The sequence below is a fragment of the Rissa tridactyla genome, chromosome 2 (assembly GCF_028500815.1).
Source record: "Rissa tridactyla isolate bRisTri1 chromosome 2, bRisTri1.patW.cur.20221130, whole genome shotgun sequence".
NCBI classification, from domain to species: domain Eukaryota; kingdom Metazoa; phylum Chordata; class Aves; order Charadriiformes; family Laridae; genus Rissa; species Rissa tridactyla.
Window position 1 is genome coordinate 116,264,095 of NC_071467.1, and position 238,833 is coordinate 116,502,927.

The 238,833-nt window shown below is 42.1% G+C and overlaps 4 protein-coding genes across 13 annotated transcripts; 3 read left to right on the plus strand and 1 right to left on the minus strand.

The window, feature by feature from the left end:
* The first annotated feature begins 13,999 nt into the window (after positions 1-13,999).
* STARD3NL (STARD3 N-terminal like) lies at positions 14,000-51,280 on the plus strand. Of its 5 annotated transcripts, none has more exons than XM_054192556.1 (9): positions 14,000-14,103; positions 37,443-37,739; positions 40,569-40,646; positions 42,635-42,712; positions 44,418-44,471; positions 44,571-44,688; positions 47,302-47,400; positions 49,959-50,028; positions 50,142-51,280. In XM_054192556.1, exons 2-8 carry the CDS (start codon positions 37,515-37,517, stop codon positions 50,009-50,011), a joined length of 705 nt encoding a protein of 234 aa, XP_054048531.1. In that variant the 5' UTR covers positions 14,000-14,103; positions 37,443-37,514; the 3' UTR covers positions 50,012-50,028; positions 50,142-51,280. The 5 variants fall into 5 exon arrangements, with proteins under 5 accessions (XP_054048531.1, XP_054048532.1, XP_054048529.1 ...); XM_054192557.1 differs by having other exon boundaries at positions 50,720-51,280; XM_054192554.1 differs by having other exon boundaries at positions 50,791-51,280.
* A 952-nt stretch (positions 51,281-52,232) lies between these two features.
* On the minus strand, positions 52,233-71,154 carry MLH1 (mutL homolog 1). Of its 4 annotated transcripts, XM_054192469.1 has the most exons (20): positions 70,930-71,154; positions 70,416-70,506; positions 70,196-70,294; positions 69,162-69,235; positions 67,998-68,070; positions 66,770-66,861; positions 65,372-65,414; positions 64,695-64,783; positions 63,051-63,163; positions 62,374-62,467; positions 61,269-61,422; positions 60,160-60,518; positions 59,237-59,385; positions 57,424-57,532; positions 56,523-56,586; positions 55,809-55,973; positions 54,936-55,028; positions 54,443-54,556; positions 53,681-53,897; positions 52,233-53,159 (listed from the first exon to the last, which is right to left on the minus strand). In XM_054192469.1, exons 1-19 carry the CDS (start codon positions 71,034-71,036, stop codon positions 53,730-53,732), a joined length of 2,250 nt encoding a protein of 749 aa, XP_054048444.1. In that variant the 5' UTR covers positions 71,037-71,154; the 3' UTR covers positions 52,233-53,159; positions 53,681-53,729. The 4 variants fall into 4 exon arrangements, with proteins under 4 accessions (XP_054048444.1, XP_054048443.1, XP_054048445.1 ...); XM_054192468.1 differs by lacking the exon at positions 52,233-53,159 and having other exon boundaries at positions 53,195-53,897; XM_054192470.1 differs by lacking the exons at positions 52,233-53,159; positions 69,162-69,235; positions 70,930-71,154 and having other exon boundaries at positions 53,195-53,897; positions 70,416-70,433.
* Positions 71,155-85,192: 14,038 nt separating this feature from the next.
* Positions 85,193-138,591, plus strand: TRANK1 (tetratricopeptide repeat and ankyrin repeat containing 1). The gene is made up of 24 exons (XM_054191772.1): positions 85,193-85,262; positions 96,803-96,937; positions 98,568-98,691; positions 100,062-100,212; positions 101,182-101,300; positions 102,376-102,459; positions 105,980-106,118; positions 106,689-106,820; positions 108,971-109,138; positions 111,855-112,013; positions 112,387-112,638; positions 113,512-113,688; positions 115,271-118,150; positions 118,764-118,963; positions 119,439-119,576; positions 122,760-122,897; positions 123,581-123,737; positions 124,321-124,409; positions 126,709-126,812; positions 128,843-128,975; positions 129,881-130,026; positions 131,789-134,865; positions 136,404-136,502; positions 137,678-138,591. Exons 1-24 carry the CDS (start codon positions 85,246-85,248, stop codon positions 137,785-137,787), a joined length of 8,928 nt encoding a protein of 2,975 aa, XP_054047747.1. The 5' UTR covers positions 85,193-85,245; the 3' UTR covers positions 137,788-138,591.
* A 24,497-nt stretch (positions 138,592-163,088) lies between these two features.
* Positions 163,089-193,596, plus strand: DCLK3 (doublecortin like kinase 3). Of its 3 annotated transcripts, XR_008465039.1 has the most exons (6): positions 163,089-163,212; positions 176,843-178,737; positions 185,246-185,378; positions 186,291-186,458; positions 187,325-187,764; positions 188,350-193,596. XR_008465039.1 is itself a non-coding variant. In XM_054192753.1 (5 exons), exons 1-5 carry the CDS (start codon positions 163,143-163,145, stop codon positions 187,519-187,521), a joined length of 2,463 nt encoding a protein of 820 aa, XP_054048728.1. In that variant the 5' UTR covers positions 163,089-163,142; the 3' UTR covers positions 187,522-193,596. The 3 variants fall into 3 exon arrangements, 2 of the variants coding, with proteins under 2 accessions (XP_054048728.1, XP_054048729.1); XM_054192753.1 differs by having other exon boundaries at positions 187,325-193,596; XM_054192754.1 differs by having other exon boundaries at positions 187,328-193,596.
* Positions 193,597-238,833: the final 45,237 nt, after the last annotated feature.

The following is a 238,833-nucleotide window of genomic DNA, read 5'->3' on the forward strand; positions in this document are numbered from 1 at the left end:
TTGGGTTTAACTTTACTTTCCAATGTTGTTTTTTAGTTTTGCTGTGGGTGCTGAGGCTTGTGTAAGCATAACATAAATGCAGCTGGAAGCGTATCTGCCCTTTGAACTCCTCGCTTGCTCTTCCCAGAAGGTCTGTCTTATTATTTCTGTGCAAGGATACATGAAGTTGGCTGCATGCCTAGATTTACATCTGGTGTCTAAAAAGAAAAATAACAATTTGCTTCAACATTATATTCGGAGATGACAGAGGACAAGAAGAAGCTGAGGCTCAGAAATTGAGCCATTGTCACAGAACTGAGCAGCTACACACATCCTACCCGTAGCTTGAAGACGTTAGTGTTGGGCCCAAGAGGAAGGGCCAGGGAACGCAACTTTTTTCTTGTATACACATCCTTGTATAAGAAAACTATGACAGACTAGAATGTGATTTTTTTCAAGATCCCACCAGCTTCTAATTATATTTTATGATTGCTTTGCTTGTAGAAGTCCTCCAGACAGGTGGAGCAATGTTCATCCTCCATAAACTAAGGCAGATTTGTGCCAACTTGCCACTCTTGCTCTGAAAATTTCTTGAGGGTATGGAGATAGTCTCTTGGCACCACCGCTCTGCAAGAGCTTCAGCAGTGCACGGGAACATTAAGGTTCTTTAAGACTTTAGGCATACCCAGGAGGAAAAAATCATCTCTCCCTTCAGAAATGCACAAATGCCCTTAATCACGAAAAAACCAAACAGCTACAAGCCCCTCCACTTTCCCCTTCATCTGTGATGGAAACTTAGGAGCAGCTCATGGATAACATTCAAACAAGTAAACAAACAAACAAATAATTTCTCCAGAGTTGTCAGAGGAATGTCTCTACTTTTGACTCCTGCACCGCTCACTGACAAAGTTAATTTCCTGCTGATAAGGCTACAGCACTTGGAGACTCCATCGGTCCTCAGCCTGATGGACAGTTTTTGTCAATGGGGTTAGCAACGCTTGCAAAATTCAGTGCCTAGCATGCAATAGCTGTTCCAGAAAGAGGTCTACTGCTTCCTCTTAAAGATGGCATCTTTGGTTACAGCCCAGGTGTCCCACACTCCTACTGCCTAAACCACGACTTGGAGCCCTGATCCCCTGCGGATTTTTTTCATCTGCAACTTGAACCACTATGTCTCAATTACATATCAGTATTATAAGCACTTCTATCCTGAAAAGCAACTGAAGAAAGTGTCTGGTGTACCTGATCTCTCGGATAACCAAGTCAGCTTGAGGAAAGCATGCACTTAATTGGTCCACAGCCGAAGACTTACTGCAGTAAGAGTGTTTTGCATGGTGTCAGCATCTTGGCTAGCTAATAACTAACCTGTAATAACTATCCTGTTCTTACCACAGGATGTGCAGCCTCCTAATTTTTGTGGGATAGATGATCAGTTTTTGCAGGATGGGTATTTCCGTGGATTGGATCCTGTTTTGCTGAAGTATGCCTGTGTGAAGAAAAACTCGGTCCTTTCCCAGGCATGATATCTGCATTGAGCAGGGAGACAATGTTCACTCTTCTGAGACTAATGACCAAGTGAATTTTTCTCTTCTCATACTATTATTTAGCCAAGACTATTGGCCTGATTCTTCAGTCACTCTCAGTCCTAGCATGGGTTTGGATGCCTCTTTAAGGAAATAGGTGTTCATATTACTTTAAACATGGCTTTATAGTGGAAATGCGTATTTCAAATATTATCTATGTATTGTGGCCATGATATATTGTGGATGTATTTCTATAAATGCACCCTAAAATAACCCAGAGAAAGAACAGATGGAAAAGATTTTTAAAGCCTTCATAACAAATCCCAAGCAATTTCCAGAAACTATGTCAGTTAGCATAACAATAATTGCACCCACAGTTCTTCCTTCTCGAAAGATTTGATATTGTATGTATAGGACTTCATAATCCTGTATTGCATTTCTACAGCTTTTGAAGTCTCATTTAAAGTTTGGAAAGTGAAGCTATTGGAAACTTGGCTATTCCCTTGTATTTGATGGCCAACCAAAACACTGGATATGTCTTGTCAGATGTAAATGATAGGATAGTATGTTGTGATGTGTGTATTTTAGAGACCAAATCCTTGTTTGTAGAGGTTTTATGTTGACATGGGAATCATGCGCCACTTCATCAGTAATTTCACTCTCAAACCAGTGTAATTATAATAAAATACAATAGAGTAGAACCAAGCCACAACTGAAACATCAGCTTTCTATCCCGTCCCATCACTTGTGAATGAGATGTGAAAAGTTCAGGCTTACTGTAACTCTGCGCTAGTGCCCAATAAACAGGATTTCAATCAGTGAAAACAAATATTTTCAAGTCCTTATTGCTATTTTTTTAGGTTGTAAGCAGAACAACCTGGAAACACTATGGAAACACTGCCATAATTTATCAACACATGGCTTTCTTAGCTTCATCTGCTTTATTCTACTAGTACATCAGTAGAACACGCTATTCCGATTTGGCCATCAATTTTAAAGCTTGCTTTCCCGATTGTCTTTTTGTATGCAACCTGTCTGATGAAACATGCTAGAGCTGAATTCCTCTTTACTAAGGTACCTATTAAACAGAGAAGTTTCTTACACATTTCCATTTGGCCCTAGAATCATTTTTTCGCTGCTGATTTGCTGCTTTGTTATTTGTTTTTCAGCCTTGCCATCCTTGCCAGCTTGTCCCCCAACCGTATTAACCTTGTGAATTTAGGGCACAGATATCAAATTTGCTGTAATGCTTTCATTTATATGATTAGAATGATCCCAACAGTAATCTCTGGGAGATCTGCATGCAGATCAAAAGTCAGTTATGAACTGATTTTGGGGTGTTGTTTTAGTATCTTGCTCTTGCAGTAGCAGCACTCCTTGGAGGCTCACCTTGTTTTCTCTACTTTGTATCTCACTGGCACTTTTGCAGTTGCCATCCTCCTCTTCCACGTGTGTCGCCACACACCTGATGCAGTCTGATCCCCCTTCAAAAAGCAACAGCATTACTGTGTTTATGCCAAGTGAACTGTTCTCATTGACTTTCAGAATTAACTAACATAATTCAGAATGCAAGGGAACTAGTTCACACTTCACCACCAGTTCGAAAAATTAAAATGTTTTTCAAATTAGTCCTAAATGTATCATAACATTTAGGAAGAGGAAGGGTTCTGGTTACATTTATGGATTAGGTCACGGGAACATTAGGCAAGCTTACTTTGGCCCTGATACATCCCCCCGTTCTAGTGTTTGTTACTGTTTGCTTCATTTGAAATCCCTTTCTAAAGGCAAACACTGGCTTTAACCAGAGCAGAACTGCTCCCATTACTTGCACCATGCTAAAAAAATCTAGGCTTAGATCCCAAAGGCTGGAAGGAAAACAAACAAACCAATGCCAGTTCTTCTTCATAGAGGCTCAGGCAGATAGTACTTTTAAAATAAACATTTGTCTGAGAAAGACTTTCTCCTTTGGAAGCTGAGATCTTGCCTTTGAAGGCTGTAACTTGGTGCTCGGGACACAGCCCGCTGCTTCTGGCTGCAGCCTTGAGCTCTTTGACACCTTCTGAACGGGAGCACGTCTACAGATATTTATGATAGCATTTAGCAATAGAGGAGTAAGTACGTCGCTGCACCTCTCCACTCACAGATCCTTATGTATCCTCACTATCAAAATCGGTAGGACATTTAAAGTTGCAGTACCACTTATTGCAAATAAGTTACAGCTGAATACAACTTCTGCATAAAATGGAATAAAATTTGGTCTCTACATATTACTAATTTACTATTTATACATGGATCTGTGGTCTATTAATTTGTCTAACCCCTTTTTTGCATTATTCTCTTTGAATTGCCTTTCTGCGCCTGCCTCTCAGCCTCTGTCCCAGCCCTGCATGAAGTGTGGCCTATTAACTTTGCAGCCTTCATATCATAGAATCATAGCATAGTTTGGGCTGGAAGGGACCTTAAAGATCATTGAGTTCCAACCCCCTGCCATGGGCAGGGACACCTCCCACTAGACCAGGCTGCTCAAAGCCCCATCCAGCCTGGCGTTGAACACTTCCAGGGATGGGGCATCCACAACTTCCCTGGGCAACCTGTTCCAGTGTCTCACTGCCCTCAGGGTAAAGAATTTCTTCCTAATATCTCATCTAAATCTGCCCTCTTTCAGTTTAAAACCATTACCCCCTCATCCTACCACTACACTGCCTGATAAAGAGTCCCTGTGCAGCCTTCAAATTGAATATTTTATTTGGTACAAGAGTAAGTTAATTATTTTGTTCTTCATCTGATGCCTCACTTGCTAAATTGTTATTCCAGGAAAAATCCACCTATGGGAGTCCCTATTCCAGACCCCCTGAAATCTAACTGTCACCATCCTCAAACATAGCAATTTGGCCTGCATCTTTAACAGAGTGGCTTTTAAGTCCTGTATCCCTGAAGAGGGTCCTAGGAGTGTTCCCTTCCAACGCAGTGATTAACAAAACAGAGGTGCAGATGGTTTCCAAGGCTTCCCGAGGTCTGAAACAAGCCCAGGATGAATGACCCTCCACATGCCTTCGCTGCCCAATGCATCCGCGGAACCCTGAAGGCTTAGGGGCGACATGCCTGGGTGCCCACCACACTTGCAGACAGCATCTGCTGCCACATAGGGTTAGACACCAGCTTTTGGAAGAGCTGCTCTCCGGTGTGGGAAGCGCTGTCAATGCCATTGTGCAGCAACAGGTGCCAGCTCGGAGCCGAATAACCACCCACGAATAGCCGCCCATTAATTGCATGCATGTTTCTCTCCCTCGAGGGCAGTCACAGAAAGAGAACAAGACAGTATTTCCCAGCAAGGAACTAACAATGCGTAAGTCTGAATGCGCTTGGGAAATGTGTGATAATTGCAGCGTGGTCCTACCATAAACAAGAAGAAAGAAGTCAGCAGAGCCAGGAGGAAGGCATCTTTTCCGTCAGCCCTCACTCTGGGAGCGATGCACCCACCACATCTCCCCTGGCCGCCTGGCGAGCGACCAGACGTAACACTGCCCAGGGCGGGAGGGTTTCAAGAGAAGTTCAATGAGGTATTCCTGAGCGAACGAAGCTTGTGTGAATGAAGTCACAACCCTGTCAACAACGCCAATCGTTAATAAGGTGCAAGTTCAAAATCAAAGCCTGTCCCCACAGGGGACACAGTTTTGTGGGCTCAGTGCCACGAGATGACAATTCAAGAGTTTCTCCTGTGTGCTGGAAAGGGAATTGGCCGTGTTACCTAAATAAACTACCAGTCAAAACATATCTCAAAAAATCAAATCCAGCTCCCACAGAGTCGGTGGCAGAGGTTGCAGCCCACAGCTGCTTGCACTGCTCTGTGCTCTCTACATAACGGATGGGATTTCCCACCATAACGAGGGCTGGTTTTAGGCTTCCATATCGCAGACTGAAAAACACGAGCATTTCTTTCCCCATTTCTGTAGGGCAGAGTTCAATGCAGTATTAGAACTGCCTCTCTCCCTTTTCAAGCAGCTATACCAAACACATCATTTTGCAACTGAAATAATTAGCTTTAACTTAAAGTTTCTCAAACTATCAACACTTTACATTTGAACTCTAAGTAGTTTCTTTTAGGAATTTTATTTATCAGGTTTAAGAATGCTTAATTAAAAATACAAATTACAATCAACATTTGCTTAATCTCTAGAAAAGCTTAGTTTTCTAAAGCTAAGGTTAGATTTTTGAAGCTGATGATTTGGTTACCTCTTCTTTAACTGGTAATCTCTTATGTATATGCTGTCCAGATAAATGGTGTTCTCTCGTTATATTACTATCAATATGTACCAGTATAAGATTATACAAAATACATCACTAAAATCTGTATGATTTAAAAGTTGCAGAACCATTTATTGCAAATAAATTACAGCTGAATGCAACCTCAGCATAAAAGGAAATAAAATGTGGTCTCTACTCTTTCATATGAGTTATCTTTCTCTAATAAACACGTGAAGAAAGATAATGCTCTTTATGCCTGCTGCATTAATTTCTTTATCAAATTTATTGGGTACATGGGTTGTACACCCATATTGATATGAAATGCAATATGTTTCATGTCTACATTTCACTAACTAAAAAAATCCTTTATTATCTGTAATGCATGTGAACTTGATCTGTTGCACCCAGCCCTGTTTTTAGAAAGTTGCAGTCCACTGCAATACAGATAACGAAACTGCCTTCTCTGACAAAAAGATGGCTGCACAAAAGCAAGGATTCTCCCCTGCAGTGTGTTATTTCCTGGAAAGAAGGAAACACTCATGGACAAAAACCTGGAAATAATGTTTCTTTTTATTTTGTAAAGCTTCTACAAGACGTAGCTTGAATACAGCTGTAGTGGGTCAGATGTTATTTTTTAACTTTCATGGACATCTTTTTCCTTCTCTTGATAGTGCAACGGTTCAAGATTGCTAGACTGAACTCCAAGAACGAGTATAGCGTCGTGTTTTAGCTTGACTGACAACCAAATGAATGCTGACAAGGTATTTCACGAGTCTGAAGGCCTTTTGTCAGTGCATACTGTTCTTACCTGTCTTCATCTCATCTCCAGCATCCAGCTTCTACATTTTCAGGGCCAAATGAATTTCGGACTTTCATCCTTTCCAGGATATCTTTTGCTTGGTGAGAGAGGCAGTATTTTCTTGCAATTTAGCGTTTATTGCCGTGCTGAGCCACAGATGGCTTTTATGGTCCCTTCCAACCACGGACGAGAGAAACGTCTCCCCGTACGGAGATAAAACGCCTCGGCTGGCTGAGCCCGGCTTTTCGCAGGGAGGGCCGATCGCCGCCACACAGTGCTCGGCGAGCCGTTTCTCGGCTTTGCTCGCCGCAGCAGAAAAGTGCAGTATGCCGGTTGCCCAGAAGAGGGGGCTGGCTTCCCGCCCCCAGAAAAGCGCTTCGGCCGCCTTTCTCCGGGAGAGGCGTCGCGGCACCGCCGCGGGCAGCGCGCAGCGGCCGGGGGGACGCGACACCCCGCCAGCCCTTCCCGACACCCGCCGGCCACAGCTGCGGCTCAAGCCCTCAGTCCGCCGCCGGCCCGCCCGTCACCCAGCCTCTGGTCTCTGGTCTGCACTAGCCAGAAAGCGGCTAATGGCTCCCCCTCCCCCGCCCCACAAAAAAAAAAAAAAAAAAAAAAAAAGAGAAAAGAAGCGTCTCCCCTGAGTTTGTTGGTAGGACAATTGCAAAGGATCAGGGTGCCGGTTGTACCCAACCGGAGACCATGACATTTCTGAGCAGCTTGAAAGACCCTTACTGCACGCCTTCAGCGTGGCTCTGATACGGTTTACATCCCCCTCAAGCCAAAAGGGGCTTCGCAAGGGACTAAACTGAAGCACAGGTCCTGAACAGTCGCTTCTGAAAGCATATCAAAGGGTCATACTTAAAATTTCCAGAGCAGGGTGTTGGGGTATTTTTGTAATTTTTACTTCTCCTTTTTCATTTGAATGTTTTTGTTTCGATAAGTCTGGTCACAAGAATGACAAAAATAATGTCTTCCTTTTTAAGCTTCATGAAACTACCAGATGTTTATTTGGTCCTACAAGCATATACGCATATTCCTAAGATTAACATTACTAGATATATTTCCAGAAATACATAAAAATACATAAAAAATACATAAATACATACATAATACATATGTATACATAAAATACAGATAAATACATAATACAGAAATACATAAATAATATAATACATAATACATAAATACATAAAAACAGATAAAAGAGAATCATATGCACAAAAACATAGCTAAAAGTGGGGTAATTATTGATGTCTATAGGGATTGCATAAAGAAGGTTTTTGATAAAGATAGCCAGATTGTTTTAGTTACAGGTAGAGGGTCTATCATCAGTTTCTAGGTAAAAGAAACTGTAAAAACTCCATTAAATATTTGAAGTTGCTCATTTGTGCTCTCATTAAACTTGTACACTCCAACTGTGGGTAAGAGCACTTTTCCTGGGGCAGAGGCTCGATACAAAAGAAAAAGGAAGCACAAACTGAAAAAGTCATGTGTAGACAGAGGGCTTCTGTAGATAGAACGGAGAGGAACTGACGAGGGAAAATTAATAGAAAATAATATGTGTTAGAAACATAAGGCAATTGAAGCGGAAAAGACAAAGAGTTTGCAGAGAGATAGAATATGAGTGTGCACACCCAAAAAATGAAAAATCAGCTGCGAAATGGCCCAGCAGTGTTCTGCTTGCTCAAAGCACTTTCCAAAAGCCAACAGAAATTCAAAGTGGTCTTTTGTTTAAAAGTAAAGTACAAGCGTTGCTTTCTTCCTCCCAAGTGAATAAGCTCTTATCTTTAAGATAGGATTTGTTTTGCTTTGATGACAAGCAAAAGCTCAGAGAAGAACATTTCTGTCACTCAGCTGACTTGCAAACTGCTGTGTGTTTCAGTCAAATAAAGCTCCCATTAACATCAGAGAGACTGTGATTTTGGAGTTGTTTCTTTTCCAGAGAAGGAGAGGTTCTCTTTTGAGCAGAGGGTTATAAAGTTTGATCCGTGCCCGTGGTAGAAATTTGGGGGCTTTTAGTATTTGAGAAAACTAAGGTATGTAGAAAGTATCCAATTTCATGGCACGCAAAGGGCGCCTGCAAAAGTGGCACGTCAGCCTGTTAATACGGTATTGTTATGAAATATGCTGAACAGCGCTGCTCAGCTACTGCACTGAATAATAAGCAGGAATTGCTACTTGCATTAATGCCATCACGTCATCCTAAAAAAAAGATGCAAAAAAGAACGTGCTTTGTTTCAACGCCTGACAAATGGTTGGAGTTTGGCATTTGGTTTTGCTTAGTCATTTTCTTGCCACAGGGTGAGCTTAGGGTTCCTGCACTGGGTGGTTCATTCACTTGAATTGAAACACATTATGGAATAAAGGATTAACATCAGCTACAAGATTGAAGTTTAATAGGTAAGTTAGGTGAGAATCCGAATTCTGTAGTCCGTAGCTTCTTAGTCAAGAGACTCTTTTTCTTCCTGCTCTTTTGTAGAAATACTTGATTTCCTCCCAACGAGATAACACAGTTGGGATGTTATCTGATCACTCCCAGTGCAACCTACTTCACTTTTTTTGAAGCAGAAATAGGCATTAGGAGCTAGAGAAGCAGAGGTGTTAACTCAGCTAGCCAGGGATGCCTTTGGTCGCAGGTTTGCAGCTTGAAGTTTGAGAACCCGTCATGCACAGGAATGTGAACCTCCCACCACATCCTTAAATGTATTTAAGCAGATCAGCTCCTTTGATTTCAAAGGAGATTTGGTGATGTAATGACTTTGTACATCTTAGTGTCTACTTTTAGACCCTACGTTTAGTTACAGGATTATTTGTGTATGTTCTGTTGCAGGAACCAACTGACTCATTTCGGCTGTTTACCACAGCATGAAAGAGCAGGAAGGAATACGTGAGACTCTTAGATCAGAAAGTGGCTTGTCTTACATCCATCTATTTGATGGAATGAGGCATATTAGAGATAACTGTTGCAGTGCCCAGGCTTCACCTTAGAGCGTTAGCTGCTGTGAGAACAATTAACAGACGTCCCAAAGCCAGCGTGGACAGCAAAGAGCAGTGTTGTGCCTTAACTGAGATGCCCTACCTTTAGACTTGCTAATCGCCCTGGGTGAAAGATCACGCTGAAAAGATTGCCCATGTTGCAGTTCCAGCATGGGCTAGGAAGCTCTATACGGCAATCCATCCCCTGGTAAAGCCAAGTGACAAGAAGGCCTTCTTGCTCCTTCCCAAACTCCCCTCCACCAGTATTGCAGACTGACACGTCCTTTTTCTACTGAGCAGCATTAGGAAGAGCACAGGCGTATTTGCCTCCATTTGGCATCCCTCCTACCCTACCCCCGCCACAGCTTAAGGCTGAGGAATCTTTAGAAAGCAATTTACATCTAATGGCTTTAATTAGATTTTACCTATTATCTGTCAAGTAGCGATAGCACTTTTGAATGTGGAATAGGACTGCTTCAGCCCTTAAAGAAGTACCTAACCCTAATGGTCTTTCCCCAGAAAGAAAGAATAGAAAGCTGAGAATAAGCATATTGAGAACAATATACAAATATTAACCTGTCCTGGCTGCTGGCTACTTATTCTGCCAGAGAACCAATTATTGCCACACACTTTTTACAGTGGGAGCTGACCTAAAGACTGAAAATAGGAGCTTAAATAGAAGCAAAGGAGAACCAAATGAGGAAGGCTTTAGGATGTCAATTATGAGTCCTGACCCTGTGCTTCTCTTTGCATTTCTCTTGCTCCAGAAGGTTACAGACACTCCTTCTTTAATGCCCTGTAATACGCACACGTGAACACAGTCCAAGGTAACAATTTAAGTGGAATGTGGTCCGAGACCTATGTGCAACCTGCTCCACTCCTTTGGAAGGTGGAGCAGGCACTCCATTACCTGCACACAAAACTCAGTTACTCATGTTCAAACTTCAGCGTCAGGACAGAGAGACATAGCTCTGTTAGTTAAGCACTATTGAAGAAATTGCAGTCCTTCCTTACATGATCTAATGTTGTCTGTCCTTCTCTACGTCCAGATCCACTGAAGGTTAGGAAAATGCCTCTGCACAGCCTGGAAAAGGTATCCCATTAGCCCACGCTCAGATGACTTTTTCCAAGTCTGCCCTGCTATATGTCCTCTCTTTGGACAGCATTGCAATCACAAGATTGCTTGGTTAAGTTTGTTAATAAATAAGGACTTTCAAAGCCAACTTCTAGATAGTTTAATCTGTTTAAAGTTGCCCCAGTGGTTACTGAATGTAAATCCATAAATCTCTCAATTTCTTATCCGAAAGCAGAAGTTGATTACCAGCTTCTAAAATTAAGGTGTCATTTATCTCACAAAGATGATCTGAAATCAAAGCATCCAGTAATAATACTGTGTGTTATACACAAGAAGATGTTTTGGTTCTCAGAATTTCAGTAGATTTGAAAACATAGCCTTAGTATATGGTGCTAAGCACTTTAATTACTAACTCTTTTTAGTAAAGCTTAGTAAAGTCTTCTCAACAAACCTTACTTGAATTTCCTTAAATAATGCAAGACAAGATGTCTCTGACCCCTTGCAGTAGGAACTGAAACAGTTCTTCACCCATCAGGATCGCCCGCACACACCCTGAAGAACAGGAAAAGCAGAACAAGCACTGTTTTCTCCTCAGTGAGATTCTGTGAGGTAGTATTTTGATAAAGCTAGCAGAACAGAGGAGACAGGCCACCTAGAAGGAGGAAGAGACTCAAGCATTAATCCAACAGGTCTTCATACATTAATTTTTTATCTTAAGACAGAGATTTCTTCTCTTTCCTAGATCCGATCCAGGATCCCTTTTTCCCCTCCCTTCCATAGTTGCTTCATACCTTTCTTTTAAAGCCAACCACCCCTTTCTCTAGCTCTCCAGCTCCTGATAGCTTAACCTCTCACAGTTCTCCTAAGTACTCTACAAGAGCCGCCGAGAAGCTTGAGGAGACAAGTTGCATTAGCTGATATGAATAGTTTAAAGAAGATGCTTTCTCTATTGATCTCAGTGCTACTTTACATTACTTCTACATTTTCAGGAATTTAGGTTTGGCATTTTTTTGCTATTCTTCTAATACTATACCTAGCATAACTACAAAGCAGAATAGCCATTCTAGAGCTACAAACTAATCACCTTTTACTTAGTCCTTTCCTCACGGCCAGATCTTCTTTTTACCGTTAACCAGCCGGCTGCCTGGTTCTGTGAATATGTATGGTTATCAGGCCTGAGTCTCAGCTAATTATAACGATCATGTTTATTGGTTTATACCAATTCATCCCATCATGAATGTGCAAGAATATTGAGAGTTCTGCTTTACTTGTGATGTTAATGGTTGCACACAGCCTGCATAAGCTTTAGTTAGCTGATAGCTGGCCTCTGTTTATTGAGCTTGGCTATGTTTTCAGGATGTAACACTGGGCTTTTTTATAATTTGATAACCACTCATGAGACCTGAATAACAGTGGCTTTTCACGTGCTTTCACATATTATGCTCCTAATCTGTTCAGCTAAATGTCAACCACACTTCGTTTCAAGATACATTTATTTCATTGCATGCAGTACTGCTTTTGTTTTGCAATGTGCCAAACAACTTGTATCAAAACTCATCAGTGCCAGGTAATTCAAATACCGGCTGCCGCTGAGATTCAAAGATCTTTATCTTTGTATTTGTATGAAAAGTAACAATAACTCCTAAATATAGCTACCTGCCTGAAAGCCTGAGGTGATCTTTAGTGGAGTAACTCTGAAAAAAAAACCCAAAGAAAGATAATGAAAGTAAACCAACATGGGTAAAAAGTGCAAAAGTGCATAAAGTGATTGTGTGTTTACAGACTTTGATTAAGAAAAAACGATTAGCAAAAAAAAATCTCAAAAGATTTTCCTGACACCTAAAGGAACCTGAGGTGATCTTTAGTACAATAGCTCTGAAAAAAACAACAAAGATAGTTAATGAAAGTAAACTAACATGGGTAAAAAGTGTAAAAGTGCATAAAGTTATTGTGTGTTTACAGACTTTGATTAAGAAATAATGATTAGCAAAAAAAAAAAGATCTTGAAAGATTTTCCTCACACCTAAAGGAGCACACCTCCCCCTTCCCATTAATGAGAAGCCGTAGTGGACTGGGGATTTTATTTCAAGTTCTGGGGTTTTGGAACAAGGATGAAGCGATTCACCATAATGTTTTTTGTGATAAATGCTTAGGGTACTTGTTTCCAGCTCTGTTCTAACTCCAGGTTGAACACCCCAGCAGTCAGCATCACCTTGCTGTACCCCGATCTCCCTGAAGATTTGTGAGGTGTTGTGGAGCCAGGCAAAGTGGGATGGGTGACCACAAGCTGCAGAGTTGCAGCTTTTTTTCCGAGACCTCTCCTTTAATCCTTCTTCCCCTGCTTCCCTGCCCTAATGCAATAGCTGCGATGAATTTTATTTTGCTCTTCTTTTCTCTGTAGTACTTGACATGTACAGCAGAGCACATTCTCTGTACACTTTTTTTGTTAGAAGACATGTATTGTGGATCTAGCCTGCAACACTGCAGATAAACCTTACAACATTTGACAAGCTTTGGGCTTCGATAAGGACAGGGACCACACTTCCCCAAGGGAAAGGATGGTTTTCTTAAGTGGCTGGTTGAGTTTCTGTCACGTTTTCACAATGATGCCTATCATGCTTGGATTTCCTGCTGCTAATCTCTCTAAATATCAGGACTCTGCTACAAGGCACAGGAGCTTAAACAGAATCTAGGCCAACAACAGATCACTAGTCTCACTGCTCATTTTGATTGCTTTATCACAGAATGATAGGGGTTGGAAAGGACCTCTGGAGATCACATAGTGCAACCCCCCTGCCAAAGCAGGGTCACCTAGAGCAGGTTGCAGAGGAACACGTCCAGGCGGGTTTTGAATGTCTCCAGAGATGGAGACTCCACCACCTCTCTGGGCAGCCTGTTCCAGTGCTCTGCCACCCTCAAAGTAAAGTTGTTCCTCCTCATGTTCAGATGGAACATCCTGTGTTCAAGTCTGTGCCTGTTACCTCTTGTCCTGTCACTGGGCACCACTGAGAAGAGCCTGGCCCCATCCTCCTGACACCCACCCTTTAAGTATTTATAAGCATTCATTTCTCCATACTGAAAAGACCCAAGTCCCTCAGCCTTTCTTCATAAGAGAGACGTTCCAGTCCCCTAATCATCTTTGTAGCACAACTCGGGGGTGTTCGCATTTAAAGAGAAGAGCCCCTACAAGGGCCCGGTCTCAGCCCCCAGCGCTGCTTGTCCCCTCAGCCCTCGCACCACGGCCAGGCCGGGCAGCGACACCGGCGGGGAGCTACCGGGACCCCTGCCTCCCGGCCTTTCCCGATGCCACCACAGCGCGTCCCTCACCTCTAATTAAGTTTAAAACCCCGCGCCGCCGAGGGGGTAGCAGATTAGGCCCCGCCCCCTTGCGCGCCCGGCCCCGCCCCCTTGCGCGCCCGGCCCTGCCCCGCCAGTCCCCGGGGCCTGCGGCGGTGCCTGGGCCGCGCTGCGGACCCTCTCCCTCGGGCAGGAGCGGCGCGTCCGAGGTAAGGCATCGCCGCCGCCCCTCGCCCGGGAGCGGGGAGCGAGAGAGAAGGGGGACGAGAGGAGGGGAAGACGCCGAGAGGGACGCGGGGCGCGCTGCGGGCGGAGGAGCGGCCTGGCCGCGCCTCCGGGGGGAGCCACCGCCACCGCCCCGGCGAGGAGGCCGCGGCTGAGGGGAGCGGTGCGAGGGCGGTCCGCGCGGGCCGGGGGAGAGCGGTCAGCGCGCGGCCCCGCCGCAGGCCGTTGTGGCCTTGCCCTTCCTTCCCTTCCGTTCATTCCCCTCCGGTGCCGCCGCTCTCCCCAGCGACGGGAAGCCGGGGATCCGCTCCCTCAGAGGCGACTTTCCCGCCTCGCCCCGGTACGGCGCCCGCCGTCCTGATGGGCAGGGGGGGAGAGAAACGGCGGGGACGGGGAGAGGAAGAGGAAGAAGGAGGTCACGTGGTGGGAGGTGGCCGGGCGGGGCGGGGGTCCCCTCTCCGCCCACCTCCTCCACCCGAAGGCTCGGGGGATGCTTGGTGGCGGGGCTGCCTCTCTTGCTTGGCCGGCATTTCCCCTTCTGCTGTCGGACCTGAGGGCTGGAGGGGGGTTTCTTCACCCCCCCCCCCCCCCCTTTCTGAGACCCTGGTTCGGCAAATACATCTTCCACCGCAGGTAGAGTGACCCGTTTGTGCCGCTGATAACGGTGTGAGCAAACAAGGGCCTGCGAACCTCTGGTTGCCGTCACGGGAAAACGTTATGCTGTGGTTTGATGTTAACGTCGGGCTGAATTTAGGCAGCTTTGGAGGGCCATTGCCCGATTTCAGCATCCGTATTAAAAGTGGGTCACTCATTCTTGAAATGTAGTGTTTTGCATATATTTTAAGGATTATGTCTGCAGAGCAAACTGGTTAAGCTTACAACAGTTTGATCTACACCAGCAGTTAAAGTTACTTATTGATGAAGTACTAACTTTGAGTCAGTTCCCAATTTCGTGGTAACTCAGGTGTAAGTACATACAGTGATTGACTTTAACATGGAAAATATTCACCACAAATAATACATTTGAAGAAAGAGGTTTGTTTGTTTTTCTTAAATATAATCAGTATGCTTAGAGGTATAAGACCATCACAGTATTTCTACACAGTGTTGCCAGTACATTTTGTTATGCGTGTTTGTCATCTTGGCTTTTATAATGTGATGTAGGGATTGTGTTGAGCATTAATCACTATGACAGGTGTCATTTCGTTCTGGAAATCCTAGTGTTTTGGGGGATTGTTAGTTAGTCCAACATTGCAAGAAGGCTTATTTCTATTTATAAGCCAATAGGGTTGTTATTATTTTTAGTAGATGTTTTTCATCAGCTTTGCAGTTTTAAGTAGGCCAGATGCAGAGTGATTGGGTTTTTGCTTGTTGATAGTGTTCAGGGCCAGACACTTTGGGTAGAATGCATCAGTGGTCGTCTTGTTAAGACACGGATCCTTAACTTTTTTTTTTATTTTTGCATTTTTCTGTCATTTGCATGTTAGACTTTTTCAGGATGAACGTGCTTCTTTATAGATTTGGTATGTTGAGAAAGAAATATTTGACCTTTTTAACAATGCTGAGATTTGTGCATTACTAAACTCTTAGTTCAGGTGGATTATGCGTTCTTTTCGGTGCATTTGGGCTCAAATGTGGTTTTCTTGACGTGATGCATTCTAATTTTCATAAATTCTCAAGTGTTTAGCCGTGAGTTTTTCAAAATGAGTTTAGCACACTTGTTCCAGGCCTTCATTCACATGAAAGAATGTATGAAGACTTTACCATTTTAAACTTCGTCAGGCTATACTAGTTAAACATATGTTTTAATATCTGCTTTTGTTGAAGTGTTTTACAGGGCCAAACCTAATTTCTAGTAAGCAGTATTAATGGATTTCATTCAGTGAATTGAGTCAGCAAGTACAAAATCAGTGCTTTTTCAGAAGAGATTGATGATGTCGTAATGGTACATCACACTTGTGACAGTAAAAACTGTGATTTCCCATGGTTAGCCACCAGCATCCATCAGTTTAGCTGAGTCACTTTATAGGATCACAGATGTGTTGCTTGTTAAATGTTCTCTAATTTAACTGTATCTGCTAAAAATCTGTTCTTAATTTGAAATCCTTAGTGATCATTTCAATAGACAACTTGTATATTGCCTTTCTGCCTCGCTGTGTTAAATTCGGCTAGGAGTAAGATTAAAAATGAAGCATTGACAAAAAAATAATCTTAGTAAAGAACCAAATGGATATCTTGTAATGATGTGACACTCCTTGTGTTAAGATCAGCTACTTAGCCATCAGTTGAAGCCCTGAAACAGCATCACTTCAGACATCAGGAGTTAATTTCTATCTAGCACTGACAGAAAAACCAGATAAATTATGTGGAGATGTGTTAGAATAAGCATTTTATGCTGAAGGTTCAGATGTAGATCTTTGCTAGAATTTGCTGCTGCTTGGACTGGGTAATTGTTTCCTTACAATGTCCTTTAAGGCTTGTAAGAAGAAAAATGGAGGTAATATGTAAACCCTGATACTTCGTTTTGTTTCGAAGCATCTTCAAGAGCTATAAAATAGGAGTTAAGAGTGAAAAATCTTACAGAAGCTTATCTTGTATTCTGAAATGGATGTCAGTTTCTTAAAATCCTGTATTTCTTAAGAGCTGTGAAGAATTTCTAAGGCTTGAGTTTGCCTGGAGAAAACTTTCACACCATTGTGCTGAATGCTTTTTGAGGGGGTGATGGAATCCTGAGTGCTTCCCACTAATAAATAAAATGACTGACATATTTCAGGAAGAATCCTGCAATTCTGTGCTAGCAAAAGAAGAGCTTTTCTTGTCCAAGTAGTATCTGGCTTGCAGCCCTGGGGCATATGTTTGTTGTTGAATTGGAGGAAACAAACAAACAAACAAAAAATGTGTATGAGTATCCTATGTAATAAACCAGTATTGTGCTTGATATGTGAGGCAATCAGTAAGATGTTTGGTCTCTTTAATGCATTGTATTTTGTATTTAGAGAAATGCTGACATGAAAAAATAAATATGCTTTTGATAACTAAAAGGTTTATTTGGCCTACAGTTGTTTTAACTCTGTGAAATTGAATGGATTATAAATCCTTGTTGCTTAGTACTTACAGCTTAGTGCAGTAAAATTTGCAGTGAAACCTTTAGTTCTGTGAGCTGATTTGGGGTGGGCTACAAAGTCCGCTTTTGAGAGCAGGTAATGGATGTGAAGAAGAATTAAGACCAGATTTGGTGGAGGTTTTTTAATTGTCCTTTCTCTATCTTTGTACCACTTCCCCTTTATGCCCACTTCTCCCTCCCTGCTTTTGCGAGAAATCAGTGGCTTCTTTTTTTTTTTTCCTTAATCTTTTCTTATTGCATGCAGCTGTTGCATGTTACTGGTGTGTGTACGTATACATAAAACATACAAAAGTACTGCATATATGTTAATATAAGTGCAGGGAGCTGGTTATGTTTAACCTTAAAATCCTGATGTAGTTTCAGGTCTTTGCCAAAACTAGTCTAGAACATCTAAACCAAAAAAGGTGATTTTTTTTAAGAAAACAATAAGTTAGTTTTGCTAGTTAATTAAATAAGTGAATACTATCAATTGGAATGTATTGGTCTCAAATGGGATGATGTGTCGTCTGTTCTGTAACTGAGATATTTCTTCTTTGTATGTTCTAAGGACTTAACAGTGATAAAATGCACACACTTCAGTTTTATAATTTGCGGTCGTTAAATATCTTGAGTGCAGCTGAAATCTGAGGCACATTTTTGTAATGTGTTATGATGCATCCTTTTTGTATGTTCGTTTTTTGTATTTTTCTTAGAATATAGTTGCATATTTAAGATCACGCTCTTGATCAAACCAAATCTGAACTCCACACATTGTGAGTTCTGGCAAGCGTGTTTTCAAACGTGTCATGAATTCGCCATGGAGTATATTTTCAAAGTCACTTCGATTTAACTCTGAAGAGCTGTTCTTTCATGTGATGATTCCCATGTCCGGTTTGAGCATACTCTTATGCAGACACAAAGTCTTGCTTGTTTTAGAAGTAAAAAGTCTGGAATATGCTGTTAAGAAGGAACCCAGAGGGAAAAGTGGCAATGGAGATAAAAGTAAGGCAATGCTGATGCTAAATTTAAAAGCTGTTGGCCATTTTCTCAGTTCTTGTAGAACAAAAAGTGAAGTGATCGTGAAAGGACAGCTGCGTTCTGCAGGACGCTGCTCAGTAGCAGGGCTTCTTCAGCTGCAGGGAAAAATTAGTCCAAGGTTGGAGCACTTTGATTTGACTTTCCGAATCTGCGAGTCTCTCTCTTGGGATGGGGGAAGGTGACATTGCTGTTCCCTCAAATATCCTACTGACCCAAAATATTGACTTGCTTTTTTTCTTTCTCCTTTTAGCTTGCAGACTATGTCCTGCACTCTTCAGCAGCTTCTTTCAATGTTCTGAGAAAAATATTGTTCAGTACGAATGTGGGATATGTGCAACTGCCCTGTTACTTTTGTTAGGTCACCATTAGAGCATAGGAAATTGGGGAAACTTCTTTCTCAAGGAAAATAGTAATAAAAAAAAGTAGATGGGGTTTTGTTTTTTTTACAGGGAGAAGTTATCTAAATATTTTTCAAATACAGTTCCTTCTCAAGTAGCATGAGTTTAGAATTAAGTTTTGTAATCATTTTGTAGAAAAAAAAACTTGAACCCCATGGGAAAGAAATAATAGGAAGTAGAGAAAACAAAATAACAGTAATTTGCTAGCAAAAGCACAAATACTTATGTTTCCACTCAGTTTCTGAACAAGGCAAGTTAATAGCTGCTCTTGCTTTGTTTTTGTCCGACATCTAGCCATCTGCTTGGTGGCATATCTTTCAAAGTCTTGGTGATAACTTATTTCAGGGCTCATTGGTATGAAACAAGATGTGCATCATAAATATAAGAGTAATTTGTATGCCATACAAGCTGTACTCAAGTATATTTTGTGTATTCATCTTGCGTGTTGGATAAGAAAATGTTCTTTTGGCCTGAGGGATAGGTAAGAGCTACTTCAGGGTCAAGCAGAGCTACTCCAGTTCTGAACACTCAGGTGAAGCCAAACTCCTTGTAAGGAGTTCTCTGCTGTATGCTGGTAAGTCTTGCCCTGCCCCTCTGATGGGAAGTCTTGCCAGTCTTTAAATATGTTGCATATTTGTAACTGGTAATTCCTGCTGTGTTGCTTAATTGAAAATCTAGAGTATTGCCAAAAAGTTACACACAGTATCTTGTGCTTATGTTAGGGGAATTCTGTGGGCGTGCATTAGTTTGAATTTTTCAGTCTTATTTTGATTAAAGTCTCTAGTGCCTATTGAGTGCAACACTATCTAAGTGGGTTTTTTCCAGTAAATAACTAGCTAGGAACTCAGTCAAGAGAATAGACTGTAAGATAAGGTTTACTTTAACTGAGTAACTAGATGAAATCTCTGTTGGAGTGAACATTGGAGTAGGCATTGTGGAGCTGATATACCATATCCTACAGACAGAGTAGGAATGTGTGCTTTCCTGGTTTGCAGGAATTTCATGAGAGTAAAGCTGAAGAGGAGAGAAAGGGAGCCACAGCAGACAGATGAAATGTAAAGGAAATACAAACCTGTGCAGTCAGGAACAGCAAAAGGGCAGACTTTTTGGTTGAGGGAAAACTTTATTTGGACTGAACAGTTGTTGGAATTGGTATCTTTGGTACTATTTTTTTAGAATTAGGTTTCTTCAAGTGGTCTTTGGTACCTTCATGCTGGTTGATGCTCATTAGTCTCACGATTCAGAGCCCGGGCCTCTTGGTGCAGTGTACAGCCACGAGTTTTAAGTTGTGCCTGCTCCTCAGGCACAACCCACTTCAATATTGATTTGAAGCAATTGCTTTTAATTCTGTAAACGATGGTTCTGTGTTCGGGCCTTTTCATGGTATAATGTGACCTGAATGTTAATTAGAATGTCATGTGTCAATGAAAATGACATATCTTTCCTGTTTTAGTCTCCTTCCAAATGTTAACTGCTGTTCTTTTAGCTTGTATTTGGTTATTTTGTAGTCCTCTGTTACTCAGTAGATTTTAATTTTGAATAGCCATGTCTAGTACCAAGGTGTATCTGTTTATATAGTTTAAAAATTTCTGCCTCTTGATTTTAAAACTAGAGATTATAAAAACAAAGTATTTTTGTGGACTTTATGCTTTAAGCAGAATAAGAACATCTGTAGAGAAGGGATACAGAGTAGTCATAAAATTCCCCAAAATTCCCAAATTAAAAGCTGTGGCTACACAAATTACTGAGTTTTCATTCTTACCTTTTTCTGTAACCGTGTACCTGCTTCATGTCAGCCAGATTTTATATGAATTTGTCTTTTCATTCTGCTTACGCTATTCGTGTCAATGTGCAGGAGGTACTATACTGTTGTTGACCAGTCTCTAGACTAACATCTTGTGGTATTGAAATTCAAGGGCTTTATCATATTGGTTCTCTTTAAGCTAAAACCCACATTTGCAAGTTGGAAGTGCATCTGGAAATATTTCTATTTTCCAAATTCTGTACTTTCAAGATCAGGCTATAACATCAAGCTTTGAAATTAAGATGGTGTATTTCCCCAAATGTATGCCCTGTTCTGTTTTGGGTTTTGTTTTGTTTTGTTTTTTAATATTCCCTCACGTTTACTAAGGAACACTTGTTTTCAACAGAACATTACTTCAGACTAACTGAGAATATTAGTGTTTTTAAAGAATACGTGCCTTTTTACAAGCATTAAAACCTTAAAATGCTTCTGAGGCAATGAAGTGTTACAACTAGAGACAGAATGAGTGCAACTCAGAAAGGATTTAAATGCCCTTCAGGAAAGGGAGCAATAACTATCAGGAGGTCACTAGTAATGTGTTCACTACAAGTAGATTTCACAAAAGTTAGTTCTTTCAGTTACGTAAACAGAAGAGGGAGAGAGTGTGTCAGCACAATGTTTTTGGTTCATTTATAATAGAAAACAGTATAAAAATGTGTCTAGGTAAGCTTTGGAGGCAGTCTCCAGCTCTTTGGGAATTGTTGGGGTTTTTTCCTCCCTAATTTACAGGCAGCATTAACTCATCTTGAGAGAGGTTGGGTTTATCTGTGTTGGCTCTTAATCTGGGTTTATGCTGGGACTGTCAGAAAACACATTGAGAGAATTCTGCTAATACTCCTGCAAGTTAATACAGGTTTATACCAGATGTTCTCAATTTATTAGACTTTGTATATGCAGTGTACCAAAACAGTCTTTACAGTTAATTGTATATTCTGTCCGAGCTGTTGGCTAGAGCAATTTGTATCTATGCCTAGATAAAGAATGAAGTTGGAGTTTGTGATGGTGGGAGAGCAAACTGGTATGACACTTAGTTCCCAGACCCTGAGATCTTTTATTGCTTGCAGAGAATGTGTTTAGTGAACTCGAGTCCAGCATAGTTTTCTGTGCTGAGTAGGTAAATCCTGGAGTATCCGTGGCAAGCCCTTTGCTGTGTGGTGGTTACCGTCCATGCTGAGTCTGGGGTTGGATACAGCCCAGGGTCCTCCTCACTTAAGTTGCCAACTAGAACTCGCTGACCTGAAGACCATTTTCTTGTTGGTATTAGGTTGCCTGTAATGCTTACACATCGTTGTTTTACGTTACATAAATGTATGTACCTGAAATTGTCTTTAAGTATAACTTAAATATTTGAATGTTAGGATTATAATGCCAGTTACCATACTAAGCTCTGGTTTTGTAAGGAATTCGGTTCTTACTGTGCCATGTAGTGTGTTCCTACAGACTAACAGGTAGTGCAAGCAGTAATATGAGTCCTTTTATCAGAAAATAACTCCTTTGGTAGGGAGAGAGAGAGGTAAAGAACTGGTATGTTTTACATATCTCTATATGAGGCAACTTTTTGGTAAGGAAGTGCTTTATTTTTTTGCTTTGTTATGGATGAATGTTGCTACTGTTTCAGTGTCAGCTTTCACATCAGGAAATTTAATTAATACTACAAACCTTGTAGTTTTCACAATACTTTAACGTTTTGGCTCTGTTATCCTATTTTACTTGTTGAAAAGAAAAAAAAAATATTTTCAGACTATTATTTTTAACCTTCAAAGAAAAGCTATTTATGGTGGGAATTCTTGGGCAGTATTTAGTGTTGTCAGACATACGTAAAATGTGTTCTACATTTTAAATAGGTTTCAGTAGCAATCGTGACACAATATTACTTTGTATGCATAGTTACTTTATGCAAATATGGTTTCTCTGGTATTTTAAAGTAAACCAGTGTTGCCTTTTCCTAAAATTGCCTCCATATGACACTTTCACTTTCCATTTTGCTGAGCCGTTTATAGCCCTTTGAATAAGCCTTTTTTTTCTTTTCTTTTTCTTTTTAAATCACTTCGTTAACTCTTCTCAGTTAAATTCTGCTGTGTGTTTTTTCCTTGGAAAGGAAATACTAACACAAGTTGTGCTGGTGCTCATTTGTGGTACATTGACATAGGAAACATAAGAGTAATTTAAAACAAGGACAATAGAATGGAAGAATAGGGATAGTATAATGATAGAAAAGATAAGTAGCATTCTGATCCTGCATCTCTAAAATATATGTAAAACTGTCACATGCAATGTGTGCCATCTGCTTCTGTCAGTATGAGTGAAAATAATTATGTTAATTGTAAATGTATCCTGAAAATCATGGGCTAGGTCTTTTCATGTATTACTGCAGCCTTCATTAGACTTTGAGGACCTGCAAGGAGTGCAGTCCTAAACTTGCTAATTCTAATAAACTATTTTACTTTTCATTTATTGTACTAGTCAATACTATTCATAAAAGTAAAACCTTTAGTTCTCTAGAGTAAGTTTTGTAATTTAATTCTCTGTTTGGAAACCTGAGTTATGGCCATAACAATTAAGTGTTTAAAAAACCAAAAAAACACAGATTTATTTCAAATTAAATAGATACAAACTTTGCTTCTTTCCAGAAAAAAGAACTCTGTGTGATTTTTAATAGGTCTGTATAGAAAAATTAGTTAGCTGGATATGTTAGTGGTAGGAGGTGAGTAAAAGTGAATGTATGCAGTTTTGAAGGAAAATAAAAAAAGATTAAATCTTTCTTCTCTTGAAATCAGGAGGCGTGAGCACAAAGTATATCACAAATATACTAATATGGATTCTTATATCAGAATTTTTTATTTCCCTTTTAAATGTTTTGACGTTTCAGTAAGCTTATAAATTCTGTCATTTCACCTGCCTACTGGATGAAGGGAAGGTGATGGATGTAGTTTTTCTGGATTTTAGTAAGGCTTTTGATACCTCACAGCATCCTTCTGGACAAGTTGTCCGATGGTGAGATGAGCAGGCACACGGTGCACTGGGTGAAGAACTGGCTGGACGGCAGAGTTGAAAGGGTTGCAGTGAATGGGGCTACATGTGGCTGGTGACCACTCATCTGTGGGTGTTCCCTGGGGCTCAGTTCTAGGGCCAGTTCTGTTCAATATTTTTGTCAATTATCTGGATGCAGGAGTTAAATGCAGCACTAGTAAGTTTGCTGATGATGCTGAACTGGGAGATGCTGTTGACTCTCTCGAGGGACAAGAGGTCTTGCAGAGGGATCTTGATAGATTGGAGCATGGGGGAATGATTAATGGAATGAAATTGAACAAGAACAAATGCTGGATTCTGCACCTGGGATGGAATAACGCTGGGCACAAGTCTGAACTGGGAGAGCAGTGGCTGGAGAGCAGCCCTGCAGAAGGGGGTCTGGGGGTGCTGGTTGACAGGAGGCTCAACAGGAGTCAGCAGTGTGCCCTGGCAGCCAAGAGAGCAAACCCCATCCTGGGGCGCATCAAACACAGCGTAACCATCTGGTCAGAAGTGGTTTTTGCTGCTGTATTTAGCAGTGGTGGGGCCTCACCTTGAGTATTGTGTGCAGTTCTGGGTCCCTCCCATGATCTAAAAAGGATGTGAATATCCTCAAATGTGTCCAGAGGAAGGCATCAAAGCTGGGAAGGGGCTGGAAGGCATGTCCTCTGAGGAGTGGCTGAGAACACGGTGTTTCTGTAGTTTGGAGAGAACGAGCCTGAGGGGCGACCTCACTGCTCTCGGCAGCTTCCTGAGGTGGGGAAGTGGAGAGGGCGGTGCTGGTCCCTTCTCCCTGGTACCCGGTGCCAGGACACGTGGGAATGTCTCAAAGCTGCATCTGTCAGGGGAGGTTCGGACTTGGCATGAGGAAACATTTCTTTACCAAGTGGGTGGTCAAACCCTGGAACAGGCTTCCTGGAGAGGTTGTCGATGCCTCAAGCCTCTCGGTGTTTAAGACACATTTGGACAATGCCCTTAATACCATGCTTTAACTTTCGGTCAGGCCTGAATTGATGAGGCAGTTGAATTAGATGTTCAGGTGCTTTCTGGGTGCCCTGAACCTGCTGCAGGCATCTGGGCAGGGAGAGAAGGTAGTCTAAGACCCCGATTTTAAAAACAGCGTCTGGAGTGCAGCACTTTAGTGTATATCAGGGCACTCAGCCAGCTTCATCACTAGACAAGATTTACTCAGGAGCTTAATATCGATTCCCCAAAATAAAACAAAGTTACAGAGATGGCCAAACAACAAAAATCATAATGATCCAACATGTTTGGATCATTATGATTTTACTTCCCAGGAAGGACTCTCCTTAGCATTTCCGGTACTTCCTCCCTGATGACTTCTACTTCATTCCTGAACATCTGCATATCTGGAGTTACCAATCTTTCTGTTAAACCTAGTTTAACGTATCATTCCACACAATCTGCTCTGCTCCCTCCCTGGCCCAAGGATTGAACACTTCTTTCCTCTCTCATCCTCTTGATACGCATCCTTCTCTGAAACTGGGCTCCGGGGAAGCTCCCTAAGGGAAAACAGCACTTTATCCCCCCTCACAAAGATTAGGAACTTCAGGTGTGCCCATTTCACTTGCTTTATATCACACAAGGTGATTTGGGGACGGAATTTCCCTGAAGGTATGGTCCTTACCTTGTACTTGGTTAGTTTTTGAGGAATGCACAAGTGTGTCCATCCTCTCTCCTGCATGCTGAGATGCTCATGCAGAATTGAAGATCCGGTTCTTCTATTTGACTTTCCTTTGCCTTTTTCCTTGTCTTTCCACCCAAGCTGTAGACCTGAACTCCAAATCATATGATCCAAAGGTCAGGACCACATGGATGCATACAGAGAGACCACAAGTGTACAGTGCAAAATCACCCATTCCCAACCTTCATCCATTTCCCACGAGTCTCATTAGAGCAGCACTGACAGCAGTCACCAAGCTACACCCAGACTCACCACACAGCAAATAGCAATAGACCTGGGCAGGCATAATCCCATCCAGGCCAGTCTCCAGGCTAAACAGATCCAGGTCTCAGCCTTTCCTCATAAGAGAGGTGCTCCATTCCCTTGATCATCTTTGTAGCCCTCCGCTGGACTCTCTACAGTAGTTCCCTGTTCTTCTTGAACTGGGGGGCCCAGAACTAGACACAGTACTCCAGATGTGGCCTCACCAGGGCAGAGTAGAGGGGGAGGATGACCCCCTTTGACCTCCTGGCCATGCTCTTTTTAATGCAACTGAGGAGACCGTTGGCTTTCTTGGCCCCAAGGGCACATTGCTGCCTCATGGTCAAGTTGTTGACCACCAGGACTCCCAGGTATCTCTCTACAGAGCTCCTTTCCAGCAGATCAGCCCCTAGCCCGTACCGGTATATGGAGTTATTCCTCCCTAGGTGCAGGACCCTACACTTGCCCTTGTTGAATTTCATTAGGTTCCTCACTGCCCAGCTCTCCAGCCTGTCCAGGTCTCACTGAATAGCAGCACAGCCTTCTGGTGTATCAGACACTCCTCCCAGTTTTGTATCATCAGCAAACTTGCTGAGAGTGCACTCTGTCCCCTCATCCAGGTCATTGATGAATATATTGAACAAGACCAGAGCCGGTACTGACCCCTGGGAAACACTGCTAGTTACAGGCCTTCAACTGGACTCTGCGCCACTGATCACAACCCTCTGAGCTCTGCCATTCAGCTAGTTCTCAATCCACCTCACTGTCCACTCATCTAACCCATGTTTCCTAAGTTTACCTATGAGCGTGTTGTGTGAGACAGTGTCAAAAGCCTTGCTGAAGTCAACATAGACAACGTCCACTGCTCTCCGCTCATACACCCAGCTAGTTGTTCCATCCTAGAAGGCTATCAGATTCGTCAAGTATGATTTCCCTTTGGTGAACACACGCTGACCACTCACGATGACCTTTTTTTCTTCTACATGCTTAGAGATGGCATCCGGGATGAGCTGTTCCATCACCTTTCCAGGGATGGAGGTGAGGCTGACCTGCCTGTAGTTTCCTGGGTCCTCCTTCCCTTTTTGAAGACTAGTGTGACATTAGCTTTCCTCCAGTCCTCAGGCACCTCTCCTTTTCTCCATGACCTTTCAAAGATGATGGAGAGCGGCTTCCCAATATCATCTGCCAGCTTCCTCAGCACTCGCGGATGCGTCCCATCAGGGCCCATGGATTTATGGGTGTCAAGTTTGTTTAAATGATCTCTAACCCAATCCTTCTCGATCAAGGAGTCGTCTTCCTTACTCCAGGCACTCTCTCATGCCTCCAGGGTCTGGGGTTCCCGAGGGATGGCCTTAGGAATAAAGATTGAAGCAAAAGTGACATTCAGTAGCTCCGCCTTCTCTGCATCCTCCATCACCAGGGCACCTACCTCATTCAGCAGCAGGCCCATTTTTTCCCTAGGCTTCCTGTTACTGCTGATGTACTTGAAGAAGCCCTTCATACTGTCCTTGACATCCCTTGCCAGGTTTAATTCCAAGCGGGCCTTAGCCTTCCTCGTTGCATCCGTGCATACTCTGACAGTGCTCCTGTACTTTCCCAAGTGGCCAGTCCCTTTTTCCACATTCTGTAAACTTCCTTCTTCCACTTGAGTTTTTCCAGAAGCTCCCTGCTCATCCATGCAGGTTTTCTGCCTCCTTTGCCTGATTTCTTGCTCCTAGGGATGCACCGATCTTGAGCTTGGAGGAAGTGGTGCTTAAATATTAACGAGCTCTCTTGCACCCTCTTTCCTTCCCTTCCCCCTTAGCCCGTGGGGTTCCTCAGTGTAGGTGTTTGAAGAGCCTGAAGTTGGCTGTCCTGAAGTTCAGGGTTGTATTTCTACTTTTTGTCCAGCTCCTTCCACACAGGATCCTGAACTCCACCATTTCATGGTCACTGCAGCCAAAGCTACCCCCAACCTTCACATCCCCAACCAGGCCTTCATTTTTGTCAGCACAAGGTCCAGCAGAGCACCTCTCCTCATTGGTTCCTCCATCACCTGTATCAAGAACTTATCATCAGTGCACTGCAGAGAAGATGATGACAACAACAATGAACAAAAAGATGATGATGATGATGAAGACAACGATGACAATGACACTGATGATGAAGACGACAATGCCGCCACCGAACAAAAAGAAGACAAAGAAGAAGATGTAGAAGATCCTGCTGACAAAGAAGCAGCTGACAAAGAAGATGCAGAAGAAGTAGTGGTGGTGTGTGGTACCATGGGGTATTTTCCAAAGTAGGACACACACCAATGACAAGCATACTTTTTGCCTTCCAAATCTTGCCGGGCAGCTGTGCTTCTTGACCAGTGATGCATGAAAAGTGCTTTTGTGCCTGCCCTGCATTTTTATTGCTCACAGGGTGAGCTGAGAAGTGGCAGCTCCTGATGGTGCAGCAAGCCCAGAGGCCTTCCAAGCACAGGTTGTTTTGCAGAAGCAAGAACCCCTGGGGAAATGGAGCCAAGGGAAGAGCAGAGCTCGCTGCTGCTCCAAATTTGCAATGGGCAAGAGAGCCCGAGAGAGCCAGGGCATGAGTGGTGCCTTGGAGGTGCAAGAGCAGCAGGCAAGAATGAAGCTGAAAGGGCCCTGAGGAGCCCTGACAAGGGGCTGTGCTCAATGCTACAGAGGACAAGAAGCAACTTCCATGAGCCACCCTTGGGGCCCACCCTGCGAGTCTAGAAAGCTTCCTCCCTCCAGATGCCAGGCACGAGGGCCACCTTTGTAGAGCATTAGCAGCAGGCACCTAGCCAAAATGGCCCAAAGCAGCCCTGGCTAGGGGCCGTGCTTAATGCTGCAGAGGAAGGCAAAAAAAACCCCAGGGACACTTGCTAGCCCACCGTAGGGGGAAAAAAGCCTTCCTCTCCCCAGCTGCAGGGCAGAAGAGGCCATCTTCGTGGTGCATGAGCAGCAGGCAGTAAGCTAGCCAGAAGGGACTGGGGGAGCCCTGACAAGTGGTCATGCTCAATGCTGCAGAGGAAGGCAAAAAACCCCCGGGGAGCAGTGCCAATGTGCCCCGGGGGAAAATTCCTTCCTGACCCCAACGCTGGCGATCGGCTGTTCCCTGAGCATGGGAGCAAGACCTGCCTCCTCGTCCCACAGGCTGGTCACGCCTCCCAGGAGATGCCCAAGCCCTATTCTTCTGCAGCCTGGTTTCCGAGAATGGCCACACGCCCCCAGCTTGCATTGGCCTTGGGGATAAGAATTTTTCCTGTGCCTGGCAGGGCACCGGTGGGTGCTCCAAAGCACTGGGACCTCTTGCAACTTCTCTCCATTCCACTTCTTAAGGCTACTACCCCTGACTCCACAGGGAGTGAAGATGGTGAGCTCTGCAGTGCTCCTCAAGAAGGCATTCCCTTGGTCTTACCACTACTGTCCAGCTGAAAAGGCCTGATAGCCTCAGGCACCCGCAGGGCTTGGTGTTTCTTCTCATCTCCTGAGGGGCTTCCCAAAGGCTGAAGCAGGATTTCCATCCATCAGATGGGCTTTGAAGGTGGCCCCACCAGGAGTTGGCCTTGCAGCAGAGAACCTCCAGCAGCCTCATCCAGCCTGTGATCTTCCTCCCTCACCTTCTCCAAGTAATTCCACTGTCTCCTCAAGGGCTTCCTCTCAGATGTCTCCAGGATACCCCCAGGCCAGCTCTGGCAGTGGGACACAGGAGGACTCCCCTTTATCCTGCCCCGGGACATTGTGACTGCTGCGTTGCCGGGCAGTGTCACTGTGACATGGGGGAGACAAGGCCCTCCATGCACAGCCCCACCCGCCACCCCTCCACCCAGCATCCTTCAGAGGAAGGCCTTCGGGGCTGCCGGCCCCAAAGCTGTCCCTGAGCCCAGGAGGCCCAGGGGGCTGTCCCTGCCCTTGGAGGGCATGCACTGGGCACAGCTGCTGGGCATCCCTGATGCCTCCTTTGCCATTTGGCTCCCAAGGACGAGCCTTATGCTGTTCTCTCAGGCCATGGCAGAAACCAACCCTGCAGCCCAGAGACTACCCCTGTTAGCCGTGCCCTCTCTGCAGCAGAGCTAACCTCCACGAGGCCACACAGCAAGGAGGACCAGGGACACAAAGCCTTTTCCAGGGGCATAACGGGGGATGGTTTCAGCAGCTGCAGCCTGGAGAAAAGCCAAAGTGTAACCAGAGCCATAAGCTGGGATGGATGGTGCCAACAGACCACCGTGGAAATAACACAGGCTTTGAAAAACAAGGGAGCAGATGTTACAGTGGTGTGGTGGAAAGGGTGGTCATTTTCAGACCTAGAACATTTGAATCCATGCCCAAAGCACAGCCAGACAAGTGATGACTCTCCCAAACTGGCAAAATAGCCCATTGCAGCTATTGCCATCACATCCCCTTTTCCCACTGAAACCAAGCTGCACAGTTGGCTGTGTTTGTAGAGGATACAAAACGCGCTTCAGCCGCGGGGTGAAACTTCCACAGCTCATTTGTGACTTTCACCTTTCTGAGAGTTATTTGCCTGCCTCCCTTTGTGGGAAGATCTTCAGATCTTGGCACATCTCATTTTCCTTTAGGATTTAGTATTTTGAGTACTGAAAGAGTAAGGACGGTACTGTTCTTGTCATTTTGTAGTTTTGTGACAAAACTCACATGTACATTCAGGCTATGTTTAAAAAAAAAAAAAGTGTGTTTGTGGTGGGTCTTTTATGCCCCATACATTTGCTAGATTGTGGTGATGCTAAAGGTGGAAGAAAGGGTTTTTGGTTCCCTCTGCATGAACTTTACATAGATGTAGAAACCATGTGTGATTTCCTCACCATTCCTCAGCAGTGCACTGAGTGACATGTGCTACAACACTGTTGTTTATGGTGAGGTGGTCTGCTTGGAAAGAAGTCCTGAATTGTTTTTTCTTCACCATATTTTTCCTTGCATTTCAATAGCTCTTTTCCTCCCTTGGCCTTCATCCTTGATATCTTTCTTGAAAGTGATGTCAGCCCTCTAAGCCTTTGTTTTGTTCCTTCTGGTCGTCGCCTTCTTCTGTAGGTCCTCCATGCCCCTAATCAACTCCTTCATCCCAGGCAGAATTTATCTTTCTTGAACCTGGTTAATGAGAAATGTCCAGAGTGGTCCAGCTGAGTTCTCACTAGGGCTTTGCACAATACTTGCCTTTCCTATGAGAATACCTTGCTTGACACACAAGAAGGCATGTGCCTCTATCACATCTGTGGCTCACAGTCGCCCTGTGACCTACTCATGCCCCCAGGAACATTTGCCTACTCCAGTGTTTCCAAACCGCATCACAAACTCGTGGCGCTCTACCTGACATTGTGTTACCTGTTTCTACCCTGCAGTTCTTCATGCAAGGTTTACTGATGCAGGGCATGCCTCTTCTGACAGAGCTTCAGCTGGTAGGGAGTATGGAAGCTGTAGAACTATACCATGAGATAGAGCTTTGTTTGGTTCATGGATGCCATGAAATCCAGAATATGATGCCCTGCGAATGTATCTTCTGGAGAAGGCAGGAGGCCTACATTATCTTGAGCAATAGTTTTCTGCAATCTAAATTCAAACTTCACTATTTCAGATGTTTGATGCCATCAAAGCGTGAAGGGTGGAGCCGGGGAGATGTGTTAAGGGGGCTTTCACCCTTCAGTAGCCATCTGGAGTCCAGTTCCACGCAGCCGCAACCAGCAGATCCAGCCCTCCAGTGGGCGATGGACGGGCCGTGTGGGTGGGCTCTGAACATGAAGCTGGTGGTGTCAGTCTAGTCCCTTTCAAAATGGATGTCTGCCTCCTCGGGAAGAAAATTAGTTGAGCTTCCATTTTGGCAGTTGTGTTGGAGAAACCGCCAAATCAGCCCAGACACTGGGAATGCTACGGGCGATGAAGCACTGGTGTGTGATGCAGTTAGTGGCACTGCTGTCTGTGGGGAAACGCGTTACTCTCCAGGAGTGTGAATGAAGGTTGCTGATGATTTTTTCAAGGACTTGTGCAGGCATTTAGTGAAGAGGAAGGTTGTTGCTGGTAATGCTGAGATGGGTAAGGAGCTGGCTGGCCAGGTGGCCGTCCGACACTAAAAGGCAACTGCCTCTCTTTAAATAGAGTCCCTACGCACCTGTAAGATAGCTGCAAAGAAGAACTGAAGATGTTGCTTCCTGTACACTCATCTGAAACCACCTGAGAATGTTGGTGTGATGAAATTACTGATGAGTTTATTCAGGTACAAAGGAACTTATATTGTGTTTGTTTGGGGGGTTTTTAATTAATGAAAGAAACTATGGAAAAACATCTTCTAGCATACACTTGGTCATTAATCAGTTTGCAGAACTGGTGCAGTGAGTGCAGAAAGCCGCCAGGCTACATCTGTTCAGTTCAAGAATCTCAACGTTTTGGTGCCAGCTCTGTGTGATGAGACAGGCTCTCGTATGTGTCTGAACGTGGATCTGATGGGTCAGCCGGCAGAGTGAGGCCAGAGATAAATTCCCTTGCCATGAGTGCCCCCTGTCCGGAGGGCTCTGAGGCATAAGGCAGTCTGTCAGTAGCAAGGATTTCAGACTATATGGAATTTCTCAGCTAAAACCAATGTTTTGAGTTACTCTTGAAAACAAACTGGTAGCTGGTGCATTTTAAGCCTGTGCTTTCCTCTTTGCAAATCCCCTTTGCCACAAGGCAAATGGTTGCTGAACTAGCGCATCCTGAAATAATTAGCTCTAGCTGCACTGATTCCATTCCCGTACTGTGCCGTATGTAGCAACAATCCAGACTGGAAGTAACAAATTCCTAGATAATTGCACTGACTGCCACATCAAAATAAAAAAAGAAAAAGAAAGAAGAAGTTCTTTGAGCCAACGTGGATGGAAATAATTGTTGGAAGTGCAGGTGTTCCTTGGCTTTTGTCTTTCTTTCACAATTTCTTGGCTTTTCTTTTCTTTTTTAACTATGGCTGTTGATGGCCAGATCTTGGGTTTACATCTTTTCCCAAATGTTTTCCTATGAACTCCTGTTACACAGCCCGGCACTTCAGTGTGAGGGGTTTCAGTACAAAGCGAGTGCTGTTTACAGCACTCGAGCGCAACGATTCTACGCACACCCTCGGGTTCAGGTGGCCCAAAGTTCATTGTAGCACTTGAGACACCTGACCAAACACATGCCACATATGTCTTCCTCCTCTAAAGCCCTTTGACAGCCCTGTTTCGGGCAGCTGCTGTAGAAATAAAGGAGGAAGCTTTAAAGATGTATTGTGCTTGGCCGCCCTTGCCTGGTGCTTTTGGCTGGCTGGGACACGACTGGCCGTGGAGGCAATATCCAACATTTCCTTCTGCTCTTGAAAAAGATCCTCCAGAGAGGGAGATTTCATTAGCGAGCAACCCGTTTGACATCATGCGAGCGCTGCTCTAATACAGACAATATTAGTCCCAGCCTTTGAAGCGCAATAGCGCTTTGCTTCCTGTGGCTTAGTTTTTGCGATTGCCCATTTTGCAGCTCCAGCTCAGGTGGCTCTTGTGATGGGAAAGGCAGCAGGTGCATGGGAACGTGTCCTGCCTTGCTTCAATCTGGTCTGGACTTCTCCCTCTGATGATTTCTCCTAATGTTTCCCACGGGGGCCATCTGTCCTTTTCATCCACATCTGCAAGAGTGAGACTGTTGGAACAAATAATCCTAAGGGCAATATCATTCTGGCAGTGTGAGCCAGCACAGGGTGGAAATTAAATGGAAGGGAGCTAGGCGCTTTCCACGTCCAAATTCAGCAGCTCAGTTAAGAAAACTTTTCTTGGAAAGGAAAGAACAGGATCATAAGCGCTGACTGTTGATTTCCACTGGCTAGAGAAGATTTCGTGCTCAATCTATCCACTTCAGCGGAAGGTGCAAATGTTTGGTACTTCCTTGAAGTGAACTGGAAAGGTCAAAGCCACCCAAAGCCTCCTTCCCAAGGAGGAGGTGGAGCCCACCCAAAGCCTCCTTCCCTCTGTAGGGCACCCAAAAGCTCTGTGCTGGTCCCCGTGAGGCCGTCAGGCACTGAGTGAGCAGCATCCACGTGGGCAAACCCCACAGGTACTCCATCAGGCTGGTGAGGTCTTTCAGTGATTTGTATTGCCTGAGAAGAAATGGTGATGTTTGTGAACCTTTAAATTTGGATTTGGTCCCTCATGTCTTTTTGATGAACCCATAACACAGACTGAGAGGGGGCAGCCACAGATGGTTCTTTCATCTCCCTTTCATTTTTCTTTTTTTTTTTTTTCCCCCTCTTTTCTTTGAGGTGTGGTTGACTGATTTCTGGACTACCACTCTGTTGGCATACTTTCATTTTGCCTTGTCTCACTTCTTTTTTCACCTTGCTTTTTCACTGCTGTTTTTCTCCCATTCTCACCTACGTGGAACATGAACCTTGTAGATTTCTGAATCGCATTTCCAGGCTAGGATGTCCCAGCAGGCCATAAACAGGGAAAAACGTTATCAGTTTGGGTAAGCTTTCTCCCCTGGTAAGGCACACTGCCTGTTGCTCGCAGCCTGCTCTGTGTTCAAGCAAGCACATTTGATGAAAAAATCCCAGGACAGATTCTGTGCTGGCCTAAAACATCATTTTTCTTTGGAAATTTGCAGAGTACTGAACATACACACAAGTAAAGAAACCACATCCCTTTGACAGGATGCGGTCTGTAGGAAGAACCAGTATCTTTCATTAGCTCAATTGTTATGGTTGGAAAAAGTAGGAGACTTTGGGCAAGAGCTCTTCTTCAAACCCACAACAGAGGCAGGATCTCTCAAAGCTGAATGCCAGTTGAGAGTACTTATTCAGAGTTCAGTCCTTCTGACAAGTGGCATTATTTATTATGTCAGTGATTTAAGAAAATCTTTTTAGGGTCAAATGTTGCTAATGCAGACTCATGAATTTGCTGTTGTGACAAAGTTCACCTGTAAGTCAGAGAATTGATCAGCAAGTAAACATACATTTTATTCTATGGGATGGAGATTCAGCTGTGGAAAAATGGTTTTACCAATTAGGAATATAATAATGTTGTCTCTGATCTCCTTTGCTGTCGGCATCTGGCGGTCTGCAGCTGCCTAGGGCTCATATGCATAATAAAAATACAAACCTAAGCAATTCTCCACAATTACTACCTCTCCTTTCCTTTTGATTTGCCTTCTCTGCTGCAAGTGTAAAGCTAAATGGCATTTGTGGGCAGAAAGCAAAATGTTGGCTCCATGTAGTGCCCCGTGAGGTCCTGTGGCAGGCACAGTGCCATCACCTTTTCTGGTGTGCAGAGCCATGTGGGCTTCACTTTGAGATCTTCTAAGAAATTATAGATTATTTCTAGTCCTGTTCTGTTCAAAATAAAGTCTTTTTCTATCAAGACTTTTTGGAGAGTTGGGCGATGCCCCATGCCTGTCAGTGTTTTAAGAGGCATTTGGACAATGCCCTTAATACCATGCTTTAACTTTTGGTCAGTCCTGAAGCGGCCAGGCAGTTGGACTAGATGATCATTGTGGGTCTCTTCCAACTGAACTGAGTTATTCTGTTGAATTCTATAGAATTGTGAGTCTGATGGTACTAATGAAATTAATGGCATTTAGTACTATTTCTGTTCGTGGGAAGAGAAGACAGAACAAATGGCAGAGCTTTCTTCAGAACTTTTAATTACTTTTCAAAATGTTCTTTTCCTCAAAGAAGCAACATGAATCCTTAGGTATGTACTCGTCTTTACTAGAGTATGTTATGAGATAACCATGTTTCTGCTAAACTTTACTGTGTACTGTACTATGTCTTTGGATAGTGAATAGTTAAATTATACGCTTTGAGAAAACAGGCTTTTTAGGTAACATGAATATTATCAAACTAACATGTATGTTATTTGTAGAATAAGGTTTAGTGGCTGGTATTAGAAACAGAGGTATAGAAGTAACTGCAAAACAGTTTCTGATTGAAAACGTATTATATCAACATGGGATAGTCAGAGAGAAGCAGGTTCACTGGAATTCTTAATGTGGAGTAAGTCTGCGTTCATGTTCCTACTGTAAAGCTTCCTAGTCTTTTCAGTACTACTTGTACTATAACTGTACAAGTGTGTGTTTTGTTGTTGTTGTTGTTTTTTTTTAAAAGGTAGAAATGTGATGCAAGTTCTGTTTAACTTCCAAGTTTATCCACTGCCTAATGGTATTTATAAATTCTAATTTGTGCTTGACAGAGGAAGGGAGAGAGCATGTGTTACAGAGCTGAGATTAGTACTTACTGGGAAAAGTCATTGCACAAATCCCAACACCTCTCACCCAAAGTTAGGTTAACAAGAGGGTGAGAATAAGAAGTAATGAAGATTCTCAATTGTAAATCTGCTTGAAAAGGTCTTGAAACAGGAGCAAGTGCAGTACAACAATTTCTGTCTTTATTCCAGTTAATGATGAAACTGATTATATCAATCTCATATTCCCACTTCTTAATTTCTCTGGTCACACATGCCCTGCTAACACCTGTTTAAGGAGATTAGGCCCAGCAAAACTCCTGTCAGCTTTCCTGGTCCCATGGCTTACGACTGAGAACCAGAAGACATATATATGCCTTGGTTTGGCTTTGGATAGCCATGGGCAGGAGCATCCTGGAGTTGATTGCCAGGCAGGAGCAGGATGGTAGTAGCCTGCCTGTGCTTGTGCTTGGTGTTGTGTTTGGTTCAGGCCACAGCCAGATCTCAGAATGAGATGGTGATTGATACTGGCTTGGTTTGCCTCTGATTGCTTGTTACCTGCAGGCAGAAACTCAGCTGGCAAGGTAGTTTCTGTCTCGGTTCAGGTCTGTTACTGTTGTCATGACGTAGCCCAAGAAAAGTGGACTTTGAACTACCTGAAGGCTGTTACGTGTGACTTGACCTAGACATTGGCCATCCCTGGCTGGGCTGCCTCGGCTGTGATGTGTGTGCACTGGTAATACTCTGCCTCACCTTTCCTTTTTCCCCTGTGTCCTTGTGTCCTCGTGTTTGCCTAACAGTGTGTTACAGATCCCCTGTCTGCTTTTCTTCTTGTGCTTTAACTGACTGTTCTTGCAGACTTGGAGTTGAAACACTGTTGGAATAGAAGAGTGGGGAAGGTTTCTCTTTCTGTTTCGCGGTTTACTGAAAGACAGCACACACAGGAAGAAACAGAGTTTCGTTCCTGAGTTTCAAAAAGCTATTCCTCCAGCGTTACAGAAGCATGTCTGATGTTATTTGTATTGCATGATGTATAACTTAATCTAATGAGTATTTTGCATAAAATTAAATTTTCTGTGCGTTTCCTTGAAATTTGTGTGACCTTCTTAGTCAACTCTTTCTAGAAGCTTTAATTGGAAAATGGTTCTCATGGAGTAATGTAGTGAATAATACATCAAACTGCTCCAGTTTCATAAGAAATTTAACCTGAATTTTTTTTTAAAAGCCTTGCAGTCAGAAGAGACTTAGGGTAATTGCATTACCTTTAACCACTGAGTTGCATGCAGTTTTTTCAGAGAGACTCTGTCTGGCAATGTAAATTGTCATAGCAGCTGAATTTATCTATAGAGCAGTGTATTTGCTTTATAGAATGATTACTGCAGTATTCAGGGGTTTTAATGGACTTATAATCTTTTGGTTGTGTCAGCTCGGGATGTGCTGGTAGCTAACAGTGCCATTTTTCAGGAATTGTATGTGTAAGTTTCTTTAAGTTGGCTTCCTATTGGGAGCATTTAAATCAGAATTGGAAATCCTAAAGATGCACAGCGTCATGCTTTTTATTCATTCCCATTTAATGATCTTGCTCAAACAACGTGGAGAATGGAGTCTTCTAAATGTAGACAGTGCTCCCTTATTCCCAATGGCCTAATTGAACATTGATTCTCGTTTCACAAATCCTCTGAGAGATGAAGAGCGCCTAGATATATCTTATTTTAGAAACAATTTTTAGAGCCTACTTGCCAAATTCTCTCCGTCGTCAGTTTAGCAAAAAGAGAACTGACATGGTAAGATGAAAATACCTACTGGAATTGAGGGTTTAGTGACTAATGTCTTTTGGTTTTGTTTGTTTGTTTAGAAATTCTTCCTATATGGATCAGCCTTCTAGTGATGGTGAAACTGGAAGAAGACCACTCTAAGCAAACCCACAATGAATCGGGTGCCAGGTGATGCAGAAAATGCTCACAGTAGCAGTGTGGAATCCTGTCCTTCCTTGCGGGATGTCCACTCCATCAACCCAGCGCAGCTGATGGCAAGGATTGAGTCATATGAAGGCAGAGAGAAGAAAGGCATATCAGATGTCAGAAGGACTTTCTGTTTGTTTGTTACATTTGATCTCTTATTCATAACCTTGCTGTGGATAATAGAATTAAATGTGAGTTGTCTTTTCAGTACCCTTGGACTTTATTAATTTATTTATTCACTTCAGACGTGGTTAACAAGTTGCTCTTTTCTGTTCCACATATTTGCTATTTGCATGTATTTAAATTAAAACATCGTCATACTTTTAAGCTTTCATTAACATAGTATCTACTGAACTCCATCTGCTTTTGGTCATTAGGATACATGGTTTAATTATCTTCTTATCATTAAACCTTTTGATGTTCCCGTAGTCTGTGAATGATGCTGAAGAAACCATTGGAAATCCAGTGAACTTTTCAGGGAGCAAGTAAACAAAATTTTACTGTACGTCTTTGAATTTGTCGAGAAGTGTGAATTTTAACAGGATTCGAGAGTTTGCCTTCTGAGTAACTCAAAGTTAGTGATATTTCACGGAGGTGTCAGTCCCTGGAAAGACTTCCAAGGGCCAAAACCTTTCTTTTGCTGTGATGTGTTTTCTTTGAGACAAACTTACTATGATATGTATTGTGTATGGTAGGGTGCATTTAAACAACATAAAATCCCACGGTTACCACCGTTTAACTCCAGCATTTGTAATTTGGAAAAAGAGGCAGTTCTCCTGAAATTTACAGAAAGCAATAAGATAGCTGATCTGTTAATATTTCATAAGTAGCATCCTAGTTCTTGAGCTGGGTTTTAAGCTAACATCTAATGTATGCATTTAAGTAAGGACACACAGGAAAAGTGGGAGGAATACCTTTTCTAGACAAGAAAGATCTTGAGTAAGCATTTTTTTTCAGCATTCCTTTGCAAGATAAATAACCTTGGTTATTGATGTGACATGAAGTTGAGGAGCTGACTGTTAAAGTAGTTCATTGATATAGTGAAAAATACACTTTCTGATTTAATTTGAGAAAGCAGACTTTGCTTGCTGAGTGGTGCAATTTTTGGGATTAGACTTCTGTTGTCTCTGTAGGTGGAAAGACTGTTGTATCCAGTGCATAGTTAGCTTGTCTCAGAAAAGCAGCATGTTTCTTTTTTTAGGCCAGTTTCTCAACAGCTTGTTCCACTAACAGGAGCAGAGTCTGGGTTTGTATCTCTTGTGGAGGATTCCGAGTACAGATTTTCATATTGGTGCTCTCAGAATATTTAAGACTCTGTATAGAAAATGCTACCAACTCATCACGTTTCATTTTGAATTCTGCAGCATTAAGGGACCTCAAAATCCTAGCAGTTTTCTTTGTGAAAAGCTTTGTTTAAGGAGGACGCATTATGGAGTCCTGTACTACCAAATATCAGCAAAAACGAAAAGCATTTTTTTTTCTTCAGAAGTCATAGTATTAGAACTCATCATTTGATATGTGAGATCTGATGCATAGTGAGGCTTTTTTGTTCTGTTTCTGAAATTAAGTTTTGCTCATTGGGAAGTCAGATAGCATTGCGTTAGGATTGTCCGTCACTGGTATGTAAGTAATGGGACTTTGGAATTGCTGCCAGAGGTCCTGTAAGTATTGTTTTCCCTTTGTTGCCGTTATCCGGTGTGCTTAGGTGTAATTTATTTTTAAACACATCAGGAAGTAGCTCCATAGCAGTTTGAGCAAACCCTAAATCAAGGCTGTCACGGTTCTCTGCTCATCCTTATGTTGACATGGTGCTCATGCAGCCACACAGTGAGCAGCTTGGAGGGGGGTAAGTTGATATTCCTTATCTATGCTGGAAACAGATGATCACTCCTGATTCAGTAGAGTGAAGAAGGGCAAGCTATATTTAGAAAGTTATTTGTCAGCCATAGAGGGGAGGGAAAGGAGAAGAAATAGAAGAAATTTGGAGTTGGAGTGAATAGTCTCAGGACAACACTGTCCAGCACTACAGTTGGGGAAAGTGTTGAAATGTCTAGACTTCATTGCTTTGTGATGGTGAGCGTATGTTGTTGGTGTGCTTTGGGACCTCCTTTCTTTAAAAGACTGACAGTAGTCAAACTCAGTATTAAAACCTTCTGTTGGTGTTTTTTTTTTTTCCAGAGCTTTACATAACTATTCAATGCAGTGCTTAATTATTGAATTGACTATTAAAAACAATAGGATATGGACCCTACGGTTTTTTGCTCCCAAGTGATATATATACTCCACTTGCTCTCTGACCCAGTACACCCTAAATGATTTTCTTACTAACCCAGTTTGAACAGGAAAGTGATGAATCCTTCCACTGGGAAGAAGCACGGTGATGAAGGAAGATGTAATTTTGAATCCCCTCAAGCAAATAAGAGAATTCAACTTGGGCATTAGTTATTTGTGGGAGAATGGTCTAATGGTTGTACCTTCTGTGTTTTTTATAGTGGGGTTTTTTTTGCTCAGCTCTCTTAAAACAAATAGTATGTAAGCTGATAAGGAAAAGATCTGGAGTATGAATTTAGTTACTGTTTTGTTTCCTATTTGCTAATGTGACTAACTAGAGCTAGTTTCTGGGTGGCTTTTTGATCAGCTGTTTTGGTCCTCCTTATGAGACATAAAATGCTCTGTGAATTTGTGTAATAGACCTTTGTGTAATTTTGTAATAGATCTTAATCATTTCTTCTTCCCTCAACAACTTGCTTGCCTTTATTTTGGGACAGTCTGAAATGTAGCTTGTATAGGCCAGGTGATAATCTTAAATGTTTTCACTTTGAAAATTGTAGTTAATAATGAAAAACAAATAAGACGCTAATCTTGAAATTGACATTCTTGGCGTATATGTCATCTGTCCTTGGTTTAATGATCTTTTTGTACATCAGTGGGGAACAATTAATTTCGCCCTTCAGATGCGTGTGTATTTTGGCTTCAGTAATTTCTGTTCTAAAGCTGTCTGTGTTGCTGTTTCTTTGTAGGTAAAAGGAGGCATTGAGACTACCTTAGAGAAAGAAGTCCTACAATATGACTACTCTTCTTCATATTTTGATATATTTGTAAGTGTTCTTCAAAAAAAAAAAAGGAAAGAAAGAAAGAAAAAAAAGTAGCAAAAGTATAGTTTTCCCATGTTCCTTCTTCCACAGATGTTCCCTAGTTTGAGTCCTGTGAAACGGTTGATCTTTTCTTGATAATTTAAACCAAAAGGAGTTATGCCAAATTTCACCGGTCTAGGGGTTGCCCAGTCCTGCTTTGGCAGCAGGCTCATGGAGCCTGTGGGTAGAGATAATTAGGCACACTTAAATTGCATCTTCTACTTTGGGGGGGCACGGAAAAGAGATTAAAAACTCAGTCAAGAATGTGACACTGATGTAACATAAAAATAATTCATTAAGAGGACAAGACCAATAGTCCTCCAGCTGTAACATCATTTTGTTTAAACCGGTGATTTTGTCCTTCTACAGAAATAAGTCAGTTGCAGTGAGGAGAGACTTGTTCCCGGGTTGGCCTGTGTAGGTCAGGGTTTTTTCAGATTTCTGTGTTTTAAATCAAACAGGTTTTTTTAACATTGTACTAAAAACAGATGACATGAAGTATGATTCTCCTTTACTATGCACCTTAGGCACATAGGAGGAACTCTGCTGCATTAGGAAATTTCTCTGTCTTTCAGCAACGCCGTAGCTCTGCAGTTGCAATTTTGCACTGCATGGACCAAGTTACTGATCTGAAAGTAAAAGCTGTTTCCTTACAGTTTTTCTAAAGGGCCTTGTTTTTGCAAGATCATTAATTCTACCAGATCTTGTTTGCCTGGCAGAGATGAGTTGGTTTGGTGTCAGTCATTTTGTATAGGTGATATCCATAGTCCCTCTTTGAAACTGATGTAAAAACCCATCATTGCTTCTGCATTGGACCATTTCCTATGTCAAATGGAATGAGGTACGGGCTAGAAAAATTTCATAATCTAGCAAACAGTGCTTCTTCTCCCTTTCTCATTATTTTGCTGGCAGGTTCTCCATGATATACCTTACTGCAGAAAGCACAAAATGTTATCTGTAAATGTTGATACCCTGTAGTTGGACAAAGGGTTAAAACATGTAATGCAACATAAGAGACTTTTATTCCCTGGGAAGGGACTCTGTCATTGAATTCTGCAAAATGATTTGTGGGCTTATACAGGATTTCTTCTGTTTCTCCTACACATCACTTAAACAGACATATTTGCATAAGATTAAATGGGTTCATTATACCTCTGGCCATGTCTGTCCTTGATTTCTCTTCATTTTCAAGCATTTGTTTCACATTTATTAGATGCTGAACACATCTTTCAAAACAAGTTGGAGGCAATTTAATATCAAACAATAAAGAGGGAAATTAAGGGTTAGAGTCCCTGATTCAGGAATCTCTTCTGTCTGCTATTGATTTCATTTTCTGTCCTAGAAATACTATAACTTACCTTTCTTTACTGCAAAATATTTGGAAAGGCTTGCTATTGCAGGCATGTCCATAGAGTATAATTGGTTGTTGCAATGTTAATATTTCAATAAATACTAAAAGTCTAGTAAGTAGAAAATTGTTTTTAAAAATTCTTCCCATTTTCTGATTTCATTTGTGAAGTCTTTACAGTTTTTAATGATATTCTTGTGCAGTAGCATGCCACTAAGATCAGTGAGATGCACTCAGTGATGCTCAAGGTATTTGCTGAAGTAACTGCATCTAGATTTAACTGCTTAGATTCCAGTCAGGTAGAATGTTCATGAATACACTTTATGTAACTTTCTTATGTTTCTAACTTATTTGTGGAATTGCAAATGCTTGCATATTTGAGCCTTTGTAGGCATGACCGTGGTGCCGTTTGCTTTACAAGTGGGAAATTATGTTCTATTTCCGTTTTATAAGCACACATTCATATTTGTTTCTCAATAACAGAACTTAGATTGTCCTGTTTTAAATTGTTTTGTAAGCAGTTAGTATTTTCAGTGAGCTGAGAATCTTGTGGTTCTTCTGTGTTCTGAATTAACCAACAAATATTTTTTTCCTTTCTCTATAGCTACTGGCAGTCTTTCGATTTAAGGTGTTAATACTTGCATATGCAATGTGCAGACTGCGCCATTGGTGGGCAATAGCTGTGAGTAGTAGCCAAGCATCATGGAGTTTTAACTAGAATGGATCAAACAGACAAAATTTTAGATGCCTCTTAACGCTTGTATGTTAAGAATCATCTTGATGCTATATATAAAAATTCACTGTACAGTTACAGATGAAAAACTTCTGTTCTGGAAGATGTTCAGCCGAAAGATAAGAATTTAATAGCACAGTGGGTGTGGTCTTTATTAGGTATCATGTTAATACAAATTGAAGACTTATTCTGAATCCAGTATGGATGTCTTGTTACCTCTGACTTGTTAATTAATGTTTGAAATATATTTGCATTTGAAATAGTGACCTGTATTCAAAAAGAAGGATTGGCACTATCGTACCAGAGATCCAGCTGCCCATTAACTCCCACATTCTTATCTTTTTAGAGTTTGAAGTGCCACCCGTTGAGCACTAGCACATGTATTGCTTCATGCTCCAATACAAAACGCTGAATATGTATCCCTTCTTAGAAAGGAAGTTCTTGAGAACTGTAGGCAGAGTGAATTGGAGCAAATCCCTTTAATGCAGCTGTACTGTGTGAATGACAAAGAATGCAAAACTTAATGACAAATTCATGCTTCCACCAGTCAATACTATACATTGTAATACCGTGGACACATTGCTGGCTTAGTATGTTGTAAATCTTAGTCTTTTTTCTCCTTACACTATGGTAGGTGCATGTAGAAAGTGTTCATGTATAACTTTCTTCAAGTGAGTAGCATGCAGTTTGTTCAGTAGTCTGAGTTTACGTGCCATGATTTTTTGAAATTGTGCTATTAGCAGGGCACAAACACATATATAATAGTAACTGCTGCTCTGATTATGTTTATTGAGTGCCTGCCTTTCAAAATCCCTTACTCTTAGTTTTGTAGCTTTAGAGTATTTCTTCCAGTCACATCCTCCAACTTGATGCAGTTGTGAGGTGGTGGGAGTGACCCTGTCATGGTAGTAAGCAATTAGATATATAAAGCTTCACTGAAGGTTTTGCAGAAGCCATTAATCTTAAAATCCTACCTGTGCCTACCAGAAGCTAGTTAGGTTCTGCTATTATTTAAAGAATTGCTGGACCCAAATGCACTAATAGAGTTAGAAGCCTTGCTTAAGTGAACAGTACTTGTCCACTGCTTTTTTTGGGTTTTTTTTCAAACATTTTATGCAGCCTGCCATTTTAAAAATATGTCAGGGAGTATCAAGACTTCAAAGTGATTCATTTTTCACAATATTAGTATGTGAATTAAAATAATAATTCCAATTCATTCCTGCAAAGATGTTTTGTTGTTTGAAATGGATCTTTTGATTTGGATGGTAGTGAAAAGCCTTCAGAGCAATTGCTGTTTGCTTTTTCCCAAATACATAGATAGATTTTTTTTTTTCATAAGGGACTTGGTGAATAAAATACTGCATCTTCTTTATACAGTAAGATCACAATTTATAAAACTCAGCATCTATGTAGCACCTAAACTGCCTATCTGCTGTGTGGAAATCAACATTTGGAGATGTCTGTATTAAAACTAATCTTTATTAAGGAGGATATTTTAATAGCACTTTAACTTAATTGTATCTTACCCGTTACATTTTATTAATCTATGATCTTGCTGTTGGTAAATATTTAAAGTTGCAACTGATAGATAATGACAGAAATGAGAAGTAAATCAATTTTTTAGTTTTAACTGTTCTTACCCTGTCTCTTTCAGTTTACAACAGCAGTGACCAGTGCCTTTTTATTAGCAAAAGTAATTATTTCACAGGTATATATTCTAATCAAATGTTTGTTTTACTTTGTTGTTTTCTTGAAAGCAAGATTCTTCAGGGTAATTTCTATAATGTGTGGTTTTGTTTCCCTCAAGCTGTTCTCACAGGGTGCTTTTGGCTACGTGCTGCCCATCATATCCTTCATACTTGCCTGGATTGAGACTTGGTTCTTGGACTTTAAAGTGTTACCACAAGAAGCTGAAGAAGAAAACAGTAAGCTTTTGATATTTCCCCTCAATCGCTGCAGTGGGCAACGTGCCATCCCATGTTATCTGGCAGAAGAATGCTTCTTTCAGCTTCCCAAAATTTGAAGAGCTGTGGGAAAAATTAAATTGTGTGGCATAATTGTTCTTTTTCTGGAGAGGAACATATTCCTTCAAAGAAGTGGGGTTTTAATTAATTTAGGGAGGCAAAGTTAAAAGTTACAAGGGCCAGATCAGCAATTTGTCAAGCACTTAGGAACTTACATAATTTTGTATGCTTAAGATGTGAAAATTTAACTGACTTGGGCTTGTAAAATTTTTCTCTGGGTAATGCATAGAATAGGTGTCTGGTTCCTCTTTTAGGAAGAGTAGACGCAGTAACTAACTCAGTGTCACTAACTCTTCTTTTGAGGTGGAAAAGGGAAAGCAAAGAAGTATTGTGGAGAATCTGCTTCATCCACAGACAGAATGAGACCAGAGCAAGTACGAATTTCAGCCTCTTCAAGATGAGGCAGCAGGTCATCTGACACTTGAAGTATTCAAGTAAATGGAGGAAACCCGTTGATTTAGTTGAAAGAGAACATTGCTTGAGTGGTGAGGAAAAGAAAGCATAGATTTCTGCTACAGTTGTTTCGTTAGTTTCAACAGCAGGAGAGCGGGAACCTGTTATTTGTGCATCATTACCTGAAACACAGTCTGAAATTCTGTTGAAAGGGCATGTTTGCCTTTTAGGTAAAACCAAAAACTTTACATGGGCATGGATGTCTCTCTTTTTATTAGTGCTTGGAAATGCAGTCTTTTGGCTTTGATCCCTTCCCTCTTTTTTTCCATCGCTCCAGAAAAGAAGTTGGTTAAATGAGTACGCTGGGTTTTGTCTAGAGAAAGGGCAACTTGGGGTAACTTTTTTTTCTCTTTTGAGGGGGTGAGGAAATACAGCTGCATCACACTTTTATCTCAATAGGTAAGAAATCTAACCAGTTCAGAGAGTTTTGCGGTTTTTTTATACTTTATAGACAAGAAAGTATTTGATACGTACACATATAAATACTTGATTATCATAGTCATAAAACTGAGATATTTCTAAATCCCTGTGTTATTCCATGACACTTCCTTTTCTTCATTCCTACCGAGCTTGAAATAGATAGTAATTTATTTAAAAAGACATGCTTTTTTGTTGAACTCTTTATATTTCCAGAAAATATGGTGTTCCACCGGAAAATGCTGATTTTAAGCAATTAAGTCAGACAAATGATAGGCGTGTTTGGATTGTATTGTGTGGTGGTACTTATGTAGTGCCTTATTTGAATTTAAATCTGAGGCAGGTAATTAAAACAGATTTTAATAGTTTTTGCTTTTTGACCAGGTATTTTCTTCTCCTTTCTCTAGTGGGAGTGGAAGCTGACTTTTTTCCATCTTACTGTTTTGTTTTTATAAAACCCAACCAAACAAAACCCACCACAGCAATTTTCTGCCTAATGCAACAGTGCTCCTAATTTTTATGCCTAATGCAACAGTGCTTATAATTAGGAAATGTTTTGTCTCTAACTTTAAAAAAAAAAAAGGCAAAAAAGGGAAAAACTGTCTTTCCACTGAAGAAGACTTCCATCTCTAAAAGTTTCCTTCTGTAAGCAGGACTTAGAGCTAAAATCCAACCAGTATGAGTCTTGTAGTATCTTGTGACTCATTATATGGAGACTGACCTTCCTCTTTTGGAGCAAGTGGAAATATAAGTAAAATAGATGTCTCCTTTGGCAACTTCAAACTGGTTAATAAGATAAATTGGTATGTAGAAATAGTAGTTTGATTTGGAAAGAGATTTTTTTCTTACTAACTGCTGGCTACCTCAGATAGCTCTCCTAATTCAGTAAAACATCAAGGTTTTCTTCCCCCCCGCCCCGCGTCAGTCCTCATGTGGCAGAGAGTAAAGGGTGGAAGTTCAATAGCCTTATGTTGACCTAAAATGTCATCTTTGACCTGTTATTATCAGAAGGCCCTGTTGATGGCAGTAAGGATGAGATGAATTAGCTTCTCTCCCAGCCCCTTTTGGTTTTTGTCTTTATATTAAACACACCAGAATAGCCCCATGTCATTTCCAAATCATTTCCCTGATTTTAGATGTCATTTCCAAATAATTTTCCTGATTTTAGATGAAATTGAGCCAAAAGGAGTTGAAGGTTGAAGTAACTAGGATACGCGAAAGCAAGCCATTAATGAGGAGTCTTATAGCGGCAAAGTGAGAAAATAGTTTATTTGGTTATGCATGGCAGCTCACTGATGATTAAAAACAGATTTTAGGGTTTTAGTTAGCCAGTGAATATTGATGAATTTACATGTGGCATCCTAATCATGCAATTGCGTATAGTATTAGAAGGATTCCTTAATTCATGTGTACAGTACCTCTGTTTTGCTAGAGTGTGTCTCATTTGCTGCCTGAAGTTATATAGAAGACATAAATGTTAAATTAGCAGTTTGCTTTTTTCCTGAGGTATTTACTTATAGAAGTAACTTGTTAGGAGTACTAATATAATACGTCAGTCCTTAAGATTCTTCATCAATACTTGATCTTTAAGATGCCATGTGATAGCCCTCAGGGGTTTTTGGTTTTGTTTTTTTTTCCTTTTAGGATTTTTGATAGCACAGGATGCTTCTGAACGAGCAGCTCTTCTTCACCCAGGAGTCCTCTCTGATGGGCAGTTCTATTCTCCTCCTGAATCTGTAGCAGGTAGTTATTTTGGCACATAGTGAATGATTTTTCGTATTGACATGAAACTCCTGCATATTTCACCCCCTTCAGAGGGCAAGGCAGAGGAAGGGTGAAGGGAAAAAATTATATTTTCTAGTGTATTTTACAATCCTAAAATTAAATATTCTTTTTTGTTTTTTATTCAATAATTCAGTTTAGTTACTACCTATCAGATTAATTACAATACACATAGTTAGTGGGGCTTCTGACATGCCCCAAAGGTGTCAGAAAAACCAAGGTAAGTCTGAAAGAAAATGGTACCGCAGCTGCAAGGAGGCGATTGTTCTTTGTTTCTGCCATCGATGATCCTTATGGGTCCCTTCCAACTTGAGGTATTCGATGATTCTGTGGTCTCTTATCTGCTAACAATGGTTTATGCAGCAATGCACTATTCAGCCCAGCCTGAGCTTGGAGCTTTACAGAATCTTAGGATAGACAGTGAACCTGAAACTGCTCTAAAGCAAACTGACCTTTCAATCAGAGGCTCTTTTCCTTTCTCGTAACAAAAAGAGAAAGCCCTCTCTGTGTAAAAAGGCTAGCTGTGTGGGTGTATTAAACTGAGGGCAAGTGTTAATTACATCTTAACTCTGTATATCATGTGCTTTGTTCTAGTGGAGGTGTGAGCCGGGTAAGCCAAAAAATAAATGGAAATATGCGAGATTTAAGAATGTTTGCAGGCGTTTCAAGGACGAGTAATTTCTTGAAGGGTTGAGTGGATTTGAGTTATTTGAGGATGCAGTGTGAACCCCCAAATCCTGTGGCAGTCTTTTTCCCCTAAAATGTAAATCTCTTCTTCAGTGTGCTGTACTATGCAATATATTCAAAATATTAATATCTGCTAATTGCTACAGATACGTTTGCCTGCCTTGCATTACAGAGTTATACCTGTTGGTGATCCGTTTCTGTTTAATGGCTGTCCCCGTGGTTGCTGAGCATCTTGGCGTAATGGATGACTTAGAGCCCCATCTAGGGGTGACAAAGCATTAAGACAATGTCGAGTATAACTAATAATTCGCAGTGAAAATGTTTTTTAGCTAAAGCTGCGAGTCTGTCTTGGGGAAAAATGGTAGGATTAGACTGGATTCAGCCTGGGATTTTTTTGGCAATAGAATAGACAGTGTGAGAGGAAGCGTAAGAGGAGCTAACAGGTTTTCCTTGGCAGTTTGGCTGGGTCAGTGTTGCATGTGCAGTGAGCTGTCGTGCCCCGGCATGCGTGTGGCGACTACAGGTATATGACTGTGCCATTGCTTTCAGCTTACCGAATGGCTCCTCGTCACCTGGGTTTCAGTGACAGCCCATGTGCCTTCTCCTAGTCGGCCCTAACTGCCAAGTACATTTGTTTAAGCACCTTTTATGGATACGAGAGGCGGAAGAAACAGTCAAATGAATACATTTGAACTACAACACACATACTGGTAGTCACAAAGTATTCTGAAACTGATAGATGATGTACAATAAAAATAACTCGCAATTAATTTTTTTTTTTCCAAATTGTGCATTTCTTTCAGATAAGACAAACTAGGGATTGCTCTAAGACAGCAATTTTTGGTGAATTTGCCTTACATATTGATTGGAAAAATATTTAGAGATAAACTACTCCCCATGATTGTGCAGAGTAGAATAAACCCCTCTGCTGACGTGGCAACATGTCTAAAAACAAATCTTTGCTGTTGGGAGGTGACATTTAAAACAGCTCTGTTGGTATTTTCAGCATAGTTACCTTTTTATGTCTTCCTTGAAGATGCACATGTCCAGGGCCATACCCTTTTCCATCCACTTCTTTATGTGGGTTGACCCTTCATCTTCAGCATTAGACTTGGTTGCCAAGTTATCATTCTGGAGGTAGCAAGTGGAAAAACAGCCTTGAAAGAATAAGTTTCTACAGTTCCTGTACAATTTGAGCTTCAAAATGAAAGGCAGGTATGCTATTCTTTGTGTCCCGGGGCACGCAGCCCTGTGACCTGCTAAGCTTTCTTTCTGGGACCTTCCAGGGCTTTGTCACAGCAGAGAGCTGAGAGCAGGCAGGGGGATGAGGAGAAGAGAACTGGGCAGGGAGAGGCAGAGGGAGCTGTTTAGTTTCTGGCTTAGGGTGGGATGGTCTTTTGACAGAACTCTAGATACTGCTTTACAAATTTCTGTATTTATGGGTGCTTTGAAAGTGCCTTCTGAAGTTGTCTTCCAAAGAGTAGAATGTAGCAAGGGGGAGAATCTGCTTGTTATAGAGAAAATGTGGAGTTGATTGTCCTGAGTGTGTTGTAGTGAAAACTTGAAGCGCTTGCGAACTGAATCTGCTGACAGGGTAGCTGTTTCAAAGAATGATCCCAGGGTTGGGTTTTGGGGTTAGTAACTGTTTAAAAAACACCTTCCATGTGAAACATCCAAAAAGATAAGGCATGTAAAATAAAAAGAAAATATTTTTATGGGAAATAGTTGCTTTGAATTGCCTTTTGGTAAACCATTACCAGTGGTGGTCTGCTTTTTTTCCTTTTTCCTTCTTCTGTCAACTGATATAATAGCATTCTTATCTTCCTTTTCAGGATCTGATGAAGACTCTGAAGAAAAACAAGACAGTGAAAAACCAGTTGTATAGCAAATATGACAAAGCAGGTAAATTCCTTTGTATAGAACCTGAATATTCCTAAAAATACTTTTTTTCTTATTGGTTCCTTCCCAAATAATTTGAACCCAGTCTGTCTGTCTTTGCTTGCTACCTTCAAAAGGAAATCCTGACGGGCTCTTGAGAGTGCTGGTTAACCTGGGCCCAGGGGTCTGAGAGCGATGTTCCAGAGTACAGTATAAAAGGCTGCAGTCTGGGGCTGGAGCACCTCCAGCATTTACTTGTTGTCTGTCCTGGAAAGGACAGTGGTGGACCAGATGTGTAAAAGCTCCTTTTTTGGAAGTGGGGAGAGATACTTCTTTGGAGATGGCAATGCAAGAGTGCTAGGAAGAGTTTTTCTTCTAGTTTAAGTCTCGGAAAAGTATATTCATCTTGAAGATTGCATGGACAAAACTACTTTGGTATTTCCCCTCCTTAGTCTGTTCAAATACTACAAATGGGTTACATTGGAGCAGCTGCGTCTTAAAATGTAGTGTACTTTGGTTAAATATAAGACATGATTTCCTTATTTTGGAAATTACTTTATTTACTTTTGGAATTATCTTGCCCCATGCATTTCACTTCACCACACATGGCAAAGCTCAAGCTAGGGGAGGTATTCAATGCTCTTGAGAAGCTGAAGCCTCTGATTTGAAATCTTCTGTTGCTCCTCTGGAAGACTGGATGACCTTTTCTTTTCAGCCTCCCCGTTTTCAGTACCTGTTTTCTTGACCCACGTCTTCATTCATCCTGACCTGTGTCATCTGTTACAGAGAGAAAATCTCTTGAGGGAAGTTGTTGGGGTTTGGAAACTGGCAACAGAGTCTGTGGCTGACTTGCTGGTGGAGCTGCTGACAGGAGAATTTGTTCATTAGAAAGCAAAGGGAATGGTTCCCATGTACTGTAATACCTCACAAAGATGTACCTTGGTGACATATGTATATTAGGTTGCCTCCCAGGTGGTATGAAAATACTTGTCCATGATGTATTTTATTATTCAGTGATTCCTGAAGTTGATCTTCTAATGACTACGTAATTACTGGAAAGTGTTGTCTTGTGTACCTAATCAAGAGACCGGTAATATAATGAAGTAAAACTTCTCTATGGTGGAAGTATATTTAATGATTGTTGGGACTCACTAGGTAAATTTATTTTATGTTATTGCAAATTTGTCATTAGTTTTATGTTTACTTTTTTTAACTCCATGCATTTTCTTTTTTAATGGATATGTTCACTTTCTAAAATAAAAATGTTAAAACATGTGTAATGCATTATGGTAGTTTGTTGCTTTATCAACTAAAAATCCACATGTACCACTCCTTTATTTCTTGTGGGGTAATGCGGATTCCAGTTTGCACAGCTTTTGTGCAAAACATGTTCTAGTGCTGTTTGTCTGCTTGTAGGGATGCAGCATTAGTTGTAGCGGAACATCATTTCTCTGTTGCATATGATTATCAAGAGGATGCAAGGAGCTTTTTGAAATAACTTAGTTCCCGCTCCTGCACTGGTGGTGGATGTTCTTCAGGTTCAAGGAGGAAACTGGATTCAGTGAGCCTTGGCTAACACTGGTGTTAGCTCAGTAGTGAAAGGAAGGGAGTCGATCGAGGACTCAATGAGTTCAGTTTAGGTGTGTATGTATAAGATATGTATTCTCAGATAGATAGAGATTTTAAGTGTTAACCGATGCTTGATCAAAAAACTTTTTGGTAACACCTAATTCCTACCTAAAGAGGAAAGTAAGTGTTGCCGCTTTCCTTATAGAGCTATTTGGTTTCATTAGCAACCCGCACAGCAAATACTAAATACCAACATATTCTTCACATGGTAACTCGGGCAGATGGAATATATTGCTTTGTGATATTTGCACTGCTGTGGAACAGAAGCATAGTGGGTAGAAGACGGGATATGCGGTTGTCTGTCTCTTCCAGTCACAGCTTTTCCTTGAAGCAGTAGTGACTCTTTCAGTTTACAAGATATTTCCACTAAAAGCACAACCCGAAAGCCAGTCCTGAAAGCTTTAAAACGTGCATTGGATTCCCCTTATTCAGTCTCATCAATAAACTAGCAGCAGGGGCTTTGCAGCTGTCAAACTCTCAGCCATGAGCTTGATGAGCCCCGGAAATTGCAGATGGATACCTGTGTTCAGCGCTGTTTAGGGCTGTGTGGATGCAGGATTTCATTTATGTTTTAAGCTTTGGGTATGAGACATAGCAGGTAGGCTGGGAGATCATTTATTAAAAGTGGGCCTGAGTCACAAACATCATCGCTTGCTTAGCTGTCCTGTTGGAGGTGAGGCTACAGCACAGAATAAAGACCATTCCGGGGGCAGTACAAGGGGAAAGGAGGGGAAGAGATGGAGATGAGAATGATGCTATTGTAGTCTGCATGAGCTACATTTAAGCATATCTTTTGAGCATATTTTCACAGCTATTTTAGTTCACCTTAATTGGTATCGAGCTTTAACAATAAAATCATCACCTGCCTTTTTGCTCCAAATAACAGTTCTGTAAATTAAGTGTACAACTGAAAGATGAGGCAGTCTGTCTTCCTTCACACTGAAGATCAACATACAGTGAAGGCACTAAGTGGCTACATTGGCTTTAGTATGCTAGTTCTAAAATGCTCTTCTGTGACTGCTGGATGAAAAAAAAAAAATAAGCCAGGATCAAGTCACTTCAGACATACAAGTGTTCTTCTGTTTCAGAGGATGCAGGTAAGAATAAATCATTAGTAGAAAAAAATAAATTAACATCTGTAATTTAAAATGCTGGAATGTTCCAGCAAGTATTAAACCAAGTATTAAACTCAAATTAGAAAAATGCATCTGGGATAGGATTTGAAAAATTCCATTAGACCTATGAACTTCATCTAGGTGCGTGACTTCATTTGAACACCTTCCTCAGTCTGCAATATGGAATTCCTCTGGAAATTTAAGAGATGCAACCTGTTCTCTGTGCCTGCTTCCTCCTGCAGTTCAGTACTCAGAAAAATTAGGAAGAGGAGATTAATACAAAATCATTACCTGTAAAGCAGAACAAGGCATATGCACGAGCGACAGAAAATCATTTTGTGGGGTGGAGGCGTTTTGTTATACCAAACACAAATAACTGTATGGCAAATGTAAGGTAAAGATTTTGCAAGCCTCTCCATAAACCATGTTTTTTTCCAGTGCCTGGCTCAGGTTCTTTGTATATTGAGTTAAATGAGATGCCCTGTTTTCATACACGGGTAGTTTGCCAAGGAAATTACTCCCTTTGGCACATCCACGTTTGTTGTTGGGTTTTCTTTTACGGGTCTTTTTATTGGGCTTGAAAAACAGTTTTGAAGCGAGTCTTGTTTCAAGAAGCAGATTTGAATGAAGAATCAGAAAGGAAAAAACCCAACCCCCCCCCAAACCCAGCAAGCTGTTGGCCAAACTGATACCCTGAGCTAGTTGTCATTTCGTACTCTATCAGCATATTGTTGAATAGTGAAATTCGAAGCATAAGTGGAGACTTCATTTTAGAAACTTCAGTTGGGTTTAGACGTAGATAAAACAATTCTTTTTATTCTTTGATCAACAGAAGGAAAACAGACCATTTGCTACCATGTTAGTATGGTATTAAATCCCCTCTTTCTTTCCTCCATCAAGATTCCAGCTTTATCCTTTAAGTAAAACAGAACGTAGCATGAATGTTTTTTAAATATGCACCAGTCTCTAATAACTTCTTGCTCAGCATCTCTCAAAAACTTTATAGAGGTCAGGCAGGTTAGCAAGCTGCAAAATGTTGCCATCTTCTGTGAAGTGTTTAGGAGGTAAAAGATGAGTCCTAAAAGCTTTGTAAAGCACATGTTCCACAGTCCATTTCCATGTTGTTGAACCAGAGTCAGAGTCTTCATTCTAAAATACAGAAAAAAAAAAAAAGGACAAACTGAAATTCTATTTTTTCTAGAGGACAGCATGCCTTAAGAAACTTAGGTAAGACTCCAGCAATTGTAAAATTGTGCTAGTATTAGAAAAGTTCATTCTAAACATTCAAGTTAATTTTAAGCTCTGGAAAGTCACTTGCAGAATGCGCCAACTTAACTGAATGATTACGCAGATTAACTTAAACTAAAAATACAGTCTGCTTGTGTCTATCTGCATCCTTATTCTTCTGGAGGAATTTCTCATAGCTCAACAGGTTAAAAAATACATCCCAAACTCAATACAAAGTATTCCAAGAGTCCTTGGCCTCTAAATACCCTGCAATACCAAAAGTTAAAAGCTTCTCTTAATACATATAAAACCTCAGAAAATTTAAGCCACAGTCTTTCAGAATCTTGTCCCACTGCTACTTGAGTCACTTCACTGAAAGCAGAGTTGGGACTAGAAATCTGTAGTTGAAAAAGAACTTTACTGTGTGGTGTTAGTTTGATCATAGGACTGGTTACATGTTCTTGTACCTGAGAGTTCGTCTGGTTGGCTTCATCTATTATATATTGCTTTCTAATGGAGTAGAACATAGCTAATTCTTTACTTAGGCTTTCAAAACACTCCTTCTCTTCATCCCAGTTTACCTGTTAAAAGAAAAAAAAAAAAGAATCATTTAATAGAATTTGTGTAGCAGTCAGACTTGCTAGAGATTCTTAATATGGAAAAGTCGTAATAATGTCTTGGTAATTTTTGTGCTGATAAGGTAAAAGTGTAGAACAATACAAAAAAGGCAGAAACGCAGGCTTTCATATAAAAATATATTCTCATTCAATCAGTAGTTATGAATGCAAAGGCAAAGCACAACTCATCAGTAACCACAGCAAAAGCGTCAGCAGCACGTAACAGTACATTTATCCAACTCCAGCCTTTCCTTTGCAGCTGCTGATGAATTGATTTGATTCACTTCATTCTTTCCTAAATAGAAAAAGTCTTTGCGATTGCATAAAATCGTTGAGAATATACCTCTGTGGCCAAGCGAAGGATAAACATAGGCAGTCCTTCCAGCAGCGGAACGTAGTTGTCTATCAGCAGCGGTAACCCAATGAGGTTTCCTTCCTGCAAGGCAACACTGTTGCTTCAGTAAAAGACTGTTCATTCTTGCAGTAAATGCACCAAAACTGTTGCATGTTGTAAGACTGATTCTTAGCAAATTTAGTGAGCCTTAGGGGTATCTAAAGTTACAAGTTCTTAGAGCCCGATGCCAGGCAGACGTTGCAGGAAGAGGTTAGTGTTGGTATTTAACTTCATGAGGCCTGGATTTAAGCCACCCAGCTCAGGAAGGCCTGAATTCAACCTCCTCCTCTACCTCTAACCACTGACTACACAGATCCCACTTCCCAGGTGAGCATCCGAGTGAATAGTCTGGGTTATGTGATGCTTGATGAAGCTGTTCGGTTTTGTATGGAGTAAGGGATGCATTAGGCCACACACACACACACAAAAAAAGACAACACTGAGAACAGTGATGCTGTAGCCCTGCCTAGCTAAAGAGCTGGGTAAGCTGCACACCTTGTTGGACAAGAAATCTGCATTCTAGTTATGGAAGCAATAACTAAATTATTTTATTTAGTAACTAATTAAATATAAACAAGTTTTGTGTAGTGCCCTTCTAAAAGCAGCGTTAAGTCTTGAGGATTTTTAATGAAAGGGGTAAACCACCCAAATCTTACTGGAGCTAGTTCTTAATAAGTACTGCAAGCAAACTACTGTGGTTCTCTGTTACCAAAACACACAATCATTTAGGTTAGAAAAGACTTTTAAGATCGAGTCCAACCGTAAATCTAACACTGCGAAGTCCACCATTCATTTACTGTCAGAAGTAACAGCTGCAGTCACCTCATCAATTTCAAGAGAAAAATAATCTTTCAGCATTTCAGTCTTCTTTTTCAGAAACTCCACAATGTACTCAGCAAGCCCTTCTTTTGGGCCGTCTTCTTCTGTCCAGCCGCTTTCAGGATCCTCTAAAGCAAGCATTGAAAGCTCATATAAAGGAGCTGGCTCCTGAAAACAGAGAAGGCAAAAGTGTTGTTAAATGATCAACACTCTCTGTTGGAAATCCATAACTTCTTCCCTCGCATATAAACTAATAGCAATATACTGTTTCTGGCCTGCAGAGCAAACAGTTCTGCTTATCTTAACCAGCCTAAGAAGCATGAATTTCTGATACAAAAACTCTGTAGTCCACAGTCCTGGAAAGTGCTGTGATATTGACAGAATAAACACTAGCAATCAATATTGTATTCCTGATTGTTTGTGTATTTAAATTAACTATTTGTCCCAGTGTAATGAGCAACAGCAAGAACTGGTGAATATCTAGAAGTGACACTAATAGCAAGCAGCCAGGATGACAGCTTACAGGAGTAGCTACAAAATTACTAACAGGGAGTTTTCTATGTTTTATTCTTATTATAAAAGAAACGAAACATCACTGTTATAGTGGGGAAGAGACCAAACTGTAAAACTATACATTTGTCTGAAAGGACAGGCTTATGGTAAATAAATAAAAAAATATATCTTTTTATATAGGATATAATGTAAAGTTATACTTACAGACAACCTTAAGACTCCAAAGTTTGCAAAGTCATAAATAAGTATCTGGTAGAAGAGTTCTTGGCTAAATTGAAGTACAAAAATTAGTTATACGGACAGGATCACACACCTCCAAGTTACCATAATTAAAAGGGGAAAGCAAGGGTCATCTTGGAAAAAATGAGACACGAATACCCATTCATATTAACAAAGATCTTACTTAAACTGTTTAGTTAACGATTCACACCCACTATCTAGATGTTTACAGTTAAATCTGTTTCTTGGTTTCTGATATGAGCCACACTGGTGCAGAAGTGTTACGTACACAAGCATGCAGCCGCTATCAATTTATTCCCAAGTAATACCTTATATTTCAACCTCTTTACTCCTTCGCTGCGCTGCAAGAAATGCATTGGAGCTTAGAAGTTGACAGACATGTCTATCTTAAGTACATTCTCTTATTTGTTTCACAATTTATGTAGCTGGCCCTGTGAGGCTGCATAAGCAATAATACAAACTTTGTGTTACGCTCGTGCCCTGCAGCTTCTCTTAACCCAAGTGGATACAACACTTTACCTGACTTTTCTGAAGCCTCTGCTTGCTCATCTTTATACAGCATGCCATAGACCAGTTGCTGCTGTAGATGATCATGAAGCCAATAAAATGTCTTTCCCTTCTCCCAGTCCGCGAGCACACGATACAGTAGCTGGCATTTTAATTACACTGATTCCCTGCAACTTTTCCCAAGCATGCTAGACTTGCTTCCACTGTTCTGAACTGATTGCTTAATCTTTAGCCTTGTGGCTTTTCAGATAGACAACAAGAAAACGATGTTGTTTTTCCTGTCATTTCCTTCCTTCTTCTAATCAGCTTCGTAATTGGTACTTATGTCAACTGCCAACAAGTCCAACAGCTTCTTTACCTGAGTTTTGTTGTATTGAGAAGATACAATTTTGTCTGATACTGGGCCAGGGCCCACTGAGGACTGACACAGCCAACAAATGAGTGATCATGTAGCATCTCCTGAAGACCTGAAACAATTGAGGGGGTGGGGAAGAAACAAAAGGATATAATTGCATATTTGCAACCCTGCAAATTTATTTAGTTGAGTGGTTTGTGTCTTTTTAGCATTAAAGTGTCAGATCGCTGTTCAGTCACAACTACACTCCTTCTTACAGGCCTGTACAACTACTTATCCACATGTTTTGAAATATTAATCATTTGTGTTCATACACTTATATATATTAAAGCATAAGTGTGAACAGTTAAAATACAAATGCAAATAAAAAAAAATAAATCTGTTTGCCTTGAACAGCCTTTCAAAATTCATTTCCAGCCACAGGAGATAGATAAGGGAACACAGACACACAAAGGAAGCCGCAGATGTAAACCAACTTTGCAACAAGATCTAGCATTGTCAGATTAAAGTCTAAAAGTGTGATAGAGCAGGTCCATAATTTATTTATTTATCTCTCCAAAAATAAGTTTCTAGCCTTCTCATTTATATATATATATTTTAAAAAAAAAGTACAAGAATTCAGATTCCTTAATAAGAGTTTGTTCTAGGCATTCCACACAAAAAAGCATCACTAGTTGCTGTCCTTGGGAGCAGCTTCGTTACAGGAGCTTGGCACTGCAGGCACAGCATGTACAAAGCACTACGCTACCCAGATTCCACTGATACCTTTTCCAAAGGAATACAATATTGCGAGAAGAGTGTTTTTTTTTTTCTTGCAAAGGTCCCCTGTTGGTATTTCTTACACATGTGAAGACAAGACACAAGCTCAAACACCTGCACAAGTTCTACCATGTATTTGGAGACATTTTTGGACATTTTATGGCTCAGGGACAATTCTCTGATTTCAGTATTTAAACAGTGACAGCCAGATGTGGAATTACCAGCTCAGACTTACCAGCCTAATGCAAAACTTCTCTCGAGCACAAGTAAAGCTCAAGTATATGCTTTCTAAAGATCACGATTTTTAGCAATTTTATATAAGAGTTATTTATTACAGATGTCTGTTAGTCTAGCCATTTTAGCTATGGAGCATCCCCAGTTGTTACTACCAGAAAAATCAAAATAAATTCAACAAAACCCCCAGAATGTTTACACTAACTGAATAATATGGGTTATGTGACTCTGAAGGCAACAAAGAGGCAAGAGGGAAACAACCCTAGGAAGAACTGTAAACCTGTTACCTTTTTCTAAAACAACTCTTACCAGAGGAGAGAATAGTATTTCAGCAGTGTCATCATTTCATGTAAGTGGAACAGATACGCATGAAAAGCAAAAGCGGTAAATAAAAAACGATAATTATCAAGCCTGTCCCAGTCTACTTTACAATCATGCGACTAAGCAAAATTTTTGCAATGGCCGTATCATAGCTGCCATTTCTATTCGAAAATTACAAAATAACATAGCTTCTCAAGCTGTGATTTTATAGTGTTATTACTTATGATGCAAGTTAAGGTTTGCAAACTATTTAAAATGCGTAACACAACTAACAAGATGCACGAAAGTTTTTATAACTTTAGCCTCCACCGTGGCTCAGTATGGCAGCTGCCTGTTCAAAGTTTGTCCCTTGATGTTTACCAAGCTTTTTTGTTAAAAGCTCGCGTAGCAGCACAGTGAACTGACCGGGCCACCTTTTAAATATCTTTTTCTTCAGCAGTTCAAACAATCATATTTAGTTGGTGGAATAACAATAATCTTGAGAAGCAAAAGGCTTGCTTACTTGCATGTGCCTGGTTACCAATTTCCTCCTGGAGAGTCAACACACTGGTCAAGTTGATAATTCTTCTTCTAGGGGTGCAGGCAGCAGTCATGTCCTTTCTGGTGTCATCTTTCTCCATTTCTACGTCCGTGTCTTCCCGTGGTCTCTTTCTGCAATACCAAAGCAAAAGGAATTAAGTTCAATTCTCCTATCACTTAGGAAAAACACACCAACAGATGGGATGCTCAATTCACATGCTGTGCATTAACCCAGGAAACACAGAAAGTCTCCCAAAGCTTCCCAGAAAAAAACCTGTTTCATTTTACTTCCAAGGCATATTCTATTAGGAAAAGATAGTTCATAAGAGAATTTACGACTTTCTAATACCAATCACATCAGACATCTGTTGTTTAAGCATCAAGCAAATTGGCTTCTAAAGGACACATCAAAAAAGCGTTGATGTTTCTAATGATCAGTTTTCTGTAATACTGGGAGGGGGGCAGGAAATAAGGTTCCCTCAGAAGACTCTAGCCTCCCATAACAGCTCCTGCATGAGCCATGAAAAGATTACAGCACTTCTATCTTTACTAGGGTGATGTCTGCAAAATTCAGTGATGTAGTTTCTATCCTCCCACAAAAGAAGGGCCTCCAAAGACAGACCGACCAGTATCCCTAAACTAAAGTTAATATCATTATTTATACTGCTTCCTGCCTCTCAGCATGCAAGGGAATTCCATTCCAGTTACAAAAATCACAAGTTATGTAATTTACAGTTTACAGATGGAATTTAATTTGTCAATAAAATGCCATGGAAAGTTATTCTAGGAAAATTTTTCCTTCTGAAAAAGCAGAAGTCCAAAGAGATCAGAAAAATCTTCACTTTCAGGGACATGCCATGAAATAAATAGGTAGCCTTGCACGACCTCAGGAAAGATGAGACTTACCGAGGAAGCACTGTCTCAGGAGACGAGCGTCCACTGTCATTCAGCCCCCCAGGCATTGCCGTGTCCTCCTGAACATCAGCCATTTCAACTATATCACTGATGTCTTCCATTTCAGCATCCTGCGGCCTGACCGCACCCTCCGGAGGTCCTGCATTAACCTCCATCGTCCCTTCGGTGGGGCCTGTACTCAAGGGGTTGTTCACTGGCTGAAGAAAAGCATCCAATTTCTGCTCTCGGGAATCAGTGCGGACCATCTGATGGGCGTAAACTTTATCACCGGTTCCTTTGGTAACCGCAGAGGAGTTTCCTGCTGATTTTACAACCTCGCTGGAAGAGCAGTCAGCCCCTGGAAGCAACGTCTTTGTTCAGATATGGGGAAGTAAAGAGAAGAGATTGAACAAGAAAAAAAAAAAACAAACACAAAGATCAATCAGCCACATTTCTCACAGCATCTTACTGCTCAGCAGCAAGTAACTTTCAAGCCCTACAACAGCATCAACTGCCTAAACAGGCTGCCAACTTTGCACTTGTTAGGCACATAGCATGAACGTCACCATCTTGGCAGTTAGTAAAATCATTAGTTAGCATTCCCTTGTCTCTGAGAAAATCTTTGATGTAAAAAAGCACACAGAATTTTTTTTTTTTAAATATCATAATTCATATACTATGCTGTATATAAAGAGAGATTGGGAAACCTCTTCCCTGATTTTTTCGTTTAGATTAAATCCAAAGTGTTGTCCAATACATAGAAAAATCAATTTCCTCAGACACCTGCATTTCACATAAACCAAGGCAGAATAAAAACAATTTACCACATGTGAAGGCTAATATACTTGTAAAATAAAAAAAAAAAAAAAAAGAGACTGAACAGATACTTGACAGAAAGTTATGTAAAATGTTTTCATGCACTTTTTCTCCAGTAAGTTCACTGCCACATTGTTAACACTGGTATATTAAGGCAATTTCATCCCTGAAACAGAGGAAAGACCTCAAGCTATAACACTGATGACTATTAATCACTGCATAAATTGTACTACTGAACTGAGTAAATGTATCCACAACAGTTAAAATAGTGCAGAGCTGTGGTCACTTGAAACACGTATTCTCACCTGAGTGAAGTACATCCTTGAAGAATTAGAGCCCAATAATTTGCTCTCGACATGTTGTTGCACACGCTCTAGAATACTATCTTCATGAAGGAAATGGACCTCGTGTTTTGTAGGGTGCACATTCACATCTACATTCTGGGGGGCTATTTCCAGGCTGGAAAACATGTTCAAAGAACTTAAAGTTCCCCATGGATGGCAGAGAGGGCATAAATTGGTTCAGTACAAAATTTGTCAGACTTGGGGCCATTACTGCATGCAAGAGAAGCCGAAACAGTCCTGAAACCTCCTAAAGTTACACCAAACAAATCTGACTGTAGTGTATTAAAAAATAATTACTCTGAAGAAGTCTATTCCAAACTCACCAAAACTCAGCTTACGCAGGTAAGCTTAAACCAAATTCTCCACTGTACTACTAGAAAACAATTTTTAGAAATACCTTTTACTTGCAGCATCTCATGAGTTAATGACTTCCGATGGCTTGTCATTTAGCAATATTCCCAAGCAGGAATTCAATTAGAAGAACTTTATTGTTAGAAAACACTGGATATCAGGAAGTTTCACTGGTGAATGGCAAGATTCAGTTCCTTAGCAATTACAAAGCCAAGTTTTCCACTCTATGTCATATTCTCCAATTTTTAAAGGACAGTTTCTGTTCAATTTTTGCCATTACTTTAAAAAACTATTTATTTCCTGTAAGCAGTATGCAATTCATTTCACTTCTTTTTGTTGCATTAGTGTACCAAGAACAGTAACTGTTAAAGTTACAGATACAAATATAAATCCCAGCAATGAGTTTGGAATAAGTGATCTGACTGGTCTTAAGATGCTCTGCTGTATTCCTGGCGTAACCCATTCTCTTAAGTGAAGAGCATCCATAATATGACAGGACTTAAGCTGAAACTACAGACACTCACTACTTCTGAAAATAAGGCCTGTCTTCTTGAGACTTCTTTAATCTCATTTAATTATCTCCTGTCTGGCAATTAAATACCTCAGTGCAATGCTTAATGCTACTATCAAGAACACAAATGTCCTTCTAAACCCACTTACCCTAGCTATATCCTACAAGATAGCATTAAAAAGCTACTTCTTCCTATTACTTTACCTTAAGTATAGGAATGGATGCGTACTTTTGGGCAAATAAGCAGCATACACAGTTTCTATGGCTTTCCGCAAAGCGGCTGACTCTACCAATCGATCTGAAACACAGAACAAAACGCTATTTTTGAAGAGCCCCACTGAAATACACTGCACAGCGCCCAACTACTCCTTCAGACCAACATCTTCACGCTTCGTATCTTCAAAGGGCATCTATTATACCCATTTCTCCCCTCTATTTATTCTTCATATAAAACCAGGAATAGGCAATATCTTCTTAGTATGTTTTATATTTAGAAGCATTTTTTTCCCCACAAATACTGAAATAACCAGACTACCTTTTCATTATATCATACAGTCAAGTCATTGGCATCCCACGCCAATGTTGCTACAGAATGGAGAGACCACGCTGCATAAGTTGGCAGGACCCAATCATAACCTCGATACTCCTCAAGCTGAATTTTCTTTAGGCCCAATCTTAGCTGCCTTCTACTATTTAGAGTGCAAAACGTGATGCACATTACAAACAGAAAAACACTTTAACCTACAGTTAACTGTAATATTTATTCTTCAATGTTTTTAAGAATGCTCATACATTTTGTAGTTCTTCAAAAAGTTTTGTCCTGATTATTGTGTAAGAAACATGTGACTGTACAACGTGCTGCTTTTTTTTTTTAAACTTACGGTTTATGAAGAGTAAAAATATACATTTCTTCACGGAGTAGTTTGCATTTGTGATGTAGCCTTTCAGATTAAAGGCCAGACTTGCATCTTCACAGTCCACTTCTATCAGTTCCCTATTGACAGGTTGACAGAAACACACAAAAAGTTAACTCTTCTGTTGCTGCAAATTTCAAATAGTTACTCACAGGTAGCCATATATTGTTCTATATTCTATTTACATCACAGTTAACGAAAACATTAGAATTATCTTAGAGTTCAAACATTCATTGCCAAGTCACAAATATTAATTTAACCTGAACTGCATTGTTTAACTTACCACAGTATCCATAATATTATAACGATCTATTGATAATTCTAATATGCATTTCACTGCTCAAGTCACTGACAATGATAGACAAGGACACCTCAGAGTTGTCGGCAGCCAAGGAAGAACATTCCTTTTCCTCCTACTCTGTCCACTTTTGCCAGTCTAATATTTATTGGTGGGCTGTTAAGAAGTTATAAAAACATAAACACTTTTTTTCTTGCTCATGCATCAGATCCTAACATTAACAATTCTCATAATAGTTTTTATAATTTTCATGATTTATTAATCCATCCTGGTAGTTGGTGAGCACAACTCTCTAACAAGGCATTACGCCAACTTCTAAAGTTAACATACAAAAGGCTTATGAGCTATTTATTTCCAAAGCAATGTCAACATATACTGAGTACCATTTTTTATTTGTGTTTGTTTTTTAAATTGAAATAACAAGCTAGACTAAACACCCTCTGAAATTGGGTGAAATAGAAGTCTGACTTCAAAACATCTGAACAAAACATTTAACTTGAAATGGGTAATTTATTCAGAACAGTACCAAGGAAAAACTGTATCAAACAAGCATTAGTAGCAGACAAAAAAAAAAGCATAACAAAGAAATACAAACAACAATGCAAACTTCATCACTAAACAGCCTCTCTAGTTTGCTGTGTTTCATAAAGGTGTTTCCATGTACTAAAAGTTACACTCCTTACACATGAAGTGTGATTTTAGTATCCAAATCAAATTGACGCCCAAGTATTAGCGGAAAAAATCCATTCCACATGTCCATTCGATGAATTCTTCACAGCTGAATGTCTTATAAAGAGAGACTTTTTCCTAAAGCAGCAGATACATTTTCAAAAGATGATTGATTTTTTTCCCCAACTTCTCTGCCAGGTTTATTCAGCCTCAGTTAACATAGCTTTTGTCAAAATATTAAACCAAAAGATTTCAGAAAAACGAATTTGAGGAAACTTCAACATTTATCAGATAGCAGACTGTGGCAAGATTTTCACGGCATAGGAAGAGACTAGGAACTCGTAGAGAACATAGGTACAGCTTGCTCTTTTTAAAAGAGCACACAGAAAGTTACAAGCAGATGATTCCCTTTTAGCGCATTAAAAGGAACAGCTTTGCACCTTCCCTCTTTCCTTCAATATACTGAAAAAAAGTCACACTCTACAAGGCAACGGAGAGCTTTATTATTGCAACACTCCCTCTTCTCTGCAATTCACCTTGAAGGAAGCAGGAAAAGTTAGCACAGACCATGTTCTTTAAAAGAGAAAAGAAAAAGCGATTTACTAGAAAACTTCACATCAAAAGGAAACTTGACATCGACATACCTGCTAACAGCATTTCCAAAGATGGACCTAATGTTGTCCACTGTTGAGGCGTTTGATAAGGTTCTAACATCTGACACAGTATCACCTTGCTAAAGAGAGCAGAAGTTAGTATCAATCAATTCACAGTTCTGGCTGAAGTTTTAGAAAGACGCTGAACTTAACAATAAAATTTCTAAAAGAGGCATGAGACATAACATCAATTACTATTTACTTATTTGTGTTCAGAAAAGCAATAGATGGTAAATGGCACAGGATTCCAAGATTGTCTAGATCACAGCAGACCCACTCGGGCTAGTAACTCCATCTTTGAAAGTGAGGAATGTAAGCAGTTCAGTAAATAATTACCAAGAATGCCACAGAACGAAGGTACTCTACCCCATCCTCTTTCACACAGTAATTAGTAACCAGACTCTCATAAGATGAAACAGCTCATAAAGGTAAAACAAAATGTTGACCACACAGAAAACTCCAAACTCCTGACAAATATATTTTTGTCTTGTTTACTTTTAGCTAGTGTGTTGTCCATCCAAACTGCATCAACGTACATGTCAACATTTCAGTACAAGGGAAGGCTCGACACACTATTCCCATTGCAAAAGATGCAGTGCACGTTTTCTGGCATTTTCAGGTATACACATACATATACACGGTGAGTTATAAACACTTTATTTACATACCTTTTTAACCGAAAAGCTGATGCCTGAGTTATGGATGGCATACCTGAAAAAACAGGTAAACGTAAGAGTGCAGTATGTGCAAAAACAAAAGGTTATTTTCCCTGAATGCTGAGAAGCAGCTGGTAATGGGGGCAAATAATTTAATTTCCTGTTACGCAGTAACATGACTTTAGCCAAACCAAGCTTTTGTAGACTAAACAGCTATAAAAATAAATGTTTTCTATTTATAACTCACCTGTAAGTATATGAAATTCAAGGATCAGCTTACTTATTTCTCAAAAAAAAAATTAATCAACCTCTATAAAAGTTTCATTTAGTTCAGTTTCATTGTACTGGTTTAACCAGAAGAACTGCAAAACCTCCCCAGTATAACAGAATCAAGTATCAACTACTATGGAGACGGATCTGAAAAAATGGCTGGCTCGCCCTTCTAACTTCCCCTACCCAGATGGTTCAGCTGCCTGTGATCCCAGGGCCAAGTTCTGATACACTACAGCTGCATAACCCTGGCTCAAACTTTTAGGAAAGTTGCTAAGTTGTGAGAAAGAACACACAGTACAACCTTGCAAGATAAGAAATGTTAAAATGCAGACAGAGGTTAGACTGTTGTGACCAGGACAGTTAGTAATTCAAAAATTCAATAGGGAAAAAAAAAAAACCAAAACAAAACGAAAAGATGTAAAATCCTAATAGGAAAAAAAAAAAAAACAACCCACAATGCGTTGGAAGCCTGTAACTCATCAAGGCTTCAGAGCTGCCTGTTCTACGGAGCAGCGGGACCTAACCCTTCACCTCCTGGCTGAAGTCTGCCTGGCCAGTAAAGACTCTAACATAGCTCATTTGGGGGGCAGGCTAACACTTAGCATACATTCTTGCTACTCTTTGCTAGCTTTTGTTTACTGAAAGTGTAAAGCCTTTTTTTGTTAAATTGTGTAGATCCTGCTTACAAAGCCAATGCACATGACAAAAGATGCAACAAAGGGACCCAGAAAGGGAAGATCTGGCAGCTAACGTGAATTTTTTAAGATTTTTTTTTTTTTTTTGAGGCCATGATATCACCATTCAGCTTTTTCATATTCAGCCAAATCTCAATGCTCCTGCACAGTTTCCACTTGGATTCTATTCAGCTCAAGTTCATTGAGAGTTCGCTCATTCAAGCCTATCACCCTTTGTTTGCTGGAATTCTTACTGATAATAGTCATAGACTGGATACACTGTTTCTCCTCTGGATTTTCTGTATCAAATTGGATGGTTCTCTGACACTGCACATTAACAAATAGTTAAAAAAAAAACAAAAACAAAAAAATGATACCAAACACACATATGCCAGTCCCTCTGAAAAACCCCAGTACTCCCCATGGCAGTATAAAACATTGGAGTCCCCTTTTTTCGGTTTACCTGCTAACAACTTCTAGTATTTTGGCATATTCTTCATTTGGATTTTTTAAAGCTTTCCTCCTTGTATTTACATTGTAAAAGAGATCTTCAACCTACAGAGAAAAAGATAACAATTAAAGATAATTTTAAAAATCTTCTCTTACTACGTAATTAATCTAAATCCATCTTCTTAATAGGTACTACAGAATTTTCTGTGAATATTTTAGTTTGTGGAGGTTCAACATTCAATTTATTCCTTACCTGCTTAGGTTCACCTAACAAAATGCAACTCCAGAGAAATGTATGTTTTCAAGTATTTTGGTACATCAGTATTTTTACCAATAACAACAACTCTACAGCTCACTTTTCAGCGAAAGTTAAATACTTTCCACAGCAGATGACAATGGATCCCTTGATTACACCATGTTTTAATGAAATGCAAATAAATGTTAAAACAGTTGCTGCAATCAAGGCTGTTAATGTCATTAAAACAGCAGCTTGAACCGTTCATTTTCACTATTTACTTAAACAATAGGCCAATTATTTTTCTGCTATACTGAGAAAGGCAGAAATTCAAAGTTCAGCTTCTTTTTTAAGACACATTATCCTGAACATTGACATATGAAGTTTGCTGGGTTTATGCTCCCACTGCAAGACAAACTCACACCTGCTGACTCCCAAGGACGTGCTTCCACTTTCCGCCCCCCTTCACTGACAACTCCTTCCCATTCTGAGCTCGTTATCCTTCATAATCCTAATGCCAATCCTAATCCCAACCCACATTCAAATCTCGGTATAATCGACGAAAGGTATGACTGAAAAACAAGCAACAGTTCTGCAGTTTCCTGTGCCAGCCCTCATCTTCCCGCTCCGGCTCATGCGACGTAGACCACTCCTCCATGTTCTGACCTTCTTGTAGCCCTAACTGTCCATTAAGGCTTTCAGCAGTCCAGAAGGATTATGAAATATTTCTGACAGTAAGTGGCTATGCCACCCTCAGATGGAAAAAAAAAAAACACAAAAAAAAAACGAAAAAAAAAAAACAACCACAAAAGAGGATCTTCCGAAATTTACCTTGCTGCCTTTGGTGAAGAAAACAAAACAAAACCACACAACAACATCATTTGGAAAATATTCTACAAGGTGATACTGTCATGTACCTTACAATGTAACACATACCACTAAGTGGTGCAAGCGTAATGACCAGGGAACAGAAAAGGGACACGGGAGAACAGGCACAAAAACCCACCGTGATCTGAGTTCCTTGATTTCCAGCACAGGGTTTTGGAGGGGCTTTAATTTTTCCATCACTGTAAGTCGCTCTAGGCAGAAAATAAAAAGTTGTCAGACATCTAGATTTACAGGGGAGCAGATACAGACAGATGATGACAGAAGGGAGAAGACAAAAGCAATCCCATCATCATCACGCTCTTCCCAGCAAACAACCTGTGACACTGACAATTGGCTGCAACACACCCCCTGCCACCACCTTTCTGCTAAAGGAAAACAGTCTTCATTGACCTTAGGACCCAGAGGGACAGTGGCACAATGGGAATAACAGCAGAGAAAAAGGGGGAAGATAGTGGAATATATGTTTTGAAATTGTATTACTGAGACTTTTCCTGTAGGGGCAGGATTACTGTATTTTATCTTTCTTTAATAGCCAGACCTGAACTAATAAAAATTCTTCCACTAGAATTTACACTTCAGCTATACTAGTAAGAAAATCTTGACTTTACGTATAAAACCTGTTTCCTTTTTGGCTATAACAGGATTCTGAGCATAAGAGATTTCTGACCCAATTAGGTCTTTCAGCAAGTTATACAGATGCATAATTTCAAAGGGCATACTTTTGTTGCCCTCTCATATACCCTACATACTTAATGCAAGAAAGACCATAGCCACACAATCTTTTGAAAAATCAAGATGCAAAGCTTTCCTTTTTTTTCACCCCTTCTTTTTCTTAAAAGTAGTTGAGAAATTAATGTATTAGGCTTGCTTATATTTACAGTAAGTTTTCAGAATAATAGGCAAACTAAGCTGCGAGTTCCTGTGCTCAGAGACTTATGAAATTTGCAATATATGCTGACTGTGCATATGCATCATTTTATCCTGTAACGGAGAAAAAGGTAAAAGTTCACCCTACACTGGCTGCCAAAGCAGAATTCCCTTTAAGCTTCCCCTAGCCCCAACTTATAAAATACATTGTTTAGCTAAAGCTTACCTTTACAGTCTGGACTAAAAATCACTTAAACTATGTTTTCTCGCATTCTGGGTCTTTTTTATAACTACCCTAGAAACACGTAATTTCTTACCCCATCCCTACTCCTTAATAAGAGCACTGAAAAGAGAATTAGATACATCTGTTCATTATTACATGCCGCAGAAGTCACTTGGATAATAGGTAGCATACCTGTATGCACACTTTGCATCAGCTGTTTTAGTTGTTACCGTAACATGGGCAACATGACTGATGCTAGCCAGTGCCTAGAGAAAGAGAAAGCATCTGTGTAAACCTCGCTCTGGAGACCAGAGGACCGTCCGTGCTTTAAACGGCATCACTAAATTTTGATATACCACTTGCCAGTAATTATCAAAAACCCTTAAAAGAAAATGCAACATAACTAAAATAAATTTGCAAAGTTATTACAGTTGTGCATTTTTCTTTCTTTCATGTTAACAAAAACAGCTGCAAGGTTTTAGCCATTACTTTCTCATCCCTGCCCAAGTTCTTCTCCTGACTGTAGGTAGTATTACGAAGTTAGGTTACAATGGTTTTCCAAGAAACCTCAACGCACTCATCTACACAGCCTGCTGAAACCAGCCTCAGGACCAGACTCCACTGGCTGTGGAGCTGATTATATTGAAAGCACATGAGGAGAGCACTCAAGCAGTATACTCTCTGGAACATAAAAGGATCTGTATACACGGGCCACGTTTATATATCTTCTTGAACATCTGAAGGAGAAAAGCAGAACTCCTGGACTGTTCCTTCAGACAAGTTTAGATATAGTCTACAACAGTCTGGAGAAGTAGTATCAGAGGGATCAGAGATACTAAATTTGACTAATAGCAAAAGCAGACAAACGTACATTCCAAATATTTAAAGTATTGTATTTAGCTAAGTGTCTGACATCAAGATTCACCTTCCACTCAAACCTTTCACTGCCTTTACCTGTAGGTTCCTGAAGCAACATTTGACAAAAGATGCCTTGTTTTTTGAAAAAATTAAAAAAAAAATTTACTCCAGAAAGCAAAAAGAATAGATACCTCTCCCTAGGCATCCATCTAATCTCGAAAGACACAGAAATGTATTATGAACTATATTCACACGGCAGACTCTCTCAGAAAACAGAACCTTCTGTAAAGAGTAGTGGGAAAGGGACAGTATGTAAACCCTGCTACAGCAGGATAACAACAGTTTCAAAACCTTGACAAAGAGCTTACCTCGCCCCTAAAACCGTATGTAGAAATACTAGCCAAATCTTCAAATTTTTGCAGTTTACTCGTAGTAAATCTCTCACATACAATGTCCAGATCTTCTTTCTATGTGAAAGGGACAAATAATAGTCACTTTCCAAGCTTTTTTGAGATTAGAAACATTTACGAATTGAAACAAATTTAAAAAGGTAGTAGGGAACATCAACTGTCAACTTTGTTTACTCACTCTGATACCACAGCCGTTATCTTGGACCTGGATGAGTTTCAGCCCACCTTCTTTAACTACCACCTGGATACTCGTAGATTTTGCATCCAAGCTGCAGAAATCAACAAGGTAATTTTAGAGCAGGGCGAGAATAAAGGACCGCATAGCCTTGATTTTAAATTTAGTTTTTCTCGTACAAGTGATAAGTTGTTTCTACTTGCTACTCGTATTGAAATTCATCGTTTCAAGTAAGTCTTTACTGTCTCCTTCCTTTTTCTTCTAACTACAGGGATATATTATGCTAAGTCACCATCCACAACAATTAATGAAGACTTTTCAGAAGTTTAAAAATTAAGAAGGTGCCTAGCCCAAGCCCCAGGCCTTCTCTCCCCATTACGAAACCTGCTGCAGACTGGGCCGCTGGCTTTCACGCGGCTGCTGCAGCTCAGAACACTTAGCCCAGGCAACACGCTTTAACCCCAGACAGACTTTACCTTCAAACCCAGTACCCGAACTGCGCGCTCCCCCGCCTCACCAGTTCTCGATCATCTCCTTGATGGCGTTGGCCGGCCTCTGGATCACCTCGCCGGCCGCGATGCGGTTCACCACGGCTTCATCCAGACGCCGGATCACGCCGGCCATCAGTGCCCTGACCGGACCCCGGGCCGGGGGAGGGGGCGGGAAATGGCGGCCGAGGCGGGCAGGCTCCGAGGGCAGCAAGGCCGCGCCGCCCCGCTCGCGCCAAAACGCCGCTCGCCGCCCCGCCCCCCACCGCCTCCTCAAGCGAGTGGTTCTCCCATTGGACGACGCCCCTGCCCATCACACGGCCTCCTGCCTTCCCGCGGCAAAAATAAACACGGGGGCGGGCGGAAGGCTGTGGGATCAGGGGACCGCGCTGCGATTGGCTGAGAGATGCGGGGGCGGGGCAGGGGCGCGCGGCCAGGCGCGGGTGGGGAGCCGCGCGCCGCCTGGCGGCGGGAGGTGGCGCCACGCGCGGGGCTGCAGCGCGGCGTAAGCTCCGACGTAAGGCACGGCGCTGTCGTAACGCGGCGAGGCTGCGGCCTGGTGGCAGCAGAGGTGGGGCGAACGAGCCCGCAGTGTGCCCGGGTGGCCAGGAAGGCCAACGGCGTCCTGGCCTGTATCAGGAGCAGTGTGGGCAGCAGGACTGGGGAAGTGATCATCCCCCGGTTCTCGGCACTGGTGAGGCCCCACCTCGCGTACCGTGTCCAGTTTTGGGCCCCTCACCACAACAAAGACATTGAGGTGCTGGAGCGGGTCCGGAGAAGGGCAATGAAACTGTGTGAGGGGTCTAGAGAACAAGTCGTGTGAGGAGCAGCTGAGGGAGCTGGGGTTGTTCAGCCTGGAGAAAAGGAGGCTGCGGGGAGACCTTATCGCTCTCTACAGCTCCCTGAAAGGAGGGTGTAGAGAGGTGCGGGCTGGTCACTTCTCCCAAGTGACAAGTGATAGGACAAGAGGAGGCGGCCTCAAGTTGCGTCAGGGGAGGTTGAGACTGGATATTAGGAAAAAATTCTTCACAGAAGGGGTTATCAAGCATTGGAACAAGCTGTCCGGGGAAGTAGTTGAGTCACCATCCCTGGAGGGATTTAAAAGACAGGTAGATGTAGTGCTTAGGGACATGGTTTAGTGATAGCTTTTTGTCAGCGTTAGGTTAATGGTTGGGACTTGATGATCTTAAAGGTCCCTTCCAACCTAGGCAGTTCTATGATTCTGTGTCTGTAACTGCAGTAAGCACTGTGGCACGTGTTTGTGGTTCAGGCTGTGCTGTGTGTCTGTGGTGGCAGTACATGCTGCACTCTATGGCTGAGTGTTCCGTGTGTTCCATGATATGTCTCCAATCACAATATGCTTTCCAGGATATCCCTGATCACTGTACGCATTGCGATATATGTACAATCACAGTACACATCGTTAGGCTATAAGCTCAGGAATGGCTCAACTGTATAAAGCAGATCATTATTTGTGGCATAGCTAAAACTTGTCAGGAAGCCTTGAGCTTTGGGGTCTCCCGGGCTTTGAAGACACTTGTCCCACAGAGCTCTGGCTTTCTCCGCCAGCATGTACGGCCCCAGGTATTGTGCTGGGTCCCATGGTTGGAGCATGGCCAGCACGCAGGAGATGGGAGGCCTCTTCCTGTGGCTGCAGCTGGGAAAGGGACCACAGCCATGACGCAATGAAACCTGTTGGCTCTTACAGTGATCCTGACCAGGAGATCGTTGCACGCCAAGGAGTTAGTGGACCACATAAGCGCTAAGCTGCTGCGCACCCAGCGTGGTCTTTGAGCCTGTGCTGTGCTTCACAGATCCCTTGTTTGCAGGGCAGCCTCACCTCACTCTAACGGAGGAGCCTGCAGGCAGCTCCCCCTCCATACCAGCAGTTACACCACCTGCATGGCCTTGCCCTTATCTAGAAATGCAGCAATAAGTTCTCACGCGCACATCCTTTCTGTTTAACAGCAGAAGAGATGAATGGAGTTGTTTTCACACAAGAAAATCCTACAGTAGCTCAAATGACCAAAGTGGAATAACCCTTTCTGTGGACCGGGTCCGCATGGTGCACTGCACGTGCACTGGAGGCCCCTTCAGTACTGCACAACTCGAGGTTCCCGGCATCAGAAGGCACGGAAGATTATCTGTACTGTTCTCTCTTTGTGTATAGTAACAGGATTGTAACAGACTGGCACCTCCTGGTGCAAAACAGCTTTTCGCGGCATTTCGTGAAGCACAGAAAGCTCCACGTCTCTCAGGCAAGCTGCAAATGGAGCTTCAGAGAAGCAAAGGCTTCTCCAGGATTGCAGCATCACTGCAGCACCTTGTCAGGGTGGTGTAGTGGGTGCGTCACTGTGGAAAACACCACAGTACGTTCATGTCCTTTATGAGTTTCTTGTAGCTGCAATGCCAAGCAACGGAAATCATTCCAGTTGAAGATGGTCTACTATTAGCACCTCTTCATCTAATGTCATGTAACTTCAGTGACTTCTCATCTCATCCTCTTCATAAATGCCTGTCTTCATGTTTGGGATCACACATTAATTGCAAAGTGTTGAGAGCAATCAATAAAGCAGTTTTCACTCTGCAGAAGGGAAAAAAAAAAGAAGAACATCCTGAGAACTGTACCTTTATGGTTGTCACTTTAAACAAGAGGCTCATGGCCATGCTCACAGCTGTGCCCTGGACAAGGGCATGGAGAAGATACAGGCCCTGCAAGGAATGTGTGACGCATGAAGCAAAAACACGTTTCGTGAGTGTTAAGGATTCAGTGCGTGAAACATGGATTGGCGGTACTCGACTATAAGGTCCTTTGCCTTGCGAGGACATTTTTGTCCTCAGCACTGTCCAGGACGGTTGCTATAAAGTGTCACTGTGTAATTTCTGTCCATATGGACAGGTGCCTGCAGTGCCCCCAGGCATCAGAGATCTCCACAAAAGCCGCTTTTGAGGCTGACTTCAGGTTCCCCACTTCTTGTCCTTGTCAAAACTACCTGGGCGGAGGCCAGCAGTCCTGCCCTGACACCTCCCTGGCCGTGGCTTCTGTTCGGGAAGGTTCACTTCTGGTTGCAGTGCCTGGGCCATGGCAAACTTTTGCTTTGACTCTCAGGAAAAGGTTCAGGACCTTGGTAAAAGTCCCCATGAGCAGGGCAGGTGGCAAAGGGTTAATCAGCACAAAGAGAGAGCAAGCATCCACCCACCTGGGGATCATGGGGAGCATGGGGAACACTGAGCTCCAGAGTGGATGAAGCTCAGTGCTTCATCTGGCTTTGCTCTAGGATCTGAACCTAGGGGAGGAATCTGGTTTCGGTGGCCTTGGATGGCCTGCCACAAGCCTTATCCAGAGCAGCTGGGCACAGGAGTGGCAAAGCAGAAGGCGTCTATCTGCTGGATCTCAGTGCACAATCGGGGACAAAACGCATTTACTCAAACTCTTCTTTGTCCATGTCGATGCTGACAGCTACTGGCGCCGTCAGTATCTGCCCTCGACCAGCCAGGAGGAAAATCCCCACCTTTTATTATACCTGTGTTACAGTCTCCATCACACAGATGCCGTTCATTTGACTGGATGTTGCTCGCACGAAGCTTTAAAATCTTGCGCGCTCTGTGCCAAACTCCCAGTGTCCATGTTGAAGCTCGTGTGAGTAAGTCTGTTTCTCTGTTTGACTGCGAGTAGCCATCAAAAGTCTTTTTCGTATTTGCATCACAACGGCACCAACTGGAGGTCAGCCCTGCCTGGTCATACCTTACAGGCTTTGATACAACACATTCATGTCTAAGCTGTTGGTTTGTGTGACAATCTGTTAAAGAAAGGAAACATCGGTAACAACTTAACTTAAGCACTAAAAACAATTTACCAGAATAGCCTGGTCACAACAGTGTGTCACAGTAAAATACTTCTCTGGATTTTTAGCTGCTTTTTTTTTTTTTCCTTCACTAAGAGGATAAAGAATAAATGAATTTGGTTTTATTGAAGCAAATAAAAAATAAATTATCTAGATTTAAATAATTTAGGAAGATCTAACCAGTGTATTTTGAAGCCAGGGCTCAGAAGTGGTGTCAGGGCAACCGAAGTGGTGAAGAATGAAAAAAGCCTCTTGGAATCGTAATGCTTTTTAAGATCCCAAAGAGGAAAGCTGATGTATTTATCAATCAATGCTAAGAAATTTCAGGAAGCAAGAATTAGTTTCTTAGAAACAAGCAAAACTGAAACAGCTCCACAGCCACTAGAGGAGTGTAGTGAGTTTTTCCCTTGAAGACATAGAGAACCATTTAATTAAAAAGAAAAAAAAAATAATGCAGCGGAATAACTGCAGTCTTACAAAAATATTTCTCACTGCTGAGAAGATGTGACCCAAATGCCATTAAACAATATGGATTTTGAATTCTTTGATTTTTATTATAAAATCTATTATTTTTTTTTCAAATGCAAAGATCTGTCTAGTTTTGGGTCTGATAATCTTAATCTACTATATTGCATACCATTTTCAAGTCTCACCCACTTATTATCTGCAGTATGTACTTACTATTCCAGTTCAAATGTATTAAGAGGCTCAGGAAATAGTTTTTAACTTATTTGTAATTTGTTAGTGACCCTTTCAAAGTCAACATTGCTTTATTTGGCTTAAGCAATTAAAAGAGAGTATTAAGAAATAGTGAAAGAATTGGAGCATGGGATTGTAGGACAGGGGGAAACAGGTAAATCCTGGTTGGCACAACACCGTCCTCTCTACAAAACAAGAACCCAAGACGACACCCTGTAACATGAGGCAAGGCTACAAAAAGGCAGAGACCTGCTACACGGGAGAGAGGCCTGAAGAGTGATGAAATCAATTTAAAAGGTTAAAATTATGAGGGATTTAGACTGCAGCTCAGGTAGAATAGGAGGTTAAAAGATGAGGATTACTTGAGCAAAAAAGCCTGATTATATATTTATTTTTAAAGGGAAGCAAGTTGAGCAGCATTCCAGTTACAGGGTTTTTTTCTACACTGGTACTTTTATAAAATTCCTTGCAAGAAACAGCTTTTTCCGAAGGTGACAGTCCAGTCTCTGGGAATGTCATCTTGTTTGCCCTTAAATCATTTTCCTTCACGTGCATGTTAATGGGAAATATTATCTTTCACCTTTCTCACAGTTTTTACTGCCAAACAGCAGCAAAAGTTTATGATAGTTTCTTAAAATTGTCTCCAGTTGAGACAGAAAGAGATAACTACAAGAATGCAAACAAAATAACCTTGATTCACAAACCTCTGGTTCTTTTCAGCTTGCCTTGACAAGCACCCGGAGAGCGTCCAGGCAGTTCTTTTAACCCTTAACCATTGCTGAATACAGACCTACTCATCTTGCCGTGAAATTTCATGCAGCTTTAGGATACAGAATAAAATACTAACCCAGAACTTGTGCTGCAATGGTTGGCTATACATCAATACCAAAAGCAATAGCACTGATATATTAATAAACCTATTTACAGAGAAGGAGCTGCTCCAAGGAAATGCAGTGCCTACCTAAAAAAAACCCACACGCAACACACCCCCCCACCCCAAGAGAGAAAAAAGCCTCAGACTCATGTTCCAGTGAAATCAAATTATCCCATATATAATTCAAGACAGTTAGCGTTGCTCACCTGACACAGGATCACTTGTTAAGCTGCAGTAGTTCTGAGTCGGTATCTCACGGTTCTGTGCTAGGTGACAATGTGCTTCTACGAGCACAAGAGTTGCTCAAGACTACGTCTCGCATGTCTTTATACATAGCCTCAGTTTTTGCTAAAAGAGGAGCTTTTGCTAGAAAATATTGCCCCAGTTAAGATTTTTCAGTGGAAATAAATTGGAGAATAAACATAATGTAAATTACATACAGGTGAACTAATCTTGACATACGAGACCCTTTTTACAGTGAGAGCAATCAATCACTGGAACAACCTCCTCAGGGGTGCAGTAGAGGAGCCCCCCGCACCCATCACAGTATGTTTCCAAGATGCGACTGGACAGGGTGCTCAATAATCTCATCTATGTTCCCTTTCCCACCAAAGGTTGGACCAGATGATCTTTGGAGGCCACTTCCAACCTGGACTCTTCTATGGTCCTGTGATTATTGCATGATTGGACTGCAGGGAAAAAATAATTGTTTTCTAATATTTTCTTTGGCAGTAAATGCTGGGGGTGTTTTAACCTAATTTTTATTGTGATTACTAGAGAATGAAGAAGTCCCATTTTGATTTTACTCTTTAACTTAAATGCCTCACAAGAATGGCAAGATACATACGCTGAAGTTACAATACCTTTGTCTTTCCCTTAGTAGGTGAACTAGCTCTCGAGGGACATCTGAGTCTTGGGCCAAGAGCTCCCTAATGACCTCTACATTCACGAACTTTCTAAGGTAAAATAAATGACAAAAAAAATAAATAAAAATGTTTAATTTCCACAAAGAAGCGCAACAGGGGATAAACCATTCTCTCTCACCTCCAGCCACTGACCTGCATGCTCTAAAATTTAGAGGTCACATTTTAATAAATATGTAACTATTCAGTTACTGGGCAGAGTCTGGGAATTTTTTTACCACGGCTGTTCTCAGGGTATTTAATTTCTCTTCAAGAGTAGCAAAAGCACCATGGGCTTCAGTCAGCTGAGAAGACACACAGGGTTTTGGAGGCACCAAGGTGTGCACCACTGCGGCGACTGCACCGACATCACTAATTGAATAAAAATGACCAGGGTAAAAATGCGTGTGGTTTACTCTCTTACTGGGCTGTAACTGGGAGGGGGGAAGAGAAGGGAAAGTGGGGGAAATCATAAGAGGTAACAAGATGCTTTTATGTTAGTGGAGGGCGAACGGGCTGCTGAAGAAGCTCCACGACATTTTCACTTTTGAGTTTCACTTCCATGGAGAGACTTGCTCCCAAAACAAAAAAAAAGCCTAAAGCAAATATCTACATGCCCAACTGTAGGGACACCCCCTACTGCAATACGTGGCTGTTGTTCAGAGGAGCCACGTAACCAGAAGAGCACGGCGACCTGTGGAATTGCATAAAATTTGCGTCACATTCTGCAGAGACTTCTGGAGCTTTTAAGGTTTTTTGTTTGGTTGGGTTTTTTTTTTAATCTTATCTGCAGCATGTAATTCAGGATTTGTTGCCTGCCTGTACTAAAATAGGTCTGTGAGAGTTAACTGTGAGAGTGAAGAGTGCTGTGGAAAGCTTGCTGAGACATTTGAATAAGTAGTATTCAGACTTTAAATTAAAGAGATCCCTGCCACTTTTGAAGGTAATCAGAGCTGTATTGTCATCTTCTAGTAGTATGACAGTAAATGTTAAACCAGATGCACATTTTTGCAGATAAGGCTCTTTTCTTGACAAACTGGAATAGGCACAAAAGCCATCTGTTTTTCACCGCTTCCTATGTGAGTGAGAGGGTTGGATATGGTGCTTGGTAAGGAGGAAGTAATTCAGGAAGAGAAGTCCTGCCAAGCAACTCCAGAACAAGGCAAAAGTCTGGATACTGACCAAACAAGCAGCCCTGCAGCTGGAGGAAACGTCCTGCACGGATGGGACGGACATAGCGGTGCTGTGGTTGGATGCTCAGGAGTGGCCATGCCGGCCACACTGCACCCCTGGGATGGAGGGGATCACCCTGGCTCATTTGGAAGGTCCTGGAGGATGGGTGGCAGAAGGTGTCCTTTTTAGTAGTCACTGTCATGAGCCGGTTTTGAGAGATTGCATCACGTAAGGGGAGAAGAGGAATTTGGAGAAGCTGTTTGCTCCTCTGTATCCATGATGGTGGTGCCCACCGTAGGCAGTAAAAACAAATACCTCCTGCTTAAAACTTGGCATGGACTCATTACAAAAAGAAACAGAGAAAATCCTGCCAGCCTTTTCTGATGTGTAGCTAGGAGTGTGCTGGTGCTGGGACCTGGATGGGAACATATTTGAGTTAGTTGTCCTGGTTAGCCTGCACATACTCTCGACTGGTTTCTCGATGCACAAACATCTCCTGGCCTTGGGGCATCTCTTCCGAGGAGCATTCCTCTTCTTCTCTGTCACCAAGCCTGTCACCCCTGTTTCTCATGAAGTAAGGCTCAATGCCACTCTCTCTTGCTAAAACCCCATCCGGTCCTTGGTGTTGTAGATGGACGTGTTGTTTGCTGATTAAAGCTTCACCTTCACGCTCCAAAGCAGCCGATGGCCCATTGCTACTGTTACTTTCATGACTGGCTTCATGCAGTCTTAGTTATCTTGGGGGTTTTGGCATTCCCGTATCACACCATCCGTAGGCAGATGCACCCCATTAGAACATACTGGTATGGAAGCACAGGGTCATGGATCTGAAGTTACTGGCTTGAAATTACCTGAAATAGAACTGGGGCAAATTTATGGGTTTACTTCAAAACAGAAGAGTACAAAAGTATGTATCTTTGTTTTACTATTATTACAGCTTTCTCCCAGGATGACTCATCTCTGATGACAAGCCCCATGGTTTTGTTTGTTCTGTTGCTGCCAGCTGTCCGTTGCCCTTTCCCCTGATTCCTTCAGGAACTGCTGCTGGGGACACTCAGCAGTCCCAGCCTGTACCAGTGAGTCTCAGGGAGTGCCTTTCCCAAAACCTTCCTCCTCTTCTCCATTCTCCATCTTTCTCTCTTTCCTCCTTTGCCCCCACTCCCCCTTGCTCAGCTGTTTTGCCTCCAAAACAAATAGGTTGAGATGACGGGTGCAGGAGGAGTCAGTTTCTTTACCCTGGGCACACCTATTGCTCTCCCTACCCATTCTTCATCACTCGCTTGGCTCAGCTTCTGCTTCTTGTAAGACTATTTGAACTGCTCTCGCAGGAGTGACTACACTTCGTGTAAACAGTCTCGAACTGGCTGGGTTATTCCAAATTGTTCAGCAGCCGTAAAAGGGGATGGTAAAGGAAGGTAACTATTTGTGCGGTACTAAATGAGTTTTATGCTTCTGCAACGTTAATGCTGCTATCGATAGCCAGGTTAAAGTCTAGCTGAGGGACATCCCCAGAGTAGTCCTCTAGGACCTTGTGGTGTAAAAGATTATATTGCTTTCCTAACAAGATACACAGTGCTTGCTGTCACAGGACTAAGGGCTACGAAGGGCTACGAAGATGACTAGGGGACTGGAACACCTCTCTTATGAAGAAAGGCTGAAGGATTTGGGTCTCTTCACTCTGGAAAAAAGACGGCTGAGGGGGGATCTTATCAATGCTTATAAATACTTAAAGGGTGGGTGTCAGGAGGATGGAGCCAGGCTCTTTTCAGTGGTGCCCGGGGACAGGACAAGAGGTAATGGGCACAAACTTGAGCATAGGAAGTTTCACCTAAACATGAGGAGGAACTTCTTTACTTTGAGGGTGGCAGAGCACTGGAACAGGCTGCCCAGAGAGGTGGTGGAGTCTCCATCTCTGGAGACATTCAAAACCCGCCTGGACGCGTTCCTGTGCAACCTGCTCTAGGTGACCCTGCTCTGGCAGGGGGGTTGGACTAGATGATCTCCAGAGGTCCCTTCCAAGCCCTGCCATTCTGTGATTCTGTGATTCTGTGACTCCAGTCCCAGCTCAGGATATACTGTGCTAGAACTATTTTAAGAGTGTAAAGAATAACACCAGAAATCAGCTGTGGACAGTGCTCGTGGCAAACACAGGAGGAACAAAACCCCTCGTTTTGCAAAGACCACCAATAATTGTGTGTGGGTACATTGTACAACACCTTGTACAATGACATCGACCTCTTCTTGTAGGGCTATAAAGTGACTTAGTAGACATTCAGACGGTTTACAAGTATTCTAGCCTATATGATGCTGACACAGGCAAGATTAAGCAGTCAGGCTTTAAGGAAATGAGTAACAGGTAAGGATAATAAGCCAGATACATTAGACAGGAGAGATGTGAAAGGGTTTTTCAGCATTAGGGCAACTAGAAGCCAAATAATAAAATAGGCATGTATTTGCCGTTAGTTGTGTTGCATTATCCTTTATTTATTATCTGCTTAAAATTCCATTAAAAGTTCTTTTAAAGCTATTATTCTGAATTACCTGATTTCTCTGGGATGTGTTTCTTGCCCTCAGAAATAAGCTAGGGTAAGCACAAGTTCATCACTGGTATTACTACGTCGGTTCGGAGATATGCTTTTAAAGTCAAGCAGACATCCTGAAATAATCACCCCGATAGAAGCTGCAGCTTGGATACCTCCATGAAACCACACCTACACCACAGACTTTTGCCCTCATAGCTGTAATAGCTGGAGACATCGTTTATGGCCAGTGTATTATTGTTGACTAACTCTCTCATGCGGGGCAGTTATACCAGGAAAAACATGTTTTTCCGTCTACGGTATCAGGGAGCAGCAAGGGCCAGCCAGGGAGACATGGGGACACCCAGGGGACCAGCCGGGCAGGGGCTTTCCCAGCCAGGGTCCATCCCACCGCCCCCAGTGAGGGAGCTGGGCAGGCTGGGGGGCAGCTGGGCACAGCCCCCAGCCCAGGGCATCGGGCAGCTCCATGGGAATGGGCACGGGCTGAGGCCAGGCTGGAATGTCAGCCTGCGGGTGGGAGTCAGGATGGGGCCTGCTGAGAGGAACCAGGGTCAGACACAGCCCCATGATCACTGGGGCCATGGGCTGGAGGAACCCAGGTGAGGTTGGTCAGAGCCCTTAAGGCTGATTGATGTCCCCAGGACATCATACATATGGTATAGTTTGCTCAGGTCCTCGAGGGAGAGACGACAATGTCGATTTACCAGTTCAGGTTGTGTCGGTGTCAGGTGCATGTTGCCTCTACAATAGATGCAACGCCTTCAGTCGTGAGCTGAATCTGCATCCCACCAGACATAGGTCTCTGGTAAGATGTAGCAATATCTGACCTGAGTTCAGTGCTGTGCTCTCAGGAACCGGGAGATGCTGGCTGCTCAGGAAAGCAAAAGCTGTTGGTGTAATAACTCCCTCAAGCTCAGCACAGCCAAGGGCTTGTGACACGTGCTGCAACTCCCATTCCTGGATGTGTTACAAAGGGTGTTCTTCCCCTCAAAGTGAGGTGTTCCCGTCATTGAAAAAGAAGCTAAAAAGCTAAAAAGATTTCTAGCATCAGCCTTGTGCCAACACCCATCCCTTCCATGCAATGGATGCACCTCCACAGAATCATGGAATAGTTTGGGTTGGAAGGGACCTTTAAAGATCATCTAGTCCAACCTCCCCTGCAATGAGCAGGGACATCTTCAACTAGATCAGGTCGCTCAGAGCCCCGTCCAACTTCACCTTGAATGTTTCCAGGGATGGGGCATCTACCACCTCTCTGGGTAACCTGTTCCAGTATTCCACCACCCTTATTGTAAAAAATTTCTTCCTTATATCTAGTCTAAATCTTTCTTTTAGTTTAAAGCCATTACCCTTTGTTTTATTGCAACAGACCCTGTTAAAAAGTTTGCCCCCATCTTTCCTGTAGGCCCCCTTTAAGTACTGGAAGGCCACTATAAGGTCTCCCTGGAAACTTCTCTTCTCCAGGCTGAGCAACCCCAACTCTCTCAGCCTGTCCTCATAGGAGAGGTGCTTCAGCCCTCTGACCATTTTTGTGGCCCTCCTCTGAACTCGCTCCAACAGGTCCACGTCTTTCCAGTTCTGCGGGCTCCAGAGCTGGATGCAGTACTCCAGGTGGTGTCTCACCAGAGCAGAGTAGAGGGGGAGAATCACTTCCCTTGACCTGCTGGCCACGCTTCTTTGGATGCAGCTCAGCTATTACAGCTATGAGGGCAAAAGTTTGTGGTGTAGGTGTGGTTTCATGGAGGTATCCAAGCTGCAGCTTCTATCGGGGTGATTATTTCAGGATGTTTGCTTGACTTTAAAAGCGTGTCGCCCATCACGAGCTATGATGCACAGGTTCATGGGTGGAGTGACAAGGAAGTGGAGGGACCTGTTACTCACTCTCCCATCCAAAAGAGAAGTTTTTCCATGGAAATGTACCCACACCAATGCCTCTACACTACAGTTGCAACAGAAGGGGTGTAGGAGCTAGGTAGAAAGGGCTTTATACATCATCATCATCATTGGCCAAGAAGGCCAATGGCATCCTGGGGTGCATCAAGAAGAGTGTGGCCAGCAGGTCGAGGGAGGTCATCCTCCCCCTCTACTCCGCCCTGGTGAGGCTGCAGCTGGAGCACTGTGTCCAGTTATGGGCTCCCCGGTTCAAGAGAGACAGGGAACTGCTGAAGAAGGTACAACAAAGGGCTACCGTGATGATTAGGGGACTGGAACACCTCTCTTATGAAGAAAGGCTGAAGGATTTGGGTCTTCGGGTCTTTTTAGTCTGGAAAAAAGGTGACTCAGGGGGGATCTTATCAACGCTTATAAATACTTAAAGGGTGGGTGTCAGGAGGATGGGGCCAGGCTCTTTTCAGTGGTGCCTGGCAACAGGACAAGAGGTAACGGGCACAAACTTGAACACAGGAAGTTCCACCTCAACATGAGGAGGAACTTCTTTACTTTGAGTGTGGCAAAGCACTGGAACAGGCTGCCCAGAGAGGTGGTGGAGTCTCCAACTCTGGACACATTCAAAACCTGCCTGGATGCGTTCCTGTGCAACCTGCTCTAGGTGACCCTGCTCTGGCGGAGGGGTTTTGGTGATCTCCAGAGGTCCCTTCCAACCCCTACCATTCTGTGATTCTGTGATTTTATGCTGCCTTGCTGGACTTTATGAGCACCTCCTCCCAGTGCTCCTTCTTCTGCGCTGAAGCGCCCCGTTATCAGCCAGTAGACCTAACTGCTCACCTACGTGTCTGCCTGCCCATGCACACAGACGTGCGGCACTGCATCCCTGCGCGTCAGTCCGCCGTGTCCAGTTTCTGTTCCTTCCCCGCTCCTTTCGAATCAGGAAATGCAATAATTTGCAGGCTCGGCCATTTGCTGGCAACACGTGCGGGTGGCAGGGATGCAGCTTTGGGAAGTATTCTGCTCTGCAGGAAAGGGAATGCCCCGGCATCCCCCCGGCGAAAGGCTTGCCAGCTGCCAAGTTTCAGTTTTACAGCTGAGTGAAAAAATAAAAACACCCGAGTTTCGTTTTCTGTCTGGTGACTGGTTTGACAGACACTTCCCTGGCTTGCAAAGATGGAGCAAAGGCCGTTTGTTGTGCCAGTGTTTAGGTCAGAGTCCCTTCCCAGCCAAAAATCAGTGTTTTCCGCTTTCCACGCCAGAATTGAGGTGGGTTGGTCCTTGGCTTCTCCGCTCTGAAGTGAAACACTTCGAAATAACAATGCCGGGGAGTTCGGAGGTTACATGAAATGCCGGATACTTTAGTCCCCATTGGCTGCTCATTCCTCTCAACATGTTGATTCGTACAAGCACTTTCTGCCTGAATAAGAACTGCAAAATCCCACCCGTGGATTTTGATTTCTGTAAGTCACTTAGGAAACAACATTACACATGCAGTTTTCCCACCTCGTATCCACGCAGCTCCAAGACAACAACTGGGGCTGTACTTTTGACTGCTTTTTGGTTTGGCTTTTTTTGGGGGTTTTTTTGTTGTTTTTTTTTAAGTGGCTTTTCCCCATCATTTTGATGCACTCCGTTTGGAGCCAAGTGATAAAACCACCCACCCTAAGGTTAGCGTGGCTTCGTTTCTCCGGACCCTAAAGGGGGAGCAGGATAATTTGTGTGAAAACCCAGCGCAGAAGCCAGATGGTTAGCAGAAATTCAGTTTTACATGAGGAGGACGCGCAGACGGTTGTACCCGATGGCAGAGGAAAAACCCGATTGAAAATGTGGTTCACAGAGAAGTGAATTATTGAACGACCTCTTGTAAAGTATTAATCTTTGGCTTATTGATCCGCTTTTCCCGGTGGGAAATGATGAATTAGGAAACAATTATGTTACAAGAGGAGAAGCCTTCACTCCTGAGGTTTTCCTCACACCGAGGAGGACCAAAGCAGCGGCTGCCTACTCTGAGGGGGGGGGTGTCGTCCTGAGAAACCACCGGCGACAGTAACGCGCCTCAGGGTGGCCGAGGCGGGGGACGAACGCTGATTTTCCACGTAAGCTGAAGACACTGCTACGTCATTTTATTTTTTCCTTAAAAAAACAAACCAAAAACCAAAACCAAAAAGGCATTTACAGTCTACTTGGGGTGGGAGCAGGTTTCTGGGCGTGCGTCAGGAGATGCCTCCTTGCTACCGCCCAACACCCCCCCCCACCCTCCGCCCCCCCCTTCACCCCCCCCCCCCACTACCCTTACCCCCGGTTTCGATTCCCCGCGCGCGCCCCCGACTCCCGCGGTGACGCGGGGGGCGGGGCGGGGGCGGGGCGAGGGGGGCCACCATGTTTAGGGGCGGCGGCCGCCGCGAGTCCCGGGGGCACCGTCGCGATGGCGGCGGCGGGCAGGTAGGTTACACCGCTCACACACACCCCCGGCCCCCTCGCTCCGTCCTGCGGGTGCGGGGGCATCGTCGGCCGCCCTGCGCCCGCCGTCACGGCACGGCACGGCACGGTACGGTACGGTACGGTACGGCACAGCATGGTACGGTACGGTAGAGCCGCCGCCTCTTGCGGCCGCTCCGTGCGGGATCTTCGGGCGCTGCGCGGTTCTTCGCGCATCACACGGTTCCGTGCGCTGCGCGGTACTCCGTACATCACATTCCTCTGCGGGCACTGCGCGGTTCTCCGTGCGCTGCGCGGTTCTTCGCGCATCACACGGCTCCGTGCTCTGCGTGGTTCTTCGCGTATCACACGGCTCCGGGCACTGCGCGGTTCTTCGTGCTCTGCGCGGTTCTTCGCGCATCACACGGCTCCGGGCACTGCGCGGTTCTGCGGGCACTGCGCGGTTCTCCGTGCATCACACGGCTCTGCGGGCACCGCGCGGTTCTTCGCGTGCTGCGCGGTTCGTGCATCACACGGCTCTTGCGGGCACTGCGCGGTTCCGCGGGCACTGCGCGGTCCTTCGTGCATCACGCGGCTTTGCGGGCGCCGCGCGGCTCTGCGGGCATGGCGCGGCTCTCCGCGCATCGCAGGGCTCCGCCGTGCACCGCAGCGGGGAGGATGGCGGTGTTTGGGAAGCCTGCCAGGGAATGTGTGGGGTGGTCGGAGGAGGGAAAGGGGGAGAGCGCATTCCTGCTGCCGGCCGGCGGCTGGGAGCCCGTGTGTTGTCCCGGTGCGGGCTGCGCGGAGGCGCTGGGGGAGGTGTGGTGGGCGGTGGTGTATCCCGGCTTGAAAGGAAGAGGGAGAACTCCTTTGGCACGGCCCCGAGATAAAAGCATTGTTTGGATCCTTTCCCTGAAAAGCAAAACTCTCGTAACAAGGTCGCGGAGTGGGTTGCTTGAACAAAACAGGCTTTTTCCTTGGAAAAGGAGTTTATGGGCACCATGCGCGCTTCAGGAGAAAAAAAGCAAAGAGGTCTCTCGTCAGTCTTTGTATTTTTTTGCCCAATGTACAGAAAATGAACCTCAGGTTGATAGAGTGGGTTTATTGCAAATGGGAAGAGGCTTGGCTTTCTCAAGAAAAAATGGAAGTTGCAGTTGGTAAAAACTGTCAGTCGTTGGCTGTGAACTGCACAAGCTTGAAAACCTTGCTCTTAGCAGAATCTTGATGTTTTGGGTTTGTTTGTTTTGGTGGGTTGTTTTTTTTTGTTTTGTTTTGGGTTTTTTTTTTTTCATTCCAGATACCATCTTGACATCTTGAGCTAATCTATACAAAGGAAATATTGAGTCTGTTTGTTGCCATTGCATTCTTACCCGGTCAGCTCTGTTTGATGACAGGAACATTGCTTAGGCTGAGCAAACTGCAGGCAGTGTCAACACCTTCTTGGACTGAGTTAGGTCTTGCATGGCAGAGCTAGGCTAAGGATCTCAAGATTGTTGTAGTTTCAGAGAGTAGGAAGCAGGGTTAACTGTTTCCACTGTTTTGTGAGGTTTTGGAGTTTTCTTGCTTTGTAAAACAGTAATGGCACTGTGTAGATACAATATTGAAGATGTTTTTGCATCAGTTTTTCTGTATATAAAATGTGAGATGCAAGTCCTTTCTTAGTTTACTGGAAATCATAAGTATGTGTCCTGGTTTCAGCTGGGGCAGAGTTAATTTTCTTTCCAGTGGCTGCTGTGTTTCAGATTTGGTATGAAAGGAATGTGGATAATGCATATTGTTTTAGTTGTTGCCAGGTGATGTTTATATTAGTCAAGGTTTTTTTTCAGCTTCTCATAGAAGCTGAGAGGGAGCATAGACAGAGCAAGCTGGGCAACCAAATATTCCATACTGTAGACGACGTCGTGCTCAGTGTATAAATGGGGGCTGGTCAGGGGGCAGGGATCCACAATCACTGCTCAGGGCAGGCTGGGCAACCAGTCACCAGGTGGTGAGAGCGACTTATGTCGTATTAGTTTATTTTGTATATTCTTCTACCATTATTGGTATTATTGCCGTTTTCCATTATTGTTCTATTAAACTGTCTTTATCTCAACCCATGAGTTTTTTTTCCCTTTCCCCTCCTTTTCTCCATCTTCTCCCTACCCTTCTCAGGGGGGAAGGGAAGAAGTGAGCGAGCAGCTGCGTGGTCCTAGCTATCAGCTGGGGTTAAACCACGACAGTGTGTATGCACAGAGTTTTTCTTGAAAATGCAACTCCACAACTTGCCTCAACCGTATGTTCTCTTAGGTATAACTTGTTACCAATAGGTTACAAAGAGGGGAGAATCATTTGAAACTGAAAGCAAAAAAAGCCTGGTTGGTTTCTGTTCTGGTTTGAGATAGAACAAACCAGTTTTCCTTTTCAGTAGTTTTCCTTTTCAGTTAAGTCTATTCCAACTGACTGCACTCTCTAAAATTAACGTTATGTTTTTCAGACAGTGTCTTCTCCTAGCAGTGATAACCTCTGATGTTTATAGTTAATACTAAAGAATGGTATGCAGAGAAGCTTTTGCTTATACTTTCTCCTATAACAACCAAGATCAGCTAAATTTATGTGCCCCGTTGGAGGGTCGGAAGCAGAACAGTGTAGAGGGGTCCCACCTGCAGGGAGGAGGGGACAGGACAGGTGACCCAAAACTGACCAACAGGGGTATTCCATCCCATCTGCATCATGCTCAGCATAAAGCTGTGGGATCAAGGGGTCAGCTCCCCTCTTCTTCAGTGGCCGGCGTCCGAGGAGGACTCTGTTCTTCTGCCTTTGGTCCCAATTGGTGCATTCCTGAATCCACATCTGGAATCCAGTTCGCTGCTGCCGCTGAGTCCAGTGCCAGTGCCTGTCGGTGGTGTGATTGTCATCCTGGGAGTTAAATATTGGTTTTGTATATATTTGTATATATTTCATTATTTTCTTATTAATATTATTATCTTTTCCTTTTATTGTTAATATATCATCAAAGCTGGTTTTAGGGTTTTTTTGCAACCCTACATCTCTGCCTTATTCCCCTTCTGGGAAGTGAGAGAGGCTAACAGAAATGATCTGTCATTCTTTTAGTGGCCAGCCCAGCCTAAACCTTGACACTCTGCTTAACCATATCTTCTCTTAGGTATAACTTGTTACTGATAGGTTACAAAGAAGGGAGAATCATTTGAAACTGAAAGCCAAAAAAAAAAAAAAAGCCGGTTTTGTTTCACTGAGCAAAACAGGATGTGCTGGGGAACAAGGCCAAACCTGTTGCTGGTGCGAGCTGTGAAGTGGTCCTCAAGGAAAGGTAGTCCACCTGTGCTTGGCGTGAGTTCAGCTTGCAAGAAAAGGAGGAACGGTGTTCCGAGATGCCACCTTAGATCCAGGATGATGTGTCATGGCCTTGTAAGAGGACCTGTGTTACCAAATTAACCAGCAGCGCGTTGAGTTCTTGCCCATAAACTGAGAGAGCTGTCATTTTTTTTGGTCTTTCAGTGGCGTTATTTTTCCTTGTGGTTTTTCTAGGGGGATTCCCAAAATGTGTTGTAATTTCAATGACATGAAGGTAACTTTATGGACAGGCTCAGGACATCCCAAGTGGTCTATAGGAGCCAGTTTGTCAGCTTTCTGCTGCCCCGTTCATGGATGTAAAACTCCAGTTTTACAGGGAGCGCTCACGGTAAAAAGTAGGTCCACGGTAGAAAACGGGTCCCTGGAAACCTTGTTTCCTGGGGTAGGAATTGGAAAGTGTTGCCTTGTTCTCGGTGACGTGTTTTTGATTTCCATTTCCTTGCCTAGTGTTGCTCTCTGGCCTAGTACCTTTCCTGTGTGCAAGTCAACCACAGATCCCCCCTTCTTGAGGATTTGTTGGTAACATTTGAACAGCGTCCTTGTCTTGAGGTTTTGCTTGGATTACTGCGAGTCGGCAGCGCTGGCCTCATACTTGTGGCTGGGTTTGGGTCCTGTTTCTGTGGTCTTGTTTGCTGGTCCTGCATCTGGAGAGGAACTGAGCTGCTAAGCAGGGCCAGCTACATGAGCCTGGTATGTGGCTAGCTGGAGATGTCAGGCAGCTGGACTTTGTTATTTATTACTAATTGCTTTATAACAGTTTGCATAAATAGAAACCAACATAGAGTGGTAATCTGGAGGAGGAGGACCTCGGGAGGTCATTCAGGCCAGCCCAGTTTAGAGAAGGGTCCTAGGCCAGAGCTTGAGTTTTCTTGTGTTTATGTTCCGCTTGTGCCCCTTGTTTCACCCAGACCTTGCAGGCATCTCTTCCTCATCTGGTTTCTACAGAGCACTTGAGGTATTAACAGGCCATTGAGATGTCTGTGCTAATCATATCCTGGGGTGCACTTGCCAAATGTCGATAAGGATGTATGTCTTGTTTCTGACAATGTCTGTGACCCACTGTCATCGATTTACGACAGAGCACGTTTCCAGGGGAAGCTCGGCCTGAAATCAAGAGCAGCCTGGGATGTTCTGTCTCGCTTGGTGCACCAGCACCCATGTAATATCTCTTGAAAGCACAGCCAGAACTGAGAAAGTCTCACAGATGACTTTCAAGACACAGATGTAGTGCTTGCAGGCTAGACCCAGGGCAGGTACGAATCCTATCTCAAGAGTGAGACGTGCTTTGCGTGGGCGAGATGCGCTGATTCCACATGGTACTGTGCTGGTGGAGCCATGAAAAGGTAGGCTGAGATCCCCTACTGCTAGTTCTGGCTGAACACTTAGGAGGGAAGGGTGTCTGGAGAAGCAGAACTGTGAAAATGGCGTTCAGGGTTGTTTGGTTCCCGTTACGAAGATACTGTGTTCAGGTCTCCAGTTCAGACTGAAACAACCTGATAAACTTTATTCATTTACCGAGGAAATGATTTTCTTTGTCCTTTTCGAGGCAAGCACAGCTGCAGAGATCCATGTTGTCTTCACCTCTGGAGTACTGCGATGCATAGGACACTGGCCAGCCGTAGGGCCCAGAAGCAATAAAGAAACTTCATTTGGTTCAATTTGTGCTAAGTTCAGGGCAACATACACTGATAAGAAGCTGTCACTGCTGTGCTGCTCTGCTTGCCCCGATCTGTTTCAAATTTGCTCTAGAATCTCATTCTTTGTTGTCAAAGTGGTGCTGGCTTTTACTGAGAGCAAAGGGTCTTTTGGCACTTCCAGGTTCCGGTATGAATCTGACAAGGTGACTTGTTGCAGAAAAGTGCTTTTTGTTTCTTAGGCAGAGCGAGGATCTATCTAATGATAGGCTATCCCCATCTATCTGAATCGATTCCTAACAATAGGGGTGTCTAATGAGAAGCTATCTAAATGATAGGCTTTTCATTTGAGTTGACCAGCTTCTCCAAGATGAGCTGACGTATTTTACAAGGGCTGAACACATTCTTCGTAAGATACTGGCTGAACATTTGATTAAAGTGTTCAGATAATCACAAATACCACTACAACTTTTGCCAGACTGAACAGATCCACGAAGATGGCCATGTCTACATCATAACTGCTTTCCCCTCTTCTGCATGAGGTTTCCTAATGTGTCTGCTTACACCCTGGTCAGTTGTAACCCTTTCATCCTGATTGCAGAATTTGTGGTTTTGTCTCTGCCATTTCTCCAAGGCCTCCTCTGAAGGTATACGCAATTTCAAGATTTTTCGTTCGCCATTACAGCACTCGATGGAAAAGCAAAGCTCCTGAAAGTATGGTTTTTTTCTGCTTTTCACTGTCAGGGTGATGCTTATATGCATTCAAAGGAGGCTGTGCTCTCTAAATATGTCTTTGGTAGCTGCTGTTGTCAGGAAAGTGAATAAAACTGGCTAGCAGGCAGAGCATTGCCTCTTCAGGTTATGGCCTGCTAGAGCCTTCTCATCCTATATTTTTCCTCTCTTTTATTGGGCCTGCCCTGGCATTCACATACATCTATTCCAGGACATACTCAAGGTGTCATTCGGAAGACCTATATGCAGTGCCCTTTTGCTGGGTGACTATGGGAGTACCTGGACAGATGGTGCCAGTGGTGGGCATGTGGCTGGAGGGGTCCCTCTGATGTAGCAGGTCGGGGTGACACGGCAATTCCTTCTTGGTGGCACCATGCTCATGGAGACAGCGTGCTTTTATTGGGCAAGAGCTCATGAGAGCCCAGAGGTTTCCTGATGAGAAAATATGAATTATTTGAGTGCTGATGAAATATATTCTGTTGTCACTCAGCCAAAGTTTAGATGCGTTTTGGGGCTTTTTCTCTCCCTACCTGTTGCCACTTAGTAACGTCTGCCTGTTAGGTTAAGGGGGAAGAAGAAAAGATTATTTATTCCTCTGCTTAATAGGAATGAGGAATACACAGTCTTTAGAAATCAGATTTCCTGGAAATAGGAGGATGCTTGTTTTTCACCACTATTTTAATTGGGATGCAGAGCTCCCCAGATTGTTGTACTTCATTTGTTGTTTGCATAATGGAAAGCTACTGTGTCTCAAGAATAAAAATGTTATTCTAGCACTGAGTAGTGCCATAGGGAGGGAACCTCAAAGCTTAACTTTCAGTATCAACAATAATTAAAAGCATGGCTGTGTAGACCTTCCACTTTTTTCTCTGTGAGTAAGCAGTGTCACACAGTTTCTCTTTTAAAATGTGTAAACCAGATGCAGACAGAACTGCTTGGGTTTGCTCTCAGATTTATAAAGTTTTTAGTATTGCCAACTTCAGATGTTCAGAAAGCACAAGCTTTTCTCTCTTGAGACTGATAGCTGGCATAAGGAACACAGCATTTTTTAAGAATAACAAATGGGTTTTCTGGGCAGTCTCTGTTCATGTTTTCAAGCTTATGTGCTGAAGCGAGAGGAATCAAAAGTTAGCCTTGTAAACTCCAGAAAAAGCCCTGCTTCTGAGGACAGTCTGACTGAAGCAGTTCAGTGGGACACCGACCATCACAATAACATAAGAGTTGGCACCATGTGAAGTAAATGGGAAGTTTGCCCACTGGCAGCAGCAGGGGTTGGAGCCGATTGTTTCTGACTTAACTGTATAATCTTTTGTTTTAATTCTTTGAGTAGCAATGGATAGCCTTCATTTTGCTGTCATGGTCATGCCGCTGGCCACAGGAGCCATAAAAAAGTGAAGAGATTAGACCATCCTGTCTGGTTTTTTTTTGTTTGTTTTTTTTTTTTTTTTGAAGGACAAAGTCTCAACAATGTACTGGGAAGGGTCTCCCAGACCTTAGGGTCTCCCTGCACATTTATGTCTTTCGTGGACTCCATAGCTTAGGAGAAATCCCAAATTTACAAGAGGAACCTGTCTTACTCTACTGTGTCTGGCTGGGATGGAGTTAATTTTCTTCATAGTAGCTCATGTGGTGCTGTGTTTTACATTTTTATTTTAATTTATTTAAATGTAAATAGACCAAAAGAAGGCTGGTAACACACACTGGTCTTAGCTGTGGCTGAGCGGTGTTTGCACAGCATTGGGGCCTTCTCTGTTTGTCACTCTGCCCCCCTCAGTGGATAGATTGGGACTGCGCAGGAGGTTGGGAGGGGACACAACTGGGCAGGTGACCCAAACCGACCAAAGGGATAGTCCATGCCGTCAGCATCATGCTCAGCAATAAAAAGGGCGAGGAAGGTCCATCCCTAGCTCAGGAACTGGCTGGGCATCAGTCTACGTGTGGGAGGTGGTGAATGATTGCCTTTGCATCACTTGTTTTGCTTTCTTTCTCTCTTCTTCCACTTCTTTTTTGCTTGTTGAACACTTTTTACCTCGGGCCCCAAGTTTTCTTGCTTTTACTCTTCTTTTCCTCTTCCGCCATCTCACTGGGCAGGGGGGGAAGCCAGCTCTTAGCCGCCCGCCAAGCTTAACCCACAGCACTCCCCATGACAGAATCTTTCATTTAGTTATGTTCAGGTGCAGCCGTCAGCTTTACCTGTGCCAGTTAAGCCAGAGTAATAGACGACATTTTTGTTTGGTGCTCTCCACGCACAGTAGACTTTACAGAATAGGCCCTCAGTTATTCCACTGGTTTTGAGTTAAAATTGTTTGTGCTGCGGGAAGACATTAGGCAATAGCAAGACATGCCGTGCTAGTCAGCACAGCCATTCTCTTGGATCATTGACTTAGATGTCAGATTCGCGTGCCTGTGCGTCTCTTGGGTCTGTAGTTGCTAGACCCCACAGCAGACGTCCCGGTTATTTAAATGACCTACAGCTTGGAGTTCTGGCTGGGAAACTCCGCTGCTGGAAAAGGATGGGAATTCGTGTTCTGCTGGAAATCCTGCTGCCCGGAACGGGGAGGGGATGCCGCCTCCTGATCTGAAACAGGGAGCTCAGTTCCAAAATTTCTCAGCACGAGACAGTTTGAAAGCCCTTTTAAAACGTACGTTGCAATTGGGGGTCTTTTGCTGGATTGGAGGAAAAATAATCCTTTAAACGTTTTGTAAATACCTTTTATTTGTAATTGTACTTTAAATAGATTCCAAGGAAAAGTAAAGTAAATATAATTCTGGGTAAAAACTTCACCCTAAGTAGAAGCGTAGCCTTAAGAAAAAAGAAAAAGCTTGAAATCCAACTATAATGTAGAAAACCACAGGTTCATGTGTATTCCTAGATGCAGAAGCTCCTATACAGTTGAACTGTTTTGGTATTATTCTTGCTGAAAATAATTTATCTAACCTTTTGATGCTATGAAGTTGAAAGCTGAAAGAATTACAAAAATACAAGGTAGAACCATCTTTTAGCACTTGCCTTTAAAGAATTACAAAAATAGAAAGTAGATCCATCTTTTAGCACTTGGTTTTTATTCTTTGTACTGTTGCTCTGTTTTTTTTCCTTTTCTTTGCCTCAATAGTGCTCATAATATGGAGTATAAAAAAAAGTCTCGCTGACACTATGAGTACACTTGACTTGCTGTGTGAATAAGTAGTATTTTAATAATAATATATACTGTATGCACATTGCTCAGTGAAGTGATGATTTAGTTTGCTGTCCTGGTTTTGGCTGGGATAGAGTTAATTTTCTTCCTAGTAGCTGGTATTGTGCTGTGTTTTGGATTTAGTATGAGAATAATGTTGATAACACAGTCACGTTTTAGTTGTTGCTGAGCAGTGCTTATACTAAGTCAAAGACTTTTCAGCTTCCCGAGGGAGCATAGCCGGGACAGATGACCCATACGGGCCAAAGGGATATTCCATACCATATTATGTCATGTATGTAAACTTGGGGGGGACTTGGACGGGGAGGGATGGTGGACACTGCTGGGGACGAGCTGAGCATTGGTCAGCAGATGGTGAGCAATTACATTGTGCATGACTTGTTTTATATATTCTATTCTTATTATTATTATGATGCATGAATTGTTCTATATATTCTATTATTATTGTTGTTGTTGTTGTTATTACTCTCTCTTCCTTTGTTGTCCTATGTGTTGTCCCAAATGATTATCATTATTATTATTAGTAGTAGTAGTATTAGCATTATCATCTCTTCCTTTGCTGTCCTCTTTGGTGTCCCAAATCTGGGTTCTCTACCTGGTGTGCAAGAAGCCGATCAACCCACAGAGTTGAGATATTAGTTTATTTCACGTCTGCTCAGAGATGGGTGCTAGGCGGTAACTCCACAAAGCTTGCACACCTCGCTAAAATCGCGGTAGGTCTTTACAGAGTTAAATTCATCAGCTAGGTCTAATACCCTCACCTCCTAGCTAGCCATTGGCTAGTTTCTTTCCTGCCTCCACTTAGAGGTACAGCTCCTTTCAAATTCACTTCTCATGTTCAGAGAGTAAGGGGTTTATTTGGGGCTTATTTTCTAGCTAGGAGCTGTGGTTTTCACATTGTAATGAGATTATGATGAGACAGTTCGACTTACAGTGCACCAGTTTGGGGGATTTGGCTGACTTTGCTAATTAGTATGAAAATGGTACTGGTTCTTCAGGATGCATGCGGCACTTCTCAAGGATGTATGTGATATAAGTCTGTATCTTCCAACTTTCCTTGAGACTCCTAGGTTTAATTATCTATCTCAGTACGCTCTATCTTAAAGTAAACAATGTCACCATAACCTTAAACCATTATTCATTGTATTAAACTGTCTTTATCTCAACCCATCAGTTTTACTTTTTTTTTTACTTTTTTTTTTAACTTTTTTTTGTTTTTCCATTCTCCTCCCCATCCTACTGGGGGATGTGGGGGGGTGAGCGAGGGGCTGCAGCAGTACTTAGTTGCTGGCTGGGATTAAACCACGACATGCCGTATTTACGTAAATGTCATAATTACTCCTCTAGCGTGGCTGGTGGTGGTACCTCTCGCACGTAGCTGGGCCTGGTTTTCTTCAGTTTAGTTTATAGCCAGGAATTTCATCTGTTCTTGGTGCTTCCCTGCAATTAGCAGGTGATGTTTGGATTGCAGGCATCATCACAGTGTGTTTATTTGTTTAATAAGACATGACTTCTGACAGGCCAGTTCCCAGCCAGCCTGAACCTTGTCTCTAGGTTCATGTACTTAAAAGTATGTAGTTTGCTCTGTTGTGAGGAGATCTTGCGGATTATGTCAGCAGGTTGTGAAGTTACAGATTGTTACTGGTTTTGTTCCATGCCTAGTACCTGGATAATAAGTAAACCTGTCCATTCCTTTTTGGTGAATTAATCTTATTTAATAGTACTGATTGTGAGATTCATACAGGTTTTTGCTGGTAGTGGAAATGGCTTTTAATCATAAAATCCATCTGTGAAGAATAATTCTACGCAAGGATTTAGCATTGCATTTTTCTCTTGCCTGTGATTTTGATGTGCTGTTTCCTAACATACCTGTACCTGTTTTTCCTTTTGTGTTTGTTTCCTTTATCTATCTGCTTGACCATGTGATTAGTTTTAGGTAATGACCCTGATTTTACAATTTCAATGTTGAAATATTTTTTCAATAAGTTGCAGTTGATACCTCTTTCAGCCTTTGTTTTCTTCAGGTGCTTGCTATATTCATTTTAATAACTGTTTTAAAACTGATTCGCGGTCCTCATGCACTATTAATATACTTAACATTACAGTATTTTCATGCAGTAATCAAGCTTTGATGCAATTTTGTATACATTAGACTACTGAATGTCTAGCCATAGATGCTGGACAAAAAAGTCATAAAAACAAATAAACAGCAAGTAAATTAGTTTTGTGTTTAATTAATTGAGATGTATAGCTTCATGTATTTCTTAAGCATATGAATTCTGTTTGGTCTGTTGGCCATTTCCTCCCACATTTAGTGTGGGTGCACACATTTAAATAATTTGGAATCTTAATTAAAAAAACATGGGTTAAGACTTGAGGAGAAAAACTGAAAAAAATGCATACCGGTGGTAGATCTGGTTAGCTGAGGTTGATTAAAAAATAAGTGGGAAGCTGAGGCATCAGCAGCAAAGATGAGGCTGTCACCTGAATTATATTTTACTATTCCAACTGCAGCAAACGAAAAAGATGTGCTCTTTTGTCCTCCTTTTGAAATATGCAAAAACTAAGGTGAAAATTTAAGTGGATTTTAGGAAAAGAAGCATCTCATAAAACAATGCCTTTGATTTTTTTTTTTTTTTCTCTTAATCAGCATGGATACCATGGAATATGCACAACTTATGCGACAAGCTGGGAACCAGGATTTTAAAAATGGAAATTACTCTTTAGCCATCAGAAAGTATGATCAAGCTCTCTATATGCTCAGCTGTTTAATACAATGGGTCCCGTAAGTATTCTTGAATTACAAGTTGTAAACCATATGACAAGTCTGAAATTTGTACAGTCCTACAGTTAACTCAGAACTGTATTTCCTGCCCTGACACCTGATTTCCTTGTATCTTTGGTCTCACTTTTTAGTGTACCAGTTGTATAATTAAAGAGGAATTGCTGTTCCTGACATATGTGTGGGAGATTAGTTAGTGACTAATCTGAATATTTTTATATAAGCATCAACTATAAATTAGTGTAATTAAAGCTCAAATTAATATTTCATAAACTGTGTTCATTTCTGTTCAGTAACTTCTGTCTCTTAGCTGAAAAGTTGTGGATTAATCTTGCTGTGATTCTGCCACGTACTGGTCATGTCTGTGGCCTTTTGTTACATGGGTCGTCCGATTATGTTTAAAATTATTCATGCAAGTTACCTTGTTATTTGGTCTCAGATTTGTTAAAAAGAATTTTTCAGCAGAAGACTTCTTTGGGTATTTCTTTCCAAATATTAAGTGCTTGTTCTCATCAGTTAACATCAGTTGCAAATGTTAATAATGATTAAATAGTTGAGTATTACGTTAACTATTAAATAGTTGTTACTACTGTGTATTAACACTGCTCTTGACCTAATTTGACACCAGCCATTAATTTAGCAATCTGATCTAGTTAAAGATGTCCCTGCTTACTGCAGGGGGGTTGGACTAGATGACCCTTAAAGGTCCCTTCCAACCCAACACATTCTATGATTCTATGATTAATTTATTTTGACTATTAGCCATTTCGACTAAGTAGTAAAATAAGTCTGGGGCGTATGCAGGGTGTAGGAGCGAGCGAGGACAGAGCTGAGCAGGCTGTTCCCGAGCATCTCCTTTCCCCTTGCCGTAGGTTGCCTCCTCAGGATTTGCTTGCATGCAAGAACATGCTCTGAACGTGTAATTGAAAGAACTTCCTTGACTCTAAATTAGTAGATAGGAATAAGATGAAGGATGCAGATCCGTGGCATGTACTATTTGTTTGATCAAAGGCAAGACAGGCTTTCCAGGCTCCCTGGTACCCCATGGACTGTAGTCCTGTAATTTGTGTGCAACTCTTTCCAGGAACTCTCTTGGATCCACCAGATGCGTTAAATACTTTAGTATATTCTGTTCTCTAAAACACATTTCTTTATTTCTTAGCTGGTGTAAATGCAGATAATTCTGTTTACTTCGTCAACTGGTGATACAGTAAAATGTGTTTAGGTTGGTTTTTGGTGATCAAAATGTGTTTAGCACATTTTCCATCTAGCAGCTTCCATTCCTGTGTCTGTTTTCTCCTGTTCTTGGCCGCTGGCTTTCACTGAGCCGTATCTAGGTGTGTCAAGATGGTCTAAACTCTTTCTGAATCCTCATACTGCGTTGTTCCAGTGGGTTGGCTTTCTGCTTCAGAAGAGACCAAGATATCACTAAGGGTATCATTTAGGATGTCACTAAGAGCTTTTTATAGCTGATGTTCAAATGATCTTTATTTTCTACAACTCCACTTTTGTCTCTGATTTTGTTAGGTGGGTGATACGTAGTTTTTTTTTTTTTTTTCTTGTTGCTATCTTTAAAGTACAATGCATCCTTTTTCAAGTGACTAAACAGTTACGCTAAAAACATGTTTTTAAGGTGTTCCAGGGACATAGCTGTGCTACACTGCAACAAATCAACTGCCTTGTACAACCTTGGTAAATGGACAGAAGCGGTGTTTTCAGCCTACCAGAGCTTACAGTGGGATCCGGAGTATGTTAAGGTATTCAGATGTTTAAGCTGGCAGTTTTTGCATGCCTTACTTTTTAAATCAAGTGTCAATATCTGCTTTTTATTGTGTTTTGGTTTTGAGGTGTGATAAGCAACTACAGCATAAAATTCCAGAATTGGTGTCTGACTCTGTACATGAGCGTCAGAATTACTGCTGTAATAGTACTTTTAAGAAAATGAAGCAGCCGTCTTTCGCACCAGGAGACGCGGTTCTTTCTGGATCCCAATAAGAGAGGCACCAATGCTCTCAAGACAGATAACTATTTTATTAATATCCCAGGCAAGGTGATAGCAAGTAATAAAATCTTATGTGCCCTTGTGATGCTGGAGACCCGGGGATGACGCAGCACTGGCCAGGCCTCTGGTCAGGCCACGGCGTGCGGCGCAGATCCCATCCGTGGTGAGGTTCACCAGCAATGGTCTCACGGTAGAGATTCAGCAGTCACTGAGAGCAGTCAGGTCTGGCATGGGGACGTTGCTTTGAAGGCTCCCTTGGGCAGCGTGCCCTAATATTCTTTACATGTTAATAAGCCTGCAGTTCCTGGGAACGGTGTGTGGTGATCAAGAGCATATTGTCTTTCCAGTGGACAGAACAATACGCTACACATACACTTGTGATTAAGTACACATTGACTCAAATACTTGCATGTTAGGATTAAGTAGCGGTTGTACAATATTTAAGATATGGAGGCATACACTTGCATTGATTCTTTTGCACAGTAGTCTTCTGGACCAACCGCTATGGTCTCCCAGACGCTTTAGTAGGAAATATTTGATTTAAATATGATAAAATTGCATGCAAATATCAATTCAACTTGCGCTATATTGCAGCGTGCCAGTTATCTGGTTTGAACAAATTGACCCCACTGTGACTCTGAGCCAGTACAACCTAGATCAGTGATGAATATAAATGTGTTCGGGTGCCGTTGGCTGAAGAATATATGCACTGTGGCAAATACTGCAAAATGCAGTGACGTGGGAACATAAATATATATTCTGGACCTTGTGACAAGAAAAAAATCCTGTCCAGAGGAGGTTAAAATATAGTTGCTAACAGTGTGCCTTTCATCCTGTAGTTATTTTCCAAGGTTGTATTCCAGGAATTATTACTCTTATTATCTGTGATGACATCAGTAGCGTATTGTGAATACTTATTGCACTTACTGTGAATATTATTGTGAATACTTATTGCAATACTTATTGCACTTTTTTTGGATCTGTGTGTAGGAAGCTGTAAAAATAGTACTACATGTCATTTTTATAGCATAAGTAGAGAATTTAGGAAAAAATGGTAACATTTTGTTTCGTAGTCTTTGAACATTTTCCCGACAATGGTCTTTTTTGTTCTCCTTTTTTTCCCAGGCTTATTACAGAGCTGGACACTCATTGATCATGTTGTCAAACTCTTATGAGGCGATTTCTATGTTTTATAAAGGTTTGATTCTCCTGAATGCGTCTGCAGATCGAACTCAAATCGCTGATTTTGTAGCAGGAATCTTCATAAGTGTCAACGGTAAATCAAATTAATAACTTAATTTTTCTAAGAGTCTTTCAGTAGTGATGATAACACAAGTTCTTGGTAGGGTGTCCTTTGTGAGATCATTCATTTGGTCCTTAGAGCCACAGATGTCGGAGGGTTATGAATGTGTTGAGTGGCCCAGTCGAAAGGATGTGGTGAACTTGGTCCACTTTGTATACAGCAGCTGCTAACGGTCCCAAAACACTGTGCAGGGGAGTGTGTTGCCTCACAAGAACATGTAAATTGTGGAATAGTTAGAAAAGGTTGAAATTTGGAGTCAGGGGGACAAGGTTGGAGATTTGGAGCTCCAGACCGCTAAAGCTTTAGTGGTTTTTGTCCATACCACTATGATTTTCTTTTAGCTAGGTAGGTATGAAAATAATTAGATAACTCAGCTTAAACTTGAGTTTACAGCACAGTGTATTCCAGCGTGGGGGACTTTCCCTGAGCTTGTAATGGGGCAGCAACAAAAAGAGGGAATTTGGCCTTTCTGTGGCATTGTGTAGGCTTTTTTTGAGCAATGTCCACCCTGTGTCTCCCTCCCTTCCCCTCAGGCTCTCCTCTTCTACTTGCTTTTTTGTCCAGTTCACAGACTTTGTCTGAGGAGGCCTGCAGGCATGCCAGGAGATTGCAGGTTGTCCCCCTGCTGCATTTACTTGAACTCATAGCCCCGGGTTAAGGACCTTGATTATCTTCAGCAGCGTCCGTAGCTGGGCTCACCCACAAGTGGAAAAACCGCCAGAAGGTTCATAATGTCTTGGGGCTTAGTGGTTTTTCTTGAGGGTAGGGATTAATTTTTTTTCCCCTTGTTTAATGAAGACTGGCCGCTGATAACAAGGTGCCATAGCAGTTGGGTGGCCAGTGCTAAAACTGTCGCTGTGCAATGAAGTGACTTAGTTGGAGACCCTCACTTTAAAAGCGCTGCGTATACTAAATCGTTTTCTTGTTTGCTTATCCTTGCAGATGAACGAGTCTTTCCATCAACTTTTCCCCCTGCATATGATTATATTTTCAGGGCGAGGTTTGATGCCCTGATTTGGCAAGCGGTGATAGAAAGACTGGCCCAGAAAGGGAAGTGGCGGGTGAGTCTATGGCTGCGGCGTGGTGGCCACTTATGTCTTACCTCATCAGGCTGAGCTCCCCTTGCCTTCACAGTCCAAAACAGTGGGTATTTATTGTTCCCTGCATCAAATGTCTGGAGTTTTTCAACAACTTGAAAAATACTTCTAGTGATAAATAATTTCTGAAATTAATTTCTTGAAGGGATACAATGAACTTGAAATCCCGCTGGTGTCTTGCTGTTGTCTCTGTTATCATTACGGTGCTGTCAAGAGTCATTTGTCTTGAAAGAAATTAGAGGGGAAAAAAATACATATTTGTGTGTTTTTTATATAAGGGAGACCTTGTATTTTATAAGGGAGACCATATAGCAGCCTTCCAGTACCTAAAGGGAGCCTACAGGAATGATGAGGAGGGACTCTCTATCAGGGAGTGGAGCAATAGGTTGAGGGGTAACAGTTTTAGATTTAGATAAGGGTAACAGGGTAGACTTAGATTAGATATTAGGAAGAAATTCTTTACTGTGAGGGTGGTGAGAAACTGGAACAGGTTGTCCACAGAAGCTGTGGATGCCTCATCCCTAGAGGTGATCAAGACCAGGCTGGATGGGGCTTTGAGCAACCTGATCTAGTGGTAGATGACATCCGTAGTTCTTCCCTTGTCCTCTGGCAAAACTAGGTGGGTTTTCAAGAAGCAAGGTAAAATTTTGGGGGAAACTGAGAAAACGGAAAAAGATGCATTTCTTGCTTTCTGCTCAGGATGTTGTTGTAGCTGGGGAATCTCATCCTCATGAATGTAAAGCTTCATTCCTAAAGCAAAGGGTCACTTCCAAGGTGTATTGAAGAGGCTCTTAGGGCCTCACCTTTCTACGTGGTTTTTATTTCTGAGGAAAATTTCATCAGTCATAGCTTCCCACAGTCCACTGTATATTACATTAATTCAGTTGATAAATGGAGATTCAGTATTCTGTTATGATCTTAAAGAAAGATCTGAAATGTTGTCAGCCCTTGTTTGCTTTCCTACAAGATCTGATGAGGCAGTAAAAAGCAAAGTTTCTAAGTGTGCGTGTAAGATCACTTAATGCGGTTTTTTTTCCAGTCTTGTCTGTTGTTGTTGTCTGAGAAGAAAGCATTGCCCACCAATCTCAGAGTCAACCAGTTATCACTGAGGAGTCTCTTTGAGGTAAAGTAGCATCCTTTTTTTTTTTTTCTTTTCTTTTTTTTCTTGTGTCTGTTTCTTTTCTTCCTCTCCACTTTAGTGAGAGATTTTCCATCTTGTATGCAAGGCTGAAACAGATCAAAGGAAAATAAAATGGAAAATAATACATGGACTTTGTATCAGATTATATTAAATCATCTATTTTGTCCCTTTTTGTTTGAACATTAAAAAATCCTTAATTTGCATAACTTCTGTATGTAATTTAATGTTTCCGTTAATTTGATCAAAAGAAATCGTCTTCCTGTCAAGTGCAGTAAGTTATTCATGTCATGCTTGGAACCTGAGAATTCAGTGCTGAAAAATATCTGACATCAGTTAAGCTGGATATGTTTTCCAACCAGAACAGTTTATGATATCCGTGGGATAGGGTATTATTATACTTACTGTTATACATGCCAGCCTGTCTCTGTACTGCTTCATGGTGCTGAGTATGATTACAGGGAGTTGATCTGGGTACAGTGCTGGCATTTTCCCTTCCCTCAAAGCCCCAAATTTTTGGTAGGTTGCTTTATACCTACCAACTGAAGGTATAAAGAAGTAAAGGTAAAGTTGTTCAGCAACTGCTGAACTTTCTCCGTAAAGACTTTGACGCTTTCTAAATGACTTAGAGGATTTTGGCAAGGTGGATGCATGTAGCTATAGACATGCTTTCCGATGCCTTTGACTGAGGTGATGGCATCTGTAGACAGCAGGATTTGATCTTAATGTTGCTCTTCTGAAACTTGGTCTTTTCTTTATCTTGTGATTCCTCACGTTCTGCAGCATTTGGGAGCCTCCAAAGCTTTCTATGTTGGCAGGATAAAAAAAATCTTCCAGCTGTCAGAAGCTGCCATGCTGACACGCACTTTGCTGCTGGCTGGCCATGCCGGCCTGGTGTGCCTGCAGACCCAGAAGCTCAGCCAACATGAGAACTAGGTGGCCTTGTAGGGCTTGCTGCTCCTTGCCCCTGCTTTTGTGCATGGATATCCCACCAAAATGCTTTGAATGTGTGAAAGGGTGTGCAACCATTGCTTCTGACCCCTCGGGAGCCAGGCTGTAGCTGGAGACCAACTGCGAGCCAGGAGCTGCTGGTAGTTCCGCCAGCTCTGCCGCTCGGGAACAGCCGGTGTCCGTAGCTGCAACATACCAGCTTTCTACAGGCATCTCACAGTGTACAGTGTACATGTATTCTCATGCAGCGGATGCCCAGCCTTTTTCAGTTGCAGTTACGTGAAGCATTTCTTATGGACCATGAAAAAATTCCTTTCTGTATGCACTTTTTTTTGTTTTATTCTTCCATTTCCTTGTGTGTGTAAGTTAATTAACTATAGTTCTGCTGCACGTAACCTACTTTTTAAAAGGCACGGTTACACATTCATAGAGAAATTCCATTAGGCTTTATGCTGAAGTATACTAGATTTCTTAGAGCACTGTGGTTTTCCTGATGGAAGCTTTAGATGTTAACTGTAGGCTACATAGTACATTTGCTTGGCATTTACTGGCTGGAAAATTAGCAGTTTAGGGCATATTGATGGAATATACCAGAATGTGCCCTTTGGCTGTTACAGCGCTTGTGGTACTTTTGTCAATAATAATTTAAAGTTGGGGCTTTTTCCATAAACACGTTTCAGTTAGGTGCCTGACAGAGTGAGCGGGAGTAATTCTGGGAAGGGGAAGGGGAGGAGAGGGAAAAGGAAGGGGAAGGCAAAGGAAATAAATGGACATCTATTCATAGGCTTGCTTATAGTGATAGCAGAAGAATGAGTGGATGAGAGTACACACAAGCGTGTCTTGGTTAGCTATCATGAGGCAGGTACGCTATGTTGGTGCCAGCGGGGTAGCCCGTATGGGACTTAGCTACGCTCCATCATCCCTTCTGTGTTTGCTGAGTTTTTTGTGGGAATGGAGGGTCAGGGTTCGGTCCTGGATCAGCCAGCCCCGTGGCCAGGCAGCAGCAGGGCTGTGGTGGGGACAAGGCATGAGAGCCTTGGATTAAAGCAGCTCTCAAGCGAAGGTGCCATGGTTCTCAGCTCTTAGCAGCACCCTGGCCTGGAGCACAGCAGCAAAACAGTCCTGCAAGGGGTGAACATGCTCCTCACACTGACAGTAAAGCGTGGCAGTGCACTAGAAGACACATATAGGGTGTCTTAACAAAAAAAAAAAATCCTTCCTAGGCAAACAAATCAAAAGGCCTCATTGAGAGAGGAGGATAAAAGTGGGTTGCCTTTGCAAAATAGTATGTCCTTTGTTGCTGGATTGGCCACCAAGTCCTGGCTGTTCTAGTGGCTTTGTTGTACATGTGGAAGACTCGAAAGAATCAAGATGAAAGATCCCTAAGCACTGCTTCTCTTTTGCAAAAATCAGAAAATGTGGCTTTCTGACAACTCAGACTTCCCCTGCTGCCACTACATAATCCCTGTAATTTGTTGTATTTTGATTTGGTAACTGTGCGCAAACAGTAACTCTTGCCAGTCAAAATTTGGCATGAGGTGTTAGAAAAAAAGATTTATTTGTGGATGTTGGAAGCATGTGTGAAGACTGCTATTTAAAAAGATGACTGGCACAAATGGAGAAATTATGTCTGAACGCTGTTTCCGAGCTCCCCCTCATGTCCTGATCCTTCTGGCATATTGTCTCAATTTCTGTCTGAGCTTCCTCTGCCCACCTCCAGAGTTCCCCATATTGCTGTACCCCTTGTAGACTTGTGCTTCATGTTCATCAAAGTCCTTGCTGGAACATCCTTTTTCAGTTCAGCCGCCTTCTGCTCGGGCTGTGTGCTTTCAGTCTTGGTCTGTAAACTTCCCTGTAAATTGCGTACTTTTATCAGATCACCTTCTAGGAATTTATCTCACCAAAAATCTGTCTTCTAAGGCTGAATGCCTTTTCTTTGCGTGAGCAGTCATTATGATTGTTGTCTTAACAATGTCAGGTGCTTCCTGAGCCGGATAAGAATCGGGTTTTGCCCAGCTTTCCAGCCATGGGGCTCCTGAGCTGTAAAAGGACTGGTTACCCGAGTTCCCTAAACCTCTTTCCCCCAGTTTCTAATTCCCTTTTCCTAATTTCAAGTGTTTCTCCAGCCTTCTCTTGCTTTGGGGTAACCGCCTGCATAAGCTGCCTCATCCAAGCTTAAAAGGCACAATATCTGGTTACAGCGATGTTTGCACTGTGATACAGTGACATTTAATAGACAGGTGTGAGGCAGAAAGTTGCAGTCAGTTACAGGACGAAACAGAAATACTATAAAATAGACTTCAGATTCAGTACTTTTCAGAGCAGGACAAGATTCTTTTAAGATTCATGAACATCTCTAGGAGAAATGTATTTGTTATGAGCTTGTACTGAAATTGTTACATATATAATAAATGTTTAATTTTACATTGGATATGGTGTGATTGTTATTGTTCCGCTGTTTCTTGTCATAAAAACCATGGAAATAGGATTGAAAAAGAAATGCCTTTTGTTTCTATGTGAAATATTGTGTTGTAATTGTTCTCTTTGTTATCAGACTTCTGAGTTGTATGGGCATGGCGAGAAGATGCAAGAAGTCGCGGAGTTAGTCAAGTGGCTAATTTCCCTTGGGGCGAAAGTTGAAACCATTGGAGTGTATCTGCTTCATGCTGTTATCAGACTGTGCATCAAAGCAAGTGAGTGGCATCCGCAACTAAGATAAAACAATGGTGGCCTTCATCAGAGAACTGACATCTAGAGCTTTTTTGATATATTTTTCAAAAAAAAACAACTAGGGAGATCAGATCATCTAGGTATAACCTTGCATGTGCGAATAAGGCACTTTTTAAAAAATGTTGTAAACCCTCTTTGATCATCTGTGCCTGTTACTGGTACAAACTTAATATGGTTGTTCTTTTCCATGGTTTGAAGCAAGAATGTGGTTGATGTGAGTCTTTCAGAACCTGAATAGATCTACTTTGACGAAAATATAGTATTTTATCCTGCAGCTTCAGTGTGGAGCAACAGTTTCTGTATGTGCTGAAGAGTCGTGAGTCAACCCCAGAGTTTTATGACGTCCCCCACAATGGCGCTGGCTCTTAACTTTGATTTCGTTTACGTATTTCTTCCCTCTCCTACTCCCCGTGTTCAAGAAAAGGTTTCATACAGATGCATATTGCCACTCCATAGGGTTAAAAACCAGGATCTGTTTCTGATGTATCTCTGTTTAACATTTATAACAAGTGGGGTTTTTTTCATCGTTTCAGGAAAGAACCATCTCTTCAGGTGGTTGCTGGCTCAGAGGCCAGACTTGAAGGATAGGATCAACCAGCGAGACAGAGATGGATGCACCCTCCTGCATATTGTGGCATCTTCCAGTGAATATTCCCAGAAACGCAGTAAGTACAATTCTTTTTTTTTTTTTGCGTGTGTGTGGTGTTTTGTTTCCAAATCGAAAAAATGAATAATGGAGGAAAATTTCAGACCCTGCTGTTTACTATTTCGTACTAAGGAAGAAAATGAGGAAGTCCTTTTATCTGAATGTGGACTTCGTAATGGTAACTAATAATTTCAACATTTCAACAATTCCCTTTTAAAATTGTATACCTGATTTGTGACCAGTTTCTTTGCTCTTTGGTTTGACTGGTTATGATTTCCCCACAAGTGTGCTGCAGTTTTCAGAATCATAGAAGTTATCTTCTGAAGTTTGATGTGCCCTTAAAATCCTATTAGACCACCTGGAGACCTATCCTTTTCTTTTAAATAGGTGAAGGTGTAAAACCTAAGTAGCAGTGTACCTTGGCAGAGGAGGAAAATGAAATGCTTTCCTTTGTATTTTCTGTGGTATTTCTTTAATGTTGACTGAGCTTGGCTTTTTTCTTGTATTTCTTATTCTGCCCACCGGGTGGCAACAAGAAATAAGCGTCAATGCCAAGATAACACCAGACTTTAAGCTCATTAAAAGTGATGACATTCTGGTGGTTCTCGTTAATAATACGAATGAAATGCACACAGCCTATATCTAAATAATTTCATTTTCTGGAAAGGTGTGACGTGTCTTTTGCAGAAGGTCCATCTGTTGCTAAATGATTCCCATTTCCAGAAGAGACTGTGTGTGTATATATATTTATTTTTTTATTAAAGTTTATTTATTTATAATTACATTTATATAGTATATGTGTTATATACAGAGTATATATTTTTATATGTGTTTGTTTCATAGAATCATAGAATGGTTTGGGTTGGAAGGGACCATCTAGTTCAACCCCCCTGCCCTGGACAGGGACACCTCCCACTAGCCCAGGCTGCTCAAAGCCTCATCCAGCCTGGCCTTGAACACTTCCAGGGATGGGGCATCCACAACTTCCCTGGGCAAAGAGAAGTTATATTTATATTTATCTAGCATCAGTATTATCTATAGAGTATATATTTATATATTTATTGGAGTTTATTTATTTATATAGTATGTATATATTATATAGAGATTATGTTTATAAATATTTAGATAAAAATAAACCCTTGCACCCATTATCAAAAAATAATCCCTAAAATAGCTTGAATGATAAGGCTTTGACAAAGACACTTGTGTTAGCCTGCATCATTTTACCCTCGTCTAGGTTTTGCTGTGTGGTGTGGTGGCGTGCCCGGGGGAAGCGTGGTGGTCTGACGCTTATTTGGTCGCCATTGCTCAGTCGTCTTCTTGCTGGTTTGGTGCTCCTGCTCTCTCCCAGCTGCTCTGAGGGCATGGCTTATAGCCAATGTGCCTCTCTGAAGCAAGAGGAGTACAGACAGCTGGTTGCAGGGCTGTAAAGTTTCCCCTGGTAGTGCAGTGTGACATGCTAAGAGAGGAGCATGTAATCTTCCAGGATATTAGGTACTGTGTCAAGACTTTAAATCACCATTATATTTATTCTGTTTATTATCTGTAATAATTACTGTGAAATGCTATAGAGGTTAGTAGTTTCTGCTGAAAGCAATAGTACCTGCCCTTAATCAAACTGGACATCTTTGTTATAAGGCTTGTTACCAAGAAAATCATGTTTTGTGTTATGTAGGAAAGAAACTCGGTGCCTAGTTGTGTATATTCGTGCCTGAATATGTGAAATATTCTGGTTTATTGAGTCACTTTCCAAACAGTAGCAAAATCCCTTGGTTTGGTTTGGTTTGGCTTGGTTTTTTTATATACAGGGCAGTTTGCCTAGATCCTGGAGAACAGGGTTGGGACGTAAGGGAGGAGGTGAATTCCACATACTGCCTCTGGCCAGTGAGATGCTCATGAGGCACGCAGTCACTTTGTGTTTCTGTGCCCTCGTTTCCCAATTAATGATAATGAAGATGGAATTTTATTTTTTTTGAAGGGGTTTCTTTTGGGGAAAAATACCTAACAGTACCTCATTCTTCTGACACTGGAAAAATTTAGATTTTTTTTTTTAAGTTAAAATTATGCTAGAAATTGTGCCAGGATTTAAAAATACAAAGGAAAACAGAACAAAGCCCTTGAAAAATGAGAATTGTTCTTCCTCTCATGTTTATTCATGTAATGTTTTAGGCCAAACAGAAGATGTGATCATGCTCCTGAATTTTGGGGTTGATCCCACCGTTCCAGATGCACGGTCAAGATACGTCGTAGATATCTTGAAAAAGAACAAGAACTTTGATGCTGTAAAAGCAGTCAGCAATCACATTGAGAAACACACTTCCTCTGAGAAACGGACAGGTACTACATGGACTATGTGCTTTTTCCATTTTAAAATTTTATCCTTTCAATATAAAATTGTTGTATTGGTAATTGGTAATAGGAGGTGGGTTTTATGTAACTTTTCCTATGAGTTGTCACCCTGATCAGTGAATGATGAACATTTTGTCCTTGCCTGAAGGTGAATGATGTCCAACTGATCTTCTTGGTATATCAGGCAATAAGTAACAAGTTACTATAAGCCACTGAGGTTTTTTTCTCTTAACGTGAGGCTCCCCCCATCGTAGAAACTGCTTCTTTTTGGTGCTTTTTCAGTTTTAATCTTTTACCTTCACTTCAGTTTTTGGAAAATGAAACATTTTGTTGAAGTATTGGTGGCATATTTAAAATGCTTTTAATAAAAAAAAAATATTGACAGAAAAATGGGAAGCTCTGAAATGATGAAAATGTGAGTGAAAAGTTGATGACATTTTTAAAAACAAAATAACATTTTAGTAAGAGCTCTTTGTTCACAAAGTTTTAGCCATCTTTGATCTGTGTCAGTGATATGCAACTAAAATTCTTCTACTACTTGGAAAATTTTAACCTCTGCACATAGTAGCAGAGCAGACTATCAGACAAAAACTTTGAGAGCCTCTCATAACCAAAGCGGGGGAGCTAAAATATAGTTACACTCTTGGAGTATGGGGAAATTTCAAGGAATGTTTTAAAAGTGATTAATGATATTTCTAGGCAGTTTGCAAAGCACCTGTTGTCATGCAGAAAGACACAAATCTTAATTGTCCCAGTGCTAATATGAGATTTCATGAATGGGGGTGATAAACTGGTTTCCAGTCTTCTTTTTTATAATAGCCTGTCAGTTCTGAAAAGGATTCTGACTTGTCTGGTTTTTTATAATTTTCCATTCTGGAAACTAACGTACCAAGTGTGATTGCCCAAATAATGGGAATTTGCTCTTTCACGCTTATAAACGAGAATGAGAAAATGTACAAAGTGTACGATACCACCCCAGTGTGACAGTATTGAGACTGGATAACCCTTATATAGTTTCTTGTCTGCCCTAACAAATGGATCAAGCCTGAGCTGCCTGGACTGCAGTATGGTCGAGAGGTGCTAGCTGGGGCAGGAGATGGGGAGCTGCCTACCCTCAGGACTGGAGGGTCTCTGCAGGATGCACCTTCTTGGCAGGAAGTTGCTACAGCGTGGTTGCTACTTACGTCCTAGCTCAGAAAGAAACTGCAGTGGGCCACAGACATTTCCAGTAGAGGATCCAGTCGTAGGAGGCCATTCGGAGAAGCCCTTGTGAGTATCCACATGAGAACTGACGGATTGGCCGGTTAGGCAAGATGTTCCTGCAGGACTTTGAGGTTCAGAAATGAGGAGGTAGATCCTGCAGCTGATCTTTTCAAGCCATGGCTTAGACTGCTGTTTAAAAATAAGTCCCAAGCGTGGATGCCGTTCATCTTGAAAGCATTTCTTCAGTACGGCCTTTCTCAGATGGCTTGGTGCCTGATGTGCTTGTTTTCCCTGGCACTAACCAACCTGAACTTTAAGGTAACACCTCTATTAGCAATATAGGTCCTATAGGTATTAGCCCAAAGCAAACCTTTTGAAACTGCGCAGATGGAGCAAAAGACTGCACAGGCAGTTCAAAGTTGGCAAAAAGCAAAGTTTTTAGACTGCATCTCTGTGTTCAGGTGTGTATTGCATCTAGGTTTACTGGAAAGCATTGGGTTTCACTGCACTTGCATCTTATGGCTCCTGGCAAGCAGATTCCCACAGTTTGTCTTTCTTTACTGTAGAGATCTCTGCTCTGGAGAAGGTCTTAGCCCAGCGGTTCTCAGTTAGAAGGTTAACACCAATCCCCCTCTGGTGGTAATTGTGTTGGTTGGTGTTCCGGGTAGCCCAGCCTGTCTTTTGTGGTCAGTTTTTTTTTTTTTGTTTGTTTGTTTGTTTTGACAATGCACAGCCCCCAAGAGTTTTCTAGGCTTAGTGCAAAGTGAGAGGCTGGAGAATAAGCCACTGCTTTACAGGGAACAGCCTGAGGTTAGTCCTCATTGCTTAAAAGACGACCAACCTTGTCTGTCTCTTTGTCCTAAGGGATAAAGCTAGTGTTTTGTTTTGTCTTTGACGTACTTGAATTCCTCAAAGCTTTTAGAAAAGTCAGGCTAAGTCTTTCAGTTTTCCTTTAAGGGCATTTATTAGGACATAATTTATAATCTGGCATTGCCCATTACCTAAGTATCTCTTAAACTCATAGGTATGATTTTGGTGTGGTAGGGTTTTTTCTGTGGTGTTTTTTTTTTTTTTTCTTTTAAGAGGACAAGTTATTTTATGGCTGTATTTCTTAAATGCCACTGAGGAATCATACAAGCTCAGGACACCTGATTCAAACTGTGCTGAAAACATTACCGGTTTCAGTCATCTACTCTAAAAATTCTGAACCACGATATCACTGCGAGGCAGCAGTGTCCTGCCTGCACGCAGATCAACTTGGGAACTATTACAATTTTCAGCTTAGCGTATTATGGTAAGGAGTGTATTCGATGAGTGTATCAAATATCCTTTGGGATATGAAGTCCATCACAGGACTGGCTTTGGTAGTGAGAGTTTCAGCCATCTGATTTGAACCTGCCACTGCACATTTCTCAGAGCCCTGAGATGCAACGTATTGCAGTCCTGCCCTGAAAACATGCCAGCAGGGAACTGGGTTTTCAATTTCTGTAATGTTTTGCAGGGGAGAATGAAAGCAGAGACACAGCTGATACAGATTCTCTCCTGGATGTTCTTGAACAGTTTGTCCAGTTCTACAAAGTCGAAAATGGAGCACATCATAAAAATGTATTGAAGGAAGATGCAGTTAAGCAATTTCTGAAACTGCTGTCTTCTCTGAAAGGTACAGCAAGTTCCCATTTCTCCTCTTCACAAAACTTAATCGTCGTGAAAAATGTGGTTAATGCTAACATACAGGTTTTGCTCTTTTACCCTTCTTTCCTTTCCCTGTTTCTGCAGCTGATATTACTGGAGCAGTGCGCTTTTACTTATTTTAATGTTGTGTTTTGCACTTAGAACCACCAGAACATGCACAAAATTTCAGTGTGATGAATCAAAATGTTCAAACTTATTTGGCTGTCAGCATCAGGACAAAAGGATGCAAGCGTTGCGTTTTGCCGTTCTGTAATTAGTTCATTATTCTGAAATTAATTGACAGTGAGATCGATTTTTATTACGTGGTTTAAGTGAGTTATGCTGTCTTGACTGTCTTGCAGAAATCCCTGAAGGGGTGGTTTGCAACATCTCCCCTGCCTGTGCTAGCAGCTTCATAAAGCAGTTGCTGGAGAAGCAACTGTGGCATAAAGTTTTGCTGCTGCTAACAGGGAAAGCCAGTGGGGAAGAGCCGTCAGGTGGAGGACTCTTCAAAAACTGCAGTCTTTCAGACGTTGACATCAGCAGCGTTATCCAATGGTGTGACAAATCGGATAAGCAAGTGAACCTCATAAGATGCTTGATTGAACGAGGAGGTGAGAAACTATGCAATATTATTGTCTTGTTGTAGATCTGCTATTTTACTTGGCATGTTTGGAGCACCATAGTTCAGAAATACCAATGCATGTGTTTTGTGGCTATGTATAAGTGCAGCAGCTTGTTGGGAGTGCGGTCCATTGGCTGCATGCACTGCATGCGACATCGGGAAGCTAGTAAGGCTACATGGGATGGAAGATGTTTTTCAAATGAAATTTGGCTGTCAGGCTTGGTAAAAGGTAAAAGACCAAAGATTATTGTTGCTCATTTGCTTGTAGTTTCTTTGTTTTTTTTAATTTCTCTGTCTTCAGTCACAATATTATCCTGATTTCATAGAAACTGTAAGCCACAGTCTTTGCGTTCAGTCTGTTGTTATAAGTAATTGACTACTTCAGTGATTTCAAAGGCATGACCAGATGTCTGTCTTTTTTTAGCTAGTGTGGACATCATTGTTTTTCTCGTTTTGCAGGAGATTACTCCTAGGGTTACCCTGCATTTTTCATTTCATCTTATAACTTGATTTTAGCTATAAACTATGGACACACAGTCCTGCTGCAGCCTTGTGAGTGCCAGAGGTACAAGGAGGCTTATTGTTTCAGTCAGTGACTGCCTTGAAGAAAATATATTCTGGATTTTCTGTCTTCCTATCACAACAGGAGGATTGGTTGCTGAGCTTAATAGGAGATCAGAGGACATTCTGAAGATTTTCTTAGCCAATAACACTTTAACAGTTACATGTAAAAAGCTGACAAAAAAAAATATGTTGCCTGCTCAGTAACCAGTATGCACCTTCATCTGTTTAGAACTTTCTGTAGTTTGCAGATCTGACGTATCGGATTTAACCCCTGATATTTCCATGTCCTTCACACCAGCTCTGCCGGATGGAACTGGAACCAACTCTGAAACACCACTGCAAATGTGCCTCAAAAAGAATTATTTTGAACTGGTATATTTGCTGCTGACCAAAGGTGCAGATCCTCGAAACGTCTCCGTTGCACAAGGAGATACTCCTTTGCATGCTGCGGTTTCCATCTACTTAAATAACAGAGGTAAGGCTTTGGCGTGCCCTGGCCTAGGGGACACAAGGGGCTCTAGCAAATGTGCACTGGTTGTTTTCAAAGCAACTGGTGAAAACATCCCCGTTTCTTACCTGTCCAGCCTGCTGCCCCTTCTGCTGCTGTCTACTGATGTGATAGCAGCAGGTCAGGATGTTTGACTGTGTCTCAGCCCCAAAGTTTGCAGGCCAGAGGATACGCACCCGTCTTTGTTTAGCTGATGTGTTCTGCTTTGTGGTTGCAGTGGCTGGGACTATGAGGAGAGTCAATGGCAGCTCAAGTGACCAGGGGGAATCAAGCAGTTGTAATGTCTCCATCAGTTACTGTTTTGTGGACGTATTCTTGTTTAATCAAGCTGATTTAGAAAGGAAGGCTCCTCTCTGAAACCCTGTAAAATGTGCACTAGGTGGGAATGAAGTAAACGGGGAGGATCTAGGAAGAAACAAAGGTAAAGGCAGAGCAATGGCAGCAGACGTTGAAGGAAATCCTGCAGTGACATCTGAAGTCCGTTTCCCAGTTTTTGTTCAGTTGTAAATCAAGCAAAGTTTTGTTCAGAGAATTGAGTGAGAGAATTGTAAGGCTTACATTTTTATATAAGAAATTAAGATAAACTATCAAATTAAGCCCCCAAGTCAGGTTTGATTTTAAATTAAGAAAAAATGCATTTTTGAGTTGAAGGATTAAAATAATTAAAAATACTGATTTTATTCATTTTTAAAGCACAAAAATTCTATTTAATACCTTTAGAGAGATTAAAAGCATAGATACTGCCGGTTGTAAATTTTAAATCAAAAGATTAAGAAGTCCAATGCCAATATCTTGTCTTAAGTATTTTTCACTGTGTAGAGTTTTTGAGGTGGAATTTCTTTACAATTATTTTGGTGCGTCACTATTTAACAGTTAGGAAAAGAAATGTTTCGCGTATATTATCTGGCTTAAATCACATATGTTACCTGGATTAAATGTAGAAAGCTGTAGAACATTTCTTTTCTTTTTTTTTTTTTCTACCAGGGGGGTATTGGACTAATCTTATTTTGTAGGAAATTGCTTTAGGGACCTCAGATACCAGGAAATAATTGGGATTTGCCACAGATGGTTTTAGTGAACCAAAGTTATCTGCAGCAGATTACTTCAGTGTGGCATATTAAAGTGAACCAAATGACCCCAGATCAGTACCCAGAGCTGCTGCATGCCCAAATGACCAGAGTCACCAGCCTGTCCTGGATAGCAGTCAGGGCTGATGTTGGAACAGGAGCAAATGTGTCTGCACCCAGAGGTTAAAAAAGGCATGAAATTGACTGATGCTACAGGAACAGTTGCAGCACTAGGGACTTCTAAAGCTTTGCTGCTGTTGTATTGTTCTCCCTGAATGTTAGAAAAGCTCATTTTTGAGCCATTTCAAATAAGTGTGTTTTACAAATATGAAATGTAGGTATTTTTTTTTCTTTTGAAAGCAAATTGATTTTCATTTAATAGCTGCAGAAAAAAAAAGTAGTAAAAATTGTTGGCCTACTAAAGTAGCCTTGTAAAGCAAGTGATTTTTTTTTTTTAATTGTATTTGTTCTCTTGCTTTCAGATGCTACTGGTTTAAAGATCCTGAACTATCTACTTGATCTCTTTGCTTCAAGACCTTCTGACTTCCCATATCTTAATCCAAACATACAAGATGAGAATGGAAATACAGTGATGCATGTTGTTTTTCGGAGAGGATTTTCAAAACAGGCTAAGAGAATAACGGAGTCAATGGCGAAATTTGATGTTAATTTTAATATAAAAAACAAATCAGGAAGAGACGTGAGGCATAGAATTAAGAAAAATGACCCACTGCTACTTGCCTGGAATAATGCTGCACTGGAGAAAAAGAAGTACCGGCAGGATACAGCAGGGCAGTCGGTTAAAACATCTAAGCCCATTCAGGCCTCTGAGATTTCACAGCCAAAGAGCACAGGGCGTTCTTCATCTGGGTCCTCATTAAAGGCACCATCTGGCAACGCAGCACATAATGATTTAAAAACTCCTTGTTCTGTAAAGACAAAAAAAGGTCAGTTGGCGAAGCAGGAAACAGAAAGAATAAATAGCCCCTTAACACTGCAGGAAAGTCTAGTGCAGGCAATCACAGCTCTAATTCAGCAATTGAAATTGGGTGACGCTCTGAGAAAGGATCTTCCTCTGGTACAAAAGCCATCTTCAGCCCAGACTAATTTGGAAGAGGGAGGAAATGCGTCCTCACAACCTTGTGGAAGCATAGCTTATCCTGAAAGAAAAGGGGATGACTGGGAGAAAAAGAAGAGAGCAGAGGAATTCAGTATGGCCCTGCCTAATAGAGAGAAGGAAGAACCAGAGGAAGAGAAGGGGAAGATTCTGGATATCGAGGCATATGTGCAGGAGTTTGATAACATGACCTGGGAAATAGAGTGCGCTCCTGAAATGCTGAAGACGCTGGGCAGCAAAGCCGTGCCTCATTATCTGAAAACTAAAACTATAATGGCAATTAAGCAGCTTGGCAATGGGGAATGGACTAGGGGCCTTCGGAAGCCACTAAAACACTTGAAAGCTGATATCCAGCTGTATGAAGCTAAGTTGGACAAAGGTGCAAGAATGCTATGGGAACTTGCGATTGACTTTTCTCCTCGTTGCAGCGAGAGTGCGGAAAAGATTATGGAGACAGAACAGACAAAAAGTCTTCCAGAAAAATCTGGTAGAGTTTATACGGAAATAATCAGAATTTGGGCCATTGTTCTCGATCACTGCAAGCTGAACCGTGTCTTAGATAATATATGTATTTCCTACAATCGTGGTTTATCCTGCATCTTGAGGAAAAAGCTCAAGGGCATAAACGAAGGGCATCAGAACCACAATCTGTCAACAGAGAAGCGTGTTCCACGTTGTTACGTTGAAGACCTAGAGGCAGAAAAATCCAAAGAACATACCATACCTGAGTATTTCCCTCCAGCCAGTGCAGCAGAATTAGAATACAATATAATGAAATTTCACAGCTTCAGTACTAACATGGCACTTAACATTATAAATGATGTACATTCTTCTGTTGAATACCCTTTCCGAGTTGGGGAGTTGGAGTACGCAGTAATTGATCTCAATCCAAAGCCCATGGAACCAATCATTTTAATTGGGCGAAGCGGGACAGGGAAGACGACTTGCTGCTTGTATAGGCTTTGGAAGAAATTTTATTCATACTGGGAAAAATCCACCTTGGCAAATGCTCCTCTGCTGGCGAGGCAAACATGGCAGCAAAGACAGTGCAGTGAGGTTGAAAAAGCTAGGTTAGAGGAGGAAGAGAGTGAGCTAAAACAGGACAGTGACGATTCGAGTGAGGAGCAGGTGGACGACGAGCAAGAGCAGGACAGCGAGAATGAAAAGGTTCCCGTGGGCACAGCTAGTGCAGAAACGAATTCATGTCATGACCACGAAGAAGACCAAATGCGTAGTGCAGAAGCATCAAACAGGCTGGAGCACCTGCACCAAATCTTCGTGACAAAAAACCCTGTCTTGTGCCAAGAAGTTCAGAAGAATTTCGTTGAACTTAGCAAGTCTTCCAAGATAACCAGTCACTTCAAGCCGCTGGAGCCAAACGTTCACAAGCTACAAGACATTAAAGATGAAAATTTTCCGCTGTTTGTCACCTCCAAGCAGTTGTTGCTATTACTGGATGCATCCATGCCTGACCCATTCTTTCTGAGAAATGAAGATGGAAGCCTTAAAAGAATCATTGTTGGTTGGAGTCCTCAGGAAGACTTGGTTGTACCAAATTGGCAAGATGAGGATGAAGAAGGTAATGTTGAAGCAGAACATGGTGATCATGAAGGAGCTGCAGATGCATACTCTAGGGAAAGTGATCCTCGGACTTTTGTGACTTATGATGTATTTGCAAATGAAATATGGCCAAAAATGATAAAAGGTAAAAGCTTGTACAATCCAGCACTGGTTTGGAAAGAAATAAAATCATTTCTGAAAGGCTCTTTTGAGGCACTCAGTTGCTTTGGAGGTAAACTTACTGAGGAGCAGTACAAAAAGCTAGGCCGAAAGAGATCACCGAACTTCACAGAAGACAGGAGTGAAATCTATCACCTCTTTTGTCTTTATCAGCAGATACGATCACAGAGAGGTTACTTCGATGAAGAAGATTTGCTGTATAATTTATCTCAAAGGCTCTCAAAGCTCAGGGAGCTGCCATGGTCCATCCATGAGTTTTATGGTGATGAGATACAGGATTTCACCCAAGCTGAGCTAGCACTGTTAATGAAATGCATCAATGACCCTAATGCCATGTTTCTAACTGGTGACACTGCCCAGAGCATAATGAAAGGAGTTGCTTTTCGTTTTAGTGATCTGAGGTCACTGTTTCATTATGCGAGCAAGAACTCCATGAACAAGAAGCAACGTGTTAGAAAACCAAAAAGGATCTATCAGTTGTACCAGAACTACAGGTCCCATTCAGGTAGAGTAACAATTTTATTTATGATCTGAACCTGTGCTCTTCAGATGTCACTAATGATTCATGTTTTCTACTGGCCAATTCAAAGCATCTTTAAGCAGCCTGTTTTTTTAAGAGATCAGATGGTCAGCTTTTTCTGACATGCAAATTTTGTATTTTGACATCTCAACTGGAAAACCAAGAATGAATGTTTTTAAAATTGTAATTTTTTGAACACTCATGCTTACTGCATGTTTTGACTTTATTTGTTTGAAGGAAAACTTAACAAATAATCATACCCATTCCTGTCATCCCGACCCCAAATTGCTAGACTTTGCAGCACTGCTGTGCTGCTTCTGCTCTTCTTATTTGTTTCTCTTTTATGACCTTCATTTTGTGAGGGCTCTGCTGAGCCTTTGTAGCATGCTTTCTCATCTTTACAGGCCCAAAAATGAGGTCCACTCAAAATGGCAGAAACATACAGTGGACCTTACAGCTTCTCTCTTCTCTGACTAGTGTTTTTGTTATGATATTTCTTGATTTCAAAATTCTAATAAAGTCTTTTAAAAAAGTGTGTTTGCGAAAGAGTATGAGACAGTCATACTGATGTTTAAAATCTCTGTTCTGTTTATTGCAGGTATTCTCCGTTTAGCGTCTGGAGTGGTTGATTTGCTTCAGCATTATTTCCCAGAATCTTTTGATCGGCTACCTAAGGACTGCGGTCTTTTTGATGGACCAAAACCTACAGTCTTGGAGTCCTGCAGTGTTAGTGACTTAGCAATTCTACTGAGGGGCAACAAAAGGAAAACACAACCCATTGAATTTGGAGCACATCAGGTTTGCATTTCTTAGGTATATGGCTTTTTGCAGATTCTTCCATCTCTGTTGCTAAATCATCATTGTATATGGACTGCCCAAAACTTTCTGTTTTAAGCCCCTGTATCTCACTGGTAAATTATGCTTTTTAAACTTAGAAACCTTTATTGTGTTGGTTTCTGTTTCTTCTTAATACACGTCTGGCTCTTCTGTTCTTTTTTGTGTCAGGTGTTGCTTGCCCCATTCCTTTCTAACTCCAAATTTTCTTACACCAGATCTACAAGTGTCTGCACATACCACGCATTTGTTGGTTTTCTAGTGGCAGCTTTTGACCTTTTTTTGTGGAGTGTGCTGGCATGTCTGTGTTGAATGTTGTCTGGTTTTGAGAAGGCTCTTGCATTATCGTGATGTGTTTGTGTGCTTTCTCTATGCAACTCTTACTTTTTTTTTTGTTTGCTTCTTAAGATGTTCTTTTTATTAATGTATTTTATGACAGGTGGTATTAGTGGCAAATGAAACTGCAAAGGAGAAGATACCTGAGGAGCTTAGTTTAGCACTTGTACTGACAGTTTATGAAGCAAAGGGCTTGGAATTTGATGATGTACTCCTTTACAACTTTTTCACAGACTCAGAGGTATTTAATTCTTATCCATTTTCTGCATTTTCTCTTAAGTCTTGATTTTACATGTGGTCTAATTGGCTTTGCAGCTGGGGAAGGATTCCCTGTTTCCTCTGAAGATGGGTGGTTTCATCACAGTAGAAAACAGGGCTCGTAGGTTTGTGTGTTGAGACAGTCTTCCTTAGTGCTGCGTTTTCCTTCAGGTTGGCTATTGCGGTTTAAGGGAGAGCCTTGGGGTTCACACAACAGTGCACACACGTGCACACACACAAAACACACACATACTTCTGCATACCAGGACCACTCCACTAGCTTACAGCATGTCCCTCCTGGCTGCTCCCTGCTCAGGTCAGAGCAGTTGGCAGGCGGACACTCCATCACCCTGTCGTACTCTTTACCTTATAATGGAGTTCTGGATCCCAAAAAAGCAGTATAGACCCCTGCTTTACATCACCACAAAACTGTAAAACAATTATGTTTAGAATCAAATAGTGTGTGTATGTATTTGGAGGGAAGGGAGGAGCATAGTCTGTAGCCATCCACAGCTTAGCTCCAGAAAACTCATTGTGGTCTATGAGGTAGCACAGCAAAAAAATTGCGCTGGACTTGAAATAATTTCTCAGTCCCAGGCAAAATGAAACAGAATGATTTTATTTTATTTTTTAATTAAAAGCTTAGTAAACAATGTTTAGAATCCAAAAGCATGTGTGTGTGGTTGGGATCGGGTGGGGAGAAGTAGCCATCCACAGCTTAGCTCCAGAAAACTCATTCTGGTCTAGCTCAGGAGTTGTCAGGAAACTCGGGAAGGTCTCACAGCCTGTAGCAGAGACCATCACCCATAGAATGGCCTCAGATAAAGAAGACTTTCTTTCCTGGAGGTTTTGTGTTTTGTGTTTCTTATGTACTCCCTTTCCCCACTTTGTACTCCTCTGAGGAGCTCAGATCCTGTCTCTCCAGGGTTTCCCGTAACTCTAGACGTGGCAGGGGTGGTGTCCTCGAGGTTCCTTGCAAAGAGCTATCAACCACAGCAGCCTCGCTGTTGTTGCTGGAGCATCACTGAGCTCCGCCCCACGCCCTTGCCCCCAGCCAGGCAGTAGGCAGCATCCTTACTGAACATGCCTGCAGAGACTCAAGAATGCCCACAACTGAGTTCCTCTGCAACTAAACATCCAGCGTGCACATCTCTGTTGCAGACGCCCTTTGCCTCCAGGCCTCAAAACAGCATCTCAGATGTGGTATTCAGCAGATGAAAACCACAGATAAACTGGTGGCTCTTCATAGAGGTTAGTGGACATTATGTGATGAGAGTGGAAGGAAGGAGCTTGAGGTAAATGAGGTTGAATCTGGCTTACTGAGATTCGGGGACAGCACGATACTGGCTGTCATGGTGAATTTCTCAAAGTTGATTTTGGTTTCGGTGATGCAAGTTGTACTTAGAAAAGCAGTGAACCGTTCATTAGAATTTAGCAGAATCAGTTTAATGGAGTTGAGCTGTGTAGAGCATTTTAACTGAGACTAATGTATGTCAGGCCTGGAGAGCTGTTTTCATACAATTCTTCCATTTTCCTGTGAGTCGTGAGTAATTGAGTTGATTTGAGCAGCCAAACGGGGAGGGAAGACAGCAGCTCACCCTGGGGTTTTCTAGTTCTGAAAAGCTGAACCTGTGAACTGTTGTAAACACAACAAATGTGGCTGTGTGCTGTTTGTAATGTGTTGGCTTTTTTTTTATTGGACTTGAAAAGGAGATTTGGAATGAGTCTTGTTTCAAGAAGCAGATTTGAATGAAGAATCAAAAAGGAAAAAACCCAACCCCCCAAACCCCAGCAAGCTGTTGGCCAAACTGATACCAGTAGCTGGTTGTCATTCTGTAGTCCATGACAGGCCATCTCTTTGCCTGGGCACTGTGAGGAGGAGAATATATGTCCGTCACAAGCACTGGTGATGACTTGCATACCAAAGATGATGCCCCAAATTTCACCTGTGTTAATCCACTGCCTCCTCCTGCCGAGGTGAATGATCTGGTCCCTGTTCAGAGAACTGCCTTGTCGGTGCACAAGCCAAAGGACAGCAACCGCTTGCCTCCGTCTGGATCCTCCTTGCTCCAAGTCTCCCCGGTGCTACAGTGACAAGGAGGTTGGTGAGTAGTAGGCCAGCTGGTCTGCAACTCATTGAGCTTGTCAGTCTTGTAGCACCAAGGAGATTTGGCGGCTGCCCATTCTGACCTACAGGCTAAGATGCATCCAACATGTCTTAGATAGCTGATTTTAGCATGACAGTGTTATCCCGCTACCATTTACCTCTCCCCGTGCCCTGGGCTGGCAGGGGCTGCCTGGCCCAGCAGTCAGCACACCCCCACAGTGAGTCTGCCTGCTGCAGTATTGGGGTTTTTAGGATAATCTCTGGCCCTAGGACTAAACCTTGAGCCTCGTCCATGGTGAGGGTAGCCTGATTTCCTCCTTTTCCCCATATATGGGCCATCTGTGGTAGGGGCGTGTCTTCAAGTTTAGCTGACAATTTATAGTCCACCCAAGGAGGTTTTCGTGTTTAGTATCAAATTTACTTATTTGATATATTAGGCGTGGCATATGGTTTGGATTTAGAAACAGCACTATCCTGAAATCACAAGACAAGTATAATGTAATAATGGCAATATACAGCAGAATCACAGTACAAATGTGATTCCCATTAGCGGTCCCTGTATGCTCCACCATCGTGATGCTGGGCATCCCCAGTCCCTGGGAAGTAATACATAGCTTGAAGCCAGCTGAAGCCAGTTGCACTCTTTCAGGTTTTTTTGCTTGTTGATTGGTTTTAACACACTTTGGGCCAAGCCACGTTTTTGCTTCCCCGTGTTTTGGTCTGGCTGGCTCAGGAGTATATTACACTCTACTAGCAATTTCAGAGAAAGTTGTTTATTCAGCCTGCTGACTGCCTGGTACAGCCGTGTATCTCGAACAAAGGTTACCTTCCAATACTGCTCGTATTGAGATGAAGTTCAACTTTCTTGATGAAAAGTGGTGGTCATTCTTTCCGTTCTTCCCTGAGATAATTTATTTTTTTTCCACCCATCTCCTCTGAGCCTTCTTCAGTTGCGGGAGGGTGTTGGTTGATGACAACATATGACTTAGTTTTTGCATATGTATGTGGGCAGTAGCGGATCACTGCATACAAGTAAACCTCATTCTCTTGACGTTTTAGGCTAGCAAAGAATGGAAGATCATTTCTTCTTATACTCCTGATTCGGATGTGCAAGTAGGAGGCAAATTGTTAATTGAAATGCCTTTAGAGGATGCTACCGGTACGCAGAAAAGAACTTTTAATGTAGAAATGTACAAGGTGAGTTTTTCATAACATTGGGAATAGGAAGGATAAACTAAATTCTTCAATTCTAGAAGAAGGGAAATTTCTGCAAGAAACCCTTTCGTCGTGTAGTTCCGTGTTTATTGAGGTTGCTTTATCTTTTTGGTAGTTGTTCACATTTGTATAATGTAGTCTTGATTTTCAAAGAGTTTTTTTACAAATGTAATTTGATAACAAACTATATGTAATAGTATATTTACAGAACAGCGGTGGTTAAAGCAAATAGCAAATCAGATTGTCAATACTTATTATTACTTTAGTCTGCTTTCAGATCACTACCTTAAAATTCAGGAAACTTCTTAGAATCTAGGGAGTCAGATATTTTCAGGATTGTATGGTAAAAAATTAATAATTTGTATGTGCAAGAAGGAAAATGGACAGTCACATCTGCAGCTGCTGGAATTGCTCTACCAGTAGCTGCATGCAAATTAGCTGGACAATGGCTTATGTGATTGAAAAATCACATATTTATTATTTAGACTTGCTTACTTAAAGATGCTTTCTTATTTGTTATTCATTCTGTATATACTTGCCATTTTCTTATAACTGCAAAGTATGTTTCTTTCTCACAGTTTAGCTCACCTGGCACTTCATTAATTTTATTTTATTTTGGTGTGTTGCCTTTTTTTTGTTTGTTTTTTTGTTTGTTTCTGCTTCAGATGCTGAATGGAGAACTAAAGCAATTGTATACTGCCATTACAAGAGCCAGGGTCAATCTTTGGATTTTCGATGAAGACAGTGATAAACGGGCTCCAGCTTTTAAGTATTTCATCAAAAGAGAATTTGTTCGGGTTGTCAAAGCAGATGAAAAGAAAGGTAAAGTTATCCTAAAACTTTCTTAAAAAAATGTCGAGCAGGACAGCCTACTCATGCTTCCTTGCTTTTAGGCTGTGTAATAAAGGTGGTTAAATTTCCTGGTCCCTCTAACAGTTTGCATATTCGTAACTGCCCTTGCAAGTTTCCATTGATTTCAGCGGGTCTTATTTCTTTTGGCTCTAAAGTTCAGTTGTATATGTTAATACATAACTTCTTTGCTAATTCATTAGTATAATTTTTCCTGCACAGTAATGAAGGCTGTTCACGGAAAACCACCCCAGCTAGAAGAGATTTAAAAAATGAAAGAATTTGATTTCTATAAAGACAGTGGATTTACTCAAAGTTTTGTCCAAAAAACAAGCATGATTTTTAAAGGCCTTTCAAAACCAAACTCAATTTGTTGTTTTTCAGTGCTGATTGAGAGTGATAAAATGTATTTGGCTCATAGTCACCATTACTGGTGTGAGCACAAATCATAAAAGTTTCGAACATTATGAGATGTTGATGCTTAGTTTTGCTACATGGTAAGTGGTTTGTGTGGTTTATCCATTCTAACATAAAATGATTACCCCTAACCTTCTAGACTTAGATGACAGCATGTTTGCCAAAACTTCAACTCCAGAAGAATGGATTGCACAGGGAGACTACTATGCTAAACATCAGTTCTGGGAGGTACGAGGACATATTTATCTGAAAGGAGGATTCTTTTCTATTCTGAAACCTTTTTTTTAATTTTTTTTATTTTGCATCTATAAAATTATCTGTAAACCTTCAGTTGCTCTGTAGCAGTGTATCTTAGTTTGTGGTTTGTAGCTGTGTAAGTGTCTACAGACTACTTGTAAATGACTTGCAAGAAGTAAACAGGGAGAGCAAGCTTATTGTCTGTAACCTTAATTTCACTACTCAGAAATGTGCAGTCCAATAAGGGAAAAACAAATGAAATGTGGTTGGAAAAAAACAATTGCTGGCAACGACTGGAATTTGTGAATCTAAACCATGTGCTTGACAATGTCATTACACATTACTGTAGGGAAATGAAAACATTTCTTGGAAGTGTATTGATCTGGGTGATGATCTCAGAGGCCTTTTATGTTTTTTTGGACAGTAATTAGGGGTGGATAAGAAACACACATTAAGGAACAGCATGTAAGAACCGAGAGAGCACTAAGAAAACTGCAGGAAGAGTAGCAAAATAATGGTTTCATTCCCTTACTATTTAAAGAACATGGAGATTTTAGTCTTTTATTTCCTGAATTGATAGTTAATACAATCCAGATATAGGATGACAGTTAATGGAATGTAAGCAAAACACAGCCAGGATGACACCACCCATTAATTATTCTACAAGGAATTAAGGGATGTGTCTAGATCAACTGCCCTTGTCCTTATGGGTGATTTTAACTTCCCAGACATCAACTGGGAATATCATACAGCAGACACAAACAGGTCCAGGAAATTTCTGTAGCACATTGAAGTTAACTTCTTGGCGCAGGTACTAAGGGAGCTGACCAGGAAAGGTGTCTTCCTAGATTTGCTGTTTGTAGACAGAGGGGGACTCATGAGAAAAGTGGTAATTGGTGGCTGTCTTGGTCACAGTGACCACGAAGTAGTTGAGTTTCAAATCATTGGTCGTAGGAGAAAAAACTGCCAGCAAAACTTTGACCTTGGGTATGGGGAGAGCAGACTTCAGGCTGCTGAAGGAGCTAGTTAGTAAGGTCCCCTGGGAATGTGCTTTTGAAGATCTTGGGGTCTGTGAGTGCTAGTCACTTTATAAGAGCCATCTCTTAAGAGCGCAGGAGCAGGCAATTTGCTCTCTAACACTTGGCTCTCTAAAACTTCCTCAAGGGGAGCAGTGGAAGGGGAGGTGCTGATCTCTCTCTGGTGACCAGCAATAGGACACAAGGAAACGGAGTGAAGCCGCATCAGGGGAAGTTCAGATCGGACATTAGGAAGAAGTTCTTCACTGAGAGCGTGGTCGGTCACTGGAACAGGCTCTCCAGGGAAGTGGTCACGGCATCAAGCCTGTCAGAGTTCAGGGAGCATCTGGACAACACTCTTAGTCATATGATTTAGTTTTTGGTAGTCTTGCGAGGAGCAGGGAGTTGGACTCAATGATCCTTATGAGTCCCTTCCAACTTGAGATATTCTATGATTCTGTGAAATAAAATTTTGGATACTCTTTTTGATCATGACAGAAGGAAAGCTTCAATTCTTTACTGATAGCAAGCTGTATTTTTTTGTATGGAAAGCAGAAATTTATAATGACGCAAAAATCAAAACTATCACCTGCCACTATACACACAGTCTGTATCTTCCCTTGAAAAAAAACCCAGCAATTTCCTAAATGGACAGAAAAATGTTTAGATAAAAAACACACAGCTGCAAAAATTTCATCTTGAAATCTGAAATGCATTAGCTATATTGTCTGCTACTTTGTTTTCTTTATAACCCTGGTCTTTGTTTATCGTTGCTACATTAAGAAGAAATTACATTGTGAATTTGGCAGTTCTAAGAGTGGCTTGCAATGTGCAATTTCCAAACCGAAGCAAATACTAAATTAATGGATAGAATAAAGAAATAATGGTGTCGCAGAATGAGTGAGATGATAACAAAGCAAACCTTGCTAGGAACATTGTAACTCCCGCTGTTCCTCTTTAGCTTATCACAGAAAGGGCCTGGTATGGTATAAGCATGAATATAAGTTCCGTGCTTTTTGATTTAACTTTGCACACATTGGTTTTGCTAACTTTTATTAATAGAATTTATGTGGTAGATGCCTGGTGACTTACCAATTAATGGTTTAGGCCATCATTCAAATTGCATGTGCAACGTTTTACCTTTTCCTTCTTCCCAGTACCCTGCCAGTCTTTCTGTTTTCCATTACAGTGACTGTAAAATTAAGTACTGCCTTTATGTGATAAGCCATGGGCTGGATGCACACGTGTGAATGCTGTGTATGATTTCACCCCAGGTGGCAGCCAAGTGTTACCAAAAGGGAGGAGCAGCTGAGAAGTCAAAGCTGGCCCTGGCACACGATGCTGTTCTCAAAGTGCACGCAAAGAAAAGCAGCCCCAGGTAAGTGTAAACGCAGATGGGCGAATGTTGTTCTGCGGTGCCAGACCTCTTGGGTACACGCAGAGGAAGATTCCCACCACAGTCGTGGGACCAGACCGGAGGCATCGGAGAACCACGCGGGCAAGGTGTCTTCACATCTTTGTCTGTGGGTGGCAAAAGAGATTTAAGATATTGGAAAGTCTTGCACAGCTCCATCAGGTTTTGGGGCACTGCTCCCTTTGGGGAGCAGTGAAAGCAGTTGTACGCCCTAGGCTGTCCAAACCGAATGTGGCCCTTGAAGGGGCTTACCGGTTATGTGAGAGAAAAGCAACAGGATTTGCATTACCTCAAGAGGCTTTATATTCTTAGGTACAGGCAGAATAGCATATGCCATCAGCAGTGCTCAACTCCAGTTAATCCCACTGCATATTCACTTCACAAAGAAGAAGGAATGGTATTTCGGGGAAGAAAAGCTGCTAACCAAAAGAGAGTTTTGAGGTGAAATCAGTTTTAGTGTCCATCTAAACTAAGCAAGCGTAACTAGGTCTGAAGCAAAGGGAAGTTTCAAAGGGACAGATTTTGAGATGGATCGTTTAGTTCATGCTGTCAGCTGGGCAAAATAGCTCAAGGGTTTGACAGAGGAGAAAGTCTGCGGTTTCCTGAAGAGGCTGAAAAACTGTTTGGGACTTGTCTCAAATAAGACAGGAGAAACTAGCTGTGATAGCAGAGTGGGTAAGGAATGGCTAGAGCAGAGGAAGCTAGCACTGAATGGAGAAGGGGGAAGGTTTGGAGAAATGTTACTAATGGAGTTAATCAAGGTTCTACCTTTTTTAATTACCTATTATATTAGTGGCCCTGGTGTCATGGTTTAACCCCAGATGGCAACTAGAACCATGTAGCTTTTCGCTCAGCCCCCCACCTTTTCCCCCCTAGAAGGATGGCAGGAAAAAGGGAAAAGGGAGAGGAGAAAAAAAACATTGTGGGTTGAGATAAATACAGTTTAATAGAAACAACAACAGAAAAGGAAAAATAACAATAATAACAACAAGGAAAAATAACAATAATAATGACATGGGTCACTCTCACTGCCTGGTGAATTGTTACTATCCTGAGCAGTGATTGCGGATTCCCACCCCCCAGCTAACCCTCATTTATCTACTGAGCATGACGTCTATGGTATGGAATATTTCATTGGCCATTCCATCGTTCTGTCTATGCTTCTATGGGAAGCTGAAAAAGGTCCCTGAATAGTGTAAACATCACTTATCAACAACGTGAAACAATAGGTATTATTGACATTCCTTTCATAGTAATCACTAGAAAGAAAATTAACTTTTTCCCAGCTGAAACCAGGACACCTGGCTCAAAGTATAAGGATGCTCATAAAATTTCGCGATCATAGATAATTTGTTGATGGGACTGAAAAAACTGTAAGCTGGGGTGCTTGTCGATTGAATAAAACTTGAGGAGAAGAAATTGGTTATATTAGGATATGTTAAGTTGACAGGACGTATGTAATAACAAAGCTGTAAAAATGGCTTCTTTTTTTTTTTTTAGTATAAGTATTAATGCTGGTGTACAAAGCATATGCAAGATTCCTGTGTGCTCTGTAATATGAAATGCTTTGTATGATTCTGATCCTCCAGGTTCAAGAATGATGAATTCAGACTAGGTCTGGGAAGAAACTAGACATGCTCCAATGGCACCAGAAAGGCTGAACTTGTTTAGTTGTACAGAACAAAAGCTGAGAACAAATCTGATTGTTGTCTTTAATAGCATTGGGGCTAAACAGCAGAAAGGAAGAAGGAGCAAGTTAAGCTACAAAAGAGAAGCAGCACAAAACCACACTAGTATACTTCCATTTTAGAATTTAAAAAAAAAAGCTTTTTACTGACAGCACAGTGAGATTCTGGAACAGACTTCTGGACAGAACACTGTCAACCCAAAATATAACTAACTGTAAGGTAATACCTCATCAGGTTATGTATGAAGAACACATGGTGTTGGTGTTGGTTTGGACGTAAGCGGTAACTTTCTCTTATTTTCTGCAGGGAAAAACAGATGGAGTATATGACATTGGCTAAAACTTACTTGGAATGTGGAGAACCAAAACTATCACTAAAATGTCTGTTTCAATCAAAGGAGTTCCGGCTCTGTGCAGAACTGTGTAAAAAGTTAGGAAAGGTATTAAATCCTCTGAACTATCCTCTCCTTATCACTTTTCCTTTTCCTACCCCTTTTTTTCTCCTCCTATTACCCATAAGTAATAGTATTTTTCTGTGATGTGGCAGTAGCTGAACTAAAACAGCTCTTTAATCTGGGCAGTTCAAGAGGAAGCATTTGTCACAGAATAGCTAGAAGCGGAATGAAGAGGACAATGATACAATTAGGCAGTCTAGGTTTTTTTCTTTGGCTTTCCTCAAGTGTTACCATCAGTCATCTCTGCTTTGCAGTCGAAAGTTAATTAATGACTGACTTCATGAAACTTAAGCTGTTACTTCATTCAATACTCTGACGATACTGAAAATTCATTGCTTACAGCTGTCTAAATAGAATCTTGAAACTTGCAAGGGTTAAGTAATGTACTAACAATAATTTTCTAAGTGTATGAGGATATTTAACATTTTTTATTTGCAGTGCATTTCCACTAAAAGAATGTAAAGTGATTGTTCCCAAATATTTAAAGTTTAAGATACAAGGTTGGGGTTCCCATTCTGTATCCGTAACTGTTTTAATTTAATCCTGTTGATTCTGAGAAATTTGCACGTCAACAGAAGTGTGTGTGGTGTTTTTTAACAATAGGCAGAGCTGGGTGAATAAGAAGTACTTTGGAAATGCTGTATGATACCTTTAATTTTGCATTCTAGTTTTTCGGGAACAAATATTTTGAATTTTTTTAAAAAATCCGATCAGTTTTAGTGATGGTTACTTTAACATGTATTTGATTACATTCAGGTACTTTAATTACATTTTATTAAAGTATGCTTCTCTATGAGACACCTACATGATGGGATTACTAAATTTATTCTATTCTTGTAGTTTTGACTGTTTATAGCACTTCAGTTTCATTACTGACTTCTGCATTGCAGATGAAAGATGCTGCTGTTTACTATCAGAAATGCCAGTGCTACAAAGAAGCATCTGAATGTTATGAACAAATTGAGGAGTTTGATCTGGCAATTAAAATGTATTGTCAGGAAGAACTCTACGAAGAAGCAGCAAAAGCAGTTGAAAGGTATGTTTTCCAAGATGGTCTTGAAATACAATTTTCTTTTCCAAATTCGACATAATACAACTGGCTCACCATAAAATTTTCACAAGAGTTTTGGCCGGTAACTTTGTTTTATATGAAGTTAAATTAACCTTGTCAGAGTTCTCACTTGGTTAATGGTAACACGGTGAAAGCAATCTACTGCATTCACAGCTGGAGCAATGACTAGATTCATTTTACTGGGGATTTTTTCCAGTCTGTATTACTAGTCATGCGAGTGCTCCTTCAGGCAGTCCTCTGAACTAGGTTCTTATGGTAAATATGACAAAAACATTTAATAAAAGTATTAAATAATTCTATTCTAAAAGTGAAATAGTAATAGATTTAGCTATTTAGTCACTGACTTCTGTAGGAGTATAGCTGTTAGGTGTATAGTATATAATGCAGCAGTTATTGTGGCAAGTGAACTATTTGCCTCTCAAAATCTCTAACTTAAGAGCAAAGAATAGTAATTTAAATGAGCAGCTCACGCTGCCTCTCTGACAGATTCTTGGTTCCAGTCTCTGAGATGAACGTTTCCAGCCCATCTCCCCTGTGCTGGCTCAGGGCAGTTAAGAACAGCCTCACACTGTGCTTGATAGACTGGTTTTATTACTATCTTTTTGACAGAACTTTGCATCTGGCACCATCCCTGTGACTTCATGAGCACATTCTTGCATAAGCAGTTCATTTATTGGCCACCGCTTTCATTACACCTGAATTGATTGATGACTTGATATATATACCAGTTAGAATTCTAGCAACACCTGCGTTTACACACCTTCACTGAAATCCTTTGTGACGTACCTTTAATAATGGCAGCTGTTTTTTGAAAGATTAAAGCTTGTTTAATATGTAGAGATAGTTTGATCAAAAAGTTCAAGCATTAAAGTCACCTTACCAACTACGGATTTTTTTTTTTTTAATCAGCCTCCCCAAATCATTCATGCAAATTCATCAGCATAGGTACAAAAATCTGCACTCCCACCTTTATCGTGAAAAAGATGATAATGAAAGGCTAATGACAATTTACTCACTCATCAGGAAAAAATTAGTCATTCTCAGCATGCAGGGGAGAATACTTCTGCAAGACTGGTTTAGGGGATAGCTCAATAATTTCACAGCAGCCAATAATAATTAATAACTGAGTATTTTAAAGTGCATTTTTTTGAAAGATGCAACCAAGTACTTTGCTCAGGCACTCAATAAGCAGCAAAATATATGTAGGTACAATGACAGAAGTGAAAGAGTTCTCTAATCTGACTGGTTTATGTAAATTTTACAGAATATTGTCTATATCGGCCTGTGGAGAATTCATTGAAAATTGCATTTATTTCATTCTGGCTTCTCTTCATGTAAACAACCATTCTATACTGAGGTTTGCTTTAATAAGCAGAAGATTACCACTGGCGAAATGTGATTAAAATAATTTGTACAGTGATTTGACAGCATGGAGAAAGACTTATTAGTGCTGTAAACTTTGTGATTTTGTTTGTACCAGAAGTTTAAATGATGTTGCTACAGAGAGCCTTATGTTGTAGCTAAATTCTTTCTGTAGATCTTTTAAGATGTTGTGATTGTTTTTCACATGACAGACATATCGCTTGAAATAGTTGGCCCTTTTTTGAAGGAAGGGCTTCTACGAGCAGCTATTTGTTTAATGTTTTAGGGGCTTTTTAAAAATGCTGTGTTTTTTTTGTCTAGGTTAGTCATCTACGGTAGTAAATTGATGTATCTGTTATTTCAGGTATGAAGAGATGTTAAATGCAAAAGCACAAATGGTTTCCAAACTCTCATGTACCGCAAATCAATTGTATTTGGAAGCAGCCGCAAAGTACCTGAGTGTGAACAGAACTGAGGAAATGATGCGAGTCCTCTCAAAACTTGATGTAGAGGATCAGCTTGAGTTTCTGAAGTCTCGTGGATGCTTGCACCAAGCAGCAGACTTACTGAAAAGGGAAGGTCGAGAGGAAGAAGCTGCAAAGTTAATGAAACAACATGGGTTTGCTCTGGAAGCAGCCAACCTCACAGCTATAAAAGAGTTTCGTGCGTCGTGTTTGCTTGCTGCAGCTCGTGCCGGTGTGACTCGCTGTTCAGAATCAGACCTGGTGGACTTGGAGGTCATCCTAAGAGAAGCCCTCGAACTTTGTGAACAAACTGAGCAGAAGTCTGGCATTGCTGAGGCTGTGTTTTTGCAGGGAGCTCTGAAGGGAGACTTCACAAAGCTGAGCAGTGCATACTGTCAGTTCCTGTCTCTGAATCATTCTGCTGGTGCAATTGAAGCTCTCTTTGCATTATCTCGCTGCAGCGCTCCTAGCCAGAACATCCTTTTTATGGCAATGCACGGCTTAATGGCTCTTCTGAGCCTGGTTAGGGGTCTGAAGAAAGCAGCTACCAACGCAGAGAAAGATATGGTGAAGTCATGCTTTGCCTATTTTGGGATTGTCCCAACAGGTGACAGTTGCCAGGTATCTCAAAATGAAGCTGAACCCATTCTCAAGTTTTTGTCAGACAAGCCAAGTCTAAAAGAGAGGAAGACGAAAGGTGATTTCTCAGTGAGCACAGAGGAGGTAAAATCAGCTTTGAAGCAGCACTTGTTAAGCAGGTTGTGCTCTATCACCCATGAGTTACTGAAAAAGCATTACCCTGATATTTGTAAGAAGTTCATTGTTGGCTTGAACTGTGAAGATAAAACCTGTGAGGATTACCATAAGCCCTTGTTGCGCCATGAAGCAAAGACAATGTTTCAGTGTAAAATGCATCTGGTGGCAGTAAATGGACTGCTGTTGGAAGCCGCACGCGCTTTCCCTAAAGAGCTACTGAATCAGTGCAAAACCTTTGATGACATTTTGACTGCTGACAAATATGCATCATGTAAAGCCCTCCTAGAACTGTTTTTTCCTAATCATTTTCATTTGAGAATACTGTCTGAGAACCCAAAGGCATGCAAAGAAATACTGCAGTTCAGTAACATTATTTCCAAACCCTGTAGAGCAGTGTTGAAGGAGTACATCACATTTAAGTTTAAAAATGAAGACACTGCAGCCAGAAGAGAATCAACTGACTTGTGGCTAAGTGCCATGCAAGTTTTCATCTTATCTTCAGGATATCCTGAAGAATTTGAGAAACTTCTTTATAAGGAAGAGGAGGATTATAACAAAGAGCTAAACTTTGCTTTGTCAAAGGCAAAAAACTCCCCAAAGAGTAAAGGCCAAGGAGGAAAGGCCAAAGGAATAGAGGGCAGACATGGTATGTTGCTACCTGACAAAAATGCCGAAAACGCAGGGAGAACGCATTTGTGCTTCATTCGACTTCTTGAAAATTCCCTTGAGCAATTCTATGTTCATAAGAACCCAGAAAATTGTAAAAGGTTTTTTTTCCGTTTTATGAATGTCCTGGTCAAGAAATGCACAAGATACCTGATTCCAAGCATAGGAAATACAGTGATGTTGTTGGAATTCCAGTATATTCTCTGTTGTGCTGTCCTGATGCGTCTCTCCAAGAACATTACTCTCTGCTTTCCAAAGAGTTACATTGCTCTCATTCATTACTGGGAGTTTTTGTTCAGAAGCAAGGACCATAACAAAGAACTTAAAGACACATTTTCTATTATCCAGGAGTATAGACCAAAGGACGCGTATGTAGCTGTACGGAATTTCCGATTCCATCTCTGTTATCTAACAGAAGTTTTGTGTGGAGTTCATGGAAAGTTCAATGTCCTTCTGGATGCTTTCGAGGATCCTGATTGCTTAACTTCAGGGGAGGCTGAGCGGACTGTAGTGCTGTGCTTAGTGATGTTACTGAATGCTGACCAGGTGCAGAATTCTAGATACAGATCCCTCTTATGCCACCACTTTCCTGAAATCAAGGCCATGCTGAAATCAATGAGAAAAGACTCTCCCTCCGTAGTGCCTGAAAGGTTGCTAAGGGTTGTGGAACAAGTGAGCGATGCTACACATGTAAGAGAAATCGCTGCAAGCCTGCAAGAGCTGCTGACAGAGCGAGATGCAGAGCACTTGGTTGACTGCCGATGGAGGTGGGACTCTGCGTACACTCAGGGGCATCCACCCATACGGGGCATCCTCTATGAACCCATAAACCTTGACAGGTTTATGACCTCTTTGGATGGGACAGAATACAGTGATGAGCTAGAAAAGGAACTTGAAAGGGTTCATTGCTTAGAGGACCAAAAGGATCCCCTGGAAGTCATTGCCCTCAGCAAGCAGCAGAAGCAGGAGCAGAAAGCATCTGCTCAACGCCATCTGCGTCGTGTCTTCCATTTCGTCTCTTTATGCATGAAGTGGAAAAGGAAGGCCTGCTCCAAAGCTGAGCCTGTTGCAATGGAAGGAGAGGAATTTTTATCAGAGATCTTCAAAAAAGCAGATATTGACCAAACCCAGTGTGACCTCTGTGGAGTCAGATTTATCCAGAGCTCTGAGAACTATTTCAGCCGGTCAGAAAGCATGGAGGCAGACACATCTGAAGCTGTGACGCCAACAGAGATCAGTGGGGAAGAAAAGTTGCATGCAGAAGGAAATGCAGTTTCTGCAGCCAGTGAGGCTTACGTAGAGCATAGAAACACAGATGAACACAGAAATAATAATGCTGCCTACAAACACTACGCCGACTTTTTCAGAAGAAAGATAGATCCAGTAATATATGATGGACTGGAAGCAGTGGAGGCTATTACAGAAAAGACTTGCACCCGAGACCATTTAGCATATAAAGAAGGTTACAACTTATGCCAGAGAAAAATCAAAGAGAATATTAAGAAGATTTCAGATGCAGTAGAGGAAATCTATGAGAGAAAAGCCTGGGCTAAAGGTAGAACCTTTCCAGTTTTCTTTCAAACAATTTAATATGTCATTTGTGGCCAAACTTCTAGACCTGACAAAGCTCCATTTGAAAATCTTAATGTGGTCAAGAGAAGGGTATTGCCAGGTATTTCAGGTGGCTGAGGAAAAGAAGTGAGACCGTTGAAAATAATTCACCTCTTCCAAACACAAAGTAATGCATCAGATAGTAGAGGTAAAGTGAATAGTCGTGAGTTTTAACTACATGATCAGATGTGCTGTGTCTTACAGCCACCTGTTACATTAGACCAGATAATCTTTACTAGTTTTTCTACTGTTTCCTGCTTATTTAGTTCTGCCAGCCATAGTAATTTGGATATGCAGGGGTAGCATGCTAGGTGTACTTGGAGACTTTGGTTAAGGATATCTCTGACTAGTTTGCCCTTGAACTTGTAATTTTGCTAGGGCTGGACAAAAGTGGATACTTAACTACAAATCCGTGGGGTGTCAGGCACTCAAAGGCAACCCTGGTATTATAAAGTCCAGTGAATTATGGTACTTAAGAGATACATATTTTGATATTTGATTTTTTTTCCTCCCTTGTATGCTTAAAGCATCATTCTATGCTGATTTTTGCAAGCAAAATTGAATCACTGAATGAGTGGCCTAGGAGCAAAATTGTTTGGGGTACTTGCTGTGGGAAAGCGACATCTTAAATCAAAACATTGTTACTGGCTCTAGCTGTAGAAATCCACCAACCCTGTCAAGTTGTCACTTTGCCTGTGATGTCTGACAGTAATGAAAAACTGTAATATTTGATACGTTCATCAGCTCTGATCAGTGAAATACGTTAAATTTGTAACTAAATGTTAGGTTGTGGTCTTCATGTGTAAGCTATATCTTTATTCCTAGTGGAAAGCTTTTACATATGGATGAAGTCTGTGAAGTTTTGCTTATTTGTTTAGTTGGCTTTCTGCTCAATGAACCATGATAGTGATGAACATGATAGATGTGGTAGGCTTAATTAGGTAATAGTTGAGTTTGTTATGACAATTGCTTGATGGATGTTACCTTATTCTTCCACTCAGTGAAAATATATTTACAGAAATTACTTGTCTTTGAGATTACTTTTCCCTCACTTTGTAGCACGCGTTTTTCAAGTCTTTAACGGTGCAGTTAAGCAAGGGTTGCAACATCTCAAGTCCATGTTTTACTTTGACTTGTATAATTTCAGAAGGATGATGAAAGCCAGGAACTTTAATACCCAAAAGATAGATAAACCAGAGTATTTTCAGGAGTTTCAGGTATACCTTAAAAGGGACAGCACAAGGATGGGGAGCTTCTCCTCTCATAGTGCTAGTAACATTGATTGGAATGGGGAGTAATACATACAGCATCTTCATCTCCAACAGTGAATTTGACTGCACGTGAGGTCATTGGTGACTGAGACCTCTGGCTTCGCAGCATCATCATACAACTCTGTGTAACTTTTGTTTTGTGCTTGGCTTTTAGCTGCTGCCCATCCCTCAGCTAGTGTTCTTACAGAATGTTAATTGTGCTCCATTTCAGCTGAAGAAATAATAACCAAACATGCCAGCAAACTGGTTACCACCATTGGTGAGGCTCACGAGTGGCTGAAGAAAATGGAGTCTCATAGGATAAAAGAAGGTACGTTTTTAAATTACACAGGTTTCTGTGCCCCCTGGAGGACACTGTTCTGTAACGGTCTCTTAGCATCCATTTAGTTTCCAAGTCAGCAGTGTTGTGGATTATTCACTTACCCTCAAGGCAACAAGTTAGGAGCACTCTGGAAAGCAGGAGTTAACCAGTCTTTCCTCAGTGGCTCTTTAAAACAGAGTGTGAGCCTCGCAGCTAGTTACAGGGTGGCCAGAATAGAGCACTGCTTCTCCCCAGGCCCTCAGTGGATCCCAGCCTGCATAAAATCTGCACACGCAGGTGCACATGTAGCTATGGTTCAAGTACAGTCTTCAGGATAGAAACTTGGGCAGGGGGGAGGGAAGAGAAGCTATTCTCATCTTCACCAATAAGATAGTGTTGTTTCTTAGCTCTGCTGCAGCAGTGTGTTTATGAGCAGTGTGGATCCACGTTCTTGGGAACCAGCTTCCTAACAAAACTAATCCTTAGCTTGCTTTTAAGTGTTCTGCGGAAAAATGTTATATGCGGTTGGTTTTCTTTTGTTTTCACTTCCATTTCACTTGGTTTCACACCAAAAGTAACGTATATTGATGCAGTCTATTGCATCACAGACCTCTGAGGACACGTTTAAGACTTCGTTGTGCCTACCTGTATCGTTAGGTTTAAGCACATATTTAGGTGGTGGGATTGCAACAATTGCATAAAAAGGCAGCAATGAAGTGATCAGGCTTGCAAATTGCACTGTATGTAAAGCATTAAAGTAGCTCTATTTTAGAATATTTGATTGTGGTAACCGTTTGTGTTACACCTTCCTATTCCAAGAAAGATAGAGTTAATAAGACTGCCTGGGGACATCTTTGAAGTCAATAAGCAAATGTGTTGTCTGCTGAAACTGAACCTTGAGAAAGGAGAGACATACTTCTTGAAGTCCAAAGCGGTAACAACAGAAACAGATTTTCAGTGTAAAAATTAATTACTAGTGCAGCAAGTGGCTTAGCAGTCTCTGCTTCTTAGCAGAGCTCTTAAGCACATTGTCATATTAAGCCCAATACTTACTAAACATGATTATACACATATGAAGGTATATCGCTGACAAATAAAATAGCAGTGACATAGCTTGTCATACTGCTAAGAGGAAAAGGTTTTGGGGTTTTCCATTCTGCATTAATTTCTTGTTTTTAATATAGGCTTTGTGCACGATAGAGACTTGGAAAATGAAGTGGAAGATGCAAGCATGGCTTTTGAAGAACTTTTCTATAAAAAACTCTCAAGAAAAAAAGGAAGATACGGGAAATAGTAATTAGAAAAAATATACAGGTGGCTATTCTATCCTCTTAACAACCTAATTTTAGAATTAAAAAAATGGTTAAAAAGAAAAAATAGAGGGATGGGGTCAGAAATGGGAAGAATCTGAAGAAAAAGAGCAACTTACGCTATTGGGTTTTTATCACTTGTATTGTGTCAGAATAATTTCCTGTCTGGTGATGATGTAACTGTGAAAACCTACGACAGGACAAATTTCCTTTCAAACTGATGTGGTAGCTTGAAAGTAACAAAAAAGCCAAAGAAACAAGCAAGTGGGGAAAAAATAATAATGTTTCTGCCTTATCTCAGGGGTATTTTTCCACTCAGTCTTCTTTTTCTGCTTCCCTGTTAATTTACATCATCATTCTTCTGAGCTGGAATACTCGAAAAATAGAAGGATATTTTCTCTCATTTTACAATGTTTTAATCGATGTTTTTAGATTACCATTGTAAACCTGCTGTGTTCTGAGTCTTGCTATGTTTGGAAATTTTTGAGCCTTCAGGTGAGGTACTTACGTTATCTCTCTTTTCTATTTTTATAGACAAGAACAGTAATTTCTAAACACATTCATATTTTTGACAGTGTACGTACTTCTAATTAGATAGGTGTGGAAGTTATGAATTGTCTTCTATTTGATCAAGTTTTGATATAAACTGTTACCTGTACATATGGAAATATAGATAATCTTTCTTTCAAAGAATATTACACATTTTAACTGTTTTGTAAGTTTTAATTGATAAAAGACTTTTTGTAATGTATAGTAATGTTTTTATAAAACCTGTAAGATGTTTTAAATCACTTGATCGTGTCTTATATTTTAAATGCTTTCTGAAAGCTGTGTGTGACTGACCGCATGAGTGAGATTTACAAGTTGGGTCCAGAACATCAGTTCATACTGATGCTGTTTTGCTTCTGGGATTTCAATCTCTCCAACATACTGTAGTCTCCTTTAGAAACATTTTAAATTAGTGTATGTGCACGTTAAGCATAATTAGTTAGAGTATTATTTAGTCGTTGAAATATTTTGTCTTGAAAAGGGACACACTTTGTATACATAACAAATAGCTTCAATAATTACCTTTTGCCAAAAACTTAGTACTCAATGCTCAATGTCATGGAAGTGGGAGATTTTACACGGGTAAAAATGAAATACCACTGTAGAATGGGGCAACGTGGGCAGCAGTAATAGTTACCTATGGCATTGTAATTGCTCTTGTCTGCCGGAAGACTCTTTACCAAGTGGTGCTTCTTAAAGAAGCCTTGTTGCTTAAGCAAGCACCTAGAAGAGAGTTTAAAAACATAACATTGATGAAATGTAATGCTAGTCACTTGTACTGTATTGAAATCAAGAATTAAGAAAGATGGATCATTAATATAACTTCTTTGGCTTTGTTTTCTATAATCATATGTATTTTGCATTTGAGATTACTCCAAGAAACTTTCCTGATTAGTTTCTCAGCTTAAATATTTACATTTGTGGCAGTGAATGCTACCCAAACTTTTTAAGGGCAATTACAGTTTGCCCTGTATCTGGGGCAAATAAAAAAATCCTAGCTGCCCACAGTTTAAAGATCTGGTGATCATACTCTTTTCTTTCTCTTCATGGGAAAAATGAAGCTTTGAAAACGTTATTGCAAAACACCAAGCAAGGAGAAAACAAAGAAGGAGAAGTAATAGCAGAAGTTGTATCGCATCAAGAACTTCATCTTGGGCACATTTCTGAGGTGCAGGGGCCTGTCATCTTTGGTATGGTTCAGTACAAACCACTGGTCATTCTCTGACTTCAAATCAGTGCTCCCAGGTAGAACTTACTTCAACAGTATGCGAAATACTGACTGCTAGCCAAAATTAATGGTGATTCAAATTTCAGAGCTCATGGTTTCAGAGCTCTGTTGGGTCAAGGTTTCAGTAACGTTCAAGTGGAGCTGGTAACTCTAGTTGGATCTCCAGTCCAATATTGGTGCTTAAAGGGTTTTTGCCCCTATGGTGGCATGCATAAATAAACACAGACCTTTCTTTTCCATGGCAGTCTCTTCAGATAATAATGATCCATGTGCATTAATCCTATTTCAACATTTAATTAGCAAAAAAGGGGTTGTCCAGATATACCCTTGGGGTTTGTTTTTTTTTGTTTTGTTGTTTATTTAAAAATCTTTCTCCCTGCTGGTGGAAGCTCCAGTGTTCTGGCACCGGCTAATGCCTTTGACTCAAAGGGCTTAAGAGCTGTGACAGGTGCCTTGGTACGCGCGAGATGCATATTGCACTGAAACCTTGGAAGTGAGTGGTGGATGCAGGCTGTCACGCTTATCCACCCACTTCTGCCTGTCTAAGCCATGTTGCGTTGCAAAGAATTTAGAAAAGGCTTCAGAAGCACAGCAACTGGTGACTTAGAAATCTCTCTCCCTGGTGATACAAAAATGACATCTACATGAAAAAGAAGAACCAACTATTTACTGTAGTTGGAAGACGGCGGTGTGGTCTAAAAGATGGCAATTCTCCAAATTTCAGACTGCTCAAGAAAAAAATCTCTTGCTTGAACCTCATATGAATACAAAGGACTGTGTGCGGTGAGTGATGGGTACTTTCGACCTTTTTCCTTTATTCCTCTTAAAAGCATAATTTCATAATATTGCCCACAGTTTTATTCCAAAACACTTTCCTTAGCTGTTACAAACTCTGTCGCAGCAAAACATTTAAATACTGGGGTTTTTTTTAAGCATTTGCTTTCATTCCTAAAGGGAGGCCTTTTGCCTTTACACACACTGAAAGCGTAGGAGGGAAGGAATTGTTTTGTCTCAGTGTAAATAAAATAAAAGGATTTCCTGCCAGCAATCCCCATGACATTATTTTCTGAAAACCGATTACAAAGCACCCTTCCTTATATGAAAGGGGACCATAGCCGTTGCCGCTGAGCTTCTGCCTTTGCTGTTGGAGCATTCAGTTTTCATGAGAGCCTTCACACCTCCACTTACTGAAGTGTCTCTGGGTCTCGCTGCGACTTAGATTTATGGCACCATCTATCATTTAGGCTTTCAGTTAGTGCGCAACTCGGAAATGCATTAGCAAAGTTCCAGGCAACGCCCACACTCTTCACTTCTGTATCTTGCTGCAGTAGATGTCAGAAATTCTGAGTGTCTTCCCTAATGGCCATTTATAAGAGCTGGCGTGGCAGGGAGTGGAAGAGTTTACATATTTTATTTTGTAGCTTCCGTGACTACATTCGTACACCAAGATTCCTGACCACATATACTCAAATACAGTCAATGTGAAGCGCTTAAGAGTCAGATACTTAAACACCAAAGCAGCTGAATTTTCAGATTAGTAGCCATTACAAACAAATACTCTGTGGGAATTGGAGCATTTATTTCAGTTTTCTGACGTGGACTTCTGATACTACTTTCAGCCTTTGGTCTGAGCATGGTATGTGTACGTGCAGAGGTGGTGAGTATTCATATTGCCATCTTTGCTGTGTTGGTCCTGCCTTCTTGCAAGAGGATGGGTTGCAGTGTCTTTGAAGTCTGTTACGATCATTCTGTGCTGCTTGATCTGCGGAAATAGCGTTTGGAAAGAAGTTGGTAGAAGACTCTTACCTACATACAGCCCATCTTCCATTTAGTCTGCGCACGAAGTGTCATGGTTTAAATAAAGGTGCAATTGCTAGTGATTTACGTAATATCAATACTCCAGGTGCCTATGTGTTACTTTCATTGGGCTTCTGATCAACTGGTTTCTAAATTGACCTGGGTGTACCAGTGCTGAAATTTTAGCAAACAATTGGCAGAATTAGGTTTACCTCTAAGACATTCTGTAGGAAAATAAATAATAGTGATGCCAGAAAGTAGTTTTCATTAAATCCTGTAGAAGTCAATGCTTGCAATTCCCTTTTGTGAGGGGGAGAGTAGGTCTTCGCTGAAGCTATGTTACACCAGTTCAGTGCTATGTGCTTCTCTGGGAAGTGTTCATTGTAATGTTTGCTTGTCCTGTGCTAGATGTGCTTTATGACATCATGAGATGAGGTTTTTACCTTCGAACAATCAGGGATGGAACATTCAAGCTGTTTAAAAGTTGGCTGCTTCCCGAGAAATAGACAGGTTAGAGCGAAACACTACCAGGAGATCTGCTGCTGGCTTGCCTTGTCAGCTTAGGTATGCTGAGCTTTGAGTTACTCCAGTATGAGCGATGGCCCAGTCAAAGTCAGTGTCTGTGTAGTTTGTAGCACTCTACGTGCATCCAGTACCTAAAGGGGGCTTACAGGAAAGCTGGGGAAGGACTCTTTATTAGCAAGCGTAGTGATAGGACAAGGGGTAACAGTTTCAAACTGAAAGAGGGTAGATTTAGATTGGATATTAGGAAGACATTCTTTACTGTGAGGATGGTGAGACACTGGAACAGGTTACCCAGGGAGGTTGTGGATGCCCCATCCCTGGAAGTGTTCAAGGCCAGGCTGGATGGGGCTTTGAGCAGCCTGGTCTAGTGGGAGGTGTCCCTGCCCACAGCAGGTGGGGTGGAACTGGATGATCTTTAAGGTCCTTCCAACGCTAACCATTCTGTGATTCTATGATGATACAGCCTTTCTTTTGGGAAGTTTACATTTCTAGTAGTCTTGAACAGGGTCCCCAAAAAGAGAAGAGCCCTTGAACATGGATCTGCCTAAAAGGACCCTGAAGCTGAAGTGGGTGAGGTGCCTATTCCCTATGGAGAAAGGTGGGTACCTCAGTGTGGTATATGGAGAAAAGCGCACTGAGCTGAGGGGTACTGGTGATCTGAAATGGTGTTTCAGATGTCAAAAAACATGCAGAAAGGAAAACGCTGAATACGGGTGAATTTCAGACCCTCTGTGTCATTGGAGCTTTGACTGCGGGAGTCTGGGAGTAGGAGAGTGAAGTGTGCAGTAGGGAAACCTTCAGTAGTCTCTGTCAAAAGAACAGATCGCAGTTCTTTATTTTCACCAGTAAGACAGCCAGGAAAAACTTTACTTGGAGGAGGATGTGGTGATGAGTACTTGTGTAACAGCTGGGTGCCTGGAGTACTTCTCGAGGCTGCTGAGATGGACAGGTTTCAAACAAGATCCTCCCAGGAAGATGCTCTGAGCCATGTGCTGATTTGCCTTGGGGAGCATTCACTGCCGCTGCTGCTGAAGGTGACTTAATTCAGGATTTTTGGGGGCCAGAGAGAGGGTGGAAGAGGGACGGACTCATTCAGGAAGGGAAGATAGGCATTGCAGTTGCAGGTGTCACCACTAGTAGTCCTACATGTGAAAAAACAACCAGCCCTTGGAAGGAGACCTGTTGCTCCAGTGTTAATGGTGCTTAGTCACGAGGGCAAGGTTGAACCCCATTTCTCTGCTGCTGACTGCTGAATTCATTGCACCCTGAAACAGCTTCAGCAGAAGAGGTGGAAACGTCAGCAGCCTGATAGCCAGGCTCATCCTCTGCTAAGCTCTAGGTGATGTGGACTTAAACCTGGATCTCCTGTTCCTTGGGAGAATGGTCTGATTCAGAGGCTAGTCAATTGTGACGATTCTATGTTTTATGTGGATGCCCATGGTGTGCAAGAACCTTGGGGAGTACTTTACTGGATGAAGGTAGAAGATAGAAATATTTTCTGGATTCTGGTTGGACTCACAGGTAGGTAACATGCTGAGCTGCTCAACCTTGTCAAAATACAGCAGTTCTGGGTGTATAGTGGAGGTACTGGGTCAGACTAAGGGTGGTGCAGCCTGGTACCTTGGTTTTGGTATTGGCCGATTGCTAATCCCACCCATTTTCTTCTGAAGCCCTTTCCCTTCCCCCAGCCAGTCTGCTGTTCTACAGCATCAAGTTCAAAGTGACGTTACCTTCAAGGTCTGTTTCACAGGCCACCCCCATGGTGGTGAGGCTACTCCTGCCCTTATGTCCGTTAAATGGACAATACTAGTATTGCTTACATAACTCCATCAATTTTTAGAGTTGGGAGATTGTAGGACAACTGGCGCTTTGCCATCTTATATTCACTGAGAAGTGCTGGAGTAAGATAGCAGTGCTGTTGTATTTATTTGAGCCATAATTACTGGGCAGATAACTGAAATACTTTTAAATCGGGCAGTATTTAAATACTTTGTTTTAACAAATCATGCAGAACCATGTTTTCCACTGTTCCCAGAAAAAACATGGTGAGGTTCCTTAAAGATGCACTTTGAGCAGTTAAGAAGGAGCTCTTGGCTGGAGACCTACATAAAGAACAGAGGGATCAAGCTGAAGTGAGTAAGTAATGAAAAAAACTGTCAGCTTTCCAAGTTGCTCTGCTTGTCTCTGTAAATAATATGCGTGGGCAACTCTCACTTTTTCTTGACCCCGTCACTTCGAATGTGTCTGCTATTCAATCCGATGCTGTTCAGACAAGATTAAACACCAGGAGGGCATTTCCCAATGTTACATTCACAGTTTCTCACCACTCTTTACTTTGGCTGGAGGAATCATTGATGTTTAAAAAAATGGAATAAACTTGAAGTACAATGAACTGTAATTGTGAGATGGGGTATTTCTGGCTCCGTGTTCTGCAGCGGTCTTGTTGTTGTGGGGAAGAAAAGACTTTGGTGGTTGTGTGGGATATTTTTTTTCATTGGGAATTAAAACTAGATTGCTGTTTGTTGCTGAACTGTGAATATGGGTGTGGAGAGAGGAGAATTTTGCCTTTTCCCACCACCAGCCCTAAGGACTTAAGTCCTTCTTCATCTCTTCACCTTGCCCATTTTGTGTTGTCTAGTTCAGAAATAGCTATCTCTGCCTATTTTTGCCGGAGGCTCTTTTTCAGGCGCTTGTGGCTTGTGGGTCATCAAGATAAAGATGCCAAATCGTCAGCAGGTAGTGTTTTGGGGACCTAGGTTAGACAACTCCCTGTGGCCAGGAGGACCTATAACTCTCTTGAGCAACTGTCAGGATTGACTGAAGCTTGTCCAAGGCTGGAGCCACCACTTGGGACTTATTCCCCTACTGTAATGAGTTTCTAATATGAACCGTAATCACCTGGTAATACAGCGTGGGCCTTTAATTGGCATTAGTGATACATCTGCTTTTCTGGTTGAAGCCTTTTCATAGGAATTGCTAGAGCACAATCTGAAGTTGTGTCCTTATAGAAGAAAGGACACAATATTTCCTATTTCAAGGCCGTAGTATGGACCTCCATCTCTGTATTCCTGCTAACCAAAATGGGGGTGAGAGAGAAGAGAAAATGTCACTTCTTGTCTGGTGCTCATCTTCCAGCCATCCCCATTTTGTACTCATTCTGCAAAGATTACTAAAAAAATAGTTAAAAATGTGGGATAAAATTATCTATCTACCTAGATCGATTGCTAGATAGACCACTTGTGTAGACCATACTTGGGAAAGATACTTCATTTGACCAAACAAGCTCAAAAAAGTCCCAAACTGTACAAACTTTTTTCTTTATGAAAGCTGCAATATTCAGAATAAGAATGAAGTTGGGAGGTTTTACCTCAATGATAGATGAGGCAGTATCTCCCTTTTTCATCTAATTACTCTTGTGCCTTCTCTTTAAACAGTATCTTGAGCCGAGTCCTTGAGATATGGACTGGAATACTGTCTGAACACGGGTTTTTATATTCCCTTTAGTTACACGTGGTGGACAATCTTGTATTCATGGCCACAAACTTTCCCCACTCCTCATAATGCCAGTTCCACAGATCTAGAAGCGTTGCACACTGGCTTAAACCCAAAGGATTATATTGTGTGTTTAATGAATTTTGATGCTTTCTATATATCTTTGTTTCCTGAATCTTTCAGAGTGCCTTCAGCCAAACCTACTTTTCCTCCCCAGACAAGGGTGCTCACTTACTGCTTTCTTTCAAAGAAATAGAAAATATATCTATTTTCTATCAGAAAATAGAACTTCCTTCCAGGAGTCAGGTATTAAAGAGAAATACCAATTGGTCATGAGTCTCAGGACCAAACCTTAAAATTTGCAAATAGCGAGGCATATGACTGAATTGGACTGTTTGTGACAGGGAAAAGAGACAGAAAAATAGTCTTTATTGTTGCATATCCTCTGCTCCTTTCTGTGTCTAAAAGAGAGGGTGGAGATGATCAGCAGTGAACACCACGCGGGATTTTATAGCAGCTTTTTAGTCAGCACCTAATAAAATGCGCTGTAGAAGCCTCTTCTTACACAGGGTGTTAGCTAAGAAGCGATGTCATATTTTAAAATGAAGCACTTGGGCAGTGGGTGTGTGTGGAGGAGAGAGTGGGATCATGCTGTAAAAAGTGCTCACATTTTTAGCCAGACAGCGCTTCTGCAGCAAATAAAATCTCTCTCTCCGACAGATGGAGGAGAGGTGAGTGGGAGGGAAGTTTGGAAGCGCACTTTGTCATTTCTGTTCGCTCACTGCTTCGGCTGCAAGGGAGGGTGCATGAAATACCAGTCGATAAAAGGGTGGATTAAAAAGTGCGGCAGCATCAAGGAAGTAGAGGCAGCTCTCTATAATTATGGAGCAGCTTCCATCTGGGCCTGTCAAAATGCTTTACAAACATTAGGCGGCTGAGCTTGATGATATCCCGGTGGATGTGTATCGATCATTCCTATTTAGAGATGGAAAAATTTGGGAATAGACAGTATGTGACAAGCTTTAGGTGCACAAGAATATTGATTTGTAGGGCTGGACCTCGTGCTGCCAGCATCTTCTACTCCCAGTCCCTAGACGTGGTGTTCAGACTCAGACTAGCTTCCTGGCATTGACATGGACAGTTCTGTACGTGCCTGACCCAGCCTTCCCCTGGAATACACTGTCAATTACTTCCCTTGATCAGGCTTAATTCGCCTGTCACTTTCGTTAGAACTGATGACTTTAAAGCTCTCCTGGAAAATGAATTTTCTCATCTGAGAATGGCAGGGAGAGAATCACTAAGTGAGAGTATCTGTACTGTTTCCACACGCAAAATCTTAGGTTTTCCCTTTCAACAGTTGTTTTAAGTGGGGAAAAAAAGCATCTCTGGTAATTTGTTGCGATATAAATTAATTAGCAGTGTTCAAGGCCAGGCTGGATGGGGCTTTGAGCAACCTGGTCTAGTGGGAGGTGTCCCTGCCCATGGCAGGGGTGTTGGAACTAGATGATCTTTAAGGTCCCTTCCAACCCAAACCGTTCTATGATTCTATGATTTCCTCAAAAAAGGACTGCTGTTTTAAAGCAAGTTCAAAACCATGGTTATATGAAGATATGTATTTGGGTGAAACGTTTAAATATGAACTTGGAGAGATCTGCAAGTTCTGCTGTCCATGCACTGCAAGTAACTATGCGAGTATACCTGCACCCAGCATAAGCCCTTCCAGACACATTTTAATCTTATTTATATTTGTGGGAAAATGGAGTAAATTGGTAAAAATCAGATGAGTTTTACCAGTGTAAAAGGAAAACAAGCAAAACCGGAATCACATTCTTCAAGTCTTAGTGCAGGGCAGTCAGGTCTCAATATACAAGCTGAGATGGACCTTCTGAACCACTCTGACCTGTTCATCCAGTCAGAAATCAAAAAAAGGGATTGGCAGTTCTGCTGAACGTCGATAGTATTGAACCCCTGGTGAAGGCTACAGGGCAATGAACCTCTTGCTTCCTTTCTCAGGTGCTAGAAAATGTTTATTTCTGTGTCTAGGAGAGCGTGTCTCTGTGCATATGAGGACTTCTTAAGTTAAGCTTCTGAAGCGTTAGTCTTCTCGGCTGTTTTCCTTGAGGTGCTTCTGTCACGCAAGGGCCTGATGTTCTGGCTGCTTGATTAAGCATCCAAAACATGGACTCAGCTCCTGAGTTTACGCGTTTTAACTGTGATATCTCAGACCAATCAGTCCTGTTTATTCCTGCCTTGCTAAACTGGGGTAGCAAAATACATCCTGCAAATGCCTGACGTTCATCATCTTACTATTTTTATAGTCGCAAACAATTTGTGCCTTTGGTGCTGACTCATAAAGCAAGGTATTTCACTGAAGCTGAAAGAGAAACGACCCTGCATCTTTTCCAACTTTATTTGTCATCTCAATTTTTTGTCCCTCTTTGGGGATCTCTGTCCTACTTTCTGTCACACATATTAGTCTTGGCTGATTGATATGAAGAGATAGCGAGCCTTGAGCAAAACCAGTTTTATAAACAAAGATAGAGAATCCTTTTGCTTCATTTACAAGAAAAATACCTTAAGCAGAATGAAATACCATTGACTGACCCATTTCCAGACTGATTTAGGATTAGATTAAGAAAGAAACTAAAATGTAAGTTTGAGGGTTTATTTTTCTGCCTTGGTGTGAAAAGACAGAATAAAACAATGGTGTCTTCAAAAAAGACAGGCAACTTGGCCCGTTGTCATGCATATATTCTACTAAAATATACTTACACCTTATGACCTGAATATTGCCATAAAAATGTATATTGCAGATGAGATTTATTTGTTAAATTCTTGTAAATTACACCTGGAAAGAAGACTATATTTGTTGTCAGTCACAAAAGTCCAGTCAATGAAAGAGGTGAAATCACCTCCAGTGATTTTGTGCATAGAATTTGCTGAAGTAATAAATTATATGTAGATACTCTTACTTTTTGCTGCATGAAAAAATAAACTCAACGCAAGGACCATTAGGACTTGAGAAGGTAATTGTGAGTTGAAACCTGGATAAAGAAAATTAACAATCTAATGACAAAACCTAGTAGAGGAGGAGTTAACCTCCTCTGCTTCTAGATATCTTGGAGGACAGATGGCCAGGAATAATTCCTTATTCAGATAGTTTTAACTTCAAATATAATTCAATAAATGTTTTGTTATTATTCACAGTATTCCATCTAATTATATTTAATTGATTTAAGCACCTCAAGTTTTTGCCTTTTATATGTAATTGAAATTTCCATCCCAATTATCTTAACTCACATTATGAATAAAAAGGAATCCCCTTAGAACAGAAGCATTATCTGCCTTTTTCTAATAGAATACAGTCTAAAAATTGTTACCTAATTGTACATTCTTTTAGTTACCAAAGAAAAAGTACCAGATTTAGTAAAAACGCCTCACTTACTTGCAAAACAGCATGTCTTAATAATTCCTAAAAGTAAGGATCAATCTTCAGAAAAATAACTAAATATAACAAACGTGAGATAAGAATAAAGCCACGTTTTGAATCAGGATGTGTTCCTTGCTGAACTAAATAATGTTAAAATTAGCTTTTTCAGCCTTACCCATATGTTACCTTTCTGTTTGAGCTCTTGTAGGCTTTGTGTGTGTTTGATGATAGCTGCGTTTTTGAGCATTTTTTGTTGTTGTTTTCTTTCTGGTATCAGCTGAGTAATGAACAATTAATAGATGACCTGAAATGATGTGGTGACCTCAAACGTGCATCTTTCTCTCCCTCTTTTCTATTTAGTGAAAGCACACTAAAGCCATTGTGTCCAGTGAATATGTTAGGCACTCAAATACTAGGTGCTTGGTTCTACAATGAAATCCCAAATCCTCTGCTCAGAAATATACACAGTTCACGTAGATGATAAGACCCTTCAGGATGCAATCCAGTGCAGCCATTACACTGATTTGTGAGATCAGCTAAAACATATAGCTGCCTCAAGTGAGACATGTGGGAATCATAACAGAGAGAAGGATGAACCTCCCCTGAGGTCTGAGGTCCCCTGGTGTCTACATGGGATCCATCTCCCTAAAGTGTCTCCTGAAGCCCCATCCTGAAGACAACACTGAAATGGTGGGAGCATTTGGACACAACAGGGGAGCACAGTCAGCCTCTCCCTCACCCAGGATATTCAGACCAGCATCTCCCACCTTCGAGACCATGACACGAAGCCAAGCTGGAGGCAAGGTTCTCTCTTGGACCTGTCCCTTTCATGCAAACAGACATCAAGAGACTTACTGGGTGAGAAAGGGAGGGGGTACAGGGACAAAGACCTTGCAGCCTAGCACCGGGATCACACAGTTATGAAGCCTGCACACCTCTCAATAGCTCTGCATTTTATAGTAAACAGCTTCTGGATAAAATTAAGGTGCTGACAGCATTTAGATGTGGCTAAGGGGAAGGGGAGATGCTCAAGAATGTGGTTTTGGTTTGGTGAACTTCAGTCTCACTTCTGCCACTTTCAGTTCTTTCTTAAATCTAGCTCTTGGTCACTCCTCTGAGAGTCTAGGAGTAAAAGAACTGGCACTGCTTTGTTTCTTAGTGCATGGAGACTAATTGTTTCCCTTTGGATTTATGCCATCTCATTTAAAAAAATATGCAGTGAACAAACAAAGCTGTAAGTCATGTGCAATCATCTTCAACCTACTGGAGTTATTAACAGCACCCACACATTGACTTTATAACAGAGGGATTCAGCTTTCCTCTAAAACCTCACCTCAAAAAGTGGCCATAAAACAACTCAGACTCTATTCTGAATGAATTCTTACTGAAAAGTTTCAGTATTTACCACTGTGATTCCTCCAAAGTGTCCTCCTTTGGACCACTCACTGAACACTCAAAACTGATAAGCTGGTAATCTTGCCTCCATATTTTTTCTATGCCCTTGCAATATAGTTGCAGGTATTATTATAACACAGAAATTTGATTAAAACATTTATTTTTTAAAATGTCTAAAATAAATGAATTCCTGCCTTAATAAAACCCCAGAAGTTTAAAACATAAAGCAAGAATTTTTTCAGATGGTGCTGCTCTTTGCCTTATCAACTTGCTGGAGAGGCAATTTTTTGTTACAGTCTTGATTTGCAAGTGCAGTTCATGCTCACCACAGGGCACGAAGCACTGAGTAGAGTGAAATAATGGGGGCAGCCTCCTTAAATCTACCAGTGAAAAGGGCAGAAGAACAGCTAGCCTGCATTCTTTTCAGAGCATAATGTTAAAGACAATTCTGCACAGACTGAATTAATTTCCTCGACTCTGATTCTTGGGAATTTGTCACGCATCGTACAGTATTGACGTTGACCAATGCATGTGTTGGCACATGTATGACCTACATATTTCATACATTCATATTTAAAAATGTCTGAAACTCCAGATAGTCTCAGTCAATTAATTAAAGTGGGTAGAATTTATACAGGGAATACCAGTTTTCTCTTTAAAGAGTGTAGTCTCTAGGTTTGTCCCTAAAATGAGCAAAGTTATCCATAAAAGCATCTCATTTGGTTGGTTCCAGCAAACAGTCTAAGAGTTTTTACATCTTTAGTTAAGGCTGACTCGTTCTTTTATTCATCTTTGATGGCAAAAGACAACAGATAATTCTAATTACTCCCTGATACAAAGACTTTTTTTTTAATCACATCTTCAGTTTCACACAAAGGTCTAAGGTATGCCCCTTATCAGCACCAGCTTCACATAAGGGAAATGCATCCTTGGAATGCTTTTGAGTGTCTTATGGTGAACTTCAGCACAGGCCCGGGAGGATAAAGCACTGGCTAAAAAACTCTGATCAAGTTTTCATTGTAAACTTCGTTCTTTTCTTTACAAAAGCCATCAGACAGGTGCTGTATTTGTATGTTGTTACAGCAATAAAAGACATAGCTGGTGAGATGCAGGGTTTTTCATTCAGATTAGTTTGCAGATACTACCCCCAGGGCTTTACTGATGATGTGAGTAAGTTGCCTGGGTAGCAAAATATCATCCCCAGGCTCCCAGGCTGCAAGCAAATACTCTGTCACAGGCCTATTCCTAACAAGTGTAGAGGGATTAGAAAAGGTTTGCTTGCTTTGAACTGTTTTACTCCTGCTTCTTTATTTGAGAGAGATTTATGGATCATTTGAGGGAGGGAAAAGTGGTGTTTGTGGGGGACATTTTTGAAGTGAACTTAGATTTTTGGGTGACATGTTTTCCAGGCAAACTACTGCTTGACTAGATGAAGTGACACAGCTGGCCCCCACTGCTTGGTGATGCCTTTGCGTGAAGTGAAATGCCGCATGGGGTTTTGTGAAGTGATTTGCAGTGTATTTAAGGTGGCTTTGAAGAGACTGTCTGAATTTTCTCAGAGGGAAGGAAATTGCCACCTGATTTTCTTTTGTCACCTTTTCACCACTGAAATGTCAAGTCTAGTTTTCCTTGGTTTAGACGGAGACAGTAAGGAGTGCTGGGGAATGAGAAAAGTATAAATAAAAGGCTGTAGACGTCTGTAGCCGTAACAATAAATAACATTGTCTGCAAATTTAATACTTCATCCATGTCTTCTGCCTGAGGAGGCTGAAAAAGCATTCATGTCACTATTCCTTTTTATTCAGCACGTACAGAAAAATTTCATCCCTTTCAGCAGGAGCAAAATTCACCTAGTCTCAGGTCTCTTAGTTCAAAGCAGTTTAAAATCCTAGGCTAGCTGTTTAGGAATGAAATTTGAGTGGAGGCCTGGTAGAAGAGTATTCTTCATCTCTCTCAGAACAGTTAATTTAACCCTGTAACAGATCATCTCTGCGACAGAGCACCTACATTAACCATTTGAGGTTGAGCCTCCTGTGAAAACAAGACCTTATAAATAGCATTGGATAGAGCACTAGAAAATAAGCTAGGACCACAAATCTGGTCCAGGGAAGAAGGGACAGAAAACTTCTTATCTGGAATATCTTATGCCAAGTTCTGTTCCAACAAGGTGACTCTGAGATAGGGGCAGCTCTGATCTGACTGAGCTGGGCGGCGGGATGCAGGATTGTGCCTATGTGTAATGTATGTGGGCAGGAGCAGGGGAAGGAAATTGTTTCCCTCTGCCTCTCAAGGAGCTTATTACTGTGTCTGAAGGACACATGGCAGAAGAAAGGCTATACTAGGCACAGTCCTCTTGACTGGTTTGGGAGGCCCCTCAAGTTTTTCTTCACTTTCTTTCACTGCACCATGAGGCAAAACCAGAAAATAATTGGCTTGCTGCCACGTGGCTGTGTGCTAAAACACCATCTCCATCAAAACACTAATACAGCACTTAACTGCCTGCTCTTGCCTTTTACATCTTTCCCCTTTACTTGGGTATGGGTAGATTGGCAGCTATGTAGAAGCACTTTCAGTACTTCAGGTTCCCCTGCGTTCTCTGGGGTTGAGCAAAGTTCATTAGGGCCAGTGGAAAACCACACACTTTCTCATGATTTTTCACCTCATCCAGTAATGTGCATCTTTTGCACTCTTGTTTTGCAGGGCTAAGTCAGGAAAGCGATGAAATTAATGAATAAAGAGCTCAAAAGCTTGTAAATAATGTAGTACTGCATATTGGCACAGGAAGCAAAGGAAAGTCCTATCAAAAAAAGGTGGCAAGACTTTTAAAGCACTTCTCTGAGGGGACAGAATTAATGCCATGTGCTCATTTTACTGTGGTGTTCTAAAATTGACAGTGTCTGTGCTGTGGCTCTTATCTTAAAATCAGTGAAATTTAAGCAAGTCGTTCTGTGAGCAGTGGGACTAAGCAATCCTGATTTCCTATGAATTGTCCTTTGCCTCCAGTCTTTTATTTCCTGCCTCCCCGCCTTATGCTTTCCTCCAATTTGAATAATGTCAGCTCTCCGTCACGTGCTGTTGATGCAGCAGCTGTCAATGCTCGCCCTGAGAAACAGGGCTAATGCGAAGCTACCCACGGATGATGACCCACCTCCGAGTGCCAGCTGGTTGTCAGCAGTTGCATATAGGAAGAGCGGCTACATCCTAGTTGCTTTGCCCTCGTGAGGGAAAATAATTTGCCTTGTTGTGTGCTAGCCAGCTTTAAGTTTTCACAAAATGTATACCAGACAGCTATATTTCAAATGTCTACTCCCTTGTCAATTTTGGTAGAAATTAGCCAGTGGTTTCAAAGTTATTGGGTGAGGAAAAGGGAAGTGCTAAATAAGGCAGGTGGAGAAAATTACAGCCTCAAAAATCTTCCTTGGGAAGTCAGGCTTGAAACAGGTAATGCCAGTATTGTATATTTGTCTGCTCCTTCAACATTTTCAAGATAATCAGGAGGGCTGAGCATTTTTTACGGTAATGCAAATTCTCATATAACTGGAGCTGAGGCTTCAAAAATCATTGTTATGTTGTGAGATTAATTAAAAAAAATAAAAATTTGCCAGAACCGGTTCTCCTGCTTTGGTTTTCTTGCTGATTTGGTGTCCTGTCCATCAAAGTCCAGTATAAATAGCTAATTCTATCCAGGGCTCCCAAAAGTTATGTGGTGGCACCACTTGTCCTATCAAGGGCTCCCAAAAATTACGGGGTGGCACCAGTTGTCCTAAGCATGCAGAAAAGGAACAGCTGGTGACTGTTTTTACACACCATCTTCCTCTAAATGTTAGAGGGTGCTTTGCAATGTAATATTATTGTTTATACTTCAGTAATACCAAGAGGTCCTAGCTGAAAGTAGAGCCCGAAGGTACTATTTTTTGTATCTACATGCTGTAGGAGATAATCCTGTCCCCAGTTCCCCTCTATGCCTTTCCCCCAAAATATCATAGCTAATTAGGCAAAGAGTGGAAAAGGAAAGGCAGGCGCCACAAAATGAGGTGACTTGTGCCTGGCTCCGGAGCCGATCAGTGTCTGAGCTGAGAATAGAGCTCAGTGTCCTGCCTCCCCATTAGGATCTCTTCCCTGGACTCTCCTGCTGCATTGCAAGGTCCCAAATAAAATGTTGCATTTTTAATATGGTGTTATGAAACTCAAAGTTTTAAGGAAACATTATAAATACTTAATAAATATATACAACTGTGCAAAACACTTGAAATACACTGTGTCTTGGGATAAGGCTAAGCAATGTTCATTCATTTCTATGTGACGTTGTTAAAAACTTTATTGAGACAAGGGAAAAAAAGGGGGAGAAAAAAGTAATTTATTTCAAGGATCCTGCTTCATCACAGGCTTTTCAGACACTCATGAATTGTCATGCTGCTGTGAACTCACCTGAGAATTCCCCTGAGAATTATATTCTTATTAAAGATATTTGTTTACATTGTCTTTAGCATAAATGCGTGAACACTCCATGCATTTGCCATGCACAGGCTTGTCTTGTCTCTTGGCCTTGTCAAAGTGATACAATTTTTTTGCCCAACACATTATTTTCTTTAATATATTTTTCTCTCTTGTAGGACTTTTCTTTCTTTGTTACTGACTTGGATCACAAATGGTCTTCATTTCCCTGTTCTTCTGAACTAAATAGCTAAATTCAGGTTCCTGTGGATATGAAAGGGGTTATGAGTCATACAAACAAAAATATGTTAACTTCTCCTTGTGTGGGTTGTAATCCATTAGAAACATTCTTATTCCATGTGGTTCCACCTTGTTCTTATTTTCCTATTATAACTGACAAACCATGATTAATTAAAGGGTAATTTTAGACCCAGTTCATCAGACTGTCAGACCTGTTTGTCACAATGCATTTGCATAATTCCAGGTGCAAAGATACACCACTTTACATCATCGCCTCTCAGTATTGTTGTACTATGATGATAATGGATTAAATAACTGGGATTGCAAGGCAATCTTTTGGGGGTTAGGGTAGTACAAGTGAAGATAAGTTACACACTATGAATTCTTCCCATTGAGTACAAAGCAACAGATTACCTCCTCTTGCAGGGGCTTTATATTTCTGTATAGAGGTCTGGCACTTTTCAGCTCTCATGAAGATACAGTAAGAGCAGGCTGGTCCCACAGCCTGTCCTCCCAGATGGTTTGACCTGCCTAATGTGATTGCCGAGGAGTCCCACTGAGCTCTGTGTCCATAAGATCACCGCCTGTGTAGGCTTACCCCACGAATTCTCCTTGGGGTGGGGTGGCGAAATGCTGAATCTCTGTGTGCTTGAGTTCCCTCCATGTCACACGTGCTTCTTACGGAGAGACAACTCCGCCATGGTTGGCACTGCAAAAGCATCAGGAAGCAACAAATTCTGTCCTGGGGAAGAAATGGAAACGTGATATCGCAAGCAAGCAGAAAGCAACGGTGATAGTGCCCTGTTTGCTGTCTGAATTTTGACTGCAGTATTCAAGAGTGAGGAGGAAAATATGGATTCCTTATTCATCTTTCCTAAGAATCATAAGTTTTATTAGTTAGACTGGACTTTATCCAAGAGACAGTTTTCAAGTGTTCCTAATGAAGGCACAGAAGATGGGATATTTCTTATGATGATGCAAAAACATGCATTTTGTAGCATTTGTGAGATTTCTCAGATCAAATCTGCAGTTTTTCTTGCTTTTCCCACCAACAATAAGCCAGGGCATTGCTTATGTCACAAGTCCTTATTTCAAAAGATAAGCTTTAATTTAAGTGAGAATTAATTTAAGAAAGATCTGCAGCCATATTACACAGAAGACTGACTGCAATATCTCAGTAAGTCCCTCGCTTTTGCTTGTATTAACGCCAACAGGCTGTGGCCACATTTCCCAAAGATGCACAGAGGCTGGGCAATTTGAATCACGGAATCACAGAATCTTCAGAGTTGGAAGGGACCTCTAGAGATCATCTAGTCCAACTCCCCTGCTAAAGCAGGATTGCCTAGAGCACATTACTCAGGACCGCATCCAGGCGGGTCTTGAAAGTCTCCAGAGAAGGGGACTCCACAACCTCCCTGGGCAGCCTGTTCCAGTGCTCTGTCACCCTCACTGTAAAGAAGTTTTTTCTCATATTTGATCGGAACTTCTTGTGTTCCAGCTTGTGCCCGTTACCCCTCGTCCTGTTACTGGGAACCACTGAGAAGAGTCTGGCTCCACCCTCCTTAAACCCACCCTTTAGATACTTGTAAACGTTAATAAGGTCTCCCCTCAGCCTTCTCTTCTCCAGGCTAAAGAGTCCCAGCTCTCTCAGCCTTTCCTCATAAGGGAGGTGCTCCAATCCCTCAATCATCTTTGTTGCCCTACGCTGGACTCTCTCCAGTAGTTCCCTGTCTCTCTTGAACTGCGGAGCCCAGAACTGGACACAGTATTCCAGTTGCGGCCTCACCAGTGCAGAGTAGAGGGGGAGAATGAGTCCAGTCCATCTAATCCTGGAAACTGAAATACTTTCCCTGTTCCAGCCTTTTCATTCAATATGGCAGTGAGGAATTGAATTTACTCATCGAGCCCAGCTACTGAACACGGGGAGAGAAACATATATTGCCCATCACGTTACCTGAAGAGGTGTCCAGAAAATCAGTGATGCCTCCCTTACCTTGTCAGAAGCAGCTGCTTTCTTCTGGTGGCACACAGAAGTCAGACACGTTCATCAATACTGACCTGTGTTAAGTAAAAGACGGTGTCAGACTGGCAATGTTATTTCTGGTTTACCCATCCATCTGTTTTTCCCATTCATCTTTATTTTTCTGGTAGTATTCCATTTCTACAATAAGAATATAGACATTACTAGTAAGTAGAACCTGGCTGCTTCCAAACACTATGAATTGTGTCATTTGAAATGTATCTGTACAAACACTGTCTCACGCTGTTTGCAGCTAAATTCTCTGTTGCCTGAGCTGTTAGTGGAGATGAAAATTGTGTCTCCCATAAGCTAAGGTTCCTCTTCACTTTACACGAGGGCATGAAATAAGCTGATACGTAGCAAGTAGAGGTATTCACAGCAGGGAAAATGTTCAAAGGTTCTAAGCAAGGAAAGGATCATATTTTTAAAGCTATGCTGTCAAACAGGGAATTCAGTTTCTTAAAAATCCACAACGAGCTTATATGTGTACGTAGGTGTCTACCTACCTAAGGTACTTCCAAGAAATGCATCCAGCATCAAATATTGTAATAATAATGGTAAATATTGAGGCTCAGAAAGGCAGGCAGTTTGGGTTCTGTTTCTATTTCTATTTCTATGACTTGCTATGTGACCCTCATTGAGTCTTTTTGTGCCTCAATCTTCTCACTTCTAATATTCATTTAAGATAATGAAATAAAGTTTATGCACCTTAACCATTTTTTCTCCAGCTCTAGGTTTTGGTCAGGTCACTTGTTAATGAAGATCCTAGGTGCCTTACATCATTGTGTGAGATTTCACTGAATGTTGATGAGCTTTGAGATACTTGAATGAAAGGCATTATTAGTATATGTCTCCCTTGAGAAGTGTCTTCGTGATGAACATGCCTTTCTCTGAGTCCTGCAAGAAGGCAAGAGTCACATTCCTGTGTGCATTAGTTTAGCACAGGTAAAGCACAAATCCGGAGTGTCAGTGGATGTCAGGTGGTCGCAATTTCTACTCATTTGATACCAATGAGTCTCTCAAAGTAATACATTAACAGTTTCTAAAACAAGTCATTGAGAATTATCCCACATCATCAAAATGTTGCCATTTATAATACACCTATTATCAATGCCCTTTTCCATTGCAGCTTCTAATTATCTGAATTTGACACTGATTAAGTATATTCATGACTTAGAAACTGAAATAAGGCAGTATGTTAGAGGAAGATAACACAAGTTACTTTAGTGAAACTACAGCGTTTTGGTTTTTTTCTAAGTGCGCCCTTTAAACAAAAAGTTAATTCTGGAAAGAAGTACAGAATTATGTTCATTATCATTACCCTTCGTTAGGTAATAGGAAGTTGCCAAAGTCTGGTTTTTGCTTGGAGTGTCTGCTGGTTGGCTGACTGAGGATGAGGAAGTTTTGGATCCTGACCTTTTTTCTTGATTGTGTGGATTTGTTCAGTGCTGTTGTTGTGTAAACGACTGTAATATCACTGTTCTGGAAAAACGATACATTGTCTTGGTTCCACTCAGGTATTAGGACTTGGTCTCTATAGGGAGGTATTTTCTTCATTACATTTAGCATACATCTAAGGAGTAACATGGATGTAAGTTCTTTGATTTTTCTTTTTTAATTTATTTTTGAGGGTGGAGGGTAAAACCTATATTGTTCACATATAGTCTGGCATTTGTGGTTTGAATAATGCCTGTCATTTTTGTTATTTTACTGATGGCTTTTGATTTCTTATTTAGGACGTCTGAAAACTTCGCTTCTCGAGTTCTAATAGCAGCTGACTGTTAGCTACTGTCATCTTTATTCAGATTAATTCCTTCATCTTTTGCCTTGTATTTCATATACTCAAGCCATAGAACATGAAATAGAAATGTGGTTTGGAGAGAACTCAGTCTTATTTTTAGTCCTCTGTAAAGGTCATGCTTTTTGTCTTTATTTTTATATTAAATGCATTGGGTTTCTTTTTTTAAAGGGAGTCATATTTACTGCTGTCTTACTTACAATATATTTTTGCAAATATGAAATCATCCCTGTTAGTTCTGCCGGTAGCAGCAGTGTCAGGATGCCTGTCCCACGTGTCTGTATTTCAAGCTCTGTGTCGGCCAGAGCTACTCTACCCCACATGATGTGACAAAGTTGAATGTGCCCAAAGCAGCCATCAGCTCCTGGGTGTTCAGAATATCCCAGTGCTGTTGGGTATTCAGATTCATCTGAAAAGGATATGCACACTTTTCTTTATAAGACTAAGGACAGATCACATTATAGTGCCGGGCTTTGAGACTTCAAACCCAATTTGCCTCCTCAAGGACTATTAGCTAGCTGGAAAACCAGTGTGTATGAATGACTTTCGCATACAAATGACAAGCTAACATTTTTATTATTGAAATCACATTATGAAACTTCTACTTTTATGCTGATTTCTTCAATATTCTAGATTAGATTTCTGGACATTAGGAAGACAGTTCTCATCAGACTTTGTGAATAAACTGATTAAGCTTAAAGTAGTTGTATTTTTCTTGTCAGCAGGCACTCGTAATGTCTTTTAACTTACCTAAAAAAAATATAGGTACATAAATATATATAGTTCATTTGTTCCTTGCTACTTTTTCCTCACTTGATATGGTAAGTGTGTACAGGTGATTTATCATTATCAAAACAACGTGTTATGATACCGGAAAGGATGATCATGTCTGTGGTACAACTTAATAGATCCGCCATGAAAAAATGTGGATTGTATTTTAATTATATTTTCTTAAGAATTTAACAAGAAACACACAAAATGCAATCTCTGAGTATGATCATCTAGAGAGAATAATTCCTCAAGAGGAGCAGTAGGATCTTTTGTTTTACAGATCTCCTTTAATTTCAGTACAGCCCTTGAAACAGAACAGGTGCCAGCAGAATCCTGGGTCTCAAGGGAGGAGAAAAGGGAGAGAAAGAGCAGGTGATTTCTAAGGCAGAAAGAAACGATCGAGTTTAGGACAAGGTCAAAATAAAGACAAATTTCTTCCTAAAAGAGACTGAACATCCATTTACAAGAGTGTACCAGCATACCTCTTGTCAGCCATAGGCATAAGTAGGTACTATGTATGACCTGGGCGTGCAACACAGGGAGATGTGTATTTGACAACTTTCTGCTTATTAGTCATTAGCCTGCAATTTCAGTCTGTGAAATGAAGCGTTCTTACAGGCTAAAAGGTTATTGTTGAGAAGCAAACCTTGTGGTTCTTGTTTGTGATTATTAAGAAACAGTAGGGAAGTTGCAGATGGTTTAGTAGAGGAATGGGATGGTTGAGATCACCAGCCGGTTAAAAAGTGGATTAAAGGGAAATCGGCTTCACTGCCTGATGAAGAGACAGGTGACAAATTTCCAGAGGCAAGTAGGAATGAGGTGTCTTCAGAAGTCTGTGTTCACTCTTTATCTGTTTTTCATTCTACAGTAAGCAATGTGAGTACTACTGATGTAGTGTTCACTTTTGAGTCATGTTACATTCTCATTTCAGAAACCTACTGCAGGGAGTAATACCAGATAATTAGGATTTATACTTAGCTCTTCTAAGGATTTTGCATCTGTAGACAGCAAATCCTTTTAACTGGTGTCATTACCCACATTTTACAGGTGGAAAAGGTCACACACAGAAATATGGAATAACCTGACGGAGGAGTCCCAGAGCCAGGAACCACACACAGTCCCTGAATTCTTAGTACAGTACTAAGTCATTGAGATGCCAAGAACTGCAGAAATTAGTTGTAGCATCGTTTAAAGAAGCATCTGAAAGATGGGGAGTAGCAAAGACACCTCCCATTGACTTTAGTGGAGCCAAGATTCCACATGGGCATTGAGTGTGATAGAAGAGGCAGCCTGTTATACCATATAAGCTGCATGTGTAAAAAAATGACTGAAAAGCAACACTCTAGCTATGCTCCTTCAGGCAGTTCTATTCCTGAAAGCCTATTATTTTAAAATAACTTTGATACTCAGGGCAAATAGATGATGACTGTAGGATTAACAAGCTCTAGACAATGGGGTAAGGCAAAATTAAGAAAATAAACATGGAGTTAAAGAGTTTTTGAGATTTTAAATGAACTGGAAGATTGCAAACAAAAGTGAAATTATGCTAAATTTTTAGATAGCAACTTGCTAACTTGGTATTATAATGTGTTGCAGGTTTTGACAACCTGGGTTTTGACTCGTTTACAAGACAGTTTCTGTCTATGCTTTTATTTTACATTGTTTCATTTACCAGATAGTTTAGCAAAATATAAATGCTGTGTGTCAAAGAGCCAGAAAAGACATTTGAGCTTTCTAGCCATGTCTACACTCAACTCTTAAAGAGCACAGTGAAATAAATTTTAGGATAATTATTGATCAAGATCTACATTTACCTAGGCGTGTCAGACTGTGTTGCCTCAAAACTGATGAAATACTTCAGAAGTAAAATCATACAATACAAGTTAGTTAAACACTGCAGCCAGACAAAACTTTCAGTAAATGACAGAAATCAGAATATAAGGGATGTGTTTAGCATGTTCTGCTCATACAGTTTAAAGCCAGAATGATGGAACACTAAGTCTTTTAGTCTGACCTACTAGAAATCCCTGGCCACTAAATTTTATCCAATTATACCTCTGGTAAGTCCAACTACTCCTAGTGGGATACAGTATATTTTCCACAGACACATTTTGTTTTGTTTGGAGATTTCCAGAGAAGAAAACACACCTTCCCTCTGAAATTTGTAACAATGATTACTCACCCCCATTGATAACATTTCTGATTTGAATTTGTCTGACCTCAGCTTCCAGACGTCGATTCTCTGTTCTTCTCCTCTACAAGATTAAAGGGCCTTTTAATTCCTGGTATTTGCCCTTATGAAGGTATGTATGTGCTGCTATCAAATTGCATCTCCTTCTTAGTATGGTAAGCGGTCCGGCTTCTTTTTATGCAATCTTTAAATCAGCTTTGTTGCTCGTCACTTCACTCTCACAGATTTTCCAAATGTGCCTGTTTGACTACAAGTGCCAGCTACGTGATCAGCATCCCATGGGCAGCCTGGATGCTGATGAAATTAACTCCTTGCTCCTCCTCACCTTCTCATACTTTAGGAAAATGTTGGGCAACCAGTTGTTCACGCGCCCAATGTATGCTTGGTTTACATTGCTTTGTACCCTTTTATTTTTTTTTTTTAAATCCAAGGAAATCCAATGACTTGCCAAGTCTACTTGGCATGTAAGAGGGCTACAACAAAAATGTCTGCACTCACAAGTGGGCTTGCTGCTGCACCTGGCTATATCTGCCACCTGGGGAATGGCCCTGCCACATGGCCAAATCCGGGCATCCGGCTGATGGGGGAAACGGGGACTTCTCAGTGGCTGGGGACAAGCGCAACATCTACACCAGGAGCTGACAGGAGATGGGCCTGTGGGAAAGCGGCCCTGGGGAAGCCGCATCCAGAGTACTGTGTACAGTTCTGGGCTCCCCAGTTCAAGAAGGACAGGGAACTACTGGAGACAGTCCAGCGGAGGGCTACAAAGATGATCAAGGGACTGGAGCACCTCTCTTATGAGGAAAGGCTGAGAGACCTGGGTCTGTTCAGCCTGGAGAAGAGAAGATTGAGAGGGGATCTCATCAATGCTTATCAATATCTAAAGGGTGGGTGTCAAGAGGATGGGGTCAGGGTCTTCTCAGTGGTGCCCGGTGACAGGACAAGGGCCAACAGGCACAATCCGGAACACAGGGAATCCAATCTCAACACGAGGAGAAACTTCCTTACTTTGAGGGTGGCAGAGCACTGGAACAGGCTGCCCAGAGAGGTGGAGGAGTCTCCATGTCTGGAGACGCTCAAAACCCGCCTGGACGCGTTCCTGTGCAACCTGCTCTAGGTGACCCTGCTGTGGCGGGGGGGTTGGACTAGATGATCTCCAGAGGTCCCTTCCAACCCCTGTCGTTCTGTGATTCTGTGAAAGGCGGGGAGCACGCCCGGGGGCGAGCGGCCGCCTGAGGGAGATGGCGGCGGGGAGGCGCCGTCCGCTGGGGCAGTGCCGGCCGCTCCCCCCCGCCCCTCGCCCGCTCGCGCCGGTGTGACCGTTGGTGTGACCGTTACGCGGCGGCACCGCCTCCCCGCCGGGTCCCCTCCCTCCTCTCGCTGCCGGAAGGCGGCGCGGAGACACGGCGGTTGCGGGCAGCCCCCGGCCCAAGATCGAACCTAACCCAACCCAACCGAGTCGCCGCGCCATGCCGGCCGCCGCCCCGCCGCCCCTCCACCCCGCGGCGGGCTCCTGCTGCCCCTACGGCCACTGCGCCGGTGAGTGACCCCTTCTCTCGACCCCCGAGCCCCACCGCCGCCCCCCGTGCCCGGCAGGGTGGGCGGTTGCGGGGGACATTTTGGGAGGAGGGGGGGTCTCCGGCGGCGAAACTTCTTCCTCGGGTCTTTGGCGTGTCCGTGGGGTTGCGGTGAGCGGTGCGGGGAGGGGGGGAAGATGTCGGGGGCGTTTGGGCTTGAAATGGGGACTTGAGAGGCGACGGGGGAGGGAGCGGTTCCCGCTTGGCGGTGGGGTTGAGGTGACCGCAAGGAAGGCTTGTAAAAAACAGGGGGTCCCCGAAGGTGCGAAGTTGGGGCGGCTATTCCACTGTCCTCCTTCAAGTGTATTTTTGATTAAGGAAGACCCCCGACACCCCACTCCCCCACCCCCCGCCATGTTCCCCCCGCTTTGTATCACAGTGGAAACTAATGAAGTTACGGGGCTCTGAGCAACCTTGTCCAGCGGCAGGTGTCCCTGCCCAGGGCAGGGGGCTTGGAACTAGATGATCTTTAAGGTCCCTTCCAACTCTTAACCATTCTATGGTTCTGTGAAGTTGGATTCACTGCACAGGCTTTGGGAAGCAGAGCAAGAGGCTGCTGCCACACGGAGGGCAGGTCTGTGCTGCTTGCCGCAGGGGTGCTGGGGGTCAGGCTGCCTGTCCTCCCTTTTCCCAGGCTGAGGGACCACCTCAGCAGCCGTGCGAGGTACGGGAGCGAGCTTTGGAGTCCGAGTGTGAAGTCTGTGTTGACTGTTCCGAAAGGCGTGCACAGTGTCGCCTGTAAAAATCAAAGATGAGAAGTAACTTGCACTCTTGATTGTCGGTGTGAGTGTAGTTCACTTGGAACGCGTGCTCGTGGGCTGCTCAGAGAGCACCGATGCTCTGCAAAAAAAAGTAAACAGTACGCGATGTAAAGATTTTAAGCTCTTGTGCACAACTGTATGCTAAAAGACACTTAAGGATGGTGAATTTTCCTTCAGCTGGGGAATTGCTATGGCTGGAGCTACCCGGGTTCCAGGCAGAACCTCAGAAGGGTGGGGAGGGCTGTTTTGTCTGATGAGGATGCTGTGACATATGGGAGCCAAACCTCTCTGGGGAAGAATGCTGGTTGTGCCCTTGTTACCCCTGACTTCTGTAGTTATATTGGTTGTGTTTACTCCTATTTAATAACAGGACAGATATTTATAGGAAAACTATTCCATAACTTTTCACTGCGCAGTGTTATTTTCTGGCTTCCTCAGGGGACATTTAGTGCACAGCGTCAGCAGGTCTGGACGGGCCACTGCTTTGAGCTAAAGGAACAGTTTTCAGGTTATGAGACATTGTGTCTGGAAACAACCCCATAAACCAAAACTTTTGCTACAGCTGTGTACTGAAGTATTTCCTTTTTCAAATAAACAAACAACCCCTTTGCAACAAATATATTCTGGCTTCTTCCTCTGAGCATTTAGACTGCAAACGATATTGTGTGAGGGGATAATCTGAGTTTATCACCAAACCTGGCAGTTCATCACGTATGCTTTTGCTACGAGCTTTATATAGAACTGAAAATTTACATATATGCGTGTTTGCATGCCAGTTTGCCTTCCCACTTCCTTGTCTCCTTTTTCTTTCGTCCCCCTTTTTCCTTTTCATGCTTCTTGTGTTTTTTATATAGTCTATATGCAGTTTTGACTCTTTGAAATGTTAAGAACCAGCACAGAGTCCCCAAACAGTCAGCAAGTGAAGCCAAGCTTATGAAACATATTACAGCTACTTGAAGTAGTAGAAGTTTGTAGTTACTGTAGCAACTCTGTCATGCTCTTCTCAAAAGGTGGCTGCATTTTATATCTCAGGAAGCTGAACTGTGGCTCTCTGGATAAAATTGATCCTGCAGAGTTAGAGTATCTTTCTTACAGTGTAATGAGTGACGATCTCCTGAAATGGCATGACTCTTTCTATGAAAATTTTTGTAGGATGTTAGAACGCGTCAGCTGAGAGCTAGCTTTTGGTAAATCTCCATCTGTAGTTCATTAACCTGAATTGGTTAATTGGACTTAAAACTGTCAGCAAAGGTGAGATAACTTGAATTTAATTCAAGATATTGGCAGCTGTTCAAGCCTCTGAATTTGAGCTGTGCTAAAGTTATCTTGTCTTTATTGTTTTTTTTTATACTCAAGTTAATTACCTTGGGCACGACAACCTGAGTTTTGAATGTGTCTTTATCTGGTAGTGTCACTATATGCTTTGTATCTGTCTGCACTGCTGTTTTTTCTAGTCATGATCTGCAGAGCTTCACAATTTTGGCATATGCAGGACTTTCAGCATGTGGTGACTAAGGGAAGTTGTGTGGGATTCATTTCCCCATTTCTAAGATTACTTAGCTTAGTTTATTTTCTGCAGAAACATCTATAGTTTTGTAGAAATCGGGGAAGCTGGTGGTCCTTCTTTCTTTTCCAACAGCTCTAGGGCAAATTGACTTCGTTTCTGATACTGCTTTTCCTCTTTTCCTTTGACTTGATGATTCCTAAACATTTAACAACATTTGAAATCAGCGTTCTATAGATTTTCTTGTAAATATAATTAGCATCAGAACATTATGGTGACTTTAGCAGCCTCAGATCTGATCCAGATCTTACTGAACGTAATGCGAATCTTTTAATTAGCTTCAGTGCAACTTGGATCAGAGCTGAAAATGTAGTAGTTGAAAGAGGTGAATGTGACACTTCTCGTCTTAGCGGTATATTATTTTCCAGGTTTTTCTCATTTTCAGGGTATGGGGTCTGTCGTTTTTGAGTGTTCACCTGATACTGGAAACAGTGGAAAAAAAAAAAAAAAAAAGGAGAGGGAGCTACTGCCTCATTTGGTTCTAATGTAAATTTGGAGTTTTGGTCATTTCATCTTACCTAGCAGTAGTTTGCCTTCACTGCAAATGAAAGTCAGGCATGTTTACCATCTTCCCTTTGTTGCCAGTATAGTTTACTCAGTCTCATTATTGTAAGAATTCAAAACAATTATTTATGTCATGTATTCTTAGAAGAAGCTCTCAGTAATCATTCTGAAAACATCAGCTCTCACTTAATCAGCATTGCTAGCCTGTGCAAATACTCCAATTTTTTAGTTTTCTTGTCACCCCAAATAATATAGTTAGTGGAAATGCTGAGAAATGTCTGGTGCTTTGAAAATCCTGATCTTTCTGCTTGTCATCATGCTTTTAAGTCTAATTAGCACTGGCTTAGAGTTTTCCCTGAGAAACCCATTTTCTTTTATAAGTTCTGCAAAACAATTTATTTTGCAATGTTGACTTGAATATATGAGTCTCTTCTGAAAAAGTGGTCCTGTAATAATGGGGTTGGGAATTCTACATTTATATGTGAATTAACCTCTCTAAACCGCTAAATTTCCAAAGAAAACTTTTGGGTAATTGCCCCTTTTGCAAACCAGATGGAGAATTAGACTCTGGCTGGGACTTTCCTTTAGTTATGCAACAAAGTTATTGGTAGTAAAGGATCTGGAAGCCTAATTAAACCCTTGGTGATACCTCTGCAAGCTCTCTTACTTTCACTGGGTTTGTTCAGTTGCAACCTATTAGTCATCATGTTGAGATTTAGGAAGCAATGCAAATAAAATCTCCCACAAGAAGAATCAGAATCCTGCTCCTTTGACTTTGACTGAGGCAATGTTGGCTAACAGGAGTAAAAAGTGAAAGCTTACTTTGTGATGAGACATGAATAATTAATTTGAAATATATGGTAGTTCAGGAGTCAAGAGCATCAACATGAAGGTGAAACTCCCTGTACACTGATCCTTGAGAAACACACAGAGGGTTTTGCCAGATGGATCCTGGCAAATATCGCAGTTGTGTAAGATGTTTTTGTTTTCCTCTGTCAGTTCTGTCCCTTTCCTGAAAGATTCTTGATGGAAGGTCCTGGACTCCAGAGCTCACTTCCCTGGTTACTGGTACAGACCCTAAAGCTGTCAAAGTGCAGAAAGCAGCCATGGCTGTTCCCGATAAAATACACAGCCTGTCATCTTTGAAAGAAATGAAATAAATGAGCAGTTTCATAATATTCTTTTTTTGGTTTTATGCAGGGTAAGAACTTAAACTGAGCCTCACACCTCCAAAGGCACTGATTCATTTCACGTGCAGTCTTACGTTTCACTTAGTCTTTACAGATTATGCATTTGTATACTTCTTTAAAGGGCTTTCTTTATGCTTGCTTTTTAATTTGCCACCCTTAAAATGTCAAAAAGAAGATAATGAAAGTGGGGTTCTGCTCTTACAAAAAAAAAAAAAAAGTAAAAATGATGGCACTTGTGACTCATTATCAGACTACATGAAATTTTTACCTTCATCTGCTGCTCTGGGGGTGATTCAGCTCAGTTTAACACTAACACATGGCAATAGCCATCTGTGTTTGCTGTAAATATTTTAATTTTTAATTACAAATGGCTTGTTTTAGAAAGTCTTAAGCTGTACAGTGGGGTGGCTGTGGGCCTGCAGGGGAAAGAGGTGAGTGCCTGGGAAGGTAATTTTTGCCCAACCACTGTTGCCAGGTCAGAAAAGGGAGAGTAACACTGCCTTGCAGCAGTCTGGCACCTGCTGCTCCATCCTGGGGGAAGCCGGACAGGAGAGGGCCAGGGCAGGCTGCACAGGGGCTCTGAACATTTAGCAATGGAGGAGCGGGGGCAAAAAAAAAAAAAAAAAGAGTCAAGGAAAACCCTGAGTTTATCTTCTTTGAAGAGAAAGAAGGAAGGGTGGCTGCTAAATGCAATTTATCCCTCGTGGTTCTCATACAGTAAATACGGTCACATGTTGGTGCATGCTGAGCCTCCTACATGCATTTCACTGCAGGATGGCACCCACACTGGGGCTGGGGGTGACACAGAGGCACCAGCCATCCCCAGAATGGAAAAATCCAGAGCTCATCTATCCATTGAGAGTGATCCAATGTGGGCATCCCTCAGCTGAAGTCCAGCCAGCTGCAAGTTTTCCACCCAGGCTGTCCCTCCAGACAGTCCTTCCTACCTTAGGAATGCCTTTGCTACAACATCTGCATGCCTTTTAGCTGCTCTGGTACTCTTTGCCCTCTAGGATCTCCCATAAACTCAGAGGTCTGTGTCCCAAAACTGGCAGAGAAAAAGGAGTGAAAGAAATGGGTAGGGAGAAGGAAGTAGAAAAAAGGAACCTCCTTTTTTCTTTCTAGAGTGAAAAACTGGGGAAGAATGAGAGTGGGAGTTTATGTGACTGAAAGATTTGGAGATTTCTGTTTTCCATTTTGCATGGCACAATGGATGTTTATTTTATTCTTAAAATAAAAAAGGTTTTAATCTTAAAATAAAAGCAGGTATGTTGAAGATATGGTGTATGATGCAAAATTTTGAAGTCATCTTGCCTGCCCTTATGAGGGAGGGGTACAAAGGTGAGCATCTCCCATATTCTTACACTCTAGGAGTAGCCTCTAAGAACACTTTCTTTCCTCGCAACTGACACTTTGGCACTCACTTAATGGGACCAGACATATTTGGCCGGGAGAAACTTTAGTTCTGTTGGTGACGTGTGGGACAGAAGGAACCCAACTTGACACACAGCTGAGTTTGCAGGGCTGACAGTTAAAGGAAAAATAATATTGCATGTGAATATAAGCATGCTTGATGTGAAATTGTGAAATATAATGAACTTGGAATCCCATCATCCTAATTTTATAAGACCTTTTAGGGCTAAAACTGTATATTTATGAGATATAGATATTATTCTCTCTGTTTTTTTTTTTTTCTTTTTTGTAGATGAGCCCAAATTAGTTTTTCTTTGGTGGACTTAGAATACTGCCTGAGCTCCTGAGTGATTTTAGTTTTGTACAAATTGGGTTAGACTGGGTCAGTGATTGATGTCCATTACACTAGTACAAACTGGACACAGAAGTGCTGGCATGAGTATGACTGGAGATGCCATTAGGGTAGCAGAAATTAAACTGATTCCTTTTTTTTTTTTCCATAGTGACAGTATTAAAACTATTTTTGAAAGATTCCAGATGATAAATGGTATTTGTAATATTGAACATGGTTTTGTTTTCCTTCTGCACCAGTAGCAGGTAAGAATTTGTGCAAATACCGTGATGAGTTAATTTTTTTAATGTAATTTGAGTAAAATACACTTTGGTCTTCTGAAAATTCTTAGATTGTGCTTATTTTATTTGGTTTAGTTAACCATGGTTATAATGCCATATGATATTTTATTGCATGGTATATTTTATAACTGCCTTACCATCAAATGTATTCTGAACATGTACAATTTGTTCAGTGTATTTTACAAGGCCAGGTACTTCTAATCTAACATTATTCAGGTTACACAGTCAAGCCTTTATGACTATTGATTAGCAGTGCTGTCCCCTCAAACCCTGTTCCTGTGTGTTAAAATATAAACATTAGTTACACTATCAGATGCTGTGCTTTTTTTTCCCCAGGGTCTCTGGCTCCATCAGTGAGTATGATGGACAAAGCTTACCTAATGAGGATCTACTTACTGTTTACCCTGGTTGTTCATGCCTTTCACTGCATGCCTTCTGAACCCTGCTATTAATACAGGTTTATTAACTTGGGGGCTTTTCTGTCATGGTTATTGCTACAGCAACAAACATGGATTTAGCATCTCTGTGATACCTGTAAAGACGGGGAATGAACTGCATTCAGTGGGAGTCAAGGTGCAAAAAATAAAGTTAAAAGTACTTTAATTTGGGGAATAATGCAACTTGAGATGCCTAGGTCCTGAATTTTAGGATGATTTAGCATTGTCTGTGTTGTGTTATGTTACATTGTGTCTGAAGGACCTCTTCCAGTATATTATTTTGCAGGTGTGAGTACGGAACAGGTTTGTGGATCGGGTCTCAGGATATTGTTCTGGACACCAGAATGTAATCCTCTCTGAGAAATCTAGATTAAGTCGACTGCTTTGAAACGCTATGGAATTGGTTGAGAGAAAATCCAGTTTTTCAGGGCTTCACTGCTTTACACAGAGAAGCTATTCTTCCTGTATTCTTTCACTACACACTTTTCAGCTCTTCTAATTACAGAGGTTAAGGTCTCTATGGACAACAGATTTTTTTTTTATGGCACGGTCCTGATTCTGATTTATCTGTAAAAGAGGATCCACTGTATCATGGAGTAGACACAGGAAAAACTACCTTGTATGCAAGGAGGAAGTGAATTCAAGTCATGCTGACAACTTTAATTTTGTCCCATCTTAATGATGACCTTAGTAATGTTCTCTTAACATAGTCACATGTTTTTGTGCATGTAGTTTTTCCTGTTCTTTAAAAAAAAAAAAAATCAAGGTGAACTAATATGGTAAGTGACAACAAAAGCCAGGTAGAAGCTTTATGAAGAACTGCAAACAAGCAGACTGTGCGAGGACACTTCTGTTGCTGGCTGCCAATCCCATCCCTTTGCCTAAATTGATCATCCAACCTGACTTTCTGATTTGCTCTTATTCTCACCCCCACATTTTACTGCTTCCCTATTACATTCTCTGTCTGCTTTCACTGTGTCAGCAAAATTCATAGAAATTACTATCAGCCAGTATCAAAGTTCATAGGAATTGCTGTCAGACAGTATCTAACTATGGGCCCTATTTGCTTCATTCCCCAGTCTGTCCCAGTCCGTCTTATAACTTCTTTCCTCTTATCCTCCCAGTCCAATTCTTCACTAGGTTTCTTTTTACAGTGTCAGTGTCTGGCCCTGCTCTGCACTGGCTAGCTTCTGGACAGTGATACCAGGAGAGCAATGCCCCTTCCAGTTCCCTCTCCTATTGCCAGCCCTCCTCTTCTCTCCCTGCAAGTTCCAGCTACCTCTCCCTGCTCCTACTGTGTTGTGTCTGTCCTTGGCATTTCCCCAGTCAACATCCATTTTTAATCCCTTTGACATACCCTGTTTTATAAGAAATTTCTAATCCTGCCTCTTTGCTGGGCCAATTTGTCTTCTGTAACATGTGGGAGGACAGAGTGACCCCCTTCTCTCTAGTCCTGTTTGTCTCAGTACATGTTTGTCACAGGCTTAGTTTTCTTCGGTAGCAAAATCCCAGGGCTCCGTGTTTTTTCTTCCAGTCTCCCTTCTGACAAGCCATTTCCGGTCTCCTCTGTTCCCCTTATTGCCTCACAATCTCTGTGTGAGAAACCCAGCCACCTTCACTCAGTCTCAAACTTCTAATTCAACTGTTCAATGTCCACTTTTTCTTACTAATATTACTGTGTCTGCCTGATAGCTGGAGGGGTTTTTGAAAGCAGACAGACAGTGACATCCCACCAAAATGGCTTGCATGATACCTCTGAATGCCCCATTTTCAGATGTTCCTTTCCTTCGTGATCTGCTCTGTCTGCTTTTGTCTGAATTAAACAGCTTCAACCATGGGATTGCCTAGAGGACGGAGAGACAAACTCTTTTCAGTTCTGGTGCTTGACCCTCCTCTAGCAGTTATTAAAGTAGCTGTTACAGGGGAAAAGAGATTTCTGAAGCTTGGCTTGAAGCGTGCTGAGGTCCTCAAGGTCCACCATACCTCTCAGCCATGAGAACCTTTGGAGCTTGCTCAGGCTGGAACTAGCAGGGACTATCCTGCTGCTTTTGACACTGTCTCGATCCAGTCCTTGTGAAATTAGTCTTTCTTGTTCTACTCAGGATTTTAACTGGTCAAAACTGACACAGTGTGACTGCCTTTCGTTGTTGCTGAAATAACCACCAGTTCTGACTCAAACAAAATCTCTGCCCTAAAATGCTACAAAGCGTGGCAGGGGGGCAAGGATGAGCGGGAGGGAAGGAAAGAGAGGGTGCTACAGATAGAGCTTTTTAGAGAAAAATTCACCAGTAACATCTCCAACAGTAAGGCTGTAAATAATGCCCATGTAAAATTTACTTGCTGTAAAAGGATGCCTGTGATCATATTTTGTTTCCATGTAACTAATTTAGTACATTGAGGCTTGTCATACTACTGCCTTGGTCTTGGGCACTAACAGTGTGCACTAGCCCTGAAAATTGCAACATTTAATAATTTACAGCAAGGAGATCAAGATGGCATACTTCTAGAGGACTCGGATTGCATCCTGGAGTCGACTGCTGATGCACGCTGGTAACCTGTGTGTGAACTACTTACTGGGATGCTCTGAGTTAAAGGCCAGAGACATTCTACACCCTCAAGTGCCTTAAGATACTTGTCAATACTTAGACACGAATTGATGTTTTGGGTTCCAATTAAGATTAATGTTTTTCCCTATGGTCTTTGTTTTGCATGTCCTCAGCAGGAATTGTTGGGGCTTAAGGAAGAAACAGACATTTTTAATGCTGTTTTTTTTCCCTTCCCATTTGAAACAGTATTTTGTTTATGCTATATTGGGACCAATATAACAAAACGACTCCCAGAACCTCAGTTGCTGTCATGTGCAACTTTACTTGTGTGAAGAATGCTGCTAATGTTCTGGGGAGTTTTCAGGTTTGCTTTGGTTAAGTGGAGGCTTTCATACTGATCCAAGACCCTCTAAAGAAATTGCAGGGCTTAAATATCACCATCGTATTCACAGAAAGTAATGGCATAACTAGATCCTATTTCAGCATTGCCTTCTGTTTTAAATTGTGTTGTAATACTCGTTGTAAAAATTTAATTCCACTGCAACCTGTGACTTGATAGCAGAATTAGCTGCTGGGTAAACCATTCAGTTAATTACTGAAACTGTGATCTCAAGCAGGAGAGCCAAGAAGGAATGCAAGATGAGTGGAAATATTTTAATTAATGAACAAAATCTTAGAGACTAGTCAAGGGAAGCGACAAGTTTGAAGGACAAATGGCAGCAATAAATTTTTAATTGCAAGAATAGGTGGCCTCTGGCAAACCCCGTTACTCTGCTGTCGTAGGGAGTGTAGTCAGGCAATTCCTTAAAATGTAGATTGGTTGAAGCTCTGTATACACACCTTATTCAGAGCTTAAGTCTTCTGAATTCACTTTATTTTACTCCAGGTCCAGAGTATGAGCCAAAACCTACAAGGAGAGGTCTTCTAGAGGAATTTTTCTGTTTTCCCCCCTACGCCTTTCCTTTCCCCAGTGGAATTGACTGTGACTGTCGCAACTGGTTTGTGAATTGGCTTTTAAAAACGAACCACAGAAGCTGTGCTCCCTGCAGCAACCATTTTCTTTTTAGGGAGCACTTGTGCACTGGTCAGTAGGTGCTAAGCTTCTTCCTGCTACCTGTTGGAGCCCCCAAATCCCTGTTTGTTACACCCTCCCTGCTTCCTAGGGACTTGGTGTAATAGTTTACCCTACATAACCATCATGTCTTCATCATCTGGAGCTCTGTGTTGTTCTGCGAGTCCCAGTTTTCTTTACCCTGTGCCCACGTGTGCATTTTAGGTGGCACGTGTGGTGTCCGTGACCAGCCGTGCTGCCTTACCCCTGCCCTTCCACAGCAACAGTGCTCAGCAGTCTCCTTGGCATGCTGCTCCCCAGCAGTTTTCTGCCTTCCTCATCTTTTGCGTCATCCTATATATTGATACTTAGTGATATACAGGCATATATAGATGTGTATATGGATAAAAATAGACAGATGCATGCATGCATCCATCCGTATTAATGTTTATAAGAAAAATGTGTATTTGATAACCATTAGCTCTCAGTAAGACGGTAAAAGAAAAAAACACATTTTATTCTCTGACTCATTGAAGTGTGTTCCTGATCCCACCTCCCTCTTCCTTCATCTCCCACTTGTATATAAATATGGAAACAAGATTTTGAAGCAATGTAAATTGTAGCTATAGGATTTGTGTATGTGTGTGACCTTTGAAGGCTTTCTAGAAATGCTTGTTACCGCTTTTAAGTGCATGCACTTTCCTGACAGATTGAGGCTTGCTTCATGTATATCAGTTAAAATAAATATAGTATAACTGGAAAATAACTGAAATTATGACTGAAATAGTTGTAACAGGCAATTGAAATTAATTTTTTATTTTATGTAACATATAGTCATTGTGACCACCACTTGGACAAAATTTGACGCTTCCCATTTTCTCAGCGTTAGGAGATTACTTTAGGCATTGATTTAAGCATTCGTGTAACTTCCTTTATTGTCTTCTTGTTCGTAAAACGATTATATATTAACTTGTGGCTTGTGTCAAACTATTTTTGGCTAGAAATCAAGCTGGTTTAAAAATCACAAAAACACACTCCTGGATTGTTCTTAATAATTACATAAAACTGCTCTTATTCCATTAGTTATAGAATTAAAAAATATACTTGGTTTCTGTTTAATGCTTAGCCAATTTAGTGAAGAAAGAAACCATTATTGATGTTTGGGTAATTGAAACAATCAACAGTGCAGCCAGGCACTTAAAATGAATGGTTTGTAGAAAGGTGTGATAATAGCAGCATAGCTGGGAGAAACATAATCTGTGGGAAAAGTCATTATTAGTGCAGCATTATTTTTATGTTATACCAAGATTATAAGCAGTAAAAATGTCACACACTGTTCCCATAAGCAAGGTAATGCTTTGATGAGAGTGGGTATGCAAAAATCTGGAAATGTTGATTAAATTCAGAGCTTCGACAGTTCCTGGTAACCAACATGTTCTGGAGTTGATTTAGATTTCCGAGAACTATTATTATATCTGAATTTTTTTTTTTCTCCCATTAACAGTAGGCTTTATTCTGGGTGGAATGTAAATATCAGATTGCTGAATCTTTTGCTATCACTAGCACGTATGTAGTCATCTTTTGATAACAAGAGATCATCCTTAAAAAGCAGAATGAAGACAGAAATAACTTGTACAACCACCAAGCATTAGTCACACGTAGCTCTTATATAATGCTTATGTCTTCAATCAGCGTGCTGGCAGCTGGGCTTCTTTGTGATATTTATTTGGAAAAGAAGTATTTATCTCATTTGGCAGAGGAAGAAAATGAAGCCAAGAGTCAAGGGGTGTGCTGGGGTGCACACAGCACTCTAGCTGGTGAGAGTATTATAACTAAGAAGTGTCCGTCGTCCTACATCGAACAAAGACAACGGCAGAGTGGAGGTCTGTCGCTCTGTGTTTTCCCCACTCAACCCCTGGCCTTTTGGATACGCTGTTTTTGAGGCAGAGCGAGTGAATTCTGCAGCAATTGTTGTAGTTTTCCCTTTTGTTTGTTGTTCTAGGCGAGGAGGTGTATATCCTCTTCACTCTATTATGCCTTGATGAAGAGCACAAATAAAAACACATACTTTGAAATACTGAAAACAGCTTTTCATCAGTTGAAAATCAAAATGTAGTAGGCTTAAGCTTGCCAGAACTCTTGAAGGGATGTGTGTTAAGCCTAGCACCAAGAGGAACGCTCATACGTGCAGATTATCCTTTGTGGATTTGCCCACTGTGCTGTGGCTATGTAATCATAGTAATGTATGAAAATGGTGAGATTCTCTGGCAGATAAGCCATTTGTGTATGGGAATTTCCTTGTAATGTTTCGGTAATCGTTCTGGCTGCTTTCTTTCATCTTGGCCCTCTTAGTTCATACATATTGAATGTTTGTTCCCAACTGCACTGAACTATTAAGTGGAGTTGGAAGCACACTGTGATCTCATTCTGAAAGTTTATTTCTTGAGGTGGAAAAGAATTGCATTGTAATGAAATTTTTATCTTAGTTAAGTACAAGAAATTAGAGTACTTTAAGGGGACATTTTTATTCTTATCTTACTGTTGTGTTTACAGACAGCTTGGTCTGTCCATAACCACGTGTTATGTTTTCAGTTCTTTTCGGAATTACTCGTAACAAATGGTGCTGTTTTCTTTGGTTGGTGTTCTAAGATGAAATATTGGAGGGAAAATTGTTAATGCCCCTAGAGGATATTCAGGACTTTGTGTGATTTTACATAATTTTTAGAATAAAAAAGTCAAACTAAAATACCGGAAAACCAGGACTCCAATTACCAAACAAAACTAAGATGTCCTTTCTTTAAGGGAAAAAAATTAAATTACGTTACTATTAAATGTACCATAAAATTTCTGTAAAATTACAGCAAATGTAATGCTTTTTGAAAAGAAACTCATTTACTTAATTTGTTATAGAAGTCTAGAAACTAAATGAATGGTGCAGGGAAAGTGAAGAGGAGGTAATTATTTATAAGAATGTAAGGCTGCGCACGCATAGTCATCTGGTAGCAATTTTAAAGTAGATGTAATTAGTTTCTTTTATTTCATGCAGTGTAATTGTGGAACTTCTTGCCACAGGGTTTACAGAGGCCAAAATTGTAATTGGGGTCAGAAAGGAATTGAGTGTGGTCATGGTAGGTAGATTCATAAGAGAATGCTAAACAATCTGATGCACTTTTGGCACAAGTAACACCACTTTTTTTAGGATTTCTGGAAGATGGGAGGATTTAGGAGAAGGATCTATTTGTTTCCGATATTATTATGTTTTTAATAGCGTTTCTCTGTCACAAAGTGCATTTACATTTTCTCACAAACTTGAAAGTGTTTGTAGTTGCATGTATGTGGAGTTATTCCTTAGTGGCAGTTAAAGTTCTATGTAAGCAGTGAATGCACCTACCCTTACTCTCTGAGGTCACATACACTGATATGTAGAAAACTATCACTCAGAAAGATCTGACGATGCAAAATGAATAATATGCCTACTCTTTGTTTCCTTTAGGATGCCGAGGCTTGTTTGACCATTCATCACACAATGCAAGTTCAAAAGTAAAAGAGAGGAAATTACAAGGGACTTGTCCTCCTGTTGGTCGTGGAAACTATGGAAAACCATGTTTGAGTGAAAGCAGTCATAGGTCCCCATGTTTTAATCCCCGGAATGGTTTTCACACGATACATTCAGAGCACAGTCCTGTGAAGCCAAGGATTATTACAGTGGTGAAACCTGGCGGACGCACACTCAGAAGGATAACCTTGCTTCTCAACAGGAGATCGGTCCAGACCTTTGAACAGCTGATGGCTGACATTTCAGAAGCTCTGGGATTTCCACGCTGGAAGAATGACCGTGTGAGAAAGCTTTACAATCTGAGAGGCAGAGAAATACGAAGCGTTTCTGACTTCTTCAGGGAAGGCGATGCATTCATAGCTATGGGGAGGGAGCCCCTCACTTTGAAGAACCTGGAAGTGGTATTACAAGAACTTTATCCTGAAAATCCTTATGCTGCCAGTGCTGCCATTCAGCAGAATGAGGAACAGTCCCAAAAACTGAAGAGCAGACTGTATGACAAGGCTTCAAAAGTGGACAGTGGCTTTGATGAGACAGAAATTACCAAGAACTGTGGCGATGGCATGTCTCCCAAACTGGTAGCTGGACATGAAGGAAAAAGTCAAGCCAAGACAAAGCAAGAGGAAAAAATGAAAACCAAAAAAAAGTGGACTAGAGAGAGCTGGGGTGGAGAGCAAGGAGTGAAGCCTTCTAGAAAAACACGAGAAAGTGAGAGGTACCTTAACCACGAGAGGAGTACCGAGGAGGGATTAGAAGAGGCTTCAGAGGAGGTGGTGAGGTGTGAGAAGTGTGCACAGGAAAGGCAGGCCAGACAAAAATTACAAAGGGAGAGGCAGGCTGAGGCCTCATTTGAGAACAGAGACCTGAACACAGGCGCATGTCAGAGGTACCATGTAGAAAGAAATACAAAAATCAGGAATTGCCGAAAATCTTCAGAAACTTGTCTGGAAGGTGAAGAAGTTGGTTGGAAAGATAATGGCTGTAGGAGGACATGGAAGTCCCTACATAGGAATATTAATGAAGGGCTGGAGAAGCAAAAAAGGAACATTGAGAAGGAAAGGGATGTGGAGAAACATGAAAACCATGGGAAGGAAGTAGTGAAAATCAAGAAGAACGGTGTGGAAGGGCTGCAGCTAACTCATGAAGCAAAGGAAGAGAACGGAAGTAGCTGCATAATGAACCAAAGTGGTTGGCTAAAGAGAGACACTCCAAGGGATGCTGAGAAACCATCTAAAGTTTCCACCCATAGGGAGGGCAGAGAGGGACAAAGGGCTAAAGAGGAGGGTGCCAGAAGAGAGGGAAATATCACACATAGAGAGTGTGACATGACGCGGCGAGAAAGAACAGGGGAGCGCAGAGTGAATAAAGAAGAGAACAAGGCTCAGGGATTGGAAAACATAAGCCGGAGGCACACCATTAAAACCAGAACTGATGTGGAAAAACACTATGAGATTGGCAGAACTATTGGAGATGGGAACTTTGCAGTGGTGAAGGAATGTCGCCATTGTGACTCCAATCAGATCTATGCCATGAAAATTGTTGATAAATCGAAGCTGAAGGGGAAAGAGGACATGATGGAAAGTGAAATTCTAATCATTAGGAGTCTTTCTCACCCCAATATAGTAAGCTTAATTGAAGTCTATGAGACAGAAGCTGAGATCTACCTAATCCTAGAGTATGTCCCAGGAGGGGATTTATTTGATGCAATCATAGAAAGTGTAAAGTTCACGGAGCATGACGCTGCTGTCATGATCACTGACTTGTGTGAAGCGCTGGTTTATATTCACAGCAAGAATATTGTCCACAGGGACCTCAAACCGGAGAATCTTTTGGTAAGTATTGGCAAACACCTTGCATATGTGCAGGAGCTGAATTTTTTTTTTTCATTTTAGTTATGGATCTTGGAATATTTTTAAGCAAATACTGTGCGGAGATAACGTGTTGTGGCAGGACTGTATGGAGAAATGGATACGATTTTGGAGTGAAATTACCGTTAACAGTTTACTTCATGTAGATCTGCTGTGCATTGCAGAAAGCAGTGCTTGCAGATAGAAATTCAAATAAAAATTACCTGGCTTTCAGGGGTAGGGAGCATTTGTATTTTTCTGGAAATCACACCTGTTACTTAGCATCTGACTTACAGGTATACAAGGATCAATTTTATTTGCATGAAGCATACACTGAATCATAAGGCGTCTTCCTTGCAGACCAAAATTTATTAAAACTGCTAATTTAGTTTATTTATTTGGCGGACTTTTTGTCCACTGCAGTCACACATCCTGCACACTGCTGTGCTAGTCCTCTACTGTAGTGATTTCTATCTTGTGACAATTTATTTTCTTAGGAGCAGAAGTATGATGCAGTTGATTGAAATAATCTGACAGTAAAATGTGAGTGTTTTGATGAAATACAGCAGTAAAATCAGCTCAAATACTAACTTCATGCCAAAGAGAAAAGTTATTTTTTCCATCACATTTCTGAGGCTACATTCTTTGCATCCAGCACTGAAGTCAATACAGTTACTCACATGTGTGAATATGCACAGAAATGTTTGCAGTATTGACTCTTTTCAAGACACCCATTGTAGAACAGTAGCAGTGAGCAACTCTCCCTTGCTACTAGTATGTTAGACTCTTTACTAGGGTTTCAAATTTCCTGATAGATAAATACCAAATATTTGCCAGTCTCTAGCAAATTTGATCTGCTGGTGGAAGATCATAGTTAGCCAGAAAAAAGGTAATAGATGATTTAGTCCTACATGCCATTTGGTTCTTTAAGGGAATTAACATTGGGAAGAAATCAGTGTGGTTTTCTGGAGAACAGTAGCAGTGTAACCTGTAGGACATGCAGAGGTTGAACAAGGCTGGACCTGAATGAATGGTTTGCTCCCAAACCTTTTGACTAACCAGTAGCATCTATACTAGGTCTTGCTATGCATCCTGCTTCACCTGGTGAAAATCCTTAGTATGTGGTCTGTATGTACAAAAAAAAAAAAAAAAAAGAAAAAGGTGGTGAGTGCAAGTAGCTGGAAGAAATAGGCTTGCAGGCTCTGCCTTTATGCCTCATTTTGCCATTAGAACAAAAGTTCACTTAGAACTGCAGGGCTTTTTCCAGAAGCTGATTTTCCATTATGAACCAGGCTCTGCTCCTTCCTATTTGTTGAAAATAAGCTAGTGCATGTGGAACACCTGAGACCAGATCCTTCATTTCCCTCTGTAATATGTAAGCATTGCAGTGATGCAGGTAAGCAAAGAGAGGTAAGATACAGGTCTGTTCTGGTTGGTTTCACATTTAGTTCACAGCACTGCAAAACAGAGATTGCTGGGCAGCGGCAAGGTTGTGTAGCACTGAAATAATCACGTTGCCCTTTCTGACAGTCAGAAAATATTTTTCAAGAACAGACTGGCCCCCAGGCTGTAGGTATTTTGTCATATGAGAACAGTGTTACCCAAACACTATGGGAAGGAAAATTGTACCTGTTCCAGTTTCACCTTGGTGTTAATTGTCTGTGAACACCTGTATTAGGTATCATTTACATAAAGCATTCTTTTGAAAAGTTAGTCTGTTCAACAAGCCAAATGAGTTTATAAGCTCTTGATAGTGATAAATAGCTCAGGTTCTATCTAATTAGCATTCCTGTAAACACAGGCCACTTCACCAAGATTCTTGCTTTTCTGACTCTCTGATGTGCTGCCCCTTACTCCTCAGAGTGACTGGAGCAGTAGCAGCAGAGTAGGAAGGAGAGCTGCCACTAATCTTAACATCAGCCAGAGCTGAATGATAAGAAACAGTACTGAAGCAAATTTCATGGGTTCTGGAGAGGAAGCACAGTGCTGGAAATGCTGGTATCCTGCAGGGATGTCCTTGGTTGTGGGATACCTCTTGCTTCACTTCAGATTCCTACACTGCAGATGTTTGTCTGAGTTTGTCTCCTTAGACTTTCTTTGTACACAGAGGACAGAAATAGGTATGTACTTTTAGGCTCTTGATTTGTTTATCCTACATTGGGATGGTCTTCTGGTCAGGTGAATCTTGTCCTTCCGTGTTCTTGTCAACAGTTTTGTCCCTAACCCTTTCCAGCAAATGGAAAATGGAAGAGAAAAGATCCTTGGTCTGTTTTACTGAGGAAATGTGTTTGCCTACAGTAAACCTGCTTTCTGTGAGAATCTAACCCTGTTCCTAATGACTTTTGAACGTGCTGGCTAATTCCCATCAGAGCTGACAGAGAAGCAGCAAAGTGGGGAAAAATATATTTCCACAAGTTTCACAAAAATAAACAGCTGGGGAAAGAAGGAAAACTGATTCTGTCCCTATGGAGGAAAAGATGGAAATACACTTTGTGAGTGGTGAATTGTAAAATTATTGACACAGGAGAGAGCTGGAAACCTGGTTTAATTATTAGTTCACTGCAGTACTGTTCTTCTTATGGAACTGTTCTCTAGTTATAAACTTCTGTAACAGTCCACCATCATCCTTTTTTTGTTTCCTCCCCTCCCTCTTTCACTAATGTGCCTGCCCACAATGATCAGACTCCTTGCAGCATAGCTGTGAGGCAGAATGGTGGTGACTTGTGCTACAAAAGCAAAATCTGTTTGACAGCTGCTCTGACTCCCTCCTGTCTGCCAACAGAGTCACCTCATCTAGGACTAGGTGTTCAGCAAGAAAACCTTTGCTACTAAGGATGAGCAGTGTTGTGCGTTTGGTCCCACAAAAGAACTCAGTCACTTCTTTAATGCTACTTGGAAGAGCTGACAGGGTTTTTAGCTAAGGGACTGTTTAATTCTACAGGTGCTGGCATTTCTTGAGTTATGAGTGAGAAATTAATTTCAAAGCGTAGTGGTGTTTTTCCAGTTTATAGCTGTAAAAGACAAAAAGTCACCTCCTTGCCCCCTTTTAGGGGAAAGGGGGAGGGTTGTATTTGTGATTGTACACTTCCCAAACATGCTAACATGCTAATTATTTAATTCAACTTCATAAATAATTTCAGTGTTATAGCTTTTTATGCATTTGAGCTTTCCCCCACCACCACCTTTTTCTCTCTCTCAAGTTTTCATATATGTATGAGAACTACAAGTATAGCCTTTCCATCCTTTAACTTTGCTTTTGTGACACTGTTTGCATATACACAAAACATTGTCAGAGGTTTCCGAGTGCATTTGAGTTAAAATGCCATTTAACTGCATACCCATCAAGAGCTTTCAGTGTGATAAACCTACATAGGGAATTTTCTGTAAGGTTTTTCAGAGATTCTTCTAACTAGCACCAAGGGATGTCTGAAATTCAGATGTGTAAACAGTACATTTTCTTTAGCACTGTTTCTAATATACAAAACTTTCCATGGGCTAGCTTGCTTTCATGTTGTCTATGAGAAGAACCTGTGCTACCATATATATGTGTGTCTGTATGAGAAATATTAATGCTATAAATCATCATCTTAAACACCCTGATGGATTTCACAAGGTGAAAACAAAGAGGAGCATGAAGTACTGTGAATCATCAACAGACAGGAAAAAAGGAAAAGATCACCTTCTTTGAAGGTGAACTTGGCTTTGTATTACAGTATTATAATCTTCTGGATGTATGGCTGGGATGACTAGAAATTGTCAGACAATATTCTAATATCCTCCTGTGGCATCTGTGTTTGAGAGAATAGTGAGCAATTCTGACTGCCTTTAGTCCAAGACAACCAGATACTGGCTTCCCTTGCAGTTGAAGGACTAAGTAGTTGTATGGCCTAAATTGATTGTCCATAGAAAGTACACTGAATACTGGTTTTCGTTATCTTAATTAACTCTATGGGCAGGTAAGACAAGGCAACGCTTTTAAATAGACTTTTGGAACCATTCTTTGTAGTCTTGAATGCAGAAACAGTAACAGCCGTCTTTTAGGTGTCACAGTAAGGCTAATATGTTCATTTCATGTTACCATTTTTCCTTTGTTCTCACCATTTCAGAAAGCATATACTGTAGATGTCAGAGTCTAGATTTCTCTGGGGCATGTTGTACATTTCTGCGATACTGCTGTGAGTAAGTAGTCTGGCTTCAAGAAGAAATAAAAGCAACCTGAGAAGCTTTTGTTTCTACAGTGAAGCATATTTGCATGCTCAAGGTGATGCCAGGTGGTGGAAGGGTAGACTGGAGAGTATGAAGTTGGGGTTGAAGAGAATGCTCACTCTGTCCAAGCTGACTTTGAGTTGTTCTGAGCATAGTGTTAGTGAAGATGCTGAGGAGTTCTGGACGGAGGTTTTCAGGCATGCTGACAGGTTACACGCTGTCTTTGAAATGATTGTCACAAAGCTGTGAAAATATACCCACAGTGCATGCTGTTCTACCTGTTCGACTGTCAAGTGAAATGAAAGCTCACTGGCTTTTTCCTGGAAGAACAGATGGTGCAGTGTTGCCACCTTGTGCTGTGATGAGAGATTAGGAGTCTGGCATCCTGATAAAAGAAACAGTACAACAGTGTGTATTTTACAAAGCAAGACATTTCCTGCTGATTTTAAGATTGGGATTAAGACCAGTGTGTTCTCCTCTCCACCTCCCTGCTGGTTTCTAAAAATGTATATAAACATTTCGGTATTATTTGTACAGTAGCATGCAGGGCATTGGTTGAAATTTTCTTTTGTAATTTTTAAAGCTGTATTTATAAAATAGGAAAATGTATTCATGCTCGTATTTTCATAGTACATATAAAATTGAGCATTTCAATTGTGAATTTTTGTAGCATTCCACCACTATTGCCCCTATTGTTAGAATGTAAATCCTGTGGATAGACGCTGCTCTAGAAAGTGTTACCTTTGTAATTTATTTTTCATTTTTGCCAGCTGTTGTGTGCACAGTGTATCATGTCAAAAAATCATCATGAAGTTGACTAATGTAATAGAGAAAATGGCTACAGCAGTTTAGCTTCCTGCTGCAGAAGTTTGGACGGCATGGGTGTAGTAAACTTTATTTTCAGTTTCATACTAAAAATATTTTATCTTAGAAAAACATAAAAAACCCAAAATGTTTTGCTTATTCAAAACTGAAAGAGTGTTTATATTTTCTATAAAAAAGAAAAAAAGAGATTAGTAGGCTATAACGTATGGTTTTGTAATACAGTATTTTTTCTTAAAAAAAAAAAAAACCAAAAACCAAACCTTTTTGCTTAACCAAAATTGGATGAGTGCTTACAGTTTCTACAAAGATGATGAACAGAGATTAGTCAGCTGTAACGTAGGAGAGCAAATTTTGTCCCATTAGTTGTCTTGTAATAGAGACCATCTTGAATTTTTGGCTTTCTTAAGCACTGCCTGATAGCAAAGTATGAGGTGTTAAAGCGTGGAGTGTACCTGTCGCATCATATTCCAGTTTATCCGTTCAAAACCTGACTCCACGTTTCTTTGCCTTTCTTGTAGACATTTTAACTGCTGATCTGTTCCCCATAATTGTAAAGACAGACAATTTTTAATTTAAAGGAAATTAATGACATTTTTTGCCTCTTAAACAATACTTGAATATCAGTCACCAGTATTAAGAATACTGATGTGTTTAATTGTACTGCTGCATTCTTCATGACTTGACCTTTGAATATTTTCTTAATAATGTTTCATTAACTGCATTACAAAATAATGCTAAAGACCCATGCATACAAAATTAGAATGGGAAGAAGTGCTTTGATTACTTTCCAGGTGAATGTAGGAGATGGGAACTGCTGAAAAGACCCATTTAGGAGAGTGTTCTGCATGGATCTATTTCTCCAACTACTCACATTGCTATGTGATGACTATGACTCATTTATTTTCAGGGCAAAAGGTAGAGTAGCAGAGTAATTTGCAAAGAAAATAAAGGTTATGTGTGTTTATTGTGGTTTTTTTTTTTTTTTGTTAGACTGGTATGATGGTCCTATGCTTTTTAAGTGACACTGTAAAGTCAGTAGCTTACCTGGGAATATCACATTTAAGCATAAAGATGCCCACAGCATTCTTCATTACTTTCCCAGGGGAAAAGAGGAATTTACTTCCCTAAGAGGAAATAGTAACATTTAATTGACTCTCGGTTATTTTTTGTCTTCCTCCTTTTCATTTCTTGGAAATTATAGTGCGCCAGAGTTTGTAGAGCAGAGTTTTCTGTTTCCATTATTGGTGTTCTCTTAAATATGTGCAGCATCTTAGTATACAGGGGGGGAAAAAACCAACAACTTTCTGAATACTGTTTATCAAAATACTGTTTCCATTTCATGTTGCTTTACTTGAAGGCACTATTATTAGAACTTCTTCCTGTTATTATTACTTCCTTCCTTTATCTTTTGCTCTCTTAAAATGCATGTGGACTAAATATATGTATTTTTCGTTGAGTATAGGTTCAGCATAATTCAGATAAATCTACTACACTGAAACTGGCAGATTTTGGCCTTGCAAAGCAGGTTACGAAACCCATATTTACTGTCTGTGGAACACCAACGTATGTTGCCCCCGAAATACTTGCTGAGAAGGGTGAGTGTATATATTTATAATCTGTGGTAAATCATACAATTATTCTGAACTTTCTAATTGTGAAAATATTCCAGAATGTTTCAACCTACTGATATGTCTTTGCAGGGTAGGAGCTTGGCTACCAGTGTAATCTGTGAAAGGAAAGGAAACCTTTAACTTTTGACAAACACAAGTGTGGCATCAGTCATGCTTGCGTTATTAATGTCTATGGTAATATAACACTGATTTACAAGGAGCCAAGCCATAAAATATCATAGATGGTAATTGCTGAAGTGGGGAAATGAGCAAAAGTTCGTGTTTCAACCTGAGGGTAGTCAACCCCATTTCATGACTGTAACCCAAACAACTTTCCAAGGCCCCTAATGATGCAAAAATATTGTGAACATGTATGTTAAACTTATGTAACGAGCTAAAACATATTTCACATCAGAAGAAATTTTGGAGATTTCATATCCAAAAAGATTCAGTCCTGGAAAGGAGTCAGTTTTGTTTATGACTCAAGCAAAGCTATTTCTGGTTTTTGTTCTGTGGAGCTGGGTCGCACATCTCCACTTATATCCAATTTCAGTGGAAACTTGGCACTCTCCTAATGCTTTTTCGAAGGGAATCTGAGGAGGATTATTTTAGAAATATATGCTCTGTTTTCTCAATTAGTCTCCAATTGACACTGGCCTTGTGAGACAGTGTTTGTGAAACACGGTGAAGAAGAGAGGCACTTTGTGAGAGCTGTAGTTATTAACAGGCAGAGCAGCTCAGTGTATAAGCGTGCTGTACCAGCCACTTATTCTTCTGCTGAATTAATCTTTTTAAGAAACTGAGCAGAGCTTCTGTGTTTCTTGGAAAATACAGTTCCCTACCAGTTGTGAGTTTTCTCTCTAAAACAGGACTTTTGGTTTGTCTTTTTTTCCTTAGGCTATGGACTTGAAGTAGATATGTGGGCAGCTGGTGTGATCCTTTACATTCTGCTCTGTGGTTTCCCCCCTTTTCGCAGTCAGGATCGTGATCAAGAAGAGCTGTTTCAGATCATACAGCTGGGTCACTATGAGTTCCTTTCCCCATACTGGGACAATATTTCTGCAGGTAAGATTCAGCACGTATAGCAGATCTGAGAAGTGAAGAACTTCCGTTTTGTTCAGGACAGTGAGCTCAATGAACTTGGGGGTGTCTTACAGGTCTCTTTTTTGTGATTCCGTGTTTGCTTTAAATGTGAATTTAGTCCTCTGGTGGTATCAATGGCTGTGAATCAGAATATTAGGTCTGATTGATTTAATGGATTGCTCCCTTTCTGAGGCAAGAGCAAGGATTTTCCTCACCTTGCTTACATGAATTATCCCTGTAGAAAAATGTAACAAAATAATCTCCAGGGTTATGTTAGATTGTAAAGATGTACGCAAAAACCTCAAAAGCTGAGAATGAAATCCTTGCTCTGCAGAACATAACATAGTGTGGATTTTCTATTGAGATCAATGGGGTCTGCACATAGTAGTTTTTACCTTCTTGCAGGCTAGTACAAGTGTCTTTTGTGCACTCTTCAGAATTAGAAACTCTAAAACCCCTCTCTCCCTATACAGTCTTTCAAAGAACATGCTAAAGAGCATTCCACGACTTTTTATGCTACTTGAGGTATGAGATACCCAATGCTAATTCCCGTGAATCTGAACACCTAGACTGGTGCCTTCAGCGTGCTTTCAAGATTAAATTCCCTTCACTTTCTCTTCTCTTTCTGAATGGGAGAATGATACCAGTAAAAAATATGCTGGAGATTTAACATCTCCTGTTACTAGTTCTAAACTCAGTTGTTAGAATATCTTCTGGGGATAGTCACAAAAGTCATTATGGTACAACTAATAAGAAAAAATAAGAAGGACGTTTCATGTAGGAATAACTGTCAGCAACATCACGTCACTGTTCTTTTCCCCTCTTTCCTTTTCGTTCTTTCACAATAGCAGCAAAAGACCTCATAACCAGGCTGTTGATAGTGGATCCCCAGAAGCGCTACACAGCACGACAAGTCCTTCAGCACCCTTGGATCAGAACAGCTGGAAAAACTAACAGCAGAAATTTGCAGAGGGAAGTGACAATAAATATTGAGCGTCATTTCCGGGCCCAGCGCCGAAAGGAAGTTGCAGATGAGGACACATGAAATCCCTTCAAGCTCATTTAGTCTTCTTTTTATTGATTAGCAAATTGTTTAAGTTTTCTTTTCTAAATGATTGGGACTTTAGTGTATAGCTGTTGCTGGCCATTGCCATGCTTTTTTTTTTTATAATTTTTTTTATTCTGAGATTCTGAAGAAAGACAGAGATCAAATTTGCATCCATCTCCCTCTCATGTTACTTGGGAGTCTGTCTGTTTACAGCAGAGGGGACTAGATATTTCCTGGAAGGTATCTATTATTTTTGTTTAAATACCAATTTGGGCTATTACAATACAAAACGTGTATCTTTTAGGTGACAGATGTTTGCTTCTGTGGCTGACATGAGTGACGACTGTGAAATGCTTTCTCTTGTCTTTTTTTGTATGATACCTTCCAGGAGTTTTGTGTTTATAATATTTTCAAAATTACTGTCTGCGTACACATCCTGCACTAATTCTCTAAACTGTCTTTTCACCAATTCTTGCTAGCAATGGAGAAGGTGAAGGAATAAAAAAAAAAAAAGTAAATATATTCTTTAGCTGTAGGATATGTTAAATAAGAAGCAAGATACTATTTATTAAGTTGTGAGGGAAGAAAAATTCTTATAGACTAAATCAGATATTTTATGATATCTCCCTTGGCAACATCTTTCATGGGATGCTCTCATGGACAGGGCAATAGACTGTACAATGTTTAACTATGGTAGTGCTGTGTAGTATAGTTCTTCTGGGAAGTAGGAAGCTAAGCAATTCTAAGGGAACTTTGGTTCTTTTCCCAAAGGTGCACTTACGGAATGATAACCCAAGTGTTTTTTCATTCTAATTTTTTTCTTAGGAGCCATCCACATGCATCTGTGACTCTTCAGTGCTCATGGAGAAGAGAGGGCTGGGAAGCTGCTTTTGTGACTTAAGTTAACCCTTACCTTCATGGTCCCCCTTTCATCATCTTCACAGCTGAATTGCTTTTATGCACTTTTTCAGTGTAGTTTAACAATTTTTTGGCTTGGTTTGGTTTTTTTGCCCTGTTCCCTTCCCTGGGGACTCTTTCTCCTTACTTCCATGAGAATGGCCAATGGGATAAAATTACATTAAAATTCAACTTGGGGGAAAAACAACAACTTGTTGGCTATGGAAAGGTCTCCCAGGGGAGGTGTCAGATGCTTCATTGCATATGTTTTTTATGATTTGATTGGATGCAGTTTTAAAGAAATCCTGGGGGGGAAAAATACAGGCCTGAGAAGGGCCGTGACCTAGAACAGCTTTTGAATCTCAGAATTTTTGGTTAACTAATCAAATCTAAAAAGCACTTGAGTTGTCTGTTTTATAATGTTTTGTCCATGACTTCCATGTGCTAGCAAATAATATTGATGTTAAAATATCAGTGGTATTAGCATTGAATTCATAGCTTGTAGAAATGAATTGAGGGTATTTTACAATTGCAGAGCGGCTGCTCTGCCTATGTATTTAATAATGAGAAACGTCTGAAGCATTTCAGAATCAGTAGAACATTTTCATAATTAAATGAACCAGAGTGTCCTTTTTGGTGAGTGCTAATATTTTGTGTGAACTTTCTGAATTACCAGAAAGTGTGGGGTACCGTCATCATGTTTCTGTTTCAATTTGTGACAGTTTTGCTGCAAGAATGATGTATGAAAGTAGAGACAACTTGGCTCTTAAAGGAGAATTGCACTTTCAATTGAACTGGCTTATTTTTACTACATATTGGAATAAGACTTGCTGTGGAGTTCAAGAATTTGTGAAACAAAGCAGTCAAATCTTTACTGTATGCCCAAGTAGTATTTGTATGATATGTCATACCTGTGCTTTAGGGGCCCTGAGTCAGGAAGACTTTCCCTATTCCTGAAAACAAGAATGGATTTAACTGCTTTCCTGAGTTAAGGCTATGTGTAACCTCATATTTTAAATGCATTACATGGTCTTTGAGTACTAGTAATAACTTCTCCTCTGTTAATTTAAGTCTATTTTGGATAGGAAACTGTGGAAAAATAGCTTCTGACTTGCAATATTATATTTTGTAATTATCTTATTTTTAATATAGTTGTTTAGGAATAAAGTTCGAAGTGACAAAAAGAATACTTTATCAACAGTGAACCTGATAGTTTGAAGACTGTGTTACGAGTTGCCTTTTTCACTTTTAAGAACCTGTCTACAGCCTTATCATAGTGCAGAAGATAGAGAATTTGCTTGTAATGAATATAAAAGTAATTATTTTTTCAAAGATTTTGTTTTTCTCTCAAGTTCTCTGGGTCCCATGGACTGTGCTGTGTGCTGTCACCGCATTGCATCTGTAAGTACAGACACTGCTGTGGCAGCACCAAGAGGCTGGTTTGTTGGTGTTGCTAATAGACATGTGGCATTAAGCCCTGCTTCTTCAGGTTGGAGGCTGAAAAAGCTTCCAGGTGCTTCTCAGGGTTTTTGCCTCCTTGTTTTTCTCTCCTACTTAGATATTCCTTCTCTCCTCCTATTCCTTCCAGTGTTCTTGCTCTGCCTCAGTGCTGCTCTAAGTAGTCCAGGTCCCCAGTCATTATGGTTTAAGTTGCTTGAAGCAATAAGAACACATATGATTTTGGTGAGCTCAGCCTCAAGCATTGCCTGCTGATGTTGAAAGTTAGTAAGATTAGAGAGGACTTGGACAAAAAAAACAGTGAAAATCCCTTACTGGTCTCGAAGATCTCCAGTATACCCTCATCTCCTACTGCCTTTTCTCAAGCTTTTCTCTTCCCACTGAATGATATTCCAACACAGACCTGATTTTTACACCCTGTAACACAGTTTCTAATATGTGAACCAAATTCATGTTGTAGCGGTGAGGATTTTTGCTGTTCTTCCTGTCCTGAGATTTTTCTAATGATTACTGTCTCCTTGGGTTCTGGAGTCATCTTCCCTTTCTTGCTTGCATTTCTTGATTGGCTCCTTTGTCTACAAGAAGTCTGAGGAAGCTCAAAGCTCGGAAGATTAAAGTTTGACAGAGAGCAAGTTCTTGCTGACTTGTTAGGAAGATGAAATATCCCTCCTTGCCCTTCATTTAAATCTTTGTGATTTGGACTGTCATACAGCCTTATAGTCCACTGAAAGTAAAACAAGTTACAGTGTCCTTAGCTCTTTAGATACAAACAATGAAGAAAGTCAGAACGCACCAAGAAAAACAAACAAAAAAACCCCCCAATGCTAAGTGCAAAGTATGAATTCATATTGCAGACCTCAATAAGAAAGATCTACTTAAAGAGGTCTAAGGCAACAGAAGAGAAGAACCTGTATTATTTCTTGCAAACTTTTCAAAACAGTTGAGTAGGAATCCCTTCATGCCTTTTAAAGGTGTTGGTTGGTTCCTATCTCACAACCAGAGATCCTGACTGAGTTCTAGTTCTTCCGGGGTTATTTCATGACTATCTGGTATTGACTATTCCAAAATATTTTTCTCTCTTTAGAAACCAGAGACCCTGACTCTCTGTCATATTTAACCAGAGGCTTGGCTATTCTCTAGTTGGTTGCAGTTTTTAAGCATGCTCTCATATTTTTATGCCCTAAATGTTAAGACTTCTCAGACTTTTGAGGCACCAAGATCTAAACATATAGAATTCGGTCATCAATATTTCATTTCCTAGTGACACACATGCTTCAGAGTCAGAGTTACTTTTTTTTTTAATTTATTTTATTTATTACTGGGTCAGCAGTTAACATCACAGTCAAGGCTTTCAGCTACAGTAGTGGTCATTGCAGGATGGCTGGGGTAAACAGAAGGATGTGCTACTCCTAGAGATCATCCAAAGAGTCCTATGAAGGATTTTGAACATCCTTGAACGCCAGTGTTGCTAGCTTTGTGCATCATAAATTTTCCTTGACTGTGTTGGGAGTTTCCAAACATTAAGTTCGGGCTTTTAGTGACTGCCTCTGCCTGTTGCTGACAAACTAAGTAGTAACGCTCTCCAGTGGTACACTTTCCACTGTCTAAAGATGAAGTCGTCCCTAAATATCCCCCCCCGTTTGTCTGCCAAGGTCAACTTCTTCACTTTCACGTATGCTATTACATTTCATTGGTCCTGGACCTCACCTACCTATTTTCTATAACCTGTCATCTGCCTACTGTCATCTACCTCTCTTTTCCCCTTGGATGACTCTCGTTACTGAAAGATGGTGAAATCATCACATATTAATATGTGTTTCTTCAGGACTTACTGGCCTTAGGAATGGGGCCAGTGCAGGAAACGAGCAAAAATTTTTGAAAATTACTTAGGCATCTGAAAGTGTGCAAAAGCTACTAGGATTTCACATTGCATAGTGCTTAACTGCCTTAAAATGAACAATGGGAATTTGGTCCTTGCTCGTATCTTTAGTCTCCTAATACTTAGAAATGTGTGCCCAAGAGACTTGTGATTGAAACTTGGCAGTACAGCAGAGACTGTTTCCTCTGAGACACAGCCACTCTAACTTCTTTTATTCAGGGGGCCCTCTTCTTCATCTAAGATTTATTTAGCTGCTCTGTGGAATAGCTGAACTCAAGGCCTGTTAAATCTGTCACCTCTGTTCTGATTGGCATTTTAGGTGGATTTCCCATCTCTCTGTTACTGCAATTTTTGGCTGTATGGTAAAAGAAACATAGTGGGCTGTTATCCTCTGGGCTTGGGCTTTTTGGGTTATGGCCCTATTGTGAAAGTGAAATTTCTGGAGTTGACTGCTTGCTTTTCCACAAGCATCCAGTTTTGGGGCGGTATTCAGTCTGCTTGAGAATATAGTAAATTTGCTGTGCTTATAAACTGATCTTCCTAAAGGCAAGTAGGTGTCAGTCTGAAATCTTCCTCCTATCATTTCTTCTGTCATTTAGATTTCTCTTAATTTAAGCAATGTATGGAAAAGGCTTTTTATGTTGCTGGGCATGCATTATTTTGTCCTCTCTGAGTCCACCAGTGCAATTCTTTACTGTTGAGATTCTTGTTCCTGAAAGGAGTATGGGCACTTTAACTGGGATGACAGTGTACGTTGGCACTGTTTGTTCTGCAATATGCTTTATTTGCAACTAGGCTGAAGGTGTAATTTTCTAAATTAAAATACATTATAGACTTCAGCAGAAAAGTGGTTGTTCCTCGCCCCCACCCTGATAAAGGCAGACTATATAGTGGATGTTATATTCCAATATTCTTTCCAATAAATTGGGAAACGTTTTTGTGGCCAAGTATTTTGAGATTTTTTTTTTTCTTCTGACAATTTATCTATTTGGGAAATGCTTGATTTAAAAGGTTTGCAATTTCATTAAGTATTGTGTGTACCTTTGTTTATGCTTAAAGGACCCATTCTAATGCTGCAGTCCTTTGAATGCTTACAGTTGTGTTTTTCTTTGCTGCTGTATGTAATCCCATTAAAATCAACACAATTCTTTGCAAAACTGGAGCTGAGATTCATTCTAATGCCATTTTTTGTCTCTGTACTGCATTAATCACGTCTGCTGTGATGTTAGAGCAATCATAACAAGCAGAGCTAGTTTCACGGAAGCTTAATGCACACAGAACTGAATTCTCCCATCATTGATTCTTATTCTGTAAAATACAAGTTTGTTTAGAAAAAGATTTGCTTTGCTTGGGGAAACAGGCATTCTAGTTGAAATTGAGTTGATTGCCAAAGTGGCTTTTTCAAAGGACACAGTTTCTTAGTAGCGTGTGTATATTTCAGTTCTCTTATTAAAAATGGTATTTTCCTGCAGGCCTGCAGTATCAGCTGAAGCAGTGGAAATAAAAATGTATCTAACATATTGATGGTGTTTTCGAAGAAGCTACCTTCTCTGTATGTGAGCATGTTGTGATAAAAGTGTCTGCCAGTGAGATTCAGTACAGACTCTCATTTATTACAGGTTGGTACTTAAAAGACACCACAGCCTCCCCACTACTCTTAGAGTATCGGTAGGCTGTTAGGAATGACTGACTTTTATGATAATCACACAAATTTATTGCAGTGCATTTTCTAACAGTATGCATGGGCAGCTAATTAAAACTGATTTAGTGCTTTGCTGTTAGGAGGGGAATTCAGCTGTTTCCCATGTTACTAGTAGTTGAAGTAAGAGTCCGGCAATATGTTGGGGATTTTTTTGTTGGTTTTTTTTTTTTTTTTTAATGGGCTCTTTAAAGTTGTCACTGCTATGTGCTGTTTCTTTAGAAAAGGTGACCCTTTGTATCATTCAGGTTGCTGATTCACTCAATTGCCTTGTGTTACAAACAGAGGTATTCCTGCAGAATTTTACCTTTTGAAATTAGAGCTGTTTTGATAATGTAGCAATTGGAAAACCAGAAAAAGTAAAGCTGATAAACTGTCACTGGAAATATATTTTGCTTTCTGAATTCAGAAGCTGAAAGGAGAAGCTAGAACCTTCTAAAAATTTAGAGAAACGCCAGATTATTCCTGTAGTAAGTGTTTCAGCAATTCAAGATTTAGGAATGTTCAGTGAGAACGTGGAGCCATGCAGTACATCGCTTAGGGATAAGTAGGTGCTACAGCAGTCAACTTCTGAAAGCGTTTGAGACTTCTGCATTGGAAACGGGGTGCAGGACTGAATAAGGGGTGCTCCTTCTCATCACTGGAAAAATGCGATGCATCATAAACAAAAGGTTATTCCCGCATCGTTGTTGCTGTGTCAGTTGGTAAAGCTTCGAGGTTTCAGTGACAGCCACTGTGTTGTAAGAAGGCATTTCTCATGAAGAATTTCAGCGTAAAACATTTCAGATAATGTTTAATGTCAAGGACTTCGGCAACGAAGAGTTTTTCTAGGAAATGGAAGTATATGATGGTTAACTGCTATGATAAGTAGTTGAGCAAACCTTATTGCTGGGTTTTCAAAAAGTGCAATTTTGTGATCCTGAGCATTTGCAACTACCCAGCTTGCAATGTGGACAGCTTTAATGATGTTGTAATGCTTCAGCATACAAAATTATTATTTTGCAGGCTCAGAAGAAACCTGTGTGCCTAGTGTAAGGATGGAAATAAATAGGTCAAATACATTTTATTCATTTCAGCTTTGCTGGAAACATACTGGCCAAAAAAATGTTCACGTGGTGACTGATGGGTAAAAGATGTATTATTGACCAGTATTTCAAATGGAAGTGTAAGGTTGTGTCCTTACAGCATGTTGGCTGTTTGGGTAAAGACAAGCACATATTCCAGTAGGGTATTATTTCTATGTACTTAGAGATACCATGTAAAGTAGCCCGTCACCATTAGAAGACAAGATTATGAAAGAAAAATGTGGGGGGAAAAAACCCCAAACCAATACCCAACAAAACAAAAAACATCAGGAGGAAAAGCTGAAGAAAAACTTAACTTTTTCCAAAATGTTTTATTTTCTTCAGTAAATCAATGCTGTGGACAAGTCTAAGAAAGCTTTATGAGTGAAATAAAAAAAAGCCTTTTCCTTTGCTGGTGTGTAACATACCCATCATGCTTCCCCAGTTATTTCTGTGTGTCTGGGGATAACTGATTCCAAGCAGATACTATAGCAACCGCTAGCATTATCCCACCTGGACTGTAACTCCCGAACAACGGGACAGGAGGAGAATCCCTTAAAAGAAATAAAAGCAAAACTGTTTCACCATGTAAATAACTCCGAGCAATTATCAGCCACACAAGAATTTTATGGAAGTTCATTTTTAAATGCTTTCATAACTCACACAGTTAATGTTCAAGGGACAAATAGTCAGAGCTGGATGTTAGAATGTGACAGTAATAAACCCCTCCTGACAGATGAAGCCTCACATAAATTAATGGCAAATGACTGGTAAGGCTGTAAAGTCTGAATATTTTAAAACCCGTGTTTAGGTACGCAGTTCACCTGGGGAAAGGTTGCGGGAAATATGAGGAAAACTTGAACAAAGATATGCAGACAAGACCCTTAATGACCAGGAAAATGAAGCAGTTCTATAATTGCCAAAACAGACTACTGAATGTGATGTTCACTGAAAATGATCCTTTATGATGAAATATTTATTTTATTTATTTTAAGCTCTGAGGGTGAGATCTTAAAAGCCACTAACAAGGGTATTAGATTATCACTCTCTGTGAAATAATGGTATCATTTATGCTTTTGCAGTAATTAGTTTTGAAAATCCCACCCTCCATTTAAAATATTTTCTGCTGGTTGTTAATCCAGTTTTCAGAGGAACCAGAAACTAATTCCTATGACATTAAACTTGTCTCCTATGTACTTGCCATCAGCAAAGATTCCTTCATGAACATCTTCCAAAATGTGTATTTTGAAATTAAAAGATCTGCTTGTGTTTCCGAGGGCATTCCTATGTGTTTCAATGGATTTGAGCTAGCGTGTGCTGATGGAGACTTTTGCCCCTTGGTTGCACCTAACTATTGCTTGAGGCTTTTCAGGTTAGCAGCTTCTGTGGGGGGTGCACGTGTGTTTTAATGATATAAATGCTGTGTTCTCTGCTGGCTCTTCTGTAGTGTTAGTTCTTGGAGCTATCTGCCAGCGTTACTACTTTTCCAGGCGGCAGAAAAAAAGAATGTATCATTCAAAGCATGCTATCAAAAATAGTGTCATCAGAGCATTGTTTTAATGAATCGGTGATGAGACTGCTGTGAATTGTACCAACAACTAAACAGCCTTTGCCAGGAGGATATTTTGGACAAATTCTGTAGGAAGTATTCTGGAAAGAGACTAGACAAAGAATTCAGCAGCTTAGTTCTGGCAAGGCTGAATCACCAGAAAACCAGATTTGCTGTCATTCAATTTGTTTTCAATGTCAAATGGACTGGTAGAGGAAGGGCAAGGATGAGACACTTTTGTTTTTTCCAGTGGAAGCCTCCTTTGTGGCAGGTTACAATGGTCTGGATTCTGGGGAATTTATTTTTTTTATGCCAGTCCAAACTATATTTTGTGAGTCCCAGGCTAGGAGTTTTTCAGGTCATTTATGCACATTCACTTGCAAATTTGAATACGGCAGTTCTGTATGGGCTGAATAAAGCATTCTTCGTTTTCATTGGTATATTAGCTATGGTACTTAGTAACATTGCTAGGTTTTAGGCGTGGTCTTTTCTTGGTGAAAAACAACTTGCAAAGCAGGATTTATATTTAACTCCATATACATTCACAGAAATTGAGCTTTGCAAGGTGACACATTTTGTACATGCCTCTTTGTTTGGGGAGAGATCCTTTGCATTGTTGAGGTGTATGGAGATTTTTTGCTAACGTGAAGCTTTCCTACACCTGTGTTAGCTGGTAATAACAACAGTGATACTTCTGGGGATCCTCAGAGGTGCTGGCCCCTCAATGCCTCCATGAATTGCTTTGCAATAGGCTTTCTATAAAAGCACAGCAATCTGAATTCTTTCCCGGTAGAAAAGCTGGAGCATGGGGTGCAGGACAGCCAGGATTCAGGATTCACTGGACCAAGTTGGTCCTGGGCTGGCTCCGGTGTGGGGAAAAGGGCTGGTGTGATGGTCTGGAGGTAGGGGCTGCTGACATCCCGCTGAGGAACAAGAGAGGCTTCGTGAGCACAGAATGGCAGCGACATTTAGTCAGAGTAAAGCCCTGCCTGACATCGGTCTGTCCTCTCACTCCTGCAGCTGTGGTCCCCAGTGGCCTTGGGACCAGGGTCACCTTCTGGCCTTGAAATCCTTCCACCTTTGCTGTGTCCAACTTTGAAGCCTCCAGTACTAGGCACGGTGAAAACAGCACTTAGTGCTTGTACAGCACTTGACGTGCTCAAAGCTCTTCACAAACATTAACTAATTAAGGCTCACCAAGTTCTTATGAGGCAGGTATTTATTCCAGCTGAGTGTTTGCATTCACAATTAAGAATATGCTAGACAGAATCCTGCTGTCAATCAGCCTAATTGGCTTAAGTGTCTAATTGGGTAGATTCCCCCAAGTAAGTTTCAAAAAGGTTAGCCTGGAGAGGGGAATTATGCAGTGGAGAAAAACAGAGTGCAAGAGGAAATCCTCAGTCAGGGAAAGGCAAGGGAGGCTCTCAGCGGTGGTTTTAAACGTTGCCAGGGAGATGGGAGCTATTCTGTCATTGCTGCAAAGTATCTTCAAAGAGGCTTGAATTAACCTGCAATTAAAAAGTCAGTCTTTGTAACTGGGTTTGTTTCAACAGGAGGAATGCAAAGAGGAAACCCCTGGAAGTAGCGAGGAGGAGGAGTAGTGAGGAGAGCAGCAAGGCACTGAGGGAGGCTGCTCTGTGCCTGAGCACGGGTTCAGACTCTCTCATCTGGGCTTTTGTTTCACTAGAGAACGACGGCTTCCCTTCACGTCTTGCAGGAAGCCAGCATGTAAACTGCTTGAGGCTAACATGCACCAACACAAACATTTCTTACTGTGGCGTTGAGTGGTCGTATCTAAAGTGCCAATAGATGGTCCTTAAAAGATGAAACATCTTCTGCCTGAGACACATGAGTTTAAGGGCAGTTGGAGACTGAATGACAAGTGGCAATTTTTAGTTATAACCACATGTACAAATGCACGTTATAAGCGAATAGATACAATTATTACTTAGATTTCCTAGCCAGCCAGGTACAGCGGTGAGCTCAGGTCAGAAGACTGCTGAACAGATCCACCAGACTTTGTACAGTGAGTCTGGAACTCGTGTTCCCAGCTTCCTCCTTCATGCTTCCCGCAGCCCGGGCCGTACACACCAGCTGCACGCTGGCTGCACCGCACACTTGTGCGATGCAGAGCCATGAGCCCATGTGCCACGTGCAGGTCCAGGCTGTCTGCCATGGGGGTGTGGAGAAGGGGAAAAAAGTCACAAATGGGATACCTCAGGTGGCAAGCGTTGCCAAGGGAAACCCCAGGCTCAGAGGGGTTACCTAAGAGCTTGCTTATCTGCCATAGCCTCCCCTGAACATTTTTGGTGATTTTCCAGGGAACTGGAAGGCATTTCAGGAGGTCACCACTTCATCTTCTTCCAAGGTAAGATGCCTGTGGCATTCCTGACGGACAGTGGCTAGCCTGTTCTTTAAAAGCTTGAAGAAAAAGATCCCGTATGCTTTTCAGGCAATTTGTAATAGTATTTTGTTGTTCTTACTGTCAGAAAATGTTTCCTAGTTTTTCTCTTGCCAAGTGAGCCTCTCTTGCCAAAACCTTAGCTCATTGCTTCTGCTCACACCCAGAATGGGTTTGGAGAACAGGTTATTCCCTTTCCCTTTCTGCACCTGGAGGTTCTTCCCACCACAGTCACCTCTGTAGAGATGTGATAGGCCTGGCTCATGCCTTTGGCTAGAAAATATTTGGGAGATGGGTAAAAGTTTTGTCACCCTCAGTCCTGTTCTCCAGTAGGTTTGCTGTCCTTTTCTCAGGTATTAACAACAGCACGAGCTGATCAAGCCTACAGGGGGATCGATAGCTGTGCTTAAGCACGTATTTCATCTTGCTTTGCTGCCTATGCCTCTTTTCAGTGCTGTGTGTAAGCTACAAGCACTTTCCAGGCTGGGTCTTGCCTCCCCCTTTGCACCAGTCTCATGCCTTTACGTGTGGCTGTAACACATGTAAACCTTGATAGCTTGGGACATCGCTGTTGGAAAAATACTTTCAAGTATCCTTATATGAAGATTTTAAGTACTTAGATCAGTACTGTGAGATTTAAGGAAAAGGAGGTCTATGAAGACCTCACTATCATTACTATTTAAAGTACCTGCTGTGGGGCAGAGACCCTCCAGGGTGCGCTTTTGTCATGCTAGGGGAGGTAGGGCGTGAACAACTTACAAACTAAAATAAATCCAATGCCTTTCATCAAAATTTCACTACTGAAAGCAATCCTTGTGGAAATTCACAGAGAAAGTGAGCAGCAAGTAATATTTTTTTGCAGTTGCTGCAGAGAAACCATCTTCTTGCCTGCATCCTTTGCTAGAATCTGCAAACTTGGCTTTAAAAAATAGATGTGGCTGCAGATTCAAGCTGACAAGTGTTACAGCATGAAACGCGTTTCAGAAGGGGAAAGAATGACAATATGAAAAAGTATGTTTAGGAAATAATACGGCTTAGAAAACTGTATTAACCTGTTGAAAATGTTGCTTTACATATTGTGACATCAAGAACATTTATGTCAAAGTAAAATCCAATAACGTTACTGTGTTCAAAAGCAAATGCTGCTTTTGTGATCACCCATTTCTTAGGAACAAAGGAATTGTAGTTTAAAAGAAAAACATCTGAATAAATTCCCAGAGAGCTTTAAGCACGAGATGAATAATTTTGGGTTCTTCCTTTTTTTTTTTTTTTTTTTTTGGTGTATTCTGCTGAAATGTCTATGATGATGTTCATCAAATACCTGTTTACACCTGGAAAAGCATTTACTCAGGTAACATTAGTCTAAGTTTTGAATTAGTGTGGACTTACCTTTTCAGTGTCTATAAAATTAGGCCCTTGCAATTTTAGGAAACTAAAGCTTGACACTACATTTTGTTACACAACACATACGTGCACGAGCATGTTGACTCTAATGATTGTACGTGTTTGTACTTACCTCATTTTTTCCAGTGGTATTGACTTGTCCCAGAAACCATACTTTTCACAGTACAAAACACTCGAGAGGATTTTTCTATTAACTAAAATGATAAAGGTTTACAGCGCTGCAGTGTCTCGAAGTGTCTCTTGAAGTGAAGAGCCTTTTAGGTAATTCTAGCTTTACTAAAGCACTTTTGATATTTTAGCAAAAAACACCCGCCTCTCATGATGTGGCTGCATTTAGGCGAAGTGACATCCAGAAGATAAACAGGACAAGTACCTGCTGGACGTATTTATCACACGTTTGTAGTATTTGTCACAGCTAGGGCTGCGTGACCTGCCAGCTGGACTGTTTACAGATGATAGAAACTCATAAGGAAAATGAAAGTAGAAAGGACAGGAAAGAGAAAGAGGGGAAAAAAGAGAGGTGAAGGATTGCAAAAGCCGACCGAATGCTATTGCCATGGTTCCCATGACCTGGTGAGATAGAGGTGTCCCAAACCTCCTGCATCAGGTGACCCAAACTTGCACGTCAGCTGGTGCTGTGCTGCCAGGGTCTTTGGTGTAGGCTCCTCGCTCCCCAGTTAGCCCTGCCTGACCCTTTCCTCCTTCATGCTCACACTGTTGTGAGGTCTTTTTATTTATTACTACTTCAGGTAACTGGTGAGGTCACTTGCCTTCTTGATAAGGTCTCCCATGCCAGGCAGAGCTTGACTTTCTTGCACCCATTTCAGTTTTCTCTTGGATCCATTCAGCTCTTATAACAACTCCTCAGAGCAGTATACTAAAAGCAACGGAGCTTTCTCATCCTTTGCGCCGTGGTCTTGTGGCACGGCTACAGGAAACTATTTGTTAGACGGACACGCTCCTTTTTCATCTTAATAGAAGTGTGCATTTTCTTTTTCTTCCTGAAGATTACCATTAACAGCCAATAAAACTTGTATAAATTGTTTCCCACAGGGCTGTCTCCCTTGCCAGGGCTGAATTATTCAATGTATGCCTGCTTCCTGGGCAGCTTGATGGATACATGCAGAAACCCCACTGCGCTCGGGAAAGTCTTCTCTGGTGAGCCTGCCCCAGGGAACCCAATGAATGCACAAGTCCAACTGAAGCATGGGAGCTGTATGCGAATAACAACTGACGAGTACGTGTTAAATGCTCAGTTTTAGGCCTCAAGATCTCCAAAGCTTCAGAAAAACATGCCATAACCCTGTGAAACACCCAGCGTAGAAGTGAACTGATACTGGAGGAATGGTAGATACGGAGAGGTGGGTGTCCGTCACTGCCCAGGCCAGCGGTACCAGATCTGCCTTGTCTTGCCGATGGCCCGGGAGCTGCTCATGGAGCAGGGACACTCTGCTGCGTGACGCAGCACCTTTGGGATGGTGGCACTTGCCTCTCACGAGCAGCAGCACTACTCTCCTCCTGGGAGGTGAGGTGCCAGAGGAGGAGGTAAGTGCCTGCTGTGAGTAGGACCAGAGCTTGCTCTCTCAAAACCTCTGCAGCCCTGCACATTCAGCCGGTCCCAGCAAAATCCACTCTGTGACCATTCCCTCTTCCACAAGGCGTCTATAGCACAGGATTTTGTTCCTTGCTCATTTACTACCTGAGTTTCACACAATAAACACACAGGGGTTTTACCTACCTTATCCATACAGCTCTTTGCACAACCCCAAGCTTCTGATTCAAATAACCCCTTCAAATATTTTAGCTTTTTTACGGTTTCTGAGGGAGAGAGACGTGGCCAGGGAGGCCACCGGGTGGTGCTCTTGGCATAGAAATGGAGGCGGGGGCGGACTCGGGCACTGCAAGGTGCTGCTGTCTGCATGGCAGTTAGCATCAAAAAACGGTTTTGGTTTGGCTGCAGCATTAATTTGCAAATGAACTTTGACACGAACACCTGTTTTCCTCCAGGACGTGCAAAAGTCCCCTGACTTTGAAATGAGTCCAGAAAAAGTGGTTTAAATATAGCCATCTTCTTCCAGTGCCTCCAGAGGGGGGAAAAAAAGACCAGTTAAAGATGGGAATCTTCTTGACGCCCCCTTGGCAGGGAGAGTAGCCCAGAGGATGGGTCTGATGATACCCCTACTTCTGCATGAGAGGGGACTGGGTGACAAGGCTGTCTGGCATAGTTTTTGGGACACATGCCACAGCTGCCATGGGCAGTGGGTGTGGAAATTTGTTATTTTTGTTCTGAACCTCATGGGGGAAAATGTGGAGGAGACATCTTCCCTCCGCCTGCTTTCCTGGGAAGCCTCTCTTGAGTTGCTGATTCCACGGGGCTGCCCTGGGGGAGGTCACCCAGCGCCTGTCCCAGTGGGGAGGTGCCAGCAGGGATGTCCCAGCCATCCCAGAAGCGCGTGTGTCCTGGTTTGGGGGGTACAGGACAGCCAACTTTCTGTTCAGCGAGAGGCTCTTGCTCACCCTTGTTGCTGTGGCAGCCAGGGTCCCTGACTGGGCTGTTTACCCCATGGAGGGGCTGCACCTGTGGGGAGGAGTGGGCAGGTCAGGGGACCCCAACTGACCAATCGGGTGTTCCATCCCATCTGCCACGCTCAGTGTAACAGCTGAGGGAGCAGAGGCGTTCTCCAGTGGGTTCTTCTCTGAGGGCTGTTCTTCAACAGACTGCTTCTACAGTGGCTCTGTTTCTTCAATGACTGATGCCTAAGGAGGACCCCGTCGGCTCATCTGCCTTTTGATCCCGGTCAGTGTGTTCAGTTCCCATTTGTCACTGAGTCCAGTCTGGAACTTTCCCAGTGCCTGCCAGTGACATCTTCCTGAGAACTTGATATGGTTTTGTATATATTTGTATATATTGTATCTATCTCATTATTTCCTTTTTTATTTTACTATTAATATTTCATTAAAGTAGTTTATTTTTTTCTAAACTCATAACTCTCTTTATGTCTCTTCTTCCTCTCCTTGGAGTGAGAGGTGGGGGAGAGCATCTGTCATCTTGTCATTGGCCAACCCGGCCCAAACCGTGACAATGTGTCAGCTCCCAGTTTAGACCCCTGGCTGCCTCTGTGGGAACAGGGCTGACACCTTACATGTGGTTGCAAAGGCAGTCTTCTCTCCTCCTCCCACTGATATCCCTCAAGGGTTTCCCTGTCGGGAAACCTTACACCTTGTTTTTTCTTGGCACGGTTCCACTGGTGCGAACCATGCCTGTAGCAAAGATGCTTCACTAGAGAATGGCACCTTCTGTTTTTTACAATTCGAAGGCTTGAATGTTTTGGCCACTGTTTTGCCCTCACCTCCCGTTCGGCATGTCTGTTTTGGAGATAAACACCAAGATTCGTGCCTGTTGCAGAGACGAGCAGAAGAGTCGTCAGCAAGATGCCATTTGGTGCCATCAGATACCAAGGAGGATACAGACAGAAGTGAACAGGGGACAGTCTTGTAAGTCGTGTCCCTGAGTGATGAATAGATTGAGGGTGAATGGAGATGCTGGAGATAAAATGTGTTATTTTGTTCTGTGTCTTACTAAGCTCTGTGGGCTGTTTTCTTTCCACTGAGTCAGAGCCCTGAGGAGCTTTGTCCCTGTGCTGTGCTAAGGCTGACCTGTGCTGCTGGAGCTTGGACGCTTTGGTCCTGGACTAGCCTTTTCCAAGCAGCTGAAACTGCTGAGGTAGGCAGGAGGCAGCTAAAAATGGGGGGTTATCGCCAGGCAGGGTGTCAGAGGAGGACTTGGAATCTCAGCAACCTCCCTTTCCCCAGCTTTTTTTTCTGATGTCTTCCTTCTGCTAGAAGCAAATACTCCGTTTTTATTGCGCTTTGCCTCTTCAAGTTCCTGCACTCAGCTTCCCCGCTAGCCTCCAGCATCGTCACGAGAAGACGAGGCACCTGGCAGAGAAAAGGCCTTTGAGGTGCTGGTGAGCAATTCTCTCCCCGCTGCAGGAGATGGCAGCCCGGTGTGTGGTCACTAGCTTTCATTTCGGGCACGGCTCAGGTGCTGTGATGGCACTGGCCTTTCCAAACTACTGCCTGGGAGCAGCTGTTCCAATATAGAAAACATTGACCACTGATGCTACTGTTGTAGTGAGTTATGACAAAAATGAAGAGACACCAGAACAAACCACTTGAGTGTCTGTGTGCAGAGTCGTCCTTTAATGGCTCATCACTGCTCTTAACTGATGAACAGCCAGTGTCTGACAGCAAACTTATTTCTTTCTTTATTTTCAGGCTGTACTTGGGGACCCTTAGCTCGAGTGCACCCTCGGCAAGTTTGCAGACAGCACCAAGCTGAGTGGTGCCGTTGACGTGCCTGAGGGAAGGGATGCCATCCAGAGGGACGTGGACAGGCTTGAGAAGTGGGCCCATGTGAACCTCATGAGATTCAACAAGGCCAAATGCAAGGTCCCGCATGTGGGTTGGGGCAACCCCCCGGTATCAATACAGGCTGGGGGAAAGAGGGATTAAGAGCAGCCCCACCGAGAAGGACTTGGGGGTACTGGTGGATGAAAAGCTGGACATGAGCTGACAATGTGCACTTGCAGACGAGGTGGCCAACTGTATCCTGGGCTGCATCAAAAGACGCGCGGCCAGCAGGTCAAGGGAGGTGATTCTGCCCCTCTACTGTGCTCTGGTGAGACCCCACCTGGAGTACTGCATCCAGCTCTGGGGCCCTCAGCACAAGAAGGACACGGACCTGTTGGAATGCGTCCAGAGGAGGGCCATGAAGATGATCAGAGGGCTGGAGCACCTCTCCTATGAGGACAGGCTAAGAGTTTGGGTTGTTCAGCCTGGAGAAGAGAAAGCTACAGGGAGACCTTATTGTGGCCTGTCAGTATTTAAAGAGTGCCTATAGGAAAGATGGGGACAAATTTTTTAACAGGGCCTGTTGCAATAGGACAAGGGGCAATGGCTTTAAACTAAAAGAGGGAAGATTTAGAGTAGATATAAGGAAGATATTTTTTATGATGAGGTTGGTGAAACACTGGAACAGGTTGCCCAGAAAGGTGGTAGATGCCCCATCCCTGGAAACGTTCAAAGTCAGGTTGGATGGGGTTCTGAGGAACCTGATCTAGTTGAAGATGTCCCTGGTCATTGCAGGGGAGGTTGGACTAGATGACCTTTAAAGGTCCCTTCCAACCCAAACTATTCTACGATTCTATTTATATTTCCCTTGCAATGGCCAGTAAAACAATTGCAGGCACCTCTGCTTCCTGATTCTTCGGGCTATGCCAGGTATTCTGCTGGGTTTTTTTTTTTTTTTTTAGGCCAAGTTTTGAAACTCGATCTCTCAGGTCATGGATTTAAGCCATCCCGCTGCTGCTGCCATCCACGGCTGCAGTGAGGCACCGCTGAGGCACTGACTGCAGCTCCCTGTCCCACGCTGACTGTTGGGGGGTGCGCACTGAAGCTGAAGTTTGAGCCTGTGGAAGAAAGGGCCATCACCGAGCTCGGTGGAGTGCATATGTTTTGCAAGGCTTGTTGAACTAGCCTTGCGCTGTATAAAAAGCTTTCTGGTGAGGAAGGCTGTGATGACAATGAAGCTGTTCTCAGAGTTGAGTCAGGGCACCTGAGCTCCTTGGGCACCAGTACGCAGACAACTCTTCTGATGCTGTCGTAGCAGCCTGTTTGCTGAGGGGGTGTGTGTAGAGATCCCTCACGGAACCTAGATTTACATATACACTTGCACTCTGTGCCAAACACTTTTACTGTTACTGTGTAATACACCCAGCTCTGCAACCAACCAAATGGCACTGAAGCTCCATAAGATGCAGAAACCTTTCACATTAGGCTTTTTTTGATGTCTGTTGCTTGTCACAATAGTTTTGCTTTTCTCCACTGGCTCTGACTTGCTTATATTCTTACATTCTTCATGCTTTAAGAGCCAAAAAACATAAAAGATAAATTTTCAGGTGCTTGAGCACAAAATTAATTTATGGTAGAAGCCATTGTTCGGGGTTATAACCCTTCTGGGTCTCCGAAAGATGCAGAGGGTTTGTGCATCCCTGTTGGCTGCGGGACATGGATGTATTCTTCCCACCACAGTGCTGGTGGTTGAGATGAAATCGATGGGGAAGAGGACACGGGTATGTTCACTAAAGAGCCCATTAGTATGGAGAGAGGGAAAAGAGGGGAAGCTACGAAGAAGGTGGTGTGGTACGTGTGCTTGCAGTACATTGATCTTTCACAAGAGGGCTCTCTGTCTTCTTCCAAAGCTCGCGTGAGCTGAATTTGGTAATAAAAAGTCCAGCTATGAGGGAGCCCCTCCGCAGTTTTGGGTATTTAAAATGGTGCCAGAGTGAGACAGGATATGTTTTGTACATCCCCCTAATCTTTTTTTTTCATAGACAATCCCTTTTAGCAACATATAACAGTAGAATTTTTATATTTGAAAATCAAATGGAATTAAAGTGATCATACTTGGAAAGGATCCCCTCCTTCTTCTTGTTGATCAAGGGTTTCCAGTTCTTGAGATTGAACGTACTGTTCAGTTGCAAGTGAAAAATTTAATTTTAAATATTTGTCTTATTCCCAGAAACTTAAATTGCCAAAATGACAGTACTGCTGGCTCCGTGGCAGCGGAAACTAGCTTGGGTTGTAAACAGTTCTGCGTATACTGCTTGCTCTTTCCATGCGTCTCTGCCTCGTGCTTTGCTACTAGTTGTAGCACGTGCCCAAAAGTGGGACCCAAGACTCTGAACCATCAACATTTCTGACGGAGACCCTGCACTGGGCTGTTGGGGGAGCAATGAGGTCAGAGGCAGGGTTTTGTGACCTGAGGTGGACCGTGAGCTATAAGGCTTGATGAACTCACAGGTAGTCCTTGTTCTTGAGAAAATGCTTGTCACAAAAATAAGATGTAAGCAAGAGGAGATAAAATAGCTGTAGGTGGAAGTTGAAGGCCTTGTTGTGTTGGCAGTGCCTGAAGGATTGAGTCGTCTGACACAGGGAGGGCTCACGCCCCAGCTTCCCCCTCATTGAGCTGGCAGGGGGGTTCCTCTGGGCTAGTACCACTTTATCTTCCCTGGTGCGAGTCCTACAGCATCTTGTCTGTCTCCTTGGCGCAGCTGCCTGTTTGTTGGTAAAAGGCACAAGATTTAGGTCTTGGGGTTTCTAGACAGGGGTTTGGCTGAGAAATCCTGTGGTGGGCATTAAAAGCTGCCTCTGGAGGCGGGAGCGGGTGCACAGGTGAGGGATACATCAGTATAGTACTGGAATAAGTAAAAGGACATTCGGGTCCCGAAAAGAATCATAATTGCACTGATTTAGTGGCCTGGAAACTAAATGGGCTGATTTGAGTCATTGGTAAGTAGTTTGCTTTAAAAGAAATTTCCTCTCTAGAACGTACTTTTTAATGAGAAATGATGTTCTGCTGATGCTCTTGAAAGAATTACGGGAGCTGTTCACATGCATCGCTTAAGGAAAGAAAGCTACATATGAAATGTAATTTGCTTTGCACACCTTGAGGCGAAAGTGGCCAGAAATCTATGAAACCATGAAGAAAATACCAGTGTTTGTGCTACAGGCAGTTGCTACCTGGTCTGGATGTTCAGGCCAAGAGAATGATGAGGGGGGAATTTCCTAGACCTGCTGTGCAGACTTTATTTAAAAGTAGGTCACTGGTGGACCTGAAAGTTCGTTAGTAGCTGCCAGGGGTCAGGCACATCCCTGTGAGGGGGCTGACGTTGCAAGGACTAGAGGGGGGGCTTTGATTTTGTATAAAAAATGAGAATTGTGTGCATACATCATCTGTGAGCAGGTAGGTGGTCTGCTCCTTTTGTTGACCACGGAAAGGTGGATTTCATAGCCTGCTTTATAGACCCTGTGCAGCACTGAGTTGCTTACAAGGAATACGTTTTGGAGGGAAGCCCTTTGGAGAGAGACTTTTTTTAACGCAAGTGCATCCAAGACTGAGGATCTTTAGGGATTATACAGTTTTCCTTAGCCTAATAAAGAATCTTGGAAATAAACAAATTTTGCTGCAGCCCATTACTTGGAGCCCAGTTACATCCTTGGAGAACACAGAGAAGCTTCAGAAGACAAACCAGGGACTCCTCTGCTTCCTCAGCCTCTCTCCCTGGCCCTGTGCTTCAGGCACTGCTTTGAGCTAGGTTTCTCCTGCAGTTTATTTCCTGCATAGAAGAAAACCCACACAAATCTTTCTGACTCACATCATATTTCAAATCTTGGTTGATGCTCAGTTGATACACTAGCCTATGTGTACAAATTTCTGTCTTCCTGGGCTTTTTTTTAATGTTAGCTTTATAAATCCCCTGGGAAAAGAAAAAAAAAAAAAAAAGCAGTGGGTGTAAGAAACTTACTGAAGGAAAAAAATCTCAACACATAATTACGAGAGTTGAGATCAGCCATACTGACAAGTTCATAAGAATAAAAACTTGAGGATCGAGTCCTTTAATCTGTATATATAAAGCTGTTGTGTGGAAAAAAAAAAGGCTGTGAAGCAGTCTCTGTTAGAGAATTAGCTGATTGCACAAGTTCAGAAGATGCCTGGCTTATAGCAGTCTTTATTATCCAGGCATATTTGGGTTTGGGACTGCATCTGTCTTGCCTTGAATGGAGCATAAATGGCAATATGGTTCTGCTTGAAGCTACAGAAACCCGTAAGGTTTATGTAGGCTTTAAATGTTGAGCTCTGAGTTTATCTGTTCCCATTTGAAAAGGCACCTGAGTTTAAATATCTAATCTGACTTCTTTCGGCTCTTAAAAAAATAATAAAAAAAATGGGTTTGAAAGGGAATCAAATATAACATTTAAAAAAAAATCCTTTGGGTGGTTTCTGGTTTTGCTCTGTCTGATTTGCTGGATAAGCACTTGAGCTCTGCTGGAGTTGATTCATAAGATAAAGCTGTAATGTGTTATCCCATATATATCTCTGATTATCCTTTATGAGATGGAATGTCACACCTGCCAAAGTGTTAAACATAAAATATTTTTATATGACATCTTTTATCTCAAAGCACTCCGTGAAGCGCACTGAAATGGTGCTCTGAACTTCCAGATGATGGGGACCATTATTGCTGGGTGAGTCATGCTTTCAGAGATGAGTGAAGGATTTGGGATTTGGACCCGTAAGCCTGATCCTCCTCTTATGTGCTTTCCTGCAGGCAGGAAAACTCCTGGTGTGTCGCAGGGAAAAACTGCTTGACTCTCATGGTTTAAATCAAATCAGGATCAAAGCACTTCATTGACTCATTTTGGGCATCTAATAAACCGGCAATCAGTGAACTGTATATTCAGCATTGGTATTAGCAATACAACAGGTAAACCATGTGAGTAGATACTTACAAAATGTTAATTAATGCCTATAAATGCCTAAATTCCCTCTTATAACTAACCCTCCTAGCCTTCTGGCAGTGCTGGACTGGGGTTTGCCTGCTGCTGTTACCACGTTTCTCCCCACTGCTGCAAATTTTCATGTATCTTTCACGCTTGTTTCCAAACTGACACCTTTCCTCAAGTTTCTTGGGAATTCTCCACTTGTTTCTGTTTAATCCATCTGATCATTGTCTTAGGCAAACTTGGTCATCGTTAATTTCCTTCTGGCAAGGTGAATTTTGGGACGCAGATATCTCGGGTCTATTTGCAAACACTCTTGACTCCTGCATCCCTCTCACATCATCCCATGCTATCCAGGTGCAGGTACCCCCATGTTGCTGTAATTTCTGCTTCTTCCTAGAATTGGAAGTAAAAAAAATAACCTGTTGATGGAGTATTTTAAAGCACCTGAGTGTCTTAGACACACCGAATCATGTCACTTTATGAAACTGGGACTTGGCTTCCCAAAGTGCTATTGAAAAAGCTGCGCGCTGTGATTTTTCTAAGGACCCTTGCAGCAAAGTGCACCTTGAGTGACAAACACTGTGAGCTCTTCAGCGTACGGGCAGAGTGTGCTCTCTCAGGTTTTACAGTCTCAGCTGGAGGACCGTCTGTCCATACACATGGGATCCTAGAGCATCCTACAGCAGGCTGTCAAGAGGTGTGTTCCCCTTGGAAGACAAACAGCTCGGCCTGGCCAGAGCGCTGCCCCTGCTGCTGCTGGTTTGGGGTTAGCAGAGCGATGGATGTAGAGTCCATGCACGTTGTCCTATGGCTGGACCTGGGGAAGAAGCTGCCTTGCTGAAAGCAACAGCTCATGGAAATCGCTCTTTTTACGTGGCAGAACAACCGCCCAGGGACACAGGGGGCCTTGGCCCACATCTGAGCAGGGAACGATTCCTCGTGCTGGTGCCCAATTAGTGGGTTAACTGGCCTTGCATCGACTCTTGTGCAGCAAGGACCTGTGAGTTAGGTGGCTTCCTTACAAAACCACGTGCTCAGGCACACAGGTGTTATTGAACCTTGAGGAACAATAAGGTCCCCAGGCAGCAGCACTCTTCTCCCTACAGTTTCTCTCTCCTGGTGTATTTTTGAGAGAGAAGTTAGTGTTCACAGATTGCCTGTGCAGGTGTGCTTGTTTGCATTTTCATTTTTAAACAGAGTGCAGGAGGCTCTTCCTGCTCTGGGGTGAGGAAGCCCTGCCAGAAAAACCACTGAGCTTTTCAACTTCTTGGAATATGGAAGCAAACAAAATGAGGAGCATAAAAAATGAATTTCCTTTCAAATTCAAATGGCAGGGAATGAGTACATCTGATCTGTGTCAGCTTGCCACACAGAATTGTTTCCTGAGCATATCCGTGGGTCCTTGCGTGCAAGTTTAATGTTTCTGCTCTAGAGAAATCATAAAAGATACCCATTAAACAGGCCCACTATTGATAAAGCTATTTAGACACCAATTCAATAAATATCAGGCTGTTCTTAAGGGAGTATATATTCCATGAATAAATATGCCTCAAACTTTTAAATTTCTGTGGTACAGGTCAGGCCTTCTAAGTTATCTATTTTCCTTGGAGCTGCTTTGATTTTTGTGTGTCCTTGAGTGAATCTTTCACTGAATTCAATGCCTGAGATGATGATAAGCTTCCTTAATATCTTCACAAAGAAACCTAACTAAAATCATCCAGCTACTGTCGTCCAGAGAGCTGCATAGCAAGGATATTATTTATCCTGCAATGAACTGTTCTGGCACTACTCAGGGGTTACGTAGGTGTGATAAGGCCCTTCCTAATGATGATTTCTCATAATGTGTGTTCAGAGCTTGGAGGGAAGCTGCAGGGGATGAGAAACCTCCCCGGTCTCAATGTTTTGTCATCTTGCCTTGGACATGTGTCCTCTCCAGTGACGGGACCTCCTTGTGCTTTGTCCTCCACCATTTTTTTCCATAGCAGAGGGAAATGCACAGCCCCACTTTTTTCTTAGGTAAAATGACAGCTGAGATCCCAGTGAATGGCAAAGGGGCTGTTTTCCTCCAGCCCTGCCACTGCAGCTCTGCAGGGTCCTCCTCCATTCCCGCCTCTGACCCCCTGTCTTGCTCTCTTTCCACTGTGGTTCACGTTGTGCAGCCTTCTGGTTCGATCACACCGCTGCAGGCAGGGGCAGGCAGGGGTGTCACATACGGTTAACGATGCTTCTTGGGAAGTACAAATAACTTGCTGGCTTACTCTTTTTTTTTTTTTTTTTTTTCCCTCTAGCAAAACCCCAGGAAAAGCGTACATGGAATTGGAGAAGGAATACTGATACAGAATAAAGCCAAAAAAGCAGACAATCTGTTTTCTCTATGTTAAGTAGGTGAGAACCTGTATGTCTACCCAAAACCTGAACTGACCCAAACACCATGGTGTTTGGCAGAGTCACTGAGCAGTTCAGGTACTTGCCAGCCTTTTTGCTGCTAAGTTGCTTTGCAACCCCCAGCCTAAGCTAACAGTAATTAAGGGCCTAATCTAAAAGCCGATGGAAATCAATGAATATTTTCTGTGACTAACAGAGTGGTCCTTCCAGAAGACTGTATCTACTTTTTCACTTGTCGATAGGCCAGATGAAATAGGTTGGGTGTTTGCATGGGCTGCCGTGGGATGGAGACCTGATCTCTGAAGTGCCTGGTAACTTCCCTGACCACAGCAAAAGCCATCTCCGCCCATCTTTCTGCTTTCAGGATTTAAACAAGCTTGTCTTGTGACTTTAGCTCTTCAGTGAAGGCCAGGGCATTTTGCAGTGCTGATAACACGCTTTCCCTGTCGGCCCTGACTCAGGATATTCTTCTGGACCTCTTAGAGGATTTTAAGCTGACCTGCCTAGAAGGAAAGCGCTCTCATTATATCTGTGCTACAAGGCGAAAAGTGGGTCTGAGAGCAGGCTGGAGTAGATCATTTGCTGGCTTTAGTTCCTGTTTAAAGCATGCACTCTGTGAGTAGGAAGAGTCAGACAGGGGATTAGGCTGCTTTTGTATCTGGTGAGGTTTAGCCAGTTCTTTGACCAATTTTTCCCCTCATCGGAACTGTTTTGCAGGTGGGTAAAAGCAGTGCCATCCCCTTTTCTCATGAGGATAGAGGTGAGCAGAGCCCAAACTCCTCATTAAAGGGAGTGGCAGAGCCAGAGATAAAACCCAAGAGCTGGGCCTGCAGGACCAGGTAAGCATCCCTGCCATGGAAGGATCCCATAAATCTGCTCCATCTCTGTCCCCCAGGAAGTTCAGCCATCACTAACACATTGTGAGCGCTTCTGTCTACAGGGAGGCCAGTTTGATGTCCATTGACAGAGCAATTTAGCTATTAGGGAAATCTGTATTTGATGGGTAGCCTCTTTGATCTGTTAAAATCAGTGCTTGCAGCATATACAATAGCTTGAATTTTGACCTTGCTGTAAATTACAATTCATTACAATGTGTGTTGTGCTCGGGAGTATACCTGAGCTGGGAATGCTCCTTCAAGACCGCTTCTCCTGGGATACAGGGCTTTTTAACGTATTCTTTTCAGGGCAGTCGATACCCTATTAAGGTGATGACAAACCTTAGTGACTGTAATTTAGCACTGAGTCTGAAGTGAGGTAACCAGTTTGCTTACCTAATGATATAATCGATAGGCACAGAAATGGTGCAAGGGCAAGTCTGTGTTTTTCTGCTTGCTGCTGGCAAGGAAAGCAGCAACGCAGCTTAATGAATTACGTGAACTGCCTGTTGCGTGACTTGAGAGTCATTAAAGATTAAAAAAAATAAGTCACATCTCTTTTGGGAAAGTTGCCAAAGTGTTTTGGAGGGCAGAGCAATGTCTCTAATCAATTGTCATTGGCAAAATACTGTGTTGCATTTCTTATGATATTTTTGTAAGACATATATATATACACACACACACACACATATAAAATTTCTTTTTTTCCTACCAGTTTTGTTGTCAGTGAGAGACGTGTAGAAAACTCTTACTTGGGTTTCCCAATGTTGAGAATTTTCCCATCGTCATTTGGGAAGGCCTTGCTTACCTGAGCTACAAGTGTTAGTTCTGCCAGTGATGGTCTTTAGTCCCATCATTTTATAACTCATTTTATCAAACCAGTCTTGCCAATTAATTAGTGCCTCCGCTCTCCCTCGGTGCCCCATCTACCTGCCAAGCAGGTAAGCTTGGAGAAGCGACAATTCCCATGATAATCACACCATGATAGCGTTGTCCCTCAGACCCATGCAGGGTCATAGCCAACCTTTCACATTTGACTTCGTCCAAATTAAGTCAATGGAGAGGCAGATGAGCTTTGGAGGATACCCTTGGCACTGAGTTCCCCTCTCCCGCCACAAACAGCAGTGGTGTCTGGGAGCACAAGGCCCCAGTAGCCTTATTTTCTTTGTGACATGCCTGGGAGAGAGGTAAGATTGTGCATGGAGGATCCTTGCATGGAGGAGCTGGTTAATGGGCATGTGTCAAAAGCAGCTCTTAACTTCCCTTGTCATGCATCACTGCCATTTCCATCCACTTCCACCAGTGGAAAGCATCTGCGCACCGTCCTTGCTAGCCACAGTGACATTTGGTCATGCTCCTTTCTGGTGTCATGGCTCTACAAGCCAGGCTCACTCAGATGCCTGTGGTTTGGTACCTAATGGAGCATGCCGACTCAGGTGGACCAGGATGGACCCATGGGTCATCTCTGCAGCGTCTCAAGAGCGTGTGCAGGCTGAGCAAGAGAGCAGCTGCTCCTCCCCAGAAACGCTCTCCTCTTCCCACCAGCTTGGACTTCCTCTGAGGACACAGGTGTTCTGCCAAACTTACAGCATGTTTAGGTGTCCATTCAGAAGAGGACCCAAATCTATTCTGAAGCTGATGAAGCTTAAGCACAGTCTAACTTTAATGGTATGTTTATGGCACTTCTATATAACAAGCATGTGTTCCTGAAAGGTGCCATTTTCTGCTTTTATTTCATAGGGTATGATAATTTCAGGAGTATGGAATAGCAAAAAGGAAGCATTTTTAATCTGAAAAATTCTTGCTGTCGGTAAAGGGAGTGACTAGTGCAGTTTTTCACTTCTTTGGGCAGATTCTTCACTGTCCAACACAGGCGGCTTACAGCAATTATTTTGCTTTGCATTGCTATTCATCCAATTAGATGCGGATTGCTAAAACTTGGGACAGTTATTTGCAGACTCATCAGATCAAGTTCTAAAAAGTTCAAGTCTCCTTGGGGGGACAAAAAAAAAAAGAAAGATAAAAATGAATATCTGAGGAAAAAAAAAGAGTAGATGAGTCTACTGGGCTTTAACTCTGCAGTTGCCTCACTTCAGATTTGGGATAAATTAGGCTAAGAATATAAGTTCTTATATAGATTTGGGATAAATTAGGCTAAGAATGTATATTCCTAAGAGCCAATATTTTCATCCACAATCTTTCATAGTAAAGGTGTTATTGTTGAAGATTACGACATCAAATTTGCAAGACAGGAGGGTCTCATACCTTGCAAGGTTTGGATGAGGGATATAACTTCTATGTATTTTGAAATTGCACTGTGCGCCATTCAAGTGTCCTTCTACTTCTTGTTCTATGATGCCATTGTTTGTTTTTGCATTTGGTACTGATTTCTATTTGTTAATCTCATCTTAAATGTGTTTAGAGGTTTTTCATTAAGCATGTCTGTCTTTCACGTTTTTTTCTTAAACTTAATTTTGTGAAACTGCATACGTTTCAGTTTTTTTAATTTTTTTTTTCTTCAGAAGTCAGTCTCTAGCTTCTGGGGTGGGGCCTCTACCTTGCAGAAGGATGACAAACTACACAAGGTGTGAGTAAATCCAGGTGTGGGTGTCCACTGTGATCTACTTTTTAAAAATGTGGTGGTGCAAACTAGAAGTCGCTACGTGTCGGGGCAATTTAAGGCAAAAGATAGCTCCATCCCGTGAGTGCAGAGAGGTGGTAGATGCTTAACTGAGTTTCCCCATCCCTGTGGCTGCAGGGAGGTGAAGGCGCCTTGGCTACCCAGTGCGGCTGTGGACAGGAGGTTGCTATCTGGTTTTCGAGCACTTGGTGGTATCTCCTGAAGCAGCAGAGTAAGGCCGGCAGGTCGTACTGCCCGATGTACTGAATCCACCTTCCCTATGCGAGAAAGGTTCTGATGTGTTGGTGCAAAGCCAGGCTGTGCTGCAAAGACCTGCGCCAAGGGCTTGCACTGTTTTGAAACATCTGCTGAGCAAACTTAAATTAAACCAGCTTAAACAGGGGCAGCTGCTTATCCTGGGAGTTACAACAGTGCAATTAGCCTGACCTGAACTGGATTTTGGCACATCGATTCAGGCTCTCTGTGGCAGGTCCTGCCCGAGTTTCTCTGTCTGTTGTCTCAGTTCAAAGCAGAAACATGCTGGTGAAACACTGCTCTTGTTTATCTTCTCCAGGGTCATCACAAAATTTCAGTTAACTTTTTGGAGACATCAGTTACAATTGCCTTCATCTGATCAGAGTGGACGGTTGACTGTAGCATCAACCGTGCTGACACTCCTGTCCCCCTAAAGCCAGCAGGTGTCCAACCGGATGATCTTCCTGAGATAACAGCTAATGAGTTAGACTCTGTGTGAAAACTAACAGCAGGGGAAGAAAAATGTCAAAAATGTGTGATTATTATCCAGGAGAAGAAGTATTGCTTTAGTATCGGATCTTCGCAAAAGATGCAGTGAAAGTACTTGGAAAGATTCCTTGTTTTGCCTCTTCCAGACTAACCCGGAGGGCTTCATAATGAATGGAGCAAAATACTTGCCTGGGGGGCAAGCAGTCACCTGCAGTCTCCTTTGTGTCTCTTTCTAATCTCATTTGTCGTTCCCTGATGGTTATTGTGCTAGTCTTCACTCCCGTCTAAACTTGGTTGAGCCTGCAGCTATTTTTATAACACTCCCTTGAGGTACCCAGTCGGAAGCTGCCTGTTTGCCTCGTGTTAATGGAAGTCAGGCCCAATTATATGCATGTGGGGGATAAGTTGTTTCCTCTTACTCATAATGAATCCTGACCTTTCCCAGGATCTGGCTTGTCTGTTTATTCAATAACACGCTGCCCATCACACTAAGGAAAGAAATGGAAAAATCCCCAAACCTGCCCAACGGCAGCCATCTGTCTTCTGTTTGAGCAGCTAAGGATGATAAAGCACCATGTATGAAGCAAGCAGATATGACTGTCCAAGTCTGACCCTTTGGTAGAAGGAGCACTTCAGATGCAGTTTTTGATCATAGCGTGCAAGAGAGCTCCCACACTCTGCCTGAAGAAGGACCTCTGGGCACGGGGTGTAACAGTGCTTTTGTTCTGGTCACACTGGTTTATGTCTCTAGGGACCAGTCTCTGAGAAGACCCCAGCCTTCCAGGGAGCACGTCTAGGTGCAGGGGCACCAAGAGCCAGCCAAGACAGTATGGTTGTAGGTGGGGATGTGCCTTTGGCTTCGTGACTTGTGGCTGTGGCACCAGCAGGGGAACTGGATTTCTGCATAGTGGTTTTGCAATAGGACAAGCGTCATGGAAATTCAAAACTTGTGCTCTTGGGTAGGATGCGAGTGCATAAATCACACGGGGTATTTTGAAAATTTTACCCTCTAGCCTTTGGCCATGGAAGCTTTAAGCCCAATTTTTCTCTCGTTGTTTTAGTCCCCGTGTGTGTGTGCATGGAGATGAGGCAGCTGCCAGCTGCTAAATTACTAGAACAAAGGCAAGTTTTCTAAAGCATTTTATATAAGACTTGTTCCCTTTCATTTGATGAATGATTCATTAATGTCTCTGTTTGAGATAATTATTACGAAGGCTATAACCTTTTTCATTATTTGAACGAACACAAAACATCACAAAGAAAAACTCTGGAAGGACCTAATTCGTGCCCAGCAAAAGAGGTGCTGTTCTCAGCAAGTTGTCTACACGTGCGTTAAACAGCAAAATTGGATTTATCTCACGGGCGGTGGAGCAACAAAGTCTCCCTAAATGTTTGATTAAGAAGCCGATGTATTTCTATTGATGGTTAGAAAAAATGCCCAGTCATTGCTTCCTTCCTGGTGTTTGTCCAGCCCTGGATTTTCCTTGGCTGCTCCCGGCTCTGCTGGGCACAAATCTGAACAAACCAATGCAGGCAAACCACCGGGACAGGTCTGAGGGCTGGTTCAATGTGTGACCATCAGAGTCTGTGTTTAGTTCCTGTAGTTTATCCCTACCTTGCTCTCCAGCTTCAGGAGTGAAAGTTTGCTCTGTGGAAGGCAGTGAGGGTGCGTTACCCCAAAAGCCATGAGTGGGAGGGGGCTGGCGTAGCCTTGTGGTCTGTGGGGCCGAGTGAAAAGGGACTGACCATGCACAAAAGAGGCGTGAAGGTGGAAAAAAATAGGTCAAGCAGGAAGAGTAAAGTAGCTCTTATAACCGTGTGCTCTAGTCCTCTTTCACCATCCTTGGTGCAGCATGGCACATCCAAAAGTGCAAGATTGGTCCAGTGATGCTACCCATGGCCCAAAAGCAGCATGTACCTCTAAAGCAGAATGGTTCACTCTGCTGGTAATGTCTGAGCTCAGCAAGAAAATCATCTCTGCTCTGTTAAATCTGAGCTCAGCCCCTTTACTTTTACTCTTTGTTTTGCCTGATGGCTTCTGTGCCTTCACAGGAATTGCAGGGGGAGCACAGCCACTTGCTTCAAACACAATGTTCCCTCCGTTATCCTGGATATTTCCTGACGGTTCAGTTTTAATTTTACTGTGTGTATTAATGGTTAGAAATGTTTTGAAACATTAGTGGCCTAGCCAGTTGGAAAAATGTGAGATGACGGCATCACTGTTCAAAACCTTAATTGAGAATAGTGCTTTCTGATCTGCTGCACAATTTCATTCCTTTGCTTTCCAATGAGTTTCTTAGCTAGTATCAGTTCTGATTCGCAGATTAGAAGGACAGAAGGGCCATTAGATTGTCTAACCTAAACCAAATTTCCGTGAAATCTTCCTTGAAAATACTATTTTTGAGTACTGACGCCTCAGGATAGCAACATCATTTTCCCCAAAACAGAATTTTGTTTTCAACGCTTCTAAACTTTTATCGCTCATTTTGTGCAACTGAATTTTCCAGAATTCTCCCAGATAAATGTCCAATAGATTGTTGTCGTCACTTCATAGAGTGTCCTGTTCATAAAGTGTCAGTAAGTGATAATTCAATAAGAGTGTGTCACTTGGCATGGAAGTTAGAAAATCAATGTGTTGCTTGTAAACTTGCCTTACAACTGTGCAATATAATAGATAGATATGTTTATGTTACCAACATAACATTGCTTTAGAAGATCCGTCAGCAGTTTTAACAATTTGTAAATGAAAACTTGATTTTAAATGCAATCTCACTACATTCAGTGTTATGAAAACTATGGGGAACAGCATTGTCTTGTTTTAATGGGTGTGCTCTGCACTAGGAATGACCAGCGTTACCGCAGGCGGCTGGGAGATGGGTATCAGGACTCTGGGGTTTTAATGCCGGATTTTCCACTGATCTGTCATGTAAACAGCGAACGAGGTAATTGCACTCGTGGATCAGCGATGATTAAGTTTCACAGCATGCAGTTCTTTCTTAAATGGTGGCGAGTGGTACTCCCAAAGTAAAGCCCGCGGTCCCTGTGGATGGAGGCAGTGGGCTGCCTGGAGGGCAGAGCGGGACGGCGATACCTGCCCAGCCGCAATGAAAGAGGCACCTTCGCCGACCCACAAACTCCCTGGGTAACACTTCACGGGGGGTATTAGCGTTCCCATAATCCCCCTAGGGATGGGAGCACCCACGAGAGCACCCTGTGTTTTCTCAGGCACGGCAGTAGCTCTGAAGGGATCGGGCTCAGGAAAATACCTTCTTCTTTTCCTTTCTTAAGCATGATATCTTTGTCACTCCAACACCAGCAGCAATTGCAGTTTCCTGATGCAACGGGATGCAGTGGGGAGGAGGAAGGGCACGATCCGCTTTGTGAAAGGGCTCTGCAAGGCAGCCCTGCCCTGCCCTGCCACCTTTCTTTTTTTTGTTTTTTGTTAGAAGAGCAGGTGTTGGGAGTACATTATTAAAATTATTGATTTTTGCACCTGCTGGACTGAAGTGTTCCATGTATGTCATTCAGTACCTTTTATTTACCCAGACAATGGAGCAACTGGAAGTTAAAAATGATGCACATGCACTTTTTGTTTACAAACTGGAATGCGTCAGCCTAAACTCAAAGTATTCCTGGAACACGGCCCTTCTGCTACAATTAGAGCCATCATTGCTCCAAACTCCTCTCCAGCACCATGGTTATGCTCTGTCTCCCAAAGCTGCTGTGTGATTGCCATGATCTCAAGGCCCTCTAGACCAGCAAGAGATGCTGTACTGAACCATGGGAGCTGTAGCTTGATCCAGACAGCACAGGCTCTGGGAGAACATAAGGATGCTAGTCATGCAAAGTATAGCTTCTCCTAGGCATCATGTGGCATTTCAGTTGGTGGTTTTAAAAAACAAAACCAAACCCCACAAACTCCTCACAAACCTTAACATGAATACTTTTTTAACATTTTCTTATAGTGTAAACTTGCCCTTCCCGCACAACCGTACACTTCTCAAATCTCTGGTTTGGGGTTCCCCGTGTGGGAAGCTGGTAAAAGTCACAGCCATGTTGTTAAACAAAGATGCTTCATTGCCAGATGTGAGGAGCTCAGCTTGCAACCGGTGCTGTGAAGGGTTAAATGCCCACCTCCCCTGTGTCTGGCACTGGCATGAAATGAAGACAGGGCACGCTCTCTGGAGCAGTGAGGATTGCTGGGCAGGCGCTGCAGTTACAGCTGGTGCACCCGAAGTTTTCAGGAAATTGCGGATCCACAAGCAATAGCCAGACGCGGGTGGTTGACCGCCTCTGGTGTTTCACCCAGGGTTGGCTTAGGGATTGACACACGTGTAGATTACATACACGCCCTGCTTGCAGTTTAACCTTCTTGGGACTGTGAGGCCGTGGGAGGTTGTTGCCCATTGGGCTTTTTATTTCCCAGCAGGAGATGCAAACCTTGGAGCTGTGGCAGTCACTCGGACTTCCCAAACAGCTATCCCAGGTAGCTTCTGCCCTTGCAGAGGTTATTTATCTTGCAGCTGTACATTTGTCAGCCCTGCTAGCAGCCCTCACAGAGGTTATTTGTCTTGCAGCTGTATGTTTGTCAACACGTGTGCATCGCCAATCAGAACAACGTATCTTGAAGGTTTGGTTTGGCTGCTGCCTTTACCTTCTTTCCTTTCTGTGGGTTTGCAAGTGGAGGGTACCAAAGGGAGAGAGGAAGCTCCGAGATAAGGTGGAGGTGAAATGTATTCGATTAGAGGAACATTTAAAGGATTTGTCTCTAAGGAACGATTCATCCATAATTTATCTATAAGAAAAACTCTCAAGGTACTTACTGATGTGAGGTTTTTTGAAGGGTATGTATCCTTTGTGCATTTGTCCTATTTAATTAGGTAAAGGCATACTGTTGACTATTAAGTTCAACAATAGACAGAGACAATTAGTAACAGGTCCCAGAAGGTTGGGAACTGAAATCACACGTAAAAGCATAAATGCGTCTGGGTGTAAGTGGGGTAGCTGAATCTCTGATAGAAATTATAGTTTCCATAGTATTTTGCAATAGTGCCAGAATTGTGTGAGCTTTGAGATTGACAAAGTGTCATTTCTTAGAGCTTTCCACAGAGATGCAGATAATGCAATTTACTTGCTGTTTACATTTTGGGGGGCTTTTTTGTTTGGTTGTTCTTTTTTGTTTTGCCTTTTTTTGTTTTGTTTTGTGTGTTTTGGTTTTGTTGTTGTTTGGTTTTGTTTGGTTTGGGGTTTTTTTGGTGTAGTTAGTGGGGTTGTTATTTTATCCCAGCACTGTGAATGGGGTTTTATATGGAGGTACTAGTGGAGGACTACCTTGATTGAGTCATAAAAATATACATCCAGAACTTTGTGTTTGCCAAAGGATAAGAAAGATATCAGGCGAAAATGGGCTGTGAGTACCTTCCAGCCTGATTCGATATAATTTTCCTCTGGTGAAGCCTCCAGAAAGCTCTACAGGAGGAAGAACATCCCCACCCACCTGCCAAAAGGGGAGATTTGGAGTTATCTTCATGTTTTTGCAGTCTGTACTTTTTTGTATCTGACAGAACTGGATTTTTAATTGGAAAACTAATTATTCAATTACTTTGGGAGCAGGTAAACAAAGAAATAGATGCTTTTTATCTAATGAACCATGGATAAACATGATATATTTACAATTGTTCAAGTATAAAATGGAAGGAGAGCGCACATAAGATGTAAACTGCCAAGTGTAATTTTGATTCCTGCTTTCCACTGATGGCAAGTTCTGCCACTGCTAGTCCACAAGGCAGGATTAGAAATGGATGAACCACCATGCCTACACTGAGAACCAATGTAAATTGAGAATTATGAATTGAATTCTAAAGCTTTCAATTCTTTATATTAAAAAGATGTTTTGGTTTTTTTTTTTATTTTAACAGTTTTTATTCTCTTTTTTCCCCCTTCTGCTTGTATATGTAACATGTGCATGGATAGGTGCAAAATTAGGGAAATATAACAAATATCTTGGACCTAGAGAGTTTCTTGTCTCCACTGTTGTCAGAGCCTGGTCGAGCCTGAGGAACTGGAACTATATTCTTGAGTCTAGACAAAGCAATTTCTATCCTTCCTTCATCTTTTCATGTGAGATAAGTAGAAAGAAACAAAGGAATTTTCCAGCCTACTCCTTACATGCAGGGAAGGATTCATTTTGATCTGGTGTAATACAGGGTGATTAGCCATTTAGTGTACTCTGATTCAAAAATATTTCCATGTGGCCCAAGGGTGGGATTGAGAATTGGAATAGTCCAAGTTTGTTCTTAGCTCTTTCAGAACTGGAAATCAGGCAAACTCATTTGATGTTTTCATGCCTCTGCAAAATGAAGAAAGATACATTATTTAGGATGAATAAAGTTAATTTATTAATATTTGAAAAGCAATTTGATGTCTCTAAACACGAAGTATTGTAGGAATGTAAGAAATGTAGAAAAGAGACACTATTATACTTCAGGCAAATCTTTCTTTTCCACCACCAATCAACTTAGTTTGCTCTGAAATGCCAATGGAGTGTACAGTATTGTAATGGTTTTAAGCCCGAGTCGAATTTTTAACTGGGTGCCGTGGTTTAGCCTCAGACGGCAACAAAGAACCACGTGTCGCTTGCTCGTGCCTTCCAAACACAGGAAGAATCGTAAGAAAAGGCAAGACTCTTGGGTTGAGACAAAGGCAGTTTAATAGAACAGCAAAGGGAACAGGCAAACAACAACAACAACAACACGGATAGGGGAATATACAAACGCGATTACGGAACCGCCGCTCCCCCCGCCGCTCGCCGCTCGCCGGCCGGACCCGGGCCGCCCCAGCCCGCTTTTAAGCAGCAACTTCCTGCCCCCTCCCCCGGCAGCTCAGGGTGGGCGTGGCTCACATGGCATGGAATACCAGGAAAAGTTAACCCTATCCCCACCAGAACCAGGACATTATCCACCCCTTATTCCATACCATCTATGCCATGCCCAGCAGGTTCCAATGAATTGCCACCACTTTCCCCTGTTATATATATATATATATATACACACATATAATACCCTTAGTTTATGGGTCATCCCTCCAAAGTGTCCGTTGAGTTCTTTTAATCCACGGCTTTGGGCTCCATCTGTTAGAACAGTCTCTCAGGGCAGGTGAGATGCTGGGTGGTGCTGGTCTGTTGCATGCTGTATTTTTCGGAGCTTGTGACTGGTGCACCTGGTGTGGCTCATGCACGCAGTCTGTAGGCTGAAGATGTAGATCTTGAGGAAACTGCTAGGCGCCGGCTGCTGAGATCAGTTCTTATCCCATCACCCCTGTGCCTTACTTGTAGTACAACTGATAGCAATGAGGACATACAGTGACAGTGTTACTTAGCAATTAACAGCACACAATCTGATTCATTGGCTATTCTCGCCCAAAATCAGATCTCCATGAGGTACACATCGGACTTCCCCATCCTTCTGCATCACCCACCAAGTGCACCCAGGTCCTTGGGCAAAAGCAATCCCACGGATGGGTTTGCCTTTGCCTGAGGCAGGACTAACCCAGACTGTCTTCCCTAGCATATTCTTCATGTGCACTACGGGGACTTTATCCCCTTCTACAGTACGTGGAAGTTTTGATTGGGCAGGGCCAGCCCGATTGTTAGATCCCCTGGTGTTAACTAGCCAGGTAGCTTTTGCTAAATGCGTATCCCAGTGTTTGAAAGTCCCACCACCCATTGCTCTCAGTGTAGTTTTTAACAGTCCATTGTATCGTTCTATCTTCCCAGAGGCTGGGGCGTGATAGGGGATGTGATACACCCACTCGATACCATGCTCTTTGGCCCAGGTGTCTATGAGGCTGTTTCGGAAATGAGTCCCATTGTCCGACTCAATTCTCTCTGGGGTACCATGTCGCCACAGGACTTGCTTTTCAAGGCCCAGGATAGTGTTCCGGGCAGTGGCATGGGGCACAGGGTATGTTTCCAGCCATCCAGTGGTTGCTTCCACCATTGTGAGCACATAGCGCTTGCCTTGACGGGTTTGTGGCAGCGTGATATAATCAATCTGCCAGGCCTCCCCATATTTGTATTTCAGCCATCGCCCTCCATACCAAAGAGGCTTCAAACGCTTGGCTTGTTTGATCGCAGCGCATGTCTCACATTCATGGATGACCTGTGCAATAGTGTCCATGGTCAAGTCCACCCCTCGGTCACGAGCCCATCTATATGTCGCATCTCTCCCTTGATGGCCTGAGGAGTCATGGGCCCACCGAGCTATGAATAGTTCACCCTTATGTTGCCAGTCCAGATCCACCTGAGCCACTTCAATCCTAGCGGCCCGATCCACCTGCTGGTTGTTCTGATGTTCCTCCGTGGCCCGATTCTTTGGTACGTGGGCATCTACATGGCGTACTTTCACAACCAGATTCTCTATCCGGGCAGCAATATCTTGCCATAGGTCAGCAGCCCAGATGGGTTTGCCTCTGCGCTGCCAGTTGCCCTGCTTCCACTGCTGTAACCATCCCCACAGAGCATTTGCCACCATCCATGAGTCAGTGTAGAGATAAAGTACTGGCCATTTTTCTCGCTCAGCAATGTTCAAAGCCAGCTGAATAGCCTTCACCTCTGCAAACTGGCTCGATTCACCCTGTCCCTCACTGGCTTCTGCAACCCGTCGTGTAGGACTCCACACAGCAGCCTTCCACTTTCGATGCTTTCCCACAATACGGCAGGACCCATCAGTGAACAGGGCATATTTCTTCTCATTTTCTGGCAGTTTATTATATGGTGGGGCCTCTTCTGCACGCGTCACCTCCTCCTCTGGTGACATTCCGAAATCCTTGCCTTCTGGCCAGTCCATGATCACTTCCAGAATTCCCGGGCGACTGGGGTTTCCCATTCGAGTTCGCTGCGTGATCAGTGCAATCCACTTACTCCATGTAGCATCGGTTGCATGATGTGTGGTGGGGACCCTTTCTTTGAACATCCAACCCAGCACCGGCAGTCGAGGTGCTAAGAGGAGCTGTGCTTCTGTACCAACCACTTCCGAAGCAGCTCGAACCCCTTCATATGCTGCCAATATCTCTTTTTCTGTTGGAGTGTAGCGGGCTTCGGATCCTCTGTATCCACGACTCCAAAACCCTAGGGGTCGACCTCGAGTCTCCCCTGGTGCTTTCTGCCAGAGGCTCCAGGTAGGGCCGTTCTCCCCGGCTGCGGTGTAGAGCACATTTTTAACATCTTGTCCTGCCCGGACTGGCCCCAGGGCCACTGCATGGACTATTTCCTGTTTGATTTGTTCAAAAGCTTGTCGTTGCTCAGGACCCCATTTAAAATCATTCTTCTTCCGGGTTACTTGATACAGAGGGCTTACAATTTGACTGTAATCTGGGATATGCATTCTCCAAAAACCCACAATACCTAAGAAAGCCTGTGTTTCCTTTTTACTAGTTGGTGGAGACATAGCTGCTATTTTGTTGATCACATCCATTGGAATCTGACGGCGTCCATCTTGCCATTTTATTCCTAAAAACTGGATCTCCTGCGCAGGTCCCTTGACCTTACTTCGCTTTATAGCAAAACCAGCGTTCAGAAGGATTTGGACTATTTTACTCCCTTTCTCAAAAACTTCTTCTGCTGTGTTTCCCCATACAATGATGTCATCAATGTACTGCAGATGTTCTGGAGCTTCACCCTGTTCCAGTGCAGTCTGGATCAGTCCATGGCAAATGGTGGGGCTGTGTTTCCACCCCTGGGGCAGTCGATTCCAGGTGTATTGGATGCCCCTCCAAGTGAAGGCAAACTGTGGCCTGCACTCTGCTGCCAAAGGGATTGAGAAGAATGCATTCGCTATATCAATCGTGGCATACCACTTGGCTGCCTTGGACTCCAGTTCGTACTGGAGTTCTAGCATGTCCGGCACAGCAGCACTCAGCGGTGGCGTGACTTCATTCAGACCACGATAGTCTACAGTTAGCCTCCACTCTCCATTAGATTTTCGCACCGGCCATATGGGACTGTTAAAGGGTGAGCGAGTCTTGCTGATCACTCCTTGAACCTCTAGTTGACGAATCAGCTCATGGATGGGAATCAGAGAGTCTCGGTTAGTGCGATACTGCCGCCGATGCACCGTTGTGGTAGCAATCGGCACCTGTTGTTCTTTGACCCTCAACAACCCCACAACAGAAGAATCCTCCGAGAGACCAGGCAAGGCAGACAACTGTTTAACTTCCTCTGTCTCCAAAGCAGCTATGCCAAAGGCCCAGCGGTACCCTTTTGGGTCCTTAAAATACCCTCTCCTGAGGTAATCTATACCAAGGATGCATGGAGCCTCTGGGCCAGTCACAATGGGATGCTTTTGCCACTCATTCCCAGTTAGGCTCACTTCTGCCTCCAGTACAGTCAACTCTTGGGATCCCCCTGTCACCCCAGAAATACAAATGGGTTCTGCCCCTCTATAGCTTGATGGTATTAAAGTACACTGCGCACCCGTGTCCACTAGAGCCTTATACTCCTGTGGGTCTGATGTGCCAGGCCATCGAATCCACACCGTCCAATAAACCCGGTTATCCCTTTCCTCCACCTGGCCGGAGGCAGGGCCCCCCTAATACTGGTCATAGTATCCATTACTCACTTCTTGCATAAATGACTTGGAAGTTCCTTCAAGAGGATCAGAAGCAAGATCAAGCCTTCTGCTTTGTCTGGGGAACGGCCCACTGGAAACTGGGGCGGCACTTTTCCTGGAGGGATCCCCTTTTGTGGTTGTCCTTCCTTGCAACTCCTGTACCCGTGTCCGCAGGATCGAAGTAGGTTGTCCGTCCCACTTCCTCATGTCCTCTCCGTGGTCCCGCAGGTAGAACCACAGGGTGCCTCGTGGTGTGTACCCTCTGTACTCTCTCTCTTGAGTGGGGAAATGCCTGCTTCTAATAGCTGAGATGCTGGCCCGTGCAGGTGGGGAGTAGGACATATTCTCTTCAAGTTGCTGGACCTTCCGCGACAGTTTCTCCACAGCTGAGACAAGGGGGGAAGAGAGACTTTCTTCATATCGCCGGAGCCGGCCAGCTACCTCATCCACCGTTGGTCCCTCTTCACCTTTCCATTCCATTACTGCCAGGGAGTTGGCATATGACGATGGTGCGCTCCGTACAAACTTCCGCCACATGGGCCTTGTGCATCGCACCTCATCAGGGTCTGTGGGTAAGTCTGCATTGTCCAAGTCATAATAAATCATCTCCCGCACGGCTAATTCTCTCAGGTACTGGATACCTCTTTCCATGGTAGTCCACTTGCTTGGCTGACATACAACATCCTCGCTGAAGGGGTACCTCTCCCTCACGCCTAACAGGAGTCGTTTCCAGAGGCTGAGGGCTTGGGTCTTTTTCCCGATCGCCTTGTCAATGCCGCCTTCCCTAGACAGGGATCCCAGCTGCCTGGCCTCCCTACCCTCTAATTCCAGGCTACTGGCCCCATTATCCCAGCACCGGAGCAGCCAGGTGACAATGTGCTCGCCTGAAAGTCGGCTAAAATCTTTTCGCATATCCCGCAGCTCACTCAAGGATAGGGATCGAGTAATTATCTCTGGTTCTGCCTCTTCCTCCTGCTCTCGTGATGGCCCTGGTTCATCATCATCTCTTACTAAGCGAACTGATTTCTTTGTGTACTTCTTCTTCTGTATGGGGGCAACTGATACTGGCATGGGTTGGTTCCCTGGTTCAGTGGCAGTGGCTACCACGGGGGTTGCAGTAGCCGCAGTGTCTGTCGCAAGGATTGCAGTAGCCGCAGTGTCTGTCGCAAGGATTGCAGTAGCCGCAGGGGCCGCCGCAGGGGCTGCAGCAGCCGCAGGGGCCGCCGCAGCCACAGGGGCCGCCGCAGGGGCTGCAGCAGGGGCTGCAGCAGCCGCAGGGGCCGCCGCAGGGGCTGCAGCAGGGGCTGCAGCAGCCGCAGGGGCCGCCGCAGGTCTGGTTTCCATCTCTTCCCCTTGAGGGTGCTGCATAATTCTGAGCAGTGCCTGGTAGATACTGGCCAGGGCCCAGCACAGCGCGGTGAGTTGTGCCTCTCTAGAATAGCCACAGCATTTTCCCTTCAAATATTCTACCACTTTATCAGGGTCCTGTAATTGTTCAGGGGTGAAGTCCCAGACCATTGGAGGTGAGTAGTTCTCTAGGTACCTGCCCATGCTCTCCCACATGCCGTGCCACCCCTGACTATCCAGCCTCGGAGCAGATCTCCGGGTGGTAGTCTTAAATAGTCGCTTAACCCAAAACAAGACCTGGAACGTATTCAGGAGACATAGCACTACGAACACGCTAGTTTGAGTATCCCAAGGATATTCAAAATTCTCAAAAGCTGTCATACCTGACCCGAAGGAGAAAAGGGAGGCAAAAGGGCTGGGGAAATTATTAACAAATTCTGAGAGACGGTGTCCAATGTACGGACAGGACAGCAAAACCGCATAAACACCCCAAAATAGCCGTCTGAACAGTGATGTTATCATATCATAAACAGATATCGCACAGGACAGCAGAATGATAATCCTCATCCCTGTTCCAGACATGGTAAACAGCATCGCAGGGAGTACATAAGCCATATAGGAATTTATGTAACACAGCCATGAGAACAAACCAAGCAACATGATGACCAGTGATTACTTACCTAATAAAATAAATGCATACAAAAAAAAAAAAACCAAAACCGTTTTTTCCACGTTCTAGTTGGATTCTGTCGTTATCTCAACCCTTCGAGCCCCACGTTGGGCGCCAAAAGGACTGCCGTGGTTTAGCCTCAGACGGCAACAAAGAACCACGTGTCGCTTGCTCGTGCCTTCCAAACACAGGAAGAATCGTAAGAAAAGGCAAGACTCTTGGGTTGAGACAAAGGCAGTTTAATAGAACAGCAAAGGGAACAGGCAAACAACAACAACAACAACACGGATAGGGGAATATACAAACGCGATTACGGAACCGCCGCTCCCCCCGCCGCTCGCCGCTCGCCGGCCGGACCCGGGCCGCCCCAGCCCGCTTTTAAGCAGCAACTTCCTGCCCCCTCCCCCGGCAGCTCAGGGTGGGCGTGGCTCACATGGCATGGAATACCAGGAAAAGTTAACCCTATCCCCACCGGAACCAGGACACTGGGCTAAGTCACTCTTGCAACTAGCCTCTGCTCTTTGGAATAAAGAGCGGCCAGTGTGAGACAGTGATGTATGCTGTGGACGAATGTGTGGTTGGTGGCCCTGTGGAAAGGAAAGTGTTTTAGAATACTTTAAAAGTTTTCTGGCTCATTATTTCTTAGCTGGGAAAAATGGGAGTGACATGTTAGGTAGAGGACTAATACAGAGCGTTCCTGCACACTGTCAACCAAAAGCACTTCTGCTTCCTAGCGTTAGTCCTGGTCAGTTTTCACAGACTTTTTGCTAAGTACTAGAAGTTCCTGAGGAAGAGAGGGAAAGGAATGAAAACGTCACTTCTCTCACCTGCTCACCACGAACGCTGAATGCATCCTTCTGTGCCTTGCAGAAGGATGACAGATACGGCTCTCTGTAATGGCTCGGTTGGTCCTGCGCTGACAAGTGTAATGTGTGCGCGTTGGTCCTCTCTGCCAACAGCTTGGTAAATCATCCGTGGGAGCATCATCAGGGGGTCTGTGAACTGGGTCGCTGCTGCTGAAGCAGCACGCAGACGGTGCCCTGATTTACAAACGTCTCCTCTGTCTAGGCCAAGGACACCTCCATCTCTATGAGGAGCTGGTTTCTCTTCTGTCTGCTGTTTCTTGCCTGTAAAAGTCCCAGGCCTTAGTAGCTCTCGTTGTTCGGCTGCTGGCATTTGCTGTTGTCCCTGTGATGCAGCAAACCCTGTGCCCTTTTTCTACATACTCAGATCCTGAGCAAAGACAGGATGCACTGTCACCTCACCATGAATCTAGGTCTACATCTATACGTGCTCACAGTATTTTCTGTGATGACTCCTCAGACCAGATGTGTCCCAAAGCCAACAGGAGTCAATGTGAAGTTTTCCTTCAATGAAGGAAAACATTGTCTCAGTTTTCTCAGTCTTGTTTTATGCAGAAATGTATCAAATAGGCACACAAACCTGCAAAGTTATGATTTTAAAGGCGTACCCCTACTTGGAGTGGCAGGTCCAATGAAGGCATAAGGTTTACAAAAAAGTATCATTCTTGATGGCGCAAACCTTCCTGTCCGTTGCTACTTATGGCTTGCATGATACGCGATTATTTTCCCAATTGGAGGCCGGGATTCGCTTTGAATGACTCTCTTTTTTTTCATTTCCTCTAATAGGTGAGCCCATCTGAGGCACTGACACGCAGTGCACATCTTCACCTTTGAGCCTACATTTGCTCCAAACCAAGGTCCACTACAGGACCGCTGCATTTTTGAACGTTTACATCAGGACTGGTTTCCCATTTTCACGCTGCTTATTATGCTGAATGTATGGAGATCATGATACCGCCCTGTAGTCTGGTATATAGGTAGTATTTTTAATCTCTGCTTTGTGCCAGGACATGGAGATAGATACAATCCTATTCCATAACCAAGGACGTTTAGAAACACCTACGAACCATTTAACCCTACCTGAATTCGTAACTGCACTGAGGGTCTGGTGCAGGCTGCCTGTATAGACAATAAATTATACTGTTGCTGAATTAGATAGACAGAAAATCTGCACATGCTTTGATTAAAACTTCGCTAGTTTAATTCTGGTTACACAAAGGATATCTGGAGAGGTAAGATTGTACGCAGGGTAAAATGATGCTAGATGCTGGCTAGACAAATCAGAGAAATATCAAACTATGTCCTGGCTTGTTTTGTTTTTGTTTTTTGTTTTGTTTTTTTTTTTTTATGTCTCCTGGGGACACTGTTAGATTCAGGATATTATGTTAGCTATTCTTTTTGCCTGACCCAGTATCTTTGGTCTTTCGCTTTTAGTAGATTCAGCATAGTTGTTTGCACTTCGTGTTTGAACAAGACTTCTAGAGTGTGAGTTGTTGCAGGCAAACAAAATGTGTCTGTTGCTCAAGCGCACAGAGTCATCCTTTTGTTAAGGCACCTCAAACACTGTGAGTGAATTTTTTTCCTCCTTAAAGGGAGACACCTTTGAAGAACACTCTGGGATAAATATCTAAAACAGGTGACATGAACTGCTATATGGAGATGACTTTCTGTCAGCTATGGAGGGCGACCAGGCAACCGCTTTAACATAGGTGCCTACATTTTAGATTATAAAAGTTAGGAGAGATGACACCTTTTTTGTAGTGCCATTTATCAGCTACTATCTCTTAATGGCAGGGGAAGATCTAGCACTGGTCCGAGATGTAAGCTGTATCAATGCTATGGCTTACAATAAGTGAAGAGTATGCCGCTCAAATCCTGGTTATTCTGGGTGGATCTGGGAAGTTTTTCTGGTCAGATCTTGTATCATGTCAAGTATTGCTCTTGACCCAAGGTTGAAATTTGCTGAACCAAAATGATATGTCCTTGGGTACATCTCATCTGTGATGCCATCCAGTGAATGTCAGTGAGGGGGTCGATCTTTATTTATTATACTTTCGGAAATTGCTTGGACTAATTTATGTGGGGAGCTTCGCTAGATGGGTAAGCATGGCAATCCCATCAGTCTCAGTGCAGAGGGGAAGGATTAACAGACAGCTTCATCTGCCATGGCAGAACTTCTCTCTGACATCTGGGCCATTAAAGTAAATGACAGGTTTTACTGCAGTGTCCATCTCTTGGAGGGACGTTGACAATTTGCTGCTTAAAACCCAAGTCACAGCAGAGCACTCAGCTGACGACTGAGACCTTGGCATCAGCAGCCAATATTGATAATATACAGCACAAACACCACACGAAGGGTGGAAAACATCACTCAGACATGCCTTGTTGGAGTAGATCAACAAATAGTGCTTCCTTCTCTGTTACGCCTCAGGGAGAGAACCTTTTTCCTCAGTGTTTCGTAAAGGCAGAAGGTACCAGCTTTGATTCTGTTTTTATTTATTCCTGACAAACATGATTTATGAATTAGAACACTTGTTTCATTACTGAAAGGATCTATGCCCTGACACAATGATTTCCTTCTAAGATTTTCTGCCTGTGCATTTCCTAGCCCTATTTGTAGACTGTCTTGTCAGTTCCATAAATCATTACAGATAAGTAAATCCTTCTCTTAACCTTTTGGGGTGATAGCATCACTAATATTTTCTGAACATATTACTCCCAGTCCTTCTAGAAGAGAAGACACGTTGCTTGGTTGTGCACCACAATAAATACAAAAGCATCCTTGTTCACCTTTTTGGTCAAATTGGTGAAGTTTTAAACTCTTTGCATTGCTTGCACTCAAAGTCTTTTAAGTGAGAAGCGCTCCATCAAAGCTTTGAAACTACTTTTGAAGTTCATGTGCGCATCATCATATTTGAGTATTTTAGCCCTGAATACAGATATTGAACATTGCACAAAGCTTCTTAGCAATTTCATGAATTGTAAAAAAAAAAAAAAAAAAAGTCATCTGTATTTGTACAGCCTTTGAACTCCTCTCTCTCCTAGCAAAGTAATTTGGTGTACAGTAGCATGAGATTCAAATTGCTTTAGCTTTATCATAGTTCTTTTGCCGTATTGAAGAAGAGCCACAGGTCTGCAACGTGATTCAATTAATGTGACTTTGAATAAGAAAGTAAAGCCTGGAGCTTGATGGAGATTCTTTTGGAATAAAAATGGAAGCCAAAATGTACTGTAGAAAAATTGCAGCAGAGACGACAAATTTCTATATGGAAAAAAATCAAGAAAGAAATGTCAGATTGTCTAAATAACCTTTTCAGCATTTCTCCAAGAAAGAATATGTTTTCCCATTTAAAAGGATTTTTTTTTCTTATGAAATGTTTGGATGCACAAACAGCATCATGATAGAAGGGTTCTGATTCCTCATCTCACTGAAAAGTAGGAACAACTTTCCTCCTCCTCTGTCCAGAAAAGAGATAACTTTTTTAAATTTTATTCTTGTGACCATTTAGCAAAGATGCAAGAGAAATATTTCTTGCCCACCTTCATAGTTATGTCTCACCCCCTCACACATCCTTCAAAGTTTCATCTCCTTTGATGTCTGTGAATAGCCAGCTAACCAAGCCGTCTGTGACATGAATTTATTCATGGAGACAAAAACAAGTCAGGAATACAGACATTCCTGCATTTAAGCATTAGCAGAAAACCAGCCATGAGTGCATCCCTGACAGTAACATGAAGTAAGACCGTAAGTATGTTGATTATCTCTTTTGTTAGGGTTTTTTTTTTATAACTCTCTAGGCTCAGATAGGTCACGTATAGCCCACACAGAGATGTGCTGGTGCAGTGTTTTCCATTACAGCAGTAAGTCCTTTCTAGTGGAAATTTTGGGGGGCAGGATGGCTGCATAGCTAACTAGGGGCCAGATTCTGATATGCTTTGAAGGGGCGAGGACGTATGCTGAGTGATTTAATTCATTTCCCCGGCTTGCTCCAGTAACAAGGTACCACTCATTGTGAGCAGAGGTCACCCGTAACGAGAGCAGTTGCTATAATTAGCTGTCATCATTCTGAAATGGCAAGCACTGAAAAAAGCTTTCCAGGTTGTGAGTTTGGTTTTTTTTTTCCCCTCCCTTTTTTGGCCTCACCCTTTCAGGTTGAATAGGTCTTGCCTGAAATCTGTCAAAGGGCTGTCAAGCTAAGTTCCACGACGTAATGCAGCAGGTCTCTGATTGTGCTGGACTGTGCCCTCTTTCGTAGCAGTGAATCTTTCAAGCCAGTGCATTTTTTAAGACTGTGACACATCATCTTGTCTTTTCTCTTTCAAGGTACCCCATCCATATTTAACGTCCCCTGGAGCTTCATCTGTATCCAATTTCCCTCTGCATGTCTTGGTCTAAATAGTTGTCAGGTAGCTGTCGTTCACAGGAGTTTTATTCTGTTTCCAGTGTTGGGTGTAGTAATTCTTACCTCTAGGAGCAAAACTTACCCAGCAGTCTCCATAGAGGTTACAGATGGTTGATATACCCCTGCTCTATTAATCTAATCAGCTAGTGATGAGTGATGAAGGTAAAATATGCAATTTCGTATTTTCGAGGTAATTTGAAATGGAATACACTTCCAAAAAAAAAAAAAATAGGTGTCTAATGCCCCATTGCATAGGTGTCAGCCTGTTTCAGAGTTCATTGAAATCTGGGACATGGAGACTGGTAACATGTGAGAGCTGCTAAGGATTGTCGTCTGGCCAGAGGGAGACTATAAGCATTGGGTGTTCCAGGTATGTGAAAAGTCTTAGCCTAAAATTTGATGCTACGGCTACTGATTGTCAGACGTTGACTAGCTAGAGCAAAGGAGATGTTTGGCTCTATGACCTGTATCTTTGAACAGTAAGTGTGCATCTAATTTTCTGGTGACTGATGAGATGAACCTCCATTGGAGACACAGGTATTTGCTAATCTTAATGAAGTTGCAGTAGGCAGAAGTTTGAATGCAGTGTGAAAAGTGCTCTTTACAAGGAGTAGCAATCCATTCTACCCTTAATCATAGCAAGTTGTTGCTTGTATTTTGCCCTTTGAAAAGGGAAGATAAAGTGAATGACAACAGAATCTGATTTTGTAACCTCTAATGCATGAAGATGTCTGCGTGGGAGCCCTTGTGCTGCATTTTACTGAAAAAAACCCCTCCAAAATGTGATAAGGCAGAAGTTGATCTGGAGAAGCATTAAATCAATGTCATCCTATGAAGGTTACTCCCCACTACTTTAATTGCCTAAGGACAAATAAGAAATAGAGATCTGTTCTTCTGCACTGTATAGGGTGGTCAAAGATGCACACGTTCACAGTTGTGCCAGTCATCGTCCTGCAGATCACTTACCGGTGATGTAACAGAGGTGTCTGGCAGACTCCAGCAGAGCTAAAGAAGGGAGTAAAGTTGCTCTGTGGAGGTGGGTGCCAGGAGGTTAGGCAGTGAGACTTGGATTCCTCTTCATAGCTGAAAGAGGATGAAAGGAGGCTGAGGGGAGACTTTGTCGCTCTCTGCAACTACCTGAAAGGAGGTTGTAGAGAGGTGGACGTTGGTCTCTTCTCCCAAGTGACAAGCAACAGGACAAGAGGAAATGGCATCAAGTTGCACCAGGGGAGGTTTAAGATGGATATCAGGAAAAATTTCTTCACTGAAAAGGTTGTCAAGCATTGGAACAGTCTGCCAAGGGAAGTGGTGGAATTGCCACCCCTGGAAGTATTTAAAAGATGGGTAGACATGGTGCTTAGGGACATGGTTTAGAGGTGGTTTTGGTAGTGTTAGGTTAACAGTTGGACCTGATGATCTTAAAGGTCCCTTCCAACCTAGACGATTCTATGATTCTATAAACCAGACTTCCTGGTACACAGCGTAAGTGGCTGACACCTATAGGCCTGGGAATGTGGGCTATTTAACCGTCTGCTAGCCTCCCTCCACAGCCTTCCTCTGCATGCCAGGAGGTAAAGATTTGGTTCGCACTGTCAAAGACTTGAGTGAGAGAACTAGCCTGACTGGAGAATCTGATACTGGTACCAAGAAACAGAAAGTTAAAAACAAACACCATTTTAACTGACAGTTGTGGTTTTAGCTGGTATATTGTTTTGATGGTGGTATCCTAGATGTCTATCAAAAGGCAGGATAAATTGCTCTCTAGAAGTACCAAACTCCAAACTATCACATTTTCTGAATTGCGTCACTAGTAGCATTCTGGTTAATTACTAACATTACAATACCTGTCGTATAGCAGCTCATACATGCACTGTAATAACTATTATAATGTCTGCCACTGCAACTCTAGGCACACTATGCTTATATCAGAGCTTATTAATAAGGTTAAAGAAAATTCAAGTCATTCAGAGCAGACATTTTGTACTAGCTGCAGAGGAATTTCTAATGAACTGTTTCCTGATGAGACTTGAAGGCTTCTAACAAACAGAACATGACATTCACACTCTCTGACATAATTTTAAAACTCTCCGCTTCCCTTACTAAGTATCTCTTTTCTGTCATCTGGTCAACGGAGAGCACTGCTGTGGTAATGTTTGTATTCTTTACTCCTCTCCTAAGTGAATCTTCTGGTACTTGTATCTTCTTATTCTAGCTCTTCACTTTTTTTGATACGTGAATGGAGCAGTCCAGGAAAGCCCCGGACACGGATCTTCAATGAAGCACATGCTCTGACAATTTTGTCACCGTCAGCAGTAATGTGAACCACCTATCCTTTTCCACTAGTCCATCCTAATTCACTGCTTGACTGGCTTGAATTCCAGCTCTCCACTCTCTGTTGAGGTTGCCAGTAGGACTCTTCTTTAACAGTGGTTGGTTTTATTCTTATTCTTTGGCAAAGTCTTAAGTTTTACAAGATTCCCTTTTGTTTTGTAATGACAGCAAAAACCGCTTGGATGACTGGGTTGTTGAACCAGAAGATACGTGACAACGTGCAACAGTGCAGACAAGACATTGGTTGTTGCTCTAACAACATCTGAGCATCTGTTTCACCCTTTCAGCCTGTCTCTATGGCCTGACATAGCATTTCTGTTTCATTTATTCCTACCAGAGACCCAAAGGCAGATGTATTTTTCTCTTGCAAAGCATCTGAAACGTTTGGGAGACCAACTTGGGGGACTAATTAGGACAATGAACAAGGAACTTCTTAGAGCCATCCAAAGGAATCATTAGGCCAATGTGTTCAGAGCACTCCATGGAAGCCGAAATCCAGCAAAGATGTTGGAGAAGGAATGATAAAAGATTAGCAAGTCTCAATATTTCTCTTACTGGACCTAACTCAATGTCTTTCTACTTTCTGTTACCAAGTTCTGGGTTAAGACAAAAGAAGAAAGAGTAATGTGGTTGCAGAGAAAACTAAATTTCCTTCTGTTGCAGTGATTGAGTACTCAAGTCTGTTTAAGATGAGGTTGTTTCTACATCGCACTTATTATATAGTCCAGTAACGGAGCAAATATAGCTGCATTAGTGTGGTTATTTGCCTGGGTGAAATAGTGCTGTCAAGATTAACTCAGGATCATATAATTTTAATTCAGAGCACAGATGTACTGAACGTGGGATGAAGCTAGGAGATTACCTCCACACTGCTTTATCGCATTTTAAGGCCATTGTGTTGGGCTCTGGCTCCAAGCTGTAGCACCTTCAGGCTGTATTCTCTCTTCCTGCCCCTGCTTGACTAAAGCTTGTCCCTGATTTAAGCAAGGCAAGGCACTGTCGTTAATGTAGCTGCCTATTGATGCTGATGACGAGTAGTTTATTCAGTAGATGGTATTCAGAGTGGCACTGAGGCTTGGTCTGCTTTCAGCATCCCATCCATCAGCTGAGCACTGCATAAGAAATGCTCTGACACTTGCTAAATTTAGAGTTGTTGGGATTTTTTTAGACAACTTCATTTGTTTTGGTGGCTCCCAGAAGACATGTGCTTTCTCTCCTGCCAAGAAAACAACCACTCCATTTTTGTTTAGTTGCACCTCTATGGGAGGGGCAAAGGGCAGGACAGGATTGCATTCTTAGGCAGAAATACACAGTCACTGTGAGAAAGATAGAAACATGATTAGTGGACCCTGTAAACATTTGCCTGTCCTAAGGCCATAGGGTTGTGGGGTAACAATTTTAGAAGGTCTGAATACATCTGTCTCTTGCTGACTTGACTTCAAGATGATGGAGAAGTTTCTAAAAACTGCAGAATGGAAATATTTGAAACCTGGCTGTAGAGCTGTAGCTTGCTAAGCAAGGGAGAAAGGGAATCAGAGCATGAGAGCCTTTCCTGTGATTTGGGAAGGGTTGAACTGGGTCATCTGTCTTAGGATGAGGACACCCAGGTTTACTCAGTGGGTGCTTTGCACTATGGATGTTCTTCTTTCCCTGGCTCTTTCTTTCTTTGTGTGCCTTCCTTTTTTTTCCAGTCAGAGATGAACAGAAACACAGCGTGATGTCCCAAGCAAGCAAAACCTTTGCACAAATCTACGTGCAAGATGGTACCTGCACGTGAGCCTCCTGTGCCGCTCCTGGAGCCAGAGGCTGTGCCGGCTGCTCAGCCACCCTCTGACAGCCCGTCTCACTCCTCACGCCGGTCCTCCCTGCTGTTCAGTGGCCTCGCAGCTGTGCCGCGCCAGTCACAGTCTCACCACAAGTTCCCCAGCAGATGTTCCCTTCGCAGCTTGTTAGCCGGGGTTGGGAAAGGTCAATGGCACGGTAAAGCTGGGAGGGAGAGAAGTGTTGTCATCTCTGACAGCTCTCCACTGCCACCCTTCTGTGTAGGGTCTGGGCACTCAGGACAATGGGGAGAGCTGCACGCATGGGATCAGGCAGTGAATCTACCCGTCCTTTTTCTGCCTTGAGACGAATGTTAGTTAGTTAAGGTCTAGGAGGCAAAATTGCTGTTGGTGCAGGCACTGGGAGTGCTGTGGGAAAGGAGGGTTTGTGCCAAAGCAGACAACCGAATCGTTACCCATTCTGCCTTCTCAGCATTTTTCTGCCCCTTTATTACATGTTTTGTATGTTCCCCAAGTGGCTCACCCTCTTCAGGTACATAGCCTGATGGTGGGGCACCACGGTCTAGCTGTAAGTGTCTCCCATCTCAAGGGTTTGCCCTCTTCAGTTTGGTTCCCTGTGGAAAGGAGGCCATGCGATCGTACTCTCAGAGTACCTGTCCCCCTGCCTACAAACTCTTTGCCAACATCAGTCATATCTGACAGAGGTGTATCTGTCTCAAAGATCAAAATTTCCTCCAAGGTTTGTCAAAGTAAGTGTCTGGGTGGAGGAGAGCGGCACATCCACAGAGAAGAGGCAGTAAGCTTGGGCGGCACTAAGGGAAAGAGACTCTGGAAACCCTGTTCAGGGGAATTACTTTTAGAGGGGCATCATTCCCATTTAGGCAAGAGAGGGAATTTCCTAATGACATGCTTATTTTCTTCTGCATTTATTTATAATATTGATTACAGTAGTTACTTTTGTTTTGGTGTTGCGAAGTGGCAAGG

What these genes read in the sequence shown, in the direction of transcription:
- TRANK1 (XM_054191772.1), top strand. An exon ending in CCCAGAAAGGGAAGTGGCGG is followed by an intron (nt 101,301 to 102,375) that starts GTGAGTCTATGG and finishes TTTTTTTTCCAG; the next exon opens with TCTTGTCTGTTGTTGTTGTC. An exon ending in GAACTACAGGTCCCATTCAG is followed by an intron (nt 118,151 to 118,763) that starts GTAGAGTAACAA and finishes TGTTTATTGCAG; the next exon opens with GTATTCTCCGTTTAGCGTCT.
- STARD3NL (XM_054192556.1), top strand. Translation starts at nt 37,515, where the DNA reads ATGAATCGGGTGCCAGGTGATGCAGAAAATGCTCACAGTAGCAGTGTG. An exon ending in GCCATTGGTGGGCAATAGCT is followed by an intron (nt 42,713 to 44,417) that starts GTGAGTAGTAGC and finishes TGTCTCTTTCAG; the next exon opens with TTTACAACAGCAGTGACCAG. An exon ending in AGAAGCTGAAGAAGAAAACA is followed by an intron (nt 44,689 to 47,301) that starts GTAAGCTTTTGA and finishes TTTTCCTTTTAG; the next exon opens with GATTTTTGATAGCACAGGAT.
- DCLK3 (XM_054192753.1), top strand. Translation starts at nt 163,143, where the DNA reads ATGCCGGCCGCCGCCCCGCCGCCCCTCCACCCCGCGGCGGGCTCCTGC. An exon ending in TCAAACCGGAGAATCTTTTG is followed by an intron (nt 178,738 to 185,245) that starts GTAAGTATTGGC and finishes CGTTGAGTATAG; the next exon opens with GTTCAGCATAATTCAGATAA. An exon ending in CTGGGACAATATTTCTGCAG is followed by an intron (nt 186,459 to 187,324) that starts GTAAGATTCAGC and finishes CTTTCACAATAG; the next exon opens with CAGCAAAAGACCTCATAACC.
- MLH1 (XM_054192469.1), bottom strand. Translation starts at nt 71,036, where the DNA reads ATGGCCGGCGTGATCCGGCGTCTGGATGAAGCCGTGGTGAACCGCATC. An exon ending in ATAACGGCTGTGGTATCAGA is followed by an intron (nt 70,295 to 70,415) that starts GTGAGTAAACAA and finishes CCTTTCACATAG; the next exon opens with AAAGAAGATCTGGACATTGT. An exon ending in TCCTTCGCTTGGCCACAGAG is followed by an intron (nt 54,557 to 54,935) that starts GTATATTCTCAA and finishes TTCTTTTAACAG; the next exon opens with GTAAACTGGGATGAAGAGAA.